The sequence below is a fragment of the Sus scrofa genome, chromosome X (genome assembly GCF_000003025.6).
Source record: "Sus scrofa isolate TJ Tabasco breed Duroc chromosome X, Sscrofa11.1, whole genome shotgun sequence".
NCBI classification, from domain to species: Eukaryota; Metazoa; Chordata; class Mammalia; order Artiodactyla; family Suidae; genus Sus; species Sus scrofa.
In genome coordinates this window covers 111,742,275-112,007,658 of record NC_010461.5, presented here as the reverse complement: position 1 = coordinate 112,007,658, position 265,384 = coordinate 111,742,275, and the positions used below count along the sequence as shown (strand labels likewise).

The window sequence follows — 265,384 nt, the reverse complement described above, 5'->3', positions numbered from 1 at the left end:
CCGCGGGAGCGGCCCAAGAAATAGCAACAACAACAACAACAAAAGACAAAAAAAATAAATAAATAAATAAATAAATATAATTATGTCCCATTTGTTTATTTTTGCTTCTATTTCTATTGCCTTGGGAGACTGACCTCAGAAAACATTGGTAAGATTTATGTCAGAGAATGTTTTACCTGTGTTCTCCTCTAGGAGTTTTAGGATGTCGTGTCTTATATGTAAGTCTTTGAGCTATTTTGAGTTTATTTTTGCATATGGTGTGAGGATGTGTTCTGACTTCACCGATTTACATGCAGTTGTCCAGCTTTCCCAACACCACTTACTGAAGAAACTGTCTTTCCTCCACTGTATACTCTTTTTTTTTTTTTTTTTTTTTTTTGCTTTTTAGGGCCACACCAGCAGCACGCAGAAGTTCTCAGGCTAGGGGTCAAATCAGAGCTGTAACCTCCAACCTACACCACAGCCACAGCAACGCCAGATCCCCTACCCACTGAGTGAGGCCAGGGATTGAATCTGCCACTTCATGGATACTAGATGGATTCTTTTCCACTGCACCACAATAGAAACTCCCTCTCTACTGTACATTCTCTCCTCCTTTGTCTGAGATTAATTGACCCTAGGTAGATGAGTTTATTTCTGGGCTCTCTGTTCTATTCCATTGATCTGTATGTCTGCTTTTGTGCCAATACCACACTGTTTTTATTACTATAGCTTTGTGGTATTGTCTTTGTTCTTTTTCCTCAGCATTGCTTTGGCAATTCTGAGTCTTTTATGGTTCCTTGTAAATTTTAGGTTGATTTGTTCTAGTTCTATGAAAAATGTCATGGGTAATTTGATAGGGATCAAATTAAATCTGTAGATTATTTTGGGTAGTATGGCCATTTTTTTTTTTTTTTTTTTTTGGCCCCACCTGCAGCATGTGGAAATTCCAGGGCCAGGGATAGAACCCAAGCCACAGCAGTGAACCCAAACTGCAGCAGTGACAACACCAAATCCTTAAATAACAGGCCACCAGAGAACTCCATGTATGGCCATTTTAACAGTATTAATTCTTCCAATCCAAGAACATGGGATATCTTTCCATTTCAAAGAAATTAATTTCTTAATGTAGGCTATGCCCCAAACTCCAGGGAGGTGTGGGTTCTCACTTCTATACCATTATATTTTGGTGGAAAGATAGAGAACAAACACTTGGAGTTCCCATTGTGGCTCAGTGGTTAACGAATCCGACTAGGAACCATGAGGTTGCAGGTTCGATCCCTGGCCTTGCTCAGTGGGTTAAGGATCTGGCACTGCCATGAGCTGTGATGTAGGTTGCAGATGTGGCTTGGATCTGGCTTTGCTGTGGCCGTGGTGTAGGCTGGTGGCTACAGCTCTGATTCAACCCCTAGCCTGGGAACCTCCATATGCCATGGGTTCAGCCCTAAAAAGCCAAAAAAAAAAAGTATAAAATAGGGAGTTCCCAGGTGGTCTAGTGGTTAGGACTTGCTGCTTTCCCCAATACAGCCCAGGTTCAATCCCTCATCTGGGAACTGGGATCCTACATCAGGCTGCTACAGGCCATGTCCAAAAATAGTAATAATAATGATAATAATAAATAGGGAGTTGCCTGTGACTCAGCAGGTTAAGGATCCAGCATTGTCACTGTTATGGTACAGGTTTGATCCCTGGTCCGGGAACTTCTGCATGCCACAGGAGCAGCCTAAATAAATAAATAAATAAAACGCAAAAATATATGTGTAAGTATTTTTTTTTTTTTTTGGCTGTGCCCATGGCATGTGGAAGGTTCCAGGCCAGGGAATGAACCTGCACCACAGCAGTGACCCAAGCCATAGCAGCAACAATGCCAGATCTTTAACCTGTTGCACCACAAAGGACATTTTTTTTTTAATGTATAAAACAGACCAATGCAATTACTGGTCTTCAATAGTTAATTATTTCCCCATGTTTCTAACCATTTGGAGGTAACAATATCCAAGCTTCAGTGTCCATCCTCCTTCCAATTCACTCCAATATGTCCATACCAAAATGAAGTAGTGGAGGAGTTCCCATCGTGGCGCAGTGGTTAACGAATCCGACTAGGAACCATGAGGTTGCAGGTTCGATCCCTGGCCCTGCTCAGTGGGTTAAGGATCTGGCATTGCCGTGAGCTGTGGTGTAGGTTGCAGCCACGGCTTGGATCTGGCGTTGCTGTGGCTCTGGCATAAGCCGGCAGCAAGAGCTCTGATTCGACCCCTAGCCTGGAAACCTCCATATGCTGCAGGGGTGGCCCTAGAAAAGGCAAAAAGACAAAAAAAAGGGGGGGGGCTGATGTGGTAGGCCAGTGTGTCTGACCCAGAGGCTACATGACATCTTCGGGCCAGACTAACTTATCCCTTAGGCTTCCTGCCTTGACTCACTTTTTCCTTCCCAGTTCCCCAAAATCTAAATATGTTTCTCTCAAATTAAGAGTGCAAATCTTTTTTATTTTGTAGGCCATACCCACAGCACGCAGAAGTTCCCGGGCCAGGGATCAAACTCACACCACAGCAGTAACCAGAGCCACAGCAGTGGCAATCCTGGGTCCTTAACCCACCGAGCCACCAGGGAACTCCAACAGTGCAAATCTAATCATGCACATTTCTCTTTAAAATCTTTTGCTGGACAATTAAATGCAATGTGGTGTCCCAGATTGGGTCCTGTTGGGGAAAAAAAGGACATTAGTAAGAAAACTGGTGAAATCCAAATAAAATCTGTACTACAGGAGTTCCCACTGTGGCACAACAGGACCAGCAGTGTCTGGAGCGCTGGGAGGCAGGTTCGATCCCAGCACAGTGGTTTAGGCTCCCCTGGTGGCCTAGTGGTTAAGGATTCAGCTTTGTCACTGCTGTGGCACGGGTTCAATTCCTTACCCTGGAATTTCTGCATGCCCTGGGCACGGTTAAAAAAAAAAAATGGGAACTAAACCAGCACCGTGGGTTAAGGATCCAGATTGCCAAACCTGCAGCATAGGTTACAACTGGGGCTCAGATCTGATCCCTGGCTGAGAAACTGCATATGCCAAAAAAAATAAAAATAAATGAAATAAAATCTGTCATGTAATAATAGTATTATACCAAACTTGATGTCTTAATTTGATCATTCTACCATGGTTATGTAAGATGTTCATATTAAGTGAAGTTCAGTGAACAGTATGAGACCTTTCTACTATTTTTGCAACACTTCAGTAAATCTAAAATTATCTCAAAATAAAAAATTGAAAAAAAAATCTACTGGCTCTTCATTGCCCTAAGGGCTGAACACAAAGTCTTTGCTTTTGCTCCTGAAGACCTGCATGACCTAACCCTCGGCCCCCACATCAGCCTCTCCAGCATCCACATGTACTGCAGGGGATGCGGGGGCCGACGCCCACAGTCACGCCACTCTGATTCTGCTCCAGAGAATACTTGCAGTCAAACGAAGAGGCCATGCTCTCTGGCCTCTGAACGAATTGATCCTTGCTGTTCCTGGGTTTAGCATGCTCTGCTGACCCTGCCACCCACCCCCTACCTTTTGCTTGGCTGAAGTCTTGCTTGTATGTCTCAGCTCTTGGAAAGTTACCTTTCCCAGCGTATCTTCCCTGCGAACCCCCCACTCCACGCGTGGTTAGTTTAAGCGCCCCTCGTAAGCACTCCCGCCATACCTTAAATGCACCTGTGATTCGCCACTTTCACACTCTCTGCCTTCCCCTTTTGTCGATGGTTAACGCTGAATCATTTTCCTTCTATCCACACCTACCACTTTCACAGAGCAAGGCAGCTATTGAAATAGCTTGATTTCACAGGTTTAACACATTGAGGGGTAAGTTTTCTAGTTGAGTGAATATTCTTTTAATTGATATACGCTGTGATACGATGAGAGTGGAAAGTATTCATTTTTTCCTTGATACTGTAGAGTTGCTGACTAAATCTTTTTTTCTGCACCAACAGCAACTTGTTATCAAAAGGGTACACATAGGACTTCCCTGTGGCACAGCAGGTTAAGTATCCAGTGTTGTCACTGTGGTGTCCTGGGTCTCTGCTGTGGCAGGTTCAATCCCTGGCTCTGGAATGTCCGCATGCCGCAGGTGCAGCCAAAAAAATAATAATAATAATAATAACATAATAAAAAATAAAAGACTTCATCTTTAAAAAAAGAGGGGGACACATATATCCCTTTATTTCAGGGATCATTGCCAAATGATCACCACAATTAGCCCAGTTAGCTTTCATCACCATAAATACTTACAAACTCTTCATCTTTGTGATAAAAACTTTAGGATTTATTCTCTCAGCAACTTTCAAATATATGATACAGTATTATTAACTAGAGTCACTATGTTATACACTACACCCCCATGGCTTCTTTATTTTATAGTGGGACGTTGTACTTTTAACCCCCTTCACCCATTTTACCCACCTCCCATCCCTCCACCTCTAGCAACCACCAATCTGTTCTCTATATCTGTGAACTTGGTTTTTGTTGTTTGGTTTTGTTTAAATTCTACATGTAGGTGAGAGCATGTGGTATTTGTCTTTCTCTGTCTGACTTATTGCACTTAACATAGTACCCTCAACGTCCCATCCATGTTGTCACAAATGGCAAGGTCTCCTTCTTTATGGCTGAATAATATTCCATTTTGTGCATATGTGTGTGTGTGTGTGTGTGTGTGACATTTTCTTTATCCCTTCATACATCGATGATGGACACTTAGATTACTTTAATATTCAGCATCTCGTCTATTGTAAATAATGCTGCAGTGGGCATGGGGGAAGGGGAATATATCTTTTCCAGTCCATGTTTTCATTTTCTTCAGATAAATACCCAGAAGCAGGATTGGTGAACCATGTGGTAGCTCCATTTTTATTTTATTTATTTATTTTTTGCTTTTGGGGGCCGCACCCATGGCATATGGAAGTTCCCAGGCTAGGAGTCGAGTCAGAGCTACAGCTGCCAGCCCACACCACAGCCACAGCAGTGCAGGATCTGATCTGCGTCTTCGACCTAACACCACAGCTCACGGCAACGCCAGATCTTTGACCCACTGAGGGAGGCCAGGGATTGAACCCTCAACCTCATGATTCTAGTTGGATTCATTTCCACTGTGCCATTTTTAGCTTTTTGAGGAGACTCCATACTGTTTGCTACAGTGGCTGCACCAATTTTCATTCCCACCAACAGTGCTCAAGAATTCCCTTTTTTTCACATCTACGCCAACACTTGTTATTTCTTTTCTTTGGTGGGGGCACACCCAGGTATTTGGAAGTTCCAGGCCAGGGATCAAACCCACGCCACAGCAGTGACCTGAGCCACAGCAGTGGCAGTGCCAGATCCTTAACCCACTGAACCACCAGGGAGCTGCTATTTCTTGATAGTTTTTGATAATAGCCATTCTAACAGACATGAATTAGTATGTCATTGTGGTTTTGATTTGCATTTCCCTGAAAATTAGTAATGTTGAACACGTCTTCATTACCTGTTGGCGATCTGCATGTCTTCTTTGGGAAAACGTCTATACAGATCCTCAACCAGTTTTGTAATAGGAATGTTTTCTATTGAGTTATATGGAGTCTTTCTATATTTTGGATGTTAACCCCTTACCAGCTGTATGACTTGCAAATGTGTTCTCAACCAGTAGGTTGCATTTTCATTTTGTCGATAGTTTCCTCTGCTGTGCAGAGGTCTTTTAGTTTGTTGTAGTTCTACTTGATTTTTGCTTTTGTTGCCTTTGCAATGAATTAAAAAAATTAACATCAAGACCAATGTCAAGGGGTTTACCACCTATGTTTTCTTGTAAGGGTTTTATGATTTCAGATCTTATGTTCAAATCTTTAATTCTTTTCAGTTAACTTTTATGTATTGTATAAGATAGCAGTCCAGTTTCATTCTTTTGCATGTGGCTGTCCAGTTTTCCCAAACGCATTTGTTGAAGACACTTTTTCCTATTGTATATTCCTGGTTCTTTACTGTAAATTAGTTCACCATATATCTGTGGGTTTTTTTCTGGGTCCTCTATTCTGTTCCATTGATCTATATGTCTGTTTTTATGCCAGTGCCATACTTTCTTGGATACTATAGCTCTTTAAATAGTTTGAAATCAGGAAGTACGATGCCTCCAGCTTTGTTCTTCTTTCTCAAGTTTGCATTGGCTATTCTGGGTTTTTTATGGTTTCATGCAAATTTCAGGATTATTTGGTCTATTTCTGTGAAAAATGCCATTGGATTTTTTTTTATAAAGATTGCGTTGAATCTGTAGATTGTTTGGGGTAGCGTAAACATTTTAATAATATTACTTCTTTAAATCCATCAGCACAGAATATCTGTCCATTCATTTGTGTCTTCTTCAACTTCGTTCATCAATGTCTTATAGTTTTCAGCATAGAGATTTTTCACCTCCTTGGCTAAATTTGTTCCAGTGTATTTTATTCTTTTTGAATGCAAATGTAAATGGAACTTTAAAAAAATTATCTTTCTGGAGTTCCTGTCGTGGCGCAGTGGTTAACGAATCCGACTAGGAACCATGAGGTTGCGGGTTCGGTCCCTGCCCTTGCTCAGTGGGTTAACGATCCGGCATTGCCGTGAGCTGTGGTGTAGGTTGCAGACGCGGCTCGGATCCCATGTTGCTGTGGCTCTGGTGTAGGCTGGTGGCTACAGCTTCGATTCAACCCCTAGCCTGGGAACCTCCATATGCCGCGGGAGCGGCCCAAGAAATAGCAACAACAACAACAACAAAAGACAAAAAAAAAAATAAATAAATAAATAAATATAATTATGTCCCATTTGTTTATTTTTGCTTCTATTTCTATTGCCTTGGGAGACTGACCTCAGAAAACATTGGTAAGATTTATGTCAGAGAATGTTTTACCTGTGTTCTCCTCTAGGAGTTTTAGGATGTCGTGTCTTATATGTAAGTCTTTGAGCTATTTTGAGTTTATTTTTGCATATGGTGTGAGGATGTGTTCTGACTTCACCGATTTACATGCAGTTGTCCAGCTTTCCCAACACCACTTACTGAAGAAACTGTCTTTCCTCCACTGTATACTCTTTTTTTTTTTTTTTTTTTTTTTTTTGCTTTTTAGGGCCACACCAGCAGCACGCAGAAGTTCTCAGGCTAGGGGTCAAATCAGAGCTGTAACCTCCAACCTACACCACAGCCACAGCAACGCCAGATCCCCTACCCACTGAGTGAGGCCAGGGATTGAATCTGCCACTTCATGGATACTAGATGGATTCTTTTCCACTGCACCACAATAGAAACTCCCTCTCTACTGTACATTCTCTCCTCCTTTGTCTGAGATTAATTGACCCTAGGTAGATGAGTTTATTTCTGGGCTCTCTGTTCTATTCCATTGATCTGTATGTCTGCTTTTGTGCCAATACCACACTGTTTTTATTACTATAGCTTTGTGGTATTGTCTTTGTTCTTTTTCCTCAGCATTGCTTTGGCAATTCTGAGTCTTTTATGGTTCCTTGTAAATTTTAGGTTGATTTGTTCTAGTTCTATGAAAAATGTCATGGGTAATTTGATAGGGATCAAATTAAATCTGTAGATTATTTTGGGTAGTATGGCCATTTTTTTTTTTTTTTTTTTTTTTGGCCCCACCTGCAGCATGTGGAAATTCCAGGGCCAGGGATAGAACCCAAGCCACAGCAGTGAACCCAAACTGCAGCAGTGACAACACCAAATCCTTAAATAACAGGCCACCAGAGAACTCCATGTATGGCCATTTTAACAGTATTAATTCTTCCAATCCAAGAACATGGGATATCTTTCCATTTCAAAGAAATTAATTTCTTAATGTAGGCTATGCCCCAAACTCCAGGGAGGTGTGGGTTCTCACTTCTATACCATTATATTTTGGTGGAAAGATAGAGAACAAACACTTGGAGTTCCCATTGTGGCTCAGTGGTTAACGAATCCGACTAGGAACCATGAGGTTGCAGGTTCGATCCCTGGCCTTGCTCAGTGGGTTAAGGATCTGGCACTGCCATGAGCTGTGATGTAGGTTGCAGATGTGGCTTGGATCTGGCTTTGCTGTGGCCGTGGTGTAGGCTGGTGGCTACAGCTCTGATTCAACCCCTAGCCTGGGAACCTCCATATGCCATGGGTTCAGCCCTAAAAAGCCAAAAAAAAAAAGTATAAAATAGGGAGTTCCCAGGTGGTCTAGTGGTTAGGACTTGCTGCTTTCCCCAATACAGCCCAGGTTCAATCCCTCATCTGGGAACTGGGATCCTACATCAGGCTGCTACAGGCCATGTCCAAAAATAGTAATAATAATGATAATAATAAATAGGGAGTTGCCTGTGACTCAGCAGGTTAAGGATCCAGCATTGTCACTGTTATGGTACAGGTTTGATCCCTGGTCCGGGAACTTCTGCATGCCACAGGAGCAGCCTAAATAAATAAATAAATAAAACGCAAAAATATATGTGTAAGTATTTTTTTTTTTTTTTGGCTGTGCCCATGGCATGTGGAAGGTTCCAGGCCAGGGAATGAACCTGCACCACAGCAGTGACCCAAGCCATAGCAGCAACAATGCCAGATCTTTAACCTGTTGCACCACAAAGGACATTTTTTTTTTAATGTATAAAACAGACCAATGCAATTACTGGTCTTCAATAGTTAATTATTTCCCCATGTTTCTAACCATTTGGAGGTAACAATATCCAAGCTTCAGTGTCCATCCTCCTTCCAATTCACTCCAATATGTCCATACCAAAATGAAGTAGTGGAGGAGTTCCCATCGTGGCGCAGTGGTTAACGAATCCGACTAGGAACCATGAGGTTGCAGGTTCGATCCCTGGCCCTGCTCAGTGGGTTAAGGATCTGGCATTGCCGTGAGCTGTGGTGTAGGTTGCAGCCACGGCTTGGATCTGGCGTTGCTGTGGCTCTGGCATAAGCCGGCAGCAAGAGCTCTGATTCGACCCCTAGCCTGGAAACCTCCATATGCTGCAGGGGTGGCCCTAGAAAAGGCAAAAAGACAAAAAAAAGGGGGGGGGGGCTGATGTGGTAGGCCAGTGTGTCTGACCCAGAGGCTACATGACATCTTCGGGCCAGACTAACTTATCCCTTAGGCTTCCTGCCTTGACTCACTTTTTCCTTCCCAGTTCCCCAAAATCTAAATATGTTTCTCTCAAATTAAGAGTGCAAATCTTTTTTATTTTGTAGGCCATACCCACAGCACGCAGAAGTTCCCGGGCCAGGGATCAAACTCACACCACAGCAGTAACCAGAGCCACAGCAGTGGCAATCCTGGGTCCTTAACCCACCGAGCCACCAGGGAACTCCAACAGTGCAAATCTAATCATGCACATTTCTCTTTAAAATCTTTTGCTGGACAATTAAATGCAATGTGGTGTCCCAGATTGGGTCCTGTTGGGGAAAAAAAGGACATTAGTAAGAAAACTGGTGAAATCCAAATAAAATCTGTACTACAGGAGTTCCCACTGTGGCACAACAGGACCAGCAGTGTCTGGAGCGCTGGGAGGCAGGTTCGATCCCAGCACAGTGGTTTAGGCTCCCCTGGTGGCCTAGTGGTTAAGGATTCAGCTTTGTCACTGCTGTGGCACGGGTTCAATTCCTTACCCTGGAATTTCTGCATGCCCTGGGCACGGTTAAAAAAAAAAAATGGGAACTAAACCAGCACCGTGGGTTAAGGATCCAGATTGCCAAACCTGCAGCATAGGTTACAACTGGGGCTCAGATCTGATCCCTGGCTGAGAAACTGCATATGCCAAAAAAAATAAAAATAAATGAAATAAAATCTGTCATGTAATAATAGTATTATACCAAACTTGATGTCTTAATTTGATCATTCTACCATGGTTATGTAAGATGTTCATATTAAGTGAAGTTCAGTGAACAGTATGAGACCTTTCTACTATTTTTGCAACACTTCAGTAAATCTAAAATTATCTCAAAATAAAAAATTGAAAAAAAAATCTACTGGCTCTTCATTGCCCTAAGGGCTGAACACAAAGTCTTTGCTTTTGCTCCTGAAGACCTGCATGACCTAACCCTCGGCCCCCACATCAGCCTCTCCAGCATCCACATGTACTGCAGGGGATGCGGGGGCCGACGCCCACAGTCACGCCACTCTGATTCTGCTCCAGAGAATACTTGCAGTCAAACGAAGAGGCCATGCTCTCTGGCCTCTGAACGAATTGATCCTTGCTGTTCCTGGGTTTAGCATGCTCTGCTGACCCTGCCACCCACCCCCTACCTTTTGCTTGGCTGAAGTCTTGCTTGTATGTCTCAGCTCTTGGAAAGTTACCTTTCCCAGCGTATCTTCCCTGCGAACCCCCCACTCCACGCGTGGTTAGTTTAAGCGCCCCTCGTAAGCACTCCCGCCATACCTTAAATGCACCTGTGATTCGCCACTTTCACACTCTCTGCCTTCCCCTTTTGTCGATGGTTAACGCTGAATCATTTTCCTTCTATCCACACCTACCACTTTCACAGAGCAAGGCAGCTATTGAAATAGCTTGATTTCACAGGTTTAACACATTGAGGGGTAAGTTTTCTAGTTGAGTGAATATTCTTTTAATTGATATACGCTGTGATACGATGAGAGTGGAAAGTATTCATTTTTTCCTTGATACTGTAGAGTTGCTGACTAAATCTTTTTTTCTGCACCAACAGCAACTTGTTATCAAAAGGGTACACATAGGACTTCCCTGTGGCACAGCAGGTTAAGTATCCAGTGTTGTCACTGTGGTGTCCTGGGTCTCTGCTGTGGCAGGTTCAATCCCTGGCTCTGGAATGTCCGCATGCCGCAGGTGCAGCCAAAAAATAATAATAATAATAATAACATAATAAAAAATAAAAGACTTCATCTTTAAAAAAAGAGGGGGACACATATATCCCTTTATTTCAGGGATCATTGCCAAATGATCACCACAATTAGCCCAGTTAGCTTTCATCACCATAAATACTTACAAACTCTTCATCTTTGTGATAAAAACTTTAGGATTTATTCTCTCAGCAACTTTCAAATATATGATACAGTATTATTAACTAGAGTCACTATGTTATACACTACACCCCCATGGCTTCTTTATTTTATAGTGGGACGTTGTACTTTTAACCCCCTTCACCCATTTTACCCACCTCCCATCCCTCCACCTCTAGCAACCACCAATCTGTTCTCTATATCTGTGAACTTGGTTTTTGTTGTTTGGTTTTGTTTAAATTCTACATGTAGGTGAGAGCATGTGGTATTTGTCTTTCTCTGTCTGACTTATTGCACTTAACATAGTACCCTCAACGTCCCATCCATGTTGTCACAAATGGCAAGGTCTCCTTCTTTATGGCTGAATAATATTCCATTTTGTGCATATGTGTGTGTGTGTGTGTGTGTGTGACATTTTCTTTATCCCTTCATACATCGATGATGGACACTTAGATTACTTTAATATTCAGCATCTCGTCTATTGTAAATAATGCTGCAGTGGGCATGGGGGAAGGGGAATATATCTTTTCCAGTCCATGTTTTCATTTTCTTCAGATAAATACCCAGAAGCAGGATTGGTGAACCATGTGGTAGCTCCATTTTTATTTTATTTATTTATTTTTTGCTTTTGGGGGCCGCACCCATGGCATATGGAAGTTCCCAGGCTAGGAGTCGAGTCAGAGCTACAGCTGCCAGCCCACACCACAGCCACAGCAGTGCAGGATCTGATCTGCGTCTTCGACCTAACACCACAGCTCACGGCAACGCCAGATCTTTGACCCACTGAGGGAGGCCAGGGATTGAACCCTCAACCTCATGATTCTAGTTGGATTCATTTCCACTGTGCCATTTTTAGCTTTTTGAGGAGACTCCATACTGTTTGCTACAGTGGCTGCACCAATTTTCATTCCCACCAACAGTGCTCAAGAATTCCCTTTTTTTCACATCTACGCCAACACTTGTTATTTCTTTTCTTTGGTGGGGGCACACCCAGGTATTTGGAAGTTCCAGGCCAGGGATCAAACCCACGCCACAGCAGTGACCTGAGCCACAGCAGTGGCAGTGCCAGATCCTTAACCCACTGAACCACCAGGGAGCTGCTATTTCTTGATAGTTTTTGATAATAGCCATTCTAACAGACATGAATTAGTATGTCATTGTGGTTTTGATTTGCATTTCCCTGAAAATTAGTAATGTTGAACACGTCTTCATTACCTGTTGGCGATCTGCATGTCTTCTTTGGGAAAACGTCTATACAGATCCTCAACCAGTTTTGTAATAGGAATGTTTTCTATTGAGTTATATGGAGTCTTTCTATATTTTGGATGTTAACCCCTTACCAGCTGTATGACTTGCAAATGTGTTCTCAACCAGTAGGTTGCATTTTCATTTTGTCGATAGTTTCCTCTGCTGTGCAGAGGTCTTTTAGTTTGTTGTAGTTCTACTTGATTTTTGCTTTTGTTGCCTTTGCAATGAATTAAAAAAATTAACATCAAGACCAATGTCAAGGGGTTTACCACCTATGTTTTCTTGTAAGGGTTTTATGATTTCAGATCTTATGTTCAAATCTTTAATTCTTTTCAGTTAACTTTTATGTATTGTATAAGATAGCAGTCCAGTTTCATTCTTTTGCATGTGGCTGTCCAGTTTTCCCAAACGCATTTGTTGAAGACACTTTTTCCTATTGTATATTCCTGGTTCTTTACTGTAAATTAGTTCACCATATATCTGTGGGTTTTTTTCTGGGTCCTCTATTCTGTTCCATTGATCTATATGTCTGTTTTTATGCCAGTGCCATACTTTCTTGGATACTATAGCTCTTTAAATAGTTTGAAATCAGGAAGTACGATGCCTCCAGCTTTGTTCTTCTTTCTCAAGTTTGCATTGGCTATTCTGGGTTTTTTATGGTTTCATGCAAATTTCAGGATTATTTGGTCTATTTCTGTGAAAAATGCCATTGGATTTTTTTTTATAAAGATTGCGTTGAATCTGTAGATTGTTTGGGGTAGCGTAAACATTTTAATAATATTACTTCTTTAAATCCATCAGCACAGAATATCTGTCCATTCATTTGTGTCTTCTTCAACTTCGTTCATCAATGTCTTATAGTTTTCAGCATAGAGATTTTTCACCTCCTTGGCTAAATTTGTTCCAGTGTATTTTATTCTTTTTGAATGCAAATGTAAATGGAACTTTAAAAAAATTATCTTTCTGGAGTTCCTGTCGTGGCGCAGTGGTTAACGAATCCGACTAGGAACCATGAGGTTGCGGGTTCGGTCCCTGCCCTTGCTCAGTGGGTTAACGATCCGGCATTGCCGTGAGCTGTGGTGTAGGTTGCAGACGCGGCTCGGATCCCATGTTGCTGTGGCTCTGGTGTAGGCTGGTGGCTACAGCTTCGATTCAACCCCTAGCCTGGGAACCTCCATATGCCGCGGGAGCGGCCCAAGAAATAGCAACAACAACAACAACAAAAGACAAAAAAAAAAAATAAATAAATAAATAAATATAATTATGTCCCATTTGTTTATTTTTGCTTCTATTTCTATTGCCTTGGGAGACTGACCTCAGAAAACATTGGTAAGATTTATGTCAGAGAATGTTTTACCTGTGTTCTCCTCTAGGAGTTTTAGGATGTCGTGTCTTATATGTAAGTCTTTGAGCTATTTTGAGTTTATTTTTGCATATGGTGTGAGGATGTGTTCTGACTTCACCGATTTACATGCAGTTGTCCAGCTTTCCCAACACCACTTACTGAAGAAACTGTCTTTCCTCCACTGTATACTCTTTTTTTTTTTTTTTTTTTTTTTTTTGCTTTTTAGGGCCACACCAGCAGCACGCAGAAGTTCTCAGGCTAGGGGTCAAATCAGAGCTGTAACCTCCAACCTACACCACAGCCACAGCAACGCCAGATCCCCTACCCACTGAGTGAGGCCAGGGATTGAATCTGCCACTTCATGGATACTAGATGGATTCTTTTCCACTGCACCACAATAGAAACTCCCTCTCTACTGTACATTCTCTCCTCCTTTGTCTGAGATTAATTGACCCTAGGTAGATGAGTTTATTTCTGGGCTCTCTGTTCTATTCCATTGATCTGTATGTCTGCTTTTGTGCCAATACCACACTGTTTTTATTACTATAGCTTTGTGGTATTGTCTTTGTTCTTTTTCCTCAGCATTGCTTTGGCAATTCTGAGTCTTTTATGGTTCCTTGTAAATTTTAGGTTGATTTGTTCTAGTTCTATGAAAAATGTCATGGGTAATTTGATAGGGATCAAATTAAATCTGTAGATTATTTTGGGTAGTATGGCCATTTTTTTTTTTTTTTTTTTTTTGGCCCCACCTGCAGCATGTGGAAATTCCAGGGCCAGGGATAGAACCCAAGCCACAGCAGTGAACCCAAACTGCAGCAGTGACAACACCAAATCCTTAAATAACAGGCCACCAGAGAACTCCATGTATGGCCATTTTAACAGTATTAATTCTTCCAATCCAAGAACATGGGATATCTTTCCATTTCAAAGAAATTAATTTCTTAATGTAGGCTATGCCCCAAACTCCAGGGAGGTGTGGGTTCTCACTTCTATACCATTATATTTTGGTGGAAAGATAGAGAACAAACACTTGGAGTTCCCATTGTGGCTCAGTGGTTAACGAATCCGACTAGGAACCATGAGGTTGCAGGTTCGATCCCTGGCCTTGCTCAGTGGGTTAAGGATCTGGCACTGCCATGAGCTGTGATGTAGGTTGCAGATGTGGCTTGGATCTGGCTTTGCTGTGGCCGTGGTGTAGGCTGGTGGCTACAGCTCTGATTCAACCCCTAGCCTGGGAACCTCCATATGCCATGGGTTCAGCCCTAAAAAGCCAAAAAAAAAAAGTATAAAATAGGGAGTTCCCAGGTGGTCTAGTGGTTAGGACTTGCTGCTTTCCCCAATACAGCCCAGGTTCAATCCCTCATCTGGGAACTGGGATCCTACATCAGGCTGCTACAGGCCATGTCCAAAAATAGTAATAATAATGATAATAATAAATAGGGAGTTGCCTGTGACTCAGCAGGTTAAGGATCCAGCATTGTCACTGTTATGGTACAGGTTTGATCCCTGGTCCGGGAACTTCTGCATGCCACAGGAGCAGCCTAAATAAATAAATAAATAAAACGCAAAAATATATGTGTAAGTATTTTTTTTTTTTTTTGGCTGTGCCCATGGCATGTGGAAGGTTCCAGGCCAGGGAATGAACCTGCACCACAGCAGTGACCCAAGCCATAGCAGCAACAATGCCAGATCTTTAACCTGTTGCACCACAAAGGACATTTTTTTTTTAATGTATAAAACAGACCAATGCAATTACTGGTCTTCAATAGTTAATTATTTCCCCATGTTTCTAACCATTTGGAGGTAACAATATCCAAGCTTCAGTGTCCATCCTCCTTCCAATTCACTCCAATATGTCCATACCAAAATGAAGTAGTGGAGGAGTTCCCATCGTGGCGCAGTGGTTAACGAATCCGACTAGGAACCATGAGGTTGCAGGTTCGATCCCTGGCCCTGCTCAGTGGGTTAAGGATCTGGCATTGCCGTGAGCTGTGGTGTAGGTTGCAGCCACGGCTTGGATCTGGCGTTGCTGTGGCTCTGGCATAAGCCGGCAGCAAGAGCTCTGATTCGACCCCTAGCCTGGAAACCTCCATATGCTGCAGGGGTGGCCCTAGAAAAGGCAAAAAGACAAAAAAAAGGGGGGGGGGGCTGATGTGGTAGGCCAGTGTGTCTGACCCAGAGGCTACATGACATCTTCGGGCCAGACTAACTTATCCCTTAGGCTTCCTGCCTTGACTCACTTTTTCCTTCCCAGTTCCCCAAAATCTAAATATGTTTCTCTCAAATTAAGAGTGCAAATCTTTTTTATTTTGTAGGCCATACCCACAGCACGCAGAAGTTCCCGGGCCAGGGATCAAACTCACACCACAGCAGTAACCAGAGCCACAGCAGTGGCAATCCTGGGTCCTTAACCCACCGAGCCACCAGGGAACTCCAACAGTGCAAATCTAATCATGCACATTTCTCTTTAAAATCTTTTGCTGGACAATTAAATGCAATGTGGTGTCCCAGATTGGGTCCTGTTGGGGAAAAAAAGGACATTAGTAAGAAAACTGGTGAAATCCAAATAAAATCTGTACTACAGGAGTTCCCACTGTGGCACAACAGGACCAGCAGTGTCTGGAGCGCTGGGAGGCAGGTTCGATCCCAGCACAGTGGTTTAGGCTCCCCTGGTGGCCTAGTGGTTAAGGATTCAGCTTTGTCACTGCTGTGGCACGGGTTCAATTCCTTACCCTGGAATTTCTGCATGCCCTGGGCACGGTTAAAAAAAAAAAATGGGAACTAAACCAGCACCGTGGGTTAAGGATCCAGATTGCCAAACCTGCAGCATAGGTTACAACTGGGGCTCAGATCTGATCCCTGGCTGAGAAACTGCATATGCCAAAAAAAATAAAAATAAATGAAATAAAATCTGTCATGTAATAATAGTATTATACCAAACTTGATGTCTTAATTTGATCATTCTACCATGGTTATGTAAGATGTTCATATTAAGTGAAGTTCAGTGAACAGTATGAGACCTTTCTACTATTTTTGCAACACTTCAGTAAATCTAAAATTATCTCAAAATAAAAAATTGAAAAAAAAATCTACTGGCTCTTCATTGCCCTAAGGGCTGAACACAAAGTCTTTGCTTTTGCTCCTGAAGACCTGCATGACCTAACCCTCGGCCCCCACATCAGCCTCTCCAGCATCCACATGTACTGCAGGGGATGCGGGGGCCGACGCCCACAGTCACGCCACTCTGATTCTGCTCCAGAGAATACTTGCAGTCAAACGAAGAGGCCATGCTCTCTGGCCTCTGAACGAATTGATCCTTGCTGTTCCTGGGTTTAGCATGCTCTGCTGACCCTGCCACCCACCCCCTACCTTTTGCTTGGCTGAAGTCTTGCTTGTATGTCTCAGCTCTTGGAAAGTTACCTTTCCCAGCGTATCTTCCCTGCGAACCCCCCACTCCACGCGTGGTTAGTTTAAGCGCCCCTCGTAAGCACTCCCGCCATACCTTAAATGCACCTGTGATTCGCCACTTTCACACTCTCTGCCTTCCCCTTTTGTCGATGGTTAACGCTGAATCATTTTCCTTCTATCCACACCTACCACTTTCACAGAGCAAGGCAGCTATTGAAATAGCTTGATTTCACAGGTTTAACACATTGAGGGGTAAGTTTTCTAGTTGAGTGAATATTCTTTTAATTGATATACGCTGTGATACGATGAGAGTGGAAAGTATTCATTTTTTCCTTGATACTGTAGAGTTGCTGACTAAATCTTTTTTTCTGCACCAACAGCAACTTGTTATCAAAAGGGTACACATAGGACTTCCCTGTGGCACAGCAGGTTAAGTATCCAGTGTTGTCACTGTGGTGTCCTGGGTCTCTGCTGTGGCAGGTTCAATCCCTGGCTCTGGAATGTCCGCATGCCGCAGGTGCAGCCAAAAAAATAATAATAATAATAATAACATAATAAAAAATAAAAGACTTCATCTTTAAAAAAAGAGGGGGACACATATATCCCTTTATTTCAGGGATCATTGCCAAATGATCACCACAATTAGCCCAGTTAGCTTTCATCACCATAAATACTTACAAACTCTTCATCTTTGTGATAAAAACTTTAGGATTTATTCTCTCAGCAACTTTCAAATATATGATACAGTATTATTAACTAGAGTCACTATGTTATACACTACACCCCCATGGCTTCTTTATTTTATAGTGGGACGTTGTACTTTTAACCCCCTTCACCCATTTTACCCACCTCCCATCCCTCCACCTCTAGCAACCACCAATCTGTTCTCTATATCTGTGAACTTGGTTTTTGTTGTTTGGTTTTGTTTAAATTCTACATGTAGGTGAGAGCATGTGGTATTTGTCTTTCTCTGTCTGACTTATTGCACTTAACATAGTACCCTCAACGTCCCATCCATGTTGTCACAAATGGCAAGGTCTCCTTCTTTATGGCTGAATAATATTCCATTTTGTGCATATGTGTGTGTGTGTGTGTGTGTGTGACATTTTCTTTATCCCTTCATACATCGATGATGGACACTTAGATTACTTTAATATTCAGCATCTCGTCTATTGTAAATAATGCTGCAGTGGGCATGGGGGAAGGGGAATATATCTTTTCCAGTCCATGTTTTCATTTTCTTCAGATAAATACCCAGAAGCAGGATTGGTGAACCATGTGGTAGCTCCATTTTTATTTTATTTATTTATTTTTTGCTTTTGGGGGCCGCACCCATGGCATATGGAAGTTCCCAGGCTAGGAGTCGAGTCAGAGCTACAGCTGCCAGCCCACACCACAGCCACAGCAGTGCAGGATCTGATCTGCGTCTTCGACCTAACACCACAGCTCACGGCAACGCCAGATCTTTGACCCACTGAGGGAGGCCAGGGATTGAACCCTCAACCTCATGATTCTAGTTGGATTCATTTCCACTGTGCCATTTTTAGCTTTTTGAGGAGACTCCATACTGTTTGCTACAGTGGCTGCACCAATTTTCATTCCCACCAACAGTGCTCAAGAATTCCCTTTTTTTCACATCTACGCCAACACTTGTTATTTCTTTTCTTTGGTGGGGGCACACCCAGGTATTTGGAAGTTCCAGGCCAGGGATCAAACCCACGCCACAGCAGTGACCTGAGCCACAGCAGTGGCAGTGCCAGATCCTTAACCCACTGAACCACCAGGGAGCTGCTATTTCTTGATAGTTTTTGATAATAGCCATTCTAACAGACATGAATTAGTATGTCATTGTGGTTTTGATTTGCATTTCCCTGAAAATTAGTAATGTTGAACACGTCTTCATTACCTGTTGGCGATCTGCATGTCTTCTTTGGGAAAACGTCTATACAGATCCTCAACCAGTTTTGTAATAGGAATGTTTTCTATTGAGTTATATGGAGTCTTTCTATATTTTGGATGTTAACCCCTTACCAGCTGTATGACTTGCAAATGTGTTCTCAACCAGTAGGTTGCATTTTCATTTTGTCGATAGTTTCCTCTGCTGTGCAGAGGTCTTTTAGTTTGTTGTAGTTCTACTTGATTTTTGCTTTTGTTGCCTTTGCAATGAATTAAAAAAATTAACATCAAGACCAATGTCAAGGGGTTTACCACCTATGTTTTCTTGTAAGGGTTTTATGATTTCAGATCTTATGTTCAAATCTTTAATTCTTTTCAGTTAACTTTTATGTATTGTATAAGATAGCAGTCCAGTTTCATTCTTTTGCATGTGGCTGTCCAGTTTTCCCAAACGCATTTGTTGAAGACACTTTTTCCTATTGTATATTCCTGGTTCTTTACTGTAAATTAGTTCACCATATATCTGTGGGTTTTTTTCTGGGTCCTCTATTCTGTTCCATTGATCTATATGTCTGTTTTTATGCCAGTGCCATACTTTCTTGGATACTATAGCTCTTTAAATAGTTTGAAATCAGGAAGTACGATGCCTCCAGCTTTGTTCTTCTTTCTCAAGTTTGCATTGGCTATTCTGGGTTTTTTATGGTTTCATGCAAATTTCAGGATTATTTGGTCTATTTCTGTGAAAAATGCCATTGGATTTTTTTTTATAAAGATTGCGTTGAATCTGTAGATTGTTTGGGGTAGCGTAAACATTTTAATAATATTACTTCTTTAAATCCATCAGCACAGAATATCTGTCCATTCATTTGTGTCTTCTTCAACTTCGTTCATCAATGTCTTATAGTTTTCAGCATAGAGATTTTTCACCTCCTTGGCTAAATTTGTTCCAGTGTATTTTATTCTTTTTGAATGCAAATGTAAATGGAACTTTAAAAAAATTATCTTTCTGGAGTTCCTGTCGTGGCGCAGTGGTTAACGAATCCGACTAGGAACCATGAGGTTTGCGGGTTCGATCCCTGCCCTTGCTCAGTGGGTTAAGGATCCGGCGTTGCCGTGAGCTGTGGTGTAGGTTGCAGACGCGGCTCGGATCCCGAGTTGCTGTGGCTCTGGCGTAGGCTGGTGGCTCCAGCTCCGATTGGACCCCTAGCCTGGGAACCTCCATATGCCGCTGGAGCGGCCCAAAGAAATAGCAAAAAGACAAAAAAAAAAAAAAAATTATCTTTCTGCTAGTTCATTATCAGTGTAGAGAAATGCAACACATTTTTGTTTATTGATTTTGTATCCTGTGACTGTTCTGAATTTGTTTATTAGTTCTTGAAGAAACTATTTTTTTTTTCTAAAACCAAAGAAAATAGTAAGAAGAATAGTATTGTTTTCCAGTTTGGCAAATCTCTTTAATATCTGGCTTAATAGAAGATAGCCAGATTCCCATACTTGCTTCAATCTGTTGTATTATCCACATGGACTGTAGCCTCTGGGCTACTGCACAATCAGGAGAGAATAAGAGGGGAAAAGGCACATAACACCTTGGTATTATTATGCAAATTGTTTTGACCTTGTAACTGCACTGAATGGATCTCAGGGACCCCAGGGGCTTTATCTCCTAAATATTTAGGACTTGGTGATTGCTAGATTTTAGGGGTGGGGGCTGAGGGAGACGGAGGTGCCATGGCTGACTCACCAGTTTCTGACTTGCGCGACTGGATGGATGATGGAGCCAGTCACTGAGGCATAGCATATTGAAAAAGGACCGGATCGAAAGGGATAGAAAGAGATGAGGCGGGTTGTTTTTTCTTTTTCTTTTTTTTTTTTTTTTTTTTTTGACATATACTTGAGGAGACTCTGAGAGTTACAAATTGAGATATCGAGCATGCAGCTGATTATATAGCCATGGAATGAGAGATAAACTGGGGAGTTGATGGCTTATGGATGATAGAAGAAATCCATGGGGAGAGTAAGAATGAGAAGAGAAGAAGACCTAGGGCAAGACTTTGAAAATATTCAACAAACATGTGGTGTAGTAGAGAAGGATACGCTGCAGAGTTGCTAGACAGGGAGCAGGCAGAGGTAAGTGGAAAACCAGAGGCATGTGACGTTCAAAAGAAAAGAGGAGTTCCTGTCATGGCTCAGTGGTAAACAAACCTGACTAGGAACCATGAGGGTACGGGTTCGATCCCTGGCCTCGCTCAGTGGGTTAAGGATCCGGCGTTGCTGTGAGCTGTGGTGTAGGTCGCAGACGCAGCTCGGATCCCGCGTTGCTGTGGCTCTGGCGTAGGCCGGCGGCTACAGCTCCGATTCGACCCCTAGCCTGGGAACCTCCATATGCTGTGGGTGTGGCCCTAGAAAAAAAAAGAAAAAAAGAAAAAAGAAAAGAGCTTGGAAGCCAAGGAAAGAGAGTGTGTCAAGGAGAAAGTGGTCAAGAACAAAAAAAAAAGGCCAAGAAAAATAGCAGAAAACAGCTTATCTTTTTGATTTGGTGGCACAGGTGTCATTGGAAGCATGAAAGAGCGCTCTTTGGGGGAAATGATCAGGATAAAAGCCAGATCGGAATGGGTTGAGAATTGAGTGAGAGGTAATAAAATGGAGCAGTTGGTATAGATAACTCCTCTTTTTGACAATTCTTTCTTTTATTTTTGCTGTGTGTATATATTCTCTACTTTAAAAATTTTTATTTTTAATTTTTTTTGGTCATGCCCAGGGTGTGTGGAAGTTCCCAGGCTAAGGATCAAACCTGCCCCACAGCAGCGACCCAAGACACTGCAATGAGCATGCCAGATCCTTAACCCACTGTGCCCGAAGACAAATCCTATTTTTAATTATTGGGGTTTTTTGCTGTTTGGAGAGGGGTTGTTTTGTTTGTTTGTTTTTTCTTTTCAGGGCCACACCTGTGGCATATGGAAGTTCCCAGGCTAGGGGCTGAATCAGAATTGAAGCCACTGGCCTACGCCTCAGCCTCAGCTTGTGGCAGTGAAGGACACTTAACCCACTGAGTGGGGCCAGGGATTGAACCCGCATCCTTGTGCATACTAGTTGGGTTCTTAACTGGCCGAAGCACAATGGGAACTCCAATTATCGTTTTTATTTTACTTTATTTTATTGATTTAGATGACTTCTTTTTTAAAAAGTTTATCATCTTTACCTTATTTGGGTGGGGGGGCCACACCTGTGTCATGTGCAGCAACCAGAGCCACTGAAGTCAGATTCTTAACCCGCTGAGGGTTAACCCAGCGTGGGAACTCTGACAACCCTTTTATTTGATTTTTTTTTCCTAAAAAGTTCTCATCACAAGGAAAAACATTATTTTTGTGTGTATACGAAGATGGATGTTAACTGACTTTATTGTGATGCTTACTTCACAGTATATGAAAGTCAAGCTGTATAACTTACGTAATGCTGTTTGTCAATTCTATCTCAGTAAAACTAAAAAAAAAAGAGAAAAAAAAGACCTGCTACTCCCTCCTGGAGCTGGCCCCCATCCAGTAACTGTTAAATACAGGAATATAAAGATTTGTCCCAATTGTTGCGTCAATTTAGGATAATTCTGAGGAGCCATTCCAGAGCCAGAGCTTTCCTGAGATGGGTTAAGGTCTATTTGGGAAAAAATGCATTTCGGTTCAACTCCTCCAGCCGCACAGTTTTTCCTTCAAACTCCCTCCACCCCAGATAGATGTTGATCCTGAGGGCACTCCTCAAAAATATTTTTTTTTTCTTTTTCGGGCCACACGCGAAGCATATGGGGTTCCCAGGCTAGGGGTCTGATCAGAGCTGTAGCCGCCGGCCTACGCCAGAGACACAGCAACTCGGGATCTGAGCTTCGTCTGCAATCCATACCACAGCTCACGGCAACGCCAGATCCTCAACCCACTGAGCAAGGCCAGGGATCGAACCCGCAACCGCATCGTTCCTAGTCGGATTCGTTAACCACTGTGCCAGGTCGGGAACTCCGAGAAAGTCTTGAGTATGTTTTAATGTGCGTGAGAAGGTTCTGATTGAGGAGAGGTCGAATATACAGGAGGAAAGAAAAATATTTAATGACATAAAATTCCCAGGAAAGCAGGGGAATGGCCTTAAATGAGAAAAGGCATTATTCTTCTCTTGGATTGCGTTTTGACTTGACTGTGCGTCAGGAATTACCTGGAGAGCTGGTTAAAACAGATCTCTCCGGGCTTCCTCCACCAGATTTTGTGATTCTGTAGATTTGGAGGTGGGGTCTGCAAATTTGCCTGTGCCTATGCTGCTGTTCTATTCAGCAGAATTAACTTACTCTTTGGGAACCACCGTCCTGTGTAGCAGGAGGAAAGGAAGATGGGGTGGGTGCAGAGACGGTTACATATGTAAGTTCGGTTGTCAGAAGATAAGGGAGGTCCTATCTAATGGCTTCTATTTTCTCTATGAAATAAGAATTGTGGGAGTTCCTGTCCTGGCTCAGCAGAAATGAAACTGACTAGCATCCATGAGGACACAGGTTCGAGCCCTGGCCTCACTCAGTGGGTTAATGAATCGGCATTGCCGTGAGCTGGTGAGCTGTGGTGTAGGTCACAGACACTGCTCAGATCCTGTGTTGCTGTGGCTATGGTGTAGGCCAGCAGCTACAGCTCCAATGCAACCCATAGCCTGGGAAACTCCATACCATATGCTGTATGTGCAGCCTTAAAAAGACCAAAAAAAAAAAAAAAAAAAAATTGTGTCGGAGTTCCTGTCATGGCTCAGTGGTTAACGAACCCGACTAGCATCCATGAAGTTGCGAGTTCGATTCCTGGCCTTGCTCAGTGGATTAAGGTTCCAGCGTTGCTGTGAGCTGTGGTGTAGACCGGCGGCTACAGCTCCAATTGGACCCCTAGCCTGGGAACCTCCATATGCTGTGGATGTGGCCCTAGAAAGACAAAAAAAAATTGTGATCAAATATTGAAAATGCAGGGGCAGGAGGGAGGTGGTGCTGGAGTAGGGGTTAGAGAAGAGTACAGAAGATTTTTTTTTTCTTTTTTTGGCCGCTCTGCAGCATAAGGAGTTCCCCAGGCCTCAGTTGCAATCTACGTCGCAGCTGAGGCAACAATGGATCCCTTAACCCCACTGTGCCAGGCCAGGATTGAACCTGCATCCCGGCACTGCAGAGACACCGAGATCCCATTAAGCCACAGCAGAGCTCCAGAAGATTTTTAAAAATGGTTGCAGAAGGCAGGTCAAAAATGAATTGACCAAAAATAGGTAGTAAAATTACTGGGCAACATTGAAGTCTCATTTGAGGTCTATGATAATGATTTTTATTTTATTTTATTTTATTTTTTATTTTTTTTGTCTTTGCCATTTTATTGGGCCGCTTTCACGGCATATGGAGGTTCCCAGGCTAAGGGTCTAATCGGAGCTGTAGCTGCCAGCCTATGCCAGAGCCACAGCAACGTGGGATCCGAGCGGCGTCTGCAACCTGCACCACAGCTCACGGCAACGCTGGATCCTTAACCCACTGAGCAAGTCCAGATATTGAACCTGCAACCTCATGGTTACTAGTCAGAGTCTTTAACCACTGAGCCATGACGGGAACTCCCACGATTTTTATTTTATTTTATTTATTTATTTAGCCTTTTGCACATGCTATTGCTACTATCTAGAATGTTCTTCCCATGGGCAGTTGCTTCTCATCCTTGTACTCTCAGCTTTCATGACACTACCTCCAGAGAGGTCTTCCCTGGGTATTGCAAATAGGTCTCTCCTTGCACACACATTTATTTTATTTTTATTTTTTTAAAGTTACTCAATGTATTTTATTATTTTATAGTTGTACAACAATCATCACAACCAAATTTTATAGCATTTCCATCCCAAACCTTTAGTGCATCCCCCCACCCCCTGCGCACACATTTCTAAAAAAAAAAAAAGTTACTGCAACTTATTTTATTCATAGTGATTTTCACTATTTTTTGTTTGTTTTCTTGTTTATTTTCTCCCACTCCCCCACTAGAGTGTAATAGAATGGTTAACGTCATGAGGGCAGGGACCAAGTGCATTTTATTTTATTTATTTTTTTATATAATGATTTTTATTTTTTCCATTATAGCTGGTTTACAGTGTTCTGTCCATTTTCTACTGTACAGCATGGTGACCCAGCCACACATTCATGTACACATTCTTTTTTCTCCCATTATCATGCTCCATCATAAGGGACCAGACAGGAGTTCCCATTGTGGCACAGTGTTTAACGAATCTGACTGGGAACCATGAGGTTGCAGGTTCAATCCCTGGCCTTGCTCAGTGGGTTAAGGATCCAGTGTTGCCGTGAGCTGTGGTGTAGGTCGCAGACACGGCTCGGATCCCGCGTTGCTGTGGCTCTGGCGTAGGCCGGCGGCTACAGCTCAGATTAGACTCCTAACCTGGGAACCTCCATATGCTGTGGGAGCGGCCCAAGAAATGGCAAAAAGACAAAAAAATAAAATAAAATAAATAAATAAAAAATACAAGGGACCAGACATAGTTCCCAGTGCTACACAGCAGGATCCCATTGCTGATCCAAGTGCATTTTATTTGCCATTATTATATACCAGTCTCTACCATAGTGACCAACAGAGAGTAGGTACCCAATGAATATTTGGCAAGGGAACGAGCTCATGAATTGGAGGCAGCTGAGTAGTGACGTCATCTGGGAAGTTAGATATGCAAACTGAGGAGCCCAAGAGATTTGGCACAGAAATATAAATCCTGGGGTCATAGGGATATTATTGAGGTGGACACCCTAGGAATGGATGAGATTACCTAAGGAGTGAGAATGGAATGAAAAAACAAGAGTCTAGCTATGAGCCTGAAGAAACTCTAAAGATTGACAAGAAAATTTTTAAATAACACCTTTGTCAAAATAAAGTTTTTGTAAAGAGGTCTCCTGTGGCTCAGCGGGTTAAAGATGTGGCGTTGTCACTGCTGTGGTGCGGGTTCGATCCCTGGCCCTGGAAACTTCCACAGGCTGCAGGTGCAGACAAAAAGAAAAAAAAAAACCTTCAAAAGTAATGTTTTTTGGAGTTCCCACTGTGGTGAAGTGAGTTAAGGATCCAGCATTGCTGCAGCTAGGGCATAGGTCACAGCTGCAGCTCAGATTCCATCCCTGGCCTGGGAACTTTCATATGCCTCGGGTAGGGCCAAAAAAAGGTAAAGTTTTTGTTATAATTACATGTTACATGTAATTTATAATGTATAATATATATTTACAAATAATGCACATGATTACCGTTGATGAAGACCCTTGTTTTCCATTGTTTTTTTCCATCTACATTTAGGTTTTTATTTTTAAAAAGTTATGGAAATAACAAAGGCTTTTGAGAAGACTTGTTGAACAGATTTGGTTTGCAGTTTGAAAAAAACGAATGAGTGAGCCATCAAAGCAGTTTGAGAAGGTAAGAATGCGCTATAGTCAAACGAACCAATCTTTTCATTCCTGCCATCTAGATTTTGTGCCAGGAAGTCCCTTTGGTTCTACCTTCAGAATGTAACCAGAATCAGACAACTTCTCACCACCTGCACCATCTAGGCATTATTATGATAGCTTTTTTTTTTTTTGTCTTTTGTCTTTTGTCTTTTTAGGGCCACTCCCAGGCTAGGGGTCGAACCCGAGCCGGCCACAGCCACAGCCACGCAGGATCTGAGCTGCGTCTGCGACTTACACCATAGCTCATGGCAATGCCAGATCCTTAACACACTGAGGCGAGTGAGGCCAGGGATCGAACCGGCATCCTCATGGATATTAACTAGTAGGGTTCATGACCACTGAGCCACAAGGGGAACGCCCACGATAGCTTTCCAATTGGTCTCCCTGACCCTTGCTCCCATGAATGAAAAATGTTGCCTGCCATATCAGCCACCAAGCCATCAGCCACTACTGCCACCCAGGCAGAGAGCCTTGAGGGAATTCAGGATGGAGACACACTGGCTGCCTGCTGCCAAGCCCTCAGCCGCTGCAGCCACCCCCAAATGTGCACCCTGCGGAGATTCAGGGTGGGAAAGGACCGGTTACTGGCCCTTGATAGCTAACGTGCACATCAAAGGAATGATTTCAAAGAACCCAGACTCTTGCATCTTCCTATACATCGAAGAGCACTAAATTCATTAACCAGAGATGTCTGGTTTTCTTTAATTAACAGCAATCTTTTGATGTTCCAACTACCTGGGTTTTTGTTGCAAAATTCCTGGTCCCTCCCTTACCTCTTCGGAGCAGTCCCTCAGAGCAATCTGAGAGGCTGTCTTCTGGACTTAAGCCCTCAGACATTCCGCCAAAGAAAACATAATTCTCAATTTTTGGGTTGTGCATATTTTTTCAGTGTGATCCTGTTCTGGGGTAAGATAGATGTGTCACTCCCCTGCTCAAGGCCATACCGTGGCTCCTGATTTCAATCGCAGTAAACGGTAAAGGGGAGAAGAGCTGGCCACGTCAAAGTCAAAATAGGCCTCTTTGGCATAAAGATTATTGCGAGCTGATTGTTTTTAAGAAAGAGCAGACCACAGGAGAAAATTTCAAAAATCAAGACGTTACCGATGGGACCCTACCGTCCAGCACAGGGAAATGTGTGTGATTGGGTCACTTTGTTGTACAACAGAACTTGAGGACACATTGTAAATCAACTATATTTTAATAATAATAATAATAATAAAAGAAAAAAAATCCAGAAGTTACCCTTTTGTAAGAGACATTTACATTTAGAAGGGAAATCTCCATTTGTAAAAGCATCTTCCTCTGTGCCAGGAAGGGGAGGCTGGTCTTACCTCTAGAAACTCTTATCAGTGGAGAACTCAGCAATTTCAATTTGCACCACAACCATATTCTTGTTTCCTGTGCTTTGCTTGCTAGCCTCCCAGAAATGGCTCCTCCTCTGTCTCTTTGTCCTTGGGCGAATACGGAATTTAAGATGCTGGCTTGAGGGGGGCAGGGCAGTATAACTGGAGTAGGGGATAAGAAGCACAAACTGTTGTGTATAAAATAAGCTATAATGATTTGATAAATTCATTTGAGTAATTAAAAAAATGAAAAAAAAAAAAAAGCGGGAGTTCCCGTCGTGGCGCAGTGGTTAACGAATCCGACTAGGAACCATGACGTTGCAGGTTTGGTCCCTGCCCTTGCTCAGTGGGTTAACGATCCGGCGTTGCCATGAGCTGTGGTGTAGGTTGCAGACAAGGCTTGGATCCCACGTTGCTGTGTCTCTGGCGGAGGCTGGTGGCTACAGCTCCGATTCGACCCCTAGCCTGGGAACCTCCATATGCCGTGGGAGCTGCCCTAGAAAAGGCAAAAAGACAAAAAAATAAATAAATAAATAAAAATAAAATAAGCTATAAGGATATATTATTCAACACAGGGAATAGAGCCAATATTTTATAACTATAAATGAAGTATAACTTTAAAAAATTGTCAATCACTATATTGTATACCTGTAACATAATATTGAACATCAACTGTAAGTAATAAAAAAATAAATTATGGGAGTCCCCGCTGTGGCATAATGGGATCAGCCAAGTCTCTGGAGTGGTAGGACACAGGTTTGATCCCCAGGCCCAGCACAGTGGGTTAAGGATCCGGCATTGCCACAGCTGCAGCATAAGTCACAATTGCATCTCACATGTGATCCCTCGCCTGGGAGCTCCATATGCCACAGGGTGCCCCCCCCCAAACAAAACACTTCTCTGGTGGCTCAGTGGGTTAAGGATCTGGCTGTTGTCACAGTTGTGGCTCAGGTTCAATTCCTGGCCCAGGAACGTCCACATGCTGAGGGCACAGCCAAACAAATAAATCAAAGTTCTGGAGTTCCCGACTTGGCGCAGCAGAAATGAATCTGACTAGGAACCATGAGGATGTGGGTTCGATCCCTGGCCTCGCTCAGTGGGTTAAGGATCCGGTGTTGCCATGAGCTGTGGTGTAGGTCGCAGACGCGGCTCAAATCTGGCGTTGCTGAGGCTCTTGTGTAGGCCAGCAGCGGTAGCTCCGATTAGACCCCTAGCCTGGGAATCTCCATGTGCTGCAGGTGCAGCCCTGGGAAGCAAAAAAAAAAAAAAAAAAAAGTCACCTCCTTCATTGTAGAGAAGGATACAGTAGAATTATATCTTCACTCATTCTGCTACTTCCTATGTAGATATCAGAGCCATGCATTCCTTAAAAAGTTTTTTTCTTTGCCTGTTGTAGCTAAGTAGGCTATCTTCTGGACAGTGGCTTGGAAAACCTCCCAATCTTTAATCACATACAATTTTTCCCTCCCTTCCTTCTTGCTTCATACCAGATAACAGACATTTTTAGAATATGTGGCAGGATAGCTTTCTGTAGTTAGGACAACAGGCATAACTGGCTGCAGAGTGACCTTACTTAGATCTGCCCTTCCTGTAAAAATGCAAGGCTGACAGGAGAGCTTCAATTTACTCAGAGTGATCCTTAGCTTGATGACTTGGAAAGTTATTTTTTAATCATTTAATGGGTTGAGGCTTTTAAAATGAAAGAATTTTTTTTTTGTTTTGTTTTATTGCTTTTGGTTTAGTTAAAAAAAATGTGAGCCCTTTTCAGGTAGATGGGGATTTAAGACAAGGTCACTGGTATTCTTTTTTTTTCCCCCTCTTTGAATCCTAGCTGCCACAGCTGCAGCAAGGCTGGATCCTTAAACCACTGCACCTGGCATTGAACCAGCACCTCCAGAGACAAGCCTGATCATTAACCCACTGCACCACAGCAGGAGCTCTCCCACCAGTATTCATTAAGTATTTACTATGCACCCATCCCATAGGAATGACCAGGGAGGGCTCAGGAGGTTAAGGATCTGGTCTTGTCTCTGCTGTGGCTCAGGTCATTATTGTGGTGAGGGTTCAATCCCTGGCCTGGGAACTTCTTCATGCAAGCAAGCAAAAACAAAACAAAACAAAACAAAACAAAAAAAAAACAGGAACAACAACAAAAAACCTGGAGTATATAAAAACTGCTTGCAATTCATTCAGCCACCATCTATTCCTTTATTTAGCACCAATTATAATCCAAGGATACCTTGTGGCGACTTAACATCGCTTGACTTAGACCATCAGTTCCAGAGATGGCATCCGGAGAGCAACAATGGGTCAAGGGAAAAATTAGAGTAAAAAGAAAATTATAACTATATTTAATGATAATGCAAAGGAGTAAATAGAAAGACGTAAAGGGGAAGATCTCGAAGGTCCATGAGAAGGAAAGGATGGGATTCAGAGATTAGTTTTGGGCAGTATGAGACTGGCTTATTCGACTGCCTGGTGGCCCAAGTCCCTCACACTCAGCTTGGCCACATCCCCTCTCCTGGATGCCATCAGCTCTACCTGCTTCCTGCCCCTCCCTTCCCCACTGCAGGCTCCCGACGGCAGCCACAGTGACCCCTTTCAGATCAATCAGATTTCCTTGCTCACCCCTTAAAGAGGCTCCCCCCTCTCCTGTGCCCTCTGGTCTAAGTCAGTAGGCCCTCCGCCTCTCTCCCAAGCGACTTCCTTGGTCCTCTGTCTCGCCTGTAGATGCTAAGCTACAGCCAGAACCAGTCCGTCTCCTACAGTTTCCTCAACTAGCCATTCCCCACCCCCCTCCCTCTCTGGTCAGGCCCTTGGAAGGGCTGTCCCCTTGTGTAGAGCACTCTACCCCCCACCCCCCATGAGGCGCATGAACTGCAAAGACCAGAGGGATCTATCTGTTTCACAGGGAGGCACGTTTCCTTTTTGGGACCCAGGGACACCGGAGAGTCAGCCCTGCTCTGCCCCTAGACTGAGGGAGGCCTGGCTTAGACCCAGAGCCTAGGGAAGGTCCAATCTGGCTATCAGACAGAAAATAAGAGTGCCTGCAGGCGCAAGGGGAGGGGATTCTCCTAGTTCTGTCGGGGGAGAGGAGTTGTTGCAGACTGTGCTTGTTGAGCCAGGCATTTAAGTGGTTTTTGCCAACCTGGCCAATTCCCAACTATCGCCAGAGCCAATAATTTACACAACTCTTTCTGAAGGCAAGTGGACATGACTTTTGTTTTACTTGTTATTAGTTGGCTGGGAAAAGAAAAACAAGAATTTTCTTGCCCTACTGAGTACTCTTTCCTCCATTAATGTTAATAATTTTCGGAGCTGATTCCAAAGCTCTTTGGAGCTTTTACCCATAACCCAAACATCGTGAACTACCTACCACCTGCCGGTCACCAAGGCAAGGGAACTGACTATGAAGAAGAAAAGTAACAATTGTCCCTAAATTCTACCTCTCCTCCAAGTTGAACTGGTAACATCTGAGCATATTTCCTTCTAGTGGTTTTGTTTTTTTGTTTTGGTTTGGTTTGGTTTTTTGCTGTGGAGTGCAGCAGCTTGATGTGGGATCTCAGTTTCCAGACCAGGGACTGAACCCAGGCCATAGCGTTAAAAGGGCCAAACCCTAACCACTAGACCACCAGGAAACCCCTGCCACCTATTAACTATTTTTTAATAGTTAATATTGTGTGATTTGGGGCCTTTTCTTTTCCCCTTTGCATTCTCTTCTTTGGTGGTCTCATTCATTCTAATGAGTTTTAGTACTATTTTTTTAATTTATTTTTTGTTATTTTCCCCCAAATACTTTGTTTTTCCCCACTGTACAGCATGGGGACCCAGTTACACATACATGTATACGTATTTTTTTCTCCCATTGTCGTGCTGCGTTGTAAGTATCTAGACATAGTTCGCAGTGCTACACAGCAGAATCTCATTGTAAATCCATTCCATGAGCAATAGTCTGCATCCGGGGTTTTATTACTATTTCTAAAGCAACACATTTAGCCCTAATCTCTGCTCTGAGCATCAGCTTTCTCTACCCACCCGGCCCCACATTCCCAAACTTGCTCCTTCGCAGCCATTTTAGTAAATGGCCACCAATACTAGATACTTAGTCATCCTTAATGACTTAGCCTGTTTCTTCAATTCCACCCCAGTGCTTTCCCATCTGATTCATTAGCAAACCCCAATCCTGTCCATGCAACCTGCCCTATCCACCTAGCAATTGCCCCCCCATCCAGTGCCACAACCCTAATTCAGGTCACTGCCCTCCTTCTCCTGGTCTGTTTGAACAGCCCCATCAGTGTCCCTGTAATCCTTTAATGGCTTCGAATGGTCTGCCTACCTTGTCTTCCTCTTTTTAAGCCCCTTAAATTCCAGTCACCCTGGTTCCCTTTCTGTCCCTTGATACATGCAAGCTCTTTGCCTCCACTTTGTGCCTCTCTTTTTCTGAAAAGCTTCGCTCCCCTCCACCCCAGCTTTCCCAGGGCAGGTTTCTTTCTTCAGATCTAATCTTCAAAGTAATCTCTTCAGATAGACCTTCCTCCCAGGCTAAATCGAATTTGGTCTTCTAAACCTTGTGCATCAGAGCACCTGGTTTACTTCCTCCCTGGCGCTAATCGCAACATGCAATTATTTCATTTGTTAACTGTATTTACATTTCTTCTTTGGTTTTAAAAGAAATTAGAAAATTAAAAAATTTGGCAATCCCCTCCATGAGTAGGATCGGCAGATAAAATACGAGATGCCCAGTTAAATTTGAATTTCAGATCAACAGCGAATAAGTTTTCTTGTATATGATATTGAAACCTACTGATACCGAAAAAAGTATTTGTTATCTGAAACTCAAACTTACCTGAGCGTCCTGTATTTTTATTTACTAAATCTGGCCGCCTTACCATGAGGCGCGTTGCCCTTGTCCGGCTTGTTCTGGGTTGTATCTTCACGGCCAAGCCGAGCTTGCCTGCCATTTAGTAGAGGCTCAGTAATTGTTCTATGTAAGGAGATTGTCTGCTGTTTTGTACAGTTTTCTTTTCCCCACTTGACATTTATCAGAATTTTCCCCATTCACTAAAAATTCTTGTCAAAGATATTTGAAGAAAATGGATTTTATTATCGAAACTTCTTTGTTGTCCATTTCTGCAAAACTGGCATAGTTCTACCCTCATTACCTTGTTTTGAGAATTGAGTCAATGGGTGTAAAGTCTAGTACCGTGCCCAGCCCACCAGAACACGCAATAGATTTCAGTTCTTTATTACATGCAGCCCAAAAACCATTTCAGCGGAAAGCAAAAAGGCGGGTTTGTGGAGCACCGGTTGGGGGCTGGGAAAACGGTTAGACGCTAGGGCTGGCCGGAGAGCGGAGGGCCCGGGAAAAGGGGAGGAGCGAAGAGTGAATGACAGCAGAGCTAACCATTGAGGGGGCTGGGAACAGCTCCCCCTCCCTTCGCGTTTCAAATTCTAAGCTCCGCCTCCATCCGGGTCCTTGAGCCTCGTTCCCGGGCAGTATAAAGTTTGCTGTCTCCTTTGTTCGCCCTCGTTGCGCAGTAGTGCGAGCCGCTTCTCCCTTCCGTCTTCGAGACCGGCCGCCCTCCCGCGTCCCGAGCTGCTAGGAAGCCGCTGTCGCAGGAGCCTGGGACCGTTGTCACCCCTCCGGTAGGTCAGTTCTTTTCTTTAGGCCATTTTCCGTCGACTCTTGCCGCGTTAGAACTTGGGATTATCTCCCTGGAGATGGGGGTGGCGGGCGCCATTTTAAGAACCCAGAGGTGCCGACCTATTTAGAGAAAGCTGGGAGTGTCGGAGGAAAACGGACGCCAGGGGGCCGCTTCGCCGAGAGCCTCTCTGGAAAGTTTGGCTCTCGCCTGCGGGAGGGGGAGGTGGCGGAGGTCTGGGCTGGCGCGGGACGGGGAGGGACCGCGCCTCCGCGGTCGCTACCTGCATTGGGATGGCGCTGGCGCTCGGGGCGGGCACGTGCACTTTTACGCGGGGTCCTCGTTCATTGGCGGCTTGGGAGAGGAAGCCCTGTGAATATTCTTAACCGCCGTGGTGGTACAAGTTACTCCCTTGACCGGCGGCGCTTCTGGGCTGAATCCAAGTGTCGCCATTTTGTGTTTTCCACGCGGTTTTTAATGACGGGTTTTAATTGGGTTCTGCTGCAGTCACGGAGTGTTGAGTGTCACAGCGCGCGCCTCGACGTTCCGTTACTTAATAGATGATATGGATGCTTTCTTTAAGAAAAAAAGCCGGTAACCTTGTCAGCGGGGCAGAGGCTTGTGGGGAAGAGCCATAACTAGGTTAAAACTTTTTTAAATTGCCGCTTAGATTTACTAAGAGAGGCAAAGCTCTTGGGAGGAGAGGGCTTGGTCTCACGGACCTGCGTTTGGCTTGTGACCTTGACCGAGTCTAAAGGGTTTTAAAACAAGGGTAATTGGCATGTGATAATTGAATCTTTAGGGGGCAACATATCTAGTATTAAAAGTAGAATTTACTTTTGTAAGTTTGGAGTAGTTAATCTAATTAAAATTGCCAAGGTGGATTAAGGATGGAGGCATAAGTTACGTTGGCTCTTTGAACAAGTTTAACTAAACTGCTGTCACCAAACTACTTAAATTGGTTTCCTGCTGAGGCTTAGCAAAGGAAAGAGATCGCTTTCCGTGTCTTAACCTTATTAAGGAATGGTTTATAGTAAAGAAAAAAATGAGCTCCGATACTTTTGTCAGGTAAACTGGAACTTTTCCCAAGGAGGGTAACACTTTTTTCCCCAACAGACTTATACCAGGGGAGAAAAATGGTTGAAGCAGATCGCCCTGGGAAGCTCTTCATTGGTGGCCTCAATACTGAAACAAATGAGAAGGCCCTTGAGGCAGTATTTGGCAAATATGGACGAATAGTGGAAGGTGAGTTATCTGAGACTATATGGAGGCCTATTGTAAAAAAAAAAAGAAAGCTATGATGATTTCGATTGCATTGATCATATGAAATGATAATGTACTTTGTCCTCTAAGAAGTTCTGAGCTTTCTTTTTACAGACTTAGTTTTATTTTCCCGTTTGAACTAGAGTAACACTTCTTTTTCCCTTGAAAACTACTTTTTAGTTCTCTTGATGAAAGATCGTGAAACTAACAAGTCCAGAGGATTTGCTTTTGTCACCTTTGAAAGCCCAGCAGATGCTAAGGATGCAGCCAGAGACATGAACGGAAAGGTGAGATTTGTGCAATACTAGGTTTCCTAATACACAAAAATAGCACACTGTTATCTAAGTCTGGTCTAGGGCAGCTGTTGTATTTTTTGTGTTTTCTAGAACCTGCTGGTCACAGCCCTTTGTAATTTTTGAACCAATTTTTGTAGTCAAAGTTGAGGATTTTAGGTACTTTTAGGAGTCTTTGTCAGTCTAGAATATTACATCATACTTTATCTGGGATCCAGAAACTGATAATTTGGCTTTTTGGTTATTTGTCCTGATAAACGAGTTGGAAATTGGCATTGTTTAAGCAGTGCGCAATGCAGTGGATTCATGTTAGGGTTTCGTTAAAATCCTCAGCACCTTATAGAGTAAGCATTTAAGTGCTAGGTTTATGAGTAAAACATTTCGAAGGATGTTGGTGTCACAGTGCACAGTGGGTCTGCAGATTGTTTTTAAATACTGATACAATCGTTTTTGATACTATTTAGTCCTTAGATGGAAAAGCTATCAAAGTAGAACAAGCCACTAAACCATCATTTGAAAGTGGTAGACGTGGACCACCTCCACCTCCAAGAAGCAGAGGCCCTCCAAGAGGCCTTAGAGGCGGAAGAGGAAGTGGAGGAACCAGGGGACCTCCCTCACGTGGAGGGCACATGGGTAATGACTTGGTTTTCCTTCAGGCTCGGTATATAAGTTAGGAACTGCAGACCATCACCAGTGTGTGCTTTGGTTAAGTCCTTGTTTACAGACCCCAGCTCTTTTGAAATTGAGAACACTTGTTCATCTACCAAAAGTGATTATGACTTAGGGAAAACATAGAAGGCAACCCAAGTTAAATTACAATGTCATCCGATAATTAAGTTAGCTTTTCCTTATCCAGGGAGTTCATCCTGTTGGAGAAAATACTTGCAGAAAGTTTTTGATAGGCATTAGTGGTGTTGGTCATAGGAAAATGAAACGATTTGTGATTTTTCTTTAAAACTACCCTTCAGTTCTGCTTTTCTAATATGTAGATAGATACAGATGCTCATCTTAGACACTTGAAAGCGAAGGAGTGCCCAACTAGACAGGAATAATGGTCATATTCCTGATAAGGCAAAACTTCCGTAGCTTTTCCTTGATTCTTGTATTACCATGTTTTTCTTTTCTGTTTCAATGTAGATGATGGTGGCTATTCCATGAATTTTAACATGAGTTCTTCCAGGGGACCACTTCCAGTAAAAAGAGGACCACCACCACGAAGTGGGGGTCCTCCTCCTAAAAGATCTGCCCCTTCAGGACCAGTTCGCAGTAGCAGTGGAATGGGAGGAAGAGGTAAATGTTCCATTTATGACAATCTCTCTTGCCACCATGATGCAAAGGCTTGCGAGGTGAATCCCCAAAATGTTCCTTAAAACTGACTCCAGGTGTTTTAGGTACAGTACATGCAGTTGAATGTAGAGCATTGAAAAGATTTTAGATGTGAATAAGAAATTTTAGAGGAAAATCTAATTTAGCTCCCTATTGTCATACTTGGTTGAATTGATATCACCACTTTTCGTTGCCTGAATGCAAATTCACATTTGGACTTTTCTGGGTGTGATTTTAAAAGTGGTTGTTTTTCCTTAAGCTCCTGTATCACGTGGAAGAGATAGTTATGGAGGCCCACCTCGAAGGGAACCCCTGCCCTCTCGTCGAGATGTTTATTTGTCCCCAAGAGATGATGGCTATTCTACTAAAGACAGGTAACAGAAAAATAGAGTCGTTTTTGTTTCATTGATAACTGGGGTAGAAGGAGAGCTCATCTAAAGTATGAACCAAGTTACTTCTGTTTTTATAGCTATTCAAGCAGAGATTACCCAAGTTCTCGTGATACAAGAGATTACGCACCACCACCAAGAGATTATACTTACCGTGATTACGGTCATTCCAGTTCACGTGATGACTATCCATCAAGAGGCTATAGGTAAGTGGCTTGCTGTTGCTGTCGTGGCTCGGTTTGGGGTTTGTTTTGTTTTTTCTTTTTTTTTTTTTTTCCTGTTAAAAACTAGAAATTGATGTTCTGGGACTTGACCGTTTTTCTCTTTAATTTAGTGATAGAGATGGCTATGGTCGTGATCGTGACTATTCAGATCATCCAAGCGGAGGTTCCTACAGAGACTCATATGAGAGTTATGGTAAGATTTTGGTTGAGGGTCTTTGGAATATCACCAGCTTGAGTTTTTTAGGTTCATGAGCCAGTTTATTAGGCTGTGTGGTGCTTGCTTTTAAAGGGTTGTTTGCTTGCTTTTAAGGGGGTAACTTAATCAGCTGGGCTTTTCCTAGTCTTGTGAGGGGCTTTTGTTTTTTCTAAGTTTTTTTTTGAGGCTGTTTGCTTGCTTTGGAGGGGATTTTGCTTGCTTAAATTGGCAGCCTTATGTGTTTTCCCCCAACAGTGAAAATACAATTTAAAAATTTTTTATTAACAAGATCAAATGTTTACCATTGCAATATGAAGGAAAGTCTACAGTTCAAAATTGCAACTTATCACTGGAAAGTGGCTGAGTGTCTACTATAAAATAACAAGCTGGAATATCCTCTTGAAATACACACCGTCTTCAGTCTTTTCAAACAAACATTAAAACCCATCCATTTCCGTATCTCAGCAGATGAGCAAATCCCTGTTAATGGCCAGCAATGGCAGAGTTTAAAACCTCCCAGTTGAGAAAGTAAACGTTTAATACAAGAATTCTGTAAATTCAAATTTAAATGTTGTCTATATACAATTTATAGTGTTGCCATATTACCTGACCATTGACCCTGCAGGTAACTCACGTAGTGCTCCACCTACACGAGGGCCCCCGCCATCTTATGGTGGAAGCAGTCGCTATGATGATTACAGCAGCTCACGTGACGGATATGGTGGAAGTCGAGACAGTTACTCAAGCAGCCGAAGTGATCTCTACTCAAGTGGTCGTGATCGGGTTGGCAGACAAGAAAGAGGGCTTCCCCCTTCTATGGAAAGGGGGTACCCTCCTCCACGAGATTCCTACAGCAGTTCAAGCCGCGGAGCACCAAGAGGTGGTGGCCGTGGAGGAAGCCGATCTGATAGAGGGGGAGGCAGAAGCAGATATTAAAAAACAAACAAAACTTTGGACCAAAATCCCTGTTCAAAGAAACAAACAAAAGTGGAACCTATTCTGTCATAACTACCCAAGGACTACTAAAAGGAAAAATTGTGTTACCTTTTTAAAATTTCCTGTTAAGTTCCCCTTCCACAATTTTTATGTTCTTGTGAGGAAAAAAGTAAAATGTTTAATCTTATTTGATTTTATGACATTGCTTTCAATAAGCAAATGTTAAATGTGTTAAGACTTGACATGTGTGCTAGTGTTGTAATTTTCCAAGTAAAAGTGTCCGTAAAGGCCACTTCCTCTAAGATTTTTCCCAGTAAATGATGAGGCAAGCAATTCTAAGATCTTCCACAAACTGTCTAGCCACCTAAAATGGAGCGATGAATCCTCCTCCTGCCTATTCAAACAAGCTAGCTGTTAGAGGGTGGTCGGGGTTATGCTACTCTTAGGATTTCAGAATGTCTTCAAACTGAAATCTCAATGTTCTCAGTATGAAAACCTGAGATCAGATGCTTATATGTAAGGAAAGTGCTATTCGCCCAGTAAACACTCAAAAAAAGCAAATGGATAATGGCCATATTTTGCCTTTCTGACATTTCCTTGGGAATCTACAAGGAAAACCCCTTTCCCCCTCCCCCGATAAGACCATTTAAGTGTGTGTTAAGCAACTACAGAATACTAAATAAAAAGTTTGGCCAAAACCAACCATGAAGCTGCAAACGATGCTTGCTCTTACTGTTTCAAATTTTTGCAACTCTGTAGTGTCTCACTTTTAAGGAACAGCTTGATTGCAAAGGAGAAAATAGATAAGCAATGAAGTTATCTCCAACTTCTCAAAGGCTTATGACTTCTAAAATGTGAATCTATCAGCATTCCACATCAGATTTAAAGCATCAAATGCCTGTGAAACAGCAAAGATGGTAAGCAAAGCAAACTAGTTTTTCCGTCTAAGTCGAAATTGAACACTTACCTTCCTCATAGTACAGTGAAACACACTGTACCTCATGGCAATGGAAATGCTTTCTAGATTTTAAAAAACTTTGGAAAACAAAGTGTTCGATAGCGTATTAGAAGTCCTCCAAATTCAACACTTGGATTTTTTTTTTTTTAAGCATGTGTGACACTTAAAGGCCTTAATAAAGCTGTTGTTTACCAATGGCGATCTGGGGCTTGGGAGGGGGTGTTTTTTTTTTTTTTTTTTAAATCTATTTTTGATGAAGACCTTTAAACATGCTTCATATGTTTTAACATTTTTCAAATTAGTCTTTTAGTCAATGTAGGAAATGGCTTAAGTTTGGGGTCCCCCTCTCTCTACCCCTGTAAGCCATTGCAAACTTGACATTTAGTTGGATGCCTGACTTGTTTTTAGTTCTATGAACCTACACTGTATGGAGAAAATCTATTGCAAGTGGTCTTTAAAAAGCAAAACCTGAGGCAGCATGACCCAGGTCCAGCCATGAAGTTGAAAAAGATGCTCTTGAATATAGTAAACTTGAAGACCTCCAACTAAAAATCCTTACACTGCACTTATTCCTTCAAATAAGTTTTGTCCGTTCAACTTATGGATTTAACATGGCAGTGCACCATTGGAACAGAATGGGAATCCATAAGCCATGCAACTTAACCATTTAAGCCATTCCAGTCCATCCCAAGCCAATGAAATCTTCCACCACTTAAGAGAAATAGTAGAACATGAAATAACGTTAAGCTGCAAGTCTGAACTTGCCTTGTCTTTCTGGAGAAGAGGGCAGTTGTAGGCAAGTTTTGAAGGATTTCCTTAAGAGAGATAACTAGTTACCTATTTAATTTTTACAGGTTGAGAATTTTGGTCATGATGGTCATGGAGTGCTGATTTATTCACACTAGATAAAGCGGGCAGCAAGAGAAATGCAATGCTAAGGTAAGTTTCGAAAGCAGTGCCTTTTACAGGTCTGAAAGCCAATAGAGCTTTGCTCCTTTGTCGCCTTGGGTATCTTGATGTTGGCAAGTTGTGGTAGGGGGATAGTAATTGAGCTCTTGGTTTGTGAGGATAAGATGTATAAAGTGCTGTAGGGATTCCCCGGTGGCTCAGCAGGTTGAGGATCTGGTGTTTTTAATGCTGTGGTGCAAGTTCAATCCCTGGCACCAGAACTTGCACTTAATCTCACAATGCTCTTAGCTGTATCTGAATGCATACGGTTTGCTAATGCCACCTTCATAAGCCACTCCTGGGCTGGAGTTGTGTAATTAGCATTTGGTGTGTGAGCAAACTTTTCACTTGTGTGAAGTTTAAACTTTTTTCCTGTATGGTGAATGGATGCAGCTGCCACGGAGTCCCTGCTTTAACAATTTTATTGGTGAAATGCTGGTAATATTTATAGTCTTTATTACCGTAGTGATGCTTAGAGGAATTGTAATGGGGTTTTATGGTTGCTTTTTTGAGCTTGCAACTTCGAGCAAATATTTTGTTGCCAGTTAAGACAACAAAAATTACGTAAAAAATATGTAAGGGGGGGGAATGATTTCCAGTTTAAAACAGTCGATTTCTTGTGCCTGATAGCATGCTTTTCATTTTACAGAGTTGTTGAAGCAGAAGAATGCTGATTGTCCTTAAGGCACAACAGTTGCATAAGCAGCCCTCAGCAGAATTGGTTTGGTGCAGACAGTAGAATTTTGCCTTTCAGGGGTTCCTGTGGCTCTAAGGAAGGCATCCGTGTTGGTTAGCACTCTTAACTAGGGAGTGGCAGTTTCTTGAAATGAGGAATTGGCCAGGTGGAGGAAGGGGCGCAGTTAAGGAAAGTGGTAAGTGGAGGTAGTCAGGAAGTTCTTAGAGATGGTGTGTGTAGATTTTACAGCTTTGACTTTTCTTTAGCTAAAGTCGTGGAGATAACTGACTGCAATTTCGAACTTCCTAACTACGCCTGGTTGTCAGAAAGTTGGATTAGAAAAATGAAAGGCATAAGAGGTAATTTTATCCAGTATAAGTGTCTGATTTTTTTCAGCAAGTAAAATGTTTCTTGGTGTTAGTTAGTCAGGAACTGAGATTTAGTCTTGAAACTAAAGGGAAGACTAATATCTGGAAACTAAAAAGTAACTGGAAACAGCTAAAACGATAAAAAGCACAATTTTAAGGACAAAAAACTGGAAATGATTGGGCTATTTGGCTTTTTGCTTCTTAAAAAATAGTGTTTTGTAAGCCTACCTTACCCCCCACCCCACCTCGTATGTCTTGGAAACAAATCAAGATACTATTTGATAGTTTTATTCTGTTGGAAATTAGAGCCAATAGCATCAAAGCTAATGTTCTTAAAGGAAACAGATTTTGAGTTGTTGGGTTAGAAGAAACTAACTCACCTTTTGAGAGTTTTTGCTTAGTAAGTATCAGTACTATCCTGTTTAACATAACATTTGCAATCGTGGAAAATAATCCAGAAAATGTAACCCTTCTTTGACTGGCTCTTCTAATCAGAGACCAGGAGGGTGTTGACCAAATTTAAATAGCCATTGCACTTAATAGCTGTCTTCCTCAATCATTCTGTAATCTAAATCACTTGGGTTTATGCATCTTGAGGACCTTTTTTGGCTCTTGAGATTTATTTACTTAATCTGGAAGGTAGTATAGAACGTAGAGCTTAATGGTAATACTAAATTCAAGAAGAAGGTGTAACGACCAGACAGCTGTTTGGCAAATAGTTTACTGACCCAGCAGACTTGATTCTGCTCCTGTTGGAAAAAGAATCTGTTTTGATTTTTCTGGCTTTATACTGGTTGTAAAAGAAACAGAATAATTGTGTTTTCCTTGTTTAACTGGTAGTTGAATCTAGAACTTAGGAATAAAAGATGGTTTTTCTCTTTTTGGAATGTTTTGTATTTGAACCTTAATAAAACTTAACATGCATTTTTTTTTGTGGCCCTGGGTTCTTTTATCCTTTTTTGGTATTGAGTAAATGATTTAGGCTTTTAAACAATGATCAGGAGAACCTCCATATGCCTTGGGGGCAGCCCTGAAAAGCAAAAAAAAAAAAAAGAGTTCCCGTCGTGGCGCAGTGGTTAACGAATCCGACTAGGAACCATGAGGTTGCGGGTTCGGTCCCTGCCCTTGCTCAGTGGGTTGACGATCCGGCGTTGCCATGAGCTGTGGTGTAGATTGCAGACAGGGCTTGGATCCCGACTGGCTGCAGCTCTGATTAGACCCCTAGCCTGGGACCCTCCATATGCCTCGGGAGCGGCCCAAGAAATGGCAAAAAGACAAAAAAAAAAACCAAAAAAGAACTGATCAGCACATGTTCTCTCCCCCCCACCCCAAACTCCTAACTCTCAGGCACTGTTAAGACTTGCAGTTGCCAGGGAACACAGTCACTGAGGTAGCCTGTGACAGACAGGCTTCCTTTATTTGGGGGAGGCGGCTTCAGGCAGGCATCAAGGTAATTCAGATGATTTCATTTAATCCTTACTCTGAAAGTGGAGCCATAACACCAAAGAACTAGAAGCCGAAATACCAAAGATGTGCTGTAGTGCTTTTAATATTTCCTGCTAACTCCTGGGAGAAGCAGGTCCGGTTGGTTATGGTTAATTGGATTTGGCGGTGAATCCCACTTGAGACCAAGCCCCTCAGGGATACCATTAAACCAGCACATTATTAGTGTGCTGCTCTATTGGTAACTTTCTGCTTTATCTGCTGTTCTATGTACATCTGACTCATGTTCATTTGCACTTGATAAAACTAATTTAGTGACATTTGTCCTTTATTCAAGGGAAAGCAATCGATGGGGTGCGAGTGGAGCACCTCAGTGAAACACTTCCTCAGGGATTCCAGGCAGTGGTTTTACACTACAAGAGGCAACAGGAATGAGGCATCCTTGCCTGCGGGTCCTGTTTTCTGGAGGAAGTCAGCTAACTAAAGCTGAATTTTGGAGGATTGGGATTGGTGTATGTCTGGTCTCCTTGGCAAGTGTGGGCGGACTTAGTTTAGCTTTGTGAGGTGGGCCTCAGCTTTCTTAATGTCTTTTTAAAATGGGTATTGCAATTGAGTTACATAGCCAGCTGAACAGCATTCACACGGAAGAGCCATGTTGGCTGAGCATTAGGATGGCAGAGGAAGCCTTAAGTATAACCTCAGTTCCTGACCAATTGTTCAGAGAAACTTAAATCCATCTAGAGAAGTTGGAAAGATAGATAGCATGGAGTTCCTGTTTATCCTTCATCACTTTGCCCAAACTTCATTACCTTATATTAGAATGGCATATTTGTCAAAAATAAGATACTAGCATTGTTATATTAAACTGGACTTTTCAATATAAAAATCCTCAGGCTTCGCCTACAGCATACAAACATTCCCAGGCCAGGGATCGAATCCATACATCAGTGGTGACCTGAGTCCACTGCAGTGACAGTACTAGATCCCTAACCTGCTGCACCACAGACCTCAAAATCTCTAAGATCACGTATGAGTGTTCTAAATATTTTCTCCTAGTCTGTGTCATGCCTATTTTTCTTGATGAGGAAATGAAATATAATCAAACATTTTATGGTTTCCAGTGATAGGTCGATCGAATTTGGGGTCAAGATATTTCCCTTTTTTCTACAAAGTTTGATAGTTTTTTAGCTTGTTAGTTTAGTGGTTCATTTTTTATGGTGAGGTAAGCGTTTATTTTTTTATATATAGGCTTATATTTATTCTAGTGTCTTTTGTTGCTAAGCAATTGAATTCCATTGAATTACCTCAGTGTCTTTGTAATTTTTTAAAGATTTTTTTGGGGCGGTACCCTTTTTGGCAAAGTTCCTGGGCCAGGGATTGAACTCAAGCCACAGCAGTGACAACTCTGAATTCTTGAACCGCTAGGCCACCAGGGAACTCTCCTAAAGGCGTTTTTTTTTTTTCCTTTTAATTGCTGCAGGGTGTCTGGGTTTTTTTTCCTCCCTGATGTTGTTTATTTCAATTTTTCTACATCAAACTTCCATGTCAGAGGCTCTTCTCAAATGAGTGGAGATTTTTTTTGGTTTGGTGCTCATGAATGAGCTTACATACCTGTAAGTTCTGGAGGCTTTTCAACTTAATAGCTGCACTGTGGGGGCTGTTTGCTGGGAACTCCTGATGGCATTGCCTTTGAGTTTTTCCTCTTGGGATGACCACATTCCTTAAGGAGATCTTGCCCTAATTCCTGCCTTGAGGGTCTTGTGTTTATTGTCTAACTCTAGACATAGGGCTTGGGGTTTCAGGGTGTGTGTGTGTTCATGCGCGTGGGAGGTGGCTCTGCTTGTGTGCCTGTGCGCACGTAACATGCCCCCACTAGTGTAGCCCTTGGCTCTGCTTTCGGTCTTGTCATGGTGATGAGATAGATGGACAGGGATCTTCCCAGAGCACATTGGAGGTGGGAAGGAAAAGACAGGATTAGAAAGTTTTCCTCTGGCCTCCCTTTTGTCTGTGGTGCCTGCTCTTCCATTTTAGGCCACTGGCCCAACTTCCAGCCCCACCCCAGACTCAGGCTCTCCAGTCTCTCTTGTGCTGTTCTCAGTTTTATCTGAACTGAGTTAAAAGTTTCAGCTACAGCATTACCAGCTGTGTGACCTTAGGCAAGTTACCTAACCTCTCTGTACTTGTTTTCTCATCTGTAAAATGGGGAATAATATTTTTTAGCATTAGCACATGATAAATTTGGCATAACTAGTAGATAATGAAATCTACTAGTTTATCTACTACATTATCTGTCATCTTCAGAGCTGGAATTGGAAGCCAGCACCTTATAAGTCAGTGTTAATTCTTTTTCTCCTGATTCATGCTCAATTTTTTGTTAACATCATGATTAGTCCACACAGGACCCTCGTTTTATTTTCACTTTTTTGGCCACACCCGAGGCCTGTGGAAATGTTCAGGCTAGGGATTGAAATCTGTGCCATAGCAGTGACCCAAGCTGCTGCCATGACAACACTGGATCCTTAACCCATAACCTGCTCTGTCACAAGAGAATCCTGTTTTCACTTTTTATTTCTATTCCCACTCATTCACCTGCCCGCCAGTGGCAATCATTCTAATGCATTTAATTAATGTATATTCTTTCATTTGTATATGTTCTTGTTGAATGTATTGTTTTATATGTATATATTTTTAAATAAATGGTATGGTGTTATATCTTTCTTGTTTATTACAATTTCATCACCGTATATTAAAGATTTCCCGTCATAGCACAGCAGAAAAGAATCCGACTAGGAACCATGAGGCTTCAGGTTCGATCCCTGGCCTCAGTGTGTCGATCTGGCACTGCCCTGAGCTGTGATGTAGGCTCGGATGCCCCGCGGCTGTGGCTGTAGTGTAGGCCAGCAGCTATATCTCTGATTGGACCCCTAGCCTGGGAACCCCCCATATTCCACTGGTATGGCCCTAAAAAAAAAAATTTACTCTTCAAATACACATCTAGTCCATAGTATTTAGTGGTGTGGAACCCCTATGTTTCACATGTCCACTCCCAGTTTGGTCTGTAAATGAATGATTCTTCCTGGATTGTAGTGTATGTTTGCCCACCTGGAGCATCTTGAGGTTTGACCCTGATTATGGGTTTAATGGTTGGAGGTGGGTGTGGAAGGGAGAATCCTTTCAAGGAATCTGCCCCAGGTAAGGTTATCACAGGATTCTAAGCAGAGGAAGGCTTATACCTAGAGATACTGCAGGACAAGCTGCTTCAACTGGTAAGGGCAGCTCAGAATGGCTTGGGGGCTTAAGATTGTCAGGTTCAGCTGGTTCCAGACCCATGTCTCCATTACAAGTTTCAGGGTCCCATTGCATATCAATCCCTTTTCACTTGAGAAACTTGAAACTGAATCCACCTTTTCATTTTATCAGTATATCCTGTATGATTGGTTTTCAGGAATATCAGCCCTGTGATGAGAATAAAGTTATTTTTTAGGATTGTCATGGAAGCTCTTTGATTCTCAGTGATTTGAACTGAGAATTAATGGACTTGAGGTTTGTGATTTTGTTTCTTTGTAAGCACTCGGGTAAACTCAGAAAAGTCCACTCAACACCCATTTTTCTGGTCGCTGCCGGCATGGTGAACAGTTGCAGCAGCAACTTGAGCCTCCCGAGCACTGCTTCACTTGGCACGTCTCAATTCGCTGTGATGCCCCCTGCCTGCTGGGGGTTGCTAGCAACCTACTTTTCTCATTCTCTAGAAGCACTGCCTTCAAGCCCAAAGGCCATGAACAAACCAAGCCCCAAATCCTGTTTTTGTAGGTTTGGAGTTGCCATTCCCCAGGGTCTATCTCCAGGCCAATTCAGTATTTGGGTCCGATCAGGAAAGAGAAACTAGACTTTGAACAGGGAAGGTTTGATATAAAGAACTAATATGGAATAATGAGGGATTCCCCAGGAGAGAACCAGGTATCAATGATAGGATAATAGGTACAACGGAGTTCCCTTTGTGGCTCTGCGGTGACAAGCCTGACTGGTATCCATGAGGATGCAGGTCCCATCCCTGGCCTACCTAGCTCGTGGGTTAAGGATCCAGCGTTGCCATGGACTGTGGTGTAGGCCGGCACCTGCAGCTCCAATTCGACCCCAGCCTGGGAACTTAACATGCTGCAGCTGCGACCAGGTGGAAAAAAGACCAAAAAAAAAAAAAAAAAAAAAGTAATAGATATAATGAAATACAATACTCCTAGGGCCATGATGGAATACTCAAGGAAGACCCCCTCCCCCCCAGGGCTGAAGTCTATAGACTTCTTTTTTTTCCTTCAGCTGCACCCATGACCTATGAAAGTTCCTCAGCTGGGATTGGAGCCCATCTGCAGCTAAAACCACAGATGCAGCTAGCCCGGTCCTTAACCCACTCCATCACAGCAGGAACTGAAATCTAGGCTTTGTGGAGAGGCAGTGCTTTGCATTGTTGAAAGGTAGAGAAGTCTGGCCTCCAGGGTACTGTGGAAGGCTGTTGATAGGTGTCACAGCAGTGGTACTCGGCTGCAAAACTGCTCCGGGGGAGGGTTCTGCGGAAGCTGCTGCCTGGGGCGCACGGCAGGGGCCATGCGCCCAGGGCCTGAGGCGGGAGCCGCTGCCTGTGCAGGAGAGGCCCAGGAATCTGCCAAGCAAGCTTACCTCAACCTGGAGGCAAAACCTTTTTTCTTCTGGCGGCGGCCGGCGTCTCTCCAGCGCCCTTGACTAACCAAACCTAATGTGATGTTAAGATGCAAGAAATACATTTTGGGGTCTTCATCCCCAGCACCTCAAACTGCTCCAGAGTAATAAAGGTGAAAAGGACTTCCCGTCGTGGCTCAGTGGTAACGAACCCAACTAGCATCCATGAGGATGCGGGCTCCATCCCTGGCCTCGCTCTGTGGGTTAAGGATCGGGTGATGCTGTGAGCTGCAGTGGAGGTCGCAGACGTGGCTTGGATCTGGCTTTGCTATGCTGTAGGCCTGTAGCCACAGCTCCGATTCCCTAGGCTGGGAACTTCCGTATGCCGCGGGTGCGGGCCTAAAAAGCAAAAAAATAAAAATAAAGGTGAAAAGTATTTCGTCGTAATGCTTGTTTTTCGTCCCCAGTTTCGGAACTAGTTCCAGAGTGATGACAGCGAAAAGATTGTCTTTTGTGGTTCAGGACTAGCCCCTTTCAAAAAGACGACTTTTGGAAAGTCCCCGAGGGTGTGGGGCTGGTTGCCCGGGGAACCGCCGCTGCGATCCAGGACTGGGACTTTCAGCTCCACCCCTGACCTCAGGGAGGGGAGAGGAGTGGCCAACGATCTCATCCCGCCTCTCCCGACGCCTTCTTAAGGGAACGGAAGGGGTGTTGGGGAGAGCTTCGCGTTTGGTGCAAGTGTGGGGTTGCTGAGGGGGCGGTGAGCCCAGAGGGGGCAGGGAAGCTCGGCAACCCACCCTGTGCCCCTCTCCCATCTGGCGCTTCCTGAGTCACAAAGCCTTTTGTAGTAAGTGGGGAATAGTAGAGCAGTTTCCTGAGTTCTGTGAGCTGGTCTAGCAAATTACGGACCAGAGAAGGGGGTGGTGGAAACCCCTGGTTCAGTGACAAATACCAGAGGCCCAGACTCGTGATTGGCTTCTCAAATGGAGGCGATCTTGTAGGACTGAACTCTTTTAACTTGTGGAATTTGCCACCAACTCCAGGTAGATGGAACTGAATTGCAGTCCACCCAGCAGTTGGCAGAGGATAGGCCAGTGTAAGACGGTAACCACACATCTGGTGGCCAGAAAAATTGAGAGCCGTGGTATAGAGCAAACAGGTCTTTTAGTTTACGTTACGTTTATTTGCCAGTTGGCAAAGGAAAAAGATTTAAAGGCTCAGATTCAGTTTCCTAGAATAAGCAGCAAGAGTGCATTTGGAGCCGAGAAGCAGTAAATTGGTAACTGGTGTGAAGGGTAAAGCTAGTCTCATAAAGTGAATTGGGAAATGTTTCCTCCTCCGTTTTGTGGAAGTGTGCAGGATTGGTAGTGTCTTTTCCTTAAATATCTTTTTTTTTTTTTTTTTAAAGGGCCACACCTGAGGCATATGGAAGTTCACAGGACAGGGGTCCAATCGGAGCTGTAACCACCCCCTATGCCAGACTCACAGCAACGTGGGATCCGGGCCGCGTCTGTGACCTACACCACAGCTCATGGCAACGCCAGATCCTTAACCTGCTGAGCACTGAGCAAGGCCAGGGATTGAAGCCACATCCTCATGGATCCTAGTTGGGTTCGTTAACCACTGAGCCGCGAAATGAACTCCTTCCTTAAATGTCTTGATAGGACTTACTAATGAAGCCATCTGAGCCTGGGATTTTCTTTGTGGAAAGATTTTTTTTTTGTCTTTTTGTCTTTTCTAGGGCACACCTGCGGCACATGGAGGTTCCCAGGCTAGGGGTCCAATTGGAGCCATAGCCACCGGCCTACGCCAGAGCCACAGCAACACGAGATACGAGCCACATCTGCGACCTACATCACAGCTCACAGCAACGCCAGATCCTTAACCCACTAGGTGAGGCCAGGGATTAAACCCTCAACCTAATGGTCCCACTTGGATTCGTTAACCACAGAGCCACGACAGGAACACCAAGATTTTTTTTTTAACTGTAAATTTAATTTCTTGGGTAGATATAGGTCTATTCAGATTTTCTATTTATTTTTGTTTCTCTCCTACGCAAGATTCCAAATAACCCCCTACATTTACCTCCTAATCCCCAAGACCTCAATATGACATGTCATAGGCATAATTGTTATGTCGCATGGTAAAAGGGATTTTGCAGATATAATTAAGGCTATTAATCATTTGGCTTTGAGTTAACCAAAAGGGAGCTTATCTGAGGAGGCCCAATGTAATCGTATGTGCTCTTTGAAAGCAGAGATTTTTCTCTGGCTGGTAGCAAAATAAGTCAGAGAGATTTCAAACATGAGAAGGATTTCCTGTGCCATTACTTGCTTGAAGATAGAGGGGGCTCATCACAAGGACTAAGGGTAGCCCTCTAGAAGCTGAAAACAGCCTCAGGCTGACAGCCAGCAAAGCAAAGGAGCTAAAGTCTACCATCAACCCAAATGAGCTAGGAAGCTCATTGTTCCCCAGAACCTTAAGAGAATAGCCCAGCCCAGCCGGCATCTTGATATGAGCCTTAGGTGACTCTAAGCAGAGATCCCAGTCGTGTCAGCCTTGGCTTCTGATCCACTCCCCATGAAGCCAACCTTGATGGTCCTATTTGGTGCTACAGTCTGCCCATTGCATCTCAGCCCATGCTCAACATGCCTGAACTCCCTTACCCTGCTCTTATTTCCCCCCCCCCAGAATTTTTAGTGCTTTCTTACACACTATATTATTTACCTATTATATCCATTATCTATTTTCTGTCTTCCCTTGTTAGACTATAACCTCCTTGAGGTCAGGGAACTTTACCTGTTGATTGATGTAAAGCCTGGCGGAGTATAAGACTTCAACAGAGATGTGTTGAATGAATGAATAGACTTTGCTCCCCCTCCTTCCAAAAATGTCTCTGCCTCACACACTGAACTATTTTGCATACATCCCAAAGTGTGCTGCTCCGTGGCCACCCCAAGGAAAGACAACTCAAACTTGTGTGAGTAATAGCATTCAACTCCAAGTGCAAAATTTCTGGGATCTTATCTCTATGTTCTCCTACATAAATGGACTAAAAATGTTAAATTTATCCCCCAGCATGCTCTATGAAGTATTGGGAGGAAACAAGAGTATGATGCATTCAGGGACAAAATTCAGGTGGCATCTACAACTCTTACTTAGGTAACTGGTCACAAGGCCATAATTGGTATTTATTCTTTCTAGAAGATCCATTTTATATGCCCTTTTACCTCAGTTAATGATATTTTGCTTGGTGCTATAACCTAAATCTTTATTCCTAAGGAGTAAACTACCTGTGTATTGTAGTTATCTTCCCTTAGCTTTTAAAAAACAATTTTAGGAGTTCCCGTTGTGGTGCAGCGGAAACAAATCCGACTAGGAACCGTGAGGTTGCAGGTTCGATCCCTTGCTTCGATCAGTGGGTTAAGGATCCAGCGTTGCTGTGAGCTGTGTGGTGTAGGTCGCAGATGGTGGGTTGGATCCGAAGTTGTTGTGGCTGTGGTGTAGGCTGGCAGCTGCAGCTCTGATTCGACCCCTAGCCTGGGAGCCTCCATATGTCGCAGGTGGGGCCCTAAAAAGAAAACAAAAACAAAACAAAACAAAAAAAACAATTTTAAAAAGTTGCAGTGTAACACACAGAAAAGTTTAAAAAAAGCAACTTCCACTTCTGACCATGATGGAGTAATTGGTACTGAACCTGCTTTCCCACCATCCACAACTGTAAAGTGGGACCCAATAAAAGGAGACAACTATTTTCATGCCTCGCTCAGTGAGTATTCCAGGAGTATAGCCCTGAGAAAAGGGAGACACATGAGGGAAGCCACCTGTTCACTCCAGTTGTCTGCTTTGGGACATTGCCTGACTGCAACACGGAGAGCTAGAGTCCAAGTCTCATCAGGGTAGAATTAAGGTGTTAGAATGGCTGCATTCCTCTCTCTAGGCTTGAGCAGAGCATCTGTTTCTTTGCTCATTTGCTTTGTTGGCAGATTTCACTTCCTTGTGATCACAGGACCGAGGTCCATGTTTACTTATAGGCTGTAAACTGAGGGATGGTCCCAGCCTCTAGAGGCTGTCAAATTCTTAGGTTTGTAGCCCTCTTCTGCCTCCTTCTTCTGTTTTTAAGGATTCATGTGATTAGACTGGGCCCACATGAATAATCCAGGACAATCTCCCTACTTTATGTCAACTGATTAGCAACTTTAATTCCATCTGCAACTTGAACTCCTCCTCTCCATGTAACGTAACATATTTAGAGATTCTGAAGATCGAACAGGGACCTATTTTGGGGGGAGCATTATTCTGCCTACCACAAAAAAGGGTATGTTCTCTAACTGTAATGGAACCAAGCTAGAAATCAATAACAGAAATGCAACAGGAAAATCAGTGGACACTTAGAAATAAAACTTTAGCTTTGCTAAATAATCCATGGATCAAAGAGAAATTCTCAAAGGAAATTTTCGAAAAGTACACAGAATTGAATGGAGACGAAAATACAATATATCAAAAATATGTGGGACTCAGCTAAAGCCGTGCTGAAAGGGAAATATTTTTTTGTTTTTGATATAGTAGCTTCATTGAGATAGAATATACCCTTTTAAAGTGTGGAATTCAGTGGTTTTTAGTGGAGTCACAGAGTTATGCAACCATTACCACTGTCTAATTTAAGAGTACTTTCATTGCCCCAAAAAGAAAGCCCATACCTATTTGTAGTTACTTCCCATTCCTCCCTGCTCCCAGGCCCTAGAAATAACTAATGTACTTTCTGTTTCTGCATGTAAATGGAGTCATACAATATGTAGCCTATTTTTTATCTGCATGTAAATGGAGTCATACAATATGTAGCCTAATGTGACTGGCTTCTTTCAATATATTTTCAAGATTCATCCATGTAGCATAAATCAGAGCTTTTTTTAATCAAATAATATTATTTGGTGGACACTCGAGTAGTTTACACTTTTTGGTTGTCATAAATAATGCCGCTGTGAACACCCTTGTGCAGGTTTTTGTGTGAACACGCTTTCAGTTTTCCTGGGTATAGACCTCAGAGTGAAACTGCTGGGTCATACGGTACCTCATTGGTTACCGTTTTGAATCGACACAAAACTGTTTTCCAAAGTGGCTACCATTTCACAGTCCCACGAAAGAGAAATTTATAACCCGAAATGCCATTTACCTTAGACAAGAGGAAAAGCCTCAAATCAATAATATAAGTTCCTTTCTTCAAGCAACTAGAAGACAAAAAGCAAAATGAAAGCAAAGAAAGCAGAAGGAAGGAAATAATAACAGAAATCACTGAAATTAAAAACTGGAAAACCAAACTGGGTCACCTTGCTGTACAGCAGAAAATGGACAGAACACTATAAGCCAGCGATAATGGAAAAAATTCAAAATCATTATATAAGGACAAAAAATAGAGAAATTCGATAGAAACAAAAAGTGATTCTTGAAAAAAAAATCAATAAAATTGATAAACTTCTAGTCAGATTGACAAAGATAAAAAGAGAAAAGACATAAATACCAATGTCAAGAGTTAAACAAGGATGTGGGTGTTCCCGCTCTGGTGCAGTGAGTTAAGAATACAACTGCAGGAGTTCCTGTCTCGTGGCTCAGTGGTTAACGAATCCGACTAGGAGCCATGAGGTTGTGGGTTCGATCCCTGGCCTCGCTCAGTGAGTTAAGGATCCGGCGTTGCCGTGAGCTGTGGTGTAGGTTGCAGACGTGGCTCGGATCTGGCATTGCTGTGGCTCTGGTGTAGGCCAGTGGCTACAGCTCCTGTTGGACCCCTAGCCTGGGAACCTCCATATGCCGCAGCGGCGGCCCTAGAAAGGGGCAAAAAGACAAAAAAAAAAAAAAGAAAGTCCAACTGCAGCATCTCAGGTCACTGCAGAGATGCAGATTTGATCCCTGGCCCAAGAACTTTCATATACTGCGGGTGCGGCCATAAAATAAAAAAGATGTACCCCCCCAACTAACAAAAAGACCAAAACAAAGCACAATCCTTAAAGGAAACAATGGCAAAATTGAACCTCATCAAATAAAGAGGTTTAGGAGGTCACTCGTGGTGCATCAGGTTAAAGATCCAGTATTGTCACTGCAGAGACTTTGCTGTGGCAAAGTTTTGGTCCCTAGCCCTGGAAACTGCCACATGCCGCAGGTGCAGCCAAACATCAACAAAAAAGTTTTGCTTTGCAAAAGACTGTTAAATGGGTAGTAAGCCCAGTTGAACACTGGGAGAAAATCTTTTCTTTCTTTCTGTTTTTATTATTATTTTTATTTATTTATTTATTTATTTGCTTTTTAGGGCAGCACCTGCAGCATATGGAGCTATGTCCTCATGGATACTAGTCAGATTCGTTTCCATTGAGCCATGACGGGAACTCCAAGGGGGAGGATATTTTCAAACCACTTATCTGACGAAGGCCTTGTATCTAGTATTTATGAGGAACTCTCAAAATTCAAAAGTAGAAAACCAATTGAATTAGAAATTAGGTAAGGAGTTCCCGTCGTGGCGCAGTGGTTAACGAATCCGACTAGGAACCATGAGGTTGCGGGTTCAATCCCTGGCCTCGCTCAGTGGGTTAAGGATCCAGTGTTGCCATGAGTTGTGGTGTAGGTCGCAGATGCGACTCGGATCCTGTGTTGCTATGGCTGTGGTGTAGGCTGGCACCTGTAGCTCCGATTCGACCCCTAGCTTGGGAACCTCCGTATTCCGCGGAGGTGACCCTAAAGAGACACACACACAAAAGAAAAAAGAAAAATACAGTTTAAGACTGCAGTGAGATATCACTATGCACCTACCGGGTTGGCTAAAATAAATTATGATAACACCAAATACTGGTGAGGATGTACCAAAATTAGATCACTCATACATTATTGGTGGTGATGGAAAATGGCATAGCCGCTCTGGAAAATATTTTAGTAGTTTCTTTAAAAACTGTGCTTACACTGACCATAGGATGCAGCAAGTACACGCTTGGCCACTTGTCCCAGAAAATGAAGACTTAAATTCATGGAAAAACCTGTGTACAAATGTATAAAGCAGCTTAATTCATAGTAGCCCCAAGCTGGCAATAACCCAGATGCAGCTCAGTGGATGAATGGTTAAACAAAATGTGTTACCTGCACAGCATAGAATAATATGCAATAAAGAAGAATGAACTTGATTCATGCCACAAATTAGATAAATTATACTAAGTGAAAAGTCAATCCTGGGAGTTCCCTAATGGCCTACTAGTTAAGGATCTGATATTGTCACTGATGTGACACGGGTTCAATCCCTGGCCTGAGAACTTCTGCATGCCGAGGGCATGGCCAAAAAAATTCAGTCTCAAATGTTACATGATATATGATTTCCTTTACATAGCATTTTTAAAAAAATTTTTTATAGTTGATTTACAATGTTGTGCCAATTTCTGCTATACAGCAAGCAAAGTGACCTAGTCATACATATGTATATATATACATATTCCCTCTCTTATATTTTCTTGCATCATAGTCTATCCCAAGATACAGTTCCCTGTGCTGTACATACAGTAGGACCTCCTTGCTTAATCCATTCTAAATGCAATAGTTTGCATCTACTAAACCCATACTCCCAGTCCATCCCACTCCCTCCCCCTTCCCCCTTGGCAGCCACAAGTCTGTTTTCTATGTCTGTGAGTCTGTTCCTATTTTGTGGATAGGTTCATCTGTGCCATATTTTAGATGTCACATATAAATGATATCATGTGGTATTTGTCTTTCTCTGTCTGACTTACTTCACTTAGTATGAGAATCTCTAGTTGCCTCCGTGTTGCTGCAAATGTTATTTCATTCGTTTTTATGGGTGAATAGTATTCCATTGTATACATGTACCACATCTTCTTAATCCATCTGTCGATGGACATTTAGGTTGCTTCCATGTCTTGGCTTACATAGCGTTCTTTCTCTTTTTTTATTAGGGCCGCACTCATGGCATATGGAGGTTCCCAGGCTAGGGGTCCAATCGGAGCTATAGCTGCCAGCCTACACCATAGCCACAGCAATGCAGGATCTGAGCCACGCCTGCAACCTACCCCACAGCTCCCGGCAGTGCCAGATCCTTAACCCACTCAGGAAGGCCAGGAGGTTGGAACTCACCACCTCTTGGTTCCTAGTTGGATTCATTTCTGCAGCACCACAAGGGAAACTCCCATAATAAAGGTGTATTTTTAGAAAGCTGATGAATGTTAGAGGTGTGTAGTGGTTACCGTTGTTGTCTCCCCAGACCGCCACGAGGGATATTGTGTTATTCAGTAAGAAATATAGGAACATAATGGTGGTCTTTCTCACCCTTACTGGCTCAGAGCTCCTAAAATTCTTGGAATTTCCTAAATGATAAGAGAGATTAAGGTATCTTTTCTTATTCACAACAGGACCCTTTGAACCACCTCTGACTTTATGTTAACAAGATGTCTTTTCGAAAGCCCCTAAGGATGGGGCTGGATGCCAGGGGAACCAACCCTGAGATTAGAATGTATAAAGGGAAGGGAGGGGGCTAGAAGCTGAATGAATCACCAATGACCAATGATTTAATGGTTCATGCCTAAGGAAGGCAACCTCCATAAAAACCCAAAAGAATGGGTTCAGAGAGCTTCCCAGTTGGTGAACATGTGGAGGTGCTGGGAGAATGGTAGCCTGGAGAGGGCTTGGGAGCTCTGCATTCCTTCCCACAGACCTTGCCCAGGGCATCTCTCGCATTTGGATATTCCTCAGTTGTAAGTTGTATCTTTTTTTTTTTTTGCCCATTTTTTTCCTTCTTTTTTTTTTTTTTTTCTTTTTTTGCCATTTCTTGGGCCGCTCCCACGGCATATGGAGGTTCCCAGGCTAGGGGTCGAATTGGAGCTGTAGCCACCGGCCTACGCCAGAGCCACAGCAACGCGGGATCCGAGCCGCGTCTGCAACCCACACCACAGCTCACGGCAACGCCAGATCGTTAACCCACTGAGCAAGGGCAGGGACCGAACCCGCAACCTCATGGTTCCTAGTCGGATTCGTTAACCACTGTGCCATGACGGTAACTCCCATTTTTTTCCTCCATTAAAATTTTTTTTTATTATAGTTGCTTTACAATATTGTGTCAATTTCTGTTGTCTAGCAGAGTGACCCAGTCAGACATTTATATACATTCTTTTTTTTCACATTGTTCTCCTTTTATATTCTTTTCTGATATATTTGTATCCTTTTTAAATAAACCGGCAATGGTGTTAGGGGACCACTGACTGAAACCGCCCACCTTGACCAGCCACAATAATAGCCCCTTGCACGAGCTGTCTAATAGGAGACCCTGATAAGGAACGGGGTGCAGCCCTGAAGACTAAGCAGGAGGATGTGGGAGGGGCCACTGGGAGGGAGGAGACAACCAACCTCCCAGAATCCTTGGCGCTGGAATCTTGGCGTCTTGGCCGAGAGGTGCTTTTTGCCTCCAGGAAGGACCCCAAGTCAGACCAAATATGGGCCAAGCAAGACGATCGGCTGGAGACAAGCGGGGAAACTAACCCCCACCTCCACAAAACCTGAGACTGCCAGCCATGTGGCAGAACAGTGCTGGGTTCCCTCACCCTGCTTCTCTCCATAAAGTCTCGCTTTTTCAGTACTTATGTCTCTTTGGACAATTCTTCTCTGAGTGTTGGACAAGAGCCCATGCTCAGAGTCTGGAAGGGGCCTCCTTCCTGCCACAAAAGGAAGTACAGGTGGCCCTGGAACAATTTGAGGGTTAGAGGCAGGGTCCCTGGGAGCAGTTGAAAATCTACTTCCTACGGGCAGTTCCTCCGTATCTGAGGTTTCACATCTCAGATTAACCAAGGGCAGATCCTGTACTAATCGGAATGTTTATTACTGAAGAAAATCCACCCGTAAGTAGACACTTGAAGTTCAAACCCGTGTTGTTCAAGGGTCAGCTGTAAATTGGCTTCCTGAGTTCTCTGGGCCACTCTAGCAAATTAATACACCTAGTAGGGAGTCTTGGGACCCTCTGATTTACAGCCTGTGGGTCAGAAGCCCAGGTGACAACCTGGATTTGTGATGGGCATCTGATGTGGGGACAATCTGGGACTGAGCCCTAAACCTGTTGGAGCTGACGCTGTCTTCAGGTAGATGGTGTCAGAGCTGAGGTAAATTGTAGGACGCTCAAGCTGGGGTCAAAGAATTGGCTGGTGGGGGAGGACCCCGCATATATTTGGTGGCTAGTACTGAGAGTAACGAGTGTGAAAAGGAAAACAGCAGTGTTTTTCATCTACCTCCAATCTGTTTAATCCCCCCAGGGATTTGTGAGCACAACTCCCCTGGTTTTTGTGTAAGTTAGCTTCTTCTTCTTCTTTGTCTTTTTAGGGCCACACCCTCAGCATATGGAAGTTCCCAGGCTAAGGGTTGAATCAGAGCCACCGCTGCCGGCCTACACCACAGCCACAGCAACACCAGATCTGAGTGGCGTCTGCGACCTACAGCACAGCTCAAGGCAATACCGGATCCTCAACCCACCGAGCGAGGCCAGGGATCGAACCTTCGTCCTCTGGATGCTAGTCAGATTTGTTTCCACTGAGCCACAACGGGAACTCCTGTATGTCTGCTTCTAAAGGCCTGCACCTGTGTTGGGGTCAGTGGCGCTGCTTTGCACCCGCCGAGAGCGGCCACTGCCTGTGAGTTTCGTCATCCTTACACAACCCCATTCCTCCCCTCCTGCGAGCTGTGGACGGTTGTTCCCGGATGGCGGACTGCTGTGGGGGTCTGAAAATGTAGTTCCTTTGCCTCGGATGGGGACGCACTCTGAGGCAGAATTTACATTCAGCGTGCTCCTCCGCAAGATGTTGCCGGAAAGTGCACATTTGTTTAACGCCTTCCCTTTTCCCCTCCCGCTTCCTCCATTCCAGGTCCCCCTGGGAGCACTTCCTTAAGGTCTCTGCATGTACATCTCAGCATCTGCTTCTGGGGAACCCCACCCAAGGCAAGGGGGTACGGAACGTACCCTCCCCCTGCCAACCCCAGTTGCAGTAACACTCCCGGCTTCTCCATGCCCCTCACTTGCTTGTCTCCATGGGAGGAGTGACATGCCCAGTTATGAGCTGGGCACTAGGACTTTGGCATGTGTCGGTAGGTCAGATGCTCTGATAGTGGTGCTGCCAGAGGCTTTGGGAGCTGGTAAAGGCGAGTCCGTACTTGGCACATAGGTGTCAGAATGAATGGTTGACCTTTGCAAAGGGAAGGGGTCAAATGTAATCATTCTGGCAGCAGGTGACTGGTTGATAGCCGCAAGAGACAGTGTCATATTGGGGACTTGGTGTTGGTCTCTGTTGCTGCAAGTTTAGATCGTTGACCACGGCAATATGCAGATCCGCGAAGCCCATGCCCATGGACCCATGCCTAGCCTCCATCACTGCCACGCTGTCTAGTCCATTGTTCAAGGACTGGGGTGGCAGAGGACAGACTGGCTGATGTCTGCTGGCCAGGTCATCCTGTCTCCTTGGTCGTTTATGCTGCTTCTGCAGCAGATGCTCTCTGGTGGGTGTTAATGTAAAAAGACAAAAACCTCAGGAGTTCCCTGATGGCTCAGCTGGTTAAGGATCTAGTGTTTTCACTGCTGCGGCTCAGGTCACTGCTGTGGCACGGGTTCCATCCCTGGCCCAGGAACTTCCACATTCTGTGGACACGGCCAAAAAACTGAAGAAACAAACAAACAAAACCCCTCCAAAACAAAAAAGACAAAACCCTTCACTTTGTGCCCATTTCCATAAGCCACCCACGTGCCTCTTCCTCAGACCCCCTTGACCCCGATCTTTCCATCTGTCCCTGCCAAGCCCCTGACCGACCAAGCAAACCGTTCACTGTTGCCCATGAACCAATATGTATCACATATCACACACCTCCAAGCCACTCCTTTCACACAAAGTGGATGACCACGTGCAGCACCAAAAGCTCTGCCCACTGTCCATCAGGAGCATCCTTGCGTGGGGCCAGAGGGAAGCAGCTGCGCCTTTTCGGTTTGTGCCCAAACACTGAGCCCAGCCGTCCCCCGGAACCACGTCTGAGCACTTTCCTTGTGCATCAGCTGGTCATAAGGGATGCTTCCCTTTCATGTGGCCGAGTGTGGTTTGAGGGAGAGGCCCCGTGCCACTGTGGTGGGTGACGTAAGTGTCTGGCCCACCTGTTCCTACAGCTTCCTGCTGGAGGTACCACTTTGTCTTAGAATGGATTGCTGCTGGCTCTGCCCAGTCTTATGACTGGGTGACCTGACAGAACCCAGCTCATGACGGGCAGTTCTGGGAACATGGTCTCTTGATGTCCCCAAGTTCGGGTACTCAGTCTCTCTCTCCTAGGGCCTAGTGGCGTGCTTGGAGCTCCTTTGCAAATGGTATATGGTTCTCTGCTTCTAGATGGTGTGGCCTTGCTCTGGAACCCCAAGGGCCTTCACTGCACTGTTCCCGTTTGGCCTTGTCAGAGACTCCATGAGGCCTTTTTTTTTTTTCAATCACAGATACCTCTAGTATCATGGAACTTTCTGGATCATGTGACCCAAGTGGCAGGATTACGTATAGTAACAGCTTGGACTTGCTACAAGCCCCTCCTCGCCCTCCATGTCACTCCCTAAACAAACCAGTGCCATATTCCCAAGCTCAGAACGTGTTGCTTCCAGACTCCAAGGGGCCCACCTTTGGACATATCTAAATGTATTGTATTTAAACATTTTTTTTATTTTTTATTTTTTTGCTTTTAGGGCCACACTCACAGCATATGGAAGCTCCCAGGCTAGGGGTCGCATCGGAGCTGTAGCCGCCGGCCTACACCACAGCCACAGCAATGCACAATCCGAATCGTGTCTGTGACCTACACCACAGCTCATGGCAGCGCCGGATCCTTAACCCACTGGGCGAGGCCAGAGATCGAACCCACCACCACATGGTTCTTTGTCAGATCCATTTCCTCTATGCCACAACGGGAACTCCCTGGACATTTTTTTAGAGGTGGGAGGTTCAAAGTACAACAGTTTGTCCAACACTTTGGAGAAAATATCCCAGCTTCCCTAGACACTACGTCTTGAAAAACTTCATTCATATGACTGCCCTCTAAATCGTTGTAGGGTTTATGGCAGACTTTCTAGTGGATGTGTCTTATCAGGGCCTCCAAAGTACTTTTGCTTCTTGCTCATCAGGTCCAGTTAATGTGATGCCGTCAGGAGGGAGGACCGATGTGATGGTGTATGAGGTACCAGGTGGGTTAGGTTCCTTTGTGCTTTATTATGAGAGAGAGCCGGAGAAATAACATAACCCTGGGGTAAGGCTGGGAATATCGGTGGTGTCTGTCCCATGGAAAAGGAACCTGGTTTTGATTTTCCTTCCTGATGCATGCGAAAAGAATCTATCTGCCCAAATCTGTAGCCACTACCACTTACCAGAGGCTGTGTTAATCTGCTCTAGTGAAGCTAGCACGGAGCGTGCCTGTCGTGGCTCAGCAGAAACGAATCTGACTAGTATCTGTGAGGACACAGGTTCGATCCCTATGTGGTTAAGGATCCGGCGTTGCTGCGAGCTGTGGTGTAGGTTGCAGATGTGGCTCATGGCTGTGATGTAGGCCAGCAGCTGAAGCTCGCCTGGCCTGGTAACCTCCATAGGCCTTGGGTGGGGCCCTAAAAAACCAAACAAAAACAAAAAGATACCACCTCCAGCTCGGTCAGTGTAATTGGGATTATTACCGAGCAGGTGCCAGACTGATTAAACGGGGACATGATGGGGATCAGGACTCTTACATCATGTAATTTTTTTTTTTTTGTCTTTTTGCTATTTCTTTGGGCCGCTCCTGCGGCATATGGAGGTTCCCAGGCTAGGGGTCCAATCGGATCTGTAGCGCTGGCCTACGCCAGAGCCACAGCAACGCGGGATCCGAGCCGCGTCTGCAACCTACACCACAGCTCACGGCAACGCCGGATCCTTAACCCACGGAGCAAGGCCAGGGATCGAACCCGCACCCTCATGGTTCCTAGTCGGATTCGTTAACCACTGCGCCACGGCGGGAACTCCACATAATGTAATGTTTTGAGAGTGACCCTAATCTTTACCACTCCCCCATGCCCACCCAGGGATGTGTTTGTTTTGTTGTAATTTACCATCTTGACCATCGGAGGGGTTTGGGGCGGGGGGGAAAGAGCTTCAGGGGCTTCCGAGGGGCCGTTCCTATTATTACAGCTTTTACTCTACAGATAAAGAACTGCCGTAAGGTTTCTGCTAACTGCTCATATGTTCGTTGCCGTTATTCACTATGGAGATGACTTCTGGACCTGCGCTGAGACTCATCCGAGCCAGTGCTCTTCGCCTCCGTATTGTGACCTGGCTCTCATACAGCCCTCTCTACCAGGGCAGCCCCAGGAGCTCTTTGGCCTCCTGGGTATCAGTGTCTACTTATTTCCCGGTTCCAGTAGACCATGAAGGTGTATTTCCCTTTCCCCCACTATCTTGAGCAAATGGTCATAGATCTTTCTGGAGAAGGTCTGGGCAGATTGACCGCTGGACGTACTTGCCATATTGTAGCCTTGTCCCTCATGAGAACCGGGCCTCACCTTCATTTTACAGGTTCTGGGATCTGAGAACTGGCTTAATTTTGGAAGTTGGGAAAGGAGTTGTGAATTCCCACTGGGACGGCCGACCTCTGTCTTAGTCCGTTGGGGGTGCTATACCATCACCAGAGGCTTATTAACAATAGACATTTATTTCTCACAGTTCTGGAGGCTGGGAAGTCCAAGATCAAGGTGATGGCAGATTTGTTGTCTGAGGAGAACCCATTTCCTGGTTCTCAGACAGCCGTCTTTTCATTGTAACTTCAAATGGAAGAAGGGGTGAGGGATCTTCGATGGGATCTCATTCATGATAGCGCCACCCTCAGGACCTAATCATCTCCCCGAGGCCCCACCGCCAAAACCCCGCACGCTGAGGATTAGGTTTCAACATATGAATTTTGAGAGCAACACAAACATTCAGTCTATAGCAACCTCAAGGAGTTTCCTTGTGGCTCAGTGGGTTGAGGAGCCAGTGTTGTCTCAGCAGCGGCTTGAGTTGCTGCTGTGGTGCAGGTTCAATCCCTGGAACTTCAACATGCCCTGGGAGCAGCCAAAAAACAAAACAAAACAAAACCTGATGCTATAGCAACTCCTGCTTATTTAATTTTTATCTTTAAAAATATATATATGTGTATATATATATCTGTGTATATATATATCTGTGTGTATATATGTATATATGTGTGTGTATATATATATATATATATATATATATATAGAGAGAGAGAGAGAGAGAGAGAGAGAGGACATAGTAGGACATAGTACCTGTGTTGGTTTTTGTTCTGTCTTCCTCTTAGGAACACAGTCTCCTATCTGATCATCTCTTTAGGTACCTGTGAGTCAGGCAGCTTTGGTGACATTCTAATCTTGCTGCCCATTCCAATACTTATACCCACCTTACTTCTGATGCTTAAGTGCTACCACCTGTCCTCACATATTCCAGAAGCCTATCACCCCCATTGCCACTAGGAAGCCTAGTTTGGGAACAGCATCTCCTACCATCAACCCCAGCTCACATCCCTCCTCCCTCCAAAGTTCTTCTCCTTCTTTTCCCCTTCCTTCCTTCCTTTCTTTCCTTTCTTTGTCCCTTTCTCCCTCTCTTTTTCTCTTCCTTTCTCACTTTTTTCTTTCTTTCTCCATTTCTCTCTCTCTCATTTCTTTCCTTCTCTCTTTTTTGAATTTTATGATTTTTATTTTTTCCATTACAGTTGATTTACAGTGTTCCGTCAATTTCTACTGTACAGCAAAGTGACCCAGTGATATATATACATATATATATATATTCTTTTTCTCACATTATTCTCTATCATGTTTCCTCACAAGTGACTGGGTATAGTTCCCCATGCTATGCAGCAGGATCTCATTGCTTATCCACTCCAAATGCAATAGCTTGCATCTATTAACCCCAAACCCCCAGTCCATCCCACTCCCTCCCCCTCCCCCTTGGCAACCACAAGTTTTTTCTCCAAGTCCATGAGTTTCTTTTCTGTGAAAAGGTTCATTTGTGCTGTATATTGAATTCCAGATATAAGTGATATCATATGGTATTTGTCTTTCTGACTTACTTCACTCAGTATGAGAGTCTCTAGTTCCATCCATGGTGCTGCAAATGGCATTACTTCATTCTTTTTTATGGCTGAGTAGTATTCCATTGTGTATATATACCACTTCTTCTTAATCCATTCTTCTGTTGATGGACATTTAGGTTGTTGGCTATTGTGAATAGTGCTGCAATGAACATGTGGGTGCATGTGTCTTTTTCAAGGAAAGTTTTGTCCGGATAGATGCCCAAGAGTGGGATTGCTGGGTCACATGGTAGTTCTAAATTTAGTTTTCTGACGTACCTCCATACTGTTCTCCATAGTGGTTGTACTAATTTACATTCCCACCAACAGTGCAGGAGGGTTCCCTTTTCTCTACACCCCCTCCAGCATTTGTTATTTGTGGACTTATTAATGTGGCCATTCTGATTGGTGTGAGGTGGTACCTCATAGTAGTTTTGATTTGCATTTCTCTAATAATTAGTGATGTTGAGCATTTTTTCATGTGTCTGTTGGCCATCTGTATATCTTCTTTGGAGAAATGTCTATCCAGGTCTTTTGCACAGTTTTCAATTGGGTTGTTGGTCTTTTTTTTTTTTTTTTTTTTTTTTTTTGCTGTTGAGTTGTATAAGTGTTTGTATATTTTAGAGATTAAGCCCTTGTCCGTTGCATCATTTGAAACTATTTTCTCCCATTCTGTAGGTTGTCTTTTTGTTTTTTTTATGGTTTCCTTTGCTGTGCAGATCTTGTCAGTTTGATTAGGTCCCATTGGTTTATTTTTGCTTTTGTGTCTGTTGCCTTGGGAGACTAACCTAAGAAAACATTTGTATGGTTGATGTCAGAGAATGTTTTGCCTCTGTTCTCTTCTGGGAGTCTGATGGTGTCTTGTCTTATGTTTAAGCCTTTAAGCCATTTTGAGTTTATTTTTGTGCATGATGTGAGGGTGTGTTCTAGTTTCATTGATTTACATGTGGCTGTCCAGGGTTCCCAGCATCACTTGCTGAAAAGACTGTCTTTTCCCCATTTTAGGTTCTTGCCTACTTTGTTGAAGATTAATTGACCTTCCTTCCTTCCTTCCTTTCCTTCCTTCTTTCCTTCTCTCTCTTTCTTTCTTTCTTTCTTCCCTTCCTTCCTTCCTTTCTCTTTCTCTAGTGGATGAATCTAATTTTTATTACTTATGAAAGAGTTCTGTATTTATAGCAAATATTTTTTCAAGGGTTTTGAGACTCCCCTACAGTTTTTTTTTTTTCTATCCATTTACAGGAAAACTTAGAGAAGTTTCTTCCACTAGAAGAATTTATGATTTTCAAAATGTAGATGGTCAGTGATCAATGTTAAACTGATTGATACTTTGGCTTTTTGCAATTCTTTGCTTCACAAGGGCATAAGGCCTCACTAGACAAATTGCACTATTGCTTATGTGCCGTAAAACAGGCCCTCTGTTGTCAGCTGTAGGCCAGAGGGTGACAGTCTAGGAGGCAGCCCATTTTGCAGATGGAATAGTTACTAAAACAACAACAACAACAACAACCTTAGATAGTTTTGAGGCTAGTACAATGTTGTAGATAGTGGATTTTTGCAGAGGGGATAAACCTCTGGTGAGACAAGTGCGTGAAGCTCCTCCAGACCTTCCGGTTTTGTCCTTAGACTCTGAAGAGGCTTTTGAACACCTGAAATTGACAATAGCCCTCCCTCCGTTTTGAGGAGTCCAATATTTGAAAACTCTGACCTGATTTATGTGCCATTCTTGTTAAAAATGCAGATTTAATAATATTTACCGATGGACAATGTGCTGCAGGTAAGCGTGACCCACTTAAGTCCTCCAGTGCTGTGGTGACATCATACAGCCTTGGACGCTCATGTTTTCTCTGGAATTAAGCCACAGGCAGACAAGTTAATACCAGTTACTAGAGCTACAATTCTTGGCTCCAAACTTAAAATAAACATATAATATGTCTACTAATAACACATTTATGTCTGTCTGTCATGTAACACGGCACTTTTGCATTTTTTTTTTTTTTAAGAGCCAAACCCGTGACATATGGAGGTTCCCAGGCTAGGGGCTGAATCAGAGCTGAAGCTGCTGGCCTACACCACAGCCACAGCAGCACAGGATCTGAGCAGGATCTGAGCGGCGTCTGCGACCTACACCACAGCTCATTGCAACACCAGATCCTTAACCCACTGAGCGAGGCCAGGGATCAAACCTGCAACCTCACAGTTCCTAGTCAGATTCGTTTCCGCTGAGCCATGATGGGAACTCCAGGGCAATTTAAAAAATGGAGAATTTGGGGAGTTCCCTGGTGGCCTAACAGTTAAGGATCCGGTGTTGTTACTGAGGTGGCTTGGATCACTACTGTGGCGTGAGTTCAGTCCCTGACCTGGGAACTTACACATGCCATGGGCACGAGCCCCCACAAAAAAATGGAGGATTTTTACTTTATTACGAACTAAAAAAAATCTCATGAGAAACTGATAGCTGGTTTGTTAGGGGTTTTACAACTGTCTGCTCATGTACCAGTAGTTCATTTTGTTAAGAAAGCTGCAAAAGCTGTTCTGTTAAAACATGGCAACCTCCAAACATAAAAGGCTTGTTTTTTTTGGCTGTGCCCAAGACATGTGAAATTTCCCAGGCCAGAGATCGAACCCTCACCACAGCAGTGACCCAAGTGCTGCAGTGACAACGTGCAGACCTTTAACCTGATGAGCCACAAGAGAACTCCAGAAGACTTGTTCTTTCTTCTTTTTAATTTATTTTTTTCATAAGAGATATTTCATCATTTACTTATTTATTTATTGCTTTTCGTGGCCTCAACCAAGGCATATGGAGGTTTCCAGGCTAGGGGTCGAATCAGAGTTACAGCTGCTGGCCTACACCAGAGCTACAGCAATGCAGGATCCAAGCCACGTCTGAGAACTATACCACAGCTCATGGCAATGCCGGGTTCTTAACCCACTAAGCGAGGCCAGGGATGGAACCTGCATCCTCATGGACGCTAGTCAGGTTCATTTCCGCTGAGCCATGACGGGAACTCCTCACTTTTTATTTAATTTTTTTTCAATTTTTAATACGATTCCCTGACAACCTGAGTCCTTCACTGCTAGGCCACCAGGGAACTCCTAAAAAAGGGATTGATTTTAAAGGCAAAAACATATTAAAGAGATGTGCTCTTTGTCAGCCAAATTCTTTAGAGCCCACCCCCAAGGTAAGCATAGGAAAAGCCCGCTAACCGATCTTACCAGGCACGTGGTGGCAGCTGACTTCATAGAACTAATGCTTGTAAGAGGTCCGAGAGTTTGTCTCGTAATGTTATGTGTGACATTTGGATGGCCAGAAGTGGTTCCCACTTCAAAGGCTCTTGTTCCGGCAGTGGTGAAGCCTCTCTTAATATACACCATTCCCATTTTGGAAATATTAGAGCACACTGACTAGGCTAGAGGAAGTCATTTTATTTCTACTGCTGTTCTGGAATTATGCACATGTTTGCAGGTTCCTGTAAGAGCAAGTGAATCCAACTCCTTGGCTAGGATTCAGCAGCCTACCAGGTGAAAACGGCCTGGGAGTTCCTGTCGTGGCTCAGCGGCAACAAATCCGACGAGGGTCCATGAGGGCATGGGTTCAATCCCTGGCCTTGCTCAGTGGGTTAAGATCCGGCATTTCCATGAGCTGTGGTATAGGTCGAAGACGTGGCTTGGATCTGGCTTTGCTATGGTGTAGGCCTGTAGCTCCAGCTCCGATTTGACCCCTAGCCTGGGAACTTCCATATGCCACGGGTGCGGCCCTAAAAATTAGGGTGACTCCTGCAAGCAAGCAGGGCATCTCTCCTTTTGGATTGAGTTTGGCAGGTCTACGAATTTGGGTCTGAGACCAGGTCCTGGGCCTGATTTAACTGAATCCTCTCAAATCACGCTCAATACTTAAAACGGTAAAAAGGCTTCTCTTTTGCCTGGAAACCCTGAGCCTTGAGGTCCTAGGACCTAGAAGGACCCACCGGAGGAAGTTTGCCGCCTTCCTCAATGGGAAACTTTTCAAGGGGAAACTTCATCTGCAAAAGTTATCCTAGAAGAAATCAGGCTGTCACCCGGTTTAAAGCAACACTTTCAAGTGTACTCATCACCCATAGGGCTGTCAAAGTAAGGGAGAGACTTAGCTGGATTCATGCTTTCCAGGTGAAGCCCACGTCGCAGGGAGACTGCCCTGTGGTTCCCACAAAGGACTTTTCCTGGGCCCGGGATCAGATCTGAGCCACAGGTGCGACCTACACCGCACCTGTGTTAATGTTGGATCCTTGACCCACTGTGATGGCCAGAGATCGAACCTTCGTCCTGGCACTGCTGATCCTGGTGAGCCACAGTGGCAAGTCCCACATAGGACTTTTCTGTAGTAACAGATATTGATACTAAACTCATGAAAAGAGACATTCTAGACACTTGATTGCTGTTCTCATAAGCTGCATGGCTGTCCTACTTCAAGAATCACATTTACTAAGAAAATGAATGTGACACTACATTTTTTTGCTGCACTCCAATAGTTCCCACAACCACATGTTTCCAATCAACTCTGGATTGTGCTTTCAGTTTGGACGTGATCTAAATTTACAATCTCACGATCTAACTATTGGCAGAATGCAAGCGGGATCACCTTTGTTAGTGATTTTTGATGATAACGAAGTAAAAGGAGTTAGTATGCATCTAGGTACTTGAGTTTTAAATTTAACACAGAAATGTTTTGTTAATTGGTTTGATTGGAAGGTTGATGTAGTAAAGAGAAACATTTAATTAACAAACAGATGGAGGCGTTCCTGTTGTGCCTCAGCGGAAACGAAGCCGGCTCGTATCCATGAGGATGCGGGTTCGAGGCCTCGCTGGGGGATCTGGTGTTGCCATGGGCTGTGGTGTAGGTCACAGATGCAGCGGGGATCCCACGTTGCTGTGGCTCTGGCGTAGGCTAGCAGCTGCAGTTCCAATTCGACCCCTAGCCTGGAAACTTCCATATGCCTCGGGTGTGGCCCTAAAAAGCAAAAAACAAACAACAACAACAAAACGAACAGAAAGCTGTCATCTACAGACAGAAACAGCAGGAGACAGGTCTGATTACCTTTGGCAGGTCGGTTCTCTGCCTTCCCAGTATAAACAAAGGAGGATGCCTATTATTTATCGTGATTCGGTTGACTATTATAATAATGTAAGTATTGATTTCGACCAATGTGAAACATGACCCATGAGTTTGCCCTAAAGACTTAAAACATTAGAACCATATGCATTAAACACTAGCACTTCCATCTGTACTCCTGAACTGGTGGCTCATAATGAGACTTTGATACTAGCTGATTGACATGAGTATCTGCATTTCACATCTGGAAAAATTATTTGGAAAGATGGGACAATTAATGACGGGCCCAAATTATCATGTAAATGTGTGATGTTACCTGTGTAATCAACTGAAACCCAGGAGACATTTATTGGCCTTAAAAGGAAAAGGCTTAGGGAGTTCTCCTTGCGGCTCAGCAAGTTACCAACGCTATTCGTATTGCTGAGGATGAGGGTTCCATCCCTGGCCTCCCTCAGTGGGTCGGGGATCTGGCGTTGCTGTGAGCTGTGGTGTAGGTCGAAGACAGGGCTTGGTTCCTGTGGTGCCGTGGCTGTGGTGTAGGTCGGCAGCTGCAGCTCCAGTTTGACCCCCAGCCCAGGAACTTTCATATGCTGCAGATGTGGCCGTAAAAAGCAAAAAAAAAAAAAAAAAAAAAAAGAAAGAAAGAAAGAAAGAAAGAAAAAGAAAACTCGGAGTTCCCGTTGTGGCGCAGTGGTTAACGAATCCGACTAGGAACCATGAGGTTGCGGGTTCGATCCCTGCCCTTGCCCAGTGGGTTAAGGATCTGGCGTTGCCGTGAGCTGTGGTGTAGGTTGCAGACGCGGCTCGGATCCCACATTGCTGTGGCCCTGGCGTAGACCCCTAGCCTGGGAACCTCCATATGCCGTGGGAGTGGCCCAAGAAATGGCAAAAAGACAAAAAAAAAAAAAAAAAAAAAGAAGAAAAAGAAAACTCTTAAAAATTTAGGTGTTTTCTTGTGGAGCATCAGGCTGGGGATCTGGCATTGTCATAGCAACTTGGGTCACTGCTGTGGCATGGGTTTGATTCCTGCCTGGGAGATTCCACATGACATGGGTGCAGTCAAAAGATTTTTTCTAAATGATCAGGTTTCTGAATTAAGCTAATCCCTAGGCTTGGATTGGGGAGGAACTCATAAGGAACTACAACATAATACTCAATAGTTAATCATTTCAAAACAAAAGCAATAAAGGCACCATCATAATTTGCAAAATTAATGTATATGAGGAAAGAGGGTTTTTTGTGAATCAAGAATCTGATTTAGGAGCTTACTATAGGGATGATATATTCAAAGAGTATTTCCCCAGGGCAGATAATGTCCTGATTTGTAAAAAATTCAGTAATTCTCTTATTCGACCACAATTCATTTTTTTTATTTTTGTCTTTTTTTTTTTTTTTTTTTTTTAATGGCCGCACTCGTGGCACATGGAGGTTCTCAGGCTAGGGGTCGAATTGGAGCTACAGCTGCTGGTCTACGTCACAGCCATAGCAATGCCAGATCCTTAACCCACTGAGCAAGGCCAGGGATCGAACTCACATCCTCACGGATACTAGTCAGGTTCTTAACCCACTGAAGCGCCATGAGAACTCCTAAATTACTGCTTTATGGTAACACAGGGAGGAGACTCAAATACCAACACCAAACAAGGTTAATTCTCCCTGTTGACAAGGCAGGAGGTGCCCCTCTTCTTTTTTCTCCAAGCATTTGCTTTAGAAAGCCTGTAACTGTCAATACTTTCTCGTTCTTCAAAACGTATATAAATCCTTGTGAAGACTATATAGACTTTTGTCAGCTTGTGGCCCAGGAAGTTCTCTCTGAAAGACCTGGGAGCCGTCTTATGGCCTCATTTCAGTGGAAGAGAAGGAGCCTAACTTCCGCGGGTACCTCGCTCCAAGTTGCAAAACGACAACTTGCTGTAAAGATAGGAGAAGTTCTTTTTCAACTGAAATAGAGTTGATTTACAAGGTCGTGTTGTTTTTGGGTGTACAGCAGAGTGATTCAGTTATACATACAGGTATCTTTTTTTTTTGTCGGATGCTTTTCCCCTAGGGTTTTTACGCAATACTGAGTTGAGTTCCCTGTGCTATTCAGCAGGTCCCGGTTGGTTATCTGTTTTATATACAGTAGTGTGTATACGTTAATCTCCGACTCCTAATTCATCCCTTCCCCTCCTGTTTCCCCCTGAGAAGTTTGTTTTTTAGCTTAATAAAAGCCCATTAGCTAACACGGATGATCACCCCAGTGGCCAGGTGAAGTTGGGATTAACTGTCACAAATGGTGCTGTCAGGTCCTCTTACTGGAGAAGAAATAATCATTTATCTAGAAAACATGTATATAGTAGGGCGGATCTGACTGCCATACAAAAGGGTGAGATCGCTTTCAGTCCTGCCAATGCCTTAGTAGATTGTGGATTATTTGTAATCCATATCGCATTCTGGTTTAATGCTTATTCAGTATCAAAAGTGTTTTTCTTTCTCTGCTACCATTGTGGAAGGGATTTCTGGGTTTGGAGAGATTTCGTTTTATCATATTTCTCCAATTTAGGCAAAACAGTGCTCTGCCACTTCAGGATCCCCATGTACCAATTCCTGAAACTCGTGAATGTTACCTTACACGGCGAAAAGTGCCTTGCAGATGTGATTGAGAGTATGAACCTTCAGATGGGGAGATTATCCTGGATTATCCAGGTGAGCCCAATCTAATCACTTGAGTTGGTTTTTTGGGTTGGTGGTGGTTTTTTTTTTTTTTTTTTTTTTTTTGCATGTGGAGTTTCCGGGCCAGGGATTAGATCTGAGCTGCAGCTGCAACCTACACTGCAGCTTTGGCAACACTGGCTCCTTTAACCCACTGTGCCGGGCTGGGATCGAACCTGCTTCCTGGTGATGCAGAGACGCATGGATCCCGTTATGCCACAGTGGGAACTCCTAATTACATGAGTTCTTAAAAAATGGAAGAGGGGGGCATATGAATGGGTCAGAGATGTGGTGTGAAGACTTGACCTGTTGTTGCTGGCTTTCAAGAGGGAGAAAGGTGGGGGGAGTTCCCTGGTGGCCTAGTGGTTAGGGAATCAGCATTGTCACTGCTGTGGCTCAAGTCACTGCTGTGGCAAGGATTCGATTCCTGGCCGGGAAACTAATGCACGCCTTGGGCGTGGCCCAAAGAAGTGGCAAAAGGGGGCCAAAAGCCAGGGCCATACCATAGATTGACAGTTTAAGAACAACAGAAAATTATTTCACACAGTTCTGGAGGCTGGAAAGTCCATGGAGCAAGGTGCCAGGACCGTCTTCCTGGTGCATAGCTGCTGCCTCCACACTATGTCCCCACATGGTGGAAGGAACTAGGGAGCTCTCTGACGCCTCTTTTATAAAACACTAATCCCATTTATGAGGGGTCTGCCCTCATGACCTAAGAACCTCCCAAAAGATTTCAATAGGTGAATTTGGGGAGTAGGACACAAACATTCAGGCCATAGCAGCAGGCGATCTCTAAAAGCTGGAAAAGGCAAGGAAATGAATTCTCCCTTAGCATCTAAAAAGGAGCACAGCCCTGCTGATACCTCGACTTTAGTCCAGGGAGACCCATGTTGGACCTCTGACCTACAGAACTATAAGATAGCAAATCTGTGTTGTTTGAAGCCACCAAAATTGTAGCATTAAAAAGCTAATGGAGCAAGGTAGTCCCCAAGAGCTAAGAGCAAGTCCAAGGAGAAGGTTGCAATGGTAAGTTGTCAGCTACAACATTCCCAGGAGCTGGAAGACGGGGTACACTGGTCACCAAGGGGCAAACACCAGTGGCTACTACAGTAAGTCTGCCCAATTCTAGGAGTCAGTATGAGGAAGCCTATGTTTATGGTTTGGGTTTTTTTTTTGGGGGGGTGTCCTTGTAAGGAGCTGTTCCTTAACCCAAGGCCCAACATATATCCTCTTATATTTTCTTCTAATATGCTTTTAGTTTGTTTTTTAATTGATTTTTATTTTATTTTTTTGTGTGTGTCTTTCTGCTATTTCTTTGGGCCGCTCCCACGGCATATGGAGGTTCCCAGGCTAGGGGTCGAATCGGAGCTGTAGCCACCGGCCTACACCAGAGCCACAGCAACGCGGGATCCGAGCCTCGTCTGCAACCTACACCACGGCTCACGGCAACACTGGATCGTTAACCCACTGAGCAAGGGCAGGGACTGAACCCGCAACCTCATGGTTCCTAGTCGGATTCGCTAACCACTGCGCCACGATGGGAACTCCTTTTTTTTTTTTTTTTAATTGATTTTTAAACTGAAGTGTAGTTGATTTACAATATCATGTTAGTTTCAAGTGCACAGCACAGCAATTCAGTTGTTATCCTTTATGGATTATTAAAAAATTTTGGGTATAGTTCCCTTATAGATTCTTTTCCCTTATACGTTCTTTTCCCATATAGGTTATTACAAAATATTGAGTATAGTTCCCCGTGCTATACAGTAGGTCCTTGTTGGTTTTAGTGTGATTTTATAAGTAAGGATTTACTCCATCTTTTCTGCAATTTATTTTTGTGGTATGAATTGGTGACCTACCTCTTTTCCAAATGGATAACCAGTTGTCTCAACATCATTTATTGAGGTGTCAATTTTTCCCTATTGATTTTATTTTTATGTTCTATTTAAAAGTTTTATTGAAGTGTAGTTGATTTACAACATTGTCTTAATCTCTACTGTGCAGCAAAGTGACTCAGTTGTACATATATATTCTTTTGCATATTCTTTTCCATTATGGTTTATCACAAGATAATGAAAATAGTTCCCTGTGCTATACAGCAGGATCTTTCTTGTGGTTTATCCATCCTTTTATATATTTGCCTCTGCTAATCCCAAACTGCCAGTCCTTTTTTCCCCTACCCCCCAGCAACCACAAGTCTGTCCTCAATATCTCTGAGTCTATTTCTGTTTTGAAGATACGTTGTTTTGTGTCATATCCACATATAAGTGATATCATATAGTACTTGTATTTCTCTGACTTACTTCACTTAATATGATAATTTCTAGGTCCGTCCATGTTACTACAAATGGCACTACTTCACTCTTTTTTTATGGGTAAATAGTATTGCATTGCACACATGTATCACATTTTCTTTATCCATTTCTCTGTTGATGGATATTTAGGTTGCTTCCATGTCTTGGCTGCTGTAAATAGTGCAGTAATAAACATTGGAGTGCATGTATCTTTTTGAATTATGGTTTTGTATGGGTTCTATTGATTTTATTTATTATTTATTTGTCTTTTTAGGGCTGCACTCCTGGCATATGGAGATTCTCGGGCTAGGTGTCAAATTGGAGCTGTAGTCACTGGCCTACGCTACAGCCACCTGCACGCCAGATCCAAGGTGCATCTTTCACTTACCACAGCTCACGGCGGCGCTGGATCCTTAACCCACTGAGCGAGGCCAGGGATCAAACCTGTGTCCTCGTGGATACTAGTCAGATTCGTTTCTGCTGAGCCATGACAGGAACTCCTCTATTGATTTTAAATATTATGTCCATCATATACCAAATTCTCACATGAACATGGGTTAGTTTCTGGGCGCCCTATTTTTTTCATATTGATTTGTTCCCCTAATTCTGAGTCAACACCAGTCTTTGTTTAGTTGTAGCCTTAAACAATAAGGTTGTGTCTTGGTACCTTGTGGGTAAAATCCCTTCTTTATTATTTATTTTCTATTTTTTTGTCTTTTTAGGGCTGCACCCGAGGCATATGGAAGTTCCCAGGCTAAGGGCCGAATCGCAGCTACAGCTGCCAGTCTACACCACAGCCACAGGAATGCGGGATCCGAGCTGCGTCTTCAACCTACACTGTAGCTCATGACAACGGCAGATCCTTAACCCACGGAGTGAGGCCAGGGATCAAACCTCGTCCTCATGGATACTAGTCGGGTTTGTTACCACTGAGCCACAGTGGGAATCCTCCCCTTCATTTTTATTTTTAAAAATAGTCTTCTAGTTTGGAGAGATGTATTAAACCATCTTTTTCTTCTTCTTTAAAAATATACAACAGCTTTAGAGTTCCCATCATGGCGCAGCAGAAATGAATCCGACTAGGAACCATAAGATTGCAAGTTGGATCCCTGGCCTCACTCAGTGGGTTAAGGATCCCGTGTTGCCGTGAGCTGTGGTGTAAGTCGCAGACGAGGCTCGGATCCTGTGTTGCTGTGGCTATGGTGCAGGCCAGCAGCTACAGCTCCAATCAGACCCCTAGCCTGGGAACTTCCATATGCCACGGTGCGGCCCTAAAAAAAGGACAAAAAAAAAAATATATATATATATATATACACAACAGGTTTATTGCTATATAATTCCTATACCATAGAGTGAGCCCGCTTAAAGTGTACTACACAGGGGTTTTTTAGCATATTTACAGACTGGCACCACAATCAAGTGGCGATGGTGAGTGAGCAGTTGAATATATGAGTCTGGAGTTTAAGGGAGACCGTGCTGGGGTTTTACAGCCATGACCCTGGATGAAATCCCCAGGGAGCGAGTGTAGATAGAAAAGAGGTGTGCCAGGGCTGCACCCTGGAGTGCTCCAATATTTGACTCACAGGAGGAGGAGAGGCCCCAGCAAAAGAGACAAGCAGAAACCAGTGAGGCTGGAGGAGGACTCTGGTGGCACAGAAGCCAAACGAAGAAATCTGTTTCAAGCGGAACAAATGCTTGGCCGTATTATTCCTTTGTGAAAATAAAACAAAACAAATAATAAAACAAAGAAGAAGCCCTATCTCTTCCTCAAGTAAAAAAAAAAAAAAAACAGTTAGTATACTATTTATTTTCCAGTAAGAACAATTACAAAACTATAAAGTCACTCTGTATAAATTATACAAATCAAATATGGAACTCAAAAGTACAGACAACTCCAAGATTTAATTCCAACAACTAGGAGCTCAAAGCCAGCGGGGTGTAACAATTTATTATCAAGAGTTTTCCACCATGCTTTGATGGAAACAAATCTTTACTACAGTTTTAATTTTGATTTGCTCTCTCTCTATAGAAATGTTCCCTATATATGACACTTTTCTTTTGACAGTGTAGACAGGAAGTAGTTCTTAATAAATTTTAATCTGGGAAACTGCTTTCTGTACTGGTCAGCATTATTGACAAATACGTCCTGAGAGCTCTAGAAGTACTCAGAAATGCACCCAGTGAATTAATGCTGCAAATGTATGACGCATTTCAACAAGAGGCTTACTAGATTTTACTAACCAGCTTTTTAGTTCCAGATTTTAGTTCCTCATACATCAGCGACTGTCAAGAGCACATTTCTGACATAACTTCATCAGTCATTTCAATTGTAAAGTTTTCATAGATGCATTTGTTTATTTGTATGACTATTTTATATTTCTATATTGTATTTATTGTAGTAATGATTTATACATAGGTATATATAAATTATGTATTTTATTATTTATTTAAATATAAACTATATTTATAATTTATATTTATACTATTATTCAATAATACATTATTTGGAACACTGAAAAGACCATTGTACTAGGCTGAATAATCAGGACCTAATTCCTGGAACCTGTACGTGTAATTTTATTTGGAAAGAGGATCTTTGCAGGTATGATTAAGGCCCTTCAGTTTATCCTGGATTATCCAGGTGAGCCCTAAGAGTCATCACAAATGTCTTTGTAAAAGAGAGGCAGGTGGGTGGAGTTCTCTTGCAGTGCAGTGGGTTAAAGATCCTGTGTTGTCACTGCAGCAGCTCAGTTTGCTGCTGTGGTGTGGGTTCGATTCCTGGCCTGGGAACTTCCACACGCCGCAGGTGCTGTCAAAAAAAAAAAAAAAAAAAAGGTAGATGGAGACGTGAAGACAGAGGCACAGACTGGAGTGATGTGGCTATAAGCCAGGGAATGCTGGTAGCCACCAGAAGCTAGAAGGAGCAAGGATCGGCTTCTTTCCTAGAATCTCTGAAGAGAGCATGGCCCTATTTGATGTCAGACTTCTGGCCTCCAGAAATGTGAAAGAATAGATTTTGTTGCTTTAAGCCACCAAGTTTGGTGATAACTGTTTTGTTGTTTTTTGTTTTTTGTCTTTTTGCCTTTTCTAGGGCCACTCTCATGGCATATGGAGGTTCCCAGGCTAGGGGTCGAATTGGAGCTGTAGCCACTGGCCTATGCCAGAGCCACAGCAACTCGGGATCCGAGCCGCGTCTGCAACCTACACCACAGCTCATGGCAACGCCGGATCGTTAACCCACTGAACAAGGGCAGGGATCGAACCCACAACCTCATGGTTCCTAGTCGGATTCGTTAACCACTGCGCCACGACGGGAACTCTGGTGATAACTTGTTATAGTAGCTCCAGGAAACTAATACAGCCCTGATATTATTTAATTATTGTAGATCTTTCTGTTAAATATGTTTTTATATACAATATAGAAAAACAAGTTGAAATTGATCGTAAATGAGCTCACCATAGGAATACAGTTAAAGGGCATTGTCTTTTCCCTTTTTATAGTCTTTCTATATTGGAGAGGTTGGTCTCAATTTTAAGACACTCTACAATTCGTTTAGCCTCATTAATATATTTTCCTTAAACGTCAATTTTTAGTTTTTGTTAAATAATTTCTAACTTCCTTCAGTGTTTTCAAGGGCACTTGTACTTGGATGACCAATAGACTTTTCAGTTGTGATGACATGCCAAAAACTGAATTTTTTCTTCTGCACCCATGGCATGTAGAAGCTCCCGGGCCAGGGATTGAACTCGAACAACAGCAGTGACACAAGCCTCTGCAGTGTCAACGCTGGATCCTTAACCTGCTGCACCACAAGAGAACTTCCAAAAACCAAATTCTTGGGAGTTCCCAGTGCGGCTCAGCAGATTAAGAGTCCAGCTAGTATCCATGAGGATGCAGGTTTGATCCCTGGCCTCGCTCAGTGGGTTAAGAATTGGGTGTTGCTGTGAGCTATGGTATAGATCACAGATGAAGCTTGGATCCCACTTTGCTGTGGCTGTGGCTGTGGCTGGCAGCTGCAGCTCCCATTCGACCCCTAGCCTGGGAACCTCCATATGCTGAGGGAGCGGCCCAAGAAATGGCAAAAAGACAAAAAAAAAAAAAAAAAAAAAAAAAAGGGAAAGAAGGCAAGCTTGCAGATTTAAAACTTAAATTCTGCTTTTGTTTTTTTGGGCCAGGAATTGCTTGATCTTGAAAGTCTTGTGAGAAACAGGGCAAGGAACAGTCAACCATGCACACATACCACGATGTCAGAGAGAGGGAGAGAGAGCTGAATTTTCTTTCCTTGACAGATTTCCCAATATTGAGTGTCCAAGGGGTCCTGGCAAAAATCTAAGGAGTAAAAACAACGCTGAAAGAAATGACTTCCAATGTATCACTCAAGGCCAGATTATCAGCAAAATATCTCTAAGACTGAGTTACCCTCCAGAAAGAGAATCCACTTCCCCTTGGGAAAGCAGAGTATATAATCCTGTATAGCTTTGCATTATTTCTCTGCAGCAAGGTTTTTTCATGTATGTTGCACCTCTGGCGTTGTGAGACCTGTGTGCACCTGTCATTTCAAAGTGTTAAATAAAATTATACAGTATGTCAATTTTGGGGATTGGCTTTTCTTTTACTCAGCATCGTTTTCTTGAGATCCATCCAGGTTGTTGCGCGTTCTAATGTGTGTTCCCTTGTATTGCTGAGGAGCAGTCTGTGATATGAATGGATCACAGTTTGTTTCTCCATTTGCCCTTTGAAGGAAGGACGTTTGGTTTGTTTCCAGGTTGGGCTGCTGCAAATAAAGTATGAACATTCATGTATAGGTTTTTGTACTTTCATTTTTTTCTGGAATAAAATGCCCCCAGGGTGTAATTGCTGGATTATATGGCAAAGGCATGTTTAGTTTTTAAGAAATTGCAAACTACTTTTCCAGTGTGGCTGTAACACTTGACATTCCCACTAGCAGTATAGGAGTGATCCAGTTTCTCTGCATCCACAGCAGCATTTGGTGGTGTCACTGTCTTTTATTTTAGCTCTTCTGATATGTGTAGTGAGATCAAACTCTGGTTTGTTTGTTTGTTTGTTTGTTTGTTTGTTTTGATTTTTAGGGCCGTACTTGGGGCATATGGAGGTTCCCAGGCTAGGGGTGGAATTGGAGCTGCAGCTGCCGGCCTACGCCACAGCCACAGCAGTGCCAAATCTGAGCCATGTCTGCAATCGACACAGCAACGCCGGATCTTTAACCCACTGAGCAGGGCCAGGGATCGAACTTTCGTCCTCATGGATTCTAGTTGGGTTCATTACCACTGAGCCACAACAGGAACTCCCTCAAACTCTTTTTTTTTTTCCTTTTGAGGGCTGCACTCGTAGCATATGGAGGTTCACAGGCTAGGGGTCCAATCGGAGCTGTAGATGCTGGCCTACACCACAGCTCATAGCAGCGCCGGATCTTTAACCCACTGATGGAGGCCAGGGATCAAACCTGCATCCTCATGGATGCTAGTCAGATTCGTTAACCACTGAGCCACAATGGGAACTCCCTCAAACTCTGGTTTTAATTTACATTTCCCTAGTGTCTAATGATATTGAACATGTTTTCATGTGTTTATTTGCCATCCACATATTCTGTTTTATAAACAATTTGTTCATGTCTTTTGCCCGTTTGCTATTGGATGTTTTATTTTTTTACATTTTTATTTACTTAAATAATTTTATTTACTGTTGAGTTTTGAGAGTTTTAAAAATGTATTCTAGATAATAGATCTTTATCAGATATATTCTCCCAGTCTGTAGCTTGTCTTTGCATCTTCTTCAAATGGGCTTTCAAAGAGCAAAAGTTCTTAATTTTGATGAGAACTAATTGTTTTTTTTGGCTGCACCCATGGGATGTGGAAGTTCCAGGGCCGGGGATTGAACCCTTGCCATAGCAGCTACCCAAGCTGCTGAAGTGACAATGCCAGGTTCTTAACCTGTTTCACCACGAGAGAACTCCAAGACCTAATTAATTAATTTTTTTTTTTTTTGCTTTTTTTCTTTTTAGGACTGCACCTGCGGCATATGGAGGTTCCCAGGCTAGGGGTCAAATCGGAGCTGCAGCTGCCAGCCTACATCACAGCCACAGCAACACCAGATCTGAGCCATGTCTGTGACCTACACCACAGCTCAGGGCAACACCAGATCCTTAATCCACTGAGTAAGGCCAGGGATCGATCCCAAGTCCTCATGAATACTAGTCAGGTTCGTTTCCACTGCACCACAATGGGAACTTTCTTAATTTTTGTTTTTGTTCTGTGGATTGTGATTTTATCGTCTTCCAAACTTGTCCTTATTTCCCTGCAATACATTTCTAAAATGACCTTGAAGAAGGACTTTAGGCATGATATAAAAGTTATACACCATAAAGGGAATAATTGGTATATTTAATTACATACAAAATTTAAAACTTCTTTATAGTAATTGCTAAGAAATTAATAAAATTTAAAAGACAAATACTAAGTAGGAAACAATTTAAAACATAGACATTGGGCCTTCCAGTAGATTAAGCATCTGGCATTGTCACTGCTGTGTGCACAGCCAAAAAAAAAAAAAAAAGCCCAGAAAACAAACAAAAAAACCTCACATATATATCAAAAGGTTAATACTCTTAATATCTAAAGAGCCCTTATAAATGAATAAGAACACACTGTACTATGTCTCATGTGTTGCCTCACATAGAAGACATAATTAAAAATAGACTAGGGCGACATCTGCTTCTACCCATGAAGGATTATGGGGTATGGACTTGTCCTTGAACTATAAACAACTAGAAAACTAGTCAAAATATGTGAAACAACTCTTCCCAGAAACTGAGACAGTAGGCAGGACAGGACTTTGATCCCCGAGACAAGGGACACAAATGGGGAAGAACCCTACGGTCACCCAGATTTTTGCCTAGAAGCAAATTCCGTTCTATGACACAAGGAGGGGCAACTTGATCAGATGCTACTTTGAAAAAAACATCTCTGAAAGACATTTGTAGGGACAAATGAGGAAGTCTTAATATGAACTGAAAATTGGATGGCATTACTGCATTCTTGTTAATTTTCTTAGCTGTGATAGTAGATATTTGGTTATGGTGAAAATGTCCTTAATTTGAGGAGCAGCTCACTGAAGTATTTCCGGGGGAAATGATAAGAGGTCTGCCCATGGCATTATGGAAGTTCCCCGGGCTAGGGATCGAACCTGGGCCACAGCGGTGACTGAAGCTGCTGTAGTGACAATGCTGGATCTTTAACCCACTGTGCCACAAGAGTATTCCTGAAATTTTTAAAATAGTTTATTTTTCAGTAGTTCCTGTTGGGGTGCAGTGGGTTAAGAATCCAACTGCAGCTGCTTGGGCTGCTGCAGAGGTGTGGGTTCGCTCCCTTGCCCTGTGCATTGGGTTAAAGGATCTGGTGGTGCAGCAGCTGTGGCTCGGATTCAACCCCTGGCCATAAAAATGTTTTAAAAAGTAATCAGGAGTTCCCGTAATCAGCAGAAACGAATCTGACTAGGAACCATGAGGTTGTGGGTTCGATCCCTGGCCTCACTCAGTGGGTTAAGGATCCAGCGTTGCTGTGAGCTGTGATGTAGGTTGGCAGCCACAGCTTCAATTGGACCCCTAGCCTGGGAACCTCCATATGCTGCAGGTGTGGCCCTAAAAAGGCCAAAAAAAAAATAATAATAATAAATAAAAAATAATCAAATTAAAAAAATAGTCACTGCACCTATATAGGCAAATGAAATAAGGCAGAATGTCACCAATTATTAAGTCTGGATGGTGAAGACAAAGGCGATCATCATACCATTCCTTCAGTTTTTCAGTATGTTATAAATTTTTCCTAATAAACCCTGAATGGAGAGGGAGGAGTGTCAGTTTAGTCCCCTGGCCTCCTTCCTGGTGGCTGCAACTCAGACCTGATGGCTAGAGCTGAAGATGTCTTTTTTGTTTGTTTTCTACTCATCACAATTGCCTTAAAAAAATAACAGCTTTGGAGTTCCCTAGCCCAGGAAATTCCCTATGACAAACAAACAAACAAACAAACAACCCCCCCAAAAAATCCAGCTTTACCGAGACATAATTCAGATAGTACATAATTTACTTGTTTTTTTTTTTTTTTTGCCTCACCTGTGGCATGTGGAAGTTCCCAGGCCAGGGATGGAACATACGTCATAGCAGTGACCTGAGACCACCGCAGAGACAATGCCGGATCCTTAACCCACTAGGCCACCAGGGAACTCCTCGCACTTTGGTTTTGATTTGCATTTCCCTGAAGGCTAAAGATGTTGAGCGTTTTTCCTTGTGCTTATTAGCTATTTTGTTTATTTTCTTTGGAAAAGTGCCTATTCAGGTAACTTGCCAATTTTAGTTATTTGTCTTTGTTATTGGGTTATAAGACTTTTCAAAATATATATATAGTCCCTAATCAGATGTATGATTTGCAAATATTTTCTCGTGTCCTTTTTTTTTTTTTGTTTTTGGCTTTTTAAGGCTGTACTTGTGGCATATGGAAGTTCCCAGGCTAGGGGTCCAGTTGCAGCTGCAGCCACACTGAGACCTATACCACAGCAATGCTGGATCCTTAACCCACTGAGCAAGGCCAAGGATTGAACCTGCATCCTCATGGATACTAGTCGGGTTCATTACAGCTAAACTGCAATGGGAATTCTGATAGTATCCTTTGAAGCACAAAAATTTTTAGTTTTTCTGTTTTGTTGTTTTTTTGGGGTTTTTTTTGTCTCTTTGCCATTTCTTGGGCCGCTCCCACAGCATATGGAGGTTCCCAGGCTAGGGGTTGAATCGCAGCTGTAGCCGCTGGCCTACACCAGAGCCACAGCAGCGCAGGATCTGAGCCGCGTCTGCGACCTACACCACAGCTCACGGCAACGCCGGATCGTTAACCCACTGAGCGAGGCCAGGGATCGAACCTGCAACCTCATGGTTCCCAGTCAGATTCGTTAACCACTGCGCCACCACGGGAACTCCAAAAATTTTTAGTTTTGAGAAAGACCAATTTGTCCATTCTTTTCTTTTGTGGCTTGTGGCCTTGGTATGATATCTAAGAAGCCATTGCCAAATCCAAGTTCACACAGTCATTCTGAACTATGAGGTAGGCAGCTAAGGATGGCAGAGTAACTGGATCGGAGAATCCTGGGTCTCTGATGACTAGGAAGCTGCATGCTAGCCTTGGATTGCCAGAGTCTACATTTATTTCACATGAGAGTGAGATAAAGTAAATTATTTAAAAAATCAAGAACCTCTGTTCCCTAAAACACACCACAGAACGAAAGACAGGAGTACAAGAAGATACTTGTAAACACATATAACTGACATTGGTTTCGTGTCCAGAAGGTAGGACAAACTTTTATAAATCATCAACAAAAAGACAAACAACCTATATAAGGAGGGCAATAGAAATAAGCAAAGAGGTCAGAGAAGAGGAAATATGTGTGGCCCATCAACATAGGAAAAAATGCTGGTGTTCCCGTTGTGGCACAGTGGAAATGAATCTGACTAAGATCCGTGAGGATGTAGCTTCGATCCCTGGCCTCACTCAGTGGGATAAGGATCCAGTGTTGCCATGAGCTGTGGTGTAGTTGCAGACTCGGCTCGGATCTGGCGTTGCCGTGGCTGTGGTGTAGGCCGGCAGCTGTAGCTCTAATTCGACCCCTAGCCTGGAAATCTCCATTCGCTGCAGGTGTGGCCCTAAAAAGCAAAAAAATAAAATAAAATAAAATGAAAATAAAGAAAAAATGTTCAACTTTATTAGCAATCATAGAAAAGTACATTTCATACACATCAAAGTAAAAAAAATTAAGAGTCTGTAATATCGAATATTAGCTGTGATGCAGAGCAGTGGGAAATCATACTTGCTTGTGGGAATGTAAATTTGTGTCATCATTTGGAAAACCGTGCTTTGAAGATCCTTATGAGGTTACGGACTAACTGTAGTGGGAGTAACTAAATACACAAGCTGGAAAGACTGTAGGTTGTGGTTAGAAAATGTAATGTTTGAATTCACCATTCAGGAGGCAGAGATGTTTGTGTGATGCCAAAGTGCAAGGGATGACCTTGCGAGGAGCGGCGGTGTGTTCATTGAAGATGATGAGGCATGTTCGCCTCAGCCCAATCAGGACAGAGAAAGCACAGGGGGATTTTAAGAGGCAAAGTTTAACATCAAGAATTATTAACTTGGAGTTCCAGTTGTGGCTTTGTGGGTTAAGAACCTGGCTAGTGTCCATGAGGATGAAGGCCCGATCCCTGGCCTTGCTCCAGTGGGTTAAGGATTCGGCATGGCCATGAGCTGTGGTGTAGATCACAGATGCAGCTTGGATCTGGTTTGCTGCGGCTGTGGTATAAGCTTGTGGCTGCAGTTCCTATTCGACCCCTAGCCCAGAAACTCCTTTATGCCACAGGTGTGGCCTTAAAAAGAAAAAAAAAAGATTAATGGGAAGAGGAATTTGGAGTGATAAGAGATTGGCTGGTGAGAAGTTAAAGGAATTCTAAAAGAATATAGGAAGAGCAGATACACTGCATGACAATAGAAAAACAGCAGATAATAGTCATTACCCATAATGCCGTGATAAGCTCTTTCCCTGCACAGCTGATACCCAGACCTTGGTAGAGAAGTTGCTGCGGTGCTGAGTCAGGGGAGCCTGTAGGACAGCCACCCTCTGGAACTTGCTGAACACGTGCCCCCCCCAGGGTATTTCCCCTTCACAGGGTTGGTATTTCACTAGAGACACTTTGCTGCAGAACCACCCAAGGGTGGTGCCAGGGACAGCTGCTCCCCACCGTGTGCTGAGGAAGCCAGTAGCTGCAGCAGGTGACTGCTAAGGATGCTGGGAGCTCGGCAGGAGCCGGTGGAGCGAGTGCACAGGAAACAGGAAGTAAAACCCCTTCTTCCTGTCAGGTCTGCCTACCACCATCTACTCAGGAAACTTCATATCGTGCCAACCGATGAAGGAAAATATATTTAAAGGCCCCAGATACATTTTCACAGCATAAAGAGGGGCTGAGAGGTACTATATCAATTACGGATATAGGAGGTCAAGGAACTGAGTGACCATGTTGTTGAATTGCTTGTGTGCATATTGAAAAGACCCAGGTATTGGCAGAAATTTTGGTGAAACGAAAGGTTACAAAGCAACTTGTTGCTCTAAGTGTGTTCTTGGTCCACCTGCATCAGAACCAAGGAGATATTTTTTTTTTTTTGGCTGCACCCAAAGGATTTGGAAGTTCCCAGGCCAAGGATGGAACCTGTGCCATGGCAATGATCCTAGCCGCTGCAGTGACAATACCGGATTCTTAATCCACTGCGCCACAAGGGAACTCCAAGGGGGTACTTTAATAATACAGATTCCTTCGTCCCCTTGTGGGGCTTCTGAACTAGGGTAATGGGGAATTGAGCCTTGAAACCTTTTTAACAAGTGCCCCAGTAGATTTTTTTAAATGATTTTCATTTTTTTCCATTATACTTGCTTTATAGTGTTCTGTAGATTTAAAATACAAAATCAATTATGAATATTCTAAACACACAAGAGTAAAGAAAATAATGCAATGGGTTACAGTGTAACAGTCACAGTTTTTAACAAAGGTGAACACTTGCCTTATTTCCTACAGGTCTTTGTGTTTTTATGTTTTCTGGCTGCATCTGTGGCATGTGGAAACCCCTGGGCCAAACACTGAACCCAAGCCACTGCAGCGACCTTAGCTACTGCAGTAACAGTGCTGGATCTTTAGCCTACTTTGCCACAAAACAACTCCAGGTCTTTTATTTTTAATGTAGTATTAGCGATTTTGGCTCAAGTTTCACTCTCATTCCTCCCTCCCTCACAAGAGGTATAATTCTTTTCGTACATTGTCATTTGTAAATCGCTGCTTTACACGCTGGAGAGCCTTTGAGAGTGTCTGAGTAGGAGTATTACGGTATTGAAGAGGCGTTTTTGGAAAATCAAGCGAACTGTGCTCTGCCAGAAAGTTCATTAGGACAAGAGGATGGAGACGGGAAAGCCAGTGAAGAGGCAGTTTCAGGGCCCAGGGTGTGTGGTGCTAAGGATGTGAGCTAGAGCTAGAGACCTTTGCTCTTTTTTTAAAATTTGCTTGTAACTTATGTTTCACTTTTGGTGATATCTATATATATATATTTTTTTCTGTCTTTTTAGGGCCACACCTGCTGCATACGGAGGTTCCCCAGGCTAGGGGTCAAATCGGAGCTGTAGCTCCTGGCCTACACCACAGCCACAGCAAAACCAGATCCGAGCCGTATCTGCCACCTACACCGCAGATCACGGCAACTCGGGATCTTTAATCCACTGAGCGAGGCCATGGATGGAACCTGCGTCCTCATGGATGCTAGTCAGATTCGTTTCCACTGAGCTATGACGGGAACTCCACAGGACACTTTTTAACAAATCTTGGCAATGTTACTGGAATACAATACAAAGATTATGGAAATTCGAAATGACAGTCCTGTTTGTAAAAACTGACAAAGCATCTTTTCAGAAAGTTCAGTGTCTGCTTTTTAAGGTTATTATAAAGTCTGTTTCTTCTTTGATAGTATATTGTATGCTTAGATCAAACAATTCATAGATTTCTGTGGCTACTTGTCTGTATAGCCGAAGGAGAGCAGCTAATGCTGCTCATCAAAGTGGATTGACTCTAGGGGTGCCTTTGTGGCTCAGTGGTTTGAGGAGTTTCTGGCACTTTCACTCCTGTGGCTCTGGTTACAGCTGTGGTGCGGGTTTGATGCCTGGCTGGGGAACTTCCAAATGCCATGGGTGTGGCAAAAAAAAAAAAAGGTTTGACTCTAATAATAAATGGAAGAAAAAACTTAGGCTTCTGCTTGAATTAAATGAGCCATTGGTGCCATTTCATGAGAGTCCAGGATGCATTTATTCCACCTTTACTTCTGCCTTCCTCTTCTTCCAGTCTTGACAAGGTAACTTGGGCGTAGTTTATTTATTCATTTCATTTCATTTCTTTTAGACTCTTGTATGAGGTCTGTGCTTTGTGTCGCTGTGACCTCCAGTCTTTCAACCACCGTCGCCCCAGTTCTGTTCCCCTAGTTCACCAACTCCTTTCCACTTCGCTGGCTTCCCTGGCCAGCCAGGGGTCCATGCTTAGTCATTTCACTTGTGTGCTTACAACCGTCCCGGGATTCCTTGCTTTCTTGACATTTGACCAGACTAACCCTAACTTCTAATCTTTCTACCGGTAGAACTGTTTCTTCTGCCCTGAGGAGGTGGCCTTGCTTTTCTGCTTTTACTTTATTGCTTACAGCAATTTGCTATAGCCAGTGTCAAAAACGAGGCAGATTTTCACGTGGATGACCTCAGTGGGCTCAAGCCTATTTTGCACTGGGCTGGGTTTCTGAAATTACCCAGATTTTGTTCTTCATCAAAAAGTGTAAGTGCTATCTCAATAATACTGCCAGATTTGTTTGTCTATAGAGTATAATTTTCATGAGCAATTGTGAAAACTCTTCAAATAACATATCAAAGGAGTTCCCGTCGTGGCGCAGTGGTTAATGAATCTGACTAGGAACCATGAGGTTGTGGGTTTGTTCCCTGGCCTTGCTCAGTGGGTTAACAATCCGGCGTTGCCGTGAGCTGGGGTGTAGGTCAAAGACGTGGCTCAGATCTGGCGTTGCTGTGGCTGTGGTGTAAGCCAGTGGCTACAGCTCCGATTGAACCCCTAGCCTGGGAACCTCCATATGCTGTGGGAGCGGCCCTAGAAAAGGCACAAAGACAAAAACAAAACAAAACAAATAACATATCAAAATGTGTTTCAGCAGGTCAGATTTAAGAATTTCATTGACCAACACATGGATTTTGGTTTATTTGCATTACATAGATTTGGTCATGGGTCAAAAGTCAATTAAAACTTTTGATTGACTATACTTATTTCTCTCATAAATATAATTATACCAAACCAAACACTTGGAGGTCAAACATTTAAGGACCTTTTTTTGACTGCACTCGTGGCATGGGAAAGTTCCCAGGCTAGGGATAGAACCTGAACCACAGCAATGACGATACCATACCCTTAACCGCTAGGCCACCAGGGAAATCCAAATAATTTCGAAAGTTATCATTACAAAATTTTTTGGTTATAAAACTAGTGATAGACACAGCAACATGAATGAATCTCAACGTGGTGCTGTTAAGTGCAAGAAGCCAGAGAAAAGAAGGTTCCATCCTGTATGCTTGCATCTTTATAGGATCCTAGAAAATGCAAACTAATCTACAGGGATTGAAAAGGGATTACTGATTATCTGTCTGGGATTTAGAGGGAAGACAGAGTTGAAAGGGCACTTTTAGGGGGTGATAGGAAGGCTTATCTCAGTTGTGTGTGTGTATGAGTGGATCATGGGGTAATGTACATATGTCACAACTGATTAAATTATACATCTTACATGTGTGAAGTTTATTATGTCAACTATTTCTCAATACAAGTATAAAAAATCATTAGCAAGGAAAAAATCTTTAAGCTATTAAAACATCCGTGTAGCAGGCGCTCTGCTGGGGTTAGTGCTCAGCAAGGCAGATAAGACCCCTGCTCGAGGAGGGTGTGTTCTGGCGGAGGAGACAGATCAACAAGTGATGTAGTCAAGTCTGGTAACTGTCACAGCCGGGGAAGAAGGGGAAGCTTTGAAATAAAAACGAAAATAGATAAATGGGACCTCATTAAACTGAAAAGCTTTTGCAGAGCAAAGGAAACCGTAAACAAAACAAAAAGACAACCTCGGGGGTTCCCATTGTGGCTCAGTGGAAACGAATCTGACTAGCATCCATGAGGATGCAGGTTCGATCCCTGGCCTTGCTCAGTGGGTCAAGGATCTGGCGAGGCTGTGAGCTGTGGTGTAGGTCGCAGATGTGGCTTGGATCTGGGTTTGCTGTGGCCGTGGTGTAGGCTGGCGGCTACAGCTCTGATTCAACCCCTAGCCTGGGAACCTCCATATGCCATGGGTGCAGCTCTAAAAAGACAAAAAAAAAAAAAAAAAAAAAGAAAAAAAAAGAAAGGCAACCTATGGACTGGGAGAAAATATTTGCAAATGAAGCTACCAACAAAGGATTAATTTCCAAAGTATACAAAGAGCTCATGCAACTCAATATCAAAAAAAACAAACAACCCAATCCAAAAATGGGCAGAGACCTAAATAGGCTTTTCTTCAAGTTAGACATACAGATGGGCAACAGGCACATGAAAAGATGCTCAATATCACTAATTATTAGAGAATTGTAAATCAAAACTAAAATGAGGTACCACCTCACACAGTCGGAATGCCCATCATCAAAAATTCTTACAAACACTAAATGCTGGAGAGAGGGTAGAGAAGGGACCCTCCCATACTGTTGGTAGAAATGTAATCATTGCAGCCACTACAGCGGACAGTATGGAGTTTCCTTAAAACAACCGAAAATAGAACTACCATATGGTCCAGCAACCCCAGTCCTGGGCACATATCCAGAAAAGACGAACATTATTTTTTTAAAATTTTACTTTATTTTTATTTTATTTTACATTAAAAAAAATTTTTAATTACAGTTGATTTACAATGTTCTGTCAAATTCTGCTGTACAGCAGAGTGACCCGGTTATATGTATACATATATTCTTTTTCTCATGTTATCATCTATCATGTTCTATCACAAGTGATTGGATATAGTTCCCTGTGCTATAAGCAGGACCAATATTATCGCTTATCCATTCTAATTGTAATAGTTTGCATCTACTGTCCCCAAACTCCCAGTCTGTCCCACCTCCACCCCTTGGCAACCACAAGTCTCTTCTCCATGTCTATGAGTCTGTCAGAAAAGACAACATTCTAACTCAAAAAGACACATGCACCCCATTGTTCATAGTAGCACTTTTATTGTTTTTAATTTTTTTTTCATAGTAGCATTTTAAAAATAGCCAAGACATGGAAACAACCCAAATGTTGATCAACAGATGAATGAATAAAGATGGAATATTACTCAGCCATAAAAAAGAACAAAGTAATGCCATTTGCAGCAATATGGATGGACATAGACATTATCCTATTAAACGAAGTGACTCAGACAGAGAAGGACAAATACCATATGATGTTGCTTATATGTGGGTCTAAAATGGGACACACATCAACTTATCTATGAAACAGAAACAGACTCACATAAAGAGCATACTTATGGTTGCTGAGGGTGAGGGGAGTGGGGGAGGAATTAGGAGTTCAGGATTAGCAGATGCAAATTCTTACATTTAGGATGGATAAACAACTAGGTCCTACTGCATGGCACAGGGAACTATTTTGGTATTTTGTAATAACTATAATGGAAAAGAATCTGAAAAGGAATAGATATATATGTATAACTGAATCCCTTTGCTATCCAGCAGAAATTAACATTGTAAATCAACCATACTTTAATAAAATAAATGTTTTGAAAAAAGGATCCTGGAGTTCCCTTGTGGCTCAGCAGGTTAAGGATCTGGTGTTATCACTGCAGTGGCTGTGGTCACTGCTGTGGCGTGGGTTCGCTCCCTGGCCTGGGAACTTCCACATGCCACAGGCCTGGCCAAAAAATAATAACAATAAATTTTAATAAAGGATTCTGAAGCTTAGCAGGATCCCATGCATGAAGAGGGGGTGGTGATGGTGAGTACCATGCATTTGCTGATATCAGGCTATACTATGAAAGTTGGCCTTGTCATAAATTTCCCAATAATATGGCTATTTCAGCCTATTGTGAAAATGATTGAGAATAGTGAAGACCTCTTGTTATAGACCAGCTGTTTTTTCAGAACAGCAATTTTTTGGTTTGTTTTTAGGGCTGCACCTGTGGTATATGGAAGGTCCCAGGCTAGGGGTTGAACTGGAGCTGCAGCTGCCAGCCTACACTACAGCCACGGCCATGCAGGATCTGAGCCGTGTCTGAGATCTATGCCGCAGCTTGACCAGGAATTGAACCTGCATCCTCACGGGCATTATGTTGGGTTCTTAACCTGCTGAGCCACAACAGGAACTCCCTAGAGCAGCATTTTTAATGCAGAATGTTTCTTGCTGGGGAAGCACCAACGTTCCAGACTGTAGTATAGACAGAGGACAAGGGTTCTTTTGTTCTCAAAAGTTCTGTTTTCAAGTGCTTTTTACTTGCTTATGTGACTGTGTCTGAGCCTTTGCTAAGGGTACTGCAGCTGGATTGTGTAGTGGAACCGGGTCCAGAAAAAGAATCATTCAAGAATGCAAGTAAACAGGATGTCAGATGCTATCCTTAGCCTATTTCCCTAAACATAGCTTTTTGGCTGCAAAGTAAAATGCCATTCTTCTAGCCTGTGCGTATACACAGAGATGGCTGACAGCAGGCACAGTCTTCATTTGCTTGGCATGGTGTCACCGAGCAACTCAACGTGTTTTGCAAGGAAGGACCGTGACACATCACCTCGGTGAGACGGTATGGGGACATCCGGCCACCTCTTGGAAGACTTTTCCCAGCCTACCTTCCCTGAGCTGTGTTGTGCCAGCAAGCTCCCCACGAGGCTCAGATCTGTCTGACCTAAGAGCCAGTTGGCATCTTCCTCTTGACAGAAGCCAGATTTTCACTGGGGCTAGACTATTTATTGACTGCATTTTTCCCAGACTGGACCACGAGTATCTCATTTCCAAGGTCCCCTGAAGTGCCGGCTCACCTCTGTGTTCCCAGGGCTCTGGCTTCCTCCTCTCTCCTCCTGCCCAGCATCCTCTTCACTTCCTTCCCTTACAGCTTCTTGAACCGTTGAGCTTTTTTTTTTTTTTTTGGGGGGGGTGTGTGTGTATGTGTGTGTGTGTGTGTATATCCTTCTTCTTCTTCTTTTTTAATCCTAATGAAGTTGTTTCGCAGATTTTGAAAACGAAGCCCAGTGTCATCCAGGATTGTTTTTTCCCATTCTATTTCCACATCTCTGAGTGTGATCTCTGTGGTTTATAAGATCCCATAATTGGAGTGGCTTCCACCCTCGCCTGAGAAAAGTTGTTTTAGAGCTTTGCTCTGCAAGCACCAGAAGAGAAGTCATAAAAAGGAAGACAACAGCAGATGCAATCGCGGATGTGGCTTTAGTCCTTGCAGCTGCCCCAGAGAGCTGTTCGGAGCATACGGTCCTCAGTAATGAATCCAGAAGAGCGAATCGTGACATGGCTTATCTCCTTGGGAGTATTAGATTCCCCCAAAAAGACCATCTGTGATCCAGAGGAGTTCTTGAAGTCCTCGCTGAAAAATGGGGTAGTGCTTTGCAAGCTGATCAACAGACTCAGGCCCGGCTCTGTAGAGAAGGTAAGGGCGATTTGCAGTATCTGGAGATTTTCCATTGCCCGGGTCATGGGATGCGCCTACTTTAATCTCTTTCTAAGCCTCAGCCCTTCCCTCGTTGGCCAAAAGTCCGAAAATGACGTGTTAGCCTTTAGTCACTGGCCACCGAATATTAGTACAGTGAGAACCTGTTGCACCCCTGGGGCCAGGGGACAAGGGGAACACCCGTGTCACCAGCTTGCTCTGCCATAGACATGCCTGTTATACCTCCCTGTGTACCAAGGACATGGTTTGAACTTGGGCTACCTCGGAGTCCGTGGAATAATGGGGTGATTTATACCAGATGGTGGTGGTGCTTATTGATAGGAGGTCAAAAATCAGTGCAGATTGTCTTCTCAAAGAAAGAAAAAATATCCATTGAAAGAGAGGCGACTTAGCAACCAAGAGAAATAATCCAAAAATGTCACATAGCAGGTTTGTTAAGACAATAGAAACCAAATATGTTTTGAATGCAGCGTGTCTTCAAAGTGAAACTAACCGTACGCTCTTAAAAAAAAAAAATCCAGTGTTGCAAATATCAGGCTCATGAGGATGGATCATTTAAAAAGGGGGCACTTTAATTAAGTTTAAAGGTGGAGCCTCACAATTATTTTCTTAAGGGAAATGTGACTGTGAATACAGTTCTCCTGCTTCCTGGAGCCTCTCTGTACTTTTACTGAGCAAATCAATTTACTTATAATTTCTTAAACTTGAAAAACGGTGATAACATGATGAGGCGATGTCAAGAAATGTGATCTAAAGTAGAGAGCAGCAAAGGAGAAACATAATTTTTAAGAAATTATCACGAGGATTATGGAGGGAGGTACTAGGCTGAGAGCAGGAACCGGGATCAAAAAACTGGGTCCCTCCGATTTGCTATCACGACGATTTGGCAGAAAGCATGAGAAAACGTTTGCGAGTAGACATGGCTGGGGACTAAGGGCTTGGTGACATTTGAAATAAGACCGACCGTTTAGATTTTTGCATCACTTCCTTCAGTGGTAAATTTCTCTTCCTGGATTGACAGCGACGCTGGCCCTGCCTTAACAAGTGTACCTTCTCTAGTTCTCAGCCAGTGATGCATACGACATGCCCCTCCTAGGGTGACAGTCTCCGAGTGACATTTGACTCTGTTTCTCTAGTACTGTCTGGAGCCCCAAACCGAAGCTGACTGCACCAACAACATCAGTGACTTCCTGAAAGGATGTGCCGCCCTTCAGGTGGAGGTAAGGCCACTCAGGGTGCCTTCCCTGGCATCATATCATCATCTTTCCCTCGATTGTAGTGGAAAGTGCTGTAGTAAAACAGCCAACAGGAAGCTTGTGGAGACCGTGGTTAAGCTCGGTGGTCCCGGGTCGCGGCTTGCTGGTTTGTCTTTTCCAGAAACCGACTCCCAAACAAAACAATATCAACATTCTAAATATGGTACCTTTCATTCTTTCCTTTTTTGTTGTTTTTTGTTTGTGGCATATGGAGGTTCCCAGGCTAGGGGTCTAATCAGAGCTACACCTGCCAGCCTACACCAGAGCCACAGCAACGTAGGATCCAAGCCGCATCTGCAACCTACACCACAGCTCTGGGCAACGCCGGATCCTTAACCCAAACCTGAAAGCTCGTGGTTCCTAGTCGGATTTGTTCCCACTGCTCGACGACAGGAACTCCAAAATATGGTACCTTTCAGAGCTTCTGTTGTGGTTCAGTGATAATAAACCCGACTAGGATCCATGAGCATGCAGGTTCGATCCCTGGCCTCGCTCAGTGGGTTAAGGATCCGGCGTTGCCCAGAGCTGTGGTGTAGGTCCCAGACGCGGCTCGGATCCCGTGTGGATGTGGCTGTGGCTGTGGTGTAAGCCAGCAGCTGCAGCTCTGATTTGACTCCGAGCCTGGGAACTTCCATATGCTGTGGGTGCAGCCCTAAAAAGAAAAAAAAATGTAGCGCTAAGAGCCCCAAGCTCCAAAGGTCTATGAGGCAAGGTATGCAGAGTGCTCAGCACAGGACCAGGGACATAAGAAGTGTAGATGAGAAGTGTAGCAGTATTTGTGGAGAAGTATTAGCAATGGTTTGAGCCCAGACGCTGATGTCCGACTGCTGGGTTCAAATCTGTTTTCTCTCACTAGTAGCTTTGTGACCTTGGCCATGTAACTGAACTACGCCTTTATGCCTCAGCCTCCCCACCTGTAAAATGGCAACCATAGCGCACCCAGCTCATAGGATCCGAGTGAGAGTTCAATGAATTCATGGCCCTGGAAGAGTGTGGGTGCGTAGTAAGTCTTTTCCGAGTGTCAGCTGTCAGGGGTAGCAGTGCAAGTACTTTTGCCCCAGAGAAACTTTGCTTCCTGCAGAATTTTCCCTAAAGTTAGCCATAGCATCAGACTTGTCTCAGAATATTTTATTGCAGGGTTCCCTGTTGCCCAATTTTAGCTGAGGGTGTGTGTGTGTGTGTGTGTGTGTGTGTGTGTGTGTGTGTGTGTGTGTACGCAGCATGGGCACATGGGTGTGTATGGCTTTTGAGGTTTTTTATCTGTCAAATAAAAGCAAGGTGAGGTTGCCAATGATTTCTGCACTCTGAAGCTGCCACAAGGGGTACCGAGCTTCTTTGCAGTTCTAAGTACATTCGATGATGCAGAAACACCTCCTGGGGCTGGCATTGTTGGAGAATGAGTGGTTTCACAGGAGTGGATTTTTCTGATAACTCATGCTTACTCCTTGAAGCACCCATTCTTAAAATATTTTTATCCGCTTTGGATACAAATCTTTCTTAAAAAAGTATAACGTAATTTTCATTTCTTACATGAAAGGCACCAGGCATATTTTCATCTCTTTCTGGTAATTCGGCTGGCCTGAACATCACATGAATATTATGAGAAGGCAACACCTCGCATCATAATTCAGCACGTACCTTTTCTGGCTTGACAGACAGACCTGGGTCAGAATCTTGCCTTGGTCAATTACTGACTGTGTGACTAGTTACTTGGCCTCTCTCTGCTCCAGGTTCCACATCTGTATAATGGAGACATTCATAATATCTCATGCAAGAATTGGGGATTGTTTTATTTATTTATCTTGCCTGCATCATGCTGAAGGTCCCAGGCCAGGGATCGAACCTGCGCCATAGCAGTGACCCCAGCCAAAGCAGTGACAATACCTGATCCTTAACCCGGTGGGCCACCAGGGAACTTCTGCCTAGGATTTTTTTTTTCTTTTTTTTTCTTTTTGCCTTTTCTAGGGCTGCTCCCACGGCATATGGAGGTTCCCAGGCTAGAGGTCAAATCGGAGCTGTAGCCACCGGCCTACGCCAGAGCCACAGCAACGTGGGATCCGAGCCGCGTCTGCAACCTACACCACAGCTCTCGGCAACGCCGGATCCTTAACCCACTGAGCAAGGGCAGGGATCGAACCCGAAACCTCATGGTTCCTAGTCGGATTCGTTAACCACTGCGCCACGACCGGAACTCCTGCCTAGGATCGTTTTAAGGATAAAAGAAATAATGCATTTAAGGCACTTAGTATGTCACTGCGCAGAACACAGGCATAACAGGAAACACTGCTTTGGGAAAGATCCCCTGTGTTCTCCTTAGTTGCTGGAAGCAGTAATAAATCCCTCTCATGGAAAAAAAAAAAACCATGCATAATAGCAGCTCACTCGCACTGTCGTTAGTAGGTTGTACCGTGTGCAAAAGCAGGACTCTTCGAACCCTGAGGGGAATCTCATAAGATCCATACTTAAATGATACTGAAAGCTGAGCTGGGGTGCACCCAGCAGCCAAGAATACTGACCGTCCAGTCTGAAGCTCCCAGGTAGCTAGGAGACAGACGTAAATAAAATATTCGCAAATTTAAAAAATTATTATAAAGTTGAACATATTTGGGAGTTCTCTCGTGGCATTGTCACTGCCGTGGCCTGGGTCTGGGAATTTTTGCATGGTGCGGGCGTAGCCAAAAAATAAATTAATTAATTAAAATAAAATAAAATCGAATATATTTGACATAGGACATTGTGTAAATTTAACGTGTGCGATGTGTTACTTTGATACATTTAGGTGTTAGATTATGAATGCCATTGTTATGGATTGGAGTATGATTGCAGTTTATTGCATCCTGTGAGGACAGTATGACTGTTGTCTGTGTTCACTGTCGTGGGCATTAGCTCTCTGTGGTGTATTTACCACTCCTTGCAAGTTCGTACCCTTAGCCAACGTTGGTTTCTATCCTCCCGCCCCTCGCCCCCTGATAACCACCACTGGACTCTCGCTCTGTTGTTGCTGTTGTTGTTTTTTTTGCCACGCCCTCAGCATGTGGAAGTTCCTGGGCCAGGGATGGAACTCAAGCCACAGCAGCCACCCGAGCTGCAGCAGTTGACACCACCAGGTCCTTAACCTGCTGCACCACAGGGGAACTCCCTCTTGTCACTTTTAGATAGAGTATCTCTCAAGCCTAAAGTACTGAGCACAGTGCCTAGTATAAGGCACGCTTAATAAAGTTTTCTTGATGCTATAAAACGGTTAATGCACAAAAAGCAAGAAGAGCAGGGCTTGATAATGGCCAAGAACACACTATTGTTTCTATAAAGAAAGAGTGCCAGCTTGGAATGGTTGGTTTGGAAATGTAGAAAAATGAAGCCTGAGATGCAGCAGTGCACTGACAATTTTTTTTTTTTTTTTTTGTCTTTTTGCTATTTCTTTGGGCCGTTCCCGCGGCATATGGAGGTTCCCAGGCTAGGGGTCGAATCGGAGCTCTAGCTGCCAAACCTACGCCAGAGCCACAGCAACGCGGGATCCGAGCCACGTCTGCAACCTACACCACAGCTCATGGCAACGCCGGATCGTTAACCCACTGAGCAAGGGCAGGGATGGAACCCGCAACCTCATGGTTCCTAGTTGGATTCGTTAACCACTGCGCCACGACGGGAACTCCTGCACTGACAATTTGAGTGTTTTCTGTGGGGCGTGGTGTCTGCATTAAAGAGCTGCTGGCTTCTGAGAACTCCCTGGTGGCGGGTTGGGGATCTGGCATTGTTACTGCTGTGGCACAGATTTGATCTCTGGACTGGGAACTTCCTCATGCCTCGCACACACACACACACAAAAGCTACTGCCTTCTGACCCTGCAGATGGCCAGTGGACTTCTCCAAGCGACCTTCATCTTTGTGTTCTCATGTGGCTGTAGTGTCCCAGGGCCTCCGGGGCTCACATAGCTAGCAACTGCTCAGGGGAGTCTGTGGAGACAGCTGGGAAACAAACGTGTCTCTGAAGCACCTCCCAAACTTTGATAATATCTTTTTTCTTTTCTTTTTTTTTTCCTTTTTTAAAATTTTTATCTTTTTTCCTTTTCTAGGACCGCTCCCACGGCATATGGAGGTTCCCAGGCTAGGGGTCTAATCGGAGCTGTAGCCACCAGCCTATGCCAGAGCCACAGCAATGCCAGATCTGAGCCACGTCTTTGACCTACGCCACAGCTCACGGCAACGCTGAATCCTTAACCCACTGAGTGAGGCCAGGGATCGAACTTGCGTCCTCCTGGATGTTAGTAAGTTTCGTTTCCACTGAGCCATGATGGGAACTCCCTGTGTTCTTTTTGATGATAGCCGTTCTGACAGGTGTGAGGTATGATCTCATTGCGGTTTTGATTCAAATTTCCCTGATGATTAGTGATGTTAAGTATGTTTTCACGTGCCTGTTGGCCATCTGCATTTCCTCTTTGGAAAAATGTCTATTCAGTTTTTCTGCCCTTTTTTTTTTTTAAAGAAGATATGAAATGTATTTATTATATATATATGAATATATATACTTATATATACAATGGAATATTACTCATCCATGAAAATAATGAAATTTTGCTATTTACAACAACATGGATGGACTTGGAGGGTACTATGCTTAGTAAAATAAGTCAGAGAAAAACAAATACAGTATGTAATCACTTATATGTGGATTTTTTTCCATTTTTTATTACTCAAATGAATTTATCACATCTGTAGTTGTATAATGATATTGATCATAACAATCTGATTTCATAGGATTTCCATCCCACAGCCCAAGCACATCCCCCCACCCGCAAACTGTCTCCTCCGGAGACCGTAAGTTTTTTCAATGTCTGTGAGTCAGCATCTGTTCTGCAAAGAAGTTCCGTCTGTCCTTTTTTTCAGATTCCACATGTCAGTGAAAGCATTGGATGTTGGTGTCTCATTGTATGGCTGACTTCACTTAGCATGATAGTTTCTAGGTCCATCCATATTGCTAAGAATGCCGGTATTTTGTTCTTTTTAATGGCTGAGTAATATTCCATTGTGTATATGTACCACATCTTCTGGATCCACTCCTCTGTCGATGGGCATTTAGGTTGTTTCCATGTCTTGGCTATGGTAAATAGTGCTGCAATGAACATTGGAGTACAAGTGTCTTTGCGAGTCGTGGTTTTCTCTGGGTAGATGCCCAGGAGTGGGATTGCTGGATCAAATGGTAGTTCTCTGTGTAGTTTTCTGAGGAATCTCCATCCTGCTTTCCACAGTGGTTGCACCAATTTACAATCCCACCAACAGTGTACTAGGGTTCCTTTTTCTCCACCCCTTCTCCAGCACTTGTTGTTTGTAGACTTTTGGATGATGGCCATTCTGGCTGGTGTACGGTGGTACCTCAGAGTGGTTTTGATTTTCATTTCTCTAATCATGAGTGATGTTGAATATCTTTTCTTGTGTTTCTTGCTTCTGCCCGTTTTTTAATTGGGGTGTTTGGTTTTTTTTTTTTTTTTTTTTTTTTTGGTGTTGAGTTATATTAGCTGTTTATATGTGTCAGATATTGTGCCCTTTATTGATCATAATATCATTTGCAGATATTTACTCCCATTCAGTATGTTGTCTCAGTTTTGTTGCTGGTTTTCTTTGCTGTGCAAAAGCTTTAAAGTATAATTAGGCACCATTTGTTCATTTTTGCTTTTATTTCTTTTGCTTTAGAAGGCAGACCCTCCACACCAAATATTACTTTATGCCAGAATGTTCAGCCTATGTTTTCCTATAGAAATTTTTATAGTATCCGGTCTTGCCTTTAGGTCTTTAACTAATTTTGAGTTTATTTATTTATTTATTGCTTTTTTAGGGCCACACCTGCAGCATATGGAAGTTCCAGGGCTAGGGGTAGAATCAGAGCTGCAGCTGCTGGCCTATGCCACTGCCACAGCCACAGCAATGTCAGATCCGAGGCGCATCTGTGACCTACACCACAGCTCATGGCAATACCAGATCCTTAACCCACTGAGCAAGGCCAGGGATTGAACCTGCATCCTCATGGATACTAGTCAGGTTCATTACTGCTGAGCCATAACAGGAACTTTGGAATTTATTTTTGTGTAGTATTAGAGAATGGTATTTCATTGTTTTACATGCAGCTCTTCAGTTTTCCCAGTACCACTTATTGAAGAGACTGTCTTTTCTCCAAAAGGTATATTCTTGCCTCCTTTGTTGTAGATTAATTGGCTGTAGGTTCATGGGTTTATTTCTGGACTTTCTCTCTTGTTCCATTGATCAATGTGTCTGTTTTTGTGCCAGTACCATACTGTTTGGATTGCTGTAGCTTTGTAGTATAGTCTGTAGTCAGGGCACATGATTTCTCCAGCTCTGTCCTTCTTTGTCAAGATTGTTTTGGCTATTTGGAGTCTTTTGTGTTTCCATCAGATTTTAAAATTCTAGTTCTGTGAAAAGTGCCATGGGTATTTTGATGATAGTATGTTTTGAAACACAGAAGTTTTTTGGTCTTTCGTCTTTTTAGGGCTGCACCCTCGACATATGAAGGTTCCCAGGCTAGGGGTCGAATCGGAGCTGTTGCTGCCAGCCTATGCCAGAGCCGCAGCAATGCCAGATCTGAGTCGCATCTGCAACCTACACCACAGCTCATGGCAACACGGGATCCTTAACCCACTGAGCGAGGCCAGGGATCAAACCCGCAACCTCCTGGTTCCTAGTTGGATTCGTTTCCACTGCGCCACAACGGGAACTCCCGAAACACAAAAGTTTTTAAATGCTGATGAAGTCAAATTTCATCAAATTGCTTGTGTTTTGGGTAACTACGTGTAAGAAACCATTGCCTAACGCAAGGTCGTGAAGCTCTACTCCTGTTTTCCTCTAAGAATGTTCAAGGTTTAGCCCTTACATTTAGTTCTTTGACCATTTTGAGTTACTTTGTGTTCGGGGTGTGAGATAGGGGTCTGGGTTCATTCTTTCACACGTGGATAGCCAATTATCTCAACACCATTTGTTGAAAAGCCTTTTCTTTCTCTCATTGACTTGATTAATGTAGCTGTGTAGTAAGCTTTCAGATCAGAAAGCATGCGTCCGCCAACTTTGTTCTTCATTTTCAAAATAATTTTGGCTACTCTTGATCTCTTGTGTGCCCATATGGATTTTAGGATCAGCCTGTCCATTTCTGCAAAAAAGCCAGCTGGAATTTTAATAAGGATTGTGTTCAGTCTGTATATTGCTTTGGGGAGTACTGCCATCTGAACCATATTAAGTCTTCTGATCCATAAACACAGGATGTCTTTCCATTGATTTAGGTCTTTAAAATTTCATTCAACATTGTTTTGTAATTTTCAGGGAACATGCCTTGGGCCTCCTTAGTTGAGTTTATCCAAAGTATTTTATTCCTTTTGAAACTATTATGAATAGAATTGTTTTCTTAATTTCATATCTGGGTGGTTCATTACCAGTGCGTAGCAATACCATTGATTTCTGTCTATTGATCTTGTGTCCTTCAGCTTTGTTTAACTTGTTCATTAGGCCTGATAGTTTGCTGGATTCCTTGTGGTTTTCTTGTACGAGATCATGTCATCTGGGCACTTCTTCTCTTACTTCTTCCCTTCCAATCTGGATGCCTTTTATTTCATGTCCTTGGCTCATTTGCCTGGCTAGAACCTTTAGAACAGGGCTGAAGAGAAGTGATGAGAATGACCCCCAGTCTTGTTTTTGATCTTAGGGGGAAGCTTTCAGTTTTTCATCATTCCTTACCTTGTTGTGAGTTTTCATAGATGCTCTTTATCAGGTTGAAGGAGTTCACTTCTTTTTTTGTTTTATTTTGTTTTAGGGCTGCACCCGTGGCATATGAAGGTTCCCAGATGAAGGGGTGAATGTGGGCCTACGCCACAGCCACAGCAACACCGGATCCGAGCCACGTCTGCAACCCACACCATAGATCCCACGGCAATGATGGATACCCGACCCACTGAGCGAGGCCAGGGATTGAACCCACATCCTCAGGGATACTAGTCAGGTTCGTTACTGCTGAGCCACAATGAATTCCAGGAATTCACTTCTATTCCTAGTGTTTTGAGTGTTTTTGTCTTGAAAGGGTGCCAAATGCTATCTGTTAAGGCGACCCCTGGTTCCGTCTTTTATTATGGTATGTTGTATTACATTGATTAATTTTCATATGTTAAATCAATCTTGCATTCCTGGGATAAATACCAGTGGGTCATGTTGTATATGTATATAGAGGTTTGTGCACAGCAGTGATTAGACTTTTTTTTTTTTTTTTGTCTTCTTAGGGCTGTACCAGTGGCGTATGGAGGTTCCCAGGCTAGGGGTCGAATCATCTGTGACCTACACCACAGCTCACAGCAACACCGGAGCCCTGACCCACTGAGCAAGGCCAAGGATCAAACCTGAGTCCTCGTGGATCCTAGTCAGATTCGTTTCCTCTGAGCCATGATGGGAACTCCAACAGTAGTTATTCTCGAAGCATCTTTCTTCACAGAAATGGGATTACTGTGTCAAAATTTGATACTCTCAATTTCCCCTTCAAAATGCTATACGAAGTTATAGTCCCACTAATAGTGTAGAAAGTGCCTTCTTCCTCATATCCCTGGTGGCCCTGGATATTATTTATCTTTCTGGGGGGCCGCACTCACAGCATGTAGAAGTTCCTGGGCCGGGGATTGAACCCGTGCCACGGCAGTGACCTGAGCCACTGTAGTGACGCCAGATACTTAACCCACTGATCTACATGGGAACTCCTGCATATTATTTATCTTTAATGTTTGCTAAAATGTTGGGTGAAAATGGTATTTAATTTAGTGCTCTGACTTGAATTTCATGATTCCTAGTGAGTTTAGACGTTTCTCACCCCTTTGTAGTTCATTTGTATTTCCTTTACTGGGAACCAAATGTATCTTTTTTATTTATTTACTGAATGGAGAGGGTAGGGAGGACGCTCAGGCCTCAAGTGAAAATCTTCCAGAACATATAGAAAAATCCTCGTGTCTAGGTAGAGTGTTGCTAATGTGATCAGGCCGTCCCTTGACAACGCTATTCTAGGAATGGTACTTTTGTCTTTGTCCTGCCTTGGAACTTGGCAGGAGTCAGGGACAGATACTGTTCTCGTGCTCATTTGAGAGTGGCCTGGGTGGTACCTGTCTGGCTGTGTTGTCCTGGCTACAGCCCCATGAATGATGGGTCTGTCCCAGCTCCAGATACCCTGCCATCTCCTACTCTGCTCCGGGGCCAAACCTACTTTGCAAAAAGATGTTTTGTTCATGAAAGATTTCATCGAATGAACGTGAGGCTGTTTGTGCTTCCTTCTTTCTTTCTCTTTCTCCTTCCTTTCCTCCCTCCTTCTCTCTCTCACCAGCTGGTATCGGTGTGGCTTTTTCTTTGCCCCCATCCGCTCACTGCCTCCTGTCTCCCTGAGTCACTCCATCTGCCTTGTCATTGGAACAGCATGGGTGCCCTCCCCAAAGTGGGGCCTGTGGGATGGACGATTTGCCATTTCCCAGGGGCTGCTCTGCAGGGAAGCAATTCTGGAAGGAAGGCATTTCTACTAATGATCATGAGTCAAGGCTAAATCTACCGAAAGAGAATTCCAGCTCTAGGAGAGCAAAGCCTCCCTGGAGCAGCGCCGCGGCACAAGGCCAGGCAGTAACTGCGGTGGGTATCAGCGGACCTTCCTTCAGGCCCTGAACCCGCCACCTCCTCTTAGAGAAGCCACAGTCCCCTAGAGCTCTTCATCTGTAAAATGAAGAGACCGGAGTAAGAAAGAGCTGGTAGAGCCTCACTGTTGGACACGGTTTTTAACTGGACCATTTCCATCAGTTTCCGCTGGGGAAAGCTTTGTGTATTTAGCTGCTCAATTTGAGCTAGTGGGAGGACTAAAGAGGATTTGGGTAAGTTTTTGCTCTTTTTTTTTCCCCCCCGTTGAATCAATCTGCCACTCCTACTGGAATTTCCATGAGTTACATCAAATGACACCCGTGACCGGCCATCCTAGTCTACCGGCTGCGTTGTATTTCTGTAAAAACTGGACTGCAAGTAAGGTCGGAAATATATTTCCCATCTGCCACGAGCCGTCTCATTCTCCCTCAAAGGGATTATGTGATGGGGGGCCTTTTATCAGACAGCGCGGGCAGGGCAGCCAGGAGAGTTCGGAGAGGGGAGGGGTGTGCAGGGCCGCTGGGGAGCGCTTCCTCGCTGGGGTGTCTCCGCGGCTCACCCTAGAGCTCGGGGGGTCCGAGCCGCGCCCGGGGCCGGAGGCGGAAGCGGGCTACCGGGCAGGGCTTCTCTGTGAGGCCGGGATTCCCGCCCGAGGCTCTGGCCGCGGCCGGCGGCAGGCCGGGCGGCGGCAGCCCTGGGCTCTGGGCCGAAGCCGGCGGCCTCAGCATGCGCAGTGTGGCCGCAGCCGCTGCTCCGCCGCTTCTGCTGCTGCCACCGCTACCCGGGCGGCGGCAGCGGCGGCGGCTGCTGCTGCGGCTCTGCCCTGCGCCGCTGTCACTTCCAGTTCCTACTTCGGCGATCCAGGTCCGGGTCACTGCTTTCCCGCTGCTGGCCGGGTCCCTCCAGGCCGCTCTCCCTGCCGGGCGCCGGCTCCCGGCTGGAGGGAGCCGGCGTGGTACCGAGAGTGGGGTCCGGAGCGGTCGCGGAGGCAGGTTCCCCGGGCAGCCGCCGCCCCGCGCGCCCTCGGCCGGCTCGCCGCCAGCGCAGCCAGCGGGGCGCGTCTCTCGCACCCCGCTCTCGGCCCCGCGCTCCTCCGCCCGCCGAGCGGCCCGGCCGCGCTGGAAACAAGAACTTGAGGGCAAGAATCTGGCTTCCCTTTAGGTTAAAAAAAAAAAAAAGAAAAAATCCCTGGACTGGAGAGGTTGCGGGCGCTGCACGGAGTTTGGAGACGGGCGCCCCCTCCTCGACCGCGTCCAGGAGCAAAGTTGCAGCCGCCCCTCCCCGCTGGCCGAGCCGAGCCCAGCTCTCCAGTTTCGCCTTGGTGGCGGCCGCGCTCGGGGCAGGGTCCCAGCTCCGGCCGGGTCGAACGGTTCCCGCAGCCTTGGCACGGGCTCGGCCGCCCGCTCGCCGGCCCCGTGACTCGGGAGGGCGAGCCGCTTCCAGGAGGCAGCGGCGGCGCGACTGGAGCGAGCGAGCAGCCGGAGGACCAGCGGGCAGCGGCCGAGCCAGGTGACCCGCCCGGGAGCGAGGGGTCAGGGGAAGGGGAGCGCGCGAGGGCCTGGGGTGGGGCCGAAGGACCCCCGTTGGAGAGCAGCCGCCCTTCTTCCCCGGGGCCGCGGCTCCCAGCCCCAGCCGCGGGGGCTGCCCTCCGCCAGGGCCTCGCGGTGCTCTGAGCTCCCGGGTGCCGGGAGCGGGGGCGGGGGCCGAGGGCGCGGAGAGGGGACGCGCCAAACTTAGGGGCGAGTTGTCCGGCTCTGGCCCGAGGTTTGCCTTCGACCGGATTCCTTCTTTCCCCCGGAACCAGGGCAGGACTCAACGGTACTATTTTTTGCTACTAATTTGATGCCCCCCCCCCCAGCCCCCGGCATCTGTCTATTTGGGGATATTTTCGGCGTTGAGGATACAGGTCTGTCGCAGGAATGGTTTGTGGATGGGGCAAGGCTTGTGTCTACAAGGTGTTCCAACGTGCCTGTGATTAATTTCGAGTTTTCATTTTCCAGTCATTTAGGAACCCAACAGGTATTTGAGCGATTTCGTTCCATGGCTCTAGAGTGGAGAGCCCTTAAGTTTATCTGTCTCTTCAAAAATCTTATGTTTTTATTTCTGGTTTGTATTGGTTTTGGATATGGGGTGACACATGATTTTTAAAAAATGTTCTTAATGTGTAGTGGGAGTAAAAATAGAGTAAAAGGGAATATATTTTTCTATCCAACTGTGTATATTTTTGTCAAGGAAACCTTCACGTAAACCAAAACCCATTACAGAATAGGATACAATTTTTAAAGCACGATTCTAAGGTCCCAACTGCTTTTCTAACTTATATTTACCTGGGAACCCCACAATTTGTCCTTGAACTTCCTATCTTAATTTTGACATTGACCGTGGTAAGAGGAGCTGCGATGACATCATTTGCTCCAGCCACAGTTCTGGTGTTCCCTTACTGAGAGAGCCTGTCTCCAAAACCTAAGGCCTGGGCCTGCCCTTGTACTTGAGCTGAGGCATTTCCAAGGATTTCTCTTAAGCAAAGTATTCTGCCACATGCCAGGCAGTGCTGCAGTCTCTTCTTACATAAGTGAGCTTCAGGCTGATGGAGTGTCTGGGTGCACTTGGAGCGGTTAATATCGGAGTTCTCAGTCTTGGTGGGGGGGCCAGGGCGGTGGTTGGTGATTGGAGTTTGGAACAAAGTCAATCTCCAGCCTAGAATTCTCATCTTGCATTTCTTTGCTGCTTAATTTTGGAGCCGGCTTTCTGCTTATCTTATTGAAACTCACTGTGCCCTTGTAAAGGATGGAGGAGAGATGGCTTTGCTTTCGTTTGATAGAGAAACAGAAAAGTTTAGTTCACTGAAGGCGTACAGCTGACTGGTGTGATCTTTGACACTCTCGCCAGAATCTTCTGATCTAAGCCCAGGATTCTGTTTTGCTTGTTTGTTTTTACTAAAACATGACATTTTATACAAAAATGTTTCACTGGGCACAGTTCGTGGATGGTATGTCTTCCCAGATACTCTTTTTTTCTATTCTTTTTGCCAACTCACATGGCTGGCACTGTTCTTCGGGGTGAGGACAGGAACGAAACTTTCCAGAAGGGGGTCCGTGGCTCATCTGTCCCCACTGTCTGCCTCCTCTCCGTCCATCTCCGTGGATAGCAGGTGCTGAAGGGAGTGAGGCACCAGGGCCCAGAAATGTCCCAAATTCGTTGGACATCACTAGCCCGAGTATAGAATTACTCCAGTCCCTACAAAGAAGCTCATTCAGGAGGGGAAATTGGAGAGCGTGAGTTTTGTTCCTGTACAGCAATCTGCCCATCACTGGGGTGAGACTTAGGAACTTAGACAAGAAGGAGGAAAATACTGTGCTAGGTGCTTTGAGTGTATTATTTTATTTACTCCTCACAACAATCCTGGGAGAGAGGGGATATTGTGCCCATTACTCTGTTGTGGAAACTGAGGTCTGGGGATGATCCAGACAAATGCAAAACAGAGCCAGAATGTCATCGCTGATGTACCTTTCTTCAGAACTTGTTCCCTTTGCCACCTGCCAGGCTGTCCCCCACAAAGAAGCTATTTTTTTTTTTTTGTCGTTTTGTCTTTTAGGGCAACACCCACAGCATATGGAGGGCTCCCAGGCTAGGGGTCCAATCGGAGCGACAGCTGCTGCGCTACACCACAGCCACAGCAACACCAGATCCAAGCCGCATCTTCGACCTACCCCACAGCTTACAGCAACGCCGGATCCTTAACCCACTGAGCGAGGCCAGGGATCGAACCCACAACCTCATGGTTCCTAATTGGATTCGTTTCTGCTGTGCCATGACGGGAACTCCCCAAAGAAGCTATTGACAAATACAGGAACACCTAAGCTTGGTTTTTCCCACTTGGCTGTACATTAGAACCACGTAGGATGTTTTTTAAAATACAAATGTTGGGGAGTTCCTGTTGTGGCTCAGCAGTAATGAACCCGACTAGGACCCATGAAGATTCGGGTTCGATCCCTGGCCTCTCTCAGTGGGTTAAAGAATTTGGCGTTGCCCTAAAAAGACAAAAAAATAAAAGATACAAATGTTGGGGTCTTGAGCACTGAGCTTTTGGGTTAATTGGTCTGTACTGAGACCCAGGCCTTGGTATTTCTTCTTCTTCTTTTTTTTGCTTTTTAGAGCTGCACCCGCAGCATGTGGAGGTTCCCAGGTTAGGGGTCCAATGGGAGCTACAGCTGCCGGCCTACACCACAGCCACAGCCATGCCAGATCCTTGACCCACTGAGCAAGTCCAGGGATCAAACCCGCATCCTCATGGATCCTAGTCGGATTTGTTAACCGCTGCGCCACGAAGGGAACTACCCCCCCTTTTTAATGTTTGAATATATATTGACCTATAGCATGAATTCGGGAAACTGCACAGATCCTAAGTATAGAGTTTGATGCATCCTTGTAGATTGCACACATCCATAAATCAGCACACCGATTAAGAAACACATCATTATCAGCATTCAAAAGCCACCCGCCTTCTGCCCCTTCCTACCCCTCACCAGTGGGCACCACTGCCCTGACCTCTAAGACAGTAGCTTTGTTTTTTTTCTTTGGTGCTTAATATGAGTGGAAGTGTACAGCAGGTAACCTTCCGTGTGAGGGTAATATTTGTACAAGTCTCTGGTGTTTCTGTGGGGTCTAGTCGTGCTTTTTTATTGCCTGTGGTTTTCCGTCGTGTGGATGTCCCCTCTTTTGTGTATGCATTCACCTGTTGATGGGCGTGTGGGTTGTTTCCAGTTTGGGGTTGCTATGAACAATGCTGCTCTGAATATCCTTGTGCATGAACCACACTTCTGTTGGGTTTATACCCAGGCGTGGAACTGCTGGGCCACAGGGCATGTATATGTTTGCTCGAGTAAATCCTGCCCCAACGTTTTCCAAGTGGTTGGGTCTGGTTATTTGGTTTGAAAGCTCCCCGAGTGATTTTAATGGGCAGCCCAAGTGGAGAACCATTTCCCTGGCTTATCAAGAGTTCTGCTGTCCAGCAACCTCTCGTGTCGTCCACCTAGCTTCCTCCTTAGCCTCAGTTCTTCTGGAAAATCTTCTCCGCTGGATTGGGCAGCTAGCATCCATTTTCTCACAATCCCTTGTACCCAGCTACCTTTATGCTGCCCTGCAGCTCTCACCACGGCCGTCTGGATGCCTTCCTCTCCCTGCTCGTCTGGGAGCTTCTCAAAGGCAGGAACCAGAGCTTGATCATCCTTATAACGCCAGCAGCCAGTACAGAACGTGGCACCCGGCAGGTGCTCCGTCAGTGTTGATTAAATGAATGGGTAATAGAATGACTGGAGGAGCGGGGAAGAGCGGGGCTGCCAAGGCGATGCCCCATCTTTGTACTTGGACTTGTGCGCTCGATTCCTAGGAGGCCGCCTCAGGCCCTCACTCGGAGCCTAATTATTATTTATTGAAGCCTGTTGGAATTATGGGTAATCTGGTTGCTCATCCCAAAACTGATTAGAAATCGCAAATTGGATTAGATGAGATAAGGTATGTGGGAGCACTTTGTAAACTGGAAAACAGCATCCACATAGAAAGCTGTGATAAAGGGAGAAGGGCACTTGCTCTAGAGGAGGCGTGCGGGCCACAGCAGAGAGCGAATAGCTATGTGTCCCGTGGAAGCAATGAAGTCAGCAGGAGCCAAAAACTATAAAAAGCAGACTGCCAAACATAGCCATCTGGGCCCTTTTGGGGTGGGGTCAGGCTGTGTGGTCTAGTGGCCAGAATTTGTGACTTTCTCTGCTTTGGTCTGGGTCTGAGTCCTGGTCAGGGAATCTTTGTTCTTGAGAAGCAGTAGGATCGTGCCCTGGCTAAGGGCCAGAGTTTTGGACTTGAACTGACCCAAGGTCGCCACTTATTAAGGCTAATGTCCTTGGTGGCAGTGGTAAGTAGTATCAGGTATATACTACTTGATTATTATTAAGTATATGCTTATTGGATATATGCTACCACCTCTTCGCATTAAATGACCGAAGGCAGGAATTCCTGTTCTGGCTCAGCAGTTAATGAACCCGACTAGTATCCATGAGGACGTGGGTTTGATCCCTGGCTTTGCTCAGTGGGTTAAGGATCCTGCATTGCTGTGCCTGTGGCGTAGGCCGGCAGCCACAGCTCCGATTGGACCCCTAGCCTGGGAACCTCCATATGCCTCAGGTGTGGCCCTAAAAGGACAAAAAGGCCAAAAAAAAAAAAAAAAAAAAAGATGAGCGAAGGCAAATAAAGCACTTAGCACCAGTGCCTGGCACTGAGTAAACTCTCAATAAAAACTAGTTCCTAATTGGAATTTTAATACATCCCAGTAGACTAGTGTTCTCAAATGATAATCATGCATTATCAGAAAAAGTTCACTTTTCTTTAACAGTTGCATGAAGCAGATTCTGTTTAAGAAGTGACTCATGCTTTCTAGAAGGACCTTGGATGCAGGAAAGGGTAAACTGTGGGCTCTGTGGAGTGCCGGCTCCCCCAGGGCTTCTGAGGTTGTGTAGTAGTTACATGGAGAATTTAGACGGGGATGAAACTTAAACCAGGGAAGAAAAAAATCCAGCCATCTTGTTTCTCAGTCCTGTGCTTTATTTGGCAGAGATCGCTTATTTTTGGAAAAATGTTTTTAAAAAATAAAGTCGAAGGTTAAAATCCCCATATGTTTTCTAATCCTCAACATGGCTCTTCCAAAGACAAAATAAAGTGGAACATTTCTGGGAATTTTTGATGAAGAGCGCTAGCCAGCCTGAGCTCTGTTCTCACGTCGAACAGCAGAAATTCATGCTGTCAATATTACTAACGTCTTTTACTCACTCACTGAAGTTTTTCCCCCCTTTTTCTGGACGTGCAAAAAAAAAAAAAGGTGGAAAAAAAGAAAAAAAGAAGAAAAAGAATTTGAATTTCGATTGGGAGTGTTGCAATGTGTTTAAAATTATTTTTAGGTCACATGCATCTTGTTTTCATATTTTATTTGGAATCCTGCCCAGTAGAGACAGTTTAAACTTCAGCGCTATTACAGCCCAATGCTATCCATGGGATAGAGCCTGGAACCTTGGACCATAATTTCTGACGATACATGTGGAAGATGTGGGTAATCTGAAGAGTTTCATAAACGGGTTGTAAATGTTCCTGTTACGTCTCCAGCTGTTGTCTTGCTGTCGCTCACGTTGTCATGCCCAGCGTGGCCAATTTGTAACGGCCGAGAAGGATTTGTATATGGTTTCCTTTGCAACAACTCAGGACTAGAAGCATGTTTGGGTATCCAGTTCTAAAGAGGAACTAGAGAAGACAAAGCAACTGAATTCTTCCGAGGCTATGAATTATTCAGTTGTCAACCACAGTAACTTCTTTAGCTACCATTTTGTGTGCTAATAATAGAAACGGTTTGGACGGATTCCTCTTGGAATTCTAGGGTCAGGAAAGCTTTTCACTCTTTCCTAGTCTATGCATAAACTTAGAAGAATGTGGAAGAAGGATCTTTTCAGTTTCTCCTGTTTACCTGGAAGAAATCGTTTAATGTGTGTCTTTTGAAACAGTGTTTGTTTATCAAAACAAAAGAAAAAAAGAAAAAAGTGGGAAAAAAAGAAAAAAAAATCGAAAATAAAAGATTAAAAAAGAACAGTACTTGTTTTGTAATTACAATAGCTTGATGTTCGAAGATCCACCGTGGAGCAAAATGCTTCTTGTTTTCGTTGCATGAAATAGTTAAAAAAACCAGTTCAACATTTTTTTTTTAATTGTTGATGACTGACAAAAATTTTTTCCTTTGCCCCCAGGAAATAAATAATAAACCAGTTGAATTGGGCATAGTTGAGGAAGGAAATTAAAAATCAATTGCCTCTATTAAAAAAACAACCGAAAAAGCAAAAAACCCACTTTTTAAAAGTATGTGATACTCAAAAAGGAAACGTAGTTTCTGAGTTGAGCTGACTGTGCGCTGATCATACTAAAAGAAAGGCATTTTGTTAGACAAGTTGGTCAGGAGTTCCCGTTGCGGCTCAGCAGAAATGAACCCAACTAGTGTCCATGAGGACTCAGGTTCGATCCCTGGCCTCGCTTAGAGGGTTAAGGATCCTGCGTTGCGGTGGCTGTAGCGTGGGCCGGCAGCTGCAGCTCCGATTCGATTCGACCCCTAGCCTGGGACCTTCCATATGCTGCAGGTGTGGCCCTAAAAAAGGCAACAACAACCAAAAAGTTGATCAATTGAATCTTCCTGATGGAAGGTGCCAAAGTTATCTTGTTTTAAATCTAACTCGCTCTCATTTGGTCTTTATGTTGATCCCAATCCAGGCTGTTTCTGGGGGCAACAGAGCACAATCTTGGCCAGCTCTCCCCTACTCCAGCCCTAGCCTATTTTTTTGCCTCTTTTTTAGGGCCGTGCCTGCGGCATGTGGAAGTTCCTGGGCTAGGGGTCGAATCAGAGCAGCAGCTGAGGCCAGGGAGCGAACCCTCATCCTCACGGACACTAGTCGGGTTCTTAACCCCCTGAGCCACCATGGGAACTCCCAGTCCTATTCTAATTTGATCATTGCTGTCATTGAGGGGCCCCCAGGGATCAGTCCGAGGGGTGAAGATGTTGCCAGCACAGCCATGGGTGATAACGGTGATAACGTGGGGGTTAGTACCAAAAGGAAATACTAGGTCTGGCCTGTGAATTGCAAATGAAGAAGAGCGAGGGCTCCCCACAGTTGCTTAGGGCCTTTGCTTACTAATATTTTAATTTATTTACTTGTGGAAAGTGCCCAGGCCGGGGATCAAACCCATGCCACAGCAGTGATGACACCCGATCCTTAGCCCACCGAGCCCCCCGGGAACTCCTCACTCACATTTTAGAGGCGGTGTATGTCCACTCAGTCTAGAAGCTGCCCCATATCTGCATTTCGGGGTTGGCATTGCCACGTCCACTGTTGTCGTCTGGAAGAAAGACTTGTGACACCAGACATCTGTCCAGTTAGCTCCAGGCCTTGTCATCCCCTGGCACACTGAACCTGACTGCACTGAGGGGTGTGTGGGTTCAGAGATGCGCATCATCCCAGCCGACACAGGGTCACATGTCACTTTTATTTGACTTCTTGGCAGAGGATTTACCTTCCTAATTTAGTTCTACTTAGAGAAATAGGGTAAAATCCCAGCTTTATCCTTTCTTGGGGACTTGAATATTATTACAGAGATCGGACATGTCAATTCAGGGATTGAATAGGGCAGGAGGGAAGAGAAGGACTTAAATTAAGGTGAGATGCAGTGCCGCAGTTTGCACAGTATTAAGGCTTAGGGTTAGGGTTAGGGTTATTGTCGTAAGGACCTGTCTCACTCTGGTCAGTAACAGATGGGTTTCTCCACCCTTTGGAAGCGTGGATGCTACTTTAAGCGGCATCTTTAAGGGGTCAAGCTCTGAACATCTTTCATGAAGATCTGGGCCTGCGAAGCAGGCCTCAACTCTGAGAAACATCCACTCCATCTCGTGATTTGTGCATTCTTCCAGCAAACTGGGCCTACTTACCAATAATTTCTGAGGAATGTACGCAAGCCAAGAGGATGTAGTATTTTCCTATTAAAAGAAGTTTAGCCACTGCTTTCGGGAGAAATGTATTTTGGGATCGAGTAAACAAGCATTTGTCCTGCAATGTAACCCGTTTGCATTCTTTGAAGATATGCTGATATTTGGGAATGGGTTTATCTTGATTGGGGACCCCAAAAAATCACCTTCAAGGAAAGAGAACAGAGTGAAAACCAATCAACGTTTGACGACAGTTGGGGTACCTGCAGATGACGTCTTTATTTGCTAGATTTTGTATAGAATCCTTTTAATTTCCTATCTTAAACCAAATTTCTGTATTAGTACCTGGCATATACCAGGTGTTCAGTAAATATTTGTTGAATGGGTAATGAACGGATGAATTTTTAAAAAGTTATTTTGTTTTATTTTTGTTTTTACGGCTGCACCTGCAGCATATGGAAGTTCCCAGGCTAGGGGCTGAATTGGAGATGCAGCTTCAGAACTATACTGCATGCAGGCACGGCAATGCGGGATCTGAGCCAAATCTGCGACCTACGCCTCAGGTTGTGGCGACACCAGGTGCTTAACCCCCTGAGCCGCAATGGGAACTCTTAAAATTTTATTTTAGATAAAATAACTATCTAACAGTCTATGAAAAGTGTTGACTTTTCATCATAGAAATGACTCTTTAGTGGCTGAAAATAAGGCTAAAAAGAAAGCTGGGTCTCTCCTCATACAGCATCATTACCAGGTTTCTGTATGCCAAGTTGGTGCATCTGTTTCGTGTTTTTAAAAGTTAAAAAAAAAGAAAAGAAAAAAAAAAAAAAAAGAAAGCTATGCGAGGTGAGGTCCCACACTGTCACATGGAAGATCACCTCTGCCTTTCCAGTCCTCTGGTCACTTCCTACTTCTTTTGTTACTCAAACTCTCTTGATGTCACTGGTCTTTCGAGGTGTGAGATTTGCACATCCAGGACTCTGTCACTTTGCTGCTCCACAGTGATCCCAGGCAGTAACTTCCCTTCCTGTTGGTGGAGTAAACGCTTGGTCAGCCTTCTTTGCTTCTCTCAGTCCTATTCCTCCAAAAGAAAAATTTCTCTTTTCCCAAGTGGTGGAAACACTGTGAGCCCTGATTTATCACGTTCTACCAGAGGAACGTTTTCCCCATGCCTTCCAGGGAAGGCAGGCCCAAAGGACAGATATTTCTGGTGTAAGAAATTCCTGCTTACATCTTAGGCTGCAAGGAGAGACGGTAGTCAGCAAGTGCTTGTTCACCGTCTGTATGGTGAGTGCAGTGCATTGTGGGAAAAGGCGGCGCGTGTGTGGGAAATAGTGGAGGTGTTTCCAGGTGGGCAGAATCCAGAGCAGCATACAGAGCTTCCAGAATCTCGAGCAGCATGCAGAGTTGAGAGAAGGAGGAAGCCACTGTGTACTGCGATGCCGAGGTAAGGGAAGCCCCCGTGGGGGAGACTGCTGGATGGTGGGCCCTGAGGGACAGCTAGGGCCCTAGGGACTGTCGAGGGACCTTTTTCATACGAGAGGCACGCGTAGCAGAGAGGGGCACAGTGAAGAGAGGAAAGGATTCCGGGGTGTACACGGAGATGATGGTGAAAAATGATGGGGTTGCTGGGGGTGGGGCCCGCTTGGGGTAGGACCAGGCTTGAAGCGTGTGGACTTGACCTCGCAGGCTGCATGGGTTACATGAGGCTGAGAGATGTGGACGTTAAGCATCATTCCTAATGGCCCGGACCCCTGAGCTCCCGGACGCCCACCTGACCGTGTTTGGATGGTTTCCTAGCAACAAATCTTATTTGGGGTCAGATGGAAGACCCTCCATTCATTCATGTATTCACTCATTTATTGGTTGATTTCTGTCTGTTAGGCACTGATTGGGCACCTCTGCCAAGGGCATACTTTTGAAAGAGTGCCTCACAGAGAGACATGAGCCGTGTGCCAAAGGTCTTGGCCAAAGGAATTGTTGAAGGTGACCTTGAAAGAGAAAGGAAGTGGGAGGACCTTTGGCACAACACCCTTCCCGCCCGGATTAGCTGCCGTCAGAGGGGCTGCGGGCATAGGATTTGTGGTCTTTCGCATGGCCTGTCACCTCTGCTTGCTTCCCCTGGGTTACCTTGCCATATTTTGCCACGTCCCACGGTGCTCTGCTGTGACGCGGAGCCTGTTGTCGTACAAGGGACGAACAAGCGAATGTGGCTCGTAGTGGCTGTCATTTCAGCTATTTTACAGTAAACGGTTCCAAAAAAAAAAAAAGAGAGCCCAGCCCAGCCACCCAGGAACATCTCACAGTCCTTGGGGCTTCCCATCTCTGGCCTGCTTAGGTTCTGGTGCTCTACGAGGAGAGCGAAGGGAACCTGTCGTACCCGGGACAGGTGAGCAGTCGCATTGGCAGGTGAGTCAACGAAATCTGCCACCATGGAGTTGGAAGTGTCTTTGGTCACCTCACAGTCACCGGTTCCCTTTTTTTCGGACCAGTAACAGGTGTATGTATTGCAGATAACAGATGTTTCCTGAAAAGTCACACGGAAATTGATTTATTTTCTTCCTTAGCGATATTTCCTTTTGACTTTACTGTCATTTTGGCAATACCTTTTCCTCGATGGTGATTCATCACCAACTGGCGAGAGCGTCTCGACTTTCATTAATTCATCAAACATTGATCGACTGCCTGCTGTGTGACAGGCACTCTTTCAGACACTAAGGATCCAGTCGTGAAAAACTTTTTAAAGACCTGGCCTCATGGGGCTTCCACTCTAGATGGAATTTGTACTAAGGTTTCTCTGACGGTACATCCTGTGGCTCCACCAATGAAAGATTGTTTATCACATGTCTCTTATGTGCTGAGTCCCGGGTCGGGGTGGTGGGGTGCTCTGGATACCAAAGAGTTGGCCTTGCAGTGGGAAAGCCAGGGCTAATCTTAACCGCACAGAACAGAGTATTACAGTGGTGGCCAGTTGGGACCGTCTGTGTGCATCTTGCCGGACTGAGGGTGAGCTGGTGGAGGGAGGGCTTTCTGGAAGGCAGCAGATGAGGAGCTGCTGCTCAAAGCACCCCGCAGTGGCCCCTGTTTGCATTGGCCTCCTCCCTCTCTAATCTGTTTGTGGGGCTCATTTCTCACCCATCACTGCTGTGCATGGAATTCATAGCCAAGCGGCTGCTTCTGCCAGGTTCTTGGGCTCTGACCCTAAATCATCGTAGGCTCCTAGGAAAGCAGGGGCTGCGGGGGCCCTGTCTTCACAGGGCACCCCCCTCCCCAACTACCTGAATGGTTTAACAGGCAGGAGCTGGTGGCTCTTGCAATTTCTGAGCCTCTTCTTATAACCTTCATACATTTGCTTGATTGATCATGGGGAGGTCTGAAATAACTAGTACTTGGAGTACTAGTACTTGGAGTACTAGTGCACAGCATGCACAGCAGCGATGGGTGAGAAATGAGCCCCACAAACAGATTAGAGAGGGAGGAGGCCAATGCAAACAGGGGCCACTGCGGGGTGCTTTGAGCAGCAGCTCCTCATCTGCTGCCTTCCAGAAAGCCCTCCCTCCACCAGAAATAACTAGTACTAGAAATAACTAGTACTTGGAGTACTAGTACTCCCGCGGCATAAGGAGATTCCCAGACTAGGGGTCTAATCGGAGCTGTAACCACTGGCCTACACCAGAGCCACAGCAACGCGGGATCCGAGCTGCGTCTGCAAACTACGCCACAGCTCACGGCAACGCCGGCTCCTTAACCCACTGAGCAAGGCCGGGGATCGAACCCGCAACCTCATGGTTCCTGGTTGGATTTGTTAACCACTGCGCCACAACGGGAACTCCACTGCAATCAGATTCTTAACCCATTGCCCTACAGTGGGAACTCCTATTTTTATTTTTAGATTAATCTTTTTTTTGATTCCTTCTTTTTCATCTGTCCTTTATGTGAAAGAACACAGAAGTATAAAAGGATAAGACCGTTGATTTGGGACCCCAAGCTCAGGAATTCTTCAGTAGGAAAACGGATGATTTTCCAAAAGTTCGTTTTTAACTTATTGTTAGGAACATCGAAAGCATTTCCCCATAGAAACAAGATTCTAGGAGGAGCCTCTGCTCTCTGGCCGGCCCACAGCAGCTTGTTTCATAACTACTGTGGCTGAACTATGGATGTCACGGAGACTAAATGGCAGGGGTGACCCTAAGTCTCCGGGAAAAAAGTGTTCCTTGTTCCAATTTGCAAGACTAAGACACGGGCTCCCTTCTCCGCATGGGTGGGGAGGGGCTGGGGAAAGACGCCCCCAGCTCTGACGCACAGACGCTCCAGCAGCTGGGGCATCACCCGTCGGCCCCCACCCCTCAAAACTGGCAGCCAGACTGGCTCTGGTGACAGGAGCGACTGGCTGGCGGAGCAGCAGCAGCTGGTGTTCGGCCTCCTGCTTCCCGTCCTGGACTTGGCAAGCGCTTTGGACAGGAGAGGGTTCACCTTCCCCTTTCTGTCGCGTCTGCTCTCTTTTCGGTGAGATTATCCAAAGCCAGTTGTTGGCTCTTTTCACTTTCTAACTCCGGGCCCATCCGCATCAAGATGCTGGTAGCATTCCTCGTTCCTTCGCCTCTTGTCCGAACGCTTGCTCAACTGAAGATAAATCTGAGTTGGGGAGAAAGTGGTTTTTCCCCTAGAGGCGTGCTCACAAGGAAGAACCGCGATTCTAACGTGGGATCTGTCGATGGTTGGTGACGCTGAGGAGGCCATCTGGAAGTGGATTTGGGGACTTGGCCGTGAGGTGTGAGCAGCGATGGGTTACTCTGAGATCTTTGCTCCTGTTACGGGAGCTCTGTGGACCTCAGCTTCCTGGCCCTGGATATGTTAGGAGATCCAAGTAATCTAGAAGCCCGAGGAGTCCCCATTATGGCTCAGGGGTTAAGGACCCAATGTTGTCTCCAAGAGGATGCAGATTCGATCCATGGCCTCGCTCAGTGGGTTAAGGATCCGGCGTTGCTGTGAGTTGCGGCATAGGTTGCACATGCGGCTCAGACCGGGTATTGCCGGGGCTGTGGTGTAGGCTGGCAGCTGTAGCTCCAATTCCACCCCTAGCCTGGGAACCTCCACATGCCACGGGTGTGGCTATAAAAGAAAAAAAATTTGGAAGCCCGAACTATATTTATAATGTGACTCAGGTGTCCCCTGGTGACTCGGTGTGTTAAGGATCCTGGGATGGCGCTGCTGTGGCGCAGGTTCGATCCCTGACCTGGGACCTTCTGCATGCCACAGGCATGGCCAAAAAAAGGTGACTTTATATAAATCTACAGAGACAAGAGGACATAGGTGGTGGAAGCTATCCACAATCACAGTCTGAGTCTCAAGAGGCAATGGCAGCAAGATAAAGCCAGAATTTATAAATAAGCCATTTTAAAAAGTGACATTTTGAAAAAAAAAATCAGCTCTAAACAGGTAATAATTATGTTAGGCTGCAATACCCCAGAATCCCTTTGCTTTGATTCTGTGTTATCCAACAAATTACTCATTCTAATTTGGTTTTACCATGTAGATTTCTCTATTGGGAGAGAGCGATCTGCCCGTAAAATGGAGTACCCAATCCTCTCAATGGTTCATTTTTTTTTTTTAGTAAAAATTAGAAAATGGGCATTTTGGTTGATGCATTGGCCTTTTGTGAGCGTGGTTGGTCAGAGTCCATTTTCAAGAGCCTTGAGAATCCAAGACCAGCTTCTGGACCTTAGGACCCAGCTAAGGTTCAGCCCTTGGGAGCTGCTGCTGGGGCTTCAGATGATGGACCAGCAGGCCTTTCACTGTGCTTCTTTGGTCAAAGACATTTCTCACTTTCCAGATGGGAAACAGAGCCCCCAGAAAAGTCATATTGCTTTCCTTGGGTCCTCACCACTGCTCGAGGGTGACACACCTGGGATTGGAGTCCAGGTCTTCCGACCGGCACAGCAGGGCTCTTTTCAGTACAGCGGGTTACTGCAGCGACCTTGTTCCCTGAGTTGCTGAAATGGAGAGAAAGGAAGGAAGGAAGAGAGGAGTGGAGAGCTGGGTTTGCCCTCTTAAGTTCGCTCCACATCTAATAAGAACTGTTGTTATTATTTAAAACCGGGCAGGGTACAAACGCCGTCCAGTGTATTCTTGTCAGTGGAATACCAGGGGCGAATGGAGTCCAATTTCTGGGCTGAGGGCATTATTTGTTGCTGACTTTGTGACTGCTTTTAGTAGGTCGTGTTCATAGAGCCAGGAGCGGTGCCACCCAGTGAAATATGACTAAGCAACTCCAGTTTGCTTGCTCTGAGGCACTGTGGAATGACATGTCCTCCAAGGTGCAGGGGTTAACAGAGGCAGCGTGCTCAGCTGCGAGGATTAGCGAATGTGATTCAAGATGGGCTAAGTTAATTTAAGATTTTATTCAAGAAGAACAAGAAGAGCAAGGAGGAGATGGATATGTTCCTAAAATATTTGGATTTTTTTTTTTAAATGGACCTGAAACATAAGCTGTGTTCATGTCGTTCCACTGAATCCCTGGCCTGGCAGTTGATTAGATTTTAATAGTGCAGTGACAGAGCCTATTGTGATCACCTCAAACCCTATATTAACTTTAAATGAAGTTGATTGAGTGGCACTGAAGCCACAGCACATTAGAGATGCTACCCAGTTCTGAACTAATAGGCAGCATGGCTTCTTCTCTTAACCAGGATGTGGCTGGGGCTGGGACTGGTTAACTCAGGTGCCAGCGAATGCTTTAACTTGATCCTATAACCACAGGCTGGACCCCCACCTCATGTGTCTGGACAATGGAACCAGATCGGCAAATAGGAGTAACTCTGTGCAGCCCTAATTTCCTTCTGGCAAACAGAACCACATGCTTGCTGGGTCAGAGATGCACCTTGAGATGACAAGGACAGTACAGGAGTTCGACAAAGCCCCTGCAGAGACAGCCTTCTCATGTAGGAGATTTTTTTCTTTTTTCTTTTTCTTTTTGTCCTTTAGGGCCATACCCGTGGCATATGGAAGTTCCCGGGCTAGGGGTTGAATCAGAGCTGTAGCTGCCAGCCTACACCACAGCCACAGCAACGCTAGATCCAAGCCAGGTCTGTGACCTACACCGCAGCTCACGGCAACGCTGGATCCGTAACCTCCTGAGCAGGACCAGGGATCGAACCCACGTCCTCATGGATACTAGTTGGGTTCATTGCCACTGAGCCACAGTGGGAACTCCAGGAGATTTTTTTTCTTTGACATGATTAGTTGAACCATGTCATCTTAGAGGTTGTAACAAACTTGCGGCAGATGGTACAGATACTGCTCCTGTTGAGCAGCAAGGGATTTCTTTCTGTGTACAAACTCGCAGATTTCATTCTCATTTTTTTTTAATGTCTCATGGAGATATGTCAAGTGTGCATACAGGGCTAGAGTGCCCCTCAGAGCACTTTCTCGTGTATTCTTATTGGCTCCGTCACTTTCTTGCTTGGGGACTTAACTACTCTTGAGCCACAGTTTACTTATGTTTAAAACGGGGGAAATAATTGTGCCCACCTTACAGGCTTGCTGGGAGGGTCAAGGGCAATGAATGGGGTGGCTAGGATGACGCCAAGCACGGTGTCAGCACTGAGCACTATCAAGGGCTCGGTAAATCAGGAAATTGTAGCTGTAAGATGATCGAGTGGCTGGGGCGGGGGGAGGTTTCTTCTATGCTTCCTTGCTTTTGTCAGTTTAGAGAAAATGTCATAAAATAGCATCCATGTTGAAACTGAAAACTACTCCAAAAGGATCTATTTGTAAAGCCATATAAATATTAACTTCTGTGCGGCTTATACTGGCAGATCCCCAACAATTCAGAGTTAACACCTGGTGTTTAGTGGATGGAAAAGAGGTTTTGCAGTCTTTGTGAATCTCCAAAGTGGGAAAAATGTGGGGAAACATTTGAAAATGAAATGCCTTGTCTGATTTCAGCTGTTCACCTACGATTGGCCCTTAGGCTGGCTATATGTAAATACTTTTTTTTTTTTTTTTGTCTTTTTTGCTATTTCTTGGGCCGCTCCCACGGCATATGGAGGTTCCCAGGCTAGGGGTCGAATCGGAGCTGGAGCCACTGGCCTTTGCCAGAGCCACAGCAACGTGGGATCCGAGCCGCGTCTGCAACCTACACCACAGCTCACGGCAACGCCGGATCGTTAACCCACTGAGCAAGGGCAGGGACCGAACCTGCAACCTCATGGTTCCTAGTCGGATTTGTTAACCACTGCACCACGACGGGAACTCCTGGCTATATGTAAATACTTAAAAAAACCCCCAACAACCCTTGAGGAGCTTTAGTCCCTGTCTCTCCTCTTGCTTACCTAGAATAGAGTAAATGTGTTTCTTTGTCGTTGTTGTTATGTTTGAACCTTGCCTCATCCCATGGCAGGTGTGGGACCTTGACACCATGGGCAGTAGTCTAAGAAGCAGTCCTTCCCGTCCTGTGTGCCTCACAGTCGGGGTAAATGGAGGGAGGGGAATCCTGCTGTTCATCTGACCTTCATGGATACAACTGGGTGGGACTCACCAGCCAATTTCTGCCCCGGAATCGGTTGTAAAGAAAGTTCAGCTAATCTGGAACTCAGTTTCATACCAGAGACACTCGACAGGCGAGTGAGGCTTGCACAGCGTACTAGGAGATGAGTGCCGTCGGCACTTTGTATTGAGAAACCAACACACAGCACTAAAGTACATATTTGCATTACCTGTAACCATCCCAGTGCTTTGCAGGTGGCAAAGGGGACTTGGGTCTGCATTTTGTACATGCAGATGATTGGGATTAGTCCTAGGCAGGTGGCTTGCCTTGGACTCTACTTCTCTTGGCTCTCTTCACAGCCTCTCCATGCTGGGGCTGTCTCTCTTGTTCTTCCCAGTTGGAATCCAGTGCCCTTCGTTTTTCTCCACGTCATCCTCTCTAAACGTGGTCTCACGGCTCTCAGTTCCACTGGGGTGTAAAAGACTCATCAGAGCTGCAAGTACTGCCCTCCCTCCAAGTAACATTTCCCTCTTAGTAGGTGACCCATCTCAAGTGCCCGTGTGAGGCTTCCGGGGGTGTGGTGCGGTGGCGGGTGTTCATGGTTGTAACTAATCTTCCTTCTGCTCTGAAAACATCACCCTCAGTTGCTGCCTTCCCTACTGGTCCCTAGAGGCGTCTTCCAACTTCTTCCTATGTAGTTCCGAGTGCTTCAGAACAGCATCTGTGGGTAAATTCTAGTGTATTGAGGTTTTCTAAAAACAGAACCGTGTGTAGCACAGGCAACTTCCCTCAAGCAGACGCAGTGCCTCTTGTTGATGCCTGTTTCGTTTTCTGATCAGTTGATTTGTTCTCAAATTCAGTCCAGTACCAATACAAGGGAATACTGCCAGCATCGGCACATACAGGCAGTCACTGAGCCTGGATAAGGGGCAACATCAAAAGAAGGGGGGGGCTTTTAATCACAGCTTTTGCTCTCAAAATATATTAATATTCTGCTAATATTTGTCTGTTTATTATTTTCTTTTATTATTATTTTTATTATTTGGCCATGTCTGCAACATGCAAAAGTTCCCAGGTCAGGGATGGAATCTGCGCCGCAGCAGCGACCTAAGCCACAGCAGGGACGACACCAGATCCTTAACCCACTGAGCCACCAGGGAACTCCTGTTTATTATTTGAGACTCTACTCATCTCCACCACACCTACCCAACACACATATCCACATGCATATGCATGCTCATAGTCCCATTAAGAATTATGGGCCAAAAACAAATGAGTTTTTTGCTGACATATATGTCATTAATGCTTTCCCATTGATCAGGTCTGAGGGAGCTTCAGTAAGTCTGGAAGCACTGGAATACTGGATGCTTTCTCTAGGGTCTGTTGTGTCTTGTTGAGCCAGGCTTTGGCAAACTGAATCAGAATGCCTATCAATTTATTCCTGAAGACATTTTGTCTTGTAGCATCAGAAACATATTTGGATTGTAGTGTCATTTAACTCTTCAGTAATACTGGCATTTCCCCCTTTGCTAAAAGTACATTAGTGTCTCATTTTTAAATGTGATTTGGTTCTTCAGTCGTTTTAAGTTTGAATGCAAAACATTCATTGATTAAATGAATCAGAATTGTGAATCTCGGAAGAGGCGGACTACCGTAAGCTCACATTTGCATATATTGTTTATATTCATGGCCCCCCCAAATTTGAAAAAAAAAATGGATGCTATGTATTTTCATTTTAGAGACAGATTGTAGGTCTTGAAGAATATGTACACACAGAAGATAAAATTGGGTCTTGACGTGGCTCCCAGAAAACATGCAGATTAGAAATGTGGCAAATGTCTCTACCTAATGGGAAGGCAGATCCTTCGCAGTCTCAGGCTCATTACCAACCATTCCCCCATGAGCATTTTATTCCCGTCGCCACATTTGAGAATAAAAGATGCAAACCTCTAAACATCCTGGAACAAAATGCTTCTAGAAGGCGTATTTCTGTCTAGAAGGTGGGCTTATGATTATGTATCTGCATCAGTGGCTCCAGATTAATAGTTTGTGCTTATGCTTGAGAATACGTCTAGTTTTAAACATACATATATGGGACTAGAAGAAGTCTCCATACCTTTTAATACATTGACTATTTTTATTTTTATTTTTTATTGAAGTATAGCTGATGTACAATATTTAAGGTGTATGGCAAAGTGATTCAGTTTTACATATCGCTATACTTTTTCAGATTTGTTTCCATTACAGGTTATTACAAGATATTGAATACATTTTTTTTTTAGGCCCGCACCTGAGCCGTATGCAAGTTCCCAGGCAAGGGGTGGAATCAGAGCTGCTGGCCTACACCACAGCCACAGCAATGTGGGATCTGAGCCCACCACAGCTCACGGCAATGCCGGATCCTTAACCCACTGAGCGAGGCCAGGGATCGAACCCGCATCCTCACAGACACTAATTGGGTTCATAACCTGCTGAGCCACAATGGAAACTCCCTGAATACATTTTTAAAGTAACAATTAAATTGTCTTTATTTATTTATGTTTTGTCGTTTTAGGGCCGTGCCCGAGGCATATGGAGGTTCCCAGGCTAGGGGCTGAATTGGAGCTGCAGCCGCTGGCCTACGCCACAGCCACAGCAACATGGAATCCAAGCCGCGTCTGCGACCTACACCACAGCTCACAGCAATGCAGGATCCCTAACCCACTGAGCGAGGTCAGGGATTGAACCTGTGTCCTCATGGATACTAGCCAGATTCATTTCTGCTGAGCCATCACAGGATCTCCTAAATTGTCTTTAAAACAACAACTGATTGATATCTTCCTCAGGGACAGTGGGATATCCGAATGATGGTTTCGACAAGGACGGGCACAGTGAAATATTGTATTTCTTTAATGTTCTGTTGCTGGCAGTTGAGTAATACCGAAGGCCAGAGGTCGTATTTGGAAAAATCACCCAAGGCTAGGGAGAACCTATAGGCTCAGGCAGGCCAAGGTTCAGATCCACGGAGATGAGCTGAGGGGGCAAGGTCAAGCCGCAGAAGCTGGGCTCTGAGCCTGGGAGCAAGAGGCAGGCCTGGGCTGAAAGTATGGGTGGCGCAGGGTTGGGATGCCAGGGAGCTGGGAGATGGCGGTGGCCATGGGGAGAATGGGCAGCAGAGAGAAGTAAACTGTTGAGGGGCAGACGGGCCAGAAGGCTCCCCCTCCTTGCTCGTGGACCTTGCTGTTAAGGACCTCGTGTAGGTGCTGGGCAGTGACCGTAACCCATGCATTGAGTTTCCGGTAACGGGGCTGAGCGTATTGATGTGTTCAGGTCACAAGAGTGGGTCTCTGCATTTCCTGGTGGGCCCTACACTCAGCGCGGCTCTCATTTCCCATTACTGCTTCTCTCTGACTCACTGATGGCCTGCCACATGTCATCAGGCAGCTCAGCTGCTGCTTTCATTTCTCCCAAAGGTGTACAGAGGTTTAGGGTCTGGGCTTTTACATTTTTTTCTCCTGAGAGCTGGAGGAAGTGGCCTTCTTATGGCTGGGTTTGCTGAGTTGTCTTACAGTTTCAATTTCCTTTCTCATAGGCCTTTGATCCGGATGACCTTTATGCAGGGGTCAATTTCTCCAAGGTTCTGAGCACTCTTTTAGCTGTCAACAAAGCCACAGAAGGTAAGCAGGTCTCCGGGTGACATGTTTGGGTTCCCGGGTTTCCCATTACCCTGGGGGCCAGCTCTGGCCAGGATTGTCTCATTGCTGCACATCTATCTCCTCTCCCGAAATGAACCCCAGTGGGTGCCAAGTGCTTTGATTCATCCTAGTTTAGGACTTAAACACAACTTTCCTAGGTGTTATTCGAATGCCCTCACTCTAAGCACTGGGAAACGATTTCATTCGAAGCTATTGAGTAGGCAGCTGAATATAACAAGACAGAAAATAAAAAGGAAAAAGGCCAGTTCCCTTTTTCATAAAGTTTACAAAATGTAGCCGTTACTTCCCTTTCCCCACCAGAGACAAATTTTTCTCATCATTTTCTGCATGTCTTTGTCCGTGTGAAGGAACCCGCAGTAACCTTGCCCTGGAAATGAAAGCTCGGCTTCATAGTGAGTGAAAAGGACCTCATTTATTTAAATGTTTTGACCCATCACGCTGGCGGAATTAAATATAAATCCTAGCAAATGCGAAGAAAATGATAACAAAATATAACTTGATTCCTTCTGTGATATATAGTGTCTTACATGCACCTGTGCAATAATACCCACAGTTAAAATGCGTCGCGCCCTTCACCATGGGCTAGGCTGTCCTAAGAGCCGTCGATGGTCTTATTCAGGCTTTGAAACAACCCCGGGAATAGGTATTATTATTAGATCCCTTTTCCAGATAAAGAAAGGCAGGCCCACGGTTGCCTAAGCTCCAGACCTGGGATTCAGACCCACATCTGCTTGACACCGGAGCCCTGACGGTGCCGACACGGGTCTTGCCACTCGAACCCTTGGAGAGTCAACAGGCTGTGTTCCCAGCATTGCCAGGTGCTGCAAAGGAAGCTTGAGACGTGGTGCCCGCCCTTGAGAAAATTACCGTCTATTTAGGGAGACTCGACTTACCCACGTGAAACAATTAGAGAACAAGAGCAGACAATATAACCAAGTGCCAAATAGGCTGGAGCATCTAGGAAGCTATCAAGTAATTATAGTTTTTAGTCAAAAGAGCTGTATATAATAGCAATACATGTAAAAATACTTCTCCGAAGTTGTTCTTTTGCTATTTGGAAGAAAATGCTTTTGAGTTATTGCAAGGCGTATAGCAGAAAGTACAGCTAATTCAAGTGACTATATTTAACACACATGACAACTCTCCAGTTCTGAGCAGGGAGGAGCGTATAATTCTAACATTATGCCGTACAAATTATACGTTCCTTTGCCAAACTCTCCTCGCAAGTTTTACAGTCTCTTCCTTTGCCACAGATATTTATAAAATACAAGGAGGTGAAAGTTAAAACCCACAGCACCAAGGAACTTACTTGGATACTGAGCTTGTCGCCTAGGGAATGTTTGGGCTTTAGACTTTTGCAGTTTATGTCTTTTAAAAATAAATGGAGAGGAAAAGAACCCTCATTTGAATTTGTCAGCAAGCCAGCTCCTCCCTTTAGCAGGCTCTCAGCATTCTGAAAACACCCGGCGGCGGCGCAGTGCGGGTCTGATCCAATTTCACAAGGTTTCAAGGAAGAGGAGACTCTTGAGTTTGATTTTTTTTTAATTAAGAAAAAATAATTCTGGTATCAGGATTGCATCTTTCCCAGACACACATTCTCTCTCATTCCCTCCCCCCCCCGCCACGTCCCCCTCCCCGCCGCCCCAGGCACAAGGGGGATTTTACATTCTATGTGCCGCACATACTGTTCCATGCAAGGAAGAAAAGAACCCCTCAGTTATGGGCCAAAAAACAAAGCGAGAAATTTGAAATATTTCGAAGTAATAAGAGCCACAAACAGCTGTTTGGTACCCAATATAGTCTTGCCCGGGCTAACGGCATATACTGTTGCAACTGGTGCAAGAGGGAAGAGTTGTAGGGAAATGGGTTAAGAGAAAATGTGGTTCTGTCGCTGTTTTTCATTCTACTGGAGAGCAATGGCCAGTAAGGTTAAGACAAGAAAAAGAAGTTGGCCTCCTTCCTGGGGGAGGGGGTGAAATAAGCCGCCGGGCGTGTTCGAGATGATAACAGCTAGAATTCTGGTCAGATGGCCTCTGATAAGGTCCCCTGAAAGATCACGTTCTGCTGGAGATGTGGGGCTTTTTGTTTTTTGTTGTTTTTTTTTTTTCCTGACACGCGTGGTTCTCTTCACGGTGCCTTTTCCTCTTTTCACAGATCAGCTCTCAGAAAGACCATGCGGACGCTCCTCTGCTCTTAGCGCTGCTAATAGTTCCCAGACAAGCCCACAGGGAGCAGTGTCTAGCGCAGCTCCAGGGCTGCAAAGGCAGTCAAAGCCCGGGGTAAGTGGAGTCTCCACATCTTCCCTGCCTGCTTGGAAACCCATCAGCCGGCGGTCTCGGTTACGTCCGCAGAGGTGGGCAGATAGCCGTTCCGCTTACTTGGGGGCGCTGTGAGAAAACGAATTTGAAACCTCGTACCCACTGGGACAGATCGATGGCGATGGCGTGTTGGGCACAGTCAGAAAATCTAAGCTGAAGCCCCAAGGTCCCGGCCCTTCTGGAACTGAGCACCCGAGAGTGCCATGCAAATACCCGTCATTAGGACCACTTCCTGAGGGAGCTTGGCTGCTAATTCCCCTCTCCCTGGGTTTCTCAGGGGAACCGAAGCGCTCCTGGCACCTAGCAGGCAGTCACTGGAGAGCACCCGCTCTCATCATCCCTGCTGTCATTTTCGTTTTGTCTCCCGCCGCCCCATTCCTTTGGCGCCCCTGCTGAGCCCCTGTCTGGGGAGGGCTCAGGCCTCTCTGCGTTTGGTCTTAATGGGAGCTCGCATTTGGGAGGAAGCGCCCTGTCTCCTGCTCTTTTGAGACCTTTTTTCCTTGTCAAAAGCCACCCACTTGCTTTCAGCCATCATGAGCTGTTACTTCCAAAGTACTTTAATTACTTCGAAAGCACTTAACCTTTTGAGATCACAGATTCCTTTCAGAAGGGTTGCATACCCCTCGGGCCCTCTCGCATTTTATGCAGAACCTCCTGTCTGTGAATTTATGGGGGTCCGTGTTTGGGGTAAAGCATCTTGGTGCTCTCAGCTTCTCAAAGCCCCCCGCCCCGTGACAGCTTAAGAACTCCCGATTTAGGTAACCATGGGATATTTGATCTTTGCCTGTGACTAAGTCTTAGCCGATTTAAGGTATTCTTAGTAATTGGGAGGTGGGAGGCAGATTTTATGAGAGTAGGTTAGTATCTAATCTTGGTCATATAATTATGTAAGACTATGTCTGGGTGTTGGGTAGAGGCAAGGTGGGCTCGTTTATTATTCTACTTTCTTTCCTGGACTCATTTAAATAAGTATCTTTAGATAATGGATGGGGAGAAGGACATAAAAGCTATGACCCCCCCCCCAAAAAAAACCCACACGTTCTCACGAATGCAACTTTGCACATGGTTTTGAGGGCTTTATTAATCCCCCCCGACCTCCCCCCCCCCGCAAGGCCTACCCATGAAAGGTAAAAACTCAAGACCGAAATGGACCTGGGTCTGATCCTCGGTCACCCTACTTTATTTGCCTAAATGCATGGAATGTCTGCCCCCTCCTCATTGAGATGAGCGCCTAACCTGCTACGGCTTTGGTTTCTCTAGGAGATGACGGAAAATGGAAGTCACCAGTTGATAGTAAAGGCGAGATTCAACTTTAAGCAGACGAATGAAGACGAACTGTCCGTCTGTAAAGGGGACATCATTTATGTTACTAGAGTCGAAGAAGGAGGCTGGTGGGAAGGCACTTTAAATGGGAGAACAGGCTGGTTCCCTAGTAATTATGTCCGAGAAATTAAATCCAGTGGTAAGTCAGTCTTTTCAGAGCTTTCTTGCCTGGGACTCTTGTCCTTTCTTGGAATTCTGCCTGCAAATCTTGTAGCTTTAATGGGTCAACAGAAATTGTTGGTCCTTGTATGTGTATGTCAAAAATAAGACTAGAACAGAACTGGGGAAAATCTGTGATTAGATATTTTGGAACGAAGTTGTATTTAGATTACATCAAAGCAGCCAAAAGCTAAAAAATCGAAAGAATTCAAAGCTCAGACAACTGCCCCACCTTAACTGTGTCCCCTTCTGTCTACTAATTCTAGCTCATGTAACGTAGCACACAGCCCTTCCTGCTCCTCTAAGAATCGCCGTGGCAGAACACAACAATAAGCGAGGCCATGTGCTAACTTCCTTTTTTAGCCCTAAGCTCTTCGAGCAGACCTAAGTCTAAATGTGTTGGAGAAATAACAATCATAGAACTGCAGGAAGCTGTCTGGCTGCTTTGATTGTGAATAAGATTGCCCTTAACCCGTTGCGTACTGCTAGCTGTGTACTCTTTTGCATAATGATACCCAGAGAAAGAAATCTCCTCACTCGTAATAATCTTTCTAGAAGTTTCTTAGGTCGTGTACTTGCCTTTTATTATTTAAGAAAGTAGGTCCTCCCTCTGCTACCAAAAACCAAAACCAGAACCCAAACCCTGGCAGTATAAAAATATGTCGCAATACAGATAAAATAGTATTCAGTTATTCGCATTCTTACACCTCTTCAGTCTTCAAAACTATTTCCCCAAGCGCTCCTTATATTTATTCTTTCTTTTTTCGAAAATTCTCTTCATTTTGTGAAGTTTTATTGAAGTATAGTTGATGACAAGCTTGTGCTCATTTCTGCTGTACAACAAAGTGGTTCCATTCTTTATCAGATTCTTTTCCCATATAGACGATCACAGAACGTTGGGTAGAGTTCTCTGTGCTCTACAGCAGGTGCCCGTTGGTCAATCATTCCATAGACCTCAGGGTGCACATGCCAGTCCCAATCCCCACCCCCCTTCATCCCTCTTCATCCCTTCATCCCTTTTCGTCGTTAGTTCCTCAGTGTATTGTTTTCTTTCCTTTTTTTTTTTTTTTTCTTTCCTTTTCTAGGGCCACACCTGAGGCATATGGAGGTTCTCAGGCTAGGGGTCCAATGGGAGCTGTAGCCACCGGCCTACACCACAGTCACAGCCACACAGGATCCGAGCCGCGTCTGCCACCTACACCACAGCTCACGGCAACGCTGGGTCCTTAACCCACGGAGTGAGGCCAGGGATCGAACCTACAATCTCATGGTCCGTAGTCGGATTCGTTAACTGCTGAGCCATGACGGGAACTCCAGTGTATTGTTTTCTTTGGTCAATGTCTTTATTCCTTTTTTAGTGCCTCAACATTAATGCCATTACTTAACAAAATTGCAGGCTCACTGTAAATTAGGTAAAACTTCGTGCACTAGATAATGTAGATAAGAAAACTCCTCTCTCCTTTGCCCCCTCCTCTAAGATAATCACTGTTGGGAGCTTTTCCCTAAAGCATTTGAGATGAAATTTAGTTTCATGCTTTTCTGTATTGTGTGTTGGGCGAAGGTGGGGCATCTCCTTCAAAGGAATAAGTGTTTAGTTATATCTGTATATGTGGATTTCTTATTATTTTTTATTCCTGGGAATTGAGAAATTTCTGTTGAGCCTTGAAGTGTTTTCATAGGCCTGGCCTGAAATTTCCTTGGGTTTGATGATTTTCACAGCTGATTTTTTACCCCTTGCTACATCTTTTATTTGGTGTAATCTGCTTGTTAGGATCTTTAGATGATTTTCCAGATTCACTCTGACACTGTTCCCTGATTCAGTGCCTTCATCTGCAAAACTAAAAGGAACAGCGCTTGCTTCCTGGCCTGGAAATCCCAAGCATTGTTGAGTGGTGGGTGGAAGTGGACAGACAGCACACCCCCATTTTTTTTTTAATTGGCTGTGCCCACAGCATGCAGAAGTTCCCAGGCCAGGGATCAAACCTGTGCTGCGGTTGCAACCTGTGCCACAGCTGCAGCAATGCCGGATCCTTAACCCTCTGCACCACATGGGAACTTCCTCCTATAATCGAATTGAAACTCAGTAGCCAGAGTGATCCTTTCAAAACGTAACGAGTAATTCTCACCATGATGCGGTGTTTTGAGTCGTTGTGGAGGCGTGGATTTGATCCCGGGCTGGCACAGTGGGTTAAAGGATCCTTGGCAGACAGGACAGGTGACATAGACAAAGCTCGATATAGGATGCTGTCGGAGGAGTAAAGAAAAAGATTTGATTAACAATAACCTAAGAGGAAAAAAAGCACTTGAATTGGGTCTTGAATGATGAAAAGAAGCTTCTGAAAGGAGAAGAAGGTTAGGAGTTACGAAGTTAGGGCTGGGAAGTAGGAAAGCATGGGGTGGGCGGGAGGTGGATTGGGTTGAGGGTCAGGTGACTGAGAGAAGGGGCGGGGCCTTGGGCCGGAGCTACTCAAGAAGGGTGCCAAAGACAAGCTTGAAGCTGGGCATGGCATGGGATTTAGAGAGATCTTTCGAGTGGCGGTGCTGGGGCTGGATGGCAGGGAAGTGGTGGGGGGAACGAATGAGGATGCGGGGACACCCGTCGCGACCGCTGCCGAGGTCCCCGCACTCGGGATAGTGGTGTGGGCCACTTTGGTGATGGTGGCGAGGAAGAGAGAGTGGACAGATGCAGCGGATACGGGGAAAATAGAATCCGGAAGCCTCGCTGACGATCAGGGATGGGGAAGAAGGAAGATGTGGGGGTACCGCCGTCTCGGGGCCCAGCACGCGGGTGAGCTACGTGTGGGCATGGGGTGTCTGTCATCCACCCAGCCAGGCAGCCAAGGGTTATTTGCCAGGACGAGGCTGTCAGTCTCAGACCTGGGCACGGGTGAGGCAGAGAAACCCAAGGCGCGCCTCTTGCCCTCCCGGTGTTCAGTCTAGTGAGGGGAAGACCTCGTTAGCGTACAGTAGGATCCATTCTAAATACAGGGTGCTCTGGAGCGTGGTGAGAAGAAGGGGGGTACCCAACTCAGCCTGACAGGGCGGGCAAAGGGAAATGATTCATCTTGGTATACCTTTCTGTCTCCCTAGTGCCTTAGATGCAGGAAGTGTTGGGTACATGCTGACTGCCATTAATGGAGAAGGGATGGAGAGGAGATTGTGTGTGTGTGTGTGTGTGTGTGTGTTGGGGGGGTGACTGGTACAGAAGATGATGTGTTCTTTTGCACATGCTGAGTGGAGGCGCCAGCGAGTCATCGTTCTGCAGATTTCTAGCAGGTTGGCGGTACCGATTTGGAGCAGGAAACAGATTAAGAGCTGGAGCCGAAACTGACAAGGGACAGTGCGACACATGTCACACATCATATTCTACATGATGAAACGTAGAATAGATGGCAGAACCTCAATGGGTAGAGAGGCCACTCTGGCTGGAGAGGTTGGCAGAGGCTTCATGGAGGAGACAGGGCTGGAGCTGAACCCACAAAGACACGGAGGCTGTGTGGATAGGCCCAGAAGAGAGCAGAGACAGTCTAAGTCGGAGTGACTGGCTAGGGAGAGGGAAAACCACGACGGATCTGTGGTAGGATCGAGCAGAGTGAGTTAGGGAACAAGGAAGAGATTACCTTGGTGTAATGCCAAGGTCTTGGTGGGAAGGTAGGTATCAAGTCTTTGCTGGCTTCAGTGCTTTCTCACCCCCAGTCTTGCCACATCCATGAAACAGAGAGCAGGCCAAACCTAATAGGATGAAAAAAAAAAAAAAAAAGAAAGAAAAGAAAAGAGGGGTTCCTGTCGTGGCTCAGTGGTTAAGGAATCCGACTGGGAACCGTGAGGTTGCAGGTTCGATTCCTGGCCTTGCTCAGTGGGTTCAGGATCCAGCATGGCCATGAGCTGTGGTGTAGGTCACAGATGCGGCCCGGATCCTGCATTGCTATGGCTCTGGTGTAGACCGGTGGCTACAGCTCCAATTAGACCCCTAGTCTGGGAACCTCCATATGCTGGGTGCGGCCCTAGAAAAGACAAACAAACCAAAAAACCTACTAGGATGCTTCGGGACGTTATACATTCAATGTTGTGCTCTCTTACGTTTGATCTAGAAAATGCATCTCAATTTTTGAATTTCTTTCCATGAAGTCCATAGGGATGTGTAAGCTTAGACAAGAAAATTTATCTTTTTTTTTTTTTGTCTTTTGCCTTTTTGTCTTTTGTTGTTGTCGTTGTTGTTGTTGCTATTTCTTGGGCTGCTCCCGCGGCATATGGAGGTTCCCAGGCTAGGGGTTGAATCGGAGCCGTAGCCACCGGCCTACGCCAGAGCCACAGCAACGCGGGATCCGAGCCGCGTCTGCGACCTACACCACACCTCACGGCAACGCCGGATCGTTAACCCACTGAGCAAGGGCAGGGACCGAACCTGCAACCTCATGGTTCCTAGTTGGATTCGTTAACCACTGCGCCACGACGGGAACTCCAGAAAATTTATCTTTAAGAATTTTAAACAATGACTTATAATAGTTCTCTTGTGGCTCAGTGGGTTAAGGATCCAGTGTTGTCCCTGCCGTGGCTCGAGTCACTGCTGTGCCGTGGGTTTCTATCCCTGGCCTGGGAACTTCTGTATGCTGCAGGCGCAACCAAAAAAAAAAAAAGAAAAAAAAAAAAAGAAAAGAAAAAAGACTTAGAGATTACATTCTTATCTCAGAGAAACGAAACCTTCCATTTGGAGTTTTAAACCCCTCTGCGATACAACATCTGGTTCCTTTATGAGATTGCATCAGGCGTGGGACTAAAGCACTTCTCTGATCTCCATCTGCTTACCGTTGGGAACTAATGGGCAACTCTGCGGTCACTGGAACAGTCAGTAATTCTGACCGACTCTTTCACGATAGCCTGGGGTGCCCTTCGGGCTCCTCCTCCAGATTCTTAAGGATTGTCTTAGCAATAAAATGCAGCAACCCCAGCCCCATCCAGCCCTCACCCCGGGGATGGCTGTGCCTCTGGGGACCTGTGCCGTTTTCTTCTCCGGAGCCTGTCACGGACAGGAGCCCATCCTGCTCTGGAAAGCTTGCCCTGGGGGCCTGGCCTCTGAAGTTTCCGATTCCACCACCGTAGCTTTGATAATTCCCGCCAAAGCCCTGGGGACAGCTTCCTCCAGACTAAAGGAGGAGGCTGATTTCCGAGGACTTACAGGACCCCCCCCCCCCCAATAGTGTAGAAAGTGAAGAACTCCAGTATTGGAGTATGTTTTACACACGCACGCACACGCACACACCCCTCGCCTCGACAGGAGCTTAAGGCAGACGTTAGCGTGGGTTTTTGTGACCGGGATCTTATAAAAGCCTCTCGCCCAGGATAATGGAACCTGGCCACCACTGGCATTTGGAAGCCCTTGTTATCCGTCTTGCCGGCCACTTCTCAATTTCTTGTTACGTGAGAAAAATAAACCCTATTTGCAGCAAAAACATTCTTTTTTCAAAGATCTTACTTCACAAAAATACATGTATGGAACAACTTAGTCATTATATATACCGCAGAAGCTATATTAAGGGCCCTTCCTCCTTTATTTCATTTTAGTCAGAGACCTTGTAAATAAGAAAGTTAGCCGTTTATAATTTGCAGTCCTTTTCTTAGAAATCCGTGGTCACTTGTGTCAATTAACATGTTATTTATCCATCACAATCATTTCTGTCAACTACGTCGGTAACATAGTAAATTACATCTCTTTTTTTATTTTTGTCTCTATTGCCCAGAAAGGCTAAGGGTTTTGTCAGGACTCTGCATTAAAATTTTCCTGGCAAAATTTCCATGCCAAGAAAATATTGAGGCTAGTATGATTGAGCAGATATTTTAAGCAAGTTCTGTTTTCTGCAACTGATTTAGTTAAGGGGTCATTAAATCCTTCTAAAACTTCTTATTAGCAGGCAAATATAGATGTCAAATGAGGGGATTAGTTAGATGGCTAATTCAATTTGTATTAAGGCAGATTAAGAAATGACTCTTCCTGCTCATTATCATCCAAAACTAGGATTGGGCTTTATATTTAGATTTCCTGTTTTAATCCCCTAGCTGTCTCCCATAGATGCTTCCTGTCCAGAGGAAATGAGTTGTCACTAGACTTCTTTTTGACCTATCACCGCCAACGGGCATAGGGATCGGTACCTCATCCAGGGAGGGGAAAGAATCAGGAGTTACCTGGAAAGGGATATTTATAGCAGAATTAGGAGACTTCTTATGGCTCCACCTGCGAGATGCTTGTTCTTGCAGATTATGAGTTCGATTATGAGTTCAATTATGCTAAAGGACCCATTTGAATTCTTCCCTACCTTGACTGATTCTTTTTTCACTGATTGAATCGAATCCATCAATTGTTTTTCATCGCCTTAGAAACACCACCTAAAAGGTTTACGTTTTCATGGTAGTTCCAATCAGGTCAGGTCGGGAAGGACGTACCCTTCTAGATTCTTCTGGCTGGTCTAATTGACAGGAGAGAGGTTAACAGGAGCAAAATCATACCGAAGTTTAGCAACTGTGTACAGGGAAGAAACCCCGAACTGAGTCACGCAACAAAATGGACAAAACCTTCACCTTAAGTTCCATCCTCCGCTAAAGATAAAAGAGGATGTTGGGGGTTGTGGTTTGGGACCTCACAGGGGAGGAGGGCAATTGACACAGAGATGGAAAAGCAAATGTTTGCTAAATGAATGTTTGCTGGGCCCTGCAGACACAATGGAAAACAGAGTGGACTCTGCTCTCCGGGCCCCGCTCCCCCCACCGCACCCAGCCCGGGTTCTTTGCAGGTGTCTCTGCTGGTCGCCCTATTCCGGGAACAGGCCCTGGATCTACATTCTCTAGGTAGCGAAGGGAGAGGTGAAAAGAAAGATTTCCTGTCTTTGGGGCCCTGATTGCTAGACCTTCTCGCACTCTGCTGGCTGCTGCGAGTGGCGAGCGCAGGCATCTTGCCTTGTTCGTGGTCTTGGGGGAAAGCGTTCAGCCTTAGGTTTTCCACCGTGAGGTAAGATACTGGAGGGTTTTTTGTAGATGCTCTTTATTGAATTGCGGAAGTTCTTTATTTCTATCTTTTCTGGGCATTTTGTTTCTTGAATGGGTGGCCAATTTTGTCATGTCCTTTTTCTGCAGCGATTGACACTTTATCGTGTGATTTTTCTTTTCGACTGTGACGGTCGTGGGTTTCGTTGATTGATTTTGGAATGTTTAACCAAACCTGCATCCCTGGGATGAATTTCATCAAATACAATTCTTTTAAAATATTGCAGAATTCTATTTGCTGATACTTGGTTAAGGTTTTTGGGCTTGGAAATTCGTGAGGGTTATGGGTCTGCAGTTCTCTTTTTTCTCCTGTCTTTGGTTTTGGTGTCAGTGTAATGGCAACTTTATAAAGGGAATTGGAAAGCCATCCCTTGTCTTTCGTTTTCTGTGAGAGATTGGGAAGAATTGGTATGGCTTCTTCCTTAAACATTTGGTAGACCTCTCCGTTGAAGCCATGTGGGCCTGGAGATTGCTTTTGCCAGAGTTTTGAATTTATAAATTCAGTTTCTGGACTAGTTATAATAGGCTCTTCAAATGGTGTATTTCATATCCTGGTGAATGGTGGCAGTTTTGGCTTTCTGAGGAATTGCGTCATTTCACACCTAGTTATCAAATTTCTGTGTTTCTGAGTTGTTCATAGTATTTCTTTCTTTTCTTTCTTTTTTTTTTTTTTGTCCTTTCTAGAGCCGCACCTGCTGCATATGGAGGTTCCCAGGCCAGGGGTCCAATCGGAGCTGCAGCAGCAGGCCTACACTAGAGCCACAGCAACTCGGGATCCGAGCCGTGTCTGCAACCCACGCCACAGCTCACGGCAATGCTGGATCCGTAACCCACTGAGCAAGGCCAGGGATCGAACCCACAACCTCATGGTTCCTAGTCGGATTCGTTAACCACTGAGCCACGACGGGAACTCCCGTAGTATTTCTTTATTAATCTTGCTGCTGTCCCTGAAGTCTGTAATGATGTCCCCAGTTTCACTTCTGTTATTGGTAATACCTGTCTTTTTTCCTCCGTCAGTCTTGCTAGAGGTTTGACGATTTTATTTTATTTAAAAATTTTTTTTACTGTAAGACTTATTTAGTAAAGTGTAATTGATTGACCATATCGTATTTGTCTCAAGCGTACGGCAAAGTGATTTAGTCATACATACGTATGTATATATGTATGTTCTTTTTTGATTCTTTTCAATTATAGTTTATTACAAGATACCGAATATAGTTCCTGATGCGATGCAGTAAATCCTTGTTGTTAACAATTTTATTGGTCTTATCAAAGCCCCCACTCCTTTTTGCATCATGTTCAGCCACCCAGGAATCATCACGGCAGCCGCCTTTTTTTAAATTCGTGTTTTCGGTTACGGCCACTGATTCCTGTGGCCTCTCCGCTTCTGTGCCTTGGCAGGCTCTCCCTTACTGTTTTACCCTTCCTTTTGGGCTTGCTTTGGAAAGCTGGCCACATTGTTCTGCTTTCTCTAGAAAGTTTCACTTTTATCAAGATGGTTTACATCGTATTTGCACAAAACAACTGAGTTCTACATAGAAGCATTATGGCTACATTGTAGAAAACTTGCCTAACAAAAATGAAAAGGATTTGGTAACTGTCGATTTTGAATATGCCTACGAGCGCAAGACCGTGATAGACTGGCTCTGCCCCTTACAACCTCACGTGGTAGGCTGGGTGTCTCTGCATTTTTCAGGTTTACCCAGGAAAGCCTGGTGGATCCAGGCAGATCTTGAAGTGGCATGAAGTTTCTCCAAACTGGTCATGCTCCACTTTTTTTTTTTTTTGGTCATTGACAAGTGACATAATTGACCCTCATTGCTGCCTATGTGTTTTATTTCCACTTTACCCAGCCGGGCCCAGCTGGGCAGTTCACTCTCACAGGAACAGTCCTGCCTTGAGCGTTGCCATTTCTACATCTATGCTGTTGGGACCTTCTCTGCCTAGAAAAATGCTCTACTGTCTTTTCAGCCTGTTTTGGTTTTTCTTTTTTGACTGCGCCCATGGCATGTAGAAGTTCCTGGGCCAGGGATTGAACCCACACCACAGCAGCGACTCGAGCCACTGCAGTGACCACGCTGGATCCTTAACCCACTGAGCCACACGGGAACTCCCTTTTCAGCCTGTTTGAATTCCAGCCCCGCCCCGCAGGGACAGATCCAGTACCCCCTGCCCAACAAGTCTTCTCTGACCTTCTCAGATCAAACTGATGGCCCCTCTGAACCCTGGTGAGAACCACTGCTCATGACATTGACTGGGCCCTTCGGTACTTTCACCTCTGGATGTCCTGCTGGTTAGGAGCACAGGATCTTGTCAGGACACAACTGGGCTTCGGTCTTGGCTCTGCCATTTCCCAAATTCAAGCCCTTAGGCAGCTGATTTTGCTTTTTTTTTTTTGTCTTTTTGCCTTTCCTAGGGCCGCTCCCGCGGCATATGGAGGTTCCCAGGCTAAGGGTCTAATCAGAGCTGTAGCCACCGGCCGATGCCAGAGCCACAGCCACACGGGATCCGAGCCGCGTCTGCAACCTACACCACAGCTCACGGCAACGCTGGATCCTTAGCCCACTGAGCAAGGCCAGGGATCGAATCCACACCCTCATGGTTCCTCGTCGGATTCGTTCACCACTGAGCCACAACGGGAACTCCTACTTTCTTGATCCATAGTGATCACCTTTGCAAAATGAGATCATCGCTACCTCACAGAGTTTGTTGTAAAGATCAAATAGAATGTCTTAAAAGCTGTTAACTACTACGTATAAAAGATATAACCAACAAGGACCGACTGTACAGCACAGGAAACTATATTTAATATTTTATAATCTATTAGGGAAAAGACTCTGAAAAAGAATGGATCTATATGTATGTATAACCAAATCACTTTGCCGTACACCTGAAACTAACGCAACATGGTAAATCAACTGTGCTTCAATTAAAAATATATTAAAATAAATACCCAAAACAAAAACAGCAAAAACAAAAGCAAAAAAAAAAAATAGCTGTTAAATGCCAAATACACATAAGGGATCTTTTAAATATTATAATAATTAGAAATAAAGGTTACATGGGAAAACATTCATGAAGTAATGTTGGAATAGGAGAATTCCAAAACTGTAGTTGCAGTAGAAAGATCTCTGTGTGTCCATAAACACATGTAGGAAGGGAATGGGAAGACACACTTCAGAATGTTACTCTGGATGATGCTTAGGTCTGGGTGATGGGCTAATTGTTGGTTTTACTTTCCTCTGTTTTCATTTTTTTTAGGGTAAAAATGTAATAAACTTAAAACTAGAGGAGTTCCCATCGTGGCTTAGTGGTTAACAAACCCGACTAGTATTCATGAGGACTAGAGTTCAATCCCTGGCCTCGGTCAGTGGGTTAAGGATCTGGCATTGCCGTGAGCTATGGCGTAGGTTGCATACGCGGTTTGGATCCTGTGTTACTGTGGCTGTGGTGTTGGCCACAGCTCCAATTAGACCCCTAGCCTGGGAACCTCCACATGCCACAGGTGTGGCCCTAAAAAGACAATACATAAATAAAAATAAAACTAGAAAATATTATTTTAAAAAAGAAAAAAATCAAGGCCTGATGATATTATTTGGTTATTTATACTCCACCATACTGGAAAAGAGGTTAAAGAAAGAGTTTAAAGCAGGATACAATAAAGCAGGTAAAAATGGAATATAAAACAAAATGAAGGAGAAAATGAGGGTAGGGACGGTAGTATGTAGTGACACTGTTAAACATTTATGATCACTGTCTTGTATTTGTATTAAGTGGTTTCTTTTTAAAAAAATGTGTGTTGGTTTATAATGTGTTAATTTCTGCTGTATAGCAAAGTGACTCATATATATATTATATAATACATATTATATAAATTTATATATATACTCTTTTTTTTTTTTTTAGGGCCACACCTGCAGCATATGGAAGTTCCCCAGGCTTGGGGTAGAATCTGAGCTGCAGCTGCTGGACTGTGCCACAACCACAGCAACATCAAATCTGAGCTGCATCTTCAACCTACACCTTATGCCACAGCTTTTGGCGCCGCTAGATCCTTAACCTACTGAGTGAGGCCAAGGATCGAACCGGAGTCCTCGTGGTTGCTAGTTGGGTTTGTTTCCACTGTGCCGCAACGGGAATTCCCCCATTCTTTTTTTTTTTTTTTTTTAATATTATTTTCCATCATGGTCTATCCCAGGGGATTGGATATAGTTCCCTGGGCTGTGCATAGAAGCTTGGTGTTTATCCATTCTATATGTAATAACACGCATCTGCTAACCCCAAACTCTAGGTCCACCCCCCCCACACCCCACCCCCGGCAAACACAAGTCTGTTCTTGTTTGTGAGTCAGTTTCTGTTTCATAGATAGGTTCATTTGTGCCATATTTTAGATCGGGTGATTTCTTTATTAAAGAAAAATGTCTTAGAATGTCTCTTAGTCATGAGTTTAATAGATAACACTAACTTGGTAGAAGAAAGGCAGTATTTTACAGCACAAGGTAATGATATTAAAATGAAGGAATTTTCTGTTAGTTGAAAGTGTATTAAAGATTCTTATTATTTTGTTATTGGCACAGTAGACAACCCCAAGAAACAATGGCTGCTATTATCTATATTATATTATACTTGTATAGTAAGTTGCAAGTTACAAATGTGTATATATATATTTTTATATATAAATATGTGTTTCAAGTTATACATACATATATATATATATTTGATCAGTGTTGGCTTTGCTCATCTGTTTTGAATACATTGAGTGTAGAGGCAGATTGGAGTCAAGAAGCAGGAACTGGGAGTTCCTGTCATAGCTCAGTGGTTAACGAACCCGACTAGGAACCATGAGGCTGCAGGTTCGATCCCTGGCCTCGCTCAGTGGGTTAAGGATCCGGCACTGCCGTGAGCTGTGGTCTAGGTTGCAGACGTGGCTTGGATCTGGTGTTGTTGTGGCTGTGGTGTAGGCCGGCAGCTACAGCTCTGATTAGACCCCTTGCCTGAGAGCCTGAGAACCTCCATGTGCCTCGAGTGCGGCCCTAAAAAAGCAAAAACAAACAAACGAAAAAAACCCCAGGAACTGGAGTTCTTGCCTTGACCCTGTCATTAAGAGGCTAGACGTTAACTCCTTGGCTTATTCTCCCCTGCAGAAATCGAGGCCCCTGGACAAGAAACTCTAGCTTGACCATCTATAGTTTAGTAAGATTATAGTTTTACTTGCTTAGAAATGTTCATTTCCATTGATCCTTCCACTTGACAATATTTATAGGATGTTCATTGACCTACGTTATAAAATGTTCATCTTAGACGTGTGTGATATTAACATAATTTAAATGTCTTTTTCACAGAGAGACCTCTCTCCCCCAAGGCTGTCAAAGGATTTGAAACTGCTCCTCTTACCAAGAATTATTATACTGTGGTGAGTGTTCAGCTGATGAACAGACATTTTCTTGACTCTCTATATGGAGAACCCCGGATGCGTTGAGGTGACACCCGTAGGAGAGTGGATAAAGTTGCATTGCAAGGGTCTAATGGCAGCTGTCTCACACCGGGCCTCTTCTACTTGTAGGCTTCTTACCGACGTCCACTGTACTGAAAAATTCAAGGGTGGCACAGAGATTCAGAGCCAAGGCTTACTAAACCGCAGCAAAAGAGAAATTGGCTAATGTGTAGACAGGATGGGGAAATTCAGCAGTCAGATACAGCCCGAGCAAATAGTTAGGAGGTGAATTCCCAAGTTCCTCTACTGCAGTAAGTTTTAAGTGACTGCATACTGTGGTTTTATTTCAGAATCAATTAACCCGTTAGGACATCCTCTGAAATGTTATCAGCCTTGTTCTTGAGGAGAGCCCAAAGGGAAGACCGCCCTTTGGCCCAGAGCGAGGAATGAAACGGCTCTGGCTTGCACACAGATATGTCAAAATACATTAGCTATAAATAGGGCATGTGCAATACTCAAGATAAGTTCCCGTTTGAAAAAGAGATCATATCCTTTTCCTCATCTCCCCTCTGCTTTCCTTCATGCCTCCTTTCTAGGCTTGGCCCAGTCGCTAATGAAAAGGTCAAGTCATCATCACCTAGAAGTCCCCCCGTCTGGTAGCCTTGTCGTCTTCCCCCCATCACTGCTAGAATTCAGCTTCACTTTTCACCCACTGTTCTCCGTGCATTCGTGCTGCCGGCTCCTTTCATCGTGTGCATGGATAAACAGTTTCAAGATCTCTCTGTGCATTTGTTTCAAAAAAGTGAATTTCATTCTTCAGCGAATGTGCTCCATAGAGATGATATGAAAAATCAAGTAGGAGCTTCATAGGTAACACATGGGCAATGATCATACAGGACAATTTTGTCACCATTTTTTCCTCTTACATTTCCGGGTTTAAACTATGGCACTCAACAGAGTCAGGGCCCCTTTTCCGTTCGTCCCTGGCCACTTTCCTTTTTTTACTGCTAACTTTTTGATGCATTTTTTTCCCACCTACACATATATAACTATATATCTTTACGTAGTTGCAATCATATTATATACACAGTGTGTGTCCTGAGTTTTCACTTAGTGTTTTATCTTTTTTTTTGGCCGTATCTACGGCGTGTGGTCGTTCCAGGGCCAGGGATGGAACCTGCGCCACAGTAGCGACCCAAGCCATTGCAGTGACAATGCCGGATCCTTAACCTGTGTTGCCACAAGGGAACTCCCGTGTTTTATCATTTTTAATTGTTTATTTACCTTCTTTTCCCTTTTTATTCCTTACAGTTTTATGGAGATATAGCTGACATATAGCACTGTATAGGGCGTACATACATCAGGAAAAGATGACCACAAGTTTAAGGACCATCATCTCATACAGATACAAAATTAAAGAAGTGAAAAACTTTGCTTGTGAGAAGAACTCCTTAGATTTACTCTCTTAATAGCTGTCATAAAGAACATACAGCGGTGTCAGTTATCTCTGTGATGTTGTACATTCCATCCCTAGTGCTTATTTATTTATAACTGCACGTTTGTACCTTCTAGCTGCTGTCATCCGAGTCCCCTTTCGCCCACCCCCACCTCTGGTCCTGACCACTTCTTTTGGCTTCCCGGTGACCCCCAGGTGGTTTAATATTTAGCGATAGAGGAAGGGTGCAGGCAAATGGTGGATGAAAATGTTACTGTAGGAGTTCCCGTTGGGGCTCAGTGGTTATCAAATCTGACTCGCATGCATGAGGACGTAGGTTCGATCCCTGGCCTCACTCAGTGGGTTAAGGATCCGGCATTGCCATGAGCTGTGGTGTAGGTCACAGAGGCAGCTCGGATCCCACGTTGCTGTGGCTGTGGTGTAGGCCGGCAGCTGCAGCTCCGATTGGACCCCTAGCACAGGTATCTCCATATGCCTCAGGTGTGGCCCTAAAAAAAAAAAAAAATGTTACTATAGCTGCTTCTCCCTGTGGATCTGGAGCAAACCATTGCTCGGCTTTGGCTCTCTCTCTGCTGATGCTGATGCTACCCTCTGCTGATCCCACCACTCTCCTCCTGATGCAGTTCATGTACATTATTTCCAGTTCCTCACTATTGTAAACGATTCTGATTCTGCCGTGAACGTCCTATATGTGTAACTTTGGCAGAGTATGTAAAGATGAGTAAGGCGGATTCCTAGAAGTTACATTGTTGGGTCAAATACATACCTGACTCTCTCTCTCTCTCTCTCTCACACACACACACACACATGAGATGGTTTATACATATATATATATATTTACATTTTGATAGATTTTTGTCTTGAACCTCAAACTTAATCAGAAAATAGAAGGTCTTGGGGAACCCGTGATGGCCTATGAAGGAGCCGCAGAGCTGTGGTGTGACTGTTGCTGAACTACTGAGACCAGCTGGACACGGCTTTGTAACTAGATATGCATGTGAAGGGATCTGGATTGGTTGTTGGTTTTTTTTTTTTTTAAATCTACATTTCTCTTGAGTATTTAGGCAAATTTTTTATCTTTATTTATTTTTATTTTATTTTATTTTTGTCTTTTTAGGGCCATACCTGCGGCATATGAAAGTTCCCAGGTGAGGGGTTGAATCAAAGCTGCAGCTGCCGGCCTACACCACAGCCACAGCAACGCGGGATCCGAGCCACGTCTGCGACCTACACCACAGCTCAGGGCAATGCTGGATCCTTGATCCACTGATCGAGGCCAGGGATCGAACATGCGTCCTCACGGATACTAGTCAGATTCGTTTCTGATGAGCCACGACGGGAACTCCTTTTTAGGCAAATTTTTAGCAGCAACTAACTCAGAACATGTTTCACGTGATCTGCTTGCCCTCCCCACCTCTGTTGAATACCTTAGACAAATCAAAACAATTCTAGCTCACCAACGGTATTTGGAGACCTGGAAAATCAGTTCGCCCACATATAAGGTGTCTTCATCTCATCTTCTGTTAACTTCTCTTCCCTCTAAGAGTCATTAATTGTAGACATTTTCTGGTGCTAGTTCTATAAGAGCATTAGCGACTGATTTTTACTTCATTTTTTAAAATGGAAATAAATTTTTGCTCATTACATGACATTATATAAATGACTATTTAAAAAAATCAGACAATATAGGAAAAGTATAGAGAAGAAAATATCAGCTGTAATTTCACCACCTGGGGATAAGCACTACTAATGTCTTGGTGAGTCTCATGCCAAACTTTCTTTCAGGTAGATGTGAAGTGTAGTGTGTGTGTGTCTGTGTGTATTTAGCCTATGAATATACAGCCTTTTTTTAAAAAAAAAAAAAAAAAGCCCGATTGTGATCATTTCACAATGTATGCATATATCACAATGTCAGTTTGTATACCTTGAATATATACAATTTTTATTTATCAGTAAGACCTCAATAAAACTAAAAAAAAAAAGAAGCAAAGAAAAAGGAATCTATGAGGTTCAGTTGTCAGGCTTCATTTGCATGCAGCACTTTCATTGGGAAGATGGGACAGACATGGTACCGTGAGCCACACAGCAGACAGTGATGTCACGTGATAAAGTGTCTGAAGATGAGTTGCTCCAAATGTGTCTGGGGACATCTGAAGCCCCCGGGGCCGCCAGAGGTCTGGACCCTTCACCTGACTTTGTTACATTAGGATCTTCGGCCATAGGTCCCAGGAAACAGCATTTCAGAAACAATTTTTTATTAACATGTCATTGATTTACACGCATGCATAGCCTCCCCCACTATCAGCATCTCCCACCAGGGTGGACTGTTTGTGACAACTGATGAACCTGCATCGACACATCACCCAAAGTCCAGGGTTTGCATTACCACTCACTCTCGGTGTGGTTCATTCTGTGGGTTTGGACAAATGCACAGTGACATGTTTCTGCCATTATGGTGTCCGGAGTAATTGCACTGCCCTAAAAAACCTCTGTGCACCCTCCGTTTTTTAAAGCACCAGCCCGAACTACCTTCCACCTCTATCCATTTATTCTTTCGACCTATCCATTTCCTGGTCTGCCTTATCCATGCATATCTTCCATCTGAGGTAAGGGAGGGGACGAGAGTTTTCAGAGCCAATCTGTTGTTTTGCGGACTCTGGATAACAGGGCACCGAGCTGCTTGTTTTGTAAAAGTCAAGGACCTGGAGGAGCAAAATCGATCTGTGCGCTTGAATGTAAACAAACAGGCGGCTCTACCGGCAGCTGAGTCAAACCTGACATACATCCAGTAACACTGCCTTTTCCCACCGCACAGGCGTTAGGCAACGTGAGCTCATTTGTGCAGGTGTCATAATTAGCTCAGGATTCCTATAATGTTTTTGTTTAGCTTGTGGGTTTCCGGGGGCCGTTGTCGTCCTCCTTTATCATGGGTCAGATCTCTCTCCATCTGCAGCCTTTGTTGATGCATTTTAGCCTCATGAAATAAGTTCTTCCTACTTCTGTGACTTGTTCCCAAAATGGCGTTAGAAATTTGAACTCACTCTAAAGCCTTTCCAGGAAGTGTAAGGACTACATTTTATTGGAAAATCGATAGCCCAGGATGGAGGCACAAAAGGCCTCCGCCTCTTTTTCTAGGGCCTCTCACCATCTGTTTTATTCCGAATTTAGTCAAAGGTTAATTAAGGGAAAGGGTCCTCGGCTGTCCTTGTGAAGACGGCGTCAGGGCGGCAGTCTGGACACGGTCTATTTTAGTAAGTTTGAGTGGATTTCATCTCGATCAAACTGTACTGCTCTGAAGTTGATTGGCCTGCCAAGCTCCTTGCCTTCTGACTCACCACTGAGGCCTCTGTTTGGGAACACATAGCCTTCTCTGTCTGCTTCCCTTTTTCATCCCTTTACAGTAGATGCCCTGTGGCCTGAAAAAGAAAGAACCAGTCTCAGAAGTTCATCCGTTGGTCTTCCGAGATTGGAGGAAAGCAATAAAAGGGCAAGTGAATTTGGGAAAGAATCCCAGGCATCCACCCTGGGCGCCGTTTCTACCAATCAGACCACGGCAAGGGCAGTGCCAGTTAGTCGAGTATCATTCAGACAAATTTTGCATCCTTTAATGAAGGACTCATTCATCACCTCCGTCAGTTTAGCTTGTCAGGTCAGCATTCAGCTGTACCCTCAAAAGTTGCAGCAATATGAGTTTAAAGTATGTTTCCTTTTAGCTCTCCAGACCTCACTCAAAGCTGACATGCCTGCTGCCTCTGTCTGTCCCATGCCAGTGGTTTCTAACGATGGAACCCGTAGAAAGTGTGTGGCTTTGTCTAGCGAGTGAACCCGCTGGGGCGAGACAGTTGGCACCTTTCTTGGAAAATCTTAGTGATTTCTCTGAGAGGAAGTCCAGATGATAGCATTTTAGGGGAAGACGAAATAAATACTAAGACTGTTTCGATGCGGGAGGGGGAGGGGGAATGGTAGCAAACCATGGAATTGAGGCAATGATGTTTCATTGGTCTTCAGAATCACAGTTGGTGATGTAAATAATATCTGTGCATTTTCTAATTTAAAAGTTCCCTCGGGCCATGACTGGTTTTTGTTTGGTTTTCTGTTTTCACTTTCTTTTTCTTTTCTTTTTCCAATGGCTATTGTAATTTGGGTAGGATGGCCGTTCTAGACAGCAGGGCCTCAAAGGAGGGCGAGGGTGTGCGATGGGCTTGTTTGAAAAATGTGAACAAAGGAGAGGATGAGATGACTTCCTTCTCTCCTGAACAGAAGTGGGAAGGCACGCCACCATCCTCTTTTTCCTCCAGTACAAATACTATAGGCAGACGAATAAATATTGCTCGAAAAGAAATCTGCCTGTGACTTTTACCTCTTAATAGAATTCTAAGTGCCGCTCCCTCCATTTCTAAGAACTGAAAAAAAAAAAAAAATGAAGCCCAGTGCTGAGCGTGAGTGGAAGTGATTACTTAATGCACAATCATGATCAACAGCCCAGCTGGGCAGAAAGCTAAAATGATGGAAAAATTTGAGTTTGGAGGGACACCCTGCTGGATAAGGACTGGGTGTCAGAGGAAAGACAGAAAAAGGACTATTAACAGGTGAGAAATTTGTGCTTTGACTTTTAAAAAGTAACAGCTATCTTGGCATAGAACTCAGCACAAAATTCACCATTTTAAAGGGTACAATCCACAGATTTTTAGTAAAGGAACAGAGTTGTGCGAGGGTCACTGCCATCTTGGTTTATAACATTTGTCATCGGCCCTGCAGAAACCCCGTACCCACCGGGAGTCGTTCCCTCCAGCCCTTGAAAACCACGAATCTGCTTTCTGCCTCTACGGGTTTTCCCTCTTCTGGACATTTCATGTAAACTGAGTCATGCAATATTTGTTCCTTGGTGTCTGGTTTCTTTCTTAGCATACTATTTTCATCCACGTTGAAGACCGTATCAGAACTTCATTCCTTTTTATGACCAAAGAGTCTTCATAGTTTTGACTATACCAGGTTTTGCTTATCCATCCATCAGTTGGTGGACCTTTGATTTATTTCTGCTTGTTTGTTATTGATAATGCTGCCGTGAAAAGGCGTGCAAATTTTTTGCAGGGACATATGTTTTCATTTTTCTAGGAGTGGAATTACTGGGTCATATGCTAAGTCTATGTTTAACTTTTTGAGGTGCTGCCAAACTGTTTGCCGCAGCAGCTACAATTTTTGGCATTCCCACCAACAGTATATGAGGGGTCCAGTTTCTCCATATCGTCACCAACACTCGTTACTGTTTTTTTTCTTTTGGTTATAGTCACCTTCCGGAAAGTGAAGAAGTAGTGCGACTTTGATTAGTGCTTCCCTAGTGGTTAATCATGTTGAATGTCTTTCTATGTGCTTATTGGCCATTTGTGGGTTTTTTTTTTTTTCCTTTTAGGGCCACACCCACGGCACATGCAAGTCCCCAGGCTAGGGGTCTAATAGGAGCTGCAGCTGCCGGCCTACACCACAGCCACAGCAATGCAGGATCCGAGCCATGCCTGTGACCTACACCATGGCTCATGGCAACGATGGATCCTTAACCCACTGAGCGAGGCCAGGGATCGAAACCCATATCCTCATGGATACTAGTCAGGTTTGTTTCTGCTGTGCCACAATGGGAACTCCCTGTGTGTTTTTTTGGATGGCCACACCCACGGCATATGGAAGTTCCCTGGTCAGGGATCAAATCTGAGTGATCTAGGCCAAAGCTGTGGCAATGCCAGATCCTTGACCTGCTGTGCCATAGTGAGAATTCCCGTCTTCTTTGGAGAAATGTCTGTTCAAATCCTTTGCCAACTTTTTTTTTTTTTTTTTTTTTTTTGGCTACGGTGAGCAGCAGCTAGATGTGGGATCTCAATTCCCAGACCAGGGATCGAACCCAAGCCACAGTGGTGAAAGCACTGAATCCTAACCACTAGACCACCAGGGAACCTCACTACCAACTTTCAATTGATTATTTTTATTGTTGAGTTGATTATTTCTATTATTGAGTTGTAAGTTGTATATATTCCAGATAGTAGACCCTTATCAGTTACATGATTTGTAAATATTTTCCCCATTCTGTGGGTTGTTTCCTCTCTCTCTCTCTCTCTCTTTTTTTTTTTTTTTTTTTTTTTGGCTGCACCTGTAGAATGTGGAATTGAACATTCCTGGACCAGGAATGGAACCCATGCCACAGCAGCAACCTGAGCCACTGCAGTGACAACACAGGATCCTTAACCCACTGTGCCACAAGGGAACTCCTCTCTTCACTTTCTTGATAATGTCCTTTAACACACAAAAGTTTTCAGTTTTCATGGATTTCGGTTTATCTGTTTTTCCTCTAAGGTTTTTGTAGTTTTCCCTTTTGTATCCATTTTGAGGTAACTTTTGCACACGTGTGAGGTAGGCGTGTGAATTCTTTCTTGCATGTGGTTATCCAGGGGTCCCAGCACCGTTTTTTGAAAAGACTCTTCTTTATTGGAAGTTCTTGGCACTCTTGTCAAAAATCCGTTCACCATGGGTCCATTTCTGGACTCTCGATTCTGTTCCATTGGTCTGTATATCCACCTCATGCCCGTACTCAACTATCCTGTTACTGAAGCTGTTTCGTGAGTTTTGGAATTGGAAAGTACACACAGAGATTCACTGATGGCAGTTCAGGTTTTCCTACCCTGCTCCTGATTTCTGGGGAGGCTTCTGCTCAGGGTTTTCTGGTCCAGCAAGTTTTGATTCTCTGTCTGCCTGCCTGTGTCCAGTTTGGGGTGTAGCACTTTCCCCTGTGACCTCAATTCCCTGCCACATCTAAAAAAGTATCCCCCCCCCGCCCCGCCGGCGTGATCAGCTATTTACTTGTTAAGATGGAATTAATGGCTTCCAAATGCCTTAAATGCTAGACTGGAAACCAGAAGTCCTTTCTTCTTTTTTTGATACAGGCATTTATAGCTCCAAACGCTGCTTTAACCGTATCTCATCTCCTAAGTGTTTTATGTTGTGTTTTGTTTTTTTGTCTTTTTAAGGCCACACCTGTGACATATGGAGGTTCCCAGGTTAGGGGTCGAATTGGAGCCACAGCTGCTGGCCTACACCACAGCCACAGCAACGTGGGACCTGAGCCACGTCTGTGATCTACACCACAGCTCACGGCAACGCTGGATCCTCGACCCATCAAATGAGGCCAGGGATTGAACCCTTGTCCTCATGGATACTGGTCGGGTTCGTAACCCACTGAGCCACAGTAGGAACTCCCGTGATTTCTTTTTTATTTATCTCAAGATGGTTTATAATTTCCTCTGTTGTGCTTGGACTTTCTCTGGGGGGAACATTTCTATCCCATCACTGGATGGTGTCACAGAGCCCTGGTTCTTCTGGGCCCCTAGATTTCCACTAGACCTTTAGAGAGGAGTAGAGAAACTGCAAGTCTGCACGGTGGCTGGGAGGCGGGGCTCCGACCTAAGCCCTGGCTTTTAAAGCCACCTTGTGGCCTGTACCCTTGTCCCCTAGAGGTGACACTGCCCTTCAGGTGACATTTAAAATGGCTGGACACATTTTTGGCTGTCACCCTGGGCTGAGGGGTGTGGCGTGCCACGGACATCTGGCGGGCGGAGGCGGGGGATGCTGCCAGGGGTCCTGCAGTGCCCAGGGCACCCCTCCCCCAGCAGCGTTACCTGCTCTGAAATGTCAATCGTGCCGCCGTTGAGAAAACTTCTTCTTCACCCCTTAAATTGGTGAGACTCGCCCAGCGCCTACCTGTACACTGTCTCACTCCCTCTTCACAATGGTCCCTGAGGTAGGTGAAATGTCACAATCTGAGATGAGGCAAGCGAAGCCTTGAAAACTGAAGCCACCTGTCCGTCGGTAGCAGAGCCCGGACCACCACCCTCCGGCTGTGTCCCCCAAAGCCCACGGCTGCCGGGGCCTCCGCTTGCCCCGTCCACCCACGCCACCTTCCCAAAGCAGCTCAGCATGCACTGCCTCGTGAGTATCTGCCTGGTGCGCTGGTCGCCAAGGGCCTTCTCGTGGCTAAGAGTGCCTGGCATTGTCTCGTGAGCCCGGGTTTAATGTCTCCATCGGCAGACAGAGCACGAGGCCCCTTGGCACAGTGGAGGCAGTCAGTCCATTTGTGTCGGATGGATTAGGAGATAGGAGAGAAAATACACCCAAATGTTAGCTCGCTGATCTCTAGGAGCTTGCGATGAAGGTTGCAGCTGCCTCCGGAACAGGTTGGGAAATGGGCCTGGTGGGGCAAGAGGAACTGTGGACCTGTGGCATAGGTCGTTTTGCCTGTAGGATTTTCATGTGACTGTCACTGATGATATTGGCAAGCATCATTTCTCTTGTTATATTTCTTGCATTTCAGCTCCCTTTCCTCTTTGAAACGTTCATACTAGCACCTTGTACCTTGATTTAAAAAATCACATTTAACCCTGCTTAAAAATTCAGTGTCCTCAGATTTTGTCACCTAGTGGTCTTCTGAAAAATGTTATTGTGGACTTATCCAGATATTGAATCCCTGTGTCTTGAGGTAGCTGGCCTCAATTTTCTCATCCATGAAATGGGAATGATCATCTTTTGTTAGCTGAGAACTTGCCTGAGGATAAAATGATGTGAAGCACATGAAAGCATTCTGCGCGGTACTGCGTAAATGGCAGGACCCCTCCAGTTATGGGTAAATCGGCAAAATGTGTTATGTGAGTTATGCCATATAACCAGTTGTCATATAGTTACTATTTTATTATTATTATTATTATTTTTATGGCAACACCTATGGCATATGGAAGTTCCTAGGACAGGGATTGAATCCGAGCTGCAGCTGTGACTTACACCACAGCTGGGATCCTTTACCCCACCGTGCTGGGCTGGGGATTGAGCCAGTGCCTTTGCAGCAACCCAAGCCACTGCAGTCAGCTTCTTAACCCACTGCGCCACAGCAGGAACTCCGTCATACAATTATGAGTCTGCCAGAATGGAACAAGCTGCATTTAGATTTTTGTCCCATCCTTGCTTACAGTGCTAGCCTGAGTAGCTAGGATTTCTTTTCTTTTCTTTTTTCTAATAATTTGGTTAAAAGATCTAAAAGTCTATTTTACCTTGGACTTTTCTGACAATTACAATACCTTGACTTTTGTTTCTCCATAGGTGTTACAGAATATCTTGGACACTGAAAAAGATTATGCTAAAGAACTTCAGTCTCTCCTTGTTACTTACCTAAGACCCCTGCAGTCCAATAACAAGTAAGATTTATATTTTAAACCCCTCACCAAGTGAAGCAAGATAATGTCCGCATATGAAGTCATTACTCTTATGTTGCTGAATAATTGATTTTGCCCTTTAGAAGAATTTCCGCAGATCACAGGTTGCCAAGAGCATGGTCAAGGCAACAGAAATAATGCAAGATGTTGCTTTTGGAGAGCTTGGCTTTCTCTCCGGGACATGGAGGGAATGAGACGGTCTGCATTTCTGTTTGTCACAATTTTTATCTTGTGTGTTTTTAAAGTGATGCCTCTGGTTTTACCGTCCAGAAAAAGGACTTGCTGGTGTTTGGGGGGTTTTTTGGTTTGTTTGGGTGTTTTTTAAATGTATTTTTTCTTTTTGGGGCCACACCTGCAGCATCTGGAAGTTCCCCCGGGCTGCGGGTGTGGCTTTCAAAAACAAGCAAGAACGAAACAAAAACAAGGACAACAACATAAAAGGTTCAAACCTTATTCTGGTCTTAGAAATCTCAAGGCCTGAATTGAAAACTTAGTTTTCACAAAGGAAAACTATTGACCATTCATTTCTCTGTGTGTGCTCAGGGGCCTGGCGTATTTAACAACTAACGGCTAATTGCTCTTGTGTGTGTTCTTATTTTAATGGATTAAACTTTATTGGAGACACTGATCTATAAGTCAGATGGAAAATTTAGCAGTCAGTGCATATAATGAAAGACAGAAGCCTCCTCTTTTACCTTCGTAAGAGTTTACTTTTGCTGAACAGTGGCCTGAACTGTTGGCTTCAGGCCCAAACAAGTTTGATGTATTTCACCCTTTTCTCCCCTTTTCTAAACCCTGCTTGCTTAGGCGTAACGTCTTGCTAAATTTCCCACTTGGTTATTTTCATGGCACTATGGGAATCTTCAGTATGAAAGGGTTTTGTACTCTTGTGTTTTGAGTTTACATGATGCACAACAAAGTGACTTTTGTTATTATTACGTAAAACCTGAAGCGCTCTGTGAGTCACAGTTCTTAGTGCTGAACGGACCTTCACTGAATCACTGGGTCTAGTGCCCTGGAAGAAATGACGATCCCCACTGAATAAATAAGAAAACTGAAGTCTAGAGAGGTTTGCGGCCCTACCCATCACACGGCCAGAAAGTGGCCAGGCTGAACCCACTGTGTCTCCCGCCACCAAGTGAAATATAGTTTCGCCTTCTGGAGGTGACAGGCAGAGGAGGAGAGGGGAGACGGTCGCATTCCAAATGAAAGAGCGACTGATGAGCAATCATGAAATAGTCAAAGGAGGAGTCCCCGTTGTGGCTCAGCGGTAACCCACCTGAGTAGTAACCAAGAGGACGCGGGTTTGATCCCTGGCCTCGCTCAGTGGGTTAAGGATCTGGCATTGCCGTGAACTGTCGGATCCCGCGTGGCTGTGGCTGTGGCGTAGGCCAGTGGCTACAGCTCCAATTAGACCCCTAGCCTGGGAACCTCCATATGCTGCAGGTGCCGCCCTAAAAAGCAAAAAAAAAAAAAAAAAAAAAAAAAAAAAAAAAAGAAAGAAAGAAAAGAAAAAGAAAAAAGAAAGAGTCAAAAGAAAGGGAAAGAGCCAAGGCAGAGGAGGTGAGAGACGTGGGTCAGAACTGGCCTGATCCCAAAGAAATTCAAGAGGCAGTATAGGCAGTTTCTGTTGGTTCTGTCTCGTGGACCCAAGTGATGTAAGCAAACCAGACTGTTTATTGCTTGATTCCGAAGGGAAAGCAGCAGCCAGGAAAGCCAGCTAAAGGTTTGGCTTTGGACACCCGGAGAGAGGGGTTTCCAGCTCGTGGCTCAGGAGGCTTCGGAGCAGAGGAACGGGGAGCTTTTGATGCTCTAGGGGTGACGGGCAGTGTCCTTTTCTTGGTCAGCAAGCGTCCCTGGGGATTATGTGAAGGAGAAAGCACACGTGGCAGACACTGGCCTTTGCAGTACATCTCCAGAAAAGGGTTTCCTCAAAACACGGTTAAGAGCATGGACTCTGGAGCGAGAATGTTTTGGTTCAAATTCTGGCTTCACCGTTCACTGGTTTTGTGACTTTAGCTAATTTGCTTAACCTCTCTGTGCCCGGGTTTCCCTCGAGGTAAAATGGAAACAGTAGGACTTGCCTCATAAGGTTGTCATGAGGTTAAAGCGAGTTGTGGAAAATCCAATTTACCGCTAGGTAATTGTCACCTAAATAAAATTGGAGGTGAAACTCCTTAAAAAAATAAATAAAATGAAGTGTTATTCATACAGTGCTTACCTAAGTGTTAGGTGCTGAATTAGTGTGGGCTCTCGTTAGTAGGCGAAGAAAGGATGAGAAAATTCTTAATATAGGGGCCCTGGGTAAAATTACTCAGTTAGCCACTCCAGTCCAAAGACAAAGAAGCTTCCCTCCTACTTCCTCTCAAGATTTCTGTTAGTTGATTTATAGTAATTGTTTTTCCCCCGCCACATCCACAACATGCAGAAATTCCTGGGCCAGGTGACAAACCTGAGCCACAGCAGTGACAATGTTGAATCCTTAACCCACTGAGCCACCAGGGAACTCTGATTTATGTGCATTTGAAGAGAAGCTGGATTTTGCTGTTCTTCTCTCTGCATTTTATGGCACATGTAATAGCTTTCAATTACTTTCTCAGCCTCTAGAGGAGCGTACTCAAAGGTTTTTATACTTATTCCCAGCTATGATGTATTTTAGCCATTTAGATCTTGAGATATTTTTTATTATGTTATAATGGACATATTAGTTTCCAGGGTACAGGGTAAGGATTCCGAATTTGTATATATTGTGAAATGGTCACGATAATAAGTCTAGTTAATATTATTAGCAAACATAGTTACAGTTTTTTTTTTCTTGTGATGAGAACTCAAAATCTACTCTCTTAGCAATTGCCTTTTTTTTTTTTTTTGTCTTTTTGCCATTTTTTGGGCCACTTCCATGGCATATGGAGGTTCCCAGGCTAGAAGTCAAGTCAGAGCTGCAGCTGGCTGCCTACACCACAGCCACAGCAACGCAGGATCCGAGCCGTGTCTGCCACCTATACCTCAGCTCACGGCAACGCCAGATCCTTAACCCACTGATCTAGGCCAGGGATCGAACCCGCAACCTCATGGTTCCTAGTCGGATTTGTTAACCACTGAGCCACGATGGGAACTCCAGCAATTTTCAAAGATACAGTTCAGTGCGATTAACTGGGGTCACCATGCTGGATGTTACCTGCCCATGACTGGCTTATTTTGTAACTGGGAGTTTGAACCCTTTGACCCCTTTCCCCATCCCACCCTCCGCTCCCCCACCTCTGGCAACCCCCAGTCTGTTCTCTGTGGATACTTAGAGGTTAAGCACTTGCTCTTCATTTACTCGTTGCTTTGTAATATACCTAAATGTCCCTTTTAAACACCCATTCTCTCTAGGATCATTACTCTGGTTACGGAAAAATGGAAATTGAGGAAAGAAGCTCTGCTGCTTAAGGCCACAGAGTTGGTATATATTTAAAAGCAAAAGTGAAAATACAGGGTTTGCTTCCCTGGTTCCATTTGCCAGTTACTGGCAAACTATCAACTAACTAAACCAGAGCTAGATAACTAGAGCCCCCCTCAAGGTTTATTCGCTGAACCTGCACGTGTATTTTTTTCAGCCTGAGTAGCGTGGAGTTTACGTCTTTATTGGGAAACTTCGAGGAAATATGCACCTTCCAACAGACACTCTGCCAAGCCTTGGAGGAATGTTCGAAGTAAGTGTCTCAGAGCCCATTAGGCGAGCCAGCAATGTTGTGTTTTTTGTGTTTTGTTTTCCTTTTAACTGTTCTCTTAGATAGGGGCACTTTATTGTCGTTGACGCATTGATTACAACTTTGATAAACTGTCCCAGTACAGAGAAAATGTCCTAGGAGGTGGTATTCACACTGTCACACCACGAGTCGAATATCAAGGCTCTACAGCAAGTAAATTATTTCTGAATTTATTTTAAAAATCCTATCGACAAATAAGGTCTAAATTGACGATGGATGATGCCTTTCTCATCGATTTGATGTTTTTCTTTCGTACATTGCAAATGCCTTGGAAGAGTCATTCGGATTAATCATTCAGTTTCACAAGCTGCTGCTTCTCTTTTAATCACGCCCGGTATCATGGCTGTTAGCAGTTGAAACACATAGAAAGTGGGGAAGGGAAGCGTATGTGCTTAGGTGAGCTGGCACATCACTGACGGGTGGCTGGATTGTTGCAAGTGTTCAGCTTCATGCTGCGGAATGAACTGTCATGATCATCAGGCAGATACATTTCGGGAGCAAGACTGATTTTCCAAGCAGTGGGTCCAGGAGCAGTTGGTGACTTTCACCATCTGTAGGGAAGTCGGGGCGATGGCCTGTTTCTTGAGCTTTAGGAGGCACAGGTGGTTGTCCTGGGAGGAAGATGGTCAGGGGTCCCGCTAAAGAGACTTGAGGAGCCACTCCAAGTCCAGATCATGGGAATGGGAAGATGCTCACTAAGTGAGAAGAGCAGATTACTATGGAGACATGTGATCTTTGCTTCCCATTTTTTAGAGAAACATGTAGAAGAGAGTCCAAGGCATATTGTCAACATTGTGATGATAGATATACCTCAATGGTGGAATTCCAAGTAATTTCTTTTCCTTCCTCGTGCTTTTCTGTTTTTTTGTTTTGTTGTTGTTGTTTTTTTCTCTTCAGATGAAAATGGGTGGCTTATCATTTCAAGCATCTGGATGCCACCTTGCTCTTTTTTTTTTCGTTGTTGTTCTTTTTATGGCCACACCCGTGGCATGTGGAGGTTCCCAGGCTAGGGGTCAAATTGGAGTTGTAGTCGCTGGCCTACACCATAGCCACAGCCACGCCAGATCCGAGCCGCGTCTGTGACCTACACCACAGCTCACGGCAACGCTGGATCCTTAACCCACTGAGCAAGGCCAGGGATCGAACCCTCAACCTCATGGTTCCTAGTCGGATTCGTTCACCACTGAGCCACAACGGGAACTCCTGGATGCCACCTTGCTTAGTGACCACCAGGCCACCGAGACTACTGAATACTACTTCGGATTCAATTAGTTTTCTCTGTACTCAAACTTCATTCGAATTAACCAAGAGTATTTTTAGTGTGCCCAGCTAAATTTGAGTTTTGTAATTTGAATAAGCATCTTAAAAAACTCCTACTAATTCCAAATAAGTATTTGACCCTATGTTTTGGAGCTATGTTTGGTGACTAGAATTTAAAGCAGTGGTCAAAATTGACAGGCCATTGTAAATCCATGATAATAGAAAAAAATAAAAAATCCTAAAAATTAAATAAAGTGGTGGTCAGGAACTTGCATTTTATAGATAAAATGGTTGTAATATAGAAGTTTCTTTTTTACTTTGGAAAAAGAATTCAAAAGGTTTGCATTTTGCCAGGTGTGATTGGAATCATCTTCCTTTATCCTCTTTCTTATTTTGCATTCTGTGTTTCACCTGTTTTGCTTACAGATTTCCAGAAAACCAACACAAAGTAGGTGGTTGTCTCCTGAACCTCATGCCTCATTTTAAATCTATGTATCTGGCCTACTGTGCAAATCATCCTTCAGCTGTAAATGTACTCACCCAGCACAGGTAAATTATTATTTCCCCCAAAGTTGTTTCTCTATGCTGTCCTTTCCTAGGACCACCTCATTGGGAAATCCAAGGTCTCTAGCCGAACTCTTTTTTTCTTTTTTTTTTTTTTTTGTGTCTTTTTGTCTTTTTGCCTTTTCTAGGGCCACACCCACGGCATATGGAGGTTCCCAGGCTAGGGGTCTGATCGGAGCTGTAGCCGCCGGCCTACGCCAGAGCCACAGCAATGCGGGATCCAAGCTGCGTCTGTGACCTACACCACAGCTCATGGCAACGCCGGATCCTTAACCCACAGATCGAGGCCAGGGATCGAACCCGCAACCTCATGGTTCCTAGTCGGATTGGTTAACCACTGAGCCACGATGGGAACTCCTCTAGCTGAACTCTTGATTATCCCCGTTCATCCCAGGAATTGATTCATTGTTATATGGAGTCATCATCCATCAGTGCCACAAATAATTTATTGAGCACCTACTATGTGCAAAGTCCTGTAGAAGTTGATGAGGATACAATAGTGAACGAGGAAGAGAAGGTCCCTCTCCTCATGGGGTATAGACTCTTGAGGGAAATAGATGTGAAATCAAACATCGTAACATGTTGTATTAGAAAAGGGTAAATTTTTTTTTGTCTTTTTGGTTGTTTGTCTTTTTATTATTGATTTGTTGGAATCCTCTTGCCAGTCCTTTGTTAGTTGTATGTATTGAGAATATTTTCACTCACTCTGGGACAGTTTATTTTCTTGACCATGTGCTTTGAAGAATAGATGTTTATAATTTTCAGTGACTTTTAACCTGTTGGTTTTTTCCATTGATGCTTTCTTTACTGCTTTTTGTACTTTTGTTAAAGAATTTTATCTATTTCAAAGTTGTGAAGCTATATACCTATTTTTTCTACTGATTGAGCTTTTGTACTTAGGCCTATGACACGTCTCAAATTAATTTTTATTATTTATTTATTTAGTCCTTTTAGGGCCCACCCTTGGTGTATGGAGGTTCCTGGGCTAGGAGTTGAATTGGAGCTGTAGCCACTGGCCTACACCACAGCCGCAGCAACGCCAGATCCGAGCCACATCTTCAACCTACACCACAGCTCATGGCAACACCAGATCCTTAACCCCCTGAGCGAGGCCAGGGATCGAACCCACATCCTCATGGATACTGGCAGGGCTTGTTACCACTGATCCACAATGGGAACTCCTAGAAAAGGGTAATTAAAAGGATATTGTAGGACTTTGAACTGGTATCAACTTAGTGTGGCTGAGGGAAGCATCAGGGCAAGCTTTCTTGCAGTAAAATTCTCTTTAGAGCCAATGGTTTAGGCTTCCCCTGACCCAGTAAATGTTTTGTCTGAGTGGCTGCCAGAGCTAAACTGCCTGGGTTCTTTCCTTTTTTACTCTTCTTTGTCTGGGAGAGAAGGTCTCGAGCAGTAATGTGGCTCGAAGGTGGGTATCAACAGGGAAAGACAGAAGGAAGCTCACCCTGTGAACTGTGTCAGGTACTTGAAACAAAGTCTCTGGTGGTAACTATACAAGGATATAAATTGTTTCGGATTCATGGAGGACAGGACCCAGATAAGTTCACATCTCTCTTATGGAACCCTAACCCTTCCTCGGCCCTCTGGTGATTCATCCTTGACATTCACAGGTGCCGGAATACGGTAGCGTAGGCTTAAAGACATAGTTTTGACTTTGACGCCGTGCGCTAGAAATCTGAGTCGGGACAGTAGAAGAACAACACAGAGGCTCGTATACGACTGAACTTGGAGACTAGATCCAGAGCACACATGGATTCGGAGCTTGGCTCAGGACTGAAAAGATTACTCTTCTCTTAATATGGCTCAGACTTGAACTCCCTGAACCAGGCTGGAACACTAGTTGATACCAACCCTCAGAAGGGATGGGAACTTTGGTTTTGTCCTGGTTTGTTAGGCACTTCCTTGGCTTTATAGAGCTGATATGTAAGGGCATTTTGAAGATAGAATTCAGTGGGTCCTACTTGAAGGTCATTTTTATTTCTCTGATTAAGGCCATGAACTCTTGTGTAAGAGCAAGTATGGAAGTTGGAGTTGAAAGAAAGGGAAGCCGTGATTGTGGATTATTTAGGCAAGTGGCTCAGCTGCCTAGAGCTCACAGTAGCTAATAATAGCACTGACAATGTGCCAGGCACATGCTGTAAAAAGCCTATGAGGGACTTACTATTATTACTGTCTCTGCTTTCAGATAAGACATTGGAAAGTTAAGTATTGTGCCCAAGTACTCATAAACTCTTGAGTGGTTGAGCCAGGATTAGAATCCAGGTCTGTCAGACTTCTAAAACATGTTTTTATTAAGATATATATTTCACCTACAAAGAGAATAATCTAAGCTTAAGGATCAAAATATTACCATTTCCCCCCTTCCTTGCTTCCTCCTTCCTTCCTTCTTTCTTTCTTTCTTTCTTTTTCTTTCTTTCCTTCTTTCTTTCTTTCTTTCTTTCTTTCTTTCTTTCTTTCTTTCTTTCTTTCTTTCTTTCCTTCTTCCTTCCTTCCTTCCTTCCTTCCTTCCTTCTCTTCTCTTCTCTTCTCTTCTCTTCTCTTCTCTTCTCTTCTCTTCTCTTCTCTTCTCTTCATTTCTGTCTTTCCTGCTATGCTGGAGGCATACAGAAGTTCCCAGGCTAGGATTGACCCAAGCAACACCTGTAACCAGAGCCACAGCAGGGACAACGCTAGATCCTTAACCCACTGAGCCACCAGGGAATGCCACCATTTTCTTTCTTATATAGCAGCTTTATTGAGATATAATTCACATACCATACAATTCACCTGTTCAAAGTGCACAGTTAAATTTTTTTTTGTATATTCAGAGCTGTGCCATCATCACCATGATCAATTTTAGAACATTTTCATCGTTCCCTAGACAAACCCATACCATTAGCAGTCACTCCCCATTGCCAGCCCAAGGCAACCACTAAAATACTTTATGTCACTATGGTTTTGCTTATTCTGAACATTTCATTTAAATGGAACCCCACAACATACAGCCTTTTGTGTCTGGCTTCTTTCACTTAGCATAATGTTTTCAAGGTTCAGCCATGTTGTAACACTTATCAGTACATTGCTTTCTTTAATTGTTTTTAAAATTGCCATATAATGAAAAATCTTCCATTGTATGGACACCTCATATTGTTCTTCCATTCACCGGTTTGTGGACATGTGGACTGTGAACTGTGCTGCTGTGAAGATTCGTGTACAAGTCTTTGTGTTTTCATTTCTCTGTGGTAGATACTTCAGAGTGGAATTGCTGGGTCATATGGTAACAGTTTTATTCTTTTAGAGGAATTGTGAGACTCTTTTCCAGAGTGGCTGCACCAACTTATATTCCTGTCAGCAGCGTATGAGGGCTCCATTTTCTCCACATCCTCACCAAGCTTTTTTCCTCAGTTTTTTTGATTATAGCCATCTAGAACAGATGAGGTGGTATCTCATTGTGCTATTGGTTCGCATTTCTTCAATGACTAATGATGGCGAGCATCTCTTCATGTGCTTATTGGCAATTGGTGTATCTTCATTTGGGGAAATGTCTATCCAGATTCTTTGTGAAATTGGTTTACTTGTCTTATTATTGAGAGATTACTCATATGCTAGAAATTCATCATTTTAAAGTGTAAAAGTCAGTGGTTCTTAATATATTAAGTTTGAGATATTGCTCATATGCCATAAATTCATCATTTTAAAGTGTACAAGTCAGTGGTTCTTAATATATTAGGTTGTGCAGCCATCACCACTATTTAGTTCTAGAACATTTTCATCACCCTAAGAAGAAACCCCTCACCCAGTAGTAGTCACTCTTTATTTCTCTAAGGGCTAATGATCTGGAACATCTTTTCCTGTGCTTGTTGGCTAGCTTTCTCTCTTTTTTGGAAATATGTCTACTCAAATCCTTTGCCCATTTTTGGGGTGGGTTATTCGTCTTTACATTGGTGAGTGGCAACGTGTCTTTATATATTCTTATATATTCTTCTCAGATGTATGATTTGCAAAAAAAGTCTCCCATTTTGTGAGCTGTCTTTTCCCTTGCTTGATGGTGTCTTTTGAAGCACAAAAGTTTTAGGTTTAATTTTGACGATGTCCAGTATATGTATTTTTTCCTATTTTGCTTATATTTTTGGTGTTATATCTAAAAAATGTTGCCTAATCAACATTTAGCCTCTCTTGCAATTTTATAGTGGCTGGCCTAAATTTAGCTCTCTAATCCTTTGTGAGTTAATTTTTACATGTGGTGTGAGGTAGGGGTCCAACTTCATTCATTTGCATGTGGATATCCAATTGTCCCAGAACCATTTGTTGATTTTTGTTTTTTATAAATTTGTTACATTATTTTATGTCCCAGAACAGGATCTATCTTGGTGAATGTTCCATGGAACTTGAGAAGAATTTATATTTTGCTGATTTTGAATGAAGCATTTGATAAATGTCAATTAGATCTACTAGACTGATGGTGCTGTTAGTTCAACTACGTCCTAATTAATTTTGTTTTTATGGCCACGCTCAGAGCACATGGAAGTTCCCAGGCCAGGGATTGAATCTGAGCCGCAGCTGTGACATATGACACAGCTTCAGCAATGCCAGATCCTTTAACCCACTGTGTCGGGTGTGGGATTGAACCTGCACCTCTGCACCAACCTGAGCCACTGCAGTCAGATTTCTTAACCCACTGTGCCAAAGCGGGAACTCCCATGACCTGCTGGATTTGTTGATTACTGTAGAGGGATGTTGAAGTCTCTAGCCACAATACTGGATCTGTCTATTTCTCCTTCTACTTTTATCACTGTTTGCTTCATACAGTTTGATGTTCTGCTGTTAGGTGCATTCACTTTAAGGACTGCTTTGTCTTGTTGGAGAATTGGTCCTTTTATCTACGTAATTTTCCCTCTTTATCCCTTTTAATTTTCCTTGTTCTGATGTCAGCTTTTTCTGAAATTAAGATTGCTAGTCCAGCTATCTTTTGATTACTGTTAATATGTCTTTTTTCATCCCTTTACTTATTATTATTATTTTGGCTGTGCCTGCAGCATGCAGAAGTTCCTGGGCCAGGAAGGAATTGAACCTGTGTCACAGTGGCAACTGGAGCCACAGCAGTGAAAATGCTGGATCCTTAACCTGATGCTCCATGAGGGAACTCCTCCATCCCTTTACTCATAATCTGTGTCTTATAGACAGTATATAACTGAGTCTTGTGTGGGTTTTTTTTTTTTTTTTTTTTTTTGTCTTTTTAGGGCTGCACCTGAAGCATATGGAAGTTCCCAGTCTAGGGGTTGAATTGGAGCTGCAGCTGCCAGCCTGCACCACAGCAACAGAAACACGGGATCTGAGCAGCATCTGCAACATACACCACAGCTCACAGCAACGCCAGATCCTTAACCCACTGAGTCGGGCCAGGGATGAAACCTGCATCCGCATGGATACTAGTCAGGTTCATTATCACTGAGCCACCACGGGAACTCCTGAGAAGGTTTTATTTCACCTCCACTTTTTCTCTTTTATTTTTTACTTGTGTCTTTTCAGGGCCGCACCTGTGGCATGTGGAGGTTCCCAGGCTAGGGGTCTAATCGGAGCTGTAGCCACCAGCCTACACCACAGGCACAGCAACTCGGGATCTGAGCCACATCTGTGATCTACACCACAGCTCATGGCAACGCCAGGTCTTTAACCCACGGAGCAAGGCCAGGGATCGAACCCGCAACCTCATGGTTCCTAGTCAGATTCATCTCCGCCACGCCATGACAGGAACTCTTTTCTCTTTTATTTTTATTGTGGTGAAAGCTAACAAACATATAACATGAGGTCTACCCTCCTGAAAAAGTGTACAGAACGGTCCTGTTAACTATAAGCACAACTTTGAGAGTTCCCACTGTGGCACAACAAGATCAGCAGTGTCTCTGCAGTGCCAGGACTCAGGTTTGACCCCAGGCCCAGCACGGGTTAAAGGATCCAGCATTGCTGCAGCTGTAGCATGGGTGCAACTGCAGCTCGAATTTTATCCCTGGCCCAGAAACTCCATATGCCTCGGGGTTGCCAAAAAATAAAAAAATTAAAAGTATATGAACACAGTTTTGTACAGCAGACGTCTAGAACTTTTTCATCTTACATAACTGAAACTTTATACCCATCCAATAGCAGCTCTCCATTTCCCCCTTACCCCATCCCCTGGAAATCGCTGTTTCCTTTCTGAGTTTGACTACTTTAGATCTCTTGTAGTATTTGCCCTTCAATGACTGGCTTATTTCACGTAGCATAAGAAGATCACCAGCTTCATCCATGCTGACACCACTTTTCTTTATCCATCCATCCATCATCGGACGTTTAGGATGTTTCCCGATTGGCTACTGTAACTAATGCCACCACACACTCGGGAATGCGCATGTCGCAAGATCCTGCTTTCAATTTCTTGGGATAAATACCCAGAAGTGGGGTTGCTGGATTCGATGGTAGTTCTCTTTTCAGCATTTTGGGGAACTTCTACACTGTTTTCCATTGCGGCTGCGCCAATTTACATTCCTGCCAACAACACACAAAACTTCCAATTTCTTCACATCTTTGACAACATTTGCCTTTTTTTTGGCGGGGGGATAATGGCCATCCTAATCAGATATAAGGTAATAGCTCATTGTGTTTGTTTTTTTTTTTTTACAGTAACTGTAATAGTTCTCTACTTAAATGTATATAATCTTATGGAGTAAAGGTCTTTCCCCCAAATAAACACCAATGTAATATTTTACAAATTGAAGTACAGTTGCTATATAATATATGTTACAGGTGTACAATATAGTGATTCACAGTTTTAAGGGTTATCTACATTCGTAGTTATTATCATTATGGTTTTGATTTCATTTCCCTGATGATTAGCGATGCTGAGCATCTTTTTATGTACCTGTTGGCCAATTGTGCGCTTTCTTAGGAAAAATGTCTATTCAAGTGCTTTGCCCACTTCTGAATTGGGTTATTGGTATTTTTTGCTGTTGAGTTGTAGGAGTTCCTCGTTTGTTTTAGAGATAAATACATCCCTTATCGAATATATGATTTGCAAATATTTTTTCCTGTTCCATAGGTTGCCTTATCACTCTGACGTTTCCATTGCTGTGAAGAAAACTTTTAGTTTGATGTAGTTCCCCTTGTCTTTCCTTTTGTTGCCTGTACCCTTGGTATCATGTTGAAGAAATCATTGCCAAGACCGATGTCATGAAGCACTGCTCCTATATTTTCTTCCAGGGGTTTTAGAGTTTCAGGTCTTAGGTTTAAGTCTTGAGTTGATTTTTGTGGGCAATGTGTCGTAATTACAGGTCCATTTTTTTTTTTTTTTTTTGCATGTGCACATTCAGGTTTCCCAGTACCATTTGTTGAAGACTATCTTTTTCCCATTGTGTGTTCTTTCACCCATGTTGAAGATTAATTGAACATATTGAACATATATTTATAGGTTTATATATTTATTTATGGATATATATTTATAATAAATCTATATTATATAGATTATATATAGAGATAGATTTATTTCTGGGCTTTCTAATCTGTTCTATTGCTTGTTTCTCTTTATGCCAATATCATACTGTTAATTACTGTAGATTTGTATTTGAAATAAGGAAGTATTAAACCTCCAGCTTTGTTCTCTCTCAAGATTCTTTTGGTTATTTGAGGTTAGTTTTCATTCCCTATCTATTTTGGGATATTTTTTCTATTTCTGTAAAAAATGCCACTGGGAATTTATAGAGATCGCATTGGTCTGTAGATCACTTTAGGATGTGTGCACAGTTTAACAATATGAACTCTTTTTTTTTTTTTTTTGGTCTTTTTGCCTTTTTCTGGGGCCACTCCCGAGGCATATGGAGGTTCCTAGGCCTAGGGGTCTAATCGGAGCTGTAGCCACCGGCCTACACCACAGCCACAGCAACACAGGATCCAAGCCGTGTCTGCGACCCACACCACAGCTCAGGGCAATGCCAGATCCTTAGCCCACTGAGCAAGGCCAGGGATTGAACCCACAACCTCATGGTTCCTAGTTGGATTCGTTAACCACTGAGCCACGACGGGAACTCCAATATGAACTCTTTTCAGCCATGAACATGGGATGTCTTTACATTCGTTTGTGCCTTTAATTTCTTTCATCAATGTTTTGCCATTTTCAGTGTACAAGTCTTTGGTCTCCTTGGTTAAGTTTAGTCCTAAGTGTTTTATTCTTTTTGATGCTACTGTAAATGAGATGTTTTTCTTTCCTTTTTTTTTTTAATAGGTCATTGTTAATGTATAGACAAGCAACTGGTTTCTGTATGTTAATTTTGTATCCCGCAACTTTACTGAAATCATGTATTAGTTTTACCATGTTTTTTTTTTTTGTGAGTGGGGGGGGGGTCTTTAGGGTTTTCTACATATAAAATCATGTCATCTGTGGAGTTCCTGTCGTGACTCAGTGGTTAACGAATCCAACGAGGAACCATGAGGTTGCCGGTTCGATCCCTGACCTTGTTCAGTGGGTTAAGGATCTGGTGTGGCCGTTAGCTGTGGTGTAGGTTGCAGAAGCGGCTCGGATCCCGAGTTGCTGTGGCTCTGGTGTAGGCCGGTGACTGCAGCTCCAATTTGACCCCTAGCCTGGGAACCTCCACATGCCATAGGAGCAGCCCTAGAAAAGGCAAAAAGACAAAAAATAAAAAATAAAAAATAAAAAATAAAAAATAAAAAATCATGTCATCTGTGAACAGAGATCATTTTACTCTTTTCTTTCCCATTTGAATGCCTTTTATTTTTCCTTCTTGCCTCTCTGGCTAGAACATCTAGTACTGCGTTGAATAGAAGTGGCAAAAGTGGGCATCTGTGCCTTGTTCACGGTCTTAGAGAAAAAGTCTGTTTTTCGCCATTGCGTATGATGTCGACTGTGTGCTTTAATTTCCTTCTAGTCCTAATTAGTTGAGTGTTTTTTTTTTTTTTTTTAATCATGAAAGGATGTTGAATTTTTGTCAAGTGTTTTTTCTGTATCTGTTGAGAAGATCAGGTGATTTTTTTATCTTTTGTCCTTTGTGTGATGTATCACATTAATTGATTTTTGTGTGTCAAACCATCCTTGCATCCTAGGGATATTGCCCACTTGGTCATGATCCTTTTAATGTGCTATTGGATTTGGTTTGCTGGTATTTTGTTGAGGATTTTGCATCTATATTCATCATTTGCTTTGTTGGATGGAATGATAGGTGTATGTTTGCTAGGTCCATTTGAGCTATAAGCATTTTTCAAGTCATTGTCTTCCATCTGGATGTTCTATGCATTATTGATAGTGTGGTATTAAAATTCTCTACTATTATTGTGTTGCTGTCTATTTCTTCCTTCAGTTCTGTCAATATTTGCTTTATGTATTTGGGTGCTCTGATGTTGGTTGTGTATATATATTTTTTAATTGTTATATCTTCTTGATGAGTTGATCCTTTTATTATGATACTTCTTTGTCCTTTTTTGTCTCTTTTGACAGTTTTTGATATAAAGTTTATTTTGTCTAGTATAAGTGGCCACCCTTGTGCTTTTTTTGGTTACCATTTTTATAGAATGTCTTTTCCCATCCCTTCACTTTCAGCCTGCGTGTGTCTTTAAAAATAAAATGAGACTTTTGTAGACAGCATATATTTAGGTCCTTTTTAAAAATTAAAATATAGTTGATTTATAATATTGTGTTAATTTCTGCTGTACAGCAAAGAGAATCAGGGGTGTGTGTGTGTGTGTGTGTGTATTCTTTTTACATTCTTTTCCATTATGATTTATCTCAGGATACTGAATATAGTTCCCTGTGCTATAAAGTAGGACCTTGTTGTGTATTCCTTCCATATGTAATATTCTGAATCTGCTAATCCCAAACTTCCAGTCCATCTCTCCCTCACCCCCTAGGCAACCACAAGTCTGTCCCTCTAGCTAGATAGGTACATTTGTGTCATATTTTTAAGGTAATCAACTCAGGAGGCTAGTTGATTTACAAAGTTGTATTAGTTTCAGGTGTGCAGCAAAGTGAATCTGTGATACATATTTTCATTCTTTTTTAGATTCTTTTCCCATATAAGTTATCACAGAATACTGAATAGAGTTCCCTGTGCTATGCAGTAGGTCCTTGTTATTTATTTATTTATTTATTTTGCTTTTTAGGGCCACACTTGCGGCATATGGAGGTTCCCAGGCTGGGGATCTAGTCGAAGCTACAGCTGCCGGCCTACACCACAGCCACAGCAACACCAGATCCGAGCTGCGTCTGCAACCTACACCACAGCTCGTGACAGCATCGGACCCTCAACCCACTGAGCAAGGCCAGGGATCAAACCTCATGGTTCCTAGTCAGATTTGTTTCCACTGAGCCACGACGGGAACTCCTAGTTGTCTTTTTTATATGCGTGTGCAGGTGTTAACTCCAAACTCCTAATTTAGCCCCCCCCCCTTTTTCCTTTGGTAACCATAGGTTTGTTTTTTGAAGTCTGGGAGTCTGTTTCTGTTTTGTAAATGAATTCATTTGTGTCATTTTTTTCCTTTGTATGGCTGCACCTGCAGCATATGGAAGTTCCTGGGTCAGAGGTGGAATTAGAGCTGTGTCTGCGACCTACACCACAGCTCACAGCAAGGCCTAATCCTTAACCCACTGAGGGAGGCCAGGGATTGAACCCATGTCCTCATGGATGCTAGTCAAGTTCGCTAACCACTGAGCCACGACAGGAACTCCCCTCGTTTCATTTATATATATTCTATAGGTATTTTCTTTGTGGTTACCATAGGGCTTAAATAAAACGTGAATAGTTATAACAGTCTTCTTTAAGCTGATGAAAACTTCAGTTAACACAGCTCTACGCTTTCATTTCTCCTCTACTTTGTTATTAATGTCACAAGATACGTGATACATAGTTTCATCTCTTAATTTCTAGGCCAGAATGAAAGCAATTTATGTGCATGGCTAGCAATATTAGAGTATCCTGTGTTTGTTTATATATGTAACTTTACCAGTGAGCTTTATTCTTAAGAATGCTATCGTGTTGCTGTTTAGGGTCCTTTTATTTCAACTTGAAGGACTCTTTAGAAGTTCCTGTAAGGCAGGTCACAGTGATATACTCCTCCAGCTTTGGTTTATTTGGGAGTCTTTTTAAAAAATTTATTTTATTTTTAAAACTAAGGTACGCTTGATTTACAGTGTGGTGCCAATTTCTGCTGTACGGCATAGTGACCTGGTCACACATAGGATATATATTCTTTTTTTTCACGCTATCTTCCATCATGTTCTATCCCAAGAGATTGGATATAGTTCCTTGTGCTTCACAGTAGGACCTCCTTGCTTATGGTGTGGTCAGTCTCATTAGCCATTCTACGAAGCATCTCTCTCATGTCTTTGGCTTTTCTTAATAATTAATGAACCTGAGCATATTTTGCCCATTTTTTTTAGCTAGCTTGTTTGTTTTCTTGTTTTGAATAGTTTTAATTTTCAATTTAATTTTTTATTATTGATTTACAATGTTCTGTCAATTTCTGTTATACAGCAAACCTAGTCATATATATATATATATATAATATACTATTTTCTCATATTATCTTCCATTGTGTTCTATCTCAAGTGAATGGATATAGTTCCCAGTGCTATGCAGCAGGACTTCATTGCTTATCCATTCTAAATATAATAGTTTGCATCTACTAAACCCAAACTCCCAGTCCATCCCATTCCCTCCCCTCTCCCCCTTGGCAACCACATGTCTGTTCTCTATGTCTGTGAGTCCGTTTCTGTTTGTAGATAGGTTCATTTGTGCCATATTTTAGATTCCACATGTAATATCATGTGGTATTTGTCTTTCTCTTTCTGACTTACTTCATGCAGTATGGGAATCTCTCGTTGCATCCATGTTGCTGCGAATGGCATTATTTTTCTCTTTTTGATGGCTGAGTAGTATTCCATTGTACATATATACCCCATCTTCTTAATCCATTCATCTGTCGATGGACATTTAGGTTGTTTCCATGTCTTGGCTATTGTGATTAGTGCTGCTATTAACATAGAGGTGCGTGTATCTTTTTTTCTTATTTTTATTTTTTATTACTTAATGAATTTTATTACATTTATAGGTGTACAACAATCATCTTGTTGTGCACATATCTTTTTGAATGAAAGTTTTGTATGGATAGATGCCCAGGAATGGAATTGCTGGATCATATGGTAGTTCTGTATTTAGTTTTCTGAACTTTGTTTATGGATAATTTTGCCAGACATTATATTCTTGGTTGGCAATTTTATTCTTTTAGTACTTTGAACATATTATTCCACTCCCTTCTTTTTTTTTTTTTTTTTTTTTTTTTGTCTTTTGTCTTTTGTTGTTGTTGTTGCTATTTCTTGGGCCGCTCCCGCGGCATATGGAGGTTCCCAGGCTAGGGGTTGAATCGGAGCCGTAGCCACCGGCCTACGCCAGAGCCACAGCAACGCGGGATCCGAGCCGCGTCTGCAACCTACACCACAGCTCATGGCAACGCCGGATCGTTAACCCACTGAGCAAGGGCAGGGACCGAACCCGCAACCTCATGGTTCCTAGTCGGATTCGTTAACCACTGCGCCACGATGGGAACTCCTCCACTCCCTTCTAATTTGCAAAGATTCTACTGAGAAACCTCCTAATAGTCTCACGGCGATTCTCTTATCTGTGACGTCTCTCTGAGTTTGACTTTGTTTAGATTCGACATATGAGTGATACCATGCAGTATTTATTTTTCTCTGGTTTGTTTCACCTAGCATAATGCCCTCAAGGTCCATCCATGCCGTTGCAAGTGATAGAATTTCTTTCTTTCTCCTGGCTCTGATTAATATTTGTGTGTGTGTGTGTGTGTGTGTGTGTGTGTGTGTGTAGCACTGCTTCTTTATCCATTCATCTGTCCATGGACACTTATGTTGTTTTCATCCCTTGGCTATTGTAAATAGTGCTCCCATGCACATTGAAGTGATGTGTCTTTTCTAATGAGTGTTTTTGAGGTTTTGGGGATATATACCGAGGAGTGAAATTTCTGGGCCATATGGTAGACATATTTTTAATTTTTGAGGAACTGCCATACTGGTTTTCATAGTGGCTGCATCAATTTACATTCCTACCAACAGTGTAGGAGAGTTCCCTTTTCTCCACATTCTCACTAACACTTGTCATCGCTTGTCCTTTTGATAATAGCCATCCTAACAGGTGTGAGGTAGTATTTCACACCCTCTCCAGCATGTATCATTTGTAGATTTTCGATCATGGGTATTCTGACCAGTGTGAGGTGGTCCCTCATTATGGTTTTGCTTTGCATTTCCCTGATGATTAGTGATGTTGAGCAGCTTTCTCCGGTTGGTCATTTGTATGTTTTCTTTGCGAAAATGGCTGTTCAGTTCTTTTGCCCATTTTTAATCAGATTGTTTGGCCTTTTGGGGGGGTTTAAGTTGTATGAGTTCTTTATATACTTTGAATATAGCCCCTTATCAGATAAAATGACTTGAGAATACCTTCTATTCCATACACTGCCATGCATTTTATTGATGGTTTCCTTTGTGTGTGCAAAGTCTTTGTAGTTTGATACAGTCCCAGTTGTCTATTTTTTCCTTTGGTTGTGCATTTTGTGAGTACTAGGGGCTTCAGTTTCTCCTTTGTTTTTTTTTTTTTTTCCCTCTCTCTGTCTCTTTGAGTTTGCTAAGAATTCCTTCATAAACAGAGTCTGTATCTTGCAGCTCGCTCAGCTGTAATCTACTGTTATTATACTGGAGCCGTGGTGATGGGGAGTGAAGTGTAGTGGGGGGGATGCATTCTATAATGTTATGAATAAGTTTCACTTATGTAGTGGACCAGTGTCCCTGAGCTTTGATCTTTAGAAGCGTTTCTTAGGATTCTTTTCTTCCTCTCACATATGACAGGAAGATGAGCAAGGGCTGGGGTTCCCATTGTGGCTCAGTGGGTTTAGAACTCCACATAGTGTCCATGGGGACGTGGGTTCAATCCCTGGGCTCACTCAGTGGGTTAAGGATCCAGCCTTGCTGTGAGCTGTGGTGTAGGTCACAGATGCGGCTTGGATCCTATGTTACCGTGGCTGTGGTGTAGGCCGGTAGCTGCAGCTTGGATTCAACCCCTAGCCTGGGAACCTCCGTATGCTGCAGGTGTGGCTGTAAAAAGAGACAAAAAAAAAAAAGAGAGAGAGAAGGCTGGAACTGGCCTCTTGTCCCTTTGCCAGGCCAGATAAAGCTCTGGCAACATAGTTTCCCTTGGAGAGCAATCCTTTGTTAGAATGTTCTGGGAGCATTTCAAAATGGTTACTTTTCTCTCCACTTCCCCGAAACACAAGGGAGTTTTTCTTTGATCTTCTCCATGAGAACCTGCTTGGGTTCCTGGATGCAAACTCCACAAGTGTTGGGCTGGGCAAGACTGAAGCCCTGGGAGTTTTTGACCATTACGCCAGTCCACTCTCAGACTCTTGCAATACCATTCGAGTGGTCCTAGCAGTTACTGACTCCAGTGGCTTCTCCTCAGGGAAGCTGATCTCAGTTCTAATTCTTTGTCTTTGACTGTCTTTCTAGATTTTGAGGTGGTCGTTTCCCAGTGATCTCAAGTCTTAGTGGACCTAAAAAAAGTCATTGATTTTCAGTTTGTTCAGTGGTTTTTCGTGTTTTGAGGATGGTAATGATGACTTCTAAACTCTTTGGATGTTAGAGCTGAAACCAGATGTCCTTTAATGATTAAAAAATAATTTTTTTCTTTCGTGTTTGCTTTGAGACTTTCCATATATATCTTAACTTGTCCGAATCTACTATGTATTTACAGTAGCTTAATTCTACTGAGATATAAAAATGTTAGTCCTAGTCTACCTCTATTTCCACTGCCCTTTTTGTGCTACTGTTGTTATACATGCTGTATGTTTAAAACCCAATAATACATTGCTTTAATTATTATTACTATCCTTTTTGGACTGTTAATGAAGCTGAGGGAAGTGAGGATATATTTATATATTTATAGCATTTGCTATATTAACACTCTTATTTACCCTTGTTTAGCTTTATTTTTTCCTTTGAATTTGAGTTACTTTCTGCTATCATATACTTATTTGAATAGAGCTTTGCTTCCACCCACCTGTGTTGTGCTGTTGTCGTAAAATTGATTATATTTCTATATGTTAGAGGCCTAACAGTATAGTTCCATAATATTGCTGTATACAATTTTTAATTTCAGTTAAAACAGGAACTCTGGGTCTCTGCTACAGTTTTTCATAGTTACATGATTACCTTTACCATTGCTCTATGTTTTTATATGTGGATTTTGAATTTACATCTGGATTTACTTGATATTACCCTGGAGCTTTAGTATTTCTTGTAAGGTGAGTCTTCTGGCAAAGAATTCTCTGTTTTTTGTTTCTATCGGAATGTTTTCTTTCATTCCTCCATTTTTGAAAGATAGTTTGACTATGTATATATAATTTTCGGTTGGCAGTTTACTTTCATTACTTTGAGTATGTTATCTTATTGCCTTTGGCCGCCATTAATTCTGATGAGAAATTAGCTGTTAATCTTATCCAGGCTCCCTAGCCCGTGGTGAATTGCTTTTGTCTTGGTCTTTTCAAGATTTTGTCTTTGGGAGTTTCCGTCGTGGTACAGCAGGAACGAATCTGACGAGGAACCATGAGGTTGCGGGTTCGATCCCTGGCCTTGCTCAGTGGGTTAAGGATTCCGAATTGTGGTGAGCTGTGGTGTAGATCGCAGACAAGGCTCAGATCTGGTGTTGCTGTGGCTGTGGCTGTGGCGTAGGCCAGCAGCTGTAGCTCCGATAAGACCCCTAGCCTGGGAACCGCCATATGCCACAGGTGTGGCCCTAAAAGGACAAAAAAAAAAAAAAAATTTGTCTTTGTCTTTCATCATCTTTAGTATAATTTGTCTGTACATGGATCTCTTGAATTGATCCAGCTTGGAATTCATTGAGCATCTTGGATGTGTAGATTAATGTTTTATTCAAGTTTCAGAAGTCATTATTTTTTCAAATATGTATTTTTTCTTCATTCTGTCTTTCCTCTCCTTTTGGTACTCTCAGCACGCATTACTCTGAGGCTCTGTTTACTTTTCTTTATTCGTTTTTTCCCTGTGTTTTCTCAGATTCCATTATGTCCATCAATCTATCTTAAGTTCACTGATTCTTCTACCAGTTCAGATTTACCATTGAGCACCTCTAGTGAACTTAAAAATTTTAGTAATTGGACTTTTTAACTCCAGAATTTCCATATGGTCCTTTATCATATTCTCTTTTTACTGATATTATGTGTTTGATGAGACGTTGTCATCATAGCTTCCTTTACTAGGCATGGTTTCCTTTTGTTCTTTGAAAACATTTATAGTGATCACTTTGAAGTTTTTGTTAATTTTGACATTTTGTCACACTCATGGACAATTTCTGTTGTCTCTTTCCTCCCCTGGTCACACATCTCGTTTCTTTGTGTGTCACATAATTTTTCATTGAAAACTAGATACTGATGCAATTTTAGGTTTAGCAACTCTGGATACTGATTCCCTTTCTCTCTCTGGGTTTTGTTTTTGTTGTTCTTTGCTTATTTGTTTGTTCAGTAGCTTGATTAGACTATTTTAGTCCAGTCTACTTCCTCCATACTGGGCAACCTCTAAAGTCACTCTTCAGAGGGCACAGCCTCAGTCATGCACACAGCCACCATGAAATGACAGTGGTTTTAGAAAGACTCTTTTTGATTGTGTCTCTACCTGATTTCTCTGTGAAGCTGTCTGTCTCCCTTTAGTATCACACCCAGCAGTTAGGCTCCACTCATTTCCAGATGATTGCACTTTTTTTTTTTTTTTGGTAATTCCTTGGAGCATAAATTTCTCTGCCATCTGATCCAATTAAGTTCAGGCAGGGATAGTTTTTTTATTGTATAGTTGATTTTCAATATTGTGTTAGTTACAGGTATACAGCAAAGTGGTTCAATTATATATATATATATATATTCATATTATTTTCCAACATAGTTTATTAGAAGATATTGAATATAATTCCCTGTGCTCTATAGTAAATCATTGTTGTTTATCTATTTCATATAGAGTGGTGTGTATATCTGTTAATCCCAAACTCTTAATTTATCCATTCACCTACCTTTTCCCTTTGGTAACTCTAAGTTTATTTCCTATGTCTGGGAGTCTGTTTCTGTTTTGTAAATAATTTATTTTATTTTTTGGTTTTCACATGTAAATGATACCATATAATGCTTCTCCATCTGACTTAATTCACTCAGTATGATAATCTCTAAGTCCATCCATGTTGCTGGAAATGGCAATATCTCATTCTTGTTTATGGCCGCTGAGTAGTATTCTATCACATATATGTACCACATCTTCTTTATCCATTCTTCTGTTGATGGACAATTTTTTGTTCTTCTTAGGGCTACACCCTCGGCATATGGAGGTTCCCAGGCTAGGGGTCTAATCAGAGCTACAGCTTCCAGCCTACGCCACGGCCACAGCAATGCCAGATCCAAGCCACATCTGTGACCTACCCCACAGCTCACGCCAACGCCAGATCCTTAATCTACCGATCGAGGCCAGGGATTGAACCTGCAAGCTCATGGTTCCTAGTCTGATTCATTTCTGCTGCGCCGCAACGGGAACTCCTGTCGATGGACATTTAGGTTGCTTCCATGTCTTGGCTATTGTGAATAGTGCTGCTATGAACACTGGGGTGCATGTATCTTTTCAAATTAGATTTTTTGTCTTTTCTGGATATATGCCCAGGAGGGGGATTGCTGGATTATATAGTAACTCTATTTTTAGCATTGTAAGGAACCCCTATACTCTTTTCCATAGTTGACCGCACCAGCTTACATTCCCACTAACACTGCAGGAGGGTTCCCTTTTTTCTTCACCCTCTCCAGCACTTATTGTTTGTACACCTTTTAACAATGGTCATTCTGACTGGTGTGATGTTATATCTCAGTGCGGTTTTGATTTGCATTTCTCTAATAAGTACCAATGTTGAGTGTCTTTTCATGTGCCCATTTGGCCATCTGTATGTCTTCTTTGGAGAAATGTCTATTTAAGTCTTTTGCCCATTTTTTGATATTGAGCTGTACAAGCCGTTTATGTATTTTAGAAATTAAGCCCTTGGTCGCATCATTTGCAAGTATTTTCCCCCAGTCTGTAGGTTGTCTTTTCATTTTGCTGTGCAAAAATTCTAAGTTTGATTAGGTGTCTCTTGTTATTTTTGCTTTTATTTCTATTGCCTTGGAGACGGACCTAAGGAAAACTTTGGTACGATTTATATCAGAGAATGTGTTGTCTATGTTCTCTTCCAGGAGCTGTATGAGGTCTTGTCGTCTTTTTAAGTCTTTAAGCCATTCTGAATTTATTTTCGTGTGTGGTGTGAGTGTTCTCACTTCACTGATTTATGTGCCGCCGTCCAGCTTTCCCAGCACCGCTGGCTGAAGAGGCTGTCTTTTCGCCATTGTATATTCTTGCCTCCTTTGGCAAAGGTGAATTGACTGTGAGTGTGTGGGTTTATTCCTGGGCTCTCTATTCTAGGGGTAGTTTTTTGAGACCAGTCTTTGAGGGGTGTTCTGGCCCTTCTCAGTACTTCCTCGCTGTCTCTTTCCCAGGTTCTTTCTGGCCACCTAGCTGGCCTGGGGTGTAGCTTGTTCTGAATTAAGAGGACCTGTCTCCTCGTATGGCTTACCACCAAACCCTCCACTGTTTTGGCAAGAGCCCTTAGGCTTGAATGTCCCCCTGCTGTTTTTTCAGCTAAAACCAATTCCTTTGAGGAAAGCTTCGGAGCTCTCAGTTCCTCTGTTCTACCTCTCTCTCCCCCCGGGCCAAATCTCTGAGCCACTACTCTGGGTCTGCGCAGGGCAGGTGCTTCTGGTCTTTCTCTTTATCTCTCCCAGCGCAGAACCTCTGCCCTACAAGTGAGCTGGGCTGAGGGTGACTTGGCTCCAGAAGTTTCTGCTGGCCACTCCTAGGGTAGGGCCTTATCTGTGTGTGTGTGTGGAGTTGTGGGGGGACACTGAGTGGAGGAGGAGGAGGAAGCCTCCATTGGATGTGCTGGTGAGACACAGCATCCTTGCGTTGGGAGCTGAGGGGAGGGGGAGACCCCACGTCTCGTCCACAGTAGCCTGGAGTGGAGCTTCTGTCGAGCTGAGCTGGGAAGAGAAGGAGGGAGGGAGACAGCAGGTCAGGCTCAGATACCACAAGCTCTCTCTGTTCTTACTGAGCTTTAGAATATTTTCCTTTTTTGTCTTTTGTCTTTTGAGGGCCGCACCTGCAGCATACGGAGGTTCCCAGGCTAGGGGTCGAATCGGAGCTGCAGTCACCGGCCTACACCACAGCCACAGCCACGCCAGATCCGAGCTGCGTCTTCGACCTACACCCCAGCTCACGGCAACGCCAGATCCTTAACCCACTGAACGAGGCCAGGGATCGAACCCGCAGCCTCATGGTTCCCAGTCAGATCGTTTCCACTGCACCGCAACGGGAACTCCTAGAATATTTTCTTAAATAAATGTTTTCTTCACTTACCAGATGCCACTGGGACACCTTCTAGAGACTTTAAACGGTAGTTTTATAGGTTCTGGTCGCGTTCCCCTGGGGAACGGGTCCACAGAGCAGCTCAGGCCATCACCCCCTCATGCCGCGCCTCCATCTCAGCCTAAACGTTTTACAGCTTTTATATCCTCTCAGGGGACAGTTCCGCCACGTAGAAGCCACGTTAGCCAGGGTGATTCGCTTAAATTTTAGCCTTCGTTTCCTCCCTTGTAAAATGAGGATGAGACCACCCACCTTGCAGGATGGCTGTGAGGAATCCGTGAAATGATGTGTACAAGGTACCCGGCCTCTAGCGAGCGGTAGTTGCCGCTGCTCCCCGTTTCTACGTTATTCATCTTCTACCAGCTACTCACTCTTTTTTAGACCAAAAAAAAAATTATGCAATATTTCAAGCACACAAAGAACAGAGATGAAGTCCACCCATGTACCCACCATTCAGCTTCAGAGACGAACTGTAGCTGCCGTCGGAGTCCTGTGTATACTTTCCAGTGTTTCCTGCTCCTGTTTCCCTCCCCCGAGGGAACCAGAGCCCCTGAACTTGTTTTTGGTACCCCAGGAATGTTTTCATACTTTACCACTTATCTTCACTAAAGAAAAAAAATGCGTGAGGGCCGTTTTTCCTGTGATGGGCATATAAACGTCCTCTGTGGAGAAGGGTAAATTTCTCCATACCAATAGAAAGAGACCCCCGTATGTTAGCTTGCCTTTTATACCAGCACACGTTCTTTTTCTTCTGAGCTGAGCACAGCGATTCTGGATAAACACCAGAAAGATAGTGTACCTCGGCTGGCAGACTTCTGTAGTGGGGTAATTCTGTGTGCTTAACGTGCTACTGATGCTGCATTTACCCATGCTAGGAGTTTCATTGATAAATAACAGTAGAGATTCCTTCAAACATTTTGATTTAAAGTTTGTTACACAGGGAGTTCCCATTGTGACTCAGTGGGTTAAGGACCCAACTTAGTCTCCTTGAGGATGTGGGTTCAATCGCTGGCCTCGCTCAGTGGGTTAAGGATCCCACGTTGCTGTGGCTGTGGTGTAGGCCTGCAGCTGCAGCTCCAGTTCTACCCCTAGCTGGGAACGTCCATATGCAGGTGCAGCCATAAAAAGGAAAAAAGTTTGATACACAGTTAATTGAAAGATTCTCAACTTGGGGGGGAGTTACTATACTCTGTTGGCTTGATTTTGGCTAGTGATTTTTAAAACTTATTTATTTATTTATTTTGTCTTTTTAGGGCCACATCCACGGCATATGGAGGTTCCCAGAATAGGGCCCCAATCGGAGCTGTAGCCGCCAGCCTATGCCACAGCCATAGCAATGTCAGATCCGAGCTGCATCTGTGACCTACACCACAGCTCACAGCAACGCTAGACCCTTAACCCACTGAATGACGCCAGGGATCGAACCTGTGTCCTCATGAATGCTAGTCAGATTCGTTTCTGCTGAGCCACGAGAGGAACTCCTTAGAGGCTTTTTTTAAGATTGAAATGTAGTTATTTACAGTGTCTCAAGTGTACAGAAAAGTGATTCAGCAAAATGATTCAAATATATAAAAATATATATTTATAAATAACTATATATAATATATAAATATTTAGATCTATTACATATTTATTATTATATACAATTATAACTATTTTATGTAATATATATTTATATTTAATATTTATTTTATATATTTTAAATCTATTTAAAATATGTAAGATACATTTTCATATATAAAATATAGATTTATATATAAATACACAACATACATTATATAAATATTTACATAATAGAAAAAAGATAAATATATATATTTACATTTTTATTTTCAGATTCTTTTCCCATATAGGTTATTGCAGAATACTGAGTATAGTTCCCTATGCTATACAGTAGGGACTTGTTGTTTATTTATTTCATGCACAGTTAGTGATTTTTCTTTGAGAATTTTATATCCCTTGAAAGGATGGAAGACTCACTGGAGTCTCATAGAACTGACTTTTTATCCTAGTGGTTTATTTGCATGCAAGGAATGGAAATTAAATTAAAATACTTGGAGTCATCCTCAGAGGTGCTTCTGGTATAATCTCAGCTATTTTCTATGTATCTTTTGGTAGTTTATGCTCATATCTTAGAGGCAAAGCATAGGTGAATGACATTTGCATAAAATTCAGATTAAAACTCTGTTTTATATGAAGGTTTCAGCTGAAATAGAGACATCGGTGGACTTGTGCTAAAGCTGTAGATGCTTAGCAGCAGGAAAACCACTGAGAGTCAGAGCGGGCCAGTCAGGTGAACGTCTCTACTTCGGCCTGCAGGTGGCAGTATCGCACCAGACATGCTGGCGATGCTTGGCAGTGAGACCAAGCGCAGCCCTGAAACCGTATGATTGTGTGCGTTGGTGCCTTGTGAAAAATGCAGTCACACATTATTTGAATTTGGAGATAGAAGCAGCCCCCCACCTTGCTATGTTCCCCACATTTACATATATTTGAATGAGTGCCCCAGTCCTTTGCGCGCTCCGGGGCGAGGTCTTTTGGGATTTCCCCTCTCTGTCCCCTTCTGCTTTGCTACTGTAGCTGTTTCTTCCTGGGAGGAACCTCACCCGTACAGAAATACCCACTTCAGTCCCGTGCTTCGGTGTGGCATCCCTTCTTTTCACCAGGGCGAGGGACGGGAGTGAAAAGACAGAGCCGGGAGAGGAGGAGAGAGCCCCCAGACAGGTCTAGCGCAGGCCCTCGCTGCCGCTGGATCGCAGTGGCCACCGCAGACACCACGTGTGCTTTGCCTCTTGGTAGGTTTAGTCTCGCTCTGGTCTCCATTGTTGTCCGCCATGAAGGCTCTGAGAAAAATCGAGAGCTGTGGCCTTGCTTCCCGGACAAAGAGCCCAGGAATAATTCTGAGACTGGGTTCTGCTCTGGCCTTGAGGAGCCAGGGAGAGACGCGAGACTGATCACAAGCAAAAAGGGGTCTCGACACAAAAGAAGCAGGCAGCCGAGGCTCTGGGACTGGCTCAGTGAAAAAAGGGATTATAGAGACCCACCCAACCTGCCCCCCCCACCCCAGTGATTCCCGTGAAAGGCTGGTGGGGAGAGTAAGAAGGGGGAAACAGCTGACCCTTTTCTAGCTGCTCTAGGTAGAGTTTTCATCGTTTAGAATAGAAATCTGTGCAGAGATGCTACAGAAACAGTGTTATGTGAGATGGGTCAGCCCCATAGGGTTATTATTATTTTTGGTTTTATTGACGTCGAGTTGATTTACAAGGTTGTGGTCATTTCTGCTGTACGACAAAGCCATTCAGTTATGCTTGTACGTACATCCGTTCTCTTTCAGATTCCTTTTCCACTTGCATCACACATACAGAACGCCTTAAGCTTGGAAGGCATTTCAAGCAGGCTGTAGAAAAATTAAAAGCTGCATTTTATTTTTTTAAAATTTTTTGGCTTTATAATGCTCTTTATTTTTTTCATTATAGCTGGTTTACAAAAGCTGCATTTTAAAGACAGGTTGTGTTTTGGTATAATGATGCACGTTTGTGTATTATATTTGTGTATAACAATGTTAATGTATGCATTAAATTTATTCGGCTAAGTAAAATGTGTCTTTTAGGATCTATTTATCCTAATGGGCAGTGGCTTTGTAAGACAGATTTCTTTTTTTTGGTTGCACTAGTAAAAAATGTTATTTTTTTCCCCCAATAGCCAGGGTTTTCTTCTGAGACAGTGATCTCATGTTATATGGAAAACATTTAAAAATTTCTTTTGTAACATCCAACAAGCCTAGAAGGTAGAGAGCTGCAGGGAAAGGAATAAAGTGCACATTAGCATTTGCTTTTAATTGTCACTCTTGTGTCAATTAGAGTAGAGCATTGAAAATGCGGGCAGTCATTTAGTCATGGAAAGGAAAAATAAGACTTGTTTTACCAAATTGAAAAGAAATTAGGAAAGTGATTTTCTCACAATTACGTTTCTACTCAAATGCACTCTCCAACTTCAAGTTATTTTCCTAATTATATTTTATATGTAGTGATTTTTTTTTTAAGTCTAAGCTAAATCTGACCCTGAGGCAGACTAACCTAGCTGTTTCCCTAGTCACTTGCGGTAGCCACTCTTTCTTTTTCTTTTTTTAAAATTTTGATTGGAGCATAGTTGACTTACAACATTGTGTTAATTTCAAGTATACAGCAAAAGCGAATTAAGTCTACATGATAACTAATATACATACATCTATATATACCTCTTTTTAAAGTGATTTTTATTTTTTCATTACAGTTGGTTTACTATGTGTACGTCTTTTTTAGATTTTTTTCCCATTATAGGTTATTACAAGATATTGAATGTAGTTCCCTGTGCTATACAGTAGGTCCTTGTTTATTTTATACATAGTGGTTTGCATCTGTTAATCCCAAACTCCTAATTTATCCCTTCCCAGCCCTTTCCCCCTTGGTAACCAAGTTTGTGAGTCTATTACTGGTTTGTTTGTGTGAGTGTTTGTTTTTTGGCCACACCCTTGGCATTTGAGAGTTCCCAGGCCAGGGATTGAACTCGAGCCACAGCAGTGACCCGAGTCCCTGCAGTGACAATGCTGGAAACTTAACCTGCTGAGCCACATGGGAACTCCTATTTCTGTTTTGTACATACGTTCATTTGTATCCTTTTTTTAGATTCCAAATATACGTGATATAATATGGTATTTGTCTTTCTCTGTCTGACTTACTTCACCTAGTTTGATCCAAAGCACTATTTCTTATAGAAGTTCTCCCAATATTTAAGCTTTGAAATTTGAGTAGGAAGTAGGTTTTATCTCTGATTTACAGATGAGTCAGCTGAGGTTGGTAACTGATCCAGGGTCACCAATTGTGTTTTATGATTTCAAATCAAGGGTACTTCCCTCCCCTCACCTGCTTCTGGAGCAAGACTGCAGAAATCGATAAAACAGTCAGCATTGATTGCTACACGTCTCACTCAGGTGAGATGTAGCTTCCGAGAAGGTGGCCATTCCTGGCCCCCTTTCCCTCTGGCATCCCTGTGATTCTGCGTGACTCAAGTTCCGGTACAACAGCCGAAACGCCATCCTTTTCTCTCTTGCTCACAAAAGCCCAAGGAGAGGGAGTTCCCCTTGTGGCTCAGTGCGTTAAGAACCCAACTAGTATCCCTGAGGTTGCGGGTTCGATCCCTGGCCATGCTCAGTGGGTTAAGGATCCGGCATTGCCGTGAGCTGCAGTGTAGGTCGAAGTCGCTGCTCACTCTGGTGTTGCTGTGGCTGTGGTCTAGGCCAGCAGCTGCAGCTCTGACTCGCCCTCTAGCCTGGGAACTTCCACATGCTTCAGGTGCGGCCCTCAAAAGAAAAAAAAAAAAAAGCCCAAGGAGAGGGAGAGTGTCTTTAGCGGGGGTAACCTGCACACCACCCCATCTCCAACCCACCTAGAATGTTACCACTGCTAGCAAGTTTCTATGAACACAATTTATGGCCACAGGCCACAGTTGGGACCTGCTGCGTAAGATGTAGTCCAGGGAGCGTGTGTACGTGGCTTGGTGGTCGAGGGTTCCTATGGGAGGGTGATAAGATTGGTGGGGCCCGTGAGAGTCTAAAGAGACTTGATCTTGCAGGCAACTGGAAGTTCTTGAGTAGGAAAGCAACAGGATTAAAGTGGTGGTTCAGAAGCCAGGAGGTCTGTGGGGCCATTGCAGTGGGATGAGATGCAGAAAGGATATAGCTATAGATACGCTACAGATGGGGTGAGAGGAAGACCTGAACTGAGTCAGTGCTAGTGGGAACGGAGAGGAAGCAACAGAAACAAGAAGGCTTGTGACGGATTGGATAGACGTGCGCAAGCAAGGAGGGAGAGGGGTCAAGTCATAAGGCAGCCTTACCGCTTTAATTCCATTTTGCATGAGCGTAAAGGAAAATGATCTCGCAGCCCCAGGGCTCGTTATCCCATTGGCGGGAAGGAGACATTCCAGAGGGTTCTGAGGGGCAGAGAAAACCCAAGCTTAGACTTGGACATTTGCAGGACGTGCCTCTTAAGATGTGAATACAGTCTTTTTCGGGGTGGGGGGGGTGGCGCACGGGTGGCACTGCTTTCAGATCCCAGGTGAAGTGCCTTCGTGGTTAGTCACGCAAACATGCTGCTCTCGGAATAGGACTCGATTCTGGAGCACCAGAAGGGGGTGTCCGGGGGGAAGGGAGCAGGTGGTGAGTTACTACTCTTGGCATCTTGCTGGCCATGTTCGCAGTGACTAAGAAAAGATTTTTGTCAAACCTGACATCGAGGTCATCTGATAGATGTGACGCTCCATGCCTCTGGGTGCAGGCCTCTTAAGGGCAGGCATTTTTGTTTTCTTCACGGCGGTTTCTCCTGCAGAGCACAGAGCCCCTCACTTCGTCCATGCTCTGTAAACAATCGTTGGATGCAGAAATGAGGCCAGGGGGTGTGTGGTGTGTGTGTCTCCCTACGTGCCAGACACCACCATGGCCCAGTGCTGCGTGCAGGGCTGATTGAACTGCGTTGGAATGCATTGCACAGCATGTGGGCTGGTGATACAGGACCTATTTGGTTTTATATTCTGTGAAATGCAGTACAAATAATGTTCAGTGGCTAACGCTGTACATGGGATCCTAAGCAGTAACAACACGATATCTGTTCTTCTGCTAGTGATGATCTGGAACGATTTATGGAAAATCAAGGTGCATCCAGCCCAGGTATTCTCATTCTAACGACGAGCCTCAGCAAACCGTTCATGCGCCTGGAAAAGTATGTTACTCTCTTGCAAGAGCTGGAACGGCACATGGAGGTAAGAGGAGGCGCGCTGTTTAAAGCTTGCGTACGAAGGATGGGCCTCCACTCTGCAGGAAACAGCAGTCCGCCTCCCGACTAGCTTGGCGAGGAGTTCAGAGCAGGCCTTGGTTTCAAATTGTACTGGGCGCAGCCTGCTGTCTTCCTGAGCTTTTCATTTTCCTCTTTATGTGGCAAAATAAGAAGGGGGCATTCTTTTTCTTTTTTCCCTCTGAAGATTTTGTTTTACTTTTATTTTTTCCAGCTCTCTTGAGGTATGATTGACCAATAAAAATCGGATACACTTAGGTCGGACAACGTGACTCTTTTTAAGGTGTACGGTGCAGTGGTTTCATATGTGTACCATCGTGAGATGATGGCGTCAGTCATGCTAATTAATTAGCACATCCATCAGCTCACGTGCTTACCCTTTGTTTTTACGGTGAGAACATGTCTACGCTTTTAGCGACTTTGGAGTATACAGTGCAGCATTATGAATGAGAATCATGCTGCACCGCCAGGACTTCACGTCTAACTGAAAGCCAGCCATCCTTTACTGTTAAATTGTCAGACCATGCTCACGGAGTTCCCGTCATGGCGCGGTGGAAACGAATCTGACGAGGAACCATGAGGTTGCGGGTTCGATCCCTGGCCTCGCTCCGTGGGTTAAGCATCTGGCATTGCCCTGAGCTGTGCTGTAGGTCGCAGATGAGGCTCAGGTCTAGCGTAGCTGGGCTGTGGTGGAGGCCGGCAGTTGGACCTCCAGTTGGACCCCTAGCCTGGGAACCTCCATGTGCCGAGGTTGCGGCCCTACAAAGGACAAGAGACAAAAATCAGTAAATCAATAAATCAATATTCAGTCCATTCTCCCCCCCACCCCTGTCTCCTCGCAGCCCTGGTCCTGCTGCTTTTCTACAGTCTCTGCTGGCTTGTTGGCCTAGGTTTTCTTTGGCCCTCTCATCTGTAGATGGTGGCTCTACAGAGAAATCTTCCGCCGAAACATCTTCTGTTGCTTTGCTCTGTGAACCAGCTTTCTTGCGGGGGATAAAACAGAGCAAAAGAGCATCAGCAAATGTAAAGGACATTTTCATCATAGACAAGAGTGTTTCTCCCTAGAGCACTGCGCTCCGTCCGCTTTCTGACTCCGAATTATGATGGAAGATTCTAGTAGTTCCTTAAAGATGAATGAACGGCTTCAACTGTTTCTCCCTTTAGGCCTCCAGACAGCTGCGTCAAAGCCCCCTGACGTTTTGTTCCTGAGCTTACAGTCTCCTTGCAACAGCCAGGAACCCAGCTGTCACCTTTTCTAAATATTCTGCTAATCGAACATTTTGGCATCGAGCGCCCGGCCGTCTTATTAAAAGCCAATCAATAAGGGTGGCTGCTGGAGCCGTTCCTGTGCGATGGAGCTTGGGGGGTGGGGGTGGAGGTGTGGGTGGGGAAGGAGGGCCCGCTGGGTGAGGCCGCCTTTACCCTACTTGTTCTTCCTGTGTCTGGGGAAAGGTTTTGAGGTTTCAAGGGGTTTGATTATCTTTAAAGAAAAAGGTTGCACGCTGCCGGTCTTGTCAGCATTTGTAAGGATCGAAGGCGTGTACTCTGAGTGAAACCACATTCTCAGGTTATTTGACCTGCCGGAAAGCTGGAGGCAGTGGGGGCTCGTGAGTAAATGCTGTCGGAATGAAATTTCGGTTAGGGCCCGGGAAGGCGTTGCCCTCTGGATGGCTTTCCAAAAGCTAAACCAGTTCGCTCAACCGTTTGAGGTTTGCCCCTCCTTTTTGGTGATCACAAAAATCCAGAAACGAGGGGCCTCAGGTTCTGTACCCGCTCGGGGCTGAAATACGAGCATACACTTCGCTTGCGGGGGGAGAATCCCCAGGTGCTCCTCCCCCTCAGATCCCCGGCCTTGGCCTTGGCCGTCTCCCTTCCAGCCCCTTTCCACTCCCCCCGCCACGTGCGGCAGGTCCCCAGCCTTGGGCCTCTGAGGGCGGGTTCCCTCCCTCAGATAACACACACCCTTAGTTGGCCACCTGATGATGACACACCTTAGCCAGCTTTCTGGCCAATGAGCATGGCTGCTGGCTCTTGCTGGGGGCGAACTTGAACTTCTCCATCATCGGTTGATTTGAGGAAGGATAAATTTAACTACAGAGGAACACAAGCTTTCTTTTCCTTAAGCAGTGCTGTTCTTGGCTTGGGTCAGACCCCTAATCTACTCAGCTCTGTATTTCATCACCCAAGGCTGGTTGAACAGCAGACTCTGTCTTCGCCTGACTCCAGCTGAATTCCAAAGGTTAGCTCTGCATCTCCCCCAGGAAGCTTGACTGGCCCTTCATAAACAGTTATGGAGCTATGGATCCCTCAAAGCTGGTTTTGAACCTGCTCGCTTGTCGGGGTTGTGAGCACCATGGAATTGCAGGCCAAACATAATAAGCTTGCTGAAGAAGGGGCACATGGTATGAAGCTTGGAATTTTTTCCCATCTGCCGTGTGGAATCTGCTAAAAAAAAAAAAAAAAAAATGGAGGCATTTTAAGAAATGAGAGTGGATTGATTTTTCTCTACCCATCACTCTGTTTCTACAATTCCCTACCTCTTGTCATTTACTAACAAGAGGACCTAATGATGCCCCCCAAATAATTATTATTTATTATCTACAGTATAACAGCAAAAAGGGAAATGGGAACTCTTGCCTAATAACTATACCTAGGATGTTATTACCAAATATATAAAGGGTTCCCAGACTGGGTCACCTTGCCGTACGATAGAAAATTGACAGAACACTGTAAACTAGCTATAATGGAAAAAAATAAAAATCATTATATTAAAAAAAAGGAAAAAGAAAAAAAAAAGTGTTCCCAGCTGCCTTAATTTCTTCATCACTTAATCATTAGAGATGCTGTGATTCCAAATGCTCAAATTCTGTTCTATTTTTTAATCTTGAAATGAGCACATAAGAAAACGGACTTTTTTTTCTTTTGGGGTACAGTTCTATGACTTTTTAACAAGTGTATAGATTCGAGTTACCACTGCCACCATTGCGATATAGAACAGTTACATCGTCCCTCAAAATGTCCTCTTTCTATCTCTTTGCAGCCTCACCCTCCTCCCACCCCTAACCCCTGGCATCTGCTGATCTGTTCTCCTTTAATATTGTTTTAAAATGTATTCCTTTAATAGGATACGCATCCAGATCATCAGGATATTCTGAAAGCAATCATAGCATTCAAAACGCTCATGGTAGGTGATGCTCTAAAATTATAATTCTCCATTTTTTATGCTTTGTTCCTAAAAGAGTGACTTGTGTGTAATGTTTCTTTCCTTCTGCAAAGGTCTTTAGAGTGGAAATAATAAGCTCTAGTGACTGATGGTTTCATTGAATGTTGTCTTCCAAACATCATGCTCACCTGTGAAAGGTTGCCAGGCTGAGGGTATAAAGCAGTCACATTCGAAGTGTCTGCCACATTAAGCATGGCTGTGTAGGTGGGGGGTTTCCTTTTGTCTCTTTGTCTTTACCCCCGTGTTGCTCACCCTATGTCTGTGCAACTCGCCCTTCACTGATTGGCATCAATACTGGATTCATCTACTTGTGCCCGAAGGTGTGAGTCTGTTCTTTGCAAATGAAAAAGGAATCCTTTATCATATCTGAAAGGAAAAAACCCTACTAAAACACAATTGCTTTATATAGACTGCTATCAGAGATCCCTTAATCTTATATCTTGAACACGATGGCTAATGTCCTCTGGAACCCACCGATGCAAAACCGCTTGGTGGCATTTTAGGAGGAAAGGAAACGTTATCTGAGGTGGGTGATTGAGTGTCTGCAGCATTCCAAGTGACGGGGACGGGTGGTTACTTACTGATTCCGGCCCTAAGATTCTGATGCCACCTTCATCATCACCTTGCTTTTATTGCTGTTGAAAGATCTGTACCTGATGTGGCCACCGTTCAACAGCAATCTGAAGATCAGAATGTAATGTATCAGGTTAAAATTGGTGTTGGAGGTAAACAATAGTTGAAATATTGGCAGTTTTATGTGGTTCAAACTAAGAGGACAGCCCCCTGAAATCCATAGCATTTATCATTGCTTTTCGTGTCCCGTTTCTTTTTTCCTATGTAAACTGACTATAAAATGTCTCTTGAAAAATGATATTTTATTCTAATCCTTTTAAGTGTCGTGAAACTTGCTTTGTTGGTTATATTTATTCTCGTGCTTCAAAAATATGCGTGCAATTAATGTATTTCTTCAGGTTTCCATTTAGCTGAAAGGGGCAGCAGGGATTTTATAGTAAACACACCGCCAAACACGCTGACAGTCAGTTGGAAACAGTAACATAACTAACCATATGCTTATTTTCATATTGAATTTGGCATGAACACTGTTAAATTATTTTAGGATAACTTCACATTTTCTCAAGCTCAAGCAGAGATATATATATACAGTGCATATTTTCATACATATATATAGTATTCATACCACACGTATTTTTTTTTCTTGGCTTGTATTTTCAGTTTGTATTTGTGAAATTCAGCTGTATCCCGTTCTCAGTCCTTTTAGGGATAAAAATTAATTTACAATTTTTTCATAGCAATCGACTGCTGATCCCAAAACAAAGTACAGGGCAGTGCTTATGTTTCATTATTAGATCAATAAGGAATTTAATTTTCTCTTTCCGGATAACCCCTGGAGTCATTTTTAAAATTAAGATGTTACTCGGTTTGAAACTGAGTATGTGTTAGAAGAATAAAATTGCTTTGTAACTAAAAGCACGCTTTATGCAAAAGTAGACCAGACGGAGCAGGACGCCAAGCAGCAGATCTGAAGCTCCGGGTCCTGTTTGATGGAATTCTGCTCCTCTTGCGGGCAGGGAGAGGCAATCTCCTCTACCGTTTTATCTTGATGTTTTGACAAAATTAGAAGTAGCTCTTCCTTACAAAATGTTTGGGAGCTCAAGGCCGGAGATTTAAGGTAGTGGATCCATCTGACTGTCATGAATGGATCTGGTGATGGGACTCCAGTAGAAAGCTGAGAGTCCAAAGCTGCATCTTAACTTTAGCCTTGTTTTAGGTCTGTTTCAGAACAATTCCTTATTCCATGGTGTTCCGCTTTGGTTCTGTAGGGGCAGTGCCAAGATCTCAGAAAGAGAAAACAGCTGGAGTTGCAGATACTTTCTGAACCTATTCAGGCCTGGGAAGGAGAGGATATTAAAACCTTGGGAAATGTGATTTTTATGTCGCAAGTCATGGTGCAGTATGGAACGTGTGAGGTAAGATGCTTCACATCTCAACACCATGTCCTCCAGCTTTTATAGTTGTCTTGCTTTATTTCTTCCTCCGTCAAGGTCAAATGCTCAAACTCTCATATCGGAAGCTGAGCACCTGTTGTTTGCCCAACCCTCTGCTCCGTGCCATGGGCGGGAGTCAGGAGGAAAACCCAGCCATGATCTCCGCCTTCAAAGAACTCAAAGATGTGTTAAAACACAAGCTGCCGCTAGAAAACAAATCAAAATAGTCAGTGACAGATGGTGCGATCCCAACAATAGATTCCATGGAAGTTGAGAGAAGGGAGAGAGCAAGATAGGACTTGGCGGGCAGGGGGACGGGGAGGGTGATGAAGAGAAAGGGGGGCGGTTTGGGGAGTAGAGCTCATTCTTATCTCGGGAGAGGGCAGGAATGCAGGCACCGAGGAAGCCAGTTTATTAGGAGCAGAGGCAGCATCCTGGGCAGAGTGCAAGAGCAAACCGATTGGCTTCGATGCAGGCAGGTTGTGAAGAACCTCGATGTCCGACGAGAGTAGATCAGATGGAGGCATAGGGACCATGCGAGGCCTGAGTGGTGGAGGAGCACGACGAAGGGGGTGCTTCTGACACTTGGGCTGGAGGGGATGGGGCTAGAGACAGCCAACTGGGTTGGCAAGTGCTCAGTCCCCCCCAGGAAGGTGGTGGTAGGGACAATGAAACGTAAGGGGCAAAGCTGAGACCTGTATGGGAGGGGGTGAGCTGAAACCTAGAGGAGATGACGAATGTCATTTTATTTTATTTTTATAATGACATTTCTTTTTTCCATTAGAGCTGAAAAAAGGAGGTTCCCAGGCTAGGGGTCAAATTGGAGCTGTAGCTGCCGGCCTATGGCACAGCCACAGCAATGCAGGATCCAAGCCATGTCTGAGACCTACACCACAGATCATGGCAGCACTGGATCCTTAACCCACTGAGCGAGGCCAGGGATCGAACCCGCCACCTCATGGTTCCTAGTTGGATTTGTTTCCACTGCACCATGACGGGAACTCCAGATAATTTACTGGGTTTTTTGTTTGTTTGTTTTTTGTCTTTTTAGGGCCACACCCATGGCATATGCAGGTTCCCAGACTAGGGGTCCAGTCAGAGCTGCAGCTGCCAGCCACAGCCACAGCCACAGCCACGCGGGATCTGAGCCACGTCTGCGACCTACACCATAGCTCACGGCTGTGCCAGATCCTTAACCCACCGAGCAAGGCCAGGGATCGAACCCGCAACCTCATGGATGCTAGTCGGGTTCGTTAACTGCTGAGCCATGACGGGAACTCCGAATGTCATTTTAGACCTGGTAACTTTCAAGTGACAGTAGGGATCCAGGTGGAGCTCCTTTGTGGGCAGCTGCTGAAGCAGCATAGAAATGTGGGTGGGTCAGAGTGAGAGGCCGAGGTGCAGAGGTCCTGACAGTTGTCCCTTCCTGGGAAGGACGTATCCAGGGAGAAGCACAGAGGCCTGAAGATGGATTATATCTTTGAGGAAGGGGGCGGGGTAGGGGAAGAGGGTTGATTACACCACCTGGGTGATTTATGGGGTGATTTATGGGGTGATTTATGGGGTACTACAACTGCCTTCTCCCTCCCCAAATGTCTTCCTCTGCTCCCTGACAAGTCTCTGTCAGAGATTCATGACTTCGGGTTAATACGGTTACCAAAGGGGAAAGGGGCGAGAGAGGGGTCCATTAGGAGTTTGAGATGAACAGATACGCACCAGGGTACATCCCAGGGACACCGCAAAGCCCTGCGCGGCCGCACAGGGACCTCGCCTCAATCTCTTGTAATAACCTGTGATGGAAAAGAATCTGGAAAAAAGCACGGGTGTGTGTTTATGTATAACTGAGTCACTTTGCTGTACACCCGAAACGGACGCAACGTTGTAAATCGAGTATGCCTCGATTAAAACATTGGGAAAAACATGAACCGTGTCATTTAAAAGGCAGATACCCTGGGGAAGGTTAATGCGGTGAGTCTAACATTCTTTCGTACCTTTGGGATAAGCAGCCTCTCGGGACTCAGTGCACAGGGGAAAAAGAAGCCAAAGCAGAAGATAGAGGAGAACGAGGGGAGCTGTGATGTCCCAGAAATTCTGGGAGGAGCATTTCAAAGTGGGCAGCCTGCGACTATGGAGACGGGGAAGAAGCCATTGGATTTCGCTGGAAGGCAGTGATGGATGACTTGGAGAGAGCGGCAGGGATGCAGTTAAGGAGGGCTTAATGGGGAGAAAATGAAGGCAGCAAGTAATTTGGCGACAAAATGTCACGAAATGGGATGTTATGTCTAAGGAGCCACCGGGGCAAGTGAGAGCCTGTGTAACAGACAGGAGCTGTGCCTTTGGTAAAGGCAGCAGGGAAAGCGAGTTCCACAGGAGAGGCAGCTGGCAGCAGGGAGAGGAGATGAGCTGCCCGTAGGAGACCCAACAAGAGAAAGACGTGAGAGAGGGCAGAATACTTGTTAGAAAACTCAGCCCGCAGAGGCTGCTGTCCTCAGGTGGGAGGATGGAGAGGGGCAGGGACACCTGTAGCGGAGGAGGCTGGAGGCACAAGCACAGGACTTGCAGATCTGTTTACAGATTCGGAGGAGCCCTTGTGTGCAAACTTTCCTTTAGTGGCATTTTCAAAAGTATTCAAAAGTATTTATTTCTTTGTTTTACACAGGTATAATAATTATTGTGTAGTCACTGATTCGCAGTAATTTTATTTATTTATTTATTTATTTATTTATTTATTTACTTATGTATGTATGTATTTATTTAGCTTTTTAGGTCCGCACCCGCGGCATATGGAGGTTCCCCAGCTAGGGGTCGAATCAGAGCTGCCACCACAGCCACAGCACCCTGGGATCCGAGCCTTGTCTGCGACCTACACCACGGCTCATGGCAACGCCGGATCCTTAACCCACGGAACAAGCCCAGGGATCAAACCTGCGTCCTCATGGATGCTAGTCAGGTTCGTTTCTGCTGAGCCACGATGGAAATGCCTAGCGGTAATTTTAGGAAGCCTTTAACATACATGTCAGAACATGATAAACTTCCAAGCACCTGAAAAACCCCTTTATTTAGCTGCTTTTCAAAGTAAAATCATTTCCACTTTGGGAACCTCAAGACCTGCATTGTGCTCTCGCTGCAGCTCGGACAGGAAGGCATCAACTGTGTGACTTTGTTGGCTTCCGTGTTTAGGAAAGAGGCATGGTTATTTGTATTTAACTGTTAGGTATAGGAAGGAGACAGATAAATTGTAGATTTATATCCTTTTTAAAGTAAAATTAAATTTGTACTTTGCAATAGAGTATCTTTTAAAAGAAATCACTCTTTGTGTTTCATTGCTTTATATAAGATTATAAAAAATGCTTCCAGAAATTCTTAATAAACAGAATGTGCAGTTTCTATTCTCCATTTAATCTTTTTCATTCCACTTCAGGAAAAAGAGGAGCGGTACCTCATGTTATTTTCAAGTGTCTTGATAATGTTGTCTGCAAGTCCTCGGATGAGTGGCTTTATCTATCAGGTTAGTAGATTTCATATAAAGCAAATAGCAAGACCTGTAATGAAAACAGGTTTCCATCCAGATGCAGTATTTCCACTGCGGCATTCAGAGCTCCAGCCAGAGGAGGCAGAATGTTCTGACCCCTCATCGTAATTAACCAGTTTAGAAGAGCAGATGTTCCTTCGAGCAGAGATCTTTTGTGTTACCGTAATGAGTTTATCCTGGATGTCCACTGCTCTGGTTATGAGCCAGGTATGAATGTATAACTAGAAATCTAAGCCCGCAACTAGATAAATTAGCAGGGGCATTTTATAGGCCCATAATGTACCATTATTGCTGAGAAAATAGAAAGGTGGGACCTGCCCCGTGATGGTCTGATTATAGTCACGTCACGTGACTCAGGTGTCTGCGAGGCAAGTCGTTCAAGTCCTTAGGAAATTCAGCTTCCTTCGGTCTGCTCCCCAGACTCGGACTATTATTAAGTTACTGTTGTCTGTCCGATCTCGGCCTAGCAATGACCAATTTTCATAGTTTCTGCTTTGTTTACTGATTCTCCCGCAAATGTGTTCGAAAAGGAAACTGTGATTAAATCCTGACCTTCTGGTTTAGGGTGTGTTTGCCAAACACATCCCACGTTTCCCCCTTGCTCTTTTGTCTGATTAACATTTGAAGCAGGGCAACACCTTATCTGTTGCCAGACCAGAGCGATATGTCGCGCCATAATTCAGCGGTGATTCCTAGGAGGGTGAGAAAAATCTGACAGAAACAAGCAGAGACATGTCTAAGCACAGAATTAATGGGAATGTTCTTTTGCCGGCAGGGAAAAATACCAGTCGCAGGCATGGTGGTGACCAGGTTAGATGAAACGGAAGGCAATGACTGCACGTTTGAAATCACAGGTGGGTGATTTTCTCCCTGTAGCTACTTGGAATCCTTTTTGGAATGGAGTGGGGTTTAAAAAAATAAACGCTATTATTTTCCGTTACGTAGTCCAGGAGCAAGGTTTACATGCGCCTGGCAAAGTACATTCCATTTCCTGGAATCATTAGGCTACTGCGATTGGCAGGGACCCCTCCTGGTCATTCAGAAGCCTCGGCTTTGCCATTGCTTTCAGTCTTCTCCGGCATAAAGAGCTACTGGTTAGAGCTACCAAGTAACAGCATGGACCGATGTAAATACAATTGTCTTCCCCTTCTGTCCTTGATCCCCTGGTGGTAGAGGAGCCGAAGACGTGGCCTTTTATCAGCAGTTGTATCATCAGCCTATGAATGAGCAAGATTTGATCGGGTTTCTAAAAAGTGGCGAAAAGTCACGAAAATTGTCTTCATAAAATGAGCACAATGCCGCATCTCGATGATGCTCCCTGACATTTTGGCCTTTTGTCCCTTTTGCCAAACCTGGTTGATATTCATGCAACGGTTGAGATTTTTGCACTGATTCGGCCTGATGGTTGACGCTGAGATGCTGGTCCCAGGCCTCGATCCTTCTTCCCGAAAGGGAGCCCAAGATTGGGTGTTGGCCTAAGCACTGTGACCACTCCAACCAACTACGGTTGCATCTTGCTTCAACCTTGATATGGGATAGAGCAGTACAAAGTCCCCATTTTCGACTATGAACCAGATGGACCCTGGGCTTAAATATTGAGGTCGTAAGTTTGTTTACAGCAAAGTTTTATACTCCTTCCGAGACTCCGTAAGCAGTAGAAATCGAGGACTTTCATTTTTTAATTTTTTGCTTTTTAGGGCCACACATGTGGTATATGGACGTTCCCAGGTGCTGTAGGTGCCGGTCTACACCACAGCCACAGCAATGCGGGATCTCCGCCACATCACAGCTCACGGCAATGCTGGATCCTTAACCCACTGAGCAGGGCCAGGAATCAACCCCACATCCTCATGGATACTAGTTAGGTTCGTTTCCACTGAGCCACGACGGGAACACCCAAGGATGACTTTTGTAAATCAGATATGAGTGTTTCTTTCTTTATTAGCGCAGCATATGTGTTCCTGATATAGACGTCCCAACACGGTTAGCCCATAGGTATGAACATAAACCACCGAGTTGTGCTGGCAGGAAGTGTGTTTATGAGTGAGTCAAGCTTAAGGTCCTCCTCGCCTTTTGTTTCCAAATGCTCGTCATCGGGTGCGGCAGGTAACATAGTGGAGAGAATTGTGGTTCACTGCGGCAACAACCAGGACTTCCAGGATTGGCTGGAGCATCTCTACAGGCTGATCAGAGGACCTGCTTCTTGCAGTTCGTTGTCTAAAACATCGTCATCGTCTTGTAGCGCCCATTCCGTAAGTAGTCCGTTTGTCCTGTCCGGGGATTATTGAGTCTCTTGTCCAACCCTGCCCGCTGAGGACGTACGGGAAGGGGTGAGCATGCCCTTAGCCTCTGGACAGTCTGTATTTCTAGGGTTTGAACTACAGTCAAATCTCATTACTTCTGATTTCTTGTTATGGAGAGAGGCGCATCCGCATGAACACAGAGTTTGACGTAGAGCCGTGAAGTTTTGCTTGACAGTTACTAAGCTACTCCGGCTAATCACCGGCAAAGTTCTAACCAGACGTCCGGCTAAGATGTTCTAATGATACACAAAGATTCATTTGAATTAGCAACCGTTATGGTTAATAAGGTGCTAAGTCCAAAGAAAGAGCTTACCGTTGTAAGTGCCTAAACACGTCTCCACGTAATCTCACTTATGCTCTCACGTTCCCTCGGCAACCCCTAAGGGTCAACTTTGAGGGCTGTCTTCTTCCTATTGATCAGGTCCTTAGAACTCACGGGATTTGAGGTGATGAGATTTGACTGTACTGGCCGACTGAGATCGAAGATGATGCCGTGTTGCCTGTGACAGCTCAAACCTGTGATGCCCAAATTCCAGTTGTGAGCGCTGTGTGTTGTAGGGAGAACAAGGGTTCGAATCTTGGGCATCAGATCTGGGGTCACATCTTGGCTTTGCCAGTTGCTGGCTAGTCACTTTGCTTTGCTAAGGTTTGTCTTAGGTTTTTCTGATGAAATAACCTATGTAAGCAACCAATGGAGTGCCAAACACTTGACTAAACGCATGACGTGTTGACTGTTGCTCTACTTTCCCCCTTAGCGGGACAGAAACACCTGACTTGAATGAAATTTCAGGAGAGAGGGAGGACAGGGTCATTCATGGGGCGTTGTGTCGCTTTGGTGCTGTGCCTCCGAGGCCCCGTTATCTTGAGAGGAAAATGCCAGTTTTCCAACTGGAGACTTGGTCTCCCATCTTTTTCCTTTCGGCGGCTGGCTTTGCTGATCCCATGGAACTGTCGTGCTCTCACTGTGTGGCAAAGGGTCGGGTTCCGCTGGCAGATTGCCACCATCTCATCAGCCGTTTTCCCAGTCTTTTAGCTCTACTGGACAGCCCCGGGGACCCTTGGAGCCTCCTCAAATTATAAAACCGTGGAGTTTAAGCTGTCTACGACCTGCACCCCCACTTAGACCGTCAGCAGCACTAGGTTATAAAGAGGTATATAAAGAGGTAATTTTGCTACATATGGTATAAGATGCTTCTGACAAGATGATTTCATCCATTATTGCAAATAGTTCTGTGGGAATGTGCTAGAACTGATGATAGGTGATACATGCCGCTCAATCTCGACGGGCTCGACTCAGGGATTTTTTTTTTTATTTCTTTCATTTTCCACATCCCCCTTGTCCATCTACAAATATTTCTTGAATATCCACAGGGTTCATGTGCCCTGCCTGCGTTTCCTCCATCTCCTCCTGAAGTGCCTCTGGTTTGCCTTTGTGATGATAACGATAATTCTGTAAATTGGGACTGATGTACGTCCATCTCTAACAAAAGCCACTTCATGAAAGTTGAATTGCTAACCAAGCAGACCTAATTTTGCCTTGTGAATCCTTTTGATCTATTAAACCAAATCAGCACCAATCAGATGGGACCAAGCCCTGGGTCTGAACTATCAAAGCCTGAACTATTTGCTGCAGTTGGCAAGGAAACAGAATTCAATGAAAGGAGTGTCTTTTAAAGAGAGGCTTCTCAGCGACAGCCCGAGAGGGCATTTGATATTTGGGTAGAATGGGGATTTCAAGGTGTTTTTTTTTTTTTTTTTTTTTCCTCTCAAAGTTGCAGTCAGGAAATGTCAGTCACATAATTGTGGGGAGTGTTACCTTTTCCATCCAAATGGAGGGGTGTTTTTTTTTTTCCCCCCTAGCGCATTTCTCATTGTTTCAGCTTTCAAATTCACATTTACTAGTGACTGCTCTTTAAATCGCTCTTCCCGAGGGAAGATTTCCGTTTATGACAGTTTCGAGACCCATCTCAGAATTGTGTTGTGAAGGCAGCATATGTTTTTGTATCAAATGTGTGTTTTGATAAGTGACACAGACTTGGCTCAGTTTTGTGTGTGTTGTAATTCAAAACACCATGCTCTTGTTTTGCTGAATTGTTGCCTCCAATTCTTGATGCAATAAAAGTAGAACAATATTTGGATACTGGAGGATTTCTTGATCCTTTCAGCCCGACATGAGAGGAGAAAGGATCCTCGAGCTGAATCTGTATTATTCAGACTTTGACCAAGAAACAGCCCTGCAGGTTCGTTTTGGAAATTGACCAACGATGCCTGCAATCATCCAGTTTTCATCTCTGCTTCCTGGATCACGTCATACAGTTATCTAAGTCCCTGTCAGTTACGACATTCAGATTCAGGGGAGCTCTAAAGAGTTAAGGTGGCCTAATCCTTCACAGAACTAATCCATTAAAACTAAGGCATGATCACTTTGTTTCCTCTGGGAAAAGAGAGTTATTAATATATTCTTACGATGGAGTGTGTTTTTCGGGTATTTTCAGTGTTCGTTATTCTGCGCAGGACTGTTTTCCTTGGGCTTCTGCATGACGATATTGCATCTGAAACTAATGTGGGAAACGTGATGATGTTCTCGCTGTGTAATTTATGATAACACTAACATTTCAAATGTTGTTTTAGAATTATTGATAAGTGGATTTGGTCATTATAACCATCGACCTCTCACGCTCATCTTCTCTTTCTTTACATATTCACTTTAGAGGATGTCTTATATCTTGAAGGTAAGGGTAGAATGATATCTTTGGCATATAGTAATGCTGTGCTATAACCTTTGATAAATGAAGCTTTTCTTTATGCTTGTTTTGTCCCTTGTTGTAATTGGTGGCTAAAATATGAAGACACAATTCTGACATGTAAGTATTTTCTTCAAAAAGCAGGCTTTTGTGAAATACCTATGAAAATGTCATCATGCCTTTAAAATGCATTTTTTTTTTTAATGCTATTTCTGGAAGTTCCCTTGTGGCGCAGTGAGTTAAGGATCTGGTGTTGCTGCGGCTGTGGCATGGGTTCAATCCCTGGCCCAGGAACTTCCTTCCATATGCCATGGACTTGGCCAAAAAAAAAACAACAAACCAAAAAACGAATTCTATTTTTCCTGTCATTTTTGTCACGTGTGACTTTTTCATGTCTCTGTTTTCAAGTCTCCGTGGCTCCCTGAGGTTAAGTGGAAGAAATTAAATTCTTTGTTGCATTTAATGTGGGGGTAGTAATTGTTATCCCTGCATCCTGTATATTCATTGCATGGAGATTGGGAAAAAGATGGTCACCGTTTGCTTGGATATTTAATGAGTGCTTTTTAGACCTGCCGGCAATTCATAGGGCAAAGGCAAATCCAATGGTTCATATCTCTTTTATCTACTAATTAAAAATATGACTTTATAAATGTGTATTTAAGTTGGGCTATAGGTACCTTACTCCTTACCCCAAATTATTTACCAGGAAATCCTTCACTTGGCTCTTCTCTCTGACTGCAGGGAATTTACTTAAGTCTCTGGGCCTTAATTTTCCTATCTGACAAATGGAAACTGATATTCTTCCTTGTGGGATTGTTGCTAGGGAAATTTTATTTAAATAGTTTTGAAGCACTTTGAAAAGCTTGAAAAGTGGTGGATCCCTCATTAATAGTTACAATGGCTATTTAATTCCCTTGAAACTAGAGGAGCTGCCACATCTGCTTTGGTTTTTCTTTTTTTTTTTTTTAACTTCATCTTTTTTTTTAAAGTTTTTAAATAAGTACAGTGTATAGTTGATTTACAATGTTGTGCCCATTTCTGCTGTACAGCATAGTGACCCAGTCTCACACACACACACACACACACACACACACACACACACGTATATTCTTTTTCTCATGATATCTTCTATCATAGTCTTTCCCAAGAGACTGGATTATAGTTCCCTGTGCCCTACAGTAGGACCTCCTTGCTTATCCATTCTAAATAGCATAGTTCACATCGACCAACCCCAAACTCCCCGTCCATCCCATGCCCTCCCCCTCCCCCTCCCCCTTGGCAACCACAAGTCTGTTCTCCACATCTGTGAGTCTGTTTCTGTCCTGTAGTAGGTTCATCTGTGCCGTATTTTAGATTCCATGTATAAGTGATATCATATGGTATTTGCCTTTCCCTCTCTGACTTACTTCACTTAGTATGAGAATCTCTAGTTGCCTCCATGTTGCTGCAAATGGCATGATTTCATTCTTTTTTATGGCTGAGTAGTATTCCATTGCACTCGCCATTCTTATTCCCATCTCTACGGCAATTGGGGGGATGATGGCATTGCCCGGGGTTTTAGTTAACCTTTTAGAGTTTCTTTGAGCCATTTTTAATGGGTATAGTATTAAATTTTGATACACTCCTAAGTGAGACTGTCAGTATAAGAGAGAGCCATTCTATTTAAATTCATTTCCTCTTTTTAATTTTTTTTTTTGGTGGTGTGGGGGGGGAATTTTCACTCATAAAGAAACCTCTGTCCTTACAGGAGTCTAGTAAAAGCCCCAAAACGATGAAGAAGTTTCTTCATAAAAGAAAGACCGAAAGAAAGCCATCGGAGGAGGAATATGTCATCCGGAAAAGTATGTGTTTTGTGCTTGTAGAAAATCGGTTACAGATGAGGAATTTTTTGAAAGCAGAGGGTTGGCACAGTTTGTTCTCAGCATCATCTTTTACGTAGAGAAAACCGCATGGAAAGGGTTGGCCGCCTCTAAGATTTTGGAATAAGCTGCCTCCTGCCCTATTTCATGTCACCTTAGGTAGATACCATCTGCATGGTTTTTGTGTGGAATATTTGGTCCTACCAGGTTTAGAACCACTGAAGCGACCCATTTTCTATGGATACATTTTTTTCCCCCTCTTAGTTTCTGATGCCTGAGATATTTGTCTTTACTGAGACTGCCTCATTAGCCCCGAAGGCTGAGACCCTTCTGAGAGTTTAATGGTCAGCGATGTCCTCAGGGAGCCAAGGAATCAGCCTGGTGGCATGCAGAACCAGGGCTGGCTGGAGAGACAGACTGCAGGGGCGGTCAGCCAGTCCATACGCACGGATTTGCCTCGGTGGTTGGGAACAACGTGCTTTGGGACACACTCGAAGGTGTCAGTGTAGGCGGGTCACGGCTGGGGCTGTATCAGTCGGAAATACAGTCTGGATCCATCTTGGCTGGACTCTAGCTTCTGCATCCCCCAACCCCCACTCCTGGGTGTGCACGCCAGCATGTTAGCAGGGTTCTGCCATCCCGACATTTCTAGAACAAGTTGGAGGGGCAGGTGGGGAGAGGGAGAATGAGTGCCTCTGCTGGCTGGTTGGGGTGGGGTTAACGGTGGGAAGCTTCCGAGAGGAGGTGAGCCCTGACACTTGAAGGGGAGGAAGGGTGTGGTGTATCGGATGAGCATGGAGGCCAGCGCCCAGCCTAGTGCTGTCATTGACAGGATGCCCCCGTTTAGAGTCCTGGGCAGCTTCCGGGCCCTAAGTGATGCTGGCCCCCAGAGCTCCTTGGGGATACTGCTAGTCTTGCTCCATATGCCAGCGGGACAGCTTTTTCTCCAGCCTTCCATGAACGCTGTTGGTCAGAGAAGCCGCTTCCCGACACCAGGGTGCATGCATCCTTTTAAGGGTCCAGAGACACATATGTCTATGAAGAGTCACGATTCGTTATATCGCGCAGGTACGGCTGCTCTGGAGGAGGACGCTCAGATTCTGAAAGTGATCGAAGCCTACTGTACCAGCGCGAACTTTCAACCAGGCCACGGCTCAAGTAGGTTCCCCCCGCCGCGCTTTCTCTAATGAGCGATGGCTCTTTTCTACTGCTCGCTGCCTCTTAGAAAAAGAGAAAAGCCATCCAGATGGGCCGCAGGGTGTATAAAGCAGGTGACTTGCATGCAGCAGAGGAGCGGTATAGGGCTGCATCTTTCAGATAAGCTGCTTTTAGCAGCCGGGCGGTTTGTTTACCCACTGCTTCTTTTGCCCCAGAGAGAAAGAGATGCAAGAGTAAAAAAGTTGGAGGTGGTAGCAATGAAAAAAAAATTTTTTTTAAAGCCATTCTCCTTTGAAGTACGCAGATACCTTCAGCAACACTAGTCAGGAATTAAAGAGCCCAGAGAGTTCCTGTGTCTGTGAACTGATGCTAATCTCGTCTTATAGGGCAGATTTGGAAAGGAAGTCAAAATACTATCTTTGATCAGCTGCATATTTAAGCTCACAGCGCTTCACCAAACTCAAGTTTCAGAGTGGCTCTGAAAATCTGGCAAAGTGGCTGCTTCTCGGGGCCTGTTGAGCATGTATACACTTTATCAGGGAGCTATTGGGTGAGGGTATTTCCCCCCCAGAACTTTCAGGCTACAAACCGAAAGCGAGGTCATCGTTTCTGATTCATCCTTGTGCTGTCGTAAAAGCCAGGTCGCATGGCTTGTGTTCTTATTATTCTTATCCTCCATTCCTGTAGGTATTCGGACACCCTGGGTGAGGGCTTTGCATCTGGGTGAGAGATGAGTTTTGCCCCTGGCTTGAGCGGCGGGAGGCTTCCTGGGGTGGGTGGCCCTGAGCGGTGCTGTCAGAGGAGCAGGCCTCCAAGGCCGTCCTGGGGAAAGCATTGCATGTGAGGCTGGACACACTGGCCTCTGAAGCGGGGACCGTCACACCTGCTTCTCAGACCACACCTGGCTGCGGCTTTGGGCCCAGCTCTGACGACAGCATTTGAGGGGCCAGGAAAGGAAAGGAAAGTGAGAGCAGATTTTATCTTGAAAACTAGGACGGGGAGTTCCCATCGTGGCTCAGTGGTTCATGAATCCACCCAGGAACCATGAGGTTGCGGGTTCGATCCCTGGCCTCGCTCAGTGGGTTAAGGATCCGGCGTTGCCATGAGCTGTGGTGTAGGTCACAGACACGGCTCGGGTTCTGGTGCTGCTGTGGCTGTGGTGTGGACCAGCGGCTTTAGCTCCGATTGGACCCCTAGCCTGGGAACCTCCATAGGCCGCACCGGCGACCCTAAAATGCAAAAAAAAAAAAAAAGAAAAAAAAAAGAAAAGAAAACCGGGACGGGGGTGGGGTGGTGGTGGGGAGCAAAGAGACACCAGGAGCCATGGCCCTTATACAAAATTTGACCTATTTCCCCCCGCCCCTGCCCCCCGCCTCCTTTCTTTACACCAAGCTCAACAGGAGATCTGCTCGGAGGTGTGGCCAGGGTGTTCTGGCCTCAAGAGTCACACATTTGTCCCTCCCTCCCCACCCCAGTGCCCCTCCTGTGCGTGGAAAGTGTGTAGCGTCGTGGTGACCAAGCCCCGTCACCCCTGTCCAGCCAGAAGTCCTGCTTCCCTAGAACTGACCGCAGTTGTTTCTCGCTGCCTCCAGTCGGTGGGGCAGTCAGCCGGGCCGCTCTCCACTTATTAAGCACCTACGAAGTACTGGGCCCTGCGGGAGGCAGACACATCCCCTCGGGAAAGGGGAGGTGATGGAGGGAAGGCACTGAAGGGTCATACCTTGAGGGAACCCGGCTTAGAAGAGAGGAAACCTATCATTTTGCTGTGCACTTGAAACTAATGCAGTGTTGTAAAGTAACTACCCTGCAATTAAAAACCAAAAAGAAGAAGAAGAAGGGAGCGAGGCCAGGGAGACGGAAGATTGGGGTCTTGGGTCTCCAGCTCTGAAAGGAAGGAACCAGAAGGGAGGGAGAGGTTGGAGGTGTAGGAGAGCTGTCTGGTCGGGTCCCATAGCTGCTCTGTCCCTTCTTCATTCCCAGGCAAACCAGGCAAGGACAGGGTCTTGGGTCAAGGATGGGGCTCCCGGTGGCCCTTTCACGTTAGGTTTCTAAACGAGAATGTGCCCCCCGCCCCCAGGATTGACTCCAGGGACTTGGCTGCTTTGCAGGTCTCGCGTCCGAAAGAGCCAGATGCCTGGCAGCCACAGGAGACCCCACAAAAACAATAGGAGAAAGGGCCTGACAGCAACAAGTCCTCTCCCCTCGTAACTCTCCCCTCTCCTGCCTCCTGCCAACCTTGTCTGTAGGTTCTCGCAAAGACTCCGTTCCCCAAGTCTTACTTCCCGAGGAGGAGAAACTCATCATTGAAGAAACCAGGAGCAACGGCCAGACCATCATCGAAGAGAAGTGAGTAGAGCAGGTGAAACGGTTCCTGATTGGTCTGGGGGCTGGAAAGAAGGTTCTGGGAGCCTGGCCCTCTTTGCTGATCGTGCAATTGGGAGCCCAGGGATGCCCCTCACATTTATTGACTCGGACCCTGGACTTCCACATGCCTGACTCATTTGAACTCCTACCGCAAGCTAGTGAGATAAACAATTAGTTTTCCCCCTTTTAGAGATGAGGAAACTGACGTTTAAGGAAATCGTGTCCCTGGCCTCCCTTTGCACAGTGGTGAGGGTGACCCAGTGGGGGAAAAATCAGGCTAAATGCCGTATGGCTCATAAAATAAACACAAAGTAGACAAACAATTCATTGGTTTAAACTTGACTCATTTCTGAAGTCAAGGCTAAATTTGCCTAGGACAGCATATTTCACGGTGCTTGGCGTCGTCAATGTATTTTTCCATCTGGTGTTTGAAGTGCTACGGCCAAATGGTAAAGCACTTGGGCTCAAGAGAAGAACAGCCCTGGTTCAACTGCAAGTTCTGCTCCTTGTTGGTGTGACCTGGGGCAAGTTCCTGCCCCCTCTGTGCCTCAGTTTCCCCATCTATATGATGGGTGTGATAGTAATACTTTCAGGGTGGTTGTGAGCTTAAATGGAGTAAGAAGTACAAAGGTAATCACTTAACATATGATGGTGGTTGTAATTACTAAGATTATAGCTATATGCATCCCCACAGCAACTCTGTGAGGTTTTCAGGGACTGTAGCATTACCACCAACTTGTATGTGAAGGGAACTGGTTGCCCAAAGTTAGAGGACCAGGAAGTCGTGGGATCAGAACTGGAACCCAGATCTCCGAAGTCCTCTTCCAGGGGGAGATCCAGAGAGGAAAGGGCTCTTCCACAACTCAGCCAAGGCACTTTATCCTTTTTCTGAATATATGGAATGTTCCAGAACACCCTGAATTTGTGTCCTGTACGGTGGTGTAGGGTCAGATAGGCAAGAAGGGCAATGCCACCTCTCCTTACAGGTGGTGGTCCTTCTTGCCCACAAGAGAGAAAGCAAAATCTTAGAAGGAGTCCTACTCCCTTTCTTTTCTTGATTTTTCCCCTTAATTCTTTTTTTTCTATGAAAGTAGAGTTGATGTACAATATTCTGCAAGTTGCAGGTATACAATATACTAATCTCTTTTTTGGTACCCGCCCAAGCCGGGAAGTGAGCCGCAGAGGAGGAGGGAGGCATAGACAAGGTGTGAGGATGGGGAGAGTGCTTGAACACGCGTGTGTGGCACAAGTGAGGAACCTAGGGAGTATCCACAGCAGCGTCTCTCCCATCAGCCAGAAAGCCCACCGCTTTGCAGGATCTGTGTTTCTATAAAGCTGCTTTTCTTCTAAAGTATCACTTAACAATACTTCAGTGCCAGCTGTTACTCTCTGAGCTTTACCTTTGTATTCTAGGAGCCTCGTCGATACTGTTTATGCCTTGAAAGATGAGGTCAAAGAGCTGAAACAGGTAATGAAATCCGAAAGTCTTTTTTTTTTTTTTTTTTTTTGTCTTTTCTAGGGCTGCACCCATGGCATTTGGAGGTTCCCAAGTTAGGCGTCTGATCGGAGCTGAAGCCACCGGCCTACACCATAGCCACAGCAATGCCAGACCCTTAACCCATTGAGTGAGGCCAGGGATCGAACCTGTAACCTCATGGTTCCTAGTAGGATTTGTTAACCACTGCGCCACGACGGGAACTCCCGAGTTTTTTTCTCACTGGTCGACACCTTCAGGAAAGGACCAGAACAAGGTGGCGAGGTGGGGATTTGTAGTTCCCTTGTGTCATCCAGGTTTTGTGGATTTTACCACATGGCCCTGGGTTTCAATTTCTGAGGCTTCCTCATATATTTTTTGAGGGGTTTACAGTAGGGCCCCAAACTTAATGACAACTTTCATGTTCCTGGACATTTGCAAACAGAATATAAGAAAAGATAAGTCAGGAGTTCTCGTTGTGGCTCAGTGATTAACGAACCCGACTGGCATCCATGAGGACGCGGGTTCGGGTTCAATCCCTGGTCTTGCTCAGTGGGTTAAGGATCTGGCATTGCTGTGAGCTGTGGTATAGGTCACAGACGCGGCTTGGATCTGGCGTTGCTGTGGCTGCGGCCTAGGCTGGCAGCTGTAGCTCCGATTAGACCCCTAGCCTGGAAACTCACATATTTGGCACATGCGGCCCTAAAAAGCAGGAGAAAGAAGGAAAGAAAGAGAGAGAGAGATGAAAGAAAGAAGGAAGGAAGGAAGGAAGGAAGGAAGAAAGAAAGAAAGAAAGAAAGAAAGAAAGAAAGAAAGGAAAAGAGCGAACCAGGGGGAATTTCTGGCTCAACTGGTTAAGTATCTGGCATTATCACTGCAGTGGCTCAGGTCGCTGCTGTGGCTTGGGTTCCAGCTCCAGCCCAAGAACTTCCACGCGCTGAGGGAGTGGCAAAAAAAAAAAAAAAAAAAAAAAAAAAAAAAAAGCCAGGGATTGAAGAGGAAGCTTCTTACCTGGGTATCCAGTTTGATATGACAGTGGCCTTCACGGAAATCAGAAGGAAAAGAAGTTTGGGTGATGAGGGGAGATACTGACTTCGCTTTAGGACACAGTGAGTTTGAGGTCCTCGTAACACATGTAAGTGGAAATATCAGGTCGGCACTGGGGACCGGGGACCCAGTGCACATGAGCCGAGAGGAGGTCCGTACCAGAAAGACGGAGAGGCTGCTTCGGAGAGACGTGAGTTGAAAGAGAGAAGACATTAGGTAAAGAGAGTGTTGAAATAGAAGAGGGCCAGGGCCAGAGCCCTACATGATGCTTGTGTTTCAGGGACTGGCCACGGAGAAGTAGGGGAATCCAGAGGCTGCCTTGTCCTGGAAGCTGAGGGAGCGGAGTTTGAGGAAGGAGCGTGTAGTTGCTTGTGAAGGCTGAGCAGGAGGCTGAGCCGGAGGAGCCCTGAGATGGGGTCCCTTTGCCTGGTAACCAGCCAGCCTTTTCCCATTGTAGGAGAATAAAAGAATGAAGCAATGCCTGGAAGAGGAGTTGAAATCAAGAAGAGACCTAGAAAAGCTGGTCCGGAGGCTGCTGAAGCAAACCGATGAGTGTATTCGGGCCGAGTCCAGCAGCAAAGCCTCCCTTCTTCCCTAACCATCACCGTGCGGCTGGCAGAGTGCCTTGGCGGCGGCGGCAGATGTCCAGCTGAGTGACCCGACTCAGCTCGCTCACTTCTTTGGTTTTTATTTTGTATCTTAGTCTCTCTCTCTCTCTCTCTCTTTCTCTCTCTCTGGTTGAGTGTTGTTGTTTGGTTATTGGTTGGTTGGTTGGTTATTTTTTTCGACAGGAGTAAAAGCCAAGTCTCCCCGGAGGCTTTCCCACTCAGTCAGAAAAGGAGGGCTAACGTAGGCAGATGACTCCCAGGGTCCTCAGATGGCCTTCCATTCACAGTGCCTCTTTTCCAGCCATCATCCCCGGGTCGCTCTTGTTGGGCTGGCTGCTATCCCAGCGCGGGCCAGCCCTGGCTTATTAAACGTGAACCTGACTTTTCCCCTCATGCTTTCCTGTACCTGGAAGCCCATCAGTACCTCATGGGCTGAGAGCAACACTTCCTGAAACTAGGGTAGGCTGAAAGACTAACCCATTTGCCCAGCGGTCCAGCTGCCCTTCCCCGAGCATCCCATGTTATCCTTTAATGCACACTTTTTTAAAAAAAAAAAGACTATTCTGTGTTGTCTGTAAGACCAAGAAAACTATAGCGCCCTTCCTCCTTCCGTGTTGGTTTACATTTGAACTCCGTGGGGCAGAAGCTCTGGTGGCCCATGTCGGCGCCAGATCCATTAGCAGCAACTCTCTGGACAGTCCTCCCCTTCAGTGGCTGAATAGCTCATCTCTTCCCGGTGCATGATAGCTTTTGCCCCCAGACTTCTGCCTTGTGTGTAAGTTTTCTATCTCCCCAGCGCTTTTAGCCAACCACACCAAGCGGTGTGTAAACTGGTATGTGTGTGCTTTGCTTTTGAAAAATAGACTGTGAGCAGTTACTTTTCTCTACATCGCATATGCAAATTGCGACTTCTCATCCTTCACAACGGTCTACACTGAGGAGCTGCCGTGCCCTAGCAGACAGCATGAATTCACTTGATGGCCCTCCCGGATGGGCTGTGAGAAGCCGTACTATTCATCAGCCTCTTGGAGCCGGACTCTAAGCGTCATTGGCAGACATGTGCTGTTGGTCCAGTTTGTGCAGCTGGAAAGAAAGGGCCTCGCTAGTAGCTGTGCAGCGGTTACTAGTGAAGCTGATCATACGGAACCAGTTTACTCCAGGTGCTCAGCGACTCAAACCCTCGCCTTTGTAAGTATCTCAGAAGCGAGAACTGTGATAAACTGGGCTTAGAAGAGGGTCACGATGGACAACACACATCCAGATTCAGCACGATTGAAAGCGGGCCTGGAGCTCTAAGACAGAGCAGTGCAAGCCACACCTGTCTTTCCCGAAGACAGGTGGAAGTTTGGCCAGGTGGGAGAAATGATTGGAAAGAGAGGCCAAGAACAATGGACTGAGTGGACTTGTCTCCCAGTTGCATTTGATGGGTGCCTATCAATGTAGGTTTGGCAAATGTTGTTTAGAGACCAGACTGGAAGCTTGAAACCCCCAGCTCGCTAAGCCCTTTTCCTTTCTAGTACGGGGGTCGGGAAGGCTCCTCAGTTCCCATAGCTCCATGGTACGGGCTGTGGACCACTTGCTGCCTGGCAGAAATCACCGTGTCCACGAGAAATGGACTGGTCCTGCAGCCCGAGATGAGCCAACCACGCACAGCCGTCTTTGGAAGCTGAGGACCGAAGAAGGTTGTGAGGGGTGCTGTCGTTCTGTTCTGAAGCCCAGCCGTTTAGAGATGTCATCCTTCGCCTCCAAATTAAAAACGACAATAACAGCAACATAGATCGTAGCATCTGCCCTGCCTGTGGTTAGTCAGTGGCTTGCGATTATGTGCAAACTATATTCATAGGAAACATTTTTAGGATTACACTGTAGTTGATAAGGTATATAGGATTGCTTACAACATCGAAGGTCTTTATCTTCAAGTGACGTGTACCTGTGCATGTCTGGGGACTTGGCCCTTCGGACGAGAGGCCCTCTGGGTAATGTCGCTTGTGCGGGGTGGTGTCCGTGCTCACACGCCACAATCCTATAAAGGACATGAAGCCATGATAACCTGACAGCAGTGTCTCCATAGTTGTGTTGTTTACAATACTCTACACGTGGGTCCCTGTTACCCTGTAGCTAAACTGCTGCCCTTCGAGGCCTTTCAGTTCCTCTTCTGTCGTGTCCCTTCTTACACGAGCTTGAATTTTCTAACTTGTTTTTATTTTGAAGACTTTTAAAATCGACATTTTCAATAAATAAGAATAACAATGCTTTATAAAATAAGTCCTGTGTTTCTTCTTTTTCTCTTTCCTTTTTTTTTTTTTTTTTTTTTTTGGCTAGCTGATATGCAGAAAGATTCGTCATGCTGTGTCTGCTGCCTCTCCTGTTGCTCAAGTATCCACTCTCATCAGGCCCCTGAGCCAGCTTCTCCCTATTTTGACTCAGAGCAGATGATATTTGTCGCTCACTTGACAGAGCTAATAGATGCCACAAGACAGACCGCCAACTCCTCCATCTCTCTCCCCCCGCCCCCACTGTCTGTACCTCTTCTCACCATTTTCCTTCCAATATTAGAGAGAGAGAGATTCATTTCCCCGTTCAAGCTTTGCCCTTGATCTTTGGTCTTGTTCCCATCTCTCTTTACATTTTGGAGGATTTTGTCACTCGGTGATGTGCTGTATTTGGACTGCAGTTAGAATGCTGGGGTCAGTGGTCAGGATGAAAATATTTGCTCCCCTCAAGGTAGATGCACTGGATAGTATCTGTTGTTACTCAGCATCTACCTCTGCCCTCCATCCCTTCAAAGGCTAAAATAATAATAATAACCTGTTCCAGACTCTCTTGCTGCTGGGATTCTGGATACAATGTAGGTTCGGATACATTTTCAGTTCTGTGCATGCGATGCCTTTGCACAATGTTTGAAAGGCTTCAGTTAGGCAGAGACTAACTTCCCGGGGCTTGGTGGCTGGCAGGGAGTTCCAAGGATATGTCTGTGGCTTCTGTACCCTGCATTCCAGTGGATTTACTCACGGCTTGGTGGGTGAGGGACTCTAGTGGCAGCAGCATCTTCTGAAACTAGATTTGGATCACAGCTACTGTGCTATGACCTTGAAACCATTCGCCTAACCGAGGGCCCCTGACTTCTGCTTCTGTAGCCAGCAATTTCGTAGGCACCTACTATTACCTTTCTGCTTGAGATGGCTTAAGTGGTTTTTATTTCCCACACTGAAGCAATAGCGATAACATGGCACCTCCCATGCGCTAGACTCTGTACTGTTTTACATGGTTAAGCTCCTGTCACCCTTGCAGAAACCCTTTGGGGTATTCACTATTGTTATCCCCGTCTTGCAGTGGACAGAGGTATAGTGGTTGAATAATATGCTAATAGGTGTGGAGCGGGGATTTGAAACCCCGACGTGTCTGCCTGTCGAATCCGTGCTCTTTCTACCGCATCTCCTCCCCCGGACTTGGCACTTGGTACGTCAGCTTCTACCTCGGCCATCTACTCTCTTGAGGTCACTGATGAGCTCTTATCGCCAAAGCCAGGGAGCACTTTCCTATACTATGGTGACCTCTCTGCAGTATCTGACCCTTGATAAATCTCTTCCTTGGCTTTCATGATCCCAACTTCCCTGGCCTTCATTCAACCTTTCTGACCATCCCACAGTCTCCTTTGCTGGATCTGCCTCCTGCCTGCCCCCTGAATTTTGCTGGTCCTTGCACTCCTCTCCTCTTCTTCGCTATAGCCCCTTCCTGGACAACCTTGCCTGCGCCTGTAACATCATTCATCAAAGTGCTGATGACGCCCTTGTCCGTGTTTTCCCATCCTGACCTTTCTCTTGAGCCCCAGACCCATGGGCGCAGCTACCTTCTGGTCATCTCAGCTTGGATGTCCTACTGCCCCTCAAACTCAGCATGTCCCGAGCTGGTCTCCTCATTCCTCCTGCCAGATCTGCTCTCCCCATGTGGCCTAGCCCAGCACACAGCAGCCCAGCCAGAAAAACAGGCATTATCTTGCATTTGCTCCTCTCCTTCAACCCTGTATAAATGTATCCCTTCGCCCTTTATACACCCAGTCATCAAGTCTTACCATTTTTATCTCTGTTGTAGCCCCAAATTCCTCTCCATCCTCCATTGCCTATTTTCGGCTCTTGTCGTTGCTCCCTCAAACTAATTCTTGTCTTTGCCTTTTGGAGTCTGGCCTCTTTGGGGCTGGTAGAATAATTATCTAAAAGATCTGACTATGCCATGCACCGGTTTCAAAAGTTAACCTCTTGCTACTCCTTACCACACTCGGTAAAGTTTGAGCTCCTTGAATTTCTCTTCAGTCCCATAATATGCCATTTGTCCTGCCTAGTGTCCCTTTCTCATCCCCGTCCACCAAGCACATTCTTGCCTTTGCATTTAGAGTCAGCTAAAATATCTATGTGAACTCAGGATTTCTCAAACGCCTATACATGTGGGTCCATGCATGTGTATGTGTATATTATATGGATGTAATATGTATGTTTGCATGTATTAGGATAGCCAGATAAAACCCAAGACGCCCAGTTAGATAGGAATTTCAGCTCTACAGTCAAATGTTTTGGGTCTGGGTCATGCCCCAAATACTGCATGGGATATATTTATACTAAGTTTTTCAGTGTTTAACTGAAATCCAAGTGTAACGGGGTATCCTGCATTTTTATTTGCTAACACTGACAGCTTTAGTATGTCTGTGCTTGTACATCTAATAGCCATGAACACAGCTAGTGCCCAGCACTTGGCTTCTAAACACTATACTCTGCACTGAAAGGAACCAGGGCTCCTTGGAGAAAGGGTTGCCTCTGTGGCCGAGGCAGGAAAAGTACAGGGTGAAGCCAGAACATCTTGTTCTGCCAGAAAGTAATGCTCGGAAATACGATAGGGGCATGTTACAAAGACACAGGTGCCAACGTGAAGAGGTTCTGACCGGCCAAATAAGGGAACATCTGAGCACCAAAAGAAAGACTGTAATGGATTAGAAAACATTGGAAAAAGTAGACATCGATGCGTCCATACTGATACATATTATCAGTAAGTGGGGAGAAAAGGCAGGCTCTTGTTGACAGTACCATGCTGAGTGTTGACTGGTCAACGTGGAGAGAACTCTGGAGTTGGAAAATCACCATTTTGCAGCCATCATAGTAAAGACTGATTCAGGCAGAAATTATCATTGGATGCTCAAGGTAAGGGGAAACTCTGATGATCAGCAAGCTACTTGCATAGTCTTAAAAGTGTTTCCTCAAAGAGGGCTTACTAGTTGCCAGGTGGAAAACAGTAGCTATAGAGACCGGACAGCACTTGAACTGGGTGATCAAAATTCACATCAACCACGAGAGGCCCGTGGCCATCCTGTGCCTCTAGATATGACACCCTGAGAAGGACACTTTTTAAGTAATTTTCCATCTAGGAAGGCATAATCTGAGTTTAACCATGAGGAAACATCAAAAGAAGGAACACTTTTTTTTTTTATGGGGAAAGATGGTTCCTATGTTAGTCTAAAAGGTCAACGTCATTAAAGACAAAGAAAGGGTGTGGAAATGTTCCAGATTAAAGGCGGGTACAGAGATGTGACAACTAAATGCAATACCAACCCTTGACTCTGCATCCTGTGCTGGCGGGGACACTGCTGTAAAGGGGGTTGGAATCCAAATGCAAGATCATTATCAGTGTGCAGTTTACTGAAGTTGATAACTGGCCGGTGGTTCTAAACAAGAATATCTTTCTTCGTAGGAAGTACACACTCAAGTATTTCGGGGTGGAGGCCGTGGTCTACACGACTTACTCTCAAATGATTCAGAAACCATTTTTTATTTGTACTAGTCTTATTTTTGCAACTTTTCTGTAAGTTGGAAATAATTTTTCAATAAATTAAAAAAAAAAAAAGCTCGAGATTGCCTCCTCGGGGAATCCAACAGCCCCCTTTTGAACGGTTGGTCATCACGTGGCCCTTGGATTGTGCTTTTTGCACCCTAAAGGTTAAAAGGCAGGATCGACCCCTTTCATTCAGGGGTCAGTTCAAGACATGGTGCAGGGCGGGGTCGAGCCCATCTCATCCCACTCTATCAATATTTGTTGAATGAACCCATGTTCCAAATAATTTGAGGCCTCCGCTGCCTGGGTAGAGACTTGCCTCGGTGCTATAAGGAGAAGCCCAGTGGGGTCCAGTCTGTGACGTCGCCTCCTGGCACTGCGGGCCACCTCAGCCACGCTGGAGAGCAAGCAGATCCGGGCAGTTTATCTCTGCCGGATGAGCACAAAGGCTCTTCCTAGCCCGGGCTTTAGCCTGTGCCATTTGGCTGGCACACCAAGATTTTCTTCTCCCGCAAGGCCTCTTGCCCGCCCCGGAACCTTTATAAGTCTTCACGCCTCTGTGCCTTTGTGCGTTCCGCCCTCCCCCTCTGCCTCTCCTTTCCTCCCGGGGCCCCTCCTCCCCTAACACCCCCGAAGACTCCGTCTGTGTCACCTTTACCGACCCCTGTCTTCGGCTCCTTCTCTGGGTTCCTTGTCCTTCCTGTGTATTTCCGATAACACTGGTCCTTACCCTCGCTGCCGCCGCCGCTGCATTGACACTGGCCTTTAGATGTTTGCACACCTGCTCCGCAGAATTCTGTGAGCTGCTTGAGGGCGGCACCAGATCACATGCCTCGTGTGCATAACACCGAACCTATTGTCACAATCACTGTCGCATGGATGGGTGGATGGATAGAAACCCCAAATCTTTAACTCCTAGTAACAAGGAATGTGAATCAGATCTAAGATACGTTAAAGGTTTCCTGGTGGATGTCAGAGGTTTAGTCGGAGATGTACAGAAGATAAGAGTAGCGTTTGTGGCCAAATGTTATTGGACTGTAAGAGGGGTTAACATTGGCAGGAAAAATGTGATGGGTGACTCAGCGGAGCTCCAGGAATGGAGAAGGGAAAGCAATGATACTTGAACTCGTTTTCTTTATTGTTTTTTGGCTTTTTATCTTTTCAGGGCCGCACCTGCAGCATATGGAGGTTCCCAGGCTAGGGGTCGAATCGGAGCTGTAGCTGCCGGCCTACACCTCAGCCACAGCAACACGGGATCCGAGCCGCGTCTGCCACCTACACCACAGCTCAAGGCAACCCTGGATCCTTAACCCACTGAGCGAGGCCAGGGATCGAACCTGCCACCTCATGGTTCCTAGTTGGATTTGTTTCCACTGCGCCATGACAGGAACTCCTGGTTTTCTTTTTAAAAAAAAATTTTTATTAAAAAATTTTAAAATATGCATCTTATTTATTTTTTTCTTTTTAAGGCCAAACCTGTGGCATATGCAAGTTCCCAGGCCAGGGTCCAATCAGAGCTGCAGCCACCAGGCTACACCATAGCCACAGCAATGCCGGATCTGAGCCATATCAGCAACCTATGCTGCAACGCTGGAACGCTGAGGCTGGGAATCGAACCCGTGTCCTCCTGGAGACTATGTCAGATTCTTAATCTGCTGAGCCACAAGGGGAATGCCTGAACTAGTTTTCCTTGAGAGATGCTGAATCGCCTGTTGGGGTTACTCAGAGGTGCATGGTATGGAAGTGGTTAGTCTGTATGCGGAGGCCCTTTAGATTGGGAATCAATGGTCATGGTTTGTTTGTTTTTTAAAGAGACCTTCTTGGGAGTTCCTTTCGTGGCCCAGCAGTTAACAAACCCGACTAGGATCCATGAGGATGGGGGTTTGATCCCTGGCCTTGCTCGGTGGGTCAAGGATGCAGCATTGCCATGAGCCGTGGTGTAGGTTGCAGACATGGCTCGGATGGGGCGTTGCTGTGGCTGTGGTGTAGGCCTGCAGCTGCAGCTCCAATTCCATATGCCACAGGTGGCCATAAAAGAAAAAAAAAAAAGAAAAAAAGAAAGAAACCTTCTTAAATAGCCTAAAGATGGAACCGCTCAAGGCTACTGAAAAATTTGGCAACCCCCAGCCTCCAATGTTTAATTGTTTTTGACAATGAAACTATACTTAATACAACATTGTAAATCAACTATTCTTCAATTTTTAAAACAGAAGAAAGTATAAGAAAGAGTCTTTGGAGTTCCCTGGTGTCTCAGCAGGTTAAGGATCTGGCGTTGTCACTGCTGTGGTGAGGATTCCATCCCTGGCCCGGGGAACTTGTGCATGCCCTGGGTGAGGCTAAAAAGAAAAAAGCAAAAGAGAGAGCAAGAGCCAGAGAGTCTTTGCTACACACGAATCTACTCTAGTGTTCAGTATATGTTCTAATCTTGCCAATTTTTTTTTCTTTACTTTCACTTTGCTTCAAGTTGGGTGTGATCTTTGGGCCACTCCATGGTCAAGGCCTTTCATGTGTCCCTGGGCTGCCAGGCATGCTCCTTGGTCTCAGAGGTTTCAGCCATTTTCAGATGCCATCCTATCAGCCCACACCCCTGGGCGCAGGCTGGTGTGCTGGGAGCCACGTGGAGACCTGCCTTGACGCTCTTTATAGGATGATGGTTCCGAGAGCAGATCTGCTGGGGGCTTTCTGTGAATGGGCTCATCAGATCCTCATAAACGCTGCGAGGCAGGCATTCTCAGCACCCCCACTTTATAGATGAGGACACTGAGGCCCAGAGGAGATGAAAGGCCCCGCCTGTGGTTATGAAGCTGGTAAAACCGTGGAGCCTAGATTAGACCATCCCTGTCTGACTCCAGCCTTCACCACTGAACGACAATGAGGATTTCTGGTTTGGTTTTATTTTGGTTTTTGCTTTTTAGGGCTGCACCCGCAGCATATGGAAGTTCCCAGGCTAGGGGTCAAATCAGGGCTGCAGCTGCCGGCCTACGCCCCAGCCACAGCAACGCCAGATCTGAGCCACATCTGCGACCTACACCACAGCTCCCGGCAACGCCGGATCCCTAACCCACTGAGCGGGGCCAGGGATCAAACCCACATCTTAATGGATACGAGTCAGGTTCGTAACCTGCTGAGCCACAACAGGAACTCCTGATGATTTCTGGTTTTGTTTCTTTTTAAATGGAGATGTGCTTCACAGAGAAAAAGAACATGATAAAAATGTTCCATAGGGAGCTACATTCAGTATCCTGTAATAAACCATAATGGACAAGAATCTGAAAAAGAAAAAAAAAGATGAAAAAAATCATATATATATATATATATATATATATATATATATATATATATATATATGTAACTGAATCCCTTGGCTGTATACCCCAAACTAGCACAACACTGTAAATCAGCTATACTTCAATTTTAAAAAATTAATTAAAAAAATCTTAAATCATGCTCCATGTTTGCCGCTCAAAGTGCTTCAAGCCGGTCTAAAGGCCTAAGGCAGTGCAGCTTCTAACACAGGGGATCAGGCCCTGTGAACATAGTCAGGTTCAGCACAAAATGTGTTCCTTCTGGAGCCCAGGAGTCTCTTGTTTCCCTTTGACTGGGGCGCCCGGTGCGGACAGCTTGCCAGGTCGCCCTGTTCGCATCTCATAGACATTTGCTTCCTATCAAGGCACAGAGACAGTCAGGTTTTATGCTTTATTTTCTGGAAGTAAAAATCACTGATTATTTTAAGCATTCCTCTCTGCTACCCCTTAGCTGGAATGCAAAGTGCCATGTCGATCAAAATGGAATGAAATTAGATCATTTCTGATCAGCAGATTACAGGTAGATCAGACATGGCCCCCAATCCTCATCATTTACTGCAACAACTCTGAAGATGTTTCAGCGAAGTATAGAACCAGCATCATCGAGTGTCTAACCAGCTTCCATGTTCACTTTTGCAAAATACATTTAAAAAATAGATTAGCTATTTTTACCTACGGTACAATTTTCAGTCCTTCTCTGCTCCTTGAGTATATTTTCATCATATAGATATTGTTGCCATCATGCAGGCTTTTACAGTAGGGCAAATTCTGGCTTTCACCAACACACAGAATTATTTCACGGACTACTGAGTTAGAAACGGCTCCAGGTATTATTTACTCCTTAACGCAATGACTAAAGGGCCAGTTCTGTACCCGGCCCGGTGGACGGCGCTGAGGTTACTGTGGGCAACAGGACAAGGCCTTGGTCCTCAAGCAGCTCCCAGCGTTGCAGGAAATGCCTCGACCGCGTCAGTGCTGTCGGGTTCAAGTGCTGGGGCAGCAGGGAGGGAAGAGCTGGCCCACGTAGAGAACACAGCCTGCCTGCCTCCTAGGCACAAAAGCGTTTGTAGCCTTGCTTAGAGGATCGGAGGCTTGGGACTCCAGACACGGAGAGAGGAATTGGCAGGAGAAGAAATAAGTTAATTCTTTTGGTCTTCGGTCTAAGGTCATTGGGAAGTAGGGGAGTGGTGACATCAGAACTTATTCAAGAGCTCGCTCTGGCCCTGCACGGAGAAGGGATGGGAGGGAGCAGGAGGGGAGGCGGGGGGTCCAGGAGGTTGTTGTCATCTTCCAGAAGACACGTGACAGGAGTTTGGACTAGGATCGTGGCGGTAGAGCTAGAAAGAAGTAGATTCATTTAAGAACTCTTTAAGAAACAGTTCCTGGAGGTCCCGTCGTGGCTCAGTGGTTAACAAATCCGACTAGGAACCATGAGGTTGCGGGTTCGGTCCCTGCCCTTGTTCAGTGGGTTAAGGATCCGGCGTTGCCCTGAGCTGTGGTGTAGGTCGCAGACGTGGCTCGGATCCTGCATTGCTGTAGCTATGGTGTAGGCCAGTGGTTACGGCTCTGATTGGACCCCTGGCCTGGGAACCTCCATATGTCACAGGTGTGGCCCTAGAAAAGACAAAACAAAACCAAAAAGAAACAGTTCCTGTTGTGGCTCATCGGGCTACAAACTGGACTAGTATCCTTGAGGATGCAGGTTCAATCCCTGGGTTAAGGATCTGGCATTGCTGTGGCTGTGGTGTTGGCCAGCAGCTGCAGCTCCAAGTGGACCCCTAGCCTGCAAACCAGCAAGTGCAGCCCTAAAAAGCAAAAAAAGAAGAAGAAGAAAGGAAAAGAAATAGTGCTGATGCGCTGGGCTGCTGGGATTGGCCAGGGGAGTGAGGGCAGGGAGGCGTTCAGCCTGGTGTCGGGCCTGGGGGGGAGGCTGGCATCCTTCACTGGAATGGGTGGCGCTGCAAGTGGAGCCCAGCATGTGGGCAAAGAGCGAGAGTTCCATTTGGATGCCTTGGGTTTGCCCCTCGGGCCCACCCTGTGGAAGTGCAGGCAGTTGGGGACATGGTCTGGGGGCAGGTCAGCACGAAAGGCATGACAGTTTGGACCGGAAGAGAAGGGGGGAGGGACGGGGCCTGGAGTTCTGGGCACGGGCGAGGGTGACGTCAGAGGAAGCTGTCTGCGAGGTGGAAGGCACTTGGCTATGGGAGGCTGAAGCTTAGGAGAAAGTTCTGGGCTGGGCCTGTGCGAGGTGGCCGTTGGAGGGCCGTGGAAAGCGTGGGCGCAGAGGAGCTAAGCCTAGGAAGGGGGGGGTTGTGTCTATAGCATCCCTTCTGATAACAGGTGTGGTTAGACCCTTGGTTACCAGACGTAGAAGTGATCTGGAAGATTCCCAAAGAGGAGGAAGGGGAGGTGATGTGCAGGGAAGGCTGACAGCAGAGTGTGAGTCTGTAGAGTATTAAACGTGGGTCCAGCATGGATAGGAATTCCCTTCTCACAAGGGGGCAACGCCTCTGGCCCGCCCCTCCCTCGTTGTCTTGTCATTGTGGGCCCGCAGCTACCAGGATGGAGGGACAGTCATGGCCGGGGGATTGGCCTCTCTCCAGACCAGCCAAGCCCTTCCCTCATGAGAGCGGGGGGCCCGGGCCACCTGTGACCAGCATGGCCAGTGTCGTCTTCGCTGTGCCCCCCTTCAAGTGTTCCCGGCCGAGGGCAACACGGCAGAAGGATCTCCGCTCTGGAGGACGCCATAGCCCTGCGGCCTTCTCCCTGAGTCCCCGAGTCCACAAGTGTCACCCCCTCTCAGACCAAAGTTCTCTTGCTGCAGAAAGTACGCAACCAAGCAAGTTTGTCCAGGGTGGCTCCGGCCTTGTGTTAGAAATTCATGCTCTAAGGTCATCCAAGGCCCTCAGCCAAGAAGGGACTGTGCTGTCGGGGGACTGACGAGCAGGGACAGTGGCCCGGAGCTGCGCCCACCTCTCTGCACCACCCCTTCTTATTTCTCTAGCAATAGGTTCCTACTTCACCAGCTGGTATTTGCCTTAAGGAAGACCTTCTACCAGGAAGGATGGCGAAGCCACTCCGGGCTTCTTCATGTGAGCAAACCCTCACCTGGAGGCGACAAGACCGACCAAGGGGCCAGTACTTCCCCCCAGTTTGTCTCAGCTCCCTGTCCCCTTGCCTAAGGCAGAACTGCCAGGGCAGCTCTTAAAAAGGTAAGTGGCCATCCCTCCAGCTTTACTGAGCTGTGATTAATCAAGGAAAAAAAAGAAGAAAAAAACCAGCCTCTTTTTAAACCTCTGCAACTTTTCCAGAGCAAGCTTTTCACTGGCTAAGTTTCACGTCATCTGTCAAAGGCTACGGCGGCCTTTTGGGGAGGGTGTTGTTGCCAAGACCTTTTTTGGTGCCACAGGCTTCGGGACCAAGTTTCAGAAAATATCAGGAATGTGGGGCAGCTTTCCTCCGGGTGATTTCCCCCACCCCCACCCCCCCCCTGCCGCCGCCCTCGCCTGGCCTGGGGCTTCAGATGCTAAGTAGCAACAATACTGTTAAGAGATCTTTATTATCCAAAAAATAAATAACAAGATAATCACAAGTTCACTCTGGAGACAATGAGAACTACAGGTAGATACAATAGATTTCCTTTAAATACAGTCATTTCTCGGGGGAGGACTGGGCAGCCTTGGGGCAGCCCCCCCTCCCCCCCATCGACAGCGGTGGAGTTAGGAACGGGCTTGAAATAAGATAGCTGATTAGCAACAGCCTGACTCTGTGTGTGTGTGTGTGTGTGTGTGTAGGAGAAAGAGAGGATGCGAATGAGTGTCAGGGTGGCTGGTGGGGGCAGGGTTTTCGGTTCTCCACTGCATTACACTTTCTAGAGGCGGCCCCCTCCATCCCTGCCGCGGGGACCCAGCATCCACCACAAACGACTGCGAGCTGAGGCTCCCCGTTGCCCTTGGGCATCTTCGCTGAGAAATCAAATACATTCTCCACTGAAAGACACTGCATGCAAAGAGACAAAACTAAAGTTGGCTAATTTTCTGCTGTTTACTCAGAATTCAACCTGTGCAAATGCCCTTGTCTTTTCATAGGACCCTCTGGAAGTCTGCGTCGGTGGGGTTGCTGCTTCAGAATATAAGCTTTTATGGAGCAGGGCCTGCTGGGGGTTTCGCCCGCCCCGGGACTCACTCATTGCAGCCCTACGTGCCTCGGGATGTTTAATAAATAGTTCTCCGTGAGGAGGATCCTGGGGTTATAAATAGGCAGTTGAACGGTAGGGGTGGCTTTGGACCGCTCTGCTGCTTCGCGGAGACGGCCAGCATCAGCCCTGCGCAGCCTGCCAGCTCACACCGCTCAGAGTTTGAGGAGGCCAAAAGACGTGAAGCCGGTCCCGTGGCTCACTTGGCTTGGATCAGTCACGTTGACGAACACCGAAGCGCCGGGTTGCAACTCGAAGACTCCGCCCAAGTGAATGGATTGCTGCCCGCAGGGCTTGGAGGAACTGTGGGTGTTGGCCGCGCGGAGTAAGATTCTCTCCGACCCGCTTGGGGACCTCAGGCAGAGGCTGGCTATGAAGGGAGCTTGACCCGCGGCGTCCCGGTTGGAGCAGAAGGTGACTTGGGCGTAGATGTAATAGATTCCTTGTCTTTTGACGGCCAGCTGTCTCCCGTTTTCCAGGGTCACCAAGTTGGTGCTGAGGGTGTAGTACCCTTTGGGGGCCCACTGCAGGACTGAGGGAGAGAGGAGACATCTGGAGTGAGAGGGAGCAGACCCGATCCCTAGGCTACCAGGAAAAAGATGTTACTGTTGGCTGCTGGCTTCACAGGCCGATGGAGGCGCCATGGTTGACCCATCAGCCGCCGGAGCTGGGGTTCCATCCAGGCCTCACCCGAGCTGGGCCCAGGCCCAACCTCCCTGCGCTTCGGTGTCTCGCCTGTGACACGGGGCTGATGGGAGAGCTTATCTCAGAGACTTGTGAAGATGAACTGAAGGAAGAGCTCAGTGCGATTCCTCACCCTTTAAGAGCCCTCAAACCAAGGTGCCCTTGAACTTAAGAAAGTGTGAATGACTTCGCCATCCCACGTCATGAATGACGCCTGCCCCAACAGGCAACGTTCTGGCCAATCTTAACATCCGCACCTTGCTTTCCTTGAGTTTGACCAAGTCCAAGAGCTGCCGACCTCGCTAGCCCTGCCTCGGCACGGAGGGAACCAAAGACCCCCTTTCTGCCTCCGTGATCACGCTCTTGCAAACCCGACCCGCCTCCCACAGCCAGGACTAAAATTAGGCGAGGAAGTATAAAAATAAACCTGTCATTTCACGGTGTGTTTTGATCTCCCATTGTAGTGGGCGCCACCAACTTGAAAGTATCTGTGTTCTTGTGGCTAAGCCCGAGTACCCACCAACACTGTGCCATTTTCTCGGCTGAGATGTTGAGTGGGTTCCAAGTCGTGTGTGCACCTGATTTCGGATCTCAGCTCCCACCGAGAGCCGGACGGTGGGGGGGAGGGGGGTGGAGATGCGAAAGGACTGATGCATTTTCTTCCTTGGGCTTTATTCTCTCTACCTCCTGTTTGGTGGTCTTGGGCCTATCGGGATGCAAGACCCTCCGTGTTAAGACTCACCCTTTAGTAATCAGCACAGGCAACCTGAAATGCCTGGCATTTCTTGGGCCTCCAGAGTACTCTAGAAATGAGGCTTCCTTATCATGCTTTTGCTTTGGGGCCATCTGGTTGCGCAAATAAGGGCAGGTTCCTCATCTTTTGAGTGTGCAAATTTATTTTTATAAATCCTCGCCTCATTTTCGTCCTTGCTGTGGGACGTGGTTCAAGTTTGTGGCCGCATGGCCAGGCAGGTCGGAGAGGTCTGCGACTGGCTGGGGTAAGAAACCTGACTCTGTGATCCCTTGCAGACCTACTGTGATGCGGACTGTAAAGCATGCCAGGACCATGAGCGGTCAGGGCCCTTCTGGCAGAATGTGAGCACCAAGAGATCTGTCCGAGACAAGCTATTCCTCTAGGACATGACTCGGCGGCTGTCATCTCATCCGGATGAGACGGCGTTGGGCTGATGGCTGCTATGGAATGCTAATATTCTCCCTTAAGTGTAGTTTCTGAGAAAGGGGTACTTGACAAATTATTAAATATTGTGGGAGCCGCCGGTACTGAAAAGGGGCTTTATGTCACTCTTCTGACAGCTAAGCTACAGTGAGGTGAGCTAAGTAATGACACCTGACACCTGTATAGCCCTTGACAGTGTAATTTTCTTCCAACTGATGCTCAGAGTCACCTTGTGAAGTGAGACAGGAAACTGCTGTGACACACTCTCCAGCACCAGCCATCATGAGATACAGATTTGGGGAAAAAAAAAAAATCCAAGGGCTAGAATGATGGCAGAACATATATGGAAACAAAATCATTCAGAGTTGCAAAGATTACAGTATGTCGTTTGTTGTTACCTCATTGGAAAATCTAACGTCCCGGCATCTATTGATCTTTGCAGAATGATTTTACCTTTAATTTCCCTGAGGTTGGCCCCGGTGAGGCGGGGGTTAATCATACAGGGATTGACAGATGGCAGGAAATAGCCCTGGAGGCCCATTTACACACAGGGAAGGGAGGTTAGGATGCGGGATGCTCCCAGTCACAAGGTCACTACCTGCCATCTCTTCTGTGTTGTCGGAATAATGGTCCCTCCACCCGGTAATTCATCATTTAGAAGCAGCCACTGAGCAGGAACATAATGAGAACATGGGAATTGCTTTCCCACCTCCTTTTGTCCCCGCAAGTCCCATCTGTGCATTTGAGGCCACTTTGAAGACAAAGGCGAGCGCGTGAGCGGCGTCTGGGCAGCTTTGTAAATTGGGCCCCAGAGGAAGAGAGGAGACTAATCATTAGGCTGCGTGGCTTTAGCCTCCTGGGCTGCCCCTTGGGTGGCGGGTGCTCAGATGCTTTGGACTTACCAGATGCTGTTTTACTACTGGCCTCGCTTATGACATGTGCCGCAATTTGAGGATCCTGATCGCCTGAAATGAAACCAAAAGCCAACCGTCAGGCTAAAGAAACACGAAACTGGCCGCAGGAAGATTTGCTCTAGTTCTTCAGCTGCCTCACAGAGACTGTGCTGAAATAGGTTATGGGAAAGGAGCGGTCGGATGACCTGACGTCTCAACAATTCGACTGGCCACGTCCGCTGAGCCCCTTCTTCTAACAGTTGTTCAGTACTTGACTCCACTTTACACAGGTGAACACAAGCTACAGAAGCCATTCTTCATTAAACATATGTTGAATCTGCCTTTTAAGAACAACTCCCATCTTAGCGGTCATCTGAGTGGGTCCCAAGGTCGGGTCTGCACACGTAGCCATGGATACAATAGTGTGGCCATTGAGACAATAGCGTGGACCAAATCAGACCCCAAGAGCATCTTACTAGCTGGGTGTTGCTCATGTAAAAGCCTTGCTCCCGAATCAGGTGCAATGATCCCCAAGTATAGACACTGCGTGGAAATGTCTTTTTTTTCCCCAGTAAAGCGCCTGGTGCCAGACACGTCGTAGGTGCCCTTATAAATCTTGAGCCAAATTGCATGACCCAAATGGCCACTTTTGTCAAGACAACCTGGTACCACTCGACATAGTTTGCAGCCATTCCGAAAGCAAACTGTCACGGAAATCAGGTGACCCTTTGCATCCAGACCAATAGTTAGAGCAAAGCTCTGAGTATTCTCTTTGCCTCAGAAAACAGTATCTGTACCTCTGTATGTAGGTGTATACGCATGTCTTTGTGCGTATGACACTCACACAAGCCAGACCGGCTTTTACACGGACTTCATGGTTTAGCAGCCTCTCAAACGCCCATCTAAGAGCAACAGGGAAAGTTAGTGTGTCCAGAAAAGGATGGAACTAGGACTGCAACGGTCGTAAGAGGAACAGTGGGAGACACTGAGGAGGTTTGCCCTGCAGAAGAAAAGGCTCAGGGGCCATGTTTGCTGTTTGCAACATCTGGACAGCTGCAGTGGAGAAGAGGAATCCTGCTTTGCTTGGAATGGCCCCAAAGAGCAGCGAGTGGCGATTGCAGGAACAAATGTCAGCTCTAGAGGAGGGAAGTCCTCTCTCCAAGTATGTAGTGATCTTACTGTAATTATCAGAGCCATTCACAGATGGCCCAGGCTGCTTTATGACACAGAGGGGGTCCAGGCACGTGGGAGCAGAGGCTAGATAGTCAGTGCTGCTGGAGAAGAGATTTGTGATCTGGGCAGGGTGTGAGGACTGTCAAGGTCCCTTCCAACCCTGAGACGTTTGAGATGCTCTGACCTCAGGAACAGGACTGTCTCACTGAACCACGCCTTGGTCCCTGAGGCTCCATGGGTCATGGTTCCCCAGGAAACACTCAGTGAATGATAACACTGCCAAATAATGACCGTCTTGTCATCTCCCCCTCGGTAGCCGGTACCAGGCTGTATGGTGGCTTTGATCAAGGGGTTGCGAATAATGCAATTGCTTCACACTTGGTGTTGTCAGCATGAAAGGAAGCGTCTTCCCTAGAAATGTGTCTTTTGGTTCCAGGGCTACAGGTTCCCCGATTCAGCACTGGGTTGTTTGATATAATCGGCCTAAAGCTTCCTGTTAGTTTCTAAGTACTGCTAGACATGGGAAAGGGGAGCCTACCTTTGTGCATTTCAAAGCTTTTTTCTTTCTTCTTCACTTCTTTGCTTTGCATTATACCCTGCAATAAGAATCATTGTACAAGGTCACTTTGATGGGCACTCTGGCCGGGGGGCTCGAGCCGGAGGTTTCAGTCACGTGGCATCTGTCATTACACTGTTGTGTGTTTCTGGTGAGGATTCCCATATAGACCCGGATCCTACTGATGGGGAGCTCTTGGCTCTGACAGATGAGCTGACAGCCCAGAAAGCCCAGGGGTGACCCTGGAAGCAGACTCGGGGCTTTCTTACCTCCCAGTCCTCTCCCCAGACCGGAGCCCGCAATCCTGACCCTCCCTGTGACCCCAACCTTCCCCGCTTTGACAGATATTGACGAGTGACGCCGAATGGGGAGCTGACTCTACCCTGGGAACCGGTATAGAGAATATTATTAAACATAAAGCCGGGTGTGTATCTATTAGAATAAAACTGGTCTGGAATCTCTTAGGAAATGGAAAGAGCAAGTTTGACCTTGGGAAGGAATCCCAGATGATGAAGAGACCCTCAGCCATTATTTTATTTTGGTATCCCTTTCAATGGGCTGAAGAACGGCTCTCGTGGCTGGTGGCCTCATGTGACCTGTTGTGATTTAGCATCTAGAAAGCACAGGTCATCTCCCTGCGTGGCTGATGGTCCAAGACCCACACAGCAGTTCTTACGGGGGCTCCTTCTCATTAGCAACTGAAGGATGGCTCGAGGGTCTAACGGGGACCGCCACCCACACAGGTTGGGAAGTCATGAAGGCTACTGCTGCCATTTTACAGATGCAGAGAGACTGAACAGAAGGCCCAGTGGGCTTCACTGGCTGGCACAAGGTCTCCCAAGGAGTCTGAGGCTGAATCCGAGAGTAGAAACTGTGAGATGACATTCAAAGGCTAGGCTTAACCCACACCCTCACTCTGGACCCTGACTACACATCTTCTGAGAACCAAAGTCTTGTGCTCCTTTCCAGCACGGGACCAAGTCTCTTCTACAGGCCCCTTCATTTTTGTCTCTCTCTTGGAAGGAATTAGTGCAGTTCCCGTGGAGGGTCTGGCTGCAGGCTCAGCTCGGGCGCCAGCTGTCAGGGTGTAAGTCACAGACGGTGACAGGGCACAGAGCTGCACCTTTCCACTTGAGCTCAAGTGTGGCAGTGTGAAAGAGAGGCGACAGGAAAATGTTTGCGAGATGACAAGCAAACAAATGACTATTTCGGGTCTTTTCAAAAGATGGAGTGTGATGAGCGAGGCTGAGACACTTTTAGGCTAGGTGGTTGCACTAGTGTCAGGGCTTGGCCAAGATGAAAACGTGAAGTCAGCAGAGTTTGTCTTGCCTTTCCGTGACCTTGCCCCCAGCCACACTCCCCAGCGTCCTTTTTTTTTTTTTTTTTTTTTTATCTCCTCCGGGTTTCATTCCCCGCCTCAACTGAAAGCCTTTTAAAAGTTGACTTTCCGAAAATCTAGAATTAGCTATTTCTCTCTGACTGGGAACTCCGTGGGACAGGTATGGATAGGCTGACCTTGAACTCGTCAAGGAGATGCTTTGACCCTATCAGAGACATCTCGGGCCTTGGCGAGCAATCACAGAACTGATCTTTCCAGCAGGAAGTGGAAGTGGGGGGGGGGAGTGAGTTTTCATGCGAAATTACACCATTTAAAATGCTCCCTCCGTTTACCCTAACGTAAGCCCCGAATCCCACTTGCCACCCAGAGTGACAGCGCGGTTCTGTCTGCCTCAGGAAATAATGAGATCCTTGTCACTAGAGGTGTTCAGAGAGAGACTGAGTGACTGCTGGGTAGGGACTGTAGGTCGCTCTGGCCCAGTCAGTCTGTGACCCAGAAAGAAAGGCTGCTGATATTCACTAAGAATATAAAAGTCCAATTTGGGGTTATTTTGTAGTCAGCCTGTTAGGCTAAAAAAGTCCAAAATACTGTTTGAGGATGAGAACTTTGGGGGCCTGTATATGGGAGTGGGGGAGGGTGGAGCAGCTGGAGTACTTTGACCACCGGGGTGGGATGACAATAACCCGGATTCCACCTGCCGCAGTGGAGGCAAGGGCTTCCTCTGCTGCACGCAAGGAGCCCTGGCTGATGTGCCTGAGAAGCTCTGCCTTTTCAGAATATGAACCTTTGGCGCTGTCACTGAGTTCATGCAAGCATAGGCAGAGAGGCCAGACTGGCTTTCTTCTTTACTTTCATCCTGGGGACCTGACTTGGGAAGCTTTACGTGTCCGACCTGAAATAAAGCTACGAGGAACTGGCAGCACAACTGTGAAACTCTCAGTAAGAAAGAGGGAGGGAGAGAAGAAACCAGAAGCCACTGTCACTGTCCGTGGGGGGAACTGAAGGCGGATGGCATAATTAGAGTGTCGGAGCTGGTAGTGCCCTTGCAGATCAGCTCAGCCCTCTCACTGCACAGAAGAGAAAAATGGGGCCCAGAGAGGTGAAGTCATTTGCCCAAGGTCACACAGGCGAGCACATTAAATATGCTATTTGGATGATTAACCATTGTTCTAAAAGTGACTTTATTTCCATTTCAATCCGCAACACCTTCCAGTATCCTGTAATACTAGCCAGAACCCTCCAAGAACCAGAGGACCTCAAATCATCTCTAAGCCTTGCAGATAAAGAGTTAGGAGTCTTCCTCTAAAACCTTGATTAGTATAAAGAACCTGGACGCCAGCAGTAGATTTGAGCCGCATTCTGATTCCCATAGGTGCCTCGGGAATAAGCTCTCAGAGTCCTCCCTGGATTAAATGACCCCCGGGGGACAGTACAGGAGGACAGGAATAAGCCCAGAAATAAGATCTTAGGCCCTCACTCCTGGCTTAAACTAACTCCTGTTGGTTTCGTCAGCTCCCCAGGCCCCAGGCACAGAGCTGTCCTCGGCCTGGAACCCATGACCCCGAAGTCGTGGGCCAAGCTATTGGGCTCAGTGTTCTGGGAGGAGACGGGCAGAAAGACTTCCTGATGCTCTTCCCCTGGGGAAAGGGCTCCTAGGCCCCCGGTCCACGGCGGTGGAAGGATGATGGAGGCGCGCCCTCAGTAAACGAGCGACAAATTCTGGCTCTAGGTACCCGTCATAGGCCACAGTCCCTGCAGTGACTTCGCCCTGGACACCAGTCTGTGGGGTGGGAGGCCTCAAACGCCCTCTGTCTCAGGTCTGGATTGGCCCGGGAGTGGACTGGCTTCAGGAGCAGGTGGTACTACGCGGGGTCCGGTTCAAGCACCACTGAGAAGGCCTGTCACCCGCTGCCCACCCAGTAAAAGGAGAAACTCTCGCTTACGTGGCACCTGAAATCCTGTCGCAAAGAAGTGCTCCTTGCTCTGTTGGTCTATCAGTGTTCCCAAGTCCCCCTGGCTCCCCGGGGAAGGCCAAACCTTAACCTGCGGCCTGTCGACAATGGCCAGGGGTTCTCACTCACTTCCCTGGGACACAGGGACCAGGCCACAGGGCCACCGGGGGAAGACAGCCAGGTTTGGTTGGAAAGATGAGGAAATGCAAAAAACACACTCGATGGACTTCATCAAGTTTCCGCAGGCATCTGCATGCATGCGCTCACATGCACGTCTGAGTGTGCCCACAAAAGTGTATATTTGCCCCAGAGACAGTCTTCTTTATTCTTCCTCAGGACGTGCCTATGAATGAGCACATTTTCAACCTCTCTTTCCCTTTTCACCATAGGCCTATGGTTCATTTTTGCTTTTGTAAAGAAATATGCCCGCCCATGAACATATGGATGTATATACGTGTCTATATGTGCACATGTATATCTATATATCCATTCTCTCTCTCTGTCTCCCAACAAATGTTTAAACTATTACATTGGCAGGTTTCAGTTTCCCGACCAAGCAGGTTTCCCAACCAAAACGTTTCAATGACGCTTTTCCCAACAAGTGAGCTCCTTACCTTGACCAGGTCTTCAAACTGGCTTCTGATTTCCTCACAGTTCAATAAGGATAAGGACCCCTCTCCTTGCTTGCATCTCTGTATCGTTTTTATGAACACAAAATCTTCATGAAGATTCCTTTCATCTTCTATCTATTTGTGAAATAGCAAGGGCATGAGAAATTGTGATGATGAAGAAGAACGGGGAATAACAATGTATGAGCAGTTAAAAAAAAAAATCTATGAAAGCCAGCAATTACAAGGTCAGATTGTCTGGAACGCTAGGTAGAAATCACAGCTATTCTAAAGAAATTTTATCACAATGTGTCCATTTTTGCACGTATTATAGCAGCACCATTCTCTAATGGTCACATTTCCTGGGGCTTCTGTAATGATTGGCCATTATAAACACAGTCTATAAAATAGTTTTCTGCGGAGCTTTTCTGCCCACTTCATCTTCGTGTTTGTGATGCTGTGCTTTAGAAATTAATTTGCAACGTGTGTCGATGACTTGAGTTCTAATTACATCTCTCTCTTTTTAACTCCAGGATTTGCAGAAAACATTTGCATTTTGAAAGAAATCATCTTTCGTTGCCAAAGTTAACGAGAGATTTTCGATGCCTTAGAATAATTAAATGTATAGCATTCATTTGTTGTGCTGTGCCACTTTCTCGTACTAAGATTATATTTTGAGGTCCAGAACAAGCTTCAGTTCGCCGGCGGCTTTCACAGTCATTAAGAGAACACCTAAATGCCGGGGCAAATTTGAGTCTACCCAGATCAATACTTCCCTTATCGAGGCTAGGCTTATGTCTGGGCATTGATTGGCAGAGCCCACCAGGCCAAAGCAACCAGACCCAGAATCCCCCTCTTTTCTCAGCAGTGAAACCTAAACTTTGGGCAACCTGATGAATCGTCTCAATTGTCCCTTCCCCACCTCATCCTGATAGGAACCCTCGTGGTCTTAATTCTGGGTCAGGATTCCAATAGAGGCCACTGCAACATCCCTGAGCAAAACACAGTCTCCGGATGCTCCGCATCCACAACTTCCACATCCAGACTCTTAGGAACAGCTCAATCATTGATGAAATTTCTCCTTTTCTTCTGTGACTGATATTCTGTTCACACAGCCAATAACACCCATCAGAGGAGGTGGGTAAACACATCGAAGCAGGATCGATCCTAATGGTTACCTTTTCCTAAGAATGCAAAACAACCTACCAACTCCCTCCATTCTTTTCTTCCTGAAAGTCCAACTATTTAAGAATGGGAAACATCTCTGGGGAAACGGAATAGCTTGCAGCTACCATCAGTATTTGAAGAATTATATAGAGAACGCCGCTTTGCCTCCAAGACTGCACATTTGGGGACTTATCCGTGTCTATGCTACCCTGACGCACTATGCATTTTCAGATCAAACTGATGCTCTCCCAGTTGTAAATTTAGAAGAAAATCATTTGTCTCTATCAGAAAAAAAGTTTGCTTTAAAAGCAAAACCTTAGCCCCAAAGGATCGCCACTGCCTACATAGTACTTATTTTGTGCCCAGCTCTCTTCTAAGCTCGTCACTTCTCAGCTGTGGAAACCGAGGCATCGAATTGTAAACTAACTTGCCCAAGATCACAGAGCTGGTCCGGCAAGTGTCAAGATTTGCACCCTGGCGGCGGTCTGACTGCAGAGCCAAAGCTGCTGACCAGAGACCAGACGAGCAGCCCTCACGAAACAGACCCCAAACACGAATACCACACGACCACTGATCTCTCTGAGTGCTTACCATTGTCCATCCTTTGGGTAGACCTAAAACCAATCAGCCCCCCACCTCGGGAAGGACCCCGAATTGAGTTCCAAAAGGCCCACGGTTCTTCTTACCTTGTCCAATCTTCTGTGAAGGTACACTGCAAAAAGTGCTGACCCAATCATCTGGGTGATAAGAAAAACAGTAAGTAAATACATAAAGATTTTCATACTGACGGGTGGTCCAGCGGCCACAGAGCGGGGCGAAGGTTGGCTGTACGTTTCGATCATGCTGCGTTGGAGTTGAAATGATGTCTTCTGACTGAGAAGGTGGCAGAGGCAGCATGAGAAGACTGTCAGAGTGGCCACCTTACTCAGGATTAGTTAAGAGCGCACAATCGTCGCAGCCCACACTTCCTGGAAAATGTGCTTCGCAGTCTCCTCTCCCAGCAAAAAAGTTACGTAAAGGGTTTTTTTTTTTTTTTTTTTTTAAATATACCCATATCATTCACTTCCAGGCTTTCCCTTTCGTTAGTAAAGAAGAAACGAGTTTCTTCTTCCATATATTCATTCTTGCCTTGAAATGTCATAGACTGCTTCACAGACAATGGCTGTATTTTCCAATCGCTGTCTAACGTTTGGGGCTCACCAGTTTCAAGGAAAGTGACAAATGAATCCACCAACAACAAACTTATTTCAATTTCAATCTTACTAAGAAAAAGCGGGAACCTGGTTTAGGGGGAAGGAAAGAAACATCAACAAAAGTTTGGATTGCTTTTATGAGTGGCTTGCTGCTAGCTCACTGCTTCTGAGCTCTAAACCTGACAAAAATCCCAGCAGCTTTTCAAGTCTACAAGGCATCAAGCAAAAAGAAGCACTGACAATTAGGAAAGAAAATTTAGCTGGAAAGGTAATTCAAGAAACATACACTTCTCCAAAGACCAGGAGAAGTGAGGTCTTAGGGGAATTCAAGCTAGAACTCTGGGATTAAGGCTAAAGTAGGAACGTTAACTTGCTTTAGCCAAGTTGCCTGTCTACACTGTTCCAATCCATCAGATAATTTCTTTAAAAATGAGAGTTCCAACATTTATTTCAGTTTCTTTTTTCTTTTTTTTTTTTTTTTGCCCCACCCATGGCACGTGGAAGTTCTGGGGCCAGGGGTCGAACCTGTGCCACAGCAGTGACTCGAGCCACAGTTCGGGAATGCAGGCATCCTAACCCACTAGGCCACCAGAGAACTCCCCCTCAGATCGTTTTTGGTGCCTATGTATGGGTTCAGAACAGGGAGAATAGGCTGCAGCTAAGAGACCTGAATTCTAATTCTTGCTCTACCAGAAAATTGCCATGGCCCCTGAGCCAATCACTAATTCTCTCCAGACCCTAGATTCCTCCTATCCAAAGGGGCAGCTGCACCACCACGCCTTCCTATAGGTTCCTGTGAAATCTACTAAGGATTTTTGCAACATGTTAAGCAACCAAAAAACCCTCTCATCTTGAGTTTTTTGGGTATTTGCTTAGCCTATGATACGAGTGTTCCAAATAGCTGTCATACAAGTGCAAAAACAAATGAACAACAACAACATCAAAACACCCAAAGTTTTGACAACGGATTGAATCACTGAAGTGTGTTTACACATTTCTGAATGGCTTTTGATGGTCTTATCAGATCGCCTTCAAAATAAAAGCCGCTGTGGAAATCCCTACGCCACATCCCAACCTGGTCTAGAAACCATGATAAAATTGCTTTGGTCATTCCCATAAAATGTTTTGAGAGGCAAATAGGAAATGTACCAAACCCCTCTGATAGGCATGCTATCTGCATAGCTACCAGCCGCTCTCTTCCCCTCCCACGCCCCGGCATCCTGTCCTGGGCCCAGATCTCACTACATCTGCCAAGTAGGTGGCTTCAATGCTGGTGATGAACTTTGATCAGTCAAGTCAGAGGCTTCGGTTCTTAGACAAGTAACCTTGATTCCACTAAAGGAAAATGATCACGGGCTCGAGGACAACTCCTGCGCCACATTCATGCAATGACAGCGGGCCAGAGCTGCCAGGGCCCTGTGACGTTCAGCTCGACCCAGCCCCGAGGGAGAGGTCGCTGAAGGGACCACAGAGATGCAGACAATGCCACGTTTGTTCACGTGACCAACTTCAAGAGAGACGTGTTGTCCCATCTCCCCGCCTCCACTTCCTGACCCCCCAGCCTCCTGCTGTCTGATTTTCCCCACAACACTCTCCTCAAACCGCTTCCACCATTATTCGTTTCGGCCGAATGCTTCTCAGAGTCCATGTTTAGGGACCCTCCTAACAGGCTGTTGACCTATTCCTGTGCTGTCATCCTTATGAACCCCCCCTTCCCTCTCAGAATGCTTCTTCGTGAGATTCCCGTTTTTCCGTGATACCCCTGAAAACTTGGATGTTCCCCGCCCTCGTGCTCCTCCCCTCCCCTCTTATGCTACATGCGAGTCTTGGTTGATTCCATCCATGTTCACGCTTTGCACTGTCACCATCGTTGTGATAAACCCCAAATGCATAACTGCCGCCCTGACCCGTACACTTGCGAGTGCATCTACCTCTGAATAGCTCCACTTGGACACCCCAAAGCCGCCTCCCATTTGGCAAGCCCCGAACTTACCTCCTCTCCCCACTCCACTTCCGACCCAGACCTGTTCCCCCTCCAGCCTCAGCCGAGCTCAGCCAACGGTATTACTACCCCCAGACAGTTGTCCAAGTCAGAGACCTGGGAGTCACCCACGACTCCTTTCTCTCTCTTGCCTAGATTACCTCCCAATCCCAGGGGCTTCCTCGGCCCCCAGGTGGCTGATTTGTCACCTTGCTTCCCTCGCTGCCCCACCCCATCCATCCACCATCCCACCAGCAGAATGGTGACTCTCAGTCTTCCAACAGACGGTATTATCTAATCTGATTTTACTCCGCAGAGACTCTGCATCAGACCCAGGCAAGCAGATTGGCCGAGTTTCCTGGCATGCTCAGCGTGAGTGGATCAGCTCCAGAAGCCCCCTCTCTCCCCCATCCTTCTTCTGCCTGGTCCTCTAGCTTGCCCCGACATGCACTACCTTTCCAGCTTCCACATTTTAGCTCTATTTTCTGATGTCTAACTCCGTATCAGATGTCCTTTGTGTCAGGACCACCCATACCTGCCTCTCCCCTGACAAGGAGTGGCCTGGCCCTGGTGTTGGACTTCCTCTAAAAATCTTCAGCTGCTTTTTGCATCCCGAAGGGATGTTTAAGCTAGGTTACCAAGAAATCTGTAGACCTGTGGAGTACATGGAAGTGCCTGCCGCTGAGGTCAAACCTTGGCCATCTTTTTCTTAGTTCATAGAAAGAATTAAGTGTATGGAATTGTTTTAGTTTTCAGTTTTTCATGCTTCAAATGTTCTTAAATCTCTGTCACCCTTTTTACTACTGCTTTCCTTCCAGCTGGTGATTGATCTGCAACAAATAAGCATCAAGGGACAAACTCAAAAAAAAAAAAAAAAGTGGATCATACTTCTACCCCTTGTTTCTGGTGTGACTATGCTTGTGGTTGTGATTTTCTAATGATAACCTAGACGACAGTCAGAGTTTCTGCTAGGAAAATTATTTCCAGTACATAAGAAAGAGTTAAATATATCAGCATTTTGTTTGTTCTACAAAGGGCTTCTCAAGGACTCTTTTTCCTCAACATGTCTGGAAAACCCTCGCCTGAGGGGATAGTGTTTCCATTGTAAGCACAGCACAGGCTCTGACCTCTGCCCACCTTTCTCACTTCATCTCCTGCAACTCATTCAGGCTCAGTCTTGAGCATGACCCATGTCAAGCTACGTTTATTCCCTTAAATGTGCGGTGTTTGTTCAAGATGTGCCCTATGACCGTAATGACTCCATCCTTTTTATCCACTAATGTTAAAGAGATACCCTCTCTGGAAAACAGGCCCTCCCAGCTGACAAGACGCCCTGGTCTGTGCCTCATCTATCACAGCATTCGCCACATTCCATCGTAGTTGACTTGTCTGATTCCCTACCATGAGCTTCTAGAGGAAAAAGATATTCCCGCCCCATCCCCAAATCTCAGAATTCTTGCTTCCTGACACATTGTAAGGAAGTAGCAAATTTTTGCCACATTACTAAATTTGCTTTTCAGGGGATAGAAGGGGAAGGTGTAAAACCTTCTAACCTGCTAGGACAGCACTGGGTAGCCTCTCTGGCAATACAAATCACAATGTATTGGTTTTAAGTTTTCTTCTATTCCTTTAATTATCTCTCTTTCCTCTGGGGTCAGTTCCACTTGTTTATTTTGATCCTTCTCCTTCATGTTGATAGTTTTCCTCAAATGTCTGATGACCCTTAGTTGTCTGGTCGTATTTATGAATGAAGATCTATGTCAATTTTTATGGGTGGATGATGTGAGTTTTCTCTGCAATTAGGTGGATCTGTTTCCCCCACAAAACTCTCTCCAGAATGGGAGGGTTGACTGTGGGTTCTGTTTAAGTGAGTAGGACTTATCAACAGGCAGGCTTCCCTTTAGGTTATGTGGGTGGAGAGGCAGGAAGGCCGGGACCCCCACAACTGATGAAGTAAGGAGAACTTTTCTCTGGGGGTGGAGCGCTACAGAGGGTTTCACTCTAGACTGAAACTGGTTTTCCTTTTGCTTTCTTTTTCTGTCTGTTGTGGAGGTCTCAGCACCCTCCCTAGAGCCCTCCTAGGCAATTTTAGCCTGAAGCAAAGGCCAAACCCTGCTACTGACAAAGCGCCCGTGGGGGAAGGGAGAGAGAGAAGGAAGGGCCCACCTGTCCCAGCTGTTCCACTGCAGCTCTTTCGTGAGTTACCATGATTCTTTTTCCTCCTACCCCTGTTCTTTGCATTTACCAAGATTCTGAGATCGGTGCCTCCTTGAGAAAACACACTCTTATCTCTGATTTCTTGAACTGCAATGTTCTCTGCTCTGAGATCTCTGACAGCCCAAATTCACTGGCTTTCCTGCTTCCTGGTATCCATCGAGATGTATCTCACATTGATGTCAATTTTTCATGTTTCCCATGCTTGCTGTAGTTTCATTTTTTACATTTATTTTTGATTAAATAAGGTTAAAATGGTCACATGGTTAAAATGTAAGTGATACAAAAGAGGGTGCAATGTCTCCCTTCTGCCTCTTCCTCCTCCTCCTTCACTGGCAACCAGAGTTGTCAGTTTCTCATGTATCTTTCAGAGATGCTTTTATGCACATTCAAGCAAATCCATCATCATTCACTCTTTTTTTTTTTACCCATAGTAGTATAAAACACACTGCCTGCATCTTTGTTTTTTCGTTTAACAATATACCTTGAGGATTATTCCACATGGCAGAGTGTTGCTTTTCCTCCTCCTCCTTCTTCACTGCCCCCGAGGCGTATGGAAGTTCCTGGGCCAGGGATGAAATCCAAGCCACAGCTGTGAATTACACCACAGCTACAGCAACGCAGCATCCTTAACCCACTGTGCCACGGCAGGTGTGCCTCTTTTTTTAAAAAAAAAAAACAACTGCACAGTGTTCCATTGTATGAATGACACACTGTAATTGATCTAACTAGTCCCCCCCTTGATGAACATTTATGTTGTTTCCAGTCACATGATATTAAACAGTGATGCAACAAAGAATCCTGTACTTACTTTTTTAAAATTATAGTTGATTTACAGTGTTGTGCCAATTTATGCTGTACAGATAGTGACCCAGTCATATATATATATATATATATATATATATATATACACACACACACATTCTTTTTCTCATATTATCTTCTATCTTCTATCATGTTCTATCACAAGTGGTTGGATATAGTTCCCTGTGCTGTACAATAGGAGCTCATTGCTTATCCACTCTAAATGTCATAGTTTGCATCTACGTACCCCACACTCCCCATCCATCCCACTCACTCCCCCCCGCCCCACCTTGGCAACCACAAGTCTGTTCCCTACATCTGTGAGTCTGTTTCTGTTTTGCAGATAGGTTCATTTGTGTCATATTTTAGAGCCACATATAGGTGATATCATATGATATTTGTCTTTCTCTTTCTGACTTACTTCACTTAGTATGAGAATCCCTAGTTGCATCCATGTTGCTGCAAATGCTTACTCACTTTTTAAAGTTTATTTTCAGACATTCCTGTGGGATTTGGAAGACTAAAACTCATGTATTTTTTTCTTTAACATTGATCAATCTACAGGTTAACCTGAATACACTCAAAGGAAGATAATTTAAAAGTTATTTGTTTATTTTCCATTAGATCAATGCATAGTAAATTTTCTGTGTTGTACAGCCTCTTCAAAGCCAGACATTACATTTTGAAGCTTCTAATGCAAAGTTTTATCTAGCCTTGAGGATAAGGGCTGCACCATGTGGAGATCACCTGATCTCTGGTGCTTGCATCCAGGATGCTACAGTTGTTGGTGAGATTGGCAAGAAGCATTTTCAGGAGACATTTCTTTCAATCAGTTCATCTGCTCAAATCAATGTTCATGGAGTGCCTACTTTGGTCCAGGTGCTCAGCTGTATGCTTGGGATACAAAGATAAAAAACGATAGTCCCTACCCTGTCAGGAGCTCCTGGGCTAGCCAAGCCAATCAGTGCATGAACAGACAACCATAAAACAATGTGAGAAGTGCCACGGTAGAGGTGAATGCAGAATGCCGTGGGAGCGTTAAGGAGGAGTATCTATTCCGCAAGGAAGGAGGACAGAAAGAATGTCAAGGACATTCAAAGGAAGTACACCTGTCATAACTTTGTTTTTTGACTTCTAGCACCCCACTGACAAATCTCAACTTTCATTGTCCGTCTACCGTCCTTGGCTTTTCTAGTCTGGAATCTTCCACCCCTTTTCATTCTGTAGCCATCTTCTAGTTGGCTATACTCACTCTGATGCTCCAAAGGCTTAGGAGGAGTAAGGTAGGAGGGGGTTGGTGGAAATCATCTCCAGCATAGATGAATGTGGTTGGCAACAGAGATATTTGAAATGTTGACCTGGTTCTAGGTATTAGGCTTGGTAGTGTGACAAGAATCCGCAATCTCTAGCTGCCAACCTCCACCCCACGTCTCCAAGGTGAATTTTGTTTGCAAACGCTCACTCTTTGTTTCTGACTTGTAGACTCTACAACTCCACTACTTATTAGCGTAAGAAAGAAAGCTGTATTTGTTTATGTGCTTAAATAGATAAGAAACACAGGTAACAGTAGTTACCACAGGGAAGGACAATCAAGTTTACGGGGGAGCAAGTTTTACTTTTGTATCTATACCTCTGTGGTCTTTGCATTATTTTTATAATGAGCATATTTTACTTCTGTAATATTTATCTTTGATAAACTTGTAATTGAGTAAACCTTTATATTCAGAATAGTGCACAAATCGTAAGCTTAAGGAATTTTCATAAAGTCGATATACCCACTGTAATCATCATCCACTGTAATCACTAGTAGCTCGGAAGCCCTCGTTTTGTTTCCCTCCAATCACTTCCACTTCTCACAAAGCTAATCACCATTCTGCCCTCTATCACCAAAGAATCCTTTGGACCAAGGCCTCCAGTCGCTCCTTATCGGCGGCGCTGGCACTTGATCTCATTACTATTTATCTTAGCCATTCTAGTAGGTCTGTAGTATTATCTCATTGTGGTTTCAATTGGCATTTCGCCAGTGGCTAATGGTGTCGACCATCTCTGCACGTGCTCGTTTGCTATCCATACATCCTCTTTGGTGCTAACATCTTCCATAAATGTAGAATATAATCATTTAAGAAAATTGTTAGAAAATGACCACCATCAGCCAGGCCAGGGGATATTCTTTGAGTGGGACAATTCTTCTTGTAGGCAGATTAGGCTGCTAGAAATAGCCGGCATCTGGTAGCAGACATTCCAAACTACTCTACTTGCTGTGGGATCTCAGACAGAGTATTGAACCTCTTGGTGCCTCGGTTGCTTTGCCTGTAAAGCAGGGATAATAACAGTTCTTGCTTCACAGGCTTGGCCTCAGGATTACATAAGAAAATTATGCAAGTTTTTCTGCTCTGTGCCTGACAGGGGAAAGGTTCATCAGGGTCTCTCTGCCCTCTGGAAAAAAACCTGAAAAAACCAGAAAGTGAAGATTTTCCTTGAGGCAGTTAGCAGCTTAGTATCTGAGGGAGGATGGATGATTAATTCCTCTTTCTTCAGCTTTAAGGAAAAAAAAAAAATTCTAGAGATGGGTCCTGGAGGTAGGTTTCCGTTTTCTCACTTCCTGCTGCCTCCTTACCCCCACCCCACCAAACAGCCTCCTTTGAAGGGAATTCTAGAAATTCTAGTCATAACGGGGCTTTTGGATGCTGCTGCATCCCTTGTGTGATTTAAACACCTACTGCTGTGTGTCTAGCAGGAAGACACAAGGCCCATGGCATCTTTCTGTATAATTCTCGAAGGTTCTCCCATTGATGTTTCCTCTGGCAGGAATGCACAAGAGCCCTTGTGCTTGATATCAAGTACTCAATGTCTGTTCAGCAAATATCTGCTCAGCACCTCAGCAGCACTAGGCTCTCTGACACGTCTGGGGAACCAAAATGAAAAAGAACGGACCGCTAGTTAAGGAGCTAGAAAAGCAAAGAGTCGACTACGGTGCGCTGGGGAGGCACCACAATAGAGCAAGCGCAGGGGGGTTCAGGAACACGCGGGAGGAGGAAGGTGAAGGCCGGAGAGGGTCCAGGAAGGTTCCTGGAAGAAGTGACATCAGAGCCCCGAAGGAATTTTCTGGGTGAGGGAAGAACGTGTTCTGGGTACAGGGAATAGCACATGCAAGAACCTAGATGCTGGAGACACGGATTCTTTCTCCTCTTGAGGCTGCGTGCTTGGACCACAGCCTTGCTCTGGGCTCGGCATGGCACCCCGGGCTCTTCCAATGGGCCCTTAAGGTGGAGCACAGACTACCAGGACTTTTCAGTTAAAAAAAAAAAAAGTTCCCCTCCTTCCAGGGTGAAGTGGCTCAGGGATCAAGTGCTGTACAAGTGGGTGCCCACCCTTGGCACCCATCTTTCTTCAGAAATCAGCCTGATATGATTGAACATAGAAGACTTATCTGTGTGGCTCCAGCTCATTTTTTTTTAATGCCACAGCCACAGCAACACAGGATCTGAGCCACATCCACAACCTACACCGTAGCTCCTGGCAACACCAGATCCTCTGAGCAAGGCCAGGGATCGAACTCGCATCCTCATGGTTACTAGCTATGTTTGTAACCCACTGATCTACAGTGGGAACTCTGGTTCTAGCTCATTTTTACCTCCCTCGGCGCAGTCTCCGATTGCTGTCTGCATTTCCCCCAGAGTCCAGAAGGCTGGTAGGCTGGCTCCCAGCTCCTGACCCCCCAAACCCTCCCACAGAGTGTTTCCCTGGGCTCCCTAACCCGCCCCTCCCCTAAGCCTTCTTCTTGACCTGTTCAGGGTTCCCCCTCTCTCTCTCCAGCTTCTAACCACTAGCCTCCGAGCTACTGCCTTCAGCTCTGACCCCAGGCCTCCCCCATCCCTCCTGTGGTCCGTTCTGACAACCCCTCAGGGCTGTTTCTGAAATGAGCGCTTTTCCCCCTAACTCCTGTCTTAGGTCTTGGCCCAGGAGACTGTCTTCTTAGTGGAGACTGAGCCTGAGCCCTCCAGTTCTCCCACAGTGTGTCCTGGAGCCAGCCCCAGGGTTTCCAAATGGAGAAACTGAGGCTCAGAGGAAGGGGATGACTTACGAGGGTCAGGCGGTCCGTTAGCCGCCGCGCAGAGACGTCCAGCCGGTGCTCTTTCCGAGGAGTCAGGCTGCCTCTCCGGGGGCCATCAGCTCCCACCCACCGGCGGCACGGGGGCGGGGGCAGGGGGGCATCTCTCTTCCCACTTCCTTCCTGAGCCATTTCATTAAGACGGCAGCTGGCCCGTCCAGGCTTCTGACTCAGCAGCCCGGCAAAGGACATCCAGCCATGTCTGCATCTGATTAAGGAAACACCGGGGGCAGGAAGCATTTTTTTTTCCCCTCTGGCAGGGTGGGGGGCACAGAAGAAGGCAGGAAGATTCAACGAAGCGGTAAGATGTCAGGGACCACGGGTGTGGGGGGAGAGGGGGAAGGGCTGTTTCAAAGATTTAGGATCCCTCGTTCAATACATTTAGGGGCAGGAATATAGTTCCTGGCTTAGAAGGACCCCCATGATACTCTTTCAGTGTGAATATCATGGCAAAAATAGGACGTTTCCATAATAATAAGCCCAGCGTGCCCCAAAGTAGTAGTTATAAATTGCTGTCCCTTCCCCTCCATTCCCTGCACCCGTGTTAATCTTTGCCCAGAGGTTAATGGTTGGAAACATGACCACAGCCTTGGAAAGCTGCCGTGGCAAGGCATCCACCTGCAAATAAATGCAGCGGAGAACTTTTCTCCGTCACAGGTCCCCACAGCGACGGTGCCATCTTGTTAAGTGTGGATTTAGAATAGCGCCCACCAGCATCCAATCCGGTCAGGGGTTTGGACCCCAAGATGTTTTCTTTTTTTTTTTTTTGCTATTTCTTTGGGCCGCTCCCGCGGCATATGGAGGTTCCCAGGCTAGGGGTTGAATCGGAGCTGTAGCCACCGGCCTACGCCAGAGCCACAGCAACGCGGGGTCCGAGCCGCGTCTGCAACCTACACCACAGCTCATGGCAACGCCGGAACCTTAACCCACTGAGCAAGGGCAGGGACCGAACCCGCAACTTCATGGTTCCTAGTCGGATTCGTTAACCACTGCGCCACGACGGGAACTCCTTTTTTTTTTTTTTTTTTTTGCAAGAGAATCCAAGATGTTTTCTGACTGGGAGGAGCAGGAAGCCCTGGGGCCTCCTATTGTCACAGGGGACCCTGATGTGGGGGGGGGGGCTCTCCCCTGACCTGAAGGAACCAATGGTATTTGAAGCATGCACAAATGAGCAATGGGATTGGCATTTGTGCTGGGCTGAATAGCATGCCCCCCCTCCCGTTCTTGTCCACCTGGGATCTGTGGCAGTGACCTTAGTTGGAAATAGAATCTTTGCATCTTTGCAGATATTAGTTAAATTAAGATGAGGCCCTACAGAATTAGGATGGGCCCAAAGCCAATGACTGGTATCTTTATATGAAGAGGAACATTTGGACACGGATACAGATTGAGGGAAAAAGGCCATGTGAAGATGAAGGCAGAGACCGGAGGGATGCAGCCACAAGCTAAGGACAGTGAAGGATTGCTGGCTGTCATCAGAAGCTAGGAGAGGCCCATCAGGATTCTTTCCCAGAGCCTCTGGAGGGAGCACGTCCCTGCTGACACCTTGATCTTGGACTTCCGGCCTCCAGAATTGTAAGAGGATACATTTCTGTTGTTTTGAGCCACTCAACTTGTGGCACTGTGTTACAGCAACCCTAGGAAATGAGAAGCAGGGGTCCCATCTTCTGAAATGCTGCCCCAGTGGTGACACGAGGAGAAAGATGCTCATAACCCAAAGACACAGGCTCAGCACAGGGACTGCGGGGCCCCTCCGGTTACGCTCTACACGGCTCCCTATGTGCATAGAGAAGTAAGTCTGGAAGGCACCCCAAGACTTGTCTTTGGGTGATCAATTCTGGGAGATTTTCATCCTTTTGCTTTAACTCGTGTTTTCTAAGTTTCCCACATGGCTCTGTATTACTTGGGTAAAAAATATGTATTAAATCCACCTATCATTTATGTATCCATCTACTTTTATATTTTTTTATTAAAGTGGAAGTGATTTACAATGTTGCGCCAATTTCTGCTGTACAGCAAAGTGACTCAGTCATACATACATGTATACATTCCCTCTCTTATATTATCTTCCATCATGTTCTTTCTCAAGAGACTGGATGTAGTTCCCTGTGCTGTACAGTAGGACTTCATAGCTTATCCATTCCAGCTAGAATAGTTTGCATCTACTAACCCCAAACCCCAGTCCATCCCGCGCCCTCCCCCTCCCCTTGGCAACCACAAGTCTGTTCTCTATGTCTGAATCTGTTTCTCTTTCGTAGATAGGTTCATAGCATAACTATTCACAGTAGCCAAGACATGGAATTAACCTAAATGTCCATCGACAGATGAGTGGATTAAGAGGATAGAGTACATATATGCAATGTAATATAACTCAGCCATAAAAAAGAATGAAATAATGTCATTTGCAGCAACTTGGACGCAACTAGAGATTCTCATACCAAGTGAAGTAAGTCAGAAAGAGAAAGACAAATACCCTATGATATCACCTATATGTGGACTCTAAAATTTGGCACAAATGAACCTATCGACCTACCTTTTTTTTTTTTTTTGGTCTTTTTGTCTTTTTAGGACCGCACCTGCGGCATATGGATGTTCCCAGGCTAGGGGTCCAATTGGCGCTATAGCCACCAGCCTATGCAAGAGCTACAGCAATGCAAGATCTGAGCTGAGTCTGTGACCTACACCACAGCTCACGGCAATGCCAGATCCTTAACCCACTGAGCAAGGCCAGGGATCGAACCCACATCCTCATGGATGCTAGTCAGTTTCGCTAACTGCTGAGCCACGACATGAACTCCAACCTGTCTATCTTTAATTACTAGTATGCTCATGCGCTCACAGAATCTTTCCAAGTGAAATAGCCTCAGAGTACCTTCATTACTTGTAGATCCAAAGCTAGGAACTACTCCCCAAAAGCTCCGGCTGGGTGAGAGTAGACAATAATAAAACCATGTATTTGTGTGGTATTCAACATGCTTCAAAGATCACACCTCCTTACCATCAACCCATTCAACCTCACACCCCTCTGGTTGATAAAGGATCTGGGATTCAGAGAGGTGTTAAGGAACTTGTCCCAGGTTTCATGGCTAATGACTGGCAGTCATGGTCCTGACACCAGGTCCAGCAGGGGCTTCTAGAATGTACGATCTATAAAGCCAATGCCTTTTCTCTGTCTTGCTTTCCCAGCACTTATATCTCCTGTCTTTAGATGGTTCCGGGCATACAGTAGGTGATCAGTACTTTTTCGGTGAATGGATGTGACAAAAGCACTTTCCTCCCTAGAAGCGTTTTCTGCTACTGGGAGAGTTTTTGTTCAGTCCAAGCTGTGGTGCTCAATCCCTGTCTTGTCTCACTACCTGCTCTTCTGCCCCCACCCGCAGACAAAGGATAGCTCATTTCCAGGGCTGGCCTCCCACATCACCTACAGGGAGGCCCCCAAGTGGGATGGATCAAGGTGGGTCTGGAAAGGGCTCCTTATTCCAGCGTAATGCCACTCAACGAAAAAGGCCTGGGGTCAGGAGGAGGGCAGGCTGTGCCAAGGGATGGGTTTGTCAACCACTGAATGACTTATTTGGTTCTGAGACAAGGACTAGGACATATCAAGAAATACTGACACACAACACGGGGAATATAGCCAATATTTTGTAATAACTGTAAATGGAAAGTAACCCTTAAAAACTGTATCCAACAAAATTAAAGCGAGGGAAAGAAAAGAAATATTGCTACACAGAAAGATAGAGGCACAGGAAGAAGATGGCAGCAAGGTGGATGTGGAAGCCCCTCAGTTCAGGAACAGGACACAAGAAGTACAGAAAATGTCCAAAATGGAGTCAAGAAGTTTTACTGCTGTGGCTGGGCTTGCTGCTGTGGTGTGGGTTTGATCCCTGGCCCAGGAACCACCACATGCCCCGGGGGCTGGCAAAATAAAAAAATAGGGTCAAAGAAGGAAGATGTGTCCAAACAAATGGGAAAAAGGAAGTGGGGTGGGATGGGCAGAAAACACTGCTCCCCTGCCTGTCATCCTAACCCAACCCCCAGTTTTCATATCCTCTCTTAAGGATATCCCCCCACAGCCCTCCACACAGGTGACACCTTCCCACAAGGCCCTGTGTGTGTGTCGGGGGCACCCAAAGGGCAGGCTTTGTACAGAGGGGCGTGGCTGCCACCCCAGGTCTCCTTTTTAAGTGCAAATTCTCAGGAAGCTTTAAAGCTGCCCCCTGCCCAGCCTGGGACAGTGTGGGTGTGGCTCCTCTCAGTGCGCAGAAGGAAATGGGTCTCAGCCCAGAGGTCAGCAAAGAAATTGGAGAAGGGGAGCGGGCAGGGGGTGGGGTGGGGTGGGGGTGTGTGCTTCTGAGCACCAGGGTCAGGGAGCAGAGCTCTGGGGACCCTATAGGATTTCAAGATTCCCTCCTTCCCTGATCTTTTCCCACACAGCCAGGACAGGAAGAGGGAGCTTAAAAAGGATTATGGGCTAATTCATTGCAGGTAAGGAAATTGCCTTAAAAAGGAACGTTCCCACCACTGCACCACTGTCTTAATGAAAGACCATTCCTGGCTAATTTGCTAGCCAAGGAGAGGGGTGGCATGGTTTTGATAGCAAGAGGTTTCAAGAGCTCACACATTTCTGGTTCCAGGTCAAACCACACGTATTCTGAGAAAAGAAGTCTTCCCGGCCTTTGAGCTCTATGGGAGGGGAGTTGCAAGAGTGTTTTTCTTCTTTCCCAAAACTGCATACCTTTACCCCAGCGTGTCAGGGTTCACTGCATCTGCATCGGTAGGCACAAAATGTCAACCCAGGATATCACTCCTGTGGCGAAACCTGGGAGTTAATGCATCTTGTCAATTACCAATGCTCCTATTTTCATACTTGTGAACAAAGACCTGGCTCAAAATCCACTACTACCTACGAGCAAAATGGTCATTTGCAGCTTAGGACACATGAGAATTTTCCATCCATGGGGTAGGTATCCACAAAGTTGGAGAATAGGGAAAATGACTGCATTTTTAGAGTTAGCTCCTCTGAAACCGGAAATGTGAACAGAGCTGACTTAGTGCTAATACTTTCTCTTACTCCTGTAAGAAAGAGAAAAGGCTGTGCGCAAGGTAGCAGTGATGTGCAAAAACCACAATAGAGGTTTTGTGAAGAAGAGCAATTGTGGCTTTTGCACAAGTTATTCCTAAACCAAGGCTGAGGACAGCATATGACACTCTTCAAAGCAACTTCTGGACTGGTATTTCACTGAAATGAAGAAGATCTCTGAGCAAGACCGGAAAGCCAAAAATCTACGTTTCATGACCTCGGCAGGAAAGTAATAGTTGCATTATGGAACATTCTAGAATGGCAGGCTTAAACCATGGCCCGGAAGACCTGTAGGCCTTTTTCGGTGGGAGGGGGAGAAGCAGGGAAAATATAATTCCCAATTAGGTTTCTGATAGTTTTCCACTCTCTCTCTCCACCCCCTCACTTAGTTCTGGGCCTCTTCTTTAGCTGTCTCCTCTAGCACAGGGGATCTGATTCAATAGCTGGGGAAAGGATGTAGAGGAAACAGAGAAGAAGCACTAATGTCAGTCTCAGGAAGCCCAGAACGTTTTTAACTCAAAAGTTGCCTGCATATGTAAAGAGTAGGCATCTCGTACCCACTGTACTGGGAGTGCCCCTATAAGTATGTCATATACCTGAGTGTAGCCCTGGAAAAAAGTCTTCACAGTAAATATTATTTTAAAAAGAATTCGTATTTGGATTAGAAGAAAAGAAGAGAGAAAATTTATCAGGTAAACAGAAGGATATCATTAATGAGTGAGTAAGCAAACAGGAAGAACAAAGAATTGGCCTCATGGAGACGGATGAATTTTTTCTGTCCCTCACCGTGTTCCTTGGGCTGATTTCAGCCCCTATAGGATAAACTGGGAATGTTTTAAATAGCTAACTCTTCTAAACAGCATTGGGCCCAGACAGCTTTATGAATAAATTCTTTCAAACTTTCAAGGAACTGATAAGAGTACAAAATAAGAAAAGATCTCCACTTTTTAACCAAAGCCAGTATAAAATTAAAAATGAGTTTAGACAAAGGAACAATCTAACTTCATACTTCAAGGAATTAGAAAAAGAAGAAAAAACTAAGTCCAAAGTTAGCAGAATGAAGGAAATAAAAAAGACCAGAGTAGAAATAAATGAAATTAAAAATAAATAGAAAAAATAATAAAATAACTGGGTTTTAAAAAAGATAAATAAAATTGACTAACTCTTGGTTAGCCTAAGAAAAAAGAGAGAAGACTCAAATAAATAAATAAAATAAAATCAGAAAGGAAAGAAAGGACATTACAACTGATTCCATAAAAATAAAAAGGATCATAAGAGATTACTATGAAGAATTATATACCAACAAAATGGATAACCCAGAAAAATAGATACATTCTTAGACACATATGACCTGCTAAGACTGAATAATTAAGAAACAGAAAATCTGATCAGAGCAATATGAGTAAGGAGATAGAATCGATAATCAAAAACCTTCCAATAAGGAAAAAAACAAAGAAAAAAGAATCTGATTAACAAATGGGTGGAGGACCTGAAAGGGCATTTTTCCAAAGATATCCAACAGGCACATGAAAAGATGTTCAGCATCACCATCAAGGAAATGGAAATCAAAACCACAAAGAGCCATCACCTCACACCTGGTAGAGTGGCTGTTACCAAAAGGACAAGAACTAATAAGCGTTGGTGAGGATGTGGAGAAAAGGGGAGCCTTGTGCACTCTTGGTGGAATGTAAATTGATGCAGCCACCATGGAAGACTGTATGAAGGTTCTTTAAAAAATTAAAAATCGAACTATGATATGATCCAGCAATTCCACTTCTGGGTATTTATCCAAAGAAAACAAAAACACTAATTTGAGAAGATACATGCACTCTCAGGTTCATCGTACCATTATTTACAATAGCCCAATATATGGAAACAAATTAAGTGTCTGTTGACTAATGAATGGGTAAAGAAGATATGATGTGTATACACATACACGATGAAATACTACTCGACCATAAAAAAATAATGAACTATTGCCATTTGAGACAACATGGATAGACCTTGAGGGAACTATGCTAAGCAAAAATAAGTCAGACGGAGAAAGACAAATACCATATGATGTCGCTTATGTATAGAATCTAAAAAACAAAACAAATAAACAAAGTCCTAGATATAAAGAGCAGAGTAGTGGTTGCCAGAGGGGTGAGGGGTTGGAGAGTGGGAAGAATGGGTGAAAGAGATCAAGAGGTAAAAACTTCCAGTTATAAAATAAATGAGCCAGAGGTATATAATGTACGACACGGTGACTATAGTCAATAATACTGTAGAGCATACTTGAAAGTGTCCAAGAGAGTAAATCCCCAAATTTAACTTTGGATGGTGAAGAGTGGTAACTAGACTTAATGTGGTGATCATTTCAGTGTATACAAATATCAAATCAGTATGTTGTACACCTGAAACTGATATAACATTATATGTCAATTATACCTCAATAATTTTTTTTTTCGCTTTTTAGGGCTGCACCTGTGGCATATGGAAGTTTCCAGGCTAGGGGTTGAATCAGAGCTAAAGCTGCCGGCCTACTCCACAGTCACAGCGATGACAGATCCAAGCCGCAGCTGCAACCTGCACCACAGCTCATGGCAATGCTAGATACTTAATCCACTGAGTGAGGCCGGGGATTGAACCTGCCTCCTCATGGATACTAGTCTGGTTTGTTACCACGAATCCACAATGGGAACTCTTACCTCAATAATTTTTAAATGAATAGTCATTATTTTACTTTTTGAATAGTCACTCTTTTATAAGTGAAAATTAAAAATTGGTAAACGAATGGAACAAACAAAATAAATCTCCCAACATAGAAAGCACAGAACCAGATGGCTTCACTGGTAAATACCATTCATTCTCAAACTCTTCCAAAAATTTGAAGAGATGGGAACACTTCCAAACTCATTTTATGAGCCTAGCCTAACGATACTTGATACCAAAGCCAGACAAAAACACCACAAAAAAGGAAGCTACAAGCCAATGTCCCTAATGAATACAGATGCAAAAAGTCCTCAACAAAATACCAGCAAACCAAATCCAACAGCACATTAAAAAGATCAAACACCACAACCAAGTGAGATTTACCCTGAGGGTGCAAAAATGGTTAAACATATGAAAATCAATCAAAGTGATGATCCACATTAACAGAATAAAGGATAAAAATCACATGATCATCTCAATAGATACAGAAAGGCATTTGACAACATTTGAAAATTTTTCATGACAAAAATTCTCAACAAACTAGGAATAGAAGGAAAGTACCTCACTGTAAAAAAGGCCATATACGACAAGCCCACAGCTAACATAATACTCAATGATGGAAAGCTGAAATCATTTCCTCTAAGATCAGAAAAAAGACAAAGATGCCCATTCTTGCCACTTCTATTCAACAGAGAACTGGAAGTAGCCAGAGTAATTAGACAAGAAAGGAAATAAAAGGCATCCGGATCAGAAAATAAGAGGCAAAAACATGTATTCCTATTTGCAGATGACATGATCTAAAGATTCCATTTTAAAAAAACTGTTAAAACTAATAAATTCGGTAAAGTCTCCCAACATAATCAACACACAAAAATCAGTTATTTCTATACACTATCTGAAGAAGAAATTAGGAAAACAATTTCATAAGAGCACCAAAAAGAATAAAATACTTAGGAATACATTTAACTGAGGAGGTAAAAGGCTTCTCTACTAAAACTAGAAAACAATGAAAAAATTAAACAATACACAAACAAATGGAAAGACATTACCTGTTCATGGATCGAAAGACTTAATAATGTTAAAATGTTCATATACTCAAAGTGATCTACAGACTTAATGCATCCCTATCAAAATCGTGATGGACTTATTTACAGAAACAGAAAAAAAAATCCTAAATATTACAAGGAACTACAAAACACCCCGAATAGCCAAAACAATCTTAAGAAAGAAGAACAAAGCTGGAGGCCTCATATTTCCTGATTTCAAAATATATTACAAAGCTACAGTAATCAAAACAATATAGCACTGGCATAAAAATAGACACATAGACCCATAGACCAGTAGAACTGAACACAGAGCCTGCAAGTAAATCTGCATATATACTGTCAACTATCTTTGACAAGAGTGCCAAGAATACACCACAGTGAAAGGATAGTCTTGTCAAGGAGTCATGTTTAGAAAACTGGATATCCACATGCAAAAGACTGAAATTGGACCCTTATCTTACATCATACACACAAATAAATCAACTCGAAATGGATTTATAACTTGAACATAAGACCTGAAACTATAAAACTCCTAGAAGAACGCATAGGGGAAAAGTTTATGACATTGGTCTTGGCAATGATTTCATAGATATGAAACTGAAAGCACAGAAAACAAATACAAAAATAGACAAGTGAGACTATATCAAACTATATAAAAAGCTTCTGTGCAGTAAAGGAAACATTCAACAGAATGAAAAGGCAACCTATAGAACCTACAGAATGGGATAAAACATTTTCAAACTTTATATCTGACAAGGCGTTAGTCTCCCACCCAAATATATGCAGAATTTCTATAGCTCAGTAGTTTAAAAAAAACCACTAATGACCTGATTTAAAATGGGCTATGGACTTGAATAGACATTTTTCCCAGGGGAACATACAAATGGCTAACTGGTATATTAAAAATGCTCAATGTCACTAATTATCAGGAAAATACAAATCAAAACCACAATGAGCCATCACTTCACACCTGACATGATTGCTATTATCAAAAAAAAAAAAAATGCAGCAAGTGTTGATACAATGATGAAGCTACTATGGAAAAAGTATGAAAAATTTCTCAAAAATGAAAACTAGAACTATCACATCATCCAGCAATTCCACTTCTGGGTATTTATGCAAAAGAATTGAAATAAAGATCTCAAAGAGATATTAGCACTCCTACGTCTGTTGGAGCAATAGCCAAGATGTGAAAACATCTTAAATGTCCATCGACAGATGATTGGATAAAGAAAATGTGGTATAGATATGTAATGGAATACTATTAGCCTTAAAAAAGGAGGAAATTCTGGAGTTACCATTGTGGCGCAGTGGAAGTTAACCACCTCGTATCCATGAGGATGGTGGTTCAAATCCACAGCCTTGCTCAGTGGGTGGGGGATCCGGTGTTGCCGTGAGATATGGTGAGATATGGTGCAGACTAGGCTCGGATCTGGCACTGCTGTGGCTGTGGTGTAAGCTGGCAGCTGTAGCTCCAATTCAACCCCTTAGCCTGGAAACTTCCATAGCCATGGGGGCAGCCCTAAAAAGCCTTAAAAAAAAAAAAAAGAGGAAATTCGGCAATATGGGACCACATGGATGAACCTGAGGAAATTATGCTAAGTGAAATAAGTCAGTCACGGAAAGAGAGACAAATACTGCATGATTCCACTTATGTAAGGTACCGAAAAGAGTCAAAATCATAGAATCAAAGAGTAGAATGCAGTTTGCTAGGGGTCTGGGTAGGTGGACATGAGGAGTTACTAACCAGGGGGCATAAAGTTTCAGGCGGGCAAGGTGAACAAACTCTAGCGGTCTGCTATACAACAGCACACCTGTAGTTACAACTGTGGTCAGTGGACACTTACAAAAATTGTTGGGAGGGTAAATTTTGTTAGGAGTTCTTGGCACGATAAACTAAAATTCAAAAACCTGACAAAGAACGTGGAAAATGAAACTGCTTATTACTTTCACATGTAAATATTTACTGAAACTATGCTAACTAAAATATTAGCAAATGGAATCGAGCAGTGTATTAATATACTCATATCTCCACCAAGGGGGACCATTCAAGTAATGCAATAAAGGCTTAGTATTAGAAAACTATTCATCCCATTCCCTTTAGTAAGAGAACACTATGGTGGTAAATGGTGAAAAAGCAAAAAATTCAACCTCAATTCCTGATCAGGCTTTTAGAAGACAAAGAATAGCGACAGCCTTCGTTCATAAGGTAAATTTACATTTCAGTCTTACTATTTTTATAACCTTGGGGATGTCACATACTTCATGCCTCAGTTTCCTAATATTTTAAATAGTGAAAATAATACACATTTCTCAGTGTCTGAGGATTTCAAAGATAAATGTAAATATAGTGCTAACACACAGTACCCAACTTCCCTTTCCCCCATCTCTTACTGCCTTATGTTCTCACCTGTGTAATACTCATTAACATTGTGTGCAAGACACTAAGGTACATGATATTCTACCAATTTTCTGTTGTCCTGTTTTTTTCATTTGCACCAGTGGATGTAGCATGTTTTTGACCGCTACTGTAGCTTGCGTTTGTTGACGCATGGTCTTGTAAAGAGAGTAACACTACCCGAGCACCCCTCTATACTAACTCCTAGACCCCCTCAAAGGAAGATTGTATTGATTGGTTTCATTTGCTGTATTAACCCATTGGTTCTCAGCCCTGTTTGCATATTAGAATCACCAGAGCCGCTTCCCTGCGTGATTCTACTGGTGGTAGAATTCCAAACTGGCTCTGTAGTCATTTCACTCCGAGTTACAAATACTTTTACTGCCTCTACACAAATTGACATATATATTTGACCCTTAGCATCCACAGGATATTTGTTCCAGGACCTCCATGGATACCAAAATCCATAGATGCCCAAGTCCCTACAGGGATCCCTCTGCATCCACGGGTTCTGCATCTGTGGATACTGAGGGCCAGAACTGGGTCAGCATTTGGTTGAATCTGCTGATGTGGAACCCACGGATACGGAGGACCAACTCTATGCCATTTGATACTGAAATCAGCTTTGATTATTACTCAAAATTAACTGAATGACTCACACAATACCTAAAAGACCATTCATTGGAGTGAATGCACTTTCAGAAAGAAAGAGATCTTAAAAGAGAGGACAGGGAGTGAGTAACCATAACTTGGGGGAAATCTCAAAATCAGGTACAGGCAAGAAGAGAAGCAAGGCGGGGTCAGAGAATAGTGAAGGTGGAGTGGGCAGAACCATGGACACCAAAGAGGGGAAAAGATGCAAGAAGGACTAAGCTCCAACTTGTTTCCCCTCAACCCCTTCCCCACCTAAGGAATGCTTTTTCTGGGCTAAGCAGCTTGGCTTGACCCTCAGAACCAGAACCATCCTTCCTGGCTTCAAATGCCAACTCCGCCAGTTCTCCAAGCACACAACATCGGAGAAGCTACTAAACGCTCTCTGCCTTCATCTCATCACCTGCAAAATGAGAACAAGCGTAATCTCTGCTCCTAAGGCTGGTATGTGGAATAAGCAAGGCGACCAACAACAGCGCCTGGAAAGCAGTACGTATTGTGTTGAATGTTAGATTCCAAGGCCCCCATCGTAGACCCTCCTGGCACCACGTGTTCCTCTCCTGTAGCATTTGTCCCAGTTGTCATCTTACTTTTTTGGGTGGTTCAATAATGAGGTGCGCCAGAAGCCAGCCACTCTTAGGAACAACTCAGAGCCAACTGAAGTACATCTGCCAAATCCCTTCATCTTTGGAACCTAATCACGGGAGTGGTGTCCTGTCACATGCACAGATCCTGCTCAGGTGCAAGGGAAGGGGGTTCGAGGAGGCATGTCCACCAGGAAGAGGGAACCTGGGAACCAGCTTAGAATTCTGCCTGCCACACTGATGACTTGATTGGTTTTTCTCCCACTAGATCATAGAGGCACAAGGGCAGGGCCCATGTCTGTTTCGTGGGATGAATGAGTAAAGGAAAAATGAAAGAGAACTAAGGAAAAATAGTTGTGTGTGTATGTGTTCCAATTCACCAAAAGCCTTATCACTATAGGGTCAGGAAGCTGAGGGAACTCTTACAGAAAGTTTCCACAGAAAGTTGTGGAAAGCTGTAAAGCATAAAGCCCAGGTGAACATCAAGGCCGAACCCCTCTTTGGGGTTTGTCACATTGCCAGAGGTGATGGGGGAGCTGCCTGGGGCTTCTGCTGGCCTGAGCAGTTCCTGGGGCACCACCTGATCTCAAGTGTTGATGGAAAGATCAAGGGCGTGCTGAGTGAGGGGAGGAGGGGGAGAAAGGGCCTCGAAGGCCAAACTGATGAACTTCAGACAATGCTTTCAATACCCCACCTCAGACGCACCCAGGCTTTTCTGCCGGGTGCGTGCAAAGCTTCTCAGTGGCGAATGGTCTGACCTGTGCCCCACTCTGCCGTCTTGTGGTTCACTTGCACCATTCTTCTCCCAGCAACTGAGCCCCGGTTCTGGGCCTGGACCCGGGATGGGCCCTGGGGCTTCAGTATTTTTTTGGCCATGCCCACAGCATGCAGAAATTCCCGGGCCAGAGACAAAACCCACACTACAGCAGTAGCCAGAGCCACAGCAGTGATGATGCTTAATCCTTAACCCACTGTGCCACTAGGGAACTCCAGGCCTTTTCTTACATGGGGAAAGGTATCAACTACGCTGTCCATCCAGTGCCTTGGGTTGTTGTGTTTTGGGGAGTCTTTCCTGCTTGACACCTGGCAAGGTATTGCAACGTTTCAGAACTTAGCGTGAGAGCAGGAGGGAAATAGGATGGGATGAGCATGGGCTGGGCACTTCCTTCATGCCCAGTCCATGCTGAGGGGGTGATATGCTTTCTCTCACCGGAGGCTCCCAGCAGCCACTTGTGAGGGAGAATCCAAGCTGGGAAGCATCAAATTACTGGGCCAAACTACTAAGCAACCCGAAGCAGAAGAAAATCCAAGTCTGTCTGATTCCTGGCTTTGGGCTTCTGACCTCTGTGCCATGATGGCTCTCACTTCAGTAGGAGATGCTGGGGCGGGGGGACGTGATGAGATAAAATCCGAATCCCTCCTGTGACTGGTGGGTGTTGATCTCACTCAGGACGAGGAGCAGAGGCTGTGGCCTCAGCATCCCTGGGCTCCTCTGGGCGCACAGCAGGCCCTCGGCTCCTGTTTGCTCAGGCCCTGGGCCGTCTGTCAAGATACTGAGGTTTATGGGAGGGTGTGGCTGGCCCCCTGGATCTTGGCGGGGGGGGGGGGGAAATTTACCTCCTAGAGGCTTAATTTCTGTTGAGAATTCATTTTCAGTTAGCCAGGGATTTCTGCAAACTGGCTCTTAAACTCATTTTATTATTTTGACAGAGAGTTCTACATTTTAGAATGCTTCACCCACCAATGCCTGATGGAGATCTGGTTTTCTGATGAGAAAAGTGATAAGTGCTCATTGTGGGAACTTTTAAAATGCAGAAAAATATAAAGGAGGAAACAAAAGGCACCCACAACCCAAAGATAACCACTGATAACATTTTGGAGTATTTCCTTCTAGGCTCACCGGCTTGCATGCTCTCTCTCTCTCAATAGAGAAATAAATACATAGGCATACATCATACATCACTGGATTCCGGCTGAGTATCTAACTTGAGGCCCCCCTTTTCCCAGAACACTGTGTTGGGGGGAGCATTGTTCTATTTAAGTTGTTTCCCAATTTGTCCCTATTAGGAGCTGATTTTTTTTTAAACAGCTGATTTTTTAAAATTGGGCTCTCAAGACAAATTCCATAACGATCAAATACCAAAGCCTAATAAGCAAATGAAATCAGCTCCAGAGCCCAGCGGGCGGCAGAGGAATTTGGAGATTGTTCTGGAAGCCCTGGAGTTCTCTTCCCTTCATGTGGTGCTTAATTCTGTAGCATCCAGGGATTGGTAATTAACCATTCTTGTCTCTTCAACAAGCTCTAGGTATCAAGCTTCTTTGATGCCTTGTCCCTTCACCCCTCATTTTCCAATTACCAATTGCATTCAAATGCATTTTCCAGATCTATTTTTTTCGGTCCATGTAGTAAGCCGCCCCCACAAAATATTTTGGTTAACCTGGTGATTCGCTTGATGATCCGTGGGGACCAGGGAAAGCGCTAAGTGGCAAATCTTAGCCACAAAGGTCAGATTCTTTCCCAAGAAGTGGCAGCGCCAGCTCGCACCCAACAGGCTCCATTTCCTTTTTCTCTATTCCGGGACCAAGGGCTTGGAGCTGGAGTCAGGGGCCCCCACCTGTTCCTTATCCTCCTCCTTTGGCTCCGCTTTCTGAGACCACAATGGCAGGCGCTCAGAAGGCACTAGTGCACTGCGACCTCGATTTAGAGAAACAGACAGGGGTGAGGCTGATGGCTCTTGTTCTGGGGTGACTCAGAGTTTCTCTGAGCCTACTCATTGCCAGCCAGGAGCCCAGCGGAACCCCTCTCCTAGACAACCTTTTCAGGATGAAGAGTTGCTCACCTCACTGAGAGTCTCCGTCTCTGGAAGATTGGGTTAGGCAAGGGAAAAAATCAACTCATGCTTTCAACCTGGGAACTTAGCTGTTACAATAACTGGACAGGAACCCTTCTCTCAAAGAAAATTCTGAAAGTCTTCTTTAATGCTATTGCCAAAAACAGAACGAGAAAAGGAATGAAATTACTCATAAACCTACCTTTCCAGCATAGCCATTGTTTTCATCTTTCCTTCTAGTCTTTTCTTCACATAAAAGTTTCCATTATTGTAATTACAGAATCTGCATGTTTGTATCTTCCTTTTGTTACCTTCGATTTTTCTCAACGTTTTAAAAATTGAAGTATAGCTGATTTCCAATGTTGTGTTAGTTTCAGGTGTACAGCAAAATGATATATATATATATATATATATATATATATATATATAATTTCCAATTACCAATTGTGTGTGTGTGTGTGTATATATATATATATATATATATATATATACACACACACATTATTTTTAGGATTCTTTTTCCATATGGATTATTACAAAATTTTGAGTATAGTTCCCTGTGCTATACAGTAAGTCTCTGTTGTTTATCTATTTCATATATAGTAGTGTGTATATATGACTCCTAAATTCCTAATTTATCCATCCCCCCAACTTTTCCCCTTTGGTAACCATAAGTTAGTTTTCTATGTCTGTGAGTCTGTTTCTATTTTATAAATAAGTTCATTTGTATCCTTTTTTTAGATTCCATATGTAAGTGATATCATACAACATTTGTCTTTCACTAACTTCACCTGGTATGATAATCTCTAGGTCCACCCATGTTGCTACAAATGCCATTATTTCATTCTTTTTCATGGCTGAGTAATATTCCATCGTATATATGCACCACATCTTCTTTATCCATTCATCCATTGGTGGACCTTTAGGTTGCTTCCATGTCTTGGCTATTGTAAACTGTGCTGCAATGAACACTGGGGTGTGTGTATCTTTGCAAATTATGGTTCTCTCTGGATAGCTGCCCTGGAGTGGGATTGCTGAAATATATCATAGTATATATGTGAAAGTATCCCCTCATCTAGTTAATTAACACACCCCTCACCTCATCTATTTATCTTCACTTACCACTTTTTTCTCTGTTGCTGCACATTTTAGTAACGACCGTTTTAGAAGGCAACGTGATAGACGCTTCTTTTTAATAACATGGCATTGCTATGAGACTGTGATTTTTCTCCCACTTCTCTGCAGTAGGTGCAGGGTTAAGAGGTTTAAGACATGGCTGCTGCTGCCCTCAAAGAGCTTTTATTGTTTCTGATGGAGAGAGTTCTTTCTTTGAAGACCCTTAAGCTGGAGCTCCAAAGCCTGAAGAGCATCAAGTTCAGGACTGCCTAAACAGGTATCCTTCTATGAGCAATGGAGTACATACGATTGCACTGGGATGAGTCATTTTCAGTGACCCAGATCTCCCCCCCTCCAGGTCCGATTCTGTCTTGGCACCTATATGACCTACTCCCATTGAGAGAGCTGTTTCGATGGCCTTGATGTGGGGGGTGTATATGTGGAGGCCTCTCCCACACCCTTTAATCTGGTTGGTTGGTTTGATGGAGAAGGTGACCTGGTGGGTTTAACCCTACCTCCGCTGTGGTAACCAAGTGAGAAGATTCTAGCATCTTGAAGAATATCACATTAAATCCCAAGGTGAGAAGCGGAAACTTTGTGACTCTAAGTGGCTCAGCTGATGGAGGTGTCACCCAGACTCTATAGTCCTGAAAAAGGCTACTGTATTTTGTCACGCTGCTGAAAACTTCCCAGCCTGTGTTTTACTTAGAGATCAGTAAATGTCTAGACATTTTTGCAATCTGTAATTTGGGTCTGTTGATTTCCATTAGCATTATCAATGCAAATCATTTGCATTCTGAGCCTCTTATAAAAAGTATGGACCCTCTTTAGTATCCTGAATTTCATGAAAAAAGCATAATCTTGCTACGAGGAAATCTTCATCGCTGGCTGCCCAGGTTCAGGAAATAACAAAGCCACCATCAGCAATGTATTCTCAAGTGAAAAGAGCCATTTGAACATTTGGTGGCTTTAGCTAGTTTGACTGCTAAACAGGGTACCTTTCCTTTAGCTAATGCTCAGCTTTGTTCATAATGACCTTCCTGCACTTTTCTAACTAACTCTACAGTATGTTTTTATACTGAGCCCAAGATCATGTGCATTTGTGATCTTGTAACTCGGATCAATAGCATCCTGGACTGGTTGAAATCAACATCTTTCTCTGAGGCACCAGCGCAGGCATGGGAATGTGGCCAGGTGCTAGATCAACTGGAAGTCAAGGTTTCAACGATGAATTACAGAAAGATTGTGAAAAACAGATGTTCCAGAAGGACCTGGGAAAGTATCCTTCAATGCCACTTCCTACAGTCTGTGAGAGGGAGACTTTTTAAAATATTTTATTTAAAAAAATTTTTTTGGAGTTCCCGTTGTGGTGTAGTGGTTAGCGAATCTGACTAGGAACCATGAGGTTGCAGGTTTGATCCCTGGCCTCCCTCAGTGGGTTAAGGATCTGGCGTTGCTGTGAGCTGTGGTATAGGTTGAAGAAACAGCTTGGATCTGGCGTTGCTGTGGCTGTGGTGTAGGCTGGCAGCAGTAGCTCCGATTAGACCCCTAGCCTGGGAACCTCCATATGCTGTGGGTGTGGCCCTGAAAAAGACAAAAGACAAAAAAAATTTTATTAGAGTAGAGTTGTTTTATAATGTTGTGCCAATTTCTGCTATACAGTAAATTGACCCAGTCATACATACATATATACATTCACTCTCTTATATTATCTCCTATAATTGCTTATCCATTCTAAATGGAATAGTTTGCATCTACTAACCCCAAACCCCCAGTCCATCCCACTCCCTCCTCCTCCCCCTTGGCAACAAGTCTGTTCTCTATGTCTCTGAGTCTGCTTCTGTTCCGTAGATAGGTTCATTTGTGCCATATTTTAGATTCCACATATAAGTGATGTCATATGGTCTTTGGCTTTCTCTTTCTTACTTCACAGAGTATGACATTCTCTGGTTGCATCCATGTTGCTGCAAATGGCTTTATTTTGTTCTTTTTTATGGCTGAGTAATATTCCATTGCATATCTGCACCACATCTTAATCCATTCATTGGTCAATGGGCAAAAAATTTATTTTATTGAAGTATAGTTGATTTACAATGTTGTGTTAATTTCTGCTGTACAGCAAAGTGGTTCATATATGTGTGTGTATATACATATATTCTTTTTCACATTCTTTTCCATGACAGTTTATCACAGGAGACTGAGTACAATTCCCTGTGCCCTACAGTAGGACCTTGTGATTTATCCATCCCATCCCATATGTAATAGTTTGCATCTGCTAATCCCAACCCGCCAATCCATCCCTCCCTCACCTAAGAGGGAGTCTTGAATATTCATATTTTCTCCTCTTCTTTAAGAGCATCTTCTGGGCATTTTGCTGCTACAAGGTGGCAGATTGTCCCCCATCACTGTGAAAAGACATTTTCCCATTTGAATTACCTATTTAGCTTCCTCGATAAAGTATTTCAGTAGTTTTATCCACAGCCATTAGTCTTCCTCTAATTGCTCTGACTCAAATGAAGACTAACCTTGTGGTTGGAAATTTCGTGACATTACCAAGAAAACTCAGTCAGTACCAGGACTCTTCTCAAACTCCTGTTTGCAAACCCAAGGAAAGACCTTTAGCAGGAAAGGCCAAAATACTGATATGCAAAACAATTATGCAATGTAGAACTCAAATGATTAGCGAACCTACCCTTCTCTCCGTTGTTTTTTCAGTCAGAGGCACCAGTTCAAGGAAATTTTTAGTGAGGCTACCTACTGATTATTTGTGTTCATAAAGGACAAATAAGTTCTGGAAAATTAAAAGCCAGACAATAACAAAAGCTTATGTTCTGCTAGAAGTTTCAAAATTATTTCCCGCCAAACCTTTATTTTTGCTTTTCTCCTTACTCTGGGCCATGCTTTGCTGGAAGCAAAAATACAGAAGGCAATGCACCAGCTGCATTAATGATCGAACCGGAAGCTAAGAGCTGTGAAAGGCCCCTGGGAGAAAGCGATCCTATTTCTAAACAGATGGTGGGGGTGGGGCAGGGCGGAGTCGATAACAGGTCATAGACTCACGAGATGCTGAGTTTGAAAGAGACCTTGGGGCAAGGGGGTTTGTTAAAATGCAGATTCCGAGACCCTAACACCAGAGAGTCTCATCAGGTGGGTCTGGCTTAGCACCCAGAATTGTATTAGTAACAAGCATCCCAGATGCTGGGGCTGCAGCTGGTGTAGGCTGCTCCCACCGTGAGAAATCTCCCTTAGTAGGAAGGGCATACAACCCACTCATTTTTACAGATAAGAAAATAGAGGCCCCGAGAGGTTGAGTAATTTGCTCAAGATCCTTGAGAACAAGATTAAGAAGCCAGGTCTCTCAGCCCAGTGACTTTCCTTCTCAGCTGGGGTCCTCGAGTGAGGTCTTGTCCTTTATTCTGGGCGCTTCACCTGAGTCTAGGCCAATGGTCAAGGCAGGCAGGCTTATTGCTTCCAGGTGGGGGGCTGGAACCTCTTCTTCTTCTTCTTCTTTTTTTTTTTTTTTTTTTTTTTTTTTTTTTTTTTTGCTTTTTAGCATATGGAGGTTCCCAGGCTAGGGGTTGAATCAGGGCTGTAGCTGCTGTCCTATACCACCGTCACAGCAAGGCCAGCTCTGAGCCGCGTCTGCAACCTACAGCACAGCTCATGGCAACACCAGGTCCTTAACCCACCGAGCAAGGTCAGGGATCGAACCTGCATCCTCAGAGGTACTAGTCAGGTTCTTTACCGCTGCACCACAGCAGGAACTCCTGGAATCTCTTTTCACTACACGACTCAGACTGAGTGGGCTGGGCTGGGAAGGAAGGGCCACCCACAAAATAGATCTGGCCCCCTTAGCTTCATTGTTGTCCATAAACTGAGTGGATGACAACATAGACTTTTCCTGGGGCCAGAGTGCCAGCTGTAAGGACCACGTGCTGAGCTCTGCAGTCAGCACTGGTTAAGCCAGACAGCTATTTCACATCGCTGACCCTGGGCCCTGGAATAGATCTGTCCTCCTGAGGAACTTGCCCCAGGATACCTGGCCCCTGGGCCTACACAGGTCGTTAGAAACTTGGATATGTGATCCCTTCGTGTCTCCAAAAAGAATACTATTAATTGACAGTGCATGGAGTGTGTGTGTTTGCGAGGCTGCCATAACAGGTATCACAGACTGGGTGGGTTCAACCACGTAAATTCATTATCTAACAGGCCTGGAGGCTAGCAGCACAAAACCAAGGCGTCTGCAGGCCGCTTGTAAATGACCATCTTCTCTTGTGTCTCCACGTGGCCTGCCCTCCGTGTGCATCTATGTCCTAATCTCTTCTTATAAGGACACCAGTCATACTGGATTAGGGCCCCACCCATGTGACCTTTCTAAATGTAACCACTTCTTTAAAGATCGTATCTCCAAATACAGCCCTATTCTGAAGTACTGGGGGTTAGGTCTTGAACATATGAATTTTAAGGGACAGAATTCATCCGATAACAGGTTGCCTTTGTTTATTTCTACACTAACCAGGGATGAGCAGCTGATGATGGAGGTGGGATGGGAACAGCGGAGAGGAGCCAAAGAGTAAAAGCAGACTCAAGTGGAGGGCTGCCTAGAGAAGGGAAAAGTGTTTGTTAAGTGAGAGAACTCCAATGTTAGCGAGGAAATTCCACCCGTTTGATGCTAAAATCATGCACCGTACTGTTTTATTTGCACAAAATCCAATATTACATGAGAATAGATGAATGTTTCATCAAAACTCTCTACCTGAGTGAATTGATATTAAATTTTACCGATAAAATGTGCTCTTCTCAATCAAGAAAAAGGAGAATCACCCCCCTCCAGTCTTTTGGAGCTTTCCAATATAAAGTTCCCAAATCTCTTAATTTTAAGGGGAAAAAAAATGGTAACAGATTATCTGAGAAATTTTAAAAAGATATGAAGGCATCAAACATATCACCACTGAGAACATGAATAGAGATGTTACGGGCCTTGTGTTCAGAAGCTCCTGAGCTGTGGTTTGCTATGGTTGACTTGGACAAAAATAGAAGTCATAGCTAGCTTTTTTTTTTTGTCTTTTTAGGGCCTCACCTGCGGCATATGGAGGTTCCCAGGCTAGGGGTCCCATTGGAGCTGTAGTTGCCGGCCTACGCCAGAGCCACAGCAGTGCCAGATCCGAGCTGTGTCTGCGACAGCGTTGCCCCAGCTCACCACAACGCCAGATCCTTTAACCCACTGAGCAAGGTCAGGGATCAAACCTGCGTCCTTCTGGATGCTAGTCGGATTCGTTTCTGCTGAGCCACCACGGGAACTCCGAGGAATTAGCTATCAAAGGTATCTTGCCAAAAGGAGAGAAGACATCATGAGGGAGGTGGGTGGGTGATGCCAGCTTGTTTGGGATCCGCCCTGCAGTTCAGCGGCAAAGCTTGGGAAGCAATTGGAGGTGGAGCCTGTTTCGTTGAATGTGGGATCAGGCGATTTAAATCCAACTGGCTACTGGGGATGTAGGTTTTGCTCAAGCAGAATCCCACTCGGGGAAGGTCTGGAGTCCTGGGTCAATAGCCTGAGGGGTGTCTCCTTGCAAGGAGCATGCCCAGGGGATGCCGAAGGAAGGAGTGCGAGGGGCCCCCCCAACACACATGGCCGAGGCCACCCACTGTTGTGGTTCAGGCTAGCCTCGGGTTTAGAATTGTAGGGGGGATTAGAAAGTAAGTGCTGAGTCACCTACACAGAGTTGCTAGAATACAGAGGTGGGCAAGTCTGAGTTTTGGTGGTCACAGAGTGTGGCTTCTGGTGAGGCCCTATCTAACCAATACTCTGGAGTTCAGCAGCAAGTAGGGGAAGGAGCAAAGAGAAACCCCCATGCCAGCTTCTGTTGTGTTTGTCCGTTTGTTTTTAGCAGCCGGTTAGGGACGAATTGTTTATGCACATGTTCAACTCTAGGTGACAATACAAATTGTTATTCAAGGTGGTTGAATCAATTTACACCACCAGCAGAGCATACACTTTCAGTCCATACACATTCTCAACAATGTTTGTTTCTCATGTTATCATAATGAAATATCCTTTTGCACCGGGGTCTGTTGAAAGTGCTTTACAAATAATAACTCATTTAATCCAGGTGATAGATGAGGAAATCCAAATACCCAACGATGAAGTGATTTGCCTAAGATTATAGTGTCGGAGCCTGTGCTCATGATCCTTGCAACTTACTACTGCCTAGTCCCTGCGTACGAAGCGAGGACAGCAGAGGCAAGCAATCCCAACTTTCCAGAAACATCGGGGGAAATCTGTTCTAGAGAAGCTCATTTCTTATGTAGCTGAAGGCCATCCCTTTATGCGTGAGGGCTTACAAAGTATGCCTGTTGGATAGAAATCTTCCTAAAATGTTACTTTCCAACAGAAGGCTTCAAATACGCGGTCACATTTTCTCGAAGATTAAACAGCTTTACGACCAACATTATTCATGCACCTGCTCCCCATTTATTCCCTGCCGGTGCTGTTGATGCAGCCGGTGTTGGTCGTGTGGGGCTCGGGCTGAACGAGCTTACTTGTCTGTGTAGGATGAGTGGTTGGCATGTCTTCAGCTGGAAACACACATGCTTAAGGTTGGCTCCGGGGTCAGGGAGACCTGGATGATTCATGGTGAAAGTGGCCCTGCCATTTTTTAGTTCTGTGACCTTGGGCCAGTCCGTGAGCTTTGGGTTCCTCGTCTGTAAAAGGGGGATAAAGATACTTCCCATCTCAAGGGTCGTGAGAACCCAGGGAGATAGTGTGGGGGAAGCACAGTCCCTGCTCCAGAGTGAGCCTTGTGACCATGAACCAATCAGAAGGTTCCTTTCATTCTACACAGGAAACCCACCACTCTTAAGCACTGGATGTCATCTCAGGGGTTCTGGTCTCCCCAGCTCTGCTCATTTGCGGCTATGTGATCAGCCTCTATGCGGTCAGAAGAGCTTCTTCCAGTCCTGAGCCGGGCAAGCCCGGGCAAGCTCACGCCTGTCTGAAAGGGAGCGATAACCCGGGCTCCTGGTTGACTTGGCTCAAGAATCAGGCCTTGTACAAGGTAGGTGCTCAACGAGGGGCGGCTTGAACGCAGGATGCGATTAAGCCAGGTTGTCGATCCACCTCGCCCCGCCTTGACTGTGCCTCACTTTCTCCACCTGCACATGGGCCTAATAATACCCGCCACCTACACACCTCATCGCTGTTGTGAGAGTCATTGTAGGCAAAGGCCATAGAGAGCGGGGGATCATTAGAAGATGTACATCTAACAAAGTGGAAACCTTTGAACTTTCAGAGCTGTGGGGTTGTCGTGTGGAGACCTGTTATCTTCATCTTTCAGACTCCTCTTCAGCATTTCAGTTACGTTAGCAGTGAAGTGTTCCCTTCCGGCCCCAAGCTCATGTGTACCTATGCAGGAGAGCCTTCTGGCCCTCTGGTAGCAAGTCCTCCAGCTCACCTCTTGCCAAAGGTCCCTTGAGCAATGACCGTGACAATACAACAGGTGTTCTTTAGCACTGCCACAGCCCTATGCTATGTTGTGTACAGGTGGGACAGACAGTCTTGTCTTGTTTGCCCCATAAAAAAAAAAGTATGGGGTTGGAGTTCCCGTTGTGGCTCAGCAGCTTAAGAACCCAACTAGTATCCATGGGGACTCGTGTTCGATCCCTGGCCTCGCTCAGTGGGTTAAGGTTCCGGCGTGGCTGTGAGCTGCAGTGTGGGTCGAGGATGTGGCTCGGATCTGGCATTGCTGTGGTTGTGGTGTAGGGCAGCAGGTGCTGCTCTGATTCGACCCCTAGCCTGGGAACCTCCATAGGCCCCAGGCGTGGCCCTAAAAAGACAAAAACATGTGCGGGATCTGAGTTATCAAAAGCTATGGGGACGTGAACAATGTATTTTCAGAACTTGTTCAAAAATCATTTCAGGGAGCTCCCGCTGAGGCACAGTGGGTTAAGGATCCAACATTGCCGTGGCTGTGGCGTGGCTCAGAGCTGCGGCTCAGATTGGACTCCAGGCCCCAGAACTTCCCTGTGCCATGGGTGTGGCAAAAAAAATCATTTCGGTTCCTTATGTTTTCATTCACTTCCTGAATATTTACGGAGCACCTGTTGTGTGGCAGACACTGTTCTGGGAGTGAACAAAACAGACCAGAGCCCCGTCCTCATGTACGTTCCATTCTTGAAAGCGTAGACAGACGGCAACCAATTAATTGATACATTGTCAGGAAGATTTTAGACAGTAATGAGTGTTGTGAAGAAAAGGAAGAGGGGCCCTCGGGTGGAGAACGGCCCGTGCGGGGAGAATGGTTTCCTTGGGATGACTGCGAAAGGTCTCAGCCCAACTAGCTCATCGCATTCTGGGACTGGAGGGCTGCAGGTCTCCAGGGCTTGGGGGGTCGGAGATATGTTAGCCTCGAGTCCCCGTGACTTGTAAACACTGCCCAAAGCGGTCACCACTCGGGACTAGCAACACCTTTTTGTGAAGTTGGTGTCGAATCCTCTGCTCCGCATCCGGAAGCATGAAGCACATGGGGGCCAAGGGAGGGAAAGGAGCCTGGGACGAGGAGGGGCAGAGAGGGAGCCTTTCGGCGTCTCTGCGTCATCGTTTCCGCCCTCACCTCAAGGTGCTTTACCCCTCAGGAACAATCTTCAGATGACGAGTGACTAGAAATTGGTTTGCGAGGTTTCCAGGGCCGTAGATATTGTGATCGCTGTTGCCATACCTGCCTTCTCCCCTTCCTATCAACAAACACTGGAAAAGCTCTGATTCATGGCGCCGGGCTTGCCATGCGGGCTTCTTGTTCTGAGTCACAGTGGAAGGGCTCGGAGGCCTTCGGGTGGTAGGGCTTAGTAATGAGGAAGGAAACGGTTACTAGGAAATGAAGAGTTGCACTCATCAAAGTGATCAGTAACCAAAGAATGGTGACTTGGTTCTTTGTTACATGGTGGAATAGAAAAGAGTAGGTGTGTGACAGAACCAGGCCCAGGTGACCCCGCACGGCTCGGAGGGCCAATGCCAGCTTCCTATGAAGCTGCCTAGGAAGTAGGTGGGGACGGCCCCAATTCTATCTCCATGTTGTTTGTTTTCACTTTTCCCGAAATAAGCAATTTCAATCTTTAATTTCCATGTGGAAACACTCCCCCCGCTCCCCTGCCCCCCAAAGGTGGGCGTGTGGAAGAACAAGGCCTCGCGGGCGGTAATCGGTGACCTGAATTTGGAAGTTTTACTCACAGCCGCTCGCCTCTCCTCTGCCTTTGATTTGTTCTGTCCGTCAGGGCTGCTCGCTGAACGGGCCTAGCTGCCAAAGTCAGCCGAACATTCTAGAAACATGTCGAACTCAGAAACAATCATAAAGAGCATTCACCATTTGCTTCGCTGTGGTGGGATCATTGTCTACATGATGACACACGTCCTCTTACAAGTATTCCATAAGGCAGTGCTCCTGTTACTGTCTCCATTTTACAGATCGGGACACTGAGGCCCGAGCAGGTGAATTAACTCGCTGAGCTGTGGGTGGTGTGGCGGGATCTAAATCTAGGCAGCTCACTTCCCCGGCCCATCTCTTAATCATGATGCTATTCTGATTTCTCCCATTGATCTGGGACATGTTTTAGCTCTCAGTGTTCCTGGCTTAAATGCTGCGTATGATGCTCATCTCATGCATATGCATCTCCTCCCCAACTAACTTCCAGAAAATTTGGAGGTGGTGACTTAGCCTCTAAGGACCTAGCCCACCTAGAACAATAGTTTCCCAAATGTCTACCAGCTGGCTTGTAATTATTTGTTACCCACCCACACGTTTCCCCCACGTGTTTGTCATACCTGCCTCTTCCTCAATCAGGGCTATGAACTTCTGATGTGCCAGGGAGCACCATCGTATTTTCTGGAAACTATGAGTTGGGTGGGCACAGGCAGACTACCTTTCAGAGATGACTGATTTCATTTTCAGAACCACCGAGCCCAAGGCACGTTTCGCTGAATACTGGGATACAGTTGCACAGTTTGGTTATGGTCTATGGCAAGAAATCCCGCCCGGGCCTCCTCGGGAGAGCCGCCGTGGTAATGCCTCAGTTGGCTTAGTTGTGTCTCGTCAGCTGGTTGGAGCAGTGTGCTTGTGACGGCAGGCGGATGAGTGTGCTCCTGGGTTTGATGGCTGGGTGTGGTTCCGGTCTTGCCCCCAGAGACACATGCCGAGGAGGAGAATCTGAAATCTTCAAACCAAAGACCCATGTACATTCCCAGAGGGACAGGCCAGAGTGAACAGAGACTAGAGAGGCGCAGCCTAACTGGCCTTTGCAGCAAAATAGGCGGAGACAGTCTCTGGGAGCGAGGTGCCAAACTGGTACTTACGTCCCGTGATCTGCGGGTCAATTTCAGGATGTTTCCTTTGGGGCTTCTCAAAAAATGTGAGCGACACAAAACCAAAATCAAGAGGAGTTGTTTTGGGGGTTAGGTCAGCAGAGGTGCACAGGTGCAGATACGCAGAGAGAAGAGGACGTAAGCTTGAGAGAAGGGGGTTTCTCTGATTACCACGGGCT

The 265,384-nt window shown here is 44.8% G+C and overlaps 3 protein-coding genes across 20 annotated transcripts; 2 read left to right on the top strand and 1 right to left on the bottom strand.

Annotated features, from left to right (window-relative positions):
• RBMX (RNA binding motif protein, X-linked) lies at window positions 33,115–41,800 on the top strand. 4 transcript variants are annotated; one of them, XM_021079411.1, is made up of 11 exons: window positions 33,115–33,303; window positions 34,416–34,544; window positions 34,743–34,849; window positions 35,320–35,488; window positions 35,993–36,145; window positions 36,441–36,555; window positions 36,651–36,776; window positions 36,905–36,987; window positions 37,616–38,843; window positions 39,739–39,823; window positions 40,482–41,800. In XM_021079411.1, exons 2-9 carry the CDS (start codon window positions 34,436–34,438, stop codon window positions 37,924–37,926), a joined length of 1,173 nt encoding a protein of 390 aa, XP_020935070.1. In that variant the 5' UTR covers window positions 33,115–33,303; window positions 34,416–34,435; the 3' UTR covers window positions 37,927–38,843; window positions 39,739–39,823; window positions 40,482–41,800.
• On the top strand, window positions 90,464–211,174 carry ARHGEF6 (Rac/Cdc42 guanine nucleotide exchange factor 6). Of its 15 annotated transcripts, XM_021080555.1 has the most exons (24): window positions 90,485–90,598; window positions 91,025–91,453; window positions 92,611–92,694; window positions 123,940–124,024; window positions 126,218–126,342; window positions 127,642–127,843; window positions 140,241–140,311; window positions 150,921–151,015; window positions 154,633–154,728; window positions 156,472–156,594; window positions 182,797–182,935; window positions 186,092–186,151; window positions 188,032–188,178; window positions 191,618–191,704; window positions 192,504–192,582; window positions 193,835–193,980; window positions 195,057–195,194; window positions 196,197–196,271; window positions 196,743–196,763; window positions 198,523–198,616; window positions 199,703–199,792; window positions 202,039–202,138; window positions 203,570–203,624; window positions 205,135–211,174. In XM_021080555.1, exons 2-24 carry the CDS (start codon window positions 91,289–91,291, stop codon window positions 205,273–205,275), a joined length of 2,418 nt encoding a protein of 805 aa, XP_020936214.1. In that variant the 5' UTR covers window positions 90,485–90,598; window positions 91,025–91,288; the 3' UTR covers window positions 205,276–211,174. The 15 variants fall into 15 exon arrangements, with proteins under 15 accessions (XP_020936215.1, XP_020936218.1, XP_020936214.1 ...); XM_021080556.1 differs by lacking the exon at window positions 196,197–196,271 and having other exon boundaries at window positions 90,464–91,453; XM_021080558.1 differs by lacking the exons at window positions 90,485–90,598; window positions 196,197–196,271 and having other exon boundaries at window positions 90,943–91,453; window positions 195,057–195,182.
• Window positions 218,758–228,993, bottom strand: CD40LG (CD40 ligand). The gene is given in 5 exon segments (NM_214126.1): window positions 218,758–219,134; window positions 221,366–221,428; window positions 223,068–223,125; window positions 226,991–227,122; window positions 228,838–228,993. Coding segments are annotated over 5 exon segments (786 nt in total).

What these genes read in the sequence shown, in the direction of transcription:
- RBMX (XM_021079411.1), top strand. Translation starts at nt 34,436, where the DNA reads ATGGTTGAAGCAGATCGCCCTGGGAAGCTCTTCATTGGTGGCCTCAAT. An exon ending in ATATGGACGAATAGTGGAAG is followed by an intron (nt 34,545 to 34,742) that starts GTGAGTTATCTG and finishes ACTACTTTTTAG; the next exon opens with TTCTCTTGATGAAAGATCGT. An exon ending in CTCACGTGGAGGGCACATGG is followed by an intron (nt 35,489 to 35,992) that starts GTAATGACTTGG and finishes GTTTCAATGTAG; the next exon opens with ATGATGGTGGCTATTCCATG.
- ARHGEF6 (XM_021080555.1), top strand. Translation starts at nt 91,289, where the DNA reads ATGAATCCAGAAGAGCGAATCGTGACATGGCTTATCTCCTTGGGAGTA. An exon ending in CCCCTGCAGTCCAATAACAA is followed by an intron (nt 151,016 to 154,632) that starts GTAAGATTTATA and finishes TATTTTTTTCAG; the next exon opens with CCTGAGTAGCGTGGAGTTTA. An exon ending in AGGTCAAAGAGCTGAAACAG is followed by an intron (nt 203,625 to 205,134) that starts GTAATGAAATCC and finishes TTCCCATTGTAG; the next exon opens with GAGAATAAAAGAATGAAGCA.